This window comes from Prionailurus bengalensis, chromosome C1 (genome assembly GCF_016509475.1).
Source record: "Prionailurus bengalensis isolate Pbe53 chromosome C1, Fcat_Pben_1.1_paternal_pri, whole genome shotgun sequence".
In the NCBI taxonomy this organism is placed as follows: Eukaryota; Metazoa; Chordata; class Mammalia; order Carnivora; family Felidae; genus Prionailurus; species Prionailurus bengalensis.
In genome coordinates, this window is record NC_057345.1 from 215,514,423 (window position 1) to 215,800,609 (window position 286,187).

The following is a 286,187-nucleotide window of genomic DNA, read 5'->3' on the forward strand; positions in this document are numbered from 1 at the left end:
TCATTGTGTGGGGTCAGTCCCATGGTCTTCCTGGCTCTGGACAGTACTTATTGCCGGAGGGGTAGTTCAGGTTCCCATCTGGGGATGCTTTGCCTGCAGGGTGTTTTGCCTGAATTAAGAGAGAAGCTGGAAAGGAGAACTTATCAACGAGAAAGTTTGAGGTCAAAATGGAAGTACCTGAAATCCACCTTCAAGTTTACCTGAGGTTTCACCACATCTCCCACCCACATCCTAGACTCGGCTCTGCTTTTCATCTTGGTCCTTATCATCATCTAACATATACCTCGTGTTTGCATTTATCTTGTTGACTGTTCCCCCAACTCCTTCCCCTGCTAGAATGTAGACCATGAGGGCTGGGACCTTGTTACGTTTTGAGGAATAGCCAGAAACAACTACACAGGGACCTGGCCCTGAGTTCATATTTGTTGAATGAATGAATGAATGAATGAGGTTTTACAATTTTTAACCTAACAGGCTCGGCTCACTCCGGTGCTGTGTGGACAGCAGAGGGCAGAATCAACTTGAACACCCATCAACAGGGCATGCTTTCTTCTACATAGAGAGTAGATTACTTGGCTGCCATTAAAAGAAATAAGATAGATTAATGTTTCTGAAAATGTGGTCCACAGATCTCTGTGAACTATTCTGTGATACTAACACATGATTTACTTTATGCATCTTCCAATAGGTTGACACTTGCACCAATGGTATTTTTTTTAGTGCTTTTTAATTTCTTTTTGTTTAATGTTTTTTTATTTACTTTTGAGACAGAGAGAGACAAAGCATAAGCAGGAGAGGGGAAGAGAGAGAGGGAGACACAGAATCTGAAGCAGGCTCCAGGCTCTGAGCTGTCAGCACAGAGCCCGACGCAGGGCTCGAACCCACAGACTGTGAGATCATGACCTGAGCTGAAGTCGGCCGCTCAACCGACTGAGCCACCCAGGGACCCCTGAACCATGGTATTTTGGCCTAAATCAAGGCAGTGGCACCAAACCCTACTAGAGTCATTGTATTCTTCACCTTCAGGCACTCCTGGTTTTTGTTTTGTTTTGTTTTGTTTTCCTTCCTTTTGTTTTGTTAATGCACTTTTGGAAGTGGATTCCAACTACCTCCATTTTGATTTCATACTTTTTTTTTTAATTTTATTTTATGACTTCATACTTTTTAATTGATAAATTCTTCTTTCCAGCTTATCTCTTAAGTCAGGCAAAACACCCTGCAGACAAAGCATCCTCTAATGGGAGCCTAAACTACCCCCTCAAGCAATAAGTACTGTCCTGAGCCAGGAAGACCCCAGGGGACACACCCCACACAATGATGGATTTGACCTTCACTGATACCTGCATACTCCCATGCATCTCTGTCCCACCTCTTCTTGATTTTTTAAGGAGTGTGTGTGTGTGTGTGTGTGTGCGCGCGCGTGTGTGTATTTTATTTATTTCTTTTGAGAGAGTGAGAGAGAGAGAGAGACTGAGCACGTGAGCAGAGAGGGGCAGAGAGAGAAGGAGAAAGAAAATCCCAAGCTGTCAGCGCAGAGCTGGGAGTGGGGCTCAAACTCCTGACCTCAAGATCATGACCCCAGCTGAAAACCAGGAGTGGATGCACATAACCTACTGAGCCAGCCAGTCACCCCCACATTCTTTATATAAACACGGAAGTATTTTCGGCACTTGGGAGACAGTCTTTAATCGTCCTCTGTCTTCCTGGTGTCAGCCTCACGGAAATAATTCCTCCCTTGCTTCACCACTGTCCTCCCTCTGCCTTTGGAATTTGTCAGAGGCAAGTGGCTGAACCTGGTCTGTTTGGCATCCCTATGGTGCCAGTTCACTTTCACTTAAGAATGTTTTTGAGGAAGGAGGGGCGCCTGGGTGGCTCAGTCGGTTAGGCTCAGGTCATAATCTCACGGTTTGTGGGTTCGAGCCCCGCATCGGGCTCTGGGCTGACAGCTCAGAGCCTGGAACCTGCTTCGGATTCTGGGTCTCCCTCTCTCTCTCTGTCCCTCCCCCACTCTCTCGCGCGCGCTCTCTCTCTCTCTCTCTAAAAATAAAATAAAGATTTTACAAGAATAAGAATGTTGTTGGTGAAGGAGAACTTTTAATTTTAAAAAATTTGGATCCTTCAGTACATGTCTTTTTTAACAGCAGTGTAATTAACATACAGTGTTACATTAGTTTCCGATGTACGATATGATTCAACGGTTGTATACATTTCTCAGTGCTCATCAGGATAAATGGATTCTTGGGTGGGACACCTGGATGGCTACAGTCAGTGGAGCACAAGACTCTTGATCCGGGTCGTGAGTTCAAGCCCCATGTTGGGTGTAGAGATTACTAAAATTAATGAATGTTTTTAAATGGCTGTAAGATAAGTGTACTCTTAGTCTATTTCATCCATCCCACCACCCACCTCCTCTTTGGCAACCATCAGGTTGTTCTCGGTACTTAAGAGTCTGTTTTTTCCTTTTTTAAAATTAATTAATTAATTAATTTAGAGAGAGAGCACAAGCTGGGGAGGGGCAGAAAGAGAAGGAGAGAGAAAGAGAGAGAGAATCCCAAGCAGGCTCTGCACCATCCGCACAGAGCCCAGCAAGGGGCTTGAGCTCACAACCCTGAGATCAAGACCTGAGCGGAAACCAAGAGTTGGCCACTTAACCACCTGAGCCATCCAGGTGCCCCGAGTCTGGTTTTTTTGTCTGTTTGTTTGTCCCTTTTTTCCCCCCATTTGCTCATTTGTTTCTTAAACTCTACATATGGGTGAAATCACTTCCTTCCTGCTGACTTATTTCACTTAGCATCGTACCTTCTAGGTCTACCCATGTTGTTGCAAATAGCACGATTCACTCTTTTTTTATGGCTGAGTAATATTCCATTGTATGTATACACCACGTCTTCTTTATCCATCCACCTATCAATGGACACTTGGGTTGCTTCCATATCTTGGCTATTGTAAATGCTGCTGCGATAAACCTACAAGTGCAGGGGTGCCTGACGGGCTCAGTTGGTGGAACATGCAACTCTTGATCTTGGGGTTGTGAGTTCACGCCCCATGTGGAGTGTAGAGATTTCTTAAAAATAAAATCTTAAAAACAAACAAACAAACAAACAAACAAACAAGGGCACCAGGGGGCTCAGTTGGTTAAGCCTCTGACTCTTGCTTTTGGCTCAGGTCAGGATCTCACGTTTGTGATATCGAGACCCCCCCCCCCCCCGCATCGGATTCTGCACTGACAGCATGGAGCCTGGTTGGGATATTCTTTCTCTCACTCTCTGCCCCTCCCCTGCTCACACTCTGAAAATAAATAAACTTTAAACAAATAAACAAAACCCGTAGAGGTGCTTATATCTTTTTGAATTAATATTTTCATTTTCTTTAGGTATAAATACCCAGTAGTGAAATTACCAGATATATGATATTTCCATTTTTAATTTTTTTTTTTAAGATTTTATTTTTTAAGGAATCTCTACACCCAACATGGGGCTCGAACCTACAACCTTGAGATCAGGAGTCGCATGCTCCACCAACTCTGAGCCAGCTAGGCTCCCCCTATTTTTAATTTTTTGAGGAACCTCCACACTGTGTTCCACATTGTTTACACCAATTTACAATCCTACCAACCGCACACAAGGATTCCTTTTTCTCCACATCCTCATTAACACTTGTAATTTCTATGTTTTTTATTCCAGCCATTCTGACAGGTATAAGGTGATATGTCTTTGTGGTTTTGGTTTGCATTTCCCTGATGATGAGTGATGTGAAGCATCTTTTCATGTGACCATTGGCCATCTGTATGTCTTCTTTGGAGAAATGTCTATTTGTGTCCTCTGCCCATTTTTAATAGGATTATTTGGTTTTTTAGTATGGAGTTGTATAAATTCTGTATATGTATTATTTTTTAATTTTTTAAGTTTATTTATTTATTTTGAGAGAAAGAGAGAGAGAGCATGAGCAGGGGAGGGGCAGAGAGAGAGGAAGAGACATAATCCCAAGCAGGCTCTGTGCTGTCAGCAGAGCCTGATGCTGGGCTCGAACTCACAAACCATGAGACCATGACCTGAGCTGAGATCAAGAATGGGATGCTTAATGACTGAGCCACCCAGGCACCCCATAAATTCTTTTTTTTAATTTTTTTTTAACATTTATTTATTTTTGAGACAGAGAGAGACAGAGCATGAATGGGGGAGGGTGAGAGAGAGGGAGATACAGAATCCGAAACAGGCTCCAGGCTCTGAGCTGCCAGCCCAGAGCCCGATGCGGGGCTCGAACTCACGGACCACGAGATCATGACCTGAGCCGAAGTCGGCCGCTTAACCGACTGAGCCACCCAGGCACGCCCATAAATTCTTTATATATTTTAAATACTAACCCCTTATCAGATGTATCATTTGCAAATATCTTCTGCCATTCAGTAGGTTGCCTTTTTTTTTGTTGATGGCTTCCTACGCTGTGCAAAATCTTTTTATTTTGGTGCAGTCCCAATAGTTTAATTTTGCTTTTGTTTCCCTCGCCTGAGGAGACATATCTAGAAAAATGTTTCTATGGCTGATGTCAAAGAAAGTACTGCCTAAGTTTTCTTCTAAGGCTTTTATGGTTTCAGTCTCACATTTAGGTTCTCAATCCATTTTGAGTTTATGTTTGTATGTGGTGTAAGAAAGTGGTCCAGTTTCATTCTTTTGCATGTAGCTGTCCAGTTTTCCTAACACCATTTGTTAGAGACCGTCTTTTCCCCATTGTCATTGAGCCCTCCTGCTCAACTCTAGACCCCAACAGTTCGTTCGTTCTTTCTTTCTTCTTTCTTTCTTTCTTTCTTTCTTTCTTTCTTTCTTTCTTTCTTTCTTAAGTTTATTTATTTTGAGAGGCAGGGGAGGGGCAGAGAGGGGGAGAGAGAGAATCCCAAGTAGACTCTGCACTGTCAATGCAGAACCTGAGGTGGGGCTCAAAATCGCGAACAGGTGAGATCATGACCTGAGATGAAATCAAGAGGGGGGGAGGCTTAACTGGCTGAGCCAACCAGGCACCCCCCCCCCCAACAGTTACTTCTCATCACATTTTCTTGAGGCTTTGACAATGACTGGAGCATTCTTTTTTTTTTTTTTTTAATTAAAAAAATTTTTTTAACGTTTATTTATTTTCGAGACAGAGAGAAACAGAGCATGAATGGGGCAAGGGTCAGAGAGAGAGACACACAGAATCCGGAACAGGCTCCAGGCTCTGGGCTCTGAGCTGTCAGCACAGAGCCCGATGCGGGGCTCGAACCCACAGACTGATCCGTGAGATCATGACCTGAGCTGAAGTCGGAAGCTCAACCGACTGAGCCACCCAGCCGCCCCGACAATGACTGGAACATTCTAACTGGCAGGCCAGAATAGCCCTGATAGCAATGGAATGCCTAGAAGACCACACCCCCACAGTCCCTTCCCGGCCCGAGATCACAGACCTAACACATACCGACCTGCACCCAATACCATGCACTCTCTGGCAGGTCTCTTGTACCTCCCTGAACTGCTCCCATCAAACTTTTGGTGTCTATCCTGTTGGCAGAGAGGCCGGTTATGAAAGTTTTAGAGGCTGCCACCTTCCCTGGATGCCAGCACCTGAAATAATTCTCTCCTCTCTTTTCCAAAGATTCATCTCTTGAGTTACTGGTTTCTTTTGTGAGGAGTTTGTCCAGGTTTGTTCCTCAACGGTGTTAGCAGACCTAGCCACGAGCTATGCCTTCGATATATCCAGCTCCCCAGGATTCCCAGGGATCGAGCTGGTGGCCTTGGCAGGGTCTGGGTTCACTCGCTGGTGTCCAGAGGTAGCAGCCCTGACAGGTCCTTCAGTGACACCCACTGTATCTTCTTGCCTCCTTGGTTCGTCGTAGATTGACCATATAAGTGTGGGTTTACTTCTAGGCACTCTTTTCTGTTCCATTGATCTCAGTGTATGTCTTTTTAATATTTGGTGTGATGAAATGGAAGGCACTTCTGCTAAAGACCAAAGTGTGGAAGTCATCCTGAGCATAGCATTTGTACGATTGACTGAGCCACGAGCGGAACCAGCCCCCTTTCCCAGCGAGTACTCTTTCTTCCTTGAAGGAACAACTGACCGACTATGGTTATCACAGTGGGGTATTTGGAGACACTTTTTTTTTTTTTAATTTTTTTTTCAACGTTTATTTATTTTTGGGACAGAGAGAGACAGAGCATGAACGGGGGAGGGGCAGAGAGAGAGGGAGACACAGAATCGGAAACAGGCTCCAGGCTCCGAGCCATCAGCCCAGAGCCCGACGCGGGGCTCGAACTCACGGACCGCGAGATCGTGACCTGGCTGAAGTCGGACGCTTAACCGACTGCGCCACCCAGGCGCCCCTGGAGACACTTTTTTAAACAAGGAACAAAGTGAACCTGTCACTTCAGGATAAACAGTTGGTAGCATTTGCCATCAATATTTGAGCTTCAAGCAAAAATTAGAATTTTGGAAAACTTTAATATCATGTAAGTGAAATGTGTCAACATGACCAATACGTAATGCTACAAAATTGTGCACCAATCAAGGGTCCACTCGATGCTCAAGATAGATAATCCATTCGTTGTAACAGAGTGCGAAGAGTTTGGACTGTAGGTCTTGTTTCCATGTTGCAATTAGACTTCAAGAAACTATCACTTATCTGAGTCTTCGTGGAGTATCAAAGAAGACAATAACCAAATTATCTGAAAAGATTATTCAAATACTCTTTCCTTTTCTGGTTAAATATCCAGGTGTATTTCCAGCCACTTGTGGAAGGCTGGATTTTCTTCATGTATCTCAAACAAAGCAACAAACTAAATGCAGAGGTGGATGCTCTATTCAACTATTTTTTTTTTATTCAGGCAGACATTAAAGACATATACAAAGCTGAACACAATGTTCTCACATTATGTATGTTAATATGTAATGGATTGTTCTTGTCATTTTTTTAAATACTAGATTTGTTGAGACGTAATTCACATACTACAAAATTCATCCTTTTGAAATGTACAATTCCACGGTTTTTATATATTCATGTAGTTGTACAACCATCATCACTGTCTCATTTTAGAATACTTTGAATTCAATGAGGGATGGCATGAAGAAACTTGGAAAGAGCACATGGTAGCAACAATTTTTAAAAAATTTTAATGTTAATTAACATTAATTGTTAATGTTTTAACATTAATTAATTTAATTAACATTAATTGTTAATGTATTTATTTATTTGTTTGTTTGTTTGTTTGTTTATGTTTTTATTTCTTTTTGAGAGAGAGAGACAGAGAGACAGAGAGTGAGCGGGAGAGGAGCAGAGAAGAGAGAGACACACAGAATCCAAAGCAGGCTCCAGGCTCTGAGCTGTCAGCATAGACCCCAACGTGGGGCTTGAACTCGAAATGCGAGAACATGACCTGAGCTGAAGTCAGATGCTTAACTGACTGAGCCACCCAGGCGACCCTCCAACAATTAATTTTTAAAGGACAAACATGTTCCTCTAAAACAAAGCAGAGCCCTGAGGTTTTGACTTGTTAAAGAAGTTGGAAATGCAAACATAAGCAGGACAGAATGCCTCCAGGGATGGACGCTACCCCAGGTTTCTGCTCTTTTGGAAAGGTTTTTCCCTTTTTGGAATTTAGTTCATTCCATCTTCTTTGTGACTTGCAGATCAGCCCTTCCCAGAGGGCCCAGAGACCTGTGCCAACTATCCGAGCTGAAAGACGTTTCTGTTCTTGTCCAAATGTCACAGAACTGGAAGAGGACTCAGAGGGAGGACTGGCAAATTGTATTTTCCGAAGACAGCCTCAATAGTACATATCCCATCTCACATGCTATCCCTAGATGTGATGCTGTCACTCTTTCACCGAGAGATGGAGATTTATATTCTCTCTCCTTTGTGACTGACTGTGTTGACCAATGGAGTTCAGCCATGCCTACATGGTTCAGCTGAGCCTACATCATAAAAGGCAACTCCTTCTTTGCAAGCCTGCCCTTGGAACCCAGCCTCCTTGTTATAAGGAGGCTCAGGCCATGTGAAGACGCCGGGTATAGGTGTTCCAGTCAACAGCCCTAAGGAAGAACCAAGCATTAGCCAGCATCAGTTCTGTACCTGGGAGGGTTCAAGTCTTCAGATTCATTCCTGCCCCCTGCCTTGGAGCTGCTCCCACTTAACCCAAGTGGGTCAGGAAAGAGATTTGTCCCATGAAGTTGTGCCCAAATTGCACACATGTGAGCCAAGTAGATGTACTTTTTTAGAGCCACCAGGTTTGGGGATGGTTTGTTACACAGCAATCACTGAGAAAGAAGTCTTAGAGTTAAAAACACATTTGGTCTCCCTACGAAAAGCAGAACCTCCTTTAGCCACCCCAGGGCAAAGTTAGCAGCTCACCAGAGGACAGCAGGGTGAAGAAGCACTTTCAGCTGCTCTACAGTGAAAATATCCACCTGCCAATACTTGATTTTAAACATAACATTTGTTTTCTGATGATAACAGTGTTTATACTCACTGTAGAAAATTCAGGAAAATGAGAATTAACAGAGAATGAAAACGATCTGACTTCTCACATTTACAGCTTTCCCTTTTCTCTTCTTTATATAGAAATTTCTTTTACAGGGGCACCTGGGTGGCTCAGTCGATTAAGCGTCCGACTTCGGCTCAGGTCATCATCTAACGGTTCCTGAGTTCAAGCCCTGCATTGGGCTCTCTGCTCATCGAGCCCACTTTGGATTGTCTGTCCCCCACCCCCACCCCAGCCTCTCTGTTCCTTACCCCCTGGTTCTCTCTATCTCAAGATAAATGAATAAACTTTAAAAACAAGAAATTTATTTTACAAAACGTGTATCATATTTGCACAGGACTAATGATATTGACCCATCATTCAGCAGTCAGTCATGTTTTGAGTTTGTCAGGCACCCAGCTGGACACTGCAGGAGGAGGGCTGGAGAGCAGGGCTTTTCCAGCAATGGCAGTGACTGTGATCCACCTGGGGTCACTAGTGAGATACCGAGACTTCTTTCTTGGGGGGGTGACTGGGAGTTGCCTGGTGAGTATTGTGGGTATCTGCGGCTTTGCTGCCAGGGGTGGGCACGGCTGCGGAGGAGTTCCATCCTCTGCCAGTACCTCAGTGGCAAGGAAGCTTGGGGGAGGCCTGGTGGGCACAGCCACCAAACTCTGTCCCTCGCAGGTGACATGCCTTTTGAGTTGCACCCAGGGGACAGCTCATATTTCACATGCACACTATGCAAAAGTACTTCCTTAGAGATCCACTGTGTAATATAGAGCATGTATTTTGGATTTTAAGGTTTAAGAGAATAAATCTCACGTTCAGTGTTGTTACCAAAAAACTGCCCAAAACAAAACCCAAGGGGACACAAGTAAATTTTTGGAGGTGGTGGATATGTTTATTACCTTGATCATAACAATGGTACGGCAAGTGTTTGCACATGTCCAAACTTTAAGTAAACCTGTAAAAAAGAGGGCTTCATCCTTTAGAAACATTTAAAGGACGAAGTTGAATTGCATTCAAAATCCACTCTCAGGAACATGAGAAGTTTCAGTGTTATGTTCTATTCATAAGTGATAGAAAAGGCAAAGCTATTAGTTTGGTTTTGAAAATCTTATTATAATTTATTTTTATTTTAATTTTTTTTTTTAGTAATCTCTACACCAAACATGGGGCTCAAACTCATGACCCTGAGATCAGGAATTGAGCAGTCCACAGACTGAACCAGTCATGTACCCCAAAGCTATTAGATTCTTTAAATTTAATGTGAACTGTGGTAAATTTTAGCATGTGAAACAATTGTTTACATTTTGTATTACCTTTTCATGCAGTTTCTTGTTGATGGAGAGTATTAATTTTAAATCCTTTTTTGGTGTGTGTATGAAATATGTCACATATAAAGTACTCAAAACAGAAGTGACAACAAAGCAAAGGTAGTCACCAACATCAGGTCAAGAAGGGTAGCATCCTGTGATGTATTTAAAAGGGTCCATCAGGGGCACCTGGGTGGCTCAGACGGTTAAGCGGCCGACTTGGGCTCAGGTCATGATCTCGTGGTCCGTGAGTTTGAGCCCCGCGTCGGGCTCTGTGCTGACAGCTCAGAGCCTGGAGCCTGTTTCAGATTCTGTGTCTCCCTCTCTCTGACCCTCCCCTGTTCATGCTCTGTCTCTCTCTGTCTCAAAAATAAACGTTAAAAAAAAATTTTTTTTAAATAAAAGGGTCCATCAATCGTCATTTCAAGCATAAAATCTAATGTAAAAATGGCTGCTTTTGCAGAACCAGATACAATTGTTTAGTGGGAATGTTAAGAGATTTTTTTTTTTTAATGTTTATTTTTGAGAGAGAGAGAGAGAGACAGGGTGTGAGTCGGGGAGGGGCAGAAAGAGAGGGACACAGAATCTGAAGCAGTCTCCAGTCTTCGAGCTCTCAGCATAGAGCCTGATGCGGGGCTCAAACTCTCAAACGGTGAGATTATGACCTGAGCCAAAGTTGGCCACTTAACCGAGTGACTCAGGTGCCCCTAAAATATTTTATTTGAGGGCACCTATGTGGCTCAGTCGATTAAGCATCTGATTCTTGATTTTGGCTCAGGTCGTATTCTCACAGTTGGTGGGTCTGAGCCCATCAGGCACTCTGGTTTCAGCACAGAGCACGCTTGGGATCCTCTGTCTCCCTCTGTCTCCCTCTCTCCCTGACCCTCCCTGGATGGTTCTCATTCTCTCTCTCTTTCTCTCTCTCTCTCTCTCTCTCTCTCTCTCCCTGTCTCAAAAATAAACATTTTTAAAAATTTTAAAAGATTTTATTTGATACCCTTATTTAAAAACTTAGTATTTCCTAATACCTTTTTGTTTTAAATAACTCTTTTTTAAATTTTTAAAAATTCAAACATTTAGTTTAAATCCAAGTTAGTTAACATATACTGTAATAAATGACTTCAGGAGTAGAATTTGGTGATTCATCATTTACATATAACACCCAGTGTCCATCCCAACAAGTGCCCTCAATTCCCATCACCCATTTAGCCCATCCCCCCACTTGACACCCCTCCAGCATCCCTGTTTTTTCTCTGTATTTATTTATTATTTTATTTTTAATTTTTAAAAAGTTTTTTATTTATTTATTTGAGCGACAGAGAGAGAACGAGCAAGCAGGCTATGAGATCATGATCTGAGCTGAAGTCGGATGCTTAACTGATTGAGCCACCCGGGTGTCCCTGTTCTCTGTATTTATAAATAACTTTTTAAAAAGATTTTATTTGTAGAGGTGCCTGGGTGGCTGAGTGGGTTAGACATCTGATTCTTGATTTCTGCACTGACGGCACTAAGCCTGCTTGGAATTTTCTCTCTGCCCCTCCCCTGCTTGCGTGCTCTCTGTCTCAAAATAAAATAAACTTAAACATATATATTTTATCTGTAAGTAATCGCTACACCCAACATGGGGCTCGAGCTCAACCCTCAGATCAAGAGTTGCATGTTCCACCAACTGGGCCAGCTAGGTGCCCCCAAATAACTCTTTTTCATTAGCCCTCTATAGATGCCCCCAATCCCTGGCAGGACCTCTGCTTGCCCAGTACACACACACACACACACACACACACACACACCCCAAAAGCTGGTGCTCAGTCTCAGGCCCCAGCGCTCCGCCGGGGTCACAGACACGCCCCGAGGTCAGCAGCCCACTAGGTGGTCAGAGCAGAGTGATCCAGGCAGAGGCGGACCAGTGTTTACAACGGTTGGCTGATGTAACAGCCATCTGCATCAGCCTTCCTTAGGGACAATGACGAGTTTACTTGTTTTGCCCCCTTGTTATTAAAAGTGCTGATTTATTTATTTATTCTTGAGCTTCTTTTTGTCTTCTTTCTTGCGTCACAGAAAAAGCCAGAGTCCCCGAAGCCACGCTGGGGTCTTACCTCCAGGGGAGCGACGAGTTTTGTCTCCTTTGCTTGGTCTCTTCTGTTTGCTTATTCGTGTTTAGTATTTTGAGTATGTTTTGGCAACATTTATTTTCAACGAATGTTAGAAACGCAGCCCTCCTCCCCCCGCCCCTCCCCCCCCCCCAGCGGGCGCCTCCCACTGCCAGACCTCGCGGCCACTGGGTGCCACTTCCAGCCATGGGGGCTCGTGGGTGTCACCCGAGGGAGCTCGGTTTTTCCCACCCCCAGCCGGTCCTGGGCCGCGAGCACCTCCAGCCGGGGTATTTCTGTGGAACGAGAAAGGAACCGCCCGAGCGGTCGGGAAACTTTCCCGCTGCAGTTTCCCCGGGGACCGCAGCGTCCCCTGTCTCCCTCCGAGCGGGCTCGGGCGGCAAGGTCGGAGTTGATCGGAGGGTCCACTCCTTGTCCCGGGGGGCGGTCAGCCTCCCGTCCCGAGCCCCGGGGAGGGGGCGGCGGGTGGGGACCCCCGGAAGCCCAGACACCTGCGGCCCCTGGCCGGCCGGGCGGTCCCCGAGCCCCGGCGCCTCCTTTAAAGCGGCGGCTCCGCCCCGCCCACCCCCGCCCCCCCGCCCGAGGTTCCACCCAACCGCCGGATTCCGGCCGCCCTGGCAGAGCGTCGCAGCGCCGCGAGCCCGCGAGGAGCGCGCCGTCCGTCCAGTCCCCGCGTCGGGTTCCGCGCCCCCGGGTCCCCAGGCCCGCCGCCATGGCCAGCCAGGAGCTGGCGCTCAAGCTGCAGCGGCGGCTGCAGTGGGAGGAGGTGGAGGAGGGCGGCCTCCAGCCCGCGCCCGGCGCAGCCCTGGCGCCGGAGCACGAGTCCCCCGCGCGGGCGCCCACCGCCTGCGCCGACGCCGAGCTGAGCGCGCAGCTGAACCGACGGCTGGACATCAACGAGGGCACCGCGCGGCCCCGCCGCTGCAAGGTCTTCAACCCCTACACCGAGTTCCCGGAGTTCAGCCGCCGCCTCATCAGGGACCTGGAGAGCATGTTCAAAAAGTGAGCGCCCCGCGCCGCCCTGTGCCTTGCGCCCCCCCGAGCACCCTGTGCTGGGGACCCGGGAGGTGGGGGCGTGGTGTGTGTGGGGGGAGGTGGGGGTGGGCGGGTTTCCCGGCTCTGCTTTGTGGGATTGGGTGGGATAGTTTAGGAGTTCCGGGGGTGCCCTTAGCATTTAACCCACGCCCCCGAGGCCCTGCGTGCCCCGAGTCCGTGCCGGCGCGTCTGGGGGCGGGGGGGGGGCGGTCCTGGCCCGGCCGTCGAGGGCAGTGGCCGCAGCTCTCCCAGACTGAGCTCAGAAGTTCCCCGGGGCAGCGGAGCCGGAGTCCCACGCTCCCGGGTCCCGACCACGGGTCCCGCCCCTGCGCCGCTGGTTGCGAGATTTGCCCGCAGCGCAACTTCTAGGAAACAGAATCGCGCAACGGCTCACCTGCCAGCTGTATCTCCCAAGGGAGAAACTAGCCCCGTTGTCCTTTTATCTTTTAAAACAAAGGGGGATAGTTATCCTTGGCTGCCGCTCGGGGTCTGATGTACCCACAGAGGCTGAGAACTGGGAGTTTGTTAAACTCGTTGCAAAAGATCAGGACGTTCCTGGAGCGAGTGTGACTAGGGAGCCTCCTGGGGGCGTCGCCTTATCTGTTTTACCCTTTCTTGGCTTTGGGGCAGTAGGCGCCCGTCGGAACCGGACGTGGCAGCTGGCAGCGGGTCCTGCTGTGAAAGCCCCGCGGAGCCGGGGAGCTGCCGGCGCGCCCCAACACCGGGCGATGGAAGCAGCATAGAGAGCCCCCTCCAGTTGTCTTTGTATCCTGCGAGGTCCCTGGACCTCAGTTTTCTCATCTGTAGAGAGAGAGAGAGCAGCGATGGTCCCAGCCTTTTAAGGCCATAAAGTATTTTGCACACCGTAAGCTTCTAACCGAGCTATTAATATTATTTCCAGAATTGGGCCAAGACCGGAAAAATGCCTGGGGGAGCGAAGGCCTCCGGCCAGGTCATACTTAGGGCGTTTTTAAAAGCGCTTGGAATGTGTTTGTGCTCCGCGTTGAGGTTCTATTTAAAGGCTCTGTGGCCGGCACTGGGTGGCCAGAGCCTTGGCCCCTTCCTGAGGCTGGGCTGCTGTCCAGCCTCGGCCTCTGTGTGGAGGTCAGTGGAGGCTGGCACCTGGAGCCTCCCTGCCTCCTCTGTTTCCGTGACACCCTGATTTCCCAGTCCCTGGCTTGCAAGCACTGTTCTCTGGTGTTCACACCTGGTGGGTCTAGTTTGGGCAATTAAGGAAAGCTGAGTTGGGGGCAAAAAAAAAAAAAAAAAAAAAAAAAAAAAGCAAAGGAGTGGCTCCTTTGCTCCCATGTCCCAGCAGTTCCCAACAGTCCAGCTGGACTGGAGGGTGCATCTTGGGGACCTCCTTCTTCAGTTTGCTTTGGGATGACTTGGGTTTCTTTTATTTATTCTATTTTTTTTCTAGAACAATTTTTGAAAGGTTGAGTTTGTTTGTTCCCTACATAAGAGTCATAAAGGGAGTCCACATAGAGGGCCTTAGGAGGACAAGCAAGGTGGCATCCATGAGGAAGCAGGCTCTGGAACAAGGTCGAGCTCAAGGGAAGGCACGTGTGGTCCAGGGTCCCAAGAGAGCTGGCCAGTCCAGCCTGTGTGTGGTGCCAGACGGTGGTTCTCTAGAGCTGCGGTGTCAGAATTCTAGGTTGGGCTTTCTGTCACTTTCAACCAAAAGTGACATAAACAAAAAAGATTAATTGGCTCATAATTGGTGTCAGGTATGGCTGGACCTAGGCGCTCAGATGATACTATCAGTGCTTAGTTTCTCCTTTTCTTAAGCCAGCTTCCTCTCTGTGTTGTCCCCATTCTCAGGTGGCTTATCCCTGGTGGTGGCAGTCTGGCCACAGCAGCTCCAGTCCAGGGGGAAAGGGTAACCACAGCAAAGGCCTTATTGTCTCTCTCCGCCTTTAGCTTTGCTATTGTTTCTTACTGGCTCTCAACCAATTGCTGTGGCCAGGGGACTTGTTTGCTCTGATTGGCCAGGCCTGAGGCATGTGCTCCATCCCTGCAGGGAGGAGTACAGCCCTATCTCTAGCAGACTTGGCCTTGGGGAAGAATGGCTTTCACCGGCAAATCTGGAGGCTATTGCTGAGGAGGGAGGGTCAAATGCTGGTGGCTTGTGAATGACCTTCCTGGGTCATCCTGGACCCAGATCACTGGCACTTTGTTTACCTTCAGCCACAAGTGTCATGGCTGGATTGCATGACTCCTGTCGGCAGGGAGTGGGATCCGAGGCCCAAGCTGCTGCGGAGACGCTTTCCTGGGAACTGTCCCTGTGTCCCAGAAGAGGAGAGAGGCAGAGCTGCTCGAGTCAGCTGAGCAGTACCTGGAGACCCCAGCACGGAGATCCCAGTCACCTTTGGATTCGGACAGGCATAGGGCTGACAGGGCCTGGGATCTGTGACCCTGAACAAGTTACATGATCCCTCTAAGCCTTGGTTTTCTTGCTGGTAAGATGGGCACAGCGCTGCCTTCCCCTGAGGGCCAGGTAGCACTGTGGCTACAGGGGCTGGGGCCACTGGGGAATGCTGTCTTTGTTTCCCCACTGTGTTTGGAAAGGCCCCCCGGAACGTGATGTCAAGACTCAGTTATGCATCATGAGTGTGGGGAGGGTGGGGACACAGCCCACTTATTCCAGGGTCATTAGCTGTGACTGTGACCGTGGGCAAGTTGCTTAACCACTTCTGGCCTTTCATCACAGAATGGAGGCAATTGTTCCTTTCAAGGGGTTTGGTGAGAACCCGGCGAGACCACTTTGGCTCCAGCCCTGTGTCACACCTTCAGGCTCCCCACCTCCTACAAAAACAGGGATTGCATGACCCCAAGGCTGGGCTTCCACAAACTCGGCATCCTCCCTCCTAGCTCATCGGTTTACCTTCAAGGTGCATCTGCCCAATTTCGCTTGTTGTCCCGACCCCACTAGGGTCAGCGGCCCCAGGTTGGGAGATTTGTTACCTAGACACTTCTGACTCGGCTTGGCAAGTGACTCTAGGTGATGGACAAACCCCTCCTCTTGTGAAGGGGCCCTGCTGTGGCTTCGGTCACTAGGCTAGACCAATCGCCCTGCCACGCCTTGGGGGGCTTCCTGCCCTCCTGCCACCTCAAGCTCCCTCCAGATGGCCAGCTGGCTACAGGACCTGCCTGAGCCCATCCGCCCAAGGGGCCTCCTGTCCCTGCTGCCTTTGCCCAGGCTGGGGCAGGCCGCCTCCACCCGGAAGGCTGCTGTGGGGCTGGCCATTCGGGGATTTGCCACCTGCCCCAGCCTGGCAGTGCTGCTGACCCTCTGCAGCCTGCTAAGGAGCTCCTTGGTCCCAGCTTTGCCCACAGCCCAGCCCTGATTCTCTGCTGGCCCGCTTTCATATTTTCTTCTTCCTGTTGTCCTGCGTGACTTAAAAAAACAACAAATTTTAAACTATGCTTAGTTAGGTCCTCTTGAATACCTGACGGCTCACTCCTGCACTGACCCCTATCCTCAGCTGCCTTGGCCCTCACTGAGGGCCGGGCGAGGAAACCTCTTACTGGGGCCTCCCGGGCTCCTATGCTGCCTGGAGGAGCCCTGCACCTGCCGACCCCTGCCTGACTCTCCTCCCTGCCCTGCGACAGTGTCACCTGCCACAGCACCGGTCCAGCCAGCACTGATCAATACTGTGCTTCTGTCCCCAATTGAAGTGTGGCCTCTTCCAACCTTTTTCTTTTTCCTTTGCTTTTCTACACATAAATAAAAGCATAAGCATCATATAAACCCCCAAGAACAGGTCACACACCAACTTATTTCCCGTTGTCTGGCTTTCCACACCTGATGCACTGCCGAAGCAGGGTTGAGGCTGTAAAGAGCATGAGCGCGGAGCCAGGCTTCCTGGGTTCAGACCCAGACCCCGCTTCTTGCTACCTGGAAGGCTACTTCGGGCAGGTTACTTAAAAGCGCCGTGCCTCAGTTTCCCTTTCTGTCAAGTGTGGATAGAACAGTGCCTGCCTTGTGGGGTTATTGTGGGGATTAAATAAGCTAATGTATGCGACGCAGTTAGCTCAATGCGGGGCCCACGGTGAGGGCCCAGGAGATTTGCACCCCTCATTTTCAGGTGATCACATAGCTGTAGTTTTGGTGGATGTGCAGATTTTGGGTCCTCCTTTTTTTGCTCAGTAATTCAAAAGCAATGTCTGATCGATCCTTTGAAGTTGATTCCTCCCGCAGTTTGAGCTGCAGAGTGGCGACCTAGCTGCTTGGTGAGTAATTGGTCCCCCTGGGGCTCTGCCCTGACTTTCTGCCCTTCCAGGCTCTGTCGATGGGAGTCACTCGCTCCACTGCTGGAGGACTGGATTAGCGTCCTCCGGCTGCTGTAACAAAGTACCACAGAGCCAGTGGCTCAAAACAGCGTGAATGCATTCTCTTACCCTTCTGGAGGCTGGAACCGGAACTCAGGGTACCGGCAGGGCTGTGCGAGGCTACGGGAGCTTGAGGGAAGAAGAATACTTCCATGCCTCTTGTAGCTTCTGGTGGTCACCAGCAATCATTGGCATAACCTTGGCTTACAGACCTGTCACTCCGATCTCTGCCTTGTTCTATCATTGTCTGTGCAGAGCCCGATGTGGGGCTTGGACCCACGAACCATGAGTTCATTATCTGAGTGGAAGTCGGAGGCTTGATCAACTGAGCCACCCAAGTGCCTCAAGTGTTCTTTTTTTTTTTTTTTAATTTTTAAATGTTTATTTATTACTTCTTGAATTAAAAAAATTTTTTTTAACATTTCTTTATTTTTGAGAGACAGAGGCAAAGCAAGACAGAGCACAAGTTGGGGAGGAGCAGGGAGAGAGGGAGACACAGAATCTGAAGCAGGCTCCAGGCTCTGAGCTGTCGGCACGGAGCCCCACGTGGGGTTCGAACTCATGAACCACGAGATCATGCCCTGAGCCGAAGTCTTATGCTCCACCGACTGAGCCGCCCAGGTGTTCTTGATGGTGTTCTCCTTGTATGTGTGTCCTCACATGGCCCCCTTGTAAGGACACCAGTCATTGGATTTAGGGCCCACCCTAATCTAGTACGACTTCATCTTAGTTTAATTTATTACATATGCAATGATCCTATTTCCAAACAGGATCACATTCTGAGGTTCTGGGTGGCCGTGAATTTGGCAGGGGGCACCCTTTTCAACCCGTTACCGCAAGTGAGCAGGGCTTCCCAGTCCTTGAGGCACCATGACCACCTTCTCCTTGCCTCCTGAGGGATTGGGGAGCCGGAGTAGGCAGGCCTGCCCAAGGAGGCCCTCGGATTTGGGGACGTCAGAGCCTTAAGCAAAGCCTCCATATTCCTACCCTCAGCAGGAGGATCGATCTTCCCAAAGCCCAATCCTAATGGAAATGGAGCTGCTATCTAACTACAAAACACAGAACTGACAACAGTACCCTCCACCCCTCCCTTCACCCCCACACCCCCAGTCGTCCCAGGAGTGCACTCACTTTCAGCAAAAATTTCAGTTTAATCAGAGTTGCCAGATCCAGATTCTGATGTCGCCTTAGTTCACTCAAAACCTGACTTGATGGGCATAAAGTACGCCTGTTCCTTTTGTTCTGAGCTAGAGAAATGCATGCAGGTACTGCCGAATGTGCTTTGATCTCTTAAGTTTGATTTTTCTATTTGGAAGTGTTGCTTAGGGATGTCTTGCATTGTCAAGGTTTGGCGAAAGAACTGGATCCCTCCCCCGACCCAGCTGTGAGGATGTTGGGTTCTTGGGCTGGGGGTCACTTGTCTTTGTACCCCTGGGGCCTACCACAAATGAGCCTGGCTGCCAAATGCTGTGTTGTAGGAGGAAGAGAATTTTCGAGTGAGTGTGGGAAGCCAGAGGCATCATCATCCTGGCCAGAGAAAGCTCCCTCTTCATTTCCAAGTGTGTTACTGGATAGCCTGAGCCAAGAGAACAGTGGCCTGATTTTAAACCAAGAGTGAGAAGGCCCAGAAGAAACTGACTCTGGGTTTGTGTCCAGGGCTGTAACAGAAGCTGGTGGAGGTCAAGGCTAGATGGGAAACTTTAATTACCCAGGGCTTATCCGGGGGCCTCTTTCAACAGGAGATACTGAGGGTGGCCACTTAAGGGTAGGACCCAAATGCAGCACCTCAGGGGCGCCTGGGTGGCTCAGTCGGTTAAGCGTCCGACTTCGGCTCAGGTTATGATCTCATGGTTCGTGGGTTCGAGCCCCACATCTGGGCTGACTGACAGCTCAGAGACTGGAGGCTGCTTTAGATTCTGTGTCTCCTTCTTTCTCTGCCCCTCCTCTGCTCGCACTCTCTGTCTCTCTCAAAAATAAATCAACATTAACAAAAACAAAAACAAATGCAGCACCCCAAAATGTGGCTGCTGTGTTTTTGTAGCTATACTAAAAGTTTGTCTTTCATTCCCCCAAAGAAAGGGTGGAAAGAGGAGCATTTGGCTCTGGGAAAGTTGTCTTTTTATTGAGAATCCGAAATGGTGATGTCGTAGATGCCCCTCCAACGCCCACGTCACCACTAAGCCCAGAAAAGGCGAGGATGTTATGGGACTGTTCATTTCTTATGTTGCCCACCCTTATCCCATTTATTTTTCTCCTCCTTAGTCTCCTCCTTGAGGGAGGGAGAAAGGGTGTAGACTTAGAGGGCAGGCATTTGCAGTAGAGGTGCAGAGGGGGGAGGGTTACTAGGGGGGAGGGGAGGCAGCGCACCCACTCTCAGGTGCATCTTCTGAGCAAATTGACTTTGAAGATGAGGAAGGTGCCTTAGAGAAAGGCGACGAGAGCTTCTGACTCCTGATTGGAGTTTCAGTCCACGGTGACCTGCCTTAGATTTGAAATTCCCACACCCGCACTGGATTTTGCACATTTGACCTTGCCGACCGTGGGTGGGGCAAGAGAACCCTGGGCTAGTCTGAATTCCTGGGGGGCGTTCAGCCAGAACTCAGGTTGGCTTCCGTTTCGGGGCCCTGGTCTCTGGCAGAAAGACACCTTGACTTGGAACTATTTCTTAGTTGTTTCCATTTGCCAAATGAGGTGTGCTGACCACCACGGAGGGGAACTGGGAGGGGGCTCCCAGCTCCTGGCGGTCAGATCTTTGCAGGGAGTTTCTTCCTTGCTCCCCACTCTCCCCGCCTCACTCCCTCTGAGAAGTCTCCTCCACCCTCGTTACAGAGCCTTCACATTTCATGAGAATCACATTTCATGATTCATTTCATGAATTCCTTGCAAGGTTAGTTAATAAGTGCCTGGTTTCAAAGCTGTGAGGTCTCAGGGGCTCTGTTTATACTCTAGCCGGATCGTACCCATAGTCCAACTAGTAAATAGAAATAGAAATACCTCCTTTCAGGGCCGCCTGGGTGGCTCATTCGGGTAAGCCTCCGACTCTTGATTTCAGCTCAGGTCATGATCTTGTGGTTCGTGGGATCCAGCCCTGCATCAGGCTCTGCGCTGAGATTCTCTTTCCCTCTCTCTCTCTCTCTGCCCCTCTTCCTTTCTCTCTCTCAAAATAAATAAATAAAAGGAAAGGAAAAAAAAACCCCAATATCTCCTTCCTTTCAATTTGAGGAGAGTCCTCATGGTGTGGCTGAGCCAGTGGTCTCTAAAATGTGCTTATTCAGTCGGGCCTTGGGAGCCACGGCCGCCAGACCCGGCGAAGAGACGCTCCTTGGAGGAGCCCAGCACACCCTCCAGGCTTTGCACACGTTTGCTTTCAGTTTCCTGCTTCGTGAATATCTGCATCGTGTGCACCCTCGTGTGTCCACACATGTGACATGTGTGCTCACATTCACTCTCACCCTCACGCATTCAGTGCCTGTCCTCCTCCGCATCATATAGTCCTGCCTCGACAAGCCTCTTTCAGCTCCTGTGTCCCTTGAGTGTTAGTGATCGAAGGGCACTACTGGTCCTAAATCCTAGATGATCCTTGGAAGGCCCAGGTACAGGGACACCTGAGTTGTTGGAGCAAGGACCACACTATCCTGCAGGATGAAACTTGATCATAGTCAGTGCTCTGCCAGGACATAGATTTGTTGGTTCCAAGGCTGTGTGACCTTTTGTGACCCCTTCCCCAGTGTTCTTACCTCTGGGGTCCCACAGCCATCAATGTCTATACATTTGTTAACCATAATCTGCTGTGGTACCATAATGATGATGATGACGAGCCCTCTTATCTACTGTTTGTGAGCCATTCATTCATTCATTCATTCATTCAGCTAAGCACCTGCTGGGTGCTGGGATTGCACAGATTGAACCAGAGGAGCCACTGCCCTTGAGAAACTCAAACTCTTAACAGTGAGCTGGATTTTTTTTTTTTTTAAGTTTGTTTATTTTGAGAGAGAGAGAGAAAGAGCATGAGCAGGGGAGGGGCAGACAGAGAGAGGGAGAGAGAGAATCCCAAGCAGGTTCCACACTGTCAGTGCAGAGCCCAACATGGAGCTCAAACTCACAAACGGTGAGGTGACATCACAATCTCAGCCGAAACCAAGAGTCAGATGCTCAACCGACTGAGCCACCCAGGCGCCCCAACAGTGAGCTGGATATAAATGATGCTGCTAGACAGGAAGATTGCAAGTCCTGGAAAGGCCAGCCACCACCTGTGTGCAAGACACTTCATGTGGCCTAGTGGCCCCCGTGAAGATGTGGGGAGCACTGTGACTTCAGGCTGCTGCATTCAGGGTAGGGGTTCTGGTCTTTCTGGATGTAGTCAGGGAAGAGCAGCCAGCCAAGACTGGGAGGGGATCCAGGTCCTTGAGCGAGGGAAGCCCTGGGACTGAGGGTCCTCAAGGTGGAAGATGACAGCTGACCGCTTGAAGTGTGATGGGGACCCACTTGACCATGGAGGCCACAAGGAAAGGAGTCAATAACTTTGGTTCAGTATAGAGAAGAAAACTTTCTCGTGGTTGGAGTGGTTGAGAAATGGAAAGAATTGTCTGGAAGGTGTTAAGCCTTTTCTCTGGGGTTTCACTGGAATGCGGGTCGCCCAATTCCTTGGGGTGAGAAGTTTGTAGCAGGGCTTAGGGAGGCTGGGGGATGGAGTATTGACCTTCAAGTTTCCTTTGAGCCCTATGGTGATAGCTGGAGCTTGTTTTAGCCTAGCCTAGCCTAGCCTAGCCTAGCCTAGCTTATCTTATCTTATCTTATCTTATCTTATCTTATCTTATCTTATCTTATCTTATCTTATCTTATCCAGAGAGCACAAACTGGGGAGAGGGGCAGAGGGGGAGAGAGAGAATTTCAAGCAGGCTCCACACTCAGCCTAGCTCCCTATGCAGGGCTCTAGCCACAACCTTGGCTGGGATCATGACCTGAGCCGAAATCAAGAGTCTGGGGCTCAACCGACTGAGCCCCTCACACGCCCCCGGAGCTCTTTGCCTCAGGTCTTCGGAACCTCTGAAATCACATATCGAGTTGTGGGCACCCATTTGCTAAGGGCATCCACCTTCTCGCGGGGTTTAAGGCCCATCTCTCCACAGCTGAGATCCCCTGGTTTGGAGGGAACAGATTAGAATCTCACAGCTAAAAGAAAACTTAATCATTTTTGTTGTAAAATTATGATGTCCCTGTTCAATATCTCTTGTAAAATAGTAGAGCTATTTACGACTTGTGGAGAGTGGAAGCCGCAGGATCTTCTCTTCCAAGGGATGGCTGCCATCAGATTAGGTACCAGTTGCTGAACGTGAGTGTTGAGACTGTATATACCGTTCTGCCTTGTATCAGTTGGGAGGCCCTTGGCTCAAGTCATGGAAAACCTTGCCCTGAACCCAACAGTGAAGAATCATCTCATATAACAGGGTGTCCAGAGGATCCGGGTGGCCCTTGGGCATGGTTGGCAGTTGCTGTCGGAGACTCGAGTTCAGTCCTCCCCACCCCTCCAGTCTTTGTGTTGCCTTCATCTGGGGGCGGGTAGCAAGATGGTGAGTTCCCCAAGTCACATACAGCTGTGACAAAATCAGAGGCAGGAAAGAGCTAGAGTTCTTCTAAACAATGAGGAAATCTTGGGGCGCATGGGTGGCCCCATCGGTTGAGCATCTGAATTCAGCTCAGGTCATGATCTTGCGGTTCTAGAGTTTGAGCCCCACATCAGCCTTGCTGCTGTCAGTGTAGAGCCCACTTCAGATCCTCTGTCCCCCCTCCCCCCCGCTCTCTCTCTCTCTCTGCCCTTCCCCTGCTTATGCTCTCTCAAAAAATAAATAAAACATTAAAAAAAAAATGAGAAGTCTTTCCCAGATGGATCCCCTAAGCCAGCCTCTGGCATCCCTTTGGCCAGCATTGGGTCAAGGGCCCACCTGGGCCAGTGACTCCCCTTCCCTGAGGGGCAGGAGCCTGGCCAAATGGAGGTTTGTAAGGGAGAAAAGGAGGGGTGGAGCCCAACAGTGTTCCTTTTGGGTCTTTTCCTGACCAGTGGACCATGGCTCTCTTGTGTTCATCTCTGTTTTTGTATATATAGGAAGGGCTTGGATTCTGGAGACCAGGCAGGGAACAGCCCATGACTGGGAGCTCTTAGATGCCTGAATGTGGAAGTCTTTCCTCTGGGACACTCACTGCCACCATTTTAATAAAGAGTCCCTTTGATTTCTTTCTTTCTTTCCTTCTTTCTTTCTTTCTTTCTTTCTTTCTTTCTTTCTTTCTTTCTTTTTTAATTTTTTTTAATGTTTATTTTTGAGAGAGAGAGACAGAGCATGAGCAGAGGAGGGGCAGAGAGAGAGGGAGACACAGAATCCAAAGCAGGCTCCAGGCTCTTAGCTGTCAGCACAGAGCCCAACACGGGGCTTGACTCAAGAACTGTGAGATCATGACCTGAGCCGAAGTCGGACCCTTAACCGACTGAGCCATCCAGGCGCCCCGCCCCACCCCCCCCCTTTGATTTTCTCTTTGCCTGTGGCTGTAGATCCCTGGCAGCTAAGAGTGTTGGCGTATTTGGGGGTGGGGATGTGTCTGTGTCAACTGCCCTCTCTAAGCCAACTTTCCGTAAAGCTCCTACTTTGCCTCAAGTAATCCTTCCATTTTAACAAAGAGTTTGGCCAAACACCAGCCATCTCAACTCTGGGATGGGAGGGCCCAACTGGCTTCCTTGGGCAGATTTCACCAATTACACTCCTCTGCTTTTTGTCTTTGACGATTGTTTGCTGATGCATTCCTTTTCTCAAGCTCCCCCTCCTCAGACCTCCTTTGTCCTCTTTATCATCATGACTCTTGTATCTCTGATTTCCTCTCCTTTTAGAAGGGTCTACAGGTGGATACGCAGTGAGTGCATGAGTGCCCCCCTGTGTTGTGGAGGTGAGCCAGTACCAGCAGCAGCCTCCCTGTGCTGGTTCCTGGTTCCAGGCCAGGCAGAGCCTTAGTGTAGGGGGACGGGCGGGGAGCAGTGGACTGTTCCCAGCCACACCGGGGTCTGATTCTGAAGTGAATGGTGTGAATAGTGTGGCTGCCTCTGGGTGGACAAAGGCTTAACCTTCTGCAGCCTTGGATCAGATTGGAAGGAAGTAGGAGGACATTGTCTAAGACATTCAAACTGCGTCCCCAGGGCTGGCCCCTCTGCCCCTTCCTGGTGGGAACAGAGGACGGATTGAGGCTGCAGCTGACGCCAGCTCTGGGGTTAGACACCTCCGAGGGGGACCCCCAGGCCACCTGGCACTGCTCAGGGAACACTGATCGTGCCTGGGACGGCAGTCCTGGCATCAACCCTCTACTGACAAGGTCTGGCTGCTGACCGTCCTAGCTCTGTGTCCATGGGGACCTGGCGAGCTCTGTCTTGTGTCTTGGCCTTGGAGAAGTGCTGTCCCCAGATCCAGCGCTGCCCTGCTTGGCCTCAGTGATAGGGTCTCTGTCCCCTCCCTAAATGCCTCCTCATGCTTTGCCCACCCCACCCTACAATGGTCAGCTTTACTGAGCCCTGGGCTCCCCCCCCTCCGCCAAAACACCTAGCAGTCACCACTTGTAGAGTACCTACTGCGTGCAGGCACTGCTGTTAGCATTTGCATCTCAAACACCATTAGGTGGGTTCTGTTGTCACCCCGTTTCACAGATGGGGACCCTGGGACAGAGAGAAGCTAGGTAGCTTGCCCAGGGTCACCCACCACGTAAGAGGTAGAACTGGAATTTGAACCCAGGAGGCCTGTACTCTTGTTCCTTGTGCCACTAGCCTCTCTCTTTTTTTTTTTTATTAAAAAAATTTTTTTTAAACATTTATTTATCTTTGAGAGACAGAGCACAAGTCGGGGAGGGGCAGAGAGAGAGAGGGAGACACAGAATCGGAAGCAGGCTCCAGGCCCTGAGCGGTCAGCACAGAGCCCGACGCGGGGCTTGAACCCACGAACCGTGAAATCATGACCTGAGCCGAAGTCGGATGCCTAACCGACTGAGCCACCCAGGCGCCCCTAGCCTCCCTCATTAATGTCATTATTGCCCCCATCTTCTCAGGCTCCAGATCTCAGCCATCCTTGGCATCGCCCCTGCAGGTTGCCTGGGGCAGCTGGCCTCCCCTTATCCATCTTACATGTTGTGACCTCTTGCCAGAGCCCGGGTCTCATCACCTTGCATCCCTCTTCAGAATCCTCTGTGGGTTGGGGACAACATACAACATTCCATAGCTCCCCATTGCCCATGGGATAGGGTCCAGGCTCCTCATGATAACCTGTAAGACCGGTCCCTGCCGGGTGTCGCATTCTGCTGTTACCGGTTGCACCGGCCTGGCCCTGCTCTTACTGGGCTGTTGCCCGTCCCCTCACCCCGACTCTCCATACTCTCCAGTTTCTAATGGATCGCACTTAGTATTGTTGATCCTTGTGACGTTCCCCTCCCTCCATAGGGTTTGTCCTGGGAACGCAGGCACAGGTCTTTATGCTTGAGTGGGGCTAACTTCTTCCCCAGTCCCCATGCCCACCCCAGGGCCAGGGTAGGGTGACTTGACCCCTGTGGAGGGGCTGAGCTCTGCCTCTGGAGCTGCACTGTGGCCCCGGTGACTGCCTCTGGGGAGCTTCGCAGCTCACAGGCTGTCAGAGGAAAGAGGGGCCATCGTGCGGGCCATGCGGTTCCCTCTAGTGGTGCCAGTGACCACACGCCATGCAGGCACAGGCCGGTCAGTGAGATGTGGGAACAGGTAAATGTCCACCTTCTCAGGTTGTCCCCCATATCGTGTGACCGCTCGGCATGCAGTCAGAGCCTTAATTAGGTCCCTCTGGTTCCAGCCCCATGTTTTTTCCACTACAGACCTGCAGGTCCCATGGCCCCCAGCCGAACCGCTGGGTTTGAGGTGGTGCCGGCCCAGAGCGGGGGATGCGGGAAAAGGACTGGCTGGCATGAAGTAGTGGGACGGAGATGGAGACCGAGGGCCCAGCGGCTGCGGCCCCGGGTGCTTTTCCTTCCTGTTTGGAGGGACGGCCGAGTCCCCCCCCCACAGGCCACTTGAGTTGGGCCTGGGGCCCCTGGCCTCCCCTTCTTCGGGGCCTTCCCCTGCTCTTTGTCTCTCTGACTCCCGGGTTTGAGGGCTGAGGAGCAGTGGGGGCACTGCTAGGGCTGCCGCAGTTCTGACCGAGTTGGTGTGGAAGCCTCGGGTTGTTTGGGGGAAGCCGTCCCCCCAGATCCACAAGGCTCGTGGGAACGTCTTGGAGAGTTAGGTTTCCAGGGGGGGCACCTCTGGCCTTGTTTCCTGGCCCCTCATGGCTTTTATAGGAAGTGTTGGGGAGGCACCCCATGTCGCACCTTCCCAGCAAAGGACTGACCTTGCTCAATTGGACATTCCTGGGGAGAAGAACCCAGGTAGCCTCCCCACCCCCATTGCCCTCGGGAGCACACAAATCTCCCAGAATGCCTTGTGGGAGCAGACTCTACTCCCTCCCTCTGGGACATCCCCGCACCTCTGGACTGGACTGGTGACAGTGGCTCCCTCCCTGGCCTCTGCACTTGTGCTCCCCTGTCGTTCCTGCTCCGCCGTCCCAGCCAGCCGCCTCCCTCCCCTCCAGCTCTGCCCAAGTTCCGGCCTTATCGCCGCTCAACAGCCTCTTTGTACATCTGCCTGCCCGCCGGGACTGGTCTTTGTGCTTTGCTTCAGCTCTGGAGAGGCCCCAGGTAGACGGGAGCCAGGTGGTGAGTGAGCAGATGAATGGAATCAGGGCGAGCCAGGAACTGATTGGAAATCAAAGACTCTGGGCTCGAGCTTTAACTTAACTCCTCAGTCCCTGTGTCACTGTTGTACATCCCCCCCCCCCCCCCCCCACTTCAGAGTCTGCTTCCTCTTACTTTGCATGCAGTTGTAACACACTTGGAGATCTGGTTTCCGGGCCTGCTCCCAGCCTGAGGCAAATTGGAGGGAAGGAAGGAGGGAGGGAAGAATGGAGGAAGGAAGTTTCTGTCCAGGGAGAGAGGGAGGAGCAGATGATTTGACAGCTAGGGAGGACCCTCTAAAGATAGGAAACCAGAAACTCAGAGACCTGGGCATCCGGACTATGGAGGAGAAACAACTGTCCTGTGACCTTGGGGTGTCCTGAGAGACTCATCTGGATAGGCACCGTTAGGGACATCCACGGAGAGCCAGGAGCATCCCTGGAAAGGCCATTGGCTTTGGGGACAGTCTGGCACAGTGCCCTTCTCTGACTTGGAAGTGCCTGGGCACCACAGGTGTTGTGAAAATGGAGGTTCTGATTCAGCAGGTCTGGGGCAGGGCCTGAGATTCTGCGTTTCTAACAATCCTGGGTGACCGACCGCGATGGCACTGATCTAGGGACCACACTCGGAGCAGCCGGTGCCTGCCTGTTTGAAAAGGCAGTGCCTGATTTCCATACAAGGCCTTTCGCTATAAAGAAAAGCAGGGGAGCCCCAGGGTGCTGGAGTGGATGCCACCCTCCCACACCAAGACATTTTCTGGGGCACTGCCATCCTCCCGAGAACCACCCCCTCCCCCGCCAGGGTCCCTGGGGGAGTTTCTCATGGCTGAGCCTCAGACAGACAAAGGCTGCCTGGCTTCTTTCTTCCTAATGGCAGGGTTATTCTGGCGAGGTGAAAACCAAGAAAACCCAGGGGCTCTGCACGGTGGAAGCTGAGAGAGCAAGTGATTCACGGAACCAGGAGGGGCTGAGCACTGGATGGACACTGGACACCTAACCCTGCACCCTTGCCGCTGTCCCCTCGTCCCGTCCCTAGTGGACTTTGGTGGGGTTGAAGTTAGGGGTTACCGGGACCCTTTTGGCCAGGCCAGGGGCTTTCCCAGGTCACCGGCCCACGGCTGTGGGCATGCCGGTGAGGGATCCCAGCCTGCCACACCCCACCCCACCCCACCCCAGCATGTAGTGCCGGCCCCAGTCAGTAAAGAGCCTTTCTGAGTGACCCCTGGCAAGAGACCTGACCCGCTCACACGGGCTGGGCTGGGCTGCCACTGAGCACGGGCTTCACGGAGAGTCTGAATAAGGGACCTCGGCAGGCTGTGGATTCGGGTTTCCCCCAGAATGCAAAAGATGGCGACAGCTGTTCGAGGTCCGTTTGAGAGTGGGCGGCTCTTCAGAGCAGGCGCCCTGGAAGCTGTCTTCCTCTTCATGGCTGCAGACAGGTACTACTTTTAAAAATAGCTCCCTCTCCTTGGCTGCTTACTGGGTGCCAGGGGCTGAGTGCAGGCCTGTTCTCTCCCTGCAGGGCACAAACAGCTCTTCTCCTTGTGCTCAGTCTGCAGAGGGCTCACCAGCCTGAGTGTCTCCCAAGCCAGTGGCAGCACTGGGTGTCAAGGCCGGCCTGTGTCTCCAGGGCTGTCTCCAGTGCTGATGGGACCAGAGTCTCTCCCGGGCAGATCCCCGAGAGTATAAAGATGACCGGGACTGAGGGCCTTTTAAAGCAAAAACCACGGGAAAAGTTCAGCAACTCAGAGCGGGGGTGGGGGGTGGGGGTGGCTAGAAGGAAATCCCAGGAAGCGAACAAGCATCAGGGTCTTAAGTTGATGGGTGGTTTTTCTTTGATATCCTGGTTTGCCTTCGATAAGAAAAATAGGGGTTAAAATTTAAATTCTTGAAAAGAAACTGGTACAAGGAGCTAAGATGTTGGTAGGGGAGGAGCTGAGGGCTTCAGGGGACTCCCAACAAGCCTGCCAAGCCTTTGAAAGACAGAAACTGTGGAGAGGAGAGGGAATATTTCCATGGTTTGAAATAGGGGGAGGGGAATGCAGGTTTAGGCTGGGCTTGCAGGGAGAAAGAAAGCCCCAGATGGGCCTGGGGCTAGGGCTCCACGCTTTCCCCTGAAGCCTGGTCCCACACCCCCAGCCTGGGAAAGGCCTTCTGTCCCTGGTGGTAGGGGTTGGGGGCGTGGTGGTGTCTTAGTGGGTGGCCCTGCCAGCTGTTTTGTGCAGGTGGCCCTGACCTGGGTAGGTGCTGTTCCCTTTCCACGGGGCTGGACTCCAAATCAAAAACAAGGTGATAGCATTTTCACGGGGGATGATGGAGGCAAAGGAGGTTTCCAGAACGCAGAAAACAAATCCAACTGCATGCACTTTCCCACAGGTCTGAACGTTGGTGTGAGATAGCCAGTTTGCAGAGGGCCTTGTCTAAAGGTTCTTCCACGCTAGCTGCTTCCATACTGGCCCCTCCCCAGGGGCTCTGAGCAGAGTAGATGACGGTTTTGCCTCCTGGCCCAGCCTTGAGGACCTCTGCTTCCTTGTCACCTCAGCTTCCTGCAGCCACCCCCACGTGGAGATGTGATAATGTAGTCCTAGAACCTTCTGAAGATAAAGGCCTTTTTTTTTTTTTAAATACCTTACTTCCCCAGGAATCTTCTCTCTACCTTAGCTTTGACTAGTCTCTGCCTTTGCTAACTGTCACTGGAGGGCAACCTTGGCATTCTGTTAGGACTGCCTGAATACCAAGTTTTATTTCCCCCCCAAGTTAACCCCGGTGACTGGGTGGCCCTGCCCAGGGTTTGGGGTGAGAGCTTGGGCATCAGGCTAGGGGTCCACCGGCTTAACTTCAGCAGACCTAGTGACCTGGGGCTGGTTGACCTCCATGGGTCCCAGTTTCTTCATCAGTCCTACACCCGTCACAGAAGGGCGGGTCAAATCAGATGAAATTTATTCGAAGGGCTCGGCTGCCGAGACTGTTTCTCCAGATGTTTGCAAGGTGGCAACACTGAAATTCTCTTGGTCAAAAATTAGTGACTTTGCCTATTCGGGACTCTGCACCATGGCTCCGATCATTTCTGCCAAAGCCTTCGGGCATCAGTTGCAGACGGTATGCATCTTACAGTGACAATAGCAGTCTCTTTGTTGGGACATTGAGTGACCTCTCTGGCCCCTGAGCTCTCACAGGGTCGTGGGGCACATAGTATAAACTCAGTTAATGATCATCCCTGCCTTCTCTGCTCCATGTAAAGCCAAGGACCTGCTTGGAAGTCCCAGGTTAGTTCTCATCCCCAGGAAGTGGCTTCACTGCACACTTCTATCACCATCTATCCAGTGGGGTGACTAATTACCACTTCACAGCACTGTTGGATTAAACGAGGTGATTTTGCACAGTGCCCAGCACTTAGTAAGCTCTCAATAAACCATAAACACAGGCGGCTATTATTAATTCTTCACAGGGCTGTTGTAAAGATGAAAAGGATTAGTTTATGAGACAATGTGTGGCGAGCTGCAGAGCAGGCCAGGTTTAGTTATTGGGCGCTTTGCATCCCATGGTGTGCGCTGCTCATGTGGTCATGGGGTGCTTTGAGAGGAACAGATAAAACAGAAAGATGACGAAGGGGCCCTGGGAGGTTTTTCCTGCCTGTCTCGCAAACCCAGGTCCTGAAGGAAGTGACCGTGGACAAGCCCTCGTGGAGGATCACTTTGAAGAGGGAAGGACGCACTTCCCAGCTACACGGGGAGGGGTGAGGATGCCACTAATGTGTCACTTTCTAATCCTGCCTGGACTTACATACATGGCCCCCGGCCAGTGCTTCAGGCGGGAACAAAGGCAAGCAAGCAGTCTTCCCTTAGTCCCGGGGAGTGAAAGTGGTAGCCGGCTCATGACCCCACTCTTCCCTGCCCTGCTCGGCTTCGGAGATGTCCCTTCCACATCTACACGCTGGCTTTGTTGCTGTGCCAGGCTGATGCCCCCCGCGCAACATAGACAGGCCTGCCTAGATACACCTTTGGCCCTTTGCTGCAGCCGGGGTTTGCCCGCTGCAGTGCTGGGCGGGCTTCTTCCTGGCACTGACTCACCAAAGTGGTCACCTTTGCCTGCCTCTTTAAAGATTTCTTTAGGGGCACCTGGGTGGCTCAGTCGGTTAAGGCTCTGACTTCAGCTCAGGTCATGATCTCACAGTTTGTGGATTTGAGCCCCGCATTGGGCTCTGTACTGACAGCTTGGAGCCTGGAACCTGCTTCAGATTCTGTGTCTCCTTTTCTCTCTCTGCCTCTCCCCCCGACTTGCACTCTCCCTCTATCAAAAATAAACATTAAAAAAAAAAAAAAAAAAGAAGAAGAAGATTTCTTTAAATTCCTTTAGCCTGTTTCCAGACTTTGCTGACGCCCTTTCTGACATGTTTGTCCCTTTTCTTAGGCCTGGAGAATGTTTCAGGCTTGAAACAGTTTTTCCAAACCTTCTTGACTCGTGTCGGTCAGAACCCCAGAAGAGAAACAGAAGGCTGACATCTCAGCCGCCTCCCTGTGCATGAGCCCGTGGCACCAGCCCCACTGGGGTCCCCTGGGGGAGGTCGTGCTTGCTGTAGGTTATGTGAGCAGGGAACCCTGGTCGGTCCTTCACCCTGACCTGTTCTTCTCTCCTCCATCCTCCTTCCCAGCTTCTCTCCCATTCTGGGCCCTCCCCTCACTCACACCTAGGCTTTTGCTGCTCCCTTTAGAGACCCCAACCATCTTTGCCTTTGCCCTCAGTGATTCACATCCGAGATGCACCGGCCTTCAGAACTTCGGGGCTCCTGCTCTCTGCAGACTTTGTGTTGGAACATGCACCGTGTGCATTGCTTATTGACATATATTCAAAATCTCGGTGTGACAGGTACCATTGTGGTTGTTTAACCCAGTGCTTCTAACAGCAAATTGTCGTGAGATGCGTTGTTGTGTGTTCTTTGGAGCGCCCGGCGACCAACAAGTGCCGCCTTCTAGTGGAAAGTCCCCGAAGGCAGAGGATTGTGTGATCAAATGAGCCCGTGTGCTCTGTTTCCCTCTGGTAGGTTTCAGATGACCATATGGAAGGCTCTGGAAAGTTCCACCCTAAAGAAGCCTGTTTATTTTGACTAGGACTCCCTGTAACACTGTCCCTCCAGCCTGTTTGTAAGAGCTCTTCTTACCCCAGGTCTTATTCTGGTTGGCTGTTTTTGCCAGGAAGTTCTTCCCTGTGTTGGCTAAAGGCCAGCTCTGTCATGTCCCCGCACAGACTTTGCTGCTCTTTGGGAATGCTCCTGGGAAGTTTAAATGCGTAATCTGAAGGCGGCGCTCTGCTCCCAGGGCCAGATGCTGCCAGTTCCTCCTTCCACGCCCATTCTGACATGGTCCATCGACCTTCGTGGGGGCCCCCCACGGACCAGGCCCACATCCCCCAACGTGTGGGGTCGGCCTGGAGAGGAGAAGGGCGTCACAGGCTGGAGGGACTGTGGCTCTGCTCTTTCAGGATTTGGGGCTGTGGGAGCCCAGAGCTGCCGCCATAGGAAATATCTAGCAGCGGGAGGTGGTAACTGCTGAGGAGCAGAGGGCAGACAATGGGGCTGTTGGCCATCAGAGATGGAAGGGGGCAGCTCCCTGAGCTTGAGGGGACAGAAAGGCCACTAAGGACAGCGGGGTGGTGGCAGGGGTGTGTGTTCTGGGCGGGAGGAATGGCATGAGTCGGCTGCTGTGGCTGGAACAGATGCGTCCTGGGCCTCATCTCCAGCCTCACCACGTGGGCCTCAAAAATACCACCAGCCCTCAGGGCTAGATGTCTCGTTGCCCACAGGCTGCATTCCTTGGTGGGTGGTGGTGTGGGTGCCAACAATGGCGGGCTTTTGTTGTCGGGAGGGTGGGGAGGGGGACAGTGCAGGAGCCTGCTTTGTTTATCTGTTTTTACTGTGGTAGGATGCACGTAAAATCTGCCCCCCTTAACCATGTGAGCGCACAGCTCAGTGCAAACACCCCCTTTGTGTTACCACCACCACCACCATCTGTCTCCGCACCTTTTCCTCGTCCCAACTGAAACGCTAACCCGCGAAACTCGCTCCCCAGGCCCTGGCAACCACCGTTCTGCCTCCATGACTTGACTGTTCTAGGTCCCTCATACAAGAGCAGCTGTATAGTGTTTGTCCTTTTGTGTCTGGCTTATTTCAGCCCTGCCGTAATGTTGTCAAGGTTGGTCCTGTGTTGTCGCACGTGTCAGAATTTCATTCCTTTTTGCTGTGAATCATAAACACACCGTATTCCGTTGTATGGGTCTACTTCATCTTGTTTATCCATTCATTGTCACTGGACACCTGGGTGGTTTCCACCTTTTGGCTGTCGTGAACGGATTTGCTTTTTATTTATTATCAATATTGTTTTTATTTTCGAGAGATGGTGCACGCGAGCGAGGGAGGGGAAGCAGAGGGAGAGAGAGACAGAATTTTTTTAATTTTTAATTTCTTAAATTAAAAATAAAATTTAACGTTCATTTATTTTTGAGAGAGAGAGAGAGAGAGAGAGCGCGCGCGCGCGCAAGAGAGCGGGGGAGGGGCAGAGAGAGAGGGAGACACAGAATCCGAAGCAGGCTCCAGGCTCTGAGCTGTCAGCACAGAGCCTGACGCAGGGCTCGAACTCATGAGCCGTGAGATCATGACCTGAGCCAAATCAAGAGTTGGACACTCAACCAAGTGAGCCGCTCAGGCGCCCCCGGATTTGTTTTTTTAAAGCAAGATGTTCATTCGTACCTGAGCAACAAGGGACCTCTCAGGAGCAGAAAATGGGATGGACTTGAAGGGAGGAGAGCCGGGGGGGGGGTCCGTGAGAAAACCCTGTCACAGCCCAGGTGTGTTAAGAAGTGGGGGGTAGAGCTGTTGGGAGAAAGCAGAGGACAGAAGGCTGAAGAAGGCTCCTGTGGGATTCCCTGGGGCTGAGGAGTAGAGGGCGGGGCCGGCATGCCCCCACCTTGATGAGGCTGGGATGGTTCCCAGCCAGGGGACCGGGCGGGGGACAAAGAGGGCTGGAAGGACAGCCGGCAGAAATGCTGGCTCTGTGATAAAGCTCGGCCAACAGGTCAAAGCCAGGTCCCCTCTCGGCAGTCACTGGCATGGACGTGACCTTTCGGACCTGGACGCTAGATGAGCACGCCAGAGGGCAAAGCTTAAAACCAGAGAGCCGGGGCCAGCCTGCTACACAGGTGCATGCAAGGGTGGGAACCAGCTCCCACAGGCAGGAGACCAGAAGGATGAGCGGAGGGGTTTGTGGAAGTGCGGGAGCCAGAGACCCAAGAGGAGGCTCCTGGAATTGCCAGCGGCTCCGGGAGAATGTAGGGGATGCTCACGGCTCGCTCCTGCACTCCTTCGTTGTCCGGCATCCGTAGACCAAAACTGGGGGAGGTGAAGGTAAACAGGCATGTTCTTCATCGTCAAGAAACTTAGGGCTTAGATAAGGAGATAAAAGACACGAAAACATCCATGAAGTTCAAGATCCCCTTTGAATCGTATTGTGCAGATCCAGAAGGTGTTTCTAGAAGGGGGTCCCCTCTGATACGATGACCCAGGTGGGCACTGCAAAGCAGCAGGGAACTAACGGAATTGTTTTTCAGTAAATGAGGCCAAAAGAATGAAGTGTTTGGGAGAGTGACAAGTGTCTTATTGTCCTGGCTGGCCATGGCGGTCCCTCGTCAGCATCCTTCCTTTGATCCCCGCAGGTATGACGCTGGACGGGACGGCTTCATTGACCTGATGGAGCTGAAGCTGATGATGGAGAAACTGGGGGCCCCCCAGACCCACCTGGGCCTGAAGAGTATGATCAAGGAGGTGGACGAGGACTTTGACGGCCAGCTCAGCTTCCGTGAGGTACCTGCCGCTATGTGTCCTGCTGGCCCCGAGTCCCTGCCGGGAGTGGCCCCCTGAGAGGAGACTCACATTTACCGTCCCCTGGAGCACAAGTGGCTTCGGCCCCTGCAGAGCGCTGCTTGGATAGTTAACCTAGAGTTCTTTTACAAATATCTTTAAGAAGCTAATAACCCCAGTGCTGGCATGGGCAAATGCTCAGTAAGCACATTGAAAGTCACTGTGGGTGGGACAGCCTCATTTGGGTGAAATGCTAAGTGCTGAGAAATCGGGAGGGTTGTTTACCAAGATACTCATGGTGGATATTTGTGGGTGCAAAGTTCTGGTACTTTTCTAAAAATTTTATACTTTTTTTTATACATTAAAACTTAAAAATTGTTATACTAAGTATTTAAAAATAGTAAAAACAAACAAACAAACAAACAAACAAACAAACAAAAAAACAATGGGGGCACCTGGGTGGCTCGGTTGGTTAAGCATCTGACTCTGGATTTTGGCTCAGGTCATGATCTCACGGATCGTGAGTTCGAGGCCCACTTCGGGCTCTGTGCTGAGCACAGAGCCTGCTTGGGAGTTTCTCTCTCTCTCTGCCCCTTTCCTGCTTATGCATGTGCATTCTCTCTCTCTCTCTCTCTCTCTCTCTCTCTCTCTCTCTCTCTCTTTCTCTTTCTCTCTTTCTCTCTTTCTCCCTCCCTCCCTCTCTTTTCCTCTCTCCCTTTCTCTCTCAAAATAAATACAATAAACTTAAAAAAAATTAAAAATAGTAAAAAAACAATTAAAGGATTTTACTCTGGGGTCATGGATCTCCCCTCCTCCCCATAACAATCCAAGTATGGGCTTTTTTGGCCTTTGAATCCCTAAAATTGCAGGCAAAATTTTGTGTGTACAGATGTCGTTCTGGAAGACGCAAATAGATTCAAAGTCTGATCTCTAAACGTGTGAGAACTTTGGTGATTTAAGGCCATTTCTGTCTGGAGGGAAGTCTCAAGGCCAGTGTGTTTCTTACAAGGCAAGGATGTGGCCCCACAGAGAAGGGTTTCGTGTCTTACGTGCTTGAGTTTTATTGTAAGGGCTTTAGACGTGTCAGCGCGCCCTGGTGTTAGAACAGCTTTGGGAACAACATCCGGGCTAGAAGCTCAGCATTAGCCCAGCTGCTGCGGTCTTGTTCTCTGTCAGCTGGGCCCTTGGGGGCTGGGAATAGAGAGCCCTGTACTTGCTTCCTGGTGCATAACCTTGGTCATTCCAGAAACAGTGGTGTTCTGGCGTCCTGGTTTCTGATGGTGAGAGCTTTGGCCAAGCACCTGTCTTCTCTCCAGACTAGATAGGGCCCTGGGACACTCTTCCTGAGGTCCCTGTGGCTGAACTGGCAGCAATGAGTTCCCTCCCCAGCCACGATGAAACTGGCCTTGCCTCTCTCACTGACCACAAAGTCAACTCCAGATCCCCCTTCTCTTCCTCTCCCGAGCTGGCAGATGCGGAGAGAGAAGATCCCGTGATCTTCTGTGTTGGGCATAACCTGTGTTGGGCATAACCCTCAGGACAATCTAGGCCAGGCTTCTCAGTTCGGAGCTGAGGAGCTAGAGGGTCAGAACAGCCAGCACTTGCCTGAACTCACGCTCCAGCTGAAGGCTGGACCTGGGTGGCAGCCTCTGTGCCCACAGCCTCCCACTGTCACCCGCCACGCTCACCTTCGCAGGTGTCCCTCTGGCTCCCTCGCCTCTCATTCGGTTCCTTGGTATCATTTGTGCTAAGCATTGGCTCTTTCAACCCGGGAGGCAACACTGGGGAAAGAGCTTCTGTGGCAAAGTTGTGACCTGTGGGGAACAGAAATGAGAGTGTTGAGAGGTCTGTGCAGGTCACCAACCGGGCCAAGATGCAGTCCCTCTCCGCTGTCTCACCCAGGAGCCACTCCAGCATGCTCCTCCCGGAATCCAAGACCCCTGGTTAGCTTTTGGTTACCTACGGGTTTGGCTATTTCCTACAGATGGTAGACCTCAGAGGTTTGGAGATCTCCAAAGTGTTCCTTTGGTTTTCACCCCCGCTTACAAAGCTTCAGTGACATGTCTGTCCTTTGTCTGTTCAGAGTCCCATTGTGGTCCTGTCTCTCGCAGCTGTGCCCAGATGCACAGGATTTGGAAGCGGTTGCCATTAATGCCCCACGCCCGACCTCCTGCTTTTGTTTTGTCATTCTGCTGGTTTCCTCTGGTGTTGGGAGCCACCGGGGTGTCGATGCTCTGCTTAGGTGACAAAAAGAGGCTGACAGACCTGGGTCTCCGCACAGAGCTGTGTAACTTGAGCAAGTTATTTGACTTCTGAGAGCCTCAGTTTTTCTGTCTTTCAATGGGGGTGTTAATAGCTTTCCCTCAGGACTGTTGTGAGAAGGAAGCTCTCTTCCCACACCCGTGTCAGTTAGAACTCTTGATGGCAGGCAACAGAGAACACCAGCTAATTGAAACAAGAACAGGACAAACAACTGTTGGTTCACGTGCCTGGGAGAGGAAGTAGAAGCACCAGGCACAGTAACGCAGCATCTTTCTCTTGTCATAGCTTTTTTATTTTTGTTTTTTAAGATTTTATTTTATTTATTTATTTAAAAAAAATTTTTTTTTTCAACGTTTATTTATTTTTGGGACAGAGAGAGACAGAGCATGAACGGGGGAGGGGCAGAAGAGAGGGAGACACAGAATCGGAAACAGGCTCCAGGCTCCGAGCCATCAGCCCAGAGCCCGACGCGGGGCTCGAACTCACGGACTGCGAGATCGTGACCTGGCTGAAGTCGGACGCTTAACCGACTGCGCCACCCAGGCGCCCCAAGATTTTATTTTTTTAATGCTGTTTTATCTATGTTTTAAAAACGTTTATGTACGTATGTTTGTTTGTTTGATTGTTTATTGGGGGGTGGGGGCAGAGGGAGAGGAAGTGAGAGAATCCTAAGCAGGCTCCGTGCTCAGTGCGGAGCCCGGTGTGGGGCTCAAACCCATGACCCCGGGATCATGACCTGAGCCAAAACCAGGAGCTGGCTGCTCAGCCAGCTGAGCCACGCAGGCACCCCTAAAGATTTTATTTTTAAGTAGTCTCTACACCCAACGTGGGGCTCTCTTGTCATATCTTGACCGGGGCTTTCTTCTATGTCCACTTCACCTTTTCCTCCCCCACTGCATGTGGTCCCTGCCACCTGCCAAGGTGGCTGCCAGCAGCTCAGGGGTGCGTTGCTGCAGTCTGGCCGGGACTAAACGAGTCTCAGAAGGCCTCTGATGGGCCCCACGAGGGACACTTGCCCACCTCCCGGACCAGTCAGTGCATTCAAGGTCCTGTGATGGGCTCGGTCCAAGTCATGTGCCACAGGGCCCCCTAGTTAACACTCCCAACTTCATCGTCCCGTGGGGGCCAGGTTGCCAGGTGAATAACACTGCCGTCTTCTACATCCTTTCCTCGCATCCTGGCTTTTAGTAGGTGCTTCGCGTTGCCTTTCTTTCTCTTTGGATTAACGTAGCCAAAGCAAGTCACGTCCCCATAAAAGCTCTTTGGTACAGAAGGCATGTCTCTGTTAAGCACAGTTTTGCTACTTTTACTTTTCCCCAGTGTACAAAGCAATTGATCTTTCTTTTAAACCATTTCTTTTCCAATCGTGAAAATAGTGCATGCACTTTCAGGGCATTTTAGGAAATGGCTTATGTGGAGCTGTTCAAAATGATGATGCAGCAGTGTTTTCATGACCAGAGAGGAAATGTAGACAACGTAACGAGCAGGGCTAGCGGTTCGATCCCTGTAGCTGTAGCGATCTGGAATTAGATCCTAGGCACTCCCTACCTCTTTCTCCTTTGGAGGTGGGCAGAGAAGCCTTAATAGCCTCCTCTCTTTTTCCTGTACTCCTCTCTAGTTCCCCTTACATCTGTCTCAAAGAAGAACTGCTCTAAGGCCACATGTGCGGTGGTTTTGTACAAAGGTCGGGTGATGGACTTACTGGATACCTGTCAGTACTGGGACCCGTGGGTCCCATTTTCTCCTCCTACTGTACCCCCTCCCTTGGGTGGGGCCCTGGCACCCCTGGCTGTGCTGGGTTGCCCATCGGCCTCATCATTGTTGATTGGACCATGGATGGGCCGCTGGTCAGGCTAGGTCCACTTGATTTCCTATCCTGAGAATTTTTTTTAAATGTTTATGTCTTTAATTATTTGTTTGTTTGAGAGAGAGAGAGAGAGAGAGGGAGCACATGCAGGGAAGGGAAGAGAGAGAGGAAGAGAGAGAATCTCAAGCAGGCTCCACGTTGTCAGCACTGAGCCTGATGCAGGGCTCGAACTCACGAGCTGTGAAATCATGACCTGAGCTGAAATCGAGAGTTGGACACTCAACCGACAGAGCCACCCAGATGCCCCCCATCCTGGGAATTTGAAAATGGGGTGAAGTACTACAAACTGGTTCTGCAGGTGGCTATTCCTGAAAGAATAAGTCTAGGTGGGGTAGCCATTCCCACCACATGGACCAGACACGAAGCTAGAGGAGATGTTGCTTCCAACCCTGAGGGCATTGTCTCTCCCAGTCCCAGGCCTCTTCTGGGCTAGTGCGTTTTGCCCTTGGGACATCTTTTTTTCTTTTATTTCCTTTCATTTCCTTTCCTTTTCTTTTCTTGTCTTTTCTTTTCAGATTTTATTTTTAAGTAATCTCTGCACCCAACCTGAGGCTTGAACTCACAACCCTGAGGTCAAGAGTTGCACCCTCCACCGACTGGGACATCCTTTTTATATGACAAATACCTCCTTTTTGCTTAAGCCAACATGTCTGTTTCTGTCACTTGCAGTCTTAGAGTGCTAACTAATACGGGGAGGTGTTTACATCCCAAGAGACATGAAATTAAAAATTTCTTTTTTTTTAATTTAAAACAAAATTTTTTTTTCTCACGAGTTTTATTTATTTTTTTTTAATTTATGAAATTTATTGTCAAATTGGTTTCCATACAACACCCAGTGCTCATCCCAAAAGGTGCCCTCCTCAATACCCATCACCCCCCCTCCCCCCCTCCTACCCCCCATCAACCCTCAGTTTGTTCTCAGTTTTTAACAGTGTCTTATGCTTTGGCTCTCTCCCACTCTAACGTCTTTTTTTTTTTTTTTTCCTTCCCCTCCCCCATGGGTTTCTGTTAAGTTTCTCAGGATCCACATAAGAGTGAAACCATATGGTATCTGTCTTTCTCTGTATGGCTTATTTCACTTAGCATCACACTCTCCAGTTCCATCCACGTTGCTACAAAAGGCCATATTTCATTTTTTCTCATTGCCACGTAGTATTCCATTGTGTATATAAACCACAATTTCTTTTTTATAGAATTTTTTTTTCAACGTTTATTTATTTTTGGGGGGACAGAGAGAGACAGAGCATGAACGGGGGAGGGGCAGAGAGAGAGGGAGACACAGAATCTGAAACAGGCTCCAGGCTCTGAGCCATCAGCCCAGAGCCCGACGCGGGGCTGGAACTCACGGACCGCGAGATCGTGACCTGGCTGAAGTCGGACGCCTAACCGACTGCGCCACCCAGGCGCCCCTAAACCACAATTTCTTTATCCATTCATCAGTTGATGGACATTTAAGCTCTTTCCATAATTTGGCTATTGTTGAGAGTGCTGCTGTAAACATTGGGGTACAAGTGGCCCTATGCATCAGTACTCCTGTATCCCTTGGATAAATTCCTAGCAGTGCTATTGCTGGGTCATCGGGTAGGTCTATTTTTAATTTTCTGAGGAACCTCCACACTGCTTTCCAGAGCGGCTGCACCAATCTGCATTCCCACCAACAGTGCAAGAGGGTTCCCGTTTCTCCACATCCTCTCCAGCATCTATAGTCTCCTGATTTGTTCATTTTGGCCACTCTGACTGGCGTGAGGTGATATCTGAGTGTGGTTTTGATTTGTATTTCCCTGATAAGGAGCGACGCTGAACATCTTTTCATGTGCCTGTTGGCCATCCGGATGTCTTCTTTAGAGAAGTGTCCTTTCATGTTTTCTGCCCATTTCTTCACTGGGTTATTTGTTTTTCGGGTGTGGAGTTTGGTGAGCTCTTTATAGATTTTGGATACTAGCCCTTTGTCCGATATGTCATTTGCGAATATCTTTTCCCATTCCGTTGGTTGCTTTTTAGTTTTGTTGGTTGTTTCCTTTGCTGTGCAGAAGCTTTTTATCTTCATAAGGTCCCAGTAATTCACTTTTGCTTTTAATTCCCTTGCCTTTGGGGATGTGTCGAGTAAGAGATTGCTACAGCTGAGGTCAGAGAGGTCTTTTCCTGCTTTCTCCTCTAAGGTTTTAATGGTTTCCTGTCTCACATTCAGGTCCTTTATCCATTTTGAGTTTATTTTTGTGAATGGTGTGAGAAAGTGGTCTAGTTTCAACCTTCTGCATGTTGCTGTCCAGTTCTCCCAGCACCATTTGTTAAAGAGGCTGTCTTTTTTCCATTGGATGTTCTTTCCTGCTTTGTCAAAGATGAGTTGGCCATACGTTTGTGGGTCTAGTTCTGGGGTTTCTATTCTATTCCATTGGTCTATGTGTCTGTTTTTGTGCCAAAAACAATTTTTTAAAAAAAAACTTTTATTTATTTTTGAGAGAGAGACAGAGTGTGAGCGGTGGAGGGGCAGAGAGAGAAGGAGACACAGAATGCGAAGCAGGCTCCAGGCTCTGAGCTGTCAGCACAGAGCCTGATGCGGGGCTCGAACCCATGAGCTGTGAGATCATGACCCAAGGTGAAGTTGGATGCTTAGCCAATTGAGCCACCCAGGTGCCCCTAAAAATTTCTTTAAATTTAGGGGCGCCTGGCTGGCTCAGTTAGTAGGGCATGAGATTCTTGATCTCAGGGTCATGAGTTTAAGCCCCATGTTGGGGGTAGGATTTACTTAAAAATTTTTTTTTTCTTTTAAATTTCTTAAATTTGGGGTGCCTGGGTGGTTCAGTCAGTTAAGCATCCAACTCTTGGTTTCGGCTCAGTTCATGATGTCACGATTTGTGAGTTTGAGCCCCACGTCGGGCTCTGTGCTGACAGCTCGGAGCCTGGTACCTGCTTCGGGTTCTGTGTCTCCCTCTCTCTTTCTGTCCCTCCCCTGCTCGCACTCTGTGTCTCTCAAAAATAAATAAACACTTAAAAAATAAAAAAAAATATGTATTTATAAAAAGAATTCTTTACATTTACCAGAAGCATTTGATAGCTTGTGTCTGAAATCGCTTGTTTTCGGCTTTGTTAGTTCTCTCTCTGTTTCTTTGTTTTCTCCTTCTCCTCTCCCCCCTCCCCTCTTTGCTCATAGTCACAGCTAGGACACTTTCCAATTCTCCACAACATACCAGTCTTTGTGGACTATAAATAGGAAGACAAACAAGGCTGGGCAGTCGGAGAAATTGTCATTCAGGAGTTGGTGGTTATCATAAAATGGAAAGGGAATGCCTGGCATGCTTCACGGAGGCTGAACATTTTCAGGTTGGGTCGGATTTTTTTTTTTTTTTTTTCTCCTTCAACTGGCTGGGTCAGAGACCCCTAAGTTATGACAGGGCTGCTCTTGGTCATCTGGGAGCCGGCAGAGTGAGAGTGAGCAAAGATCCCTGAGGAATACTTTAAGCCCTTCTGTAAACACCAGTCAGTAGATATGGGAAAAATGACTCTTGGGGATGAGGAGACCCCCACCACGGTCACTGGCATGGCTGCGAGGCCGGGGGGTGAGGCTCATCTTTCTTGAGCTGCCCTCGCGGTGTGGAGGGCTCCCTGTTTTGTATTTGCCTTAAGGGGCCAGGGGTGGGGGAGGCGGGAGTGTTCTGTAACCGCTGTCCATATTTTAAGGGTGGGCAGGGTGCTGAGGGACAGGTGTTTCACTTCTGCCCTCTGCACGTGGCTCACGTGTGCAAGTGCTGGTGTCTTTGCTGCCACCTTCTCTTCCGGGAGAGCCCGACCACGACTGTCCCCCCAAGCCTCCTTGCCCTCCATCCTACTCTTGGGAACCTCACCTCCAATACGCTTGTTTTCCAAGACTTGGAGGCAGTATCCTGGCTCCCATAAGCCCGCAGGAAACTGAGTCTCTGCCGGCCTCTAGTGAGAGAGTTTGAAGCTGCAGGTGGATGAACGTGGCACTTCTGTGGAGCCAAGCTGACGGCAGGCAGCCTCCACAAAGCCACGGATCTTTGAGCTTCTTGCTTCCTCCCTTGCTTTGCGTTGGGCAAAGTCCACAGTGGAGTCAGGAGCCCTGAAACAGGAATCACAAAAGAAGGTTCATTAGCAAGGCATTTTGGGGCGACGGCAACAGCCGAGACTCCCACTTAATGAAACACACTTTCCTCTAGGGATTAAGAGTCTTGGCAGGAAAAGATACCCTGGTTGGAATTTGGAAAGCCTGTTGATGTTGTTTGACCTCTCAGTCTACTTTAGGTAATGTTCTTTTCCCTTGGGGAAGCCATTCTTTAGAGGGGATGGTCATGAAAAATACCCTGAAAACTCAAAATTCCCTGTAGACAGATGTGTTTTACATAGCACCTAAAAACCTGGAGAAGCTCCTTTCTGTGCTGACTTGGAAAACTAAATTCTAGAAGTTTGGGCAGCGGTTGTTTGGCGAACAAATTGGCCAGAATTCTTTAAAGAAGTAAAAGTCCTAAAACCGCTTTGGGGGAGAAAGTCTGGAAGAAGGGGGACCTGCCATTTCAGCTTGGCTTATTTATTCATTTAAAAATATATCCTGTGGAGGCCCTGGTACAAATTGGCTTTAAAGATTAATGCATTTAGGCCACATTTGGAACCTGCAGGAAAAGAATGGATTATTCAATAAATGACATGGAGATTCCTAACTAACCATTTGGAAGAAAATAGGGTTAATGATCAACCTCACAGGATAGATCAGAATAAATTTCAGAGGTTAAATATTTACACGTTTAACAAAAAAGGAGTCATAAAAGCGATGGACGAAAATATAGGTGATTCTGTAACCTTGATGGCAAGAAAGGTTTCTCTACGCATAACACGGGTGCACTGGTGAGAGAGAAGAAAAAGACTGATAATGTATATACAATTTTTGAGGGGACGCCTGGGTGGCTCAGTCGAGTAAGCGTCCGACTTCGGCTCAGGTCATGATCTCGCGGTTCATGAGTTCAAGCTCTGCGTTGGGCTCTGTGCTGACAGCTCAGAGCCTGGAACCTGCTTCAGAGTCTGTGTCTCCCTCTCTCTCTGCCCCTCCCCCGCTCACACTCTGTCTCTCTGTGTCTTAAAAATAATATATACAATTTTTGAAAGTCAAAAACGATCATAAACACAATGAAAAGGTAAGTGACAGTGGAAGTATTTGAAATATACCAAGTTCTGTAAAGATCTTTTAGAAAACACTTGGGAGAGGTGCCTGGCTGGTTCAGGCAGTACAGCATGCAACTCGATCTCGGGGTCATGAGTTCAAGCCCCACGCTGGGTGTAGAGATTACTTAAAAAATAAAATCTTTAGGGGCACCGGGGTGGCTCAGTCGGTGAAGCGTCCGACTTCAGGTCACGATCTCACTGTTCATGAGTTTGAGCCCTGCATCAGGCACTGTGCTGACGGCTCAGAGCCTGGAGCCTGCTTCAGATTCTGTGTCTCCCTCTCTGTCTGTCCCTCCCCTGCTCGCGCTCCATCTCTCTCTCTCTCAAAAATAGGCATTAGAAAAAATAAGTTAAAAAAATCTTTAAAAGGAAAAAAAAAGCAAGAGTAATCTAATGCAAAAAGGGGACACAAACAGAAAATATGGATGACTAAAAACATTGGCAATTATTTAGGTTTAAGAAATAGTGTATATAGATCTATTGGACTTTTTTTTCTTTCATGGCCACAAACTAGGACATTGCCAGTGATTTTTGCTTTTATAGACAATGCTTCTTAAACTATTGTGCAAATGTTTCTGAGGGACAGATGCCCAGCAGTGGAATTAATGGTTGGAAGCATTTTATTTTTTGGTAAATATTTCCAAACTGGCCTCCAAAAAATTTGAATCGGTTTGCCTTCCCTTCCACTGGATGTGAAGGTACCCATTTCCCTACGTTCCTGTGGAAAACGAGCATGTGTTGATTTCAGACAGTGTGATAAGGGAAAAAAGAATTGGTCACACGCACACGTTTGCACCCTTTTCGTAGGCTTGGCGGGCATGACTTTCCCTTGGGCTGGAGGGGACCGCCGTAAGTCTCAGTGAGGTTGACCCGGACTCTACTCAACCCTTTCCTGTAGTTCCTACTCATATTCCACAAGGCCGCAGCGGGAGAGCTACAGGAAGACAGCGGGCTGATGGCGCTGGCAAAGCTCTCTGAGATCGACGTGGCCCAGGAGGGCGTGAAAGGTGCCAAGGACTTCTTTGAAGCCAAGGTAGGTGACTCCTTCTTGTACAGGACCATTCTTTCTCCCTTCACTCTACCCGACATGGGCTTCCCCGCGGTGACTACCTCATCCACTCGCTCGGAACAATCAGAACAGCAATAGCTTAATAAGTCTGCCTGTCATGTGTGATTGAAGGAGAATGAACGTGTCTGCACACGATCTGAAAACTCAAAGCAAAATGGAAAAACAATCTCACGGTAAACGCGTTCCATCCTGGGTTCTGATTCAAATGGCTTGCTGGCACGGCATTCCCAGATCAGTGCTTGGCCAGACCTTCCTAAAGAGCTCCTCTCTACCCCAAGCCCCAGTTGAATTACTTGAGCAGATGCCTCCACGTTTGCAACTTAAACACCTGTGTGTAAATGAACGCTGGGGTCAGAGGAGGAAGCCTCAGTGGCCCGTTCCGAAATGAACCGGTGTTTGCTCCGTTGACAGTGGTTGGGAGTTGGGAAGCAATCTCCAGTGCATGGCCCCAGAGCCTTTCCGGGTGCTTCCATCCATGCACACGTTCACAGAGTCATCAAACATGTATGGAGACCCTACCCCTGGCTGGCTGCTGTCGTTTTCATCTCCACAGAGCACACCTGCAGAAAGAGAAAGCACAGAGCCCTCCACATCCCCTGTCAGCCAGAGCAGGGGAGTGCAGCGGGTAGGGCTGCCTGGGTTCAGATTCTGCCTCCTCCACTTACTTACCCTTGTGCCCCAGTTCTCTCATCTGTACAATGGAGGCAATACTAGTTTGCCATGAGGCTACATGAATTCACGTATGTAAAGTGTTTAGCAAGTACCTGGCACTCGATACATGATAGGAGCTATTGGGACTCCCAGCCATTCGAGATAGAGGCCAGCCTTTTGGGGAGTGTTGGCTTATTCTAGGAGTTTGCCCAGAGACAACGTGTCCCCGGCAACACATCCCGACCACTCTGGCCCCTAAACAGGACTCTGTTCTTACTTCTCTGTGATGCTGCTTAGAGACAGGTTCAGTCATCTTTCTGTCAATATATAAACTGTGAATCACGATGGACTCCTGACACCTGCAGTCCTCCCGGCATCGTCTGATAACTTCCGGGACAGGCCAACCACTCCAGAATTGGATGTGGTTTGGCCCTTCCTTCATGACTTCACGTTGATTCAACCAGCTCTGGCAAGGCCCAGCACGTTAACCTCTGAAAATACAGCTCCTTTACAAGGAGGTCGTAGACAAAGCTTGTGCCCTCCCCAGGACACACGGTCTAGTGAGGAAAACAAACTCTCAGCCTTGAGAGAGAGAGAATAGAGAAGAGGGATAGGTTACTTCTGGAGGGATGGGTCCTCTCCATTTCATCACCTGAGCCAATACTTGCTGATCTTTTGTGATACCTTGGGCAGGGGCCTAAGATCGAGACCCAAGTTTATTAGCACGACGCTCTTCAACCCACTCCTGTAGCACAGCATACCAAATGCTCTTATTAAAGTCTGCACAGGGAGCCTGGGTGACTCAGTTCGTTAAGTGTCCAACTTCGGCTCAGGTCATGATCTCGTGGTTCATGAGTTCGAGCCCCGCGTTGGGCTCTGTGCTGACAGCTCGGAGCCTGGAGCCTGCCTCGGATTCTGTGTCTCTCTTTCTCTCTACCCTGCCCCCCCCCCAAAAAAAAATAAACATCAAAAAAAATAAAATAAACATCCAAAAAAATAATAATTTATCTGTTCAGGACATTCTCAGACACCTTTGGCAAGAGTACAGATCATCCCAGCTTATTGGAGAGCAGTTCGGGGCTAAGTTTTATTTTTGAGACAGAGAGAGACAGAGCATGAGAGGGAGAGGGGCAGAGAGAGAGGGAGACATGGAATCTGAAGCAGGTTCCAGGCTCCAAGGTATTACCACAGAGACCCACGCGGGGCTTGAACTCATGAAACATGAGATCGTGATGTGAGGTGAAGTCAAGATCCAGAAACTTAACTGACTGAGCCATCCAGGTGCCCCAGAACATTATGTTTGAAACTCAGTTTTGATGGGAGCCTGGGGCCTGCTTCAGATTCTGTGTGTGTCTTTCTCTTTGCCCCTCCCCTGCCCGCTCTCGCTCTCTAGCTCTCTCTCTCTCTTGCTCTCTCTCTCAAAAAAAAATAAACATTGGGGCACCTGGGTGGCTCAGTTGGTTAAGCGTTCAACTTCAGCTTAGGTCATGATCTCACAATTCGTGGGTTCAAGCCCCGCGTCGGGCTCTGTGCTGACAGCTCGGAGCCTAGAGCCTGCTTCGGATTCTGTGTCTCCCTCTCTCTCTGCCCCTCCCCTGCTCATGGTCTGTCTCTGTCTCTCTCTCAAAAATAAATAAACATTAAAATTAAAAAAAAAAAACAATAACATTAAAAAGTTTTTAAAATGAAACTCAATTTTATTAAATATTCAATACAACCTGGGTAATTACATACCAAAGTACTGGTAATAGTTATGTCTGAGGGACTTATTTTTTAGTTTTGGAATGTTTTATAATGCGTGTGCATTATTTTTATAAGTAGCAGAAAAGATTAGAAGCATAACAACATAAGTTTTTGAACTTGTTGTATGGCTGCCTCCTCAACCCAGACTCAAAGGTGGAGTAGGTGTGTTATCTTTGTAATTACAGAGCCTGGCACATAATCGCCTTCAATAAACGTTTGCATGAATGACGAATGTAGGGAATCATCACTCAGATCTCGGAGAGGACCATAAAGGAGCTGACATTTGCGACAGATGTTCAGAGAAGAATGGGGATTCACCTTGTAATCAAGGAAGGGAGGGCGTTCCTGCCGTGGGAACAGCAAAAGCAAAGGCTCCGAGGCACGGAGGGTAAAGAGTACTTGGAGGCTGGCCCCCGTCCACACCGTCCACACCAGATGACGTTGCACAGGGAGCTCTGGTCTCCCCTGAAGGTCAGGCCTCCCCAGCCTGCTAGCCACCGGAATTACCTGCACACCAGCTTCTCAGGCCCCACCCACACCTAGCTGAGATTTTCCAGGGCACAGCCCAGGAAGTGTGGAGCGGAAAGAGCTCAGCAGGTGTTTGCAATCCACAGCCAGGCTTGGGCAGTGCGGTTGCAGGCGCTGGGGGCCCTCAGGGGGCCTGGACATGACCTGGCGCTGGGGATGGGCTTCTCTGAGGAGGAGCTGGAGTCAGGGAGACTTCCACAGAGGTCTGGAGAACTACTGTGGGCCCATCCCACAGGGTAGTGACAGTGGGGCTGGGCTGGAGGTGGTAATGAATCCCAAACTAAGTAGCATGCTCAGTGTTTATGACCGCTTGCTTGGAGGTGGATGGTAAAATGCCACAAGGTTTGTGGAGCTGTGTAGAGAGGGCTGGATGATGTTTAAAAAAATCAAGGCAGGGACACCAATCCCCCCCCCACCGCCCCCCGCCAACAATGGGAATGGTTTGAGGAAGGGGATGGTGTGGCCTTTCATTTGAAGGGCACAATGCTAGTTGCAAATGGTTTCATTCATGTCATGCTGTATAGAACTTGGCCACTCCTGGCTGCATGGGAGAATACAAAATGCCTTTCTTCCTAGAGATCTGTGCCCAACTGTAATTCTGCTACTAGGGAGGATGGGGACCCTCGATACTGAGGGTCGTGGAATAGTCTCTTCCACACCTGTCCCTTGCTGAACCGAGCACAGGAAGGGCTGGAATAATATTACTCTGATTGGGCTCTGTCCTGGAGCCCGTGGGTAGGGTCGGCCTCCCCAGACCCTTGGGCCATGCGCCAGGGGAATGTCTCAGAGGAAGAAGGGAGGAAGTGAATGCTTCAGGGACACCAGACTACAAAGACCACAGGAGCCACCTTCACAAGATTCGAGTAGCAACTCAAGAATTCGAGTTGAGTGACTAACGGTAGAACATAATGGTGACTGGGTTGTGGGGAAGCAAGGAATTGGAGATACAAGGAAACCATGGAGAAAATGCTATTGTGGAGGACGAGACGAGATGAAGTCAGATGAGGCCAGAGAGGTGGTCTTGGGTCTGGCAAGTGGGTCAGTGGAGATTTTTGAGAGACCAGCTTCCCTGTGGAGGGCATTTGGCACTAGGGTGAGAGGTGAGTGGGCACTGGGAAGAAAGAGCTGTGATGGTTTACTTTTCTGTCTAGATGGCTGGCCGAGGAGGCCTGGACAAAATGGGGATAGTAGCTTGGGATCAGGAAAGGACTTTTGTTTGTTTGTTTTTAACCTAGAGAAGACAGATGCCGGTATTTTTAGGTCACAGGAAGTGGTCCACAGAGAAGGAAACATGAAGACACAGAGTGGGGTGATAGGCAAGACAGGACTCCATGAAATCGAGGGAAAAGGTAGAATTTTATAGTGCAGAACAAGAACCCAGAGTGAGAGAATTGCCAGGGCCCCTCCCGCTCTGGCCTGGCCAGCAGTGGTGAGCAGGCGGTCTCAGGTTCTTGTCTTCCCCACTGCCCCCACAGACACTCTGGAGGGAGGTGGTGGCATCCCACTCTGTGGAGCGGGACCTTGAGGCTTAGACAGTGGTTTGTTGGTAAGTGTTTAACAACTGGCTCTTTGAACAAAGTGTGCATATACATGTATGCATAAGTTTATTATAAATTTAAGTGTTTTAAGGGATAGGTAGCACACAATTTATAAATAATAAAGTATGTGTTTCTTCTGTTGCAAATTCCACACAGTCCATTGATTCTCTAAGAACGGCTCATGGATTTTTGCTGGGCTCTGTATCTGTCACTAGCCTATGTTTGCAACTGACAGCAGAATCTAGTTCCGATGTGAATGTTGGTTGATATTGCGTTTAAGTTGATTTAAAAGAAAAAGTAGGGGCGCCTGGGTGGCTCGGTCGGTTGAGCGTCCGACTTCGGCTCGGGTCATGATCTCACGGTCCGTGAGATCCCGCGTCGGGCTCTGTGCTGACCGCTCAGAGCCTGGAACCTGTTTCGGATTCTGTGTCTCCCTCTCTCTCTGCCCCTCCCCTGTTCATGCTCTGTCTCCCTCCGTCTCAAAAATAAATAAACGTTAAAAAAAAAAAGAAAAAGTAAAGGGAGGGGCACCTGGGTGACTCAGTTGGTTAAGTGTCTGACTTCTCGAGGTTCGTGAGTTTCAGGCCTATGTTGGGCTCTACATTGGCAGTGCAGAGCCTGCTTGGGATTCTCTGTGTGTCTCTCTCTGCCCCTCCCCCACTCACTCTCACTCTCTCTCTCTCAAAAATAAACACTAAAAAAAGAAAAAAGGGTGCCTGGGTGGCTCAGTGGGTCGTGATCTCATGGTTCGTGGGTTCAGGCCCCGCGTCGGGCTCTGTGTCAGATTCTGGTCTCCCTCTCTCTCTGCCCTTCCCCTGCGCTCGCTCTCTCTCTCTCTCTCTCTCTCTCTCTCTCTCAGAAATAAATAAACATTAAAAAGATATATTAAAAAAAAAAGTAAAGGGACATATGTCAGAACTTCATTCATTCTTTAGTGAGCAACTTCCCTTGCTGAATTCGATAATAGTTTTTCAAATATTGGAAGAATATTCCCTGAATTTCTTTGGAGCTATTCATAATGCAAAAGCTACAGACACTACACATTTTTCAGCTTAATCTGCATCTTTAACATCTCCCAACACTTTCTTAGGAAAAGGTAGTCAGTGAAACAATAAATCAAGGCCTAGTTTGTAGCATTTGTTGGTTTCCAAGGTGTAAAACCCCCACCACTTGCTTTCAAGCTTCCAACAGGATGTTGCTAAGTATGGATTTGGGAAGATTCACAGCAGATTATCATATAGGATTTCTGCCTTAGAGATATAACGGAAACAGATAATCTCCAAAGCACAGACAGAGTAAAATATATAGCAAGATAAATCAGGAAGCGATGACTTTTTAGTACTTAATACTTTTGCTTCTAATATAATTTAATTATAGATTTATATAATTTACCTGCTAATATTTAACAGCCAGCTCATAAAATTCCTGAATAAAATAAGACAACAAGGAAAAAAAGATAAAGGTGAGGAAGAGAGGGGTTCAGGCTTGACAAGGGGATCTGGGGTCCAAATTTGCAACCTGAGTCAGGGGGTAGAGGGTCATAAGAGTCAGCATGAGTTGGGCCCTGCTCCAGGCAATTGAATCTGTCTTCTGGTGATTCTGATGTAGGGAGCTGGAGGGGAGAACTCAGCAGGGCCTCACATGCCTAAGAAATACCTGGGGGCGGTGGGGGGTGGGGGTCGGGGGGTGGGGGGGAGAAATACCTGTGAAATTTGGAAAACATAATTTCCTAGTCCCTACCCCTAGGGATTCTGATCCGGAAAGAGTAAAAAAGCATCATTTTTCAGAGGTGTCCTATGTTCAGACATGGACCCTGTGCAGTGCAGGAAGAATTTAGGAAAGGGACATTATAATTTTTTCATTGAGATGTGAGAACCTGCATTTTGCTACACAGGATGTAATGGATTAACAACCAGAATGGACTGAATAAAGAGCCTGGTAGGAGGTGGTAAATCTTAGCCTCAACACAGCAGAGAAGTGACTGAGTGAACCAGAGAGTAGACAAAGAGCCACCCAAATGTGGACGCTTACGACGGGGAAAAGGAGAAATGAAGATGATGGACCCAGGAACATGCTAGTTAAAAATTGTGAGAGGTTTGACACCTCAATTTAAAATCATTTAAACACTACAGGAAAGGTAATGCTTTTCTATAAATTTGACAGAAGAAGATTTGTGATGAATTGTAAAGACATTTAGATGGTTAACTCTAAACTCCCCACAAACAGTTAAGTGCTGGGGAATTTAGGGATTAATTCTTCAATGTTCTACTTTTTGTTTTTTTCAATGTCACAAACTAGTTCAAACATATTGGAAAAGATTATATCACATTCGTTCTGTAAAGCTGGCATGATTCTGCTAACAATCGGATAAAAACACATCAAAAAAATTGTATCAATCTAATGAATATAGCTGTAGGAATCTTAAAACATTTGAAATTTATGTTCAGTCTGCAGGGATAATTTTAAAGATCTCATGGGGCGCCTGGGTGGACCCCTCGGTTAAGTGTCCAACTCTTGGTTTCAGCTCAGGTCGTGATCTCAGGGTTCATGAGATCCAGCGCTGTGTCAGACTCCCTGCCGACAGTGAGGAGCCTGCATGGGATTCTCTCTCTCTGTCTCTCTCTCTGCCCCTCCTGTGTGCACTCTCTCAAAATAAATAAACTTTAAATAAATAAATAAATAAATAAATAAATAAATAGATAGATAGATAGATAAATATCTCATAGGTATCAAATATGAAAAATGTGATCCCTTCAGTGAGACATCTCAGAACATTTGGTGAAGTTTAATATTCATAATAAGACATTTAAAAATATGAAAGCAATGTGCTTAGTCAACATAATGAAGGAATACTTTACTCATAAATATCAAGGTTTTCTAAAGCGGTAATATTAAATAATGTAGTGCGGGTGCAGGAATAAACAGGTCAGTGGAATGGGAGAGAAAATAGTAAAAACAGATCCCCTTCATGTGGGAATTTAGTACATGAACAAGATAACTTTCCAGTCAGTGGAAAAATAATGGGCTATTCAATAAAAGGTGTTGAGACAATTGGCTCTCCGCTTAGGAAAATGAAGTAAAGTCATTTAAATGATATATATTCCTTCACTAAAATACAGTGTAAGTGACTTTAAGAGCTGAATGGGAAAATAAAACCAGGAAAGTATGAGAGGAAAATGGTTTTAGAGCCCTGGGGTATAGGAGACCTTACACATGACATAATATGGGGTGGCTCAAAGGTCGAGCATGCAACTCCAGCTCAGGTCACGATCTCACTGTTCATGGGTTCGAGTCCCACATCGGGCTCTGCACTGACCGCATGGATCCTGCTTTGGATTCTCTGTCTCTCTCCCTCTCTTTGTGTCTCTTCCCCGCTCGTGCCCTCTTTCTCTCTCAAAAATAAATAAACACCAAAAGAGAGAGAGAGAGACAAAAGCCAGAATGGAAGTGGTTGGAAATTCTGACGACATCCAAATTTAAAGATTCACCTGGCCCAAGATACCTTGAAGTTAACAGACAATCAAAAGACTAAGAGTAACCAAAAAAGATATAACAAGGGACGACGCCTAAATTATATAAAGAATGGCAAAGTGAAAAACCCCAGTGAAATGGGTAATTTACCAAAGAGGAAATAAAAGAAGGTGCCAGGGTGGTTTTTTTTTTTTTTTTTTTTTTTTTTTTTTTTTGGTGTGTGTGTGTGTATGTGTGTATGTGTTTTGCCTGTCAGATTGGCAAACAGGAAAAAGGTTACTGATAAACGTTGGGGACGTTGTGGGGAAATGAGAACTCACGTTCCATGACAGTGGGGGTGTAAATTAATTGGAACAGCTACTTTGGAGAGCAATTTGGCAATCTTTATTAAAATAGCGTGCACACCCAGTGTGTTTGGGACTTTTACCAAACTGATGAGACACTGAGGGGGGTGAAAAAAGGAATCAGTTCTAGAAGAGATGATTTTAAGATGGATTTATCTGATACGGTATTCTTTTTTTTTTTTTTTTAATGTTTTATTTATTTTTGAGACAGGGAGAGACAGAGCATGAACAGGGGAGGGTCAGAGAGAGGGAGACACAGAATCTGAAACAGGCTCTGAGCTGTCAGCACAGAGCCCGACGCGGGGCTCGAACTCACGGACCGCGAGATCATGACCTGAGCCGAAGTCGGCTGCTTAACCGACTAAGCCACCCAGGCGCCCCTGATACGGTATTCTTAAAGATAAACTAGGCTTAAAAGAAATGGCACCAAATCCCATTCACAACATCAACAACACCGTGTAATATTTGGAAGTAAATTCAGAATGATTGATCTATTGTAAAGGTACTCCTTTGCCACAGGCAGACTGAAGCGATTGCAATCAGCATCCCAGCAAGGAGTTCATTTTGGTTTTGTCTTTGTTTTCTCCCCGTCGAACAAAACAATAGTATTGTGAAATTAAGGGTTGAAAGTGGAAGTGGGTAATAGGCTAGGCGGGGATGTTAGAGAGTATCCTGGAAAAGAAGCAGAAAGAGCAACCCTAGCGGCGTAGAACACAGCGGCAAATAAAGAGATCGTATCCTCGCTGTAGTTTAAACAGACTTGTGAAGAGGAGTGTTGGTTCTCGGGGGGCGAGGGGGTCCTGCCCTGCGGCAGGACCAGGTTCCCCTGTCACCTGGCTCCAGCCAACGGAGTTCTGTCGGATGGGTTGTTCCAAGTTTCCCCTCCCCTCCCTCAGTCTGTGGTTTGCTTTTGCTCTTTGTCCGCAGGTCCAAGCTTTGTCCTGTGCCAGTAAGTTTGAAGCCGAGCTAAAAGCCGAGCAAGATGAGCGGAAGCAGGAGGAGGAGAAGAGGAGACTCCGCCAGGCGGCCTTCCGGGAGCTCAAAGCTGCTTTCAGCACATAGTCAGGCAACCTTGACCTCCGTCCACACAGTGCCTCACAGAAGCCCCCAAGAGAGCTGGCTGGGCATCTTCCCCCCCAACCGGCCTCCACACCCACCACTCGATGCAAACTCCTTAGCCTCATGGAGTGGCAGGGGGTGGCTCTCATCCCTGGGTGGGAGCCCCTCCCAAGTGTCCTGGGATGAGCCAACTGCTCCCCGGTGCTTCTCCTTCCTGCCCTCTTTCCTCTGTAGCCAGATGGTGCCTCTACTCAGCAACTTGCACTTTTTCCTTGTCCCTGCAGGGTTCTGATGTTAATGTTGCCCCTTCTCCCAGGGAATTCACCTCTCCCCTTCTCCGCGCCTCTCCCCTTGGGGGGTCCCCCTCCTCTTGGTTTCCTGTTCAACTTCCCTGCTTTCATTCTGAGCCTGATTCTGCCCGTTGCTTTGGTGTCTTCTGTGCTCTGATGACAGCGAGGTTTAAGGCAAGCCAGGCTGGACCAGCGCCTGCCCCCTCTGCAGCGGGGGTGCATGCTGCTGAGATGGCAAAATAGGGGACAGGTAGGAAGTCCCGTTCCTTCCTCTCACCTTTCTCCTGTCCACTTAGCATTCCCCCTCCCCCCCCCTTCACCCCTTCATTCTTGTCCTCTCATTTCCTCCTACTCTTAAATACCCTGCTACTTACCTGCAAGAATGAGAGAATAATCAGAAGTGATATTAATGCATAGAAGAATCCCTATTAATTCCTACTATGCAAATAAATTACCGTGGACCCCTACATTCCCGAGTGACAAATCCAGAGCCTTCCAAAATCCCAAAAGTCGTGACCGTCTTCATCTGGCCAGTTTCCAACTTTTGCCCCAAGATGTTGAGGTGAAGCTGTTCTTACCCCCCGCACAATTTTTTAGATGTTGGGTGTTCTTGGGATTGCTCACAAATACCAGGGGGTTGTTGTATTTTTTTTTTTTTTAAAGAATTCCTAACATTGTATTTATTACTTCTCTTTTCGTAACTGCTGTCTTTACAAGAGGAACATCTGCATTTCTACTTCACAGCTGCCTCTTTTTTCCAATAAACCGTGCAAGTGGACTTTGCCGTCACATCAGTGTGCTTCTAGTCTTCTTTCAAATGGGGGAGAGAGGAGAGTGTTTTTTCAGGAGCCACATCCAGCCCAGGCTCCTGTCGGACATCCCCCCCCCCCCCCAGAAGTAGAGTCAGAAGTGGTATCTAAGATTGTGGCCTTACTGGGGGGCATGCTGAGCATTGAGGGTGTCAGTAGCTCTTCCCCTTCCCTTCCCTGAGGGTTCTTTCAGCTGCAGGTAAAATGTGTCCTTAATTTCTCTTGCTTCCTAGACCCCTTGAAACTCTGAGGAGAGCCAGTGACCCCTCCCTCCTTCTCATGTGGATTCTCGGGCATTTGGGGACCGGAGTAAGGACCTCAGTCCTAAGGGAACACCCACTGCTCCCCAGGGAGGATCATTTCCGTTTCGCACAAAGCTAAGACCTACAGTTCTCGGGCATCGCTTTTCCAGGTAGGGTCACCCTCCAACTGCCCCGCCAGAGGAAGTGGACAAGAAAAAGGGGTGGAGACACTCTTACCATACAATCCAGGAAGCGTGCTTCTTGGCATTTTCTCATCCAAGCTGAGGACCTTCGTGTACACAAAAAACCTGCACGTGGATGTTTATAGCAGCTATTTGATAATTACCAAAACTCGGGAGCAACCGAGATCTTTTTTTAAGATTTTATTTTGAAGTAATCTCTCTACCCAATGTGGGGCTCAAACCTACAAACCCGAGATCAAGAGTCGCATGCCTCACCGACTGAGCCGGCCAAGCGCCCCTCAAGATTTTTCAATAGGTGAATGAATAAAGAAACTGGTACATCTATACACTGGAAAACTAATTCAGCAACGGAAAGAAGTTTGAGTGATGAAAAATGAGCTGTCTGGGCGCCTGGGTGGCTCCGTCGGTTGAGCGTCCGACTTCGGCTCAGGTCCTGATCTCCCAGTTCGTGAGTTTGAGCCCCACGTCCCGCTCTGTGCTGACACCTCTGAGCCTGGAGCCTGCTTTGGATTGCGTCTCCCTCTCTCTCTGCCCCTACCCCCCCACCCCCCACCTCAAATAAATAAACATTTAAAAAAATAAAAAAGAAATGAGCTGTCAAGTCATAAAAAGACAGGGAGGAAACTTAAATACATATTGCTAAGGGAAAGAAGCCAATCTGGAAAGGTTTCACACCGCTTAATTCCAACTATGACATCTGGAAAAGGCAAAACTCCGAGACTGTGAAGTAAAAAGTCAGGGGTTGAGAGGAAGAGAGGGAAGGATGAGTAGGGGGGGTTAGAGCAGTGAAACTTACTCTGTGTGATTCTATAGTGGTCATTATACATTTGCCAAGACATACAGAATGTACAACACTAAGAGCATACCCTAATGTAAACCTGGACTTCAGTTAATAATAAGGTATTGATATGGGTACATAGGTTGTAACAAACGTAGCATGCTAATGCCAGATGTTAGAAACAGGGGGAAGGGGCAGGCGGCAGGGAGAGAGGTATACGGAGACTCTGTACTTTCTGCTAAGTTAGTCTGCAAATCTAAAACTACTAAGAAAAATAAAGTCCAGGGGTTCCTGATTGTCTCAGTTGGTTAAGCATCTGACTTCAGCTCAGGTCGTGATCTCACTATTGTGAGTTCGAGCCCCGTTTTGTGTGAGCCCTGTTTCTCTCTCCTCTCTCCCTCTCTCTGCCCCTTGTGGGATTCTCTTTCTTTCTCCCTCTCCCTCTCTCTGCCTCTTAGTTGTGCCCTCTCCCTCAAAAAAAGGAAAGTCTATGGGGGCACCTGGGTGGCTCAGTCGGTTGAGCGTCCGACTTCGGCTCAGGTCAGGATCTCACAGTCTGTGCGTACGAGCCCCGTGTCGGGCTCTGTGCTGACAGCTCAGAGCCCGGAGCCTGCTTCGGCTTCTGTGTCTCCCTCTCTCTGCCCCTTCCCCGCTCATGCTTTGTCTCTCTCTGTCTCTCAAAAATGAATAAATGTTAAAAAAAAATTTTTTTTTTAAAAGAAAGGCTATGAGCAAAAAGGAAAAAAAGAAGGAATGGAGACAACAGTGTAATTACTTCAAACATTCACTTGCCTCTGGACAACCAAGCCCATGCAAGAGCTAAACACTCATGATTACAAATGGTAGGAAATGTAACACAGAAGGGCTTAAGACAAAAAAGGACAAATATTGGGTCACGTAACTAGAGACCAGGGAAAGGACTTCTTTGCTTCTTTTTTTTTTTCTTTTAATGTTTATTTTTGAGGGAGAGACACAGAGTGCAAATGGGAGAGGGGCAGAAAGAGAGGGAGACTCAGAATCTGAAGCAGGCTCCAGGCTCTGAGCTGTCAGCACGGAGCCCCACACGGGGCTAGAACCCACAAACTGGGAGATCAGGACCTGAGCCGAAGTTGGACGCTTAGCCGACTGAGCCACCCAGGAGCCCCTGCCTCTTGATCACAGAGTCCTATAGATGTTGTTCCCTTCATGCCTCTCACCCACAGCTCCCATCATCCCCCTCTGTGGCCGTGGACTTCATTGGTTCTTTCTGGCTCTCTACAGTGGCCTCCTGACTAGTTTCTCTGCCCTCACTTTGCCCCGATTGTCCACCTGCAGCTAGAATAACATTTGTTCCTAACATCTCTTCAGCATTTCGGGATCTAGTCCCTGCTCACCTCTCCTGTCCCCTGCCTTGCTCGCCCCTCCTCCCTCCCCTCTCTTCCTTCCAAACTGTGCTCCAGGTATAGGTGATACCTGCCGGTTCCTAGAAAGCTCCTGAGGGCTTTGCACATGCGGTTTCCTCCACCTGGCACTCCCTCCCTCCCTTCCCTGCCAAAAAGACTTCTCATTGTTGATGACTCAGCTCAGAGATTATCTTCAGAAAGCTTTCTTGATGCCCCCAGGTGAGGTGAGGTGCTCCCTCTCAGGGTTTCACTGCGTTATGCAGTGTCATTCTCTTGTCTTTCTCCTCCTCTGGACAAGGCACGGTTTGAAGGGCAGGAACTCTGCCTTACCCACTGCTGTAGCCCTAGCATGCAGCTCAGCCAGTGACAGGCTCCCCCGTGGATTTGTTTCACAAGAACAAGCCGGGTTTGTTGCACCAGAGATGGGTAAGGGAGGACCTCTGTCACCAACAGGTGACCTTCTAGGCACCCTGACCTGGAAGCCTGGCCTGAGGGAACAGCTCTGAAACTGAGGATAGCGGAGATTATAGGGACATTCTTCTCACTGGAAGAGTGATAAGTCAACTTGCCAAAGGCCTTAGTTTGAGCAGCAGGGAAATAAACCAACAGCCGACCTTCTGCCTCTGCCCTGGAGGCTGTGTGATGAAATGGAATTTGGAGTCAGACAGAAGGTAGTAGCTGAGCCTCACTGATCCTGTTTCCTCACCTGTCAAGTAAAGATGATGATTGGGGCGCCTGGGTGGCTCGGTTGGTTGAGTGTCCCCCTTCACCTAGGGTCACAATCTCTCCCGGTTTGTGGGTTCGAGCCCCACATCGGGCTCTGTGCTGACAGCTCAGAGCCTGGAGCCTGCTTCCGATTCTGTGTCTCCCTCGCTCTCTGCCCCTCCCCCTCTTGCACTCTGCCTCTCTTTCTCTCAAAAATAAATAAACAGTAAAAACAAAAAAGATGATGATCGTCTACCTGGCTGACTCTGTGCTCAGCACTTATTAGTGCTCATGACATAATTGTTTCCCTCTCTATCTTCCACCTTGCGTGATGACCTCAATTCCATCTCCTCCTGAGCCCTGGGTCTCCAAAGTCACAGGCAAAGGATCCCAGGCCAGGGTAGCCCAGAAATGCTCAGTTCTGTCTTCTACCTTGACCCCAGGCACGGGTGCCTACTTTCTCACTTCTCTCTTCTTTTGAGGCTCCCAACCCAACCAGCCCAGGGGCATTCCTGCCAGTGTGCCTGCTCACCTGCCACGCGCCCTGCAGCTGCCACTTGCTGAGCCCTTCCAGCTGGATCTCGTGACCCAACACCCGTGGCCTTGTCCCCACTCACATTTCTCCCTGCTGACCCTGCCTGTCCACCAGGCCAGATTCTGGCCACATCCCTGCCCACAGGACTGACTTACAAGAACAGTGGTTCCATGGGGCGCCTGGGTGGCTCAGTCGGTTAAGCATCCCACTTCAGGTCATGATCTCACAGTTTGTGGGTTCGAGCCCTGCGTTGGGCTCTGTGCTGACAGTTCCGAGCTCAGAGCCTGGAGCCTGCTTCGGATTCTCGCTCTCTCTCAAAAATGAAAAAAACATTAAAAAAAATTTAAAAAAAGAAGAGGGGTTCCATAGCCACCCTCTGGGTCCTGTGCTGGTGGGAGCCCCTGTGGGGCAACTTGGGTTCCACGACTTAGGGAACTGCTCAGGATGGACCTTACCAGGGGTCAGTTTCCCCTCCCCTGCCTTCTTTCTGAAATGTTTGGCACTCTGCCATGTGGTATTGGTGGGAGTGTGCCTTGCTCTTGCCTTTTTGAAGGGCAATTTGGTAAACTGTTAAAATGTAAAATTGTACCTGTATTATTTATTTTTGCTTTAACGAATCATCCCATCACTTAGCGGCTTAAAACAATAGTTAACATTTATTTTCTCACATGGCTTCTGAGGGTCAGGAATTCAGAGGCAGTTTAGTTGGGTGGTTCTAGCCCAGGGTATCTCATGAGGCTGCGAAATGTCAATTGGGATTGCACTCAGATGCTCAACCAACTGAGCCACCCAGGTGCCCCCTTTTTTTTATTCTTTGTTTTTCTTTGTTTGTTTATTTATTTACTTATTTAGAGAGAGAGGGAGAGGGAGCAGGGGAGGGGTAGAGAGAGAAGGAGACACACATTTGGAAGCAGGCTCCAGGCTCCGAGCTGTCAGTACAGAGCCCGACACGGGGCTCAGACTCACAAACCGTGAGATCGTGACCTGAGCTGTAGTCAGATACTTAGCCCACTGAGCCACCCAGGCGCCCCTAAGCAGGCCTGATTTAAGCAGAAGAGATGCTGATTGAAAGTCACTGAGATGCTCACATGATCACTAGCAGGGCTAGGGGATGAGGCTGAGAAAAGAAACCAGCTGGAGGCCAGGTGGCTGAGACCAGCGTCAAAAACACATCATGGGAACCAGGCAGGCATGTGCCTCTGCCCTGGCTGCCCAGAACTTTGGGGTGTCCCGTTTTCTTCAGGTTCTTAATCCAAATCCAGAGTCTGAGGCCGAGCCCAGTCATATGCCCACATGTTGAGGGTAAGAAGGGTTAGTCTTCTGTAAAAGAGGCAGGCTCTGCCTCTCCCTAAGATTTTTGTTTCTCCCAAACATGGGAAAGCATTGCAGGTGCAGAATAGTTGTGAACGAGTGGCGGATGTCCATTGTAGAAACCTCATGAATTTGATCCAGGGGTTTTACTTCTGAGAATTTACCCTACAGGTAAACATAAGTGCGAACCAGGTTATATTTAGAGGGATACTCATTACCGCATTGCTTGTTAATAGCAAAAATACTGGAAACAGGCTATCAGCAGGGAATCGATCAAGTATATTACGGTTCAAACACGTAAATGAAGGCTGCTAAGCAATCACTTAAAGAATGCGGAGGACAGCAAGACATTGTTTCTTGGGAAAAGGTCAGGGGTAGAGCAGCATACAAAGTAATTCTGAAGTGTTTTGTTTGTTTTACGTGAGAGATGCAAAATCATGGCTCTGCCCATGTAGACTGAGGTGCAAGAGGTCAGAGACCAAGCGGATTTGGGGGCAACCATTGTATCCCCAGCACTTCGTGGTGCTGAAGGTGAAGATGTGCATCATGCTTGTTTATGCGTACGGCATTTTGGGGAAAACCATACAAGAAACTGTCAACAGTGCGTTACCTGAGTGGGGGAGAACCCGAGCGTCCTGGGTAGGTCTTGGAGGGGGATTTAAATTTTTTCCTTTATATGTTTTTGCATTCTAAAAATTTAAACACCATAAACGTGTATTACTTTACTACTATTTTTTAAAAGTGTTTCTTTATTTTTGAGGGAGAGAACGCAAGAAGGGGAGGGGCAGAGAGGGAGGGAGAGGATCTGGAGTGGTCTCCGCACCAACAGCACAGAGCCCCAAGTGGGGCTCGAATTCACAAACTGTGACATCACGACCTGAGCCAAAGTCAGACGCTTAACTGACTGAGCCGCCCAGGCATCCCGCTTTACTGCTATTTTTAACAACAATTAATAAAAAAGAGAGGAGAGGGGAGTGTCTGACCACCATGAAAATGAGAAGGGCAGTTGCACATACAACATGGGAACCATTTGGGATAGCTGCAGTATAAAATCCTAAATGTGCAAAAGATTTCAGGAGAGGGACCCGTGGCTGCCTCAGTCAGTAGAACATGTGACTCTTGATCTCAGGGTTGTCAGTTCGAGTCCCTTGTTGGGTATAGAGATTACTTAAAAATAAAATCTTTGGGGTGCCTGTGTGGCTCAGTTGGTTGAGTGTCTGACTTTTGGTTTCCACTTAGATCATGATGTCGTCATGGTTTTGTGAGTTCAAGCCCTGCATTGGGTTCTGTGCTGACAGTTCAGAGCCTGCTTGGGAATCTCTCTCTTCCTCTCTCTCTCTGCCCCTCCCCCATTCACTCTGTCTCTGTCTCTCTCAAAATAAATAAATAAACTTAAAAGAAAAAAAGGAAAAAAAAAGAATAAAATCTTTAAGGGCGTCTGGGTGGCTCTCAGTCAGTTAAATGACCAATTCTTGATTTCAGCTCAGGTCATGATCTCAACGTTGTGAGATGGAGACCTGTATCGGGCCCCATGCTAAGTGTGGAGCCTGTTTGAGATTTTCTCTCTCCCCCTCTCTCTGCCCCTCTTCTGTGCTTCTCTCTCTCTCTCTCTCTCTCTCTCTCTCTCTCAAAATAAAGAGGGGTATCTGGGTGGCTCAGTTGGTTAAGCATCCCATCCGACTTTTGGTTTCAGCTCAGGTCATGATCTTACAGTTCATGAGTTTGAGCCCCTTGTCGGGTTTTATGCTGACAGTGGGAAGCCTGCTTGAGATTCTCTGTCTCTCTTTCTCTGTCCCTCTCCCGCTCACGCACTCTCTCCCAAAATAAGTAAACATTAAAAAGAAAAAGAATAAAATAATTAAATAAACTTAAAAAAATTAAATCTAAAAAAAAAAAAAAAAAAAAAGAACCCAGGAGAAAAATAAAAATTTGGGACCCATTGTGGGACATTTATGTACAAGAATACATTTGTTATATTCCAAGATAGTTTTTTATGATTTAATTTTCTTGGTGTACATCTGAAGGTTAGAAATGAGAATAGAATTTAAAATATGCAAGTACTTTTATAATAAAAAATGTTTTCAAACATAAAAATGGATCTGTTTCCATAGTTATCATCTGAGCAGCCTTTCCTTGATGGCTTTGCTCAGCTCTCTGGCTCGGTATCTTCCCCCACTCTCTTACTTGTGTTTTCTCTTTGGTTTTCAGTTGTGTAGGCTACACTTTTAGTTAGGGTCCCATCTAACTAAGAGGGTCCCTCTTCACTAACAAATCCATGTGCCCTTTTCATCTGCTTTCAAGCTTCTACCTCCTTCCTTAAAAAAAAATTTTTTTTTAATGTTTATTTTTGACAGAGCACGAGTGGGGGAGGGGCAGAGGGAGAGAGAGACACAGAATCCGAAGCAGGCCCAATGCAGAGTTTGCAAAGCACAGAGTCCAATGCAGGGTTTGAACCCATGAGCTCTGAGATCATAACCTCAGCCAAAGTCGGCCATTTAACCGACTAAGCCACCCAGGCGTCCCATGCCTCCTTCCTTCCTTGTCACCTACTCTTGCCTAACCCTCTGTTCTTCCTGCTCTGTACACAATTCCAGTCACCAATTCAACGGCAGGCTCCCCAGCCCCAGACTCCTTGGCAATTCTGTAGATTCGGAATTGCCAATCAATTTCTTCCTGCCTCTGTTCTGAGACTGGCTCCTGCTTCTAACCTGGTCCTATCTGTCGCTTGTCTCTGCCTGCCAACCATGCGTTTTCTTCCCAAGAGCCTACCTTCATGCTTTCCCCTTCTGCAATTGCCGGGTGTGGGTGATTCTCCATGATTTCAAAGATCTTCTTCGTATGGATGGTTCTCAGATCTGTAGCTCAGACCCCCCAAATTTTAGCTGGGGCTGTTGCTGGAGGCAGCTACATGGGCCTCTCCCTGCAGTCTGGGTTTCCTCACAGAATGGCGGCCTCAGAGCCCTTGCATTTACGATCTGGCAGCTCTTGCTTCAAAAGAGGCTGTTTTAGCAAATAAGGTGGAAGCTCTAGAACCCTTGCCTTGGAAATCACTTCTTTCACTTCTGCCATGTTCTATCAGTTACAAGGGCCCCAGGGAAGGGAAATTAGTCTCTACCTCTACGGAAAGGGTGGTGGCAAGGTTTGTTTCTGGCTAAACTCCTTAATCCCTCCTCCCCCACTGTGATCTATTATTATCAACTTCTCTGTTTCTATCAATGATACAATAAAGCTGAAACTTTGTTATTATCCCTCCCTAGAGTAGGCATCAGTCTACTGTTGTAACTTTAAAACCACTATTTAATGAAACATTTGGAGACACTGAAGGCACCCCTCCTGAGAAGGAGATGATCAAGAATTGATTAGATATTTACTTAGTTTCTACCCTGTGACAGGACAATGCCAGCTGCTGAGGGTGCAAAGTCAAATACTTCTTTCTTCCTCCTTTTCCTCCTCCTTCTCTTCTCTTAGATTTGGTTCCTGCTCTCTGGAAGCCTACACTTTGGAGCTAAAAATGTGGCTAAGGCACTCTGAAAAACAGTTTCACAATTTCTGATGAAGTTAAAAACACCACATAGCCACCAATCCCATTTTGAGGTATTTACCCAAGTGAAATTAAAACCTGTATTCACACAAATAACTGCTTGTGAATATTCACAATAGCTTTGTTAATGATATCCCCAAACTGGAAAGAATCCAAATGTCCCTCAGTTGGGGAATGGATAAGCAAATACATACAATTAAATACTACTCATGAATGAGAGAAGAAGGAGAAGAAGAAGAGGAGGACGAGGAGGAGGAAGAAGGGGAAGGGAGGGGGAGGAGAGGGCAAGAGGACGGGAAGGAGGAGAAGGAGAAGGAAGTATTTAAACATGCAACGGTATATGGACAAATTTCAAGTACATTATACTAAGTGAAAGAAGCCAGCTGCAAAAGGTTCCATACTCTATGGTTTTATTTATATGATGTTATAAGACAAAACTATAGGGGCGCCTGGGTGGCTCAGTCGGTTAAGCGTCCGACTTCAGCTCAGGTCACGATCTCATGGTCTGTGAGTTCGAGCCCCGCGTCGGGCTCTGGGCTGGCTGATGGCTCAGAGCCTGGAGCCTGCTTCCAATTCTGTGTCTCCCTCTCTCTCTGACCCTCCCCCGTTCATGCTCTGTCTCTCTCTGTCTCAAAAATAAAATTAAAAAAAAAAAAAAAGACAAAACTATAAGGACAGAAAACATAACAGTTGCTTCAGGGGCCAAGAGTGGAGGTTAGTGCCAACTACAAAGGGTTGTTGAGAGAACTCTAGTGGATAATGGGACGATTCTGTACTTTAATTTTGGTGGTATTGAACACACCTGTGTATGCATTTGTCAAAAGTTGCAGAACGACCACTAAAAATGCTAAATTTTAATATATATTAATTATACCTTAATTATACATATTTAAATTATATAGTCTCTAGATCAATTACATACATTATCTATATTATCTCTCTATGAAATTACAGGTACAGATGACACAGCATCAGAGAGGCAGTTAGGGACATGGGCTCAGCAGTCAGTCAGCCTGGGCTACAAAGTCCTGGCTGAGATTAGGAGAAAGTAAGCAGTTCCTTCAGGTGCCTGGTTGGTTTTCTTAGTGCTTCAAAGTGCTCTCACCAGGATTACAAGAGAGAATGAAAGTGAAGCACTTAATGAAGTGGTTAGCATATAACAAACATAGTATTACCTTTTTTTCTTAAAAATAACAGTTCAAGGGATAAGATCTTTGGTCTAAGGGAGGAGATTAAAAAAAGCTTCACAGAGGCACTAACTTTGATTAGGCTTTTAAAGATGAGCAGGAGTTACACAGGTTGGCAGAAGTGGGGTAAGTGTTGGGAATGACATTGTAACAAGAGGGAACAGAATGGGCAAAGGCTAAAACAGAGTGGCATATTTGAGGACCCTCAAACATGGGCATATCCAGAACAATAAATTCAGGGGAAAGAGGAGGGGGAGGGGGACAATGCGGATTATAAAGGGTCTAGAGTTCAACAGCATGGAATTGTGAAGGGCCCATCTGAGGTTTTGTATGTTTGCTTTGTTTTGTTTTCAAGCCCAAAAAGGGGCTTGAAATCACAACTCTGAGATCAAGACCTGAGCTGAAATCAAGAGTCGGGTGCTAAACCAACGGAGCCACCCACACGGCCCTGAGATTCTGCATTTCTAACAACCTTCCAAGTGATGCTATTGTTGCTGGTTCATTGACCACACTTTGAGCAGCAAGGACATAAAGATCAAGGCAATAAAGTATTGCAGAAAATAGGGAGTGGTCAATCGTATTGAAGATGGAAAAGCACAAAATCAAGATTGGGACTGAAAAACTCCACTTACCAACCTGTAGGTTGAGGTGTCTAAGGACAAGCATTAGGTGGATGAGTCAGAATAGAAGCCACATTGGAGTGGTTGACAATTGCTTGCTTGCCAGGTATGGAAATTGGGAAAGTGAGTATAAACAACTCTTATGTGCAGTTTGGCCTTGAAACAGAAAGGTAGGGAGGTGGAATTGTAGTTTTTACCATTAACTTTTGAGATGGAAGACATTCAAGTATTTTATTTTTTACTTTTTAAAAAAATACTTATTAATTTTTGAGAGAGAGCCAGCATGAGTGGGGGAGGGGCAGAGAGAGGGAGATACAGAATCTAAAGAAGGCTCCAGGCTCTGAGCTGTCAGCACAGAGCTGGATGCCGGGCTGTTAACTCTTGGACCCCAAGATCAAGATCATGATGAGCCAAACTCGAACACTCAGGCGCCCTTATTTTTTTACTTTTTAAAAGGCTAAATGCCCAACATGGAGCTTGAACTCACAACCCTGAGATCAAGAGTCACATGCTCCACCATCTGAACCAGCAATGGGCTCCAACATTTGCGTATTTTAAAACACTGTTAAGGGTGGCTCAGTCAGCGAATTGCGGGACTTCCTCTCAGGGCATGAACTCGTGGTTCTTGAGTTCAAGCCCCACATCAGGTTCTCTGCTGTCAGTGCCGAGCCTACTTCGGATCCCCCCGTTCCCCTCTCTCTCAAAAATAAACATTAAAAAAAATTAAAAAGCTGTTCAGAAGGACCCTGTTAAAAAAAAAAAAAAAAAAAAGCTTGGATGTACAAGAAAGAAGAGGATGACCTGAGAAGGGTTGAGTTGTCAGAGCAATAAAAATACAGGGCACCCAGTTAAATCCGATCTTCTGAAAAACGAGTAACTCTTTAGTGTAAATATATTCCCAATATTTCTGGGCGTCCTGTATTTTATTTGGCAGCCCCGAGATGGTAGATTTTTTGGCAAAAGGGTTATAGCCCTTGACGCACCAGAAGGGGGTCCAAGCTCTCTAGTCCTTCTGAGCTGTCGCATTTCAACACTCTAGAATGAATTCCCAGTTCTACCAGAACCGTTAACAAGTAGAGAAACTGCTTTGAATTTCGGCTTTTGTCGTTTCCCCGTTTTCTACAGGATGGCAAACGGGCAGGAAAATGCTGGGTTAAAAGCTGTGGAAAAGTTCTAGTGTTGAAAATCAGCTCGTAAATGATGAAGAGCTTTTTGAACTGCGAACTGGCTCTGGATTGGGTGCATAGGACGGTGAGTCACACAGTGCCTGGCCGGGGTCCAACTCTGAACACCAACTCTACTCAACTCAAGGGCAGGCAGGGAGCCCCATCCCAGGGACCCGCAGGCGCCTGCGCCTTGCCGCGGCCCCGCCCTCTTCCAGCCCGACATCCGGGGCTCGGGCAGGGGCGTGTTCGGGGAAGAGGGGCGGGAGGCAGCGGAAAAGAAGGACGTCGTGGGAGGCTGGATCAGCGGGTAAGGGAGGTGAGGCGGGGCGGGGGAGGAGCAAGGGGCGTGGCGGAAGGAGCGCGCTGTCACGTGACGTGCGTGGCGACGTGTCGGCCATCTTGTGTTGTTGAGGCTGAAGACTGACTTGGATTCTGAGAGACTCCCTGTCCCGGACCGCAGGTAACCAGCGACTCCGTCTCACTCCCCTGCCCGGCTCCGCTCCGCGCCCCGACTGCGCTGTCTCCCATCACCGCCCCCCCCCCCACCCCATGGAGCCGCCCGGGACTCCTGCCCGCGGTCGCGTCCCCGCCGCTCCGGTCCGACCCGGCCCAGCCGCATGGACAACCCACAGGCCGCCCCGGCAGCGGCCACGGCCGGCTAGGGCGTCAGGCGAGGGGACAGGTCAGGTGCTGGGCCGGAGGGAGCCTCCTACCCCGCGAGGCGGCACGCCGGGCCCGGGCGCGTCTCGACCGCCGAGCCGGGGAGCCCCCATCTCCGGGGCCCGGCGGCATCGCGGGGGGGGAGCCGAGGAAGGGAAGAGGGTGGTGGGGTGGGCAGTGTCAGGCCGATTTGTTCAGGGCCAGAGGGTTCGCCTTCTGCTACCTGCTCCCCGGGCCAGCCACCCGCCCAGGCTGGGGTGCTCGGGGTAACAGCTGCCTCGGCCAGACAGCTGCTCCTGCCGGCCCTCCTCCCCACACCTGGCCTCCGGGAGGTGCGCCTTTGCCTTCCTCACCGAGCATCTGCACTGTGGAGACTCCTTCCGTGGCGAGAGGACGGGTCTGGACCAGGCCTGAGGCAAGGTGGAGCCATGATCTGAACCTGGGACGGAGGTTGGGAAAGTCGAGCCCGAGGCAGCTTTGGGACCTGAACATTCTTGTCAGATTGAGATGGCTATTAGTCTTTTCAGTGTCAGCAGTTTCCCACGAAGCACTTGGAATACTTGAGTTTTGTGGCTGAAGCCTAAATCAGATTGATACTTCCGGCCACAGAATGGTCTATGAAAGAAGCAGGTTGCATGACCCTGTTTGGGAAGCAACAACGTTGCTTCGCATTTATATGGCACTGTGTTTTGTTTTGGTTTGTTTTCTTTTGTTTTGTTTTTTTTTTCCTTTCCCTGAAAGTCAAAGCACGTAAGCACACCTAGTTTTTTCTCTGTAAAGGAAGGTGAGTATTCCAATTACACTTAGAAGAAATTGAGGATGGGGCCGGAAGCTGTGAACAGCCTTTCATCCAGTGTTGTGCGTCTCGGATTATAGGCAGTTTTGATTCCCGGTGGGGTGTGCAGGGAAGATATTTTGTCCTTCCGTAGTATTTCCTTTTTAGAATCTAATCACTTCTTAGATTTAAAACAGGTTTTTTTTGTTTTTTGTTTTTTTTTTTTTCCATACCAGCCCTTTCTGTACGTTAACTTTCACCCGTCTGATATTTGCAGCTCTGACCTTACGGAGTTTGTCCATTTTGGTTAGATCACAAACGTGTTCTCTCACTCATTGATGATTTCCTGTGTCTTACTAATTAGTGTAGCAGGTTTTGGAGTGCTCAGACGAGATGGATGGAATATGTACTTTTCTGTTACATCACATGTTGACATCAGTAGAGGATGCTGGGAAAAAAACTTCAAAGTGGCATGTATCTGGAGAAATGTCACACAATTGTTCCTTTACATTTGACGCCAAGGAATACACTGGTAATGGCACTGATTTATCGGCAAAGACAGGGCTTTACACCTTTTCTGTACTTGACGAAGCATTTCAGAATTTCGAGACTGAGAAGGCGGAAGGGACTACGTGCTTCCCTTCCTTCATTCGCGCATTCATTCATTTGACAAAGACTGGGACTCTACTACGCTGTTTGGTGCTGGGGCCAAAACAGACCAAAAATCCTTTCTCTGGGGAGCTCATTTCTAGACACACAAATAAAAACTCGGGTAAAATACATAGTGTTGTGGTAAATGATGCGGGGAAAAAAAAATGAGGCAGAAATCAGATGACCGAGATTTAGGGGTTCATTTTTTTTTTTTTTTTAATTTTTTTTTTCAACGTTTGTTTATTTTTGGGACAGAGAGAGACAGAGCATGAATGGGGGAGGGGCAGAGAGAGAGGGAGACACAGAATCGGAAACAGGCTCCAGGCTCTGAGCCATCAGCCCAGAGCCTGACGCGGGGCTCGAACTCGCGGACCGCGAGATCGTGACCTGGCTGAAGTCGGACGCCTAACCGACTGCGCCACCCAGGCACCCCTAGGGGTTCATTTTAAGTTGTGTGCCCCGAGAAGGCTGCACGGAGAAGCTCAGGTTTGAGGAAGGACCTGACATAGGTGGAGCGGTTCCTGTAGCTGTATGGAGAAGGAATGCTCCAGGCCAGGCAAGCTAGGGCAGGGATACTGAGGCAGAAGCTGAAGTGGGTGCAGGTCAGGTGTTGGGAAAAGCACGGAGGCTAGTTTAGCCAGAGGGACCCAAGAAGACGGAGGCTAGTAGAAAATGTGTACCCTGCTCATTGGTGCTAAGAGGGGTTGTTCAGTGACTTAGAAATTTTTTCCACATCTCTTGTGACTATTGGAAGGGGAGACCAGATTCTGGAAATTTGGGCCAGTATGCCCAGACCCCCTTCCCTCTGTGTATGACACATGCCCCACCCGAGTTTGGAAAAATCCAGGATGCTCATATAACATATTTCAGGAAATTGTCTTGAAAAATCTTTCTTAAAAGTGTTTAAATGAGATGGATGATAGACTGCCTAAAAGATCTGGAATTGCTTTCGAGGGAGGAGGGGATCTTTGGAACACTTACGAATATTTGAAAAGGTAGGGAAATTAATTTCCTGTGAGGTTTAGACACATCATTAAGAAATATAACCTGGGAGAATGGTAGAATCAGCATATTAATTTGTTATTCTTAATCTGATTAGTAAGAATTAAGAATTCTTAATTATCTCTGTTCTGTCCATCCTAGTTTTAAATTCCTCAGGGTCTCTTCCGCTAGTTTGTTTGTATGTCTTTTATAGCATTTTACATGTGTAGAACTTTTTGTGCTGAGTGTTTTATTTTTCCCCTTTTGCCTTTCAGACTAGCTGACAAGTTCACCAATTAATTTGATACTTCATAGGCTTTTTTCTTTGGAAAAAAAAATTTTTTTCTGATTTCCTTCCAGCTTATCTCCATATGCTTATTACTGAGCTTTCATAAATGTCTTCTTGCATTTAATTCACCTGAGGAATTTAATATTTTGGTTTTGAAGTGCCTTTGCTGGTGAGTTGAGTTGCATATATGAAAAATAATTTGTCATAGCTTGCCTGAAGCTCATGAGAAGAGAGGAATTTACAACTTCAGGGTGTGAGTGGAGCTCCTTGGCTAAAAGGAGACATAGCAGTGATAGTGATGAGGTGGTATTTTAATGAATTTTTCCCCTCTTGTTCTTTTGTTGAATTTTTGAAATGACATTTTCATATTATGTCTTTGATGTCATATCATCTCATTTGTTCTCATGACTCTGCATTTTAATACTCCGTGTGTCTATTCTCTTTTTGTTGATTTTCACACTGGGAGATGACACCACTGATAGAGATTGCTGTCTGGGAGAACCTTTTGGGTGAAGAGATTATTGCTGACCCTTTTACCCTTGCCACTCTAAAGGATCTTTGGTTTGTGCCATTTTCAAAGACTGACTTCATTTGCAGTTCTCCATTATCCCCTGCTGATTAAATTTTCAGTACTTTCTGTTTTATTCTATTTCTTATAGATTGTAGTGGGACCAGTCTCATTAGGTTGAATCTACAAGCCTCTGTTGGTGTTAATCCGGGTATCTTAGAGGCAAGTTAAATGTCCATTTTCCTTCAGCAATTTGAATTGCCTTAACATCATTTGGTCATCATTGTAAAACTCTGAACCCAAGCCTTTTTTCCTTATTCACCCTCTGCTAGGATTTTTATGGTAATAAAGTTCTAGGATTTCCATTCATTTTTAATGCCCTGAAAAGTTACATATTTTTAAATATATAAGTAGATTTTTACTCCATAGGAAGGCTTACTGATAGTTGGAATCCTAGTATTTCTTAACCCAATTGGCTTTTTTTTTTGTTTGTTTTTTATGCTCTCAGATGACTGAGAAATACAGTAGATTAATTATATGGGAATGCAAAATGATACTTTTGTTGAATTGCTGGTGATTTAAAAAAAAAATTTTTTTTTAAGTAAGCTCTACACCTAATGTGGGGCTTGAACTCACGACCCTGAGATCAAATTGTACTGACTGAGCCAGCCAGGCGCCCCGAATTGCCCATAATTTTGTATGAAGTTGAGGGGGAGGAATAGGGGGAGGTTTGAAAAACGAAAGAATACTTCCTTAAGTGGTTACAATTAATTTTATAAAAATATTTTCAAAGTATTATGTACCTACCTACTTCAAGTAATTAAAGTATACGATTTTATATTTTCTTGTTAACTGCAGAGTTTCATTAACTACAGAGGACTTGAACTTAATTATACTTGCAATAAGAGATACTTTAGAGCTTGTTTTTTTGAGTTAGGCCCAGAGAAGACTTTATTACCTAGTTGTCCCCTCTTTTCCTTTTGCCTGCCCTTATAAAACTAAACTAGACTGCAGTGCATAAAGTTGAATGACCTTTTGGGTATTAAAATAACACGGCTATGTTTTTGCAAAACTAAGGTCAAAAGGCAGAAGTCGCTTTCCCAAGTTACTTTCTTGATGTTAATAAAATCAACTTTAATTTGCAATTATTGTTTTTTTGACACATAACAGCATTCAAAGCATTATTTGATTTTAGCTAAGAAACCACTTGAAGCTGTTGTGTTTCATTCAGTCTACTCCTAGTCAATTGAGATGTCACCATCCTGTGGATTTTTAAGATGCTGTCTCATTAGAGCATTAAATGAAGGTTGTGATTTTGCAACTGAAAGCACACCTGGAGTTGTGCTCCTTGGGCATTTTGGCAGTGGTTATATTTCTTGGGCTCACTGATTATTTGCATAGGATACATACTGTATTGCTGTGTTGCTGGCTGTCATTTTTCTATCAGATACGTGTAAAAATTGGTATCACATCCCTGCAATGTAGTTTGAATGAAAGCCCCAAGTAATCACTTTCCTAAACCCTGTATTGGTGCTCATTTGTCTTTATCAGAATCACTTAGAACTTCTGTTAAAAATATGTATTTTTTTAGTCCCCTTCCAGAGCTACTGAGAAACTCTTTAAATGTTAGGAAAATGGAAGTTAGTTTCTAAGCTAGTTTCTAAGAGACAGGGAGAGAATCCCAAGATGATTCTAATATTTTAACCAGGTTTGGAACCATTTCCTGTAAAACTATTCATTATAAGAGATTGTTTTTAAAAGTTTCCTAAGAGATTGATTGTTGGGTCAATTACTTTAATACTTTTGTTATTTACAGTGTTAAAAGGACCTGAACAAAGTCTGCTTGCACCTCCTGCTGTGAACCAGCAGAACTTTTGAACAGGTGAGTGTTGAAGGGAAGCACAGAGCTGAGGACTTAGGCAAACAGATGATTTTTGCTTTTAAGGTTTCAGGGTTTTTTTGCCTTTTTTTTTTTTTTTTCCCTCCTGAAGTTATAGATAGTGATAGAAACAACTTCTTAGCTACTGCTCAGATTCCTTATGAACCACAAGAATAATCATACCCTTTCTACACTGTTCCTATTGTGAATTTGTGTCTTAAACTGTTGTCATGATTTTCTGATGGTGTGAAATAGGAAGAGGAATTCTTTGGGAGCAGAAGTAAGGAGATACTTAAAGAACCTGGGGGCAGTTGGCTTTCATGAAGGACACGAACCAGAAACTGGGAAGCTTCTGGGACGCGTTCGGGAGCTAAGGCAGTACAGATAGCACTTCCCTCCCTGCTGGCTGTCAGTGTCCTCTCTTGTCTCTTTTTATCCTGCTTTAGTTGTCTTTTCACAGTCTGGCCATTCCTGCTTTAAAAACACATGGAAGAAAATCACCACTTTCATTCCTGGTGCCACATATGAACTTAAATTCTAGTGCCACTGCAACTGTTACTAGCTCATTGTCTACATTTTAAATTCCTGGGAGGGGAAATTTGATTGGTTGAAGTTTGTCCAGTTCTCCATTATTGGTCTAATTAGTAGGGCCATAGGACTGTAGTCTAGAAGTGCAAACATAATTGAAAGATTCCACTTTAAGAGTGGGGGCAGGTCTCAGAGAAGGTGTAGTGTTGGCTCTTCTAGGCAGAAACCTGCAGAAGCTTCTGAACATTTTCCTTTCATAGAAAAATTTCTTATAGGTAGCTTGGCAGTTTCAGTTTATATGTCCTGAAAAATTAAAATATAGGTTTATCTACTGGTCAGTGAGGCCTGGTAGGTTTCACCAAGCATCCTTATTTGAACTTCATAGTGCAGTGTTTTTTGTTTTTGTTTGTTTGTTTGTTTGTTTATTTTGAGAGAGAGCGTACATGCATGTGCATGGGGGAGAGGCAGAGAGAAAATCCCAAGTAGATTCCTTGCTGACAGTGGAGCTTGTCATGACCTGAGCCAAAATCAAGAGTCAGACACATAACCGACTGAGCCACCAGGTCGGCCCCCCTCCGTGGCGTTTTAACAAAAGTTCTTGGTTTAGAACGTTCAGAGGAGTGTCTGTGGTAAAGGTTAGCAAATGAGAGACTTGGTTTGTGGAAAAATCATTGGTTATTTATTTTTCATTGATTACTTTTGTAAATATTAATTTCTGGGTACTTTTTACAGTGTTAAGCAACACTTGAGTATTAGGAAGCCATGGAGAATATGAAGGGTGGAACTTCTACATGTGAACATATATTCACATTATTTGAGTGGTAGCAGGAATTGTCACTGTTGGGAAAGGATCAGTTAGACAGTATATATAAACTTTTGTATTAACATCTTGTATTCTAGAATTATTAGGTAATACTGAAGAAAAACATTTTTAATGGACCATTTTGAAGCCCTGTTTATTTTTGTTTATAGCTTGTATGTATTTGGTGATACCTGATTACTTAAGTAATTTTTATTGCTTAAATATTCTTAGTATATTGAGATTATTTTTTAAAAAATTTTATTTTTATGTAATCTCTACATCCAACATGGGGCTTGAACTTAGAACCCCAAGATCAAGAGTCACATGCTCTACTGACTGAGCCAGCCTGGTGCCCCTTGTATACCAAGATTTTTAATGCAGAGCCTAGGGATTACTAATAAAAGTCATCTGTTGTAGAGTGATGTATTCAATGACAGGCCACAGATATGACTTCCTCTGATGCTTTTTTTCAGACAAGGTTTACTTTAGCAGATTGCAGCTGAATTCTTTTTTTTTTTCTTAGCTGAATTTATTAAAAATTTTTTTTAATGTTTATTCATTTTTGAGAGAGAGAAAGAGAGACAGAGACAGAGTGTGAGCAGGGGAGGGACAGAGAGAGAGGCAGACACAGAATCTGAAGCAGCTCCAGGGTCTGAACTGTCAGCATGGAGCCTGATGCGGGGCTCGAAGCCACAGACTATGAGATCATGACCTGTTGCTGAAGTTGGCCACTTAATCAATTGAGCCACCCAGACACCCCTTAGCTGAATTCATTTTTAAGGTAGAATAGCCCTCTCTCATATTGTATGTTCTCTTTAATCTGAATTTTGAGGTGAGGTATATTCAGGCTTACTGAGTTAAGGCTTTGTGAGGTTTTAAAAAGATTTCCACATAATCTGTGTAAAACTTCACAGGCTCTGGGGTTCCCTTTCTGGAAAACATTGGCTTGTGGTGAGATTATCAAGTGACGTGGTAATGTTTATGGCCTTGTGATTTTTCCTAGAATAGTTCATTGATTCCTAGTTTTGTTCTTCTTTACCAAAAGGGAGGAAAATAGAAATGTTTACATATTGTTCAGAAACAGTGGGGAGAATGACAGTAATAGCATTTCTTCTTACAGTGATATTGTGGCCAGTATGTTCTTTGGGAACAAAGCTCCTTTTATTCAAATTGTCCCGGGCCTGGAGGAAGTCTTGGGAACTCTGGTCTCTTCAGTATTGGTTCTTTGGTTGCAGATCCTGACAGGAATTGGCAGAGGTACTGGCTTGGTACTTTCTAATTGGTAAATCATGACTCAGGCCTTGAAGACATGGCCATATCGAGGGGCTCTCGTGGTTAGGTCCTTGAGAATTGAGGTGATGATGCTCAAGCCATGGCCAGTTGAAGGGCTGGATGTGAAGCCACCCTGCAAGATCAGTGTCACAGAGCCTTAGTTTATGTTTTGGAATCTGATACTCTTTGGCCTTTTATACTGCTTCCACCATTGTTAATGAAATTTCTATGTAGTGTGTTAGGAGAAATTTCTTCTTAGTGTGTTTGGATCGTGAGTCTATTCTCTTCCCTACCCCGAGGGCTTAGTATATTGCTTAACTGAGTGATGCAGAGGAGTAGAAGTTAAAGGATAGTGGAGCAGAGTGGAAGATTGGGAAAAGGAGAAAAAGTGACTTCCACAAAATGAATTCCTCTGAAAACTGCAAGGGAATGGAGAAGAAAGAAAAAGGTAACCAAGGAGTATCGAGCATTGTAGAGCATTGTATCATTATGTAGTGAAAAGTTTGTGGCCTTTTAAAGCAGAGAAATGTGGGTTTAATTTTCTGTTACTTAATTACATGTAACTTGAGATAAAAAGTTAACTGCTGGTAGCCTTATTTCCTTCACCTGTAAAGTATATCCCATAGTGGTTGTGGGAATTAAAAATCTAAAATGCCATGGGGCGCCTGGGTGGCTCAGTCAGTTAAGCGACCGTCTTCGGCTCAGGTCATGATCTCATAGCCCGTGAGTTCCAGCCCCACGTCGGGCTCTGTGCTGACAGCTCAGAGCCTGGAGCCTGCTTCAGATTCTGTGTCTCCCTCTCTCTCTGACCCTCCCCTGTTCATGCTCTGTCTCTCTCTGTCTCAAAAATAAATAAACATTTAAAAAAAAAATAAAAAAAAAATTAAATGCCAGTGTAATGCCTGGTGCACAGTAAATGGGATTTCAGTAAATGGTAGCTTTTATGATTGTTATTACAATGTAAATAGGTAAATTTTGATTGTAAAATTTCATCTTTATAATTTGAATAGAGACATCAGTGAGTTCTGTTAGTAAGTGTTGTTTTGTTCTCAGTCCAGCAATACTTGAATAGCTGCTTTGTGCCGAGTGCTGGGCTAGCCACAGTGGTGAGCAAAACACATAAGGAACTATCTTCATAGGGTTTATAGATTAATGGCAGAGGCAACCAAAAAATCATATAAGTAGGGGTGCCTGGTTGGCTCAGTTGGTTAAGCGTCTGACTTTGGCTCAGGTCTTGATCTCGCCTTTCCTGAGTTCAGGCCCTGCTTCGGGCTCTGTGCTGACAGCTTGGAGCCTGAGCCTGGTTTGGATTGTGTGTCTCCCTCTCTCTTTGCCTCTCCCCCACTCACCTTTTCTCTCCTCTCTCTCTCTCTCTCTCTCTCTCTCTCTCTCTCTCTTTCAAAAATAAACATTAAAAATCATATAAGTAAATTTCAAAATGTGAGAAGTCTCTCTGTCCTTGGAAAAGATACATTTTTAAGACCTAGATACTTAAGTGTCACATTTTGGATCTTGGTGTTCTTGTTGTCAATGATGTTTTATGCCTTTTGATTAGCTTTCCAGGCTGTGTATGTTTGTTGTAAGTTAATTTATGTATTCCTTTTGTTTGTCATTTTTCCCTTTTTCTCTGAGATACACACATCTCAACTTAAAAAAAAATTTTTTTTTTTAAATGTTTGTTTATTTTGAGAGAGAGGGAGGGAGAGAGAGAATCCCAAGCAGGCCTTTTGCTGTCAGCACAGAGCCCTATGTGGAGCTCAATTCTATGACCTGTGGGATTATAACGTGAGCTGAAATTGAGAGTTGGATGCTCAACCAACTGAGCCATCCAGATGCCCCAACACTTCTCAACTTTTTGATCTTAGGACTCCTTTATCCTTTTTTTTTTTTTTTTTAAGTTCATTTATTTATTTTTTTGTAATCTCTACACCCATCATGGGCCTTGAACTCACAGCCCTGAGATCAGGAGTCAGATGTGTTCTTCTGACTGAGTTAGCCAGGTGCCTCAGGACTCCTTTATTCTTTGAAAGTTAGAGGACCCCCGAAGAACTTTTAGGCCTCTTAGTTCTATGTGTCTATATTATACTGAGAAATTTAAAATGATTTATTAGTTTAAAAATAATAGTCTCATTATATATTAACATGAATATATTTTTAATGAAGAATACCCATTTTCTAAAACATTTCACAAAAATTTGGTGAGAAGAGTGACATTGTTTTTATCTTTTTGTAAATTGCTTTTTATGTCTTGCTTTGTGGAAGGCAGCTGGATTCACATATCTGCTTCTGTGTTCAGTCAGTTGCTCTTTATTACTTTGGTTGAAGTATATGAAGGAAATTAACCCTCACAGAGATGTGTATGTAGTTGGAAAAGGGAGCAATATTTTTAAGACTTTTTTCAGATAATTGCAGATTATTCTTTGGTATAGTACACCAAAATTCGACAAGTAGTAGCTTTTTAAATTTTTTAAAAATTTATTCATTTTTTGGGGAGAGACAGAGACATCGTGAGTGGGGGAGAGGCAGAGAGAGACAGAGAGAGGGAGAGAGAGAACAGGCTCTGCACTGTCAGCGCAGAGCTGATGTGGGATTTAAACCCATTAAACCATGAGATCATGACCTGAGCTGAAACTAAGAGTCGGACACTTAACTGACTGAGCCACCCAGGCACCCCTTTAATTTTTCTTTAATGTTTATCTTAGAGAAAGAGAGAGAGAGAGAGAGAGAGACAGCACGTGCTTGGGGGAGGGGCAGAGAAGAGAGGGAGACAGAATCTGAAGCAGGCTCCAGGCTGGCAGGGCACAGCCTGACGTGGGACTCGAACTCATGAACCAGGAGCTGGTTCGACTTAATCGACTTAGCTTAATCGACTGAGCCACCCAGGTGCCCGACAAGTAGTAGTTTTTATTTTTTATTTTATCTTATTTTTAGTTTTTTTTTTAATGTTTGTTTTTGAGAGAGAGAGTATGAGCATGAGTGAGGGAGGGGCAGAGAGAGAGGAAAACACAAAATCTGAAGCAGGCTCTAGACTCTGTCTGAGCTGTCAGCACAGAGCTCTACGTGGGGCTCAAACCCATGAACTGCGAGATCATGACCTGAGCCGTAGTCAGACGCTTAACTGACTGAGCCAACCAGGCACCCCAAATAGTAGTTTTTAAAGGTTAGTTGCAATATGAAATCTGAATTATGTCAGTGCACTTTTTATATTCTGTAACATTAAAATCCATTGGTCTGTCTTGCACCTTAAATGACTACCTTAAATGACATAGTACCAAAAACTTGCATTCAGGAGTGCTTGTGTGGCTCTGTCGATTAAGCGTTTAACTCTAGATTTTGGCTCAGGTCATGATGGCATGGTTTGTGAGTTCTAGCTCTGCTCTAGCTCTGCGTTGCTCTCTGTGTTGACAGTGGGGGCCTGCTTAGTATTCTGTCCCTCTCTCTCTCTCTCTCCCCCTCCCTAGCTTGCTCTCGATCTCTCTCAAAATAAATAAAAATAAACTTAAAAAATTGCATTTATTAATGTTAGTACTCATCAGGAAAGCCTTGAAGAATTGGGAAAATCTGAAGTACTGGAAAACCCAGCAAACTCATGGCGAATAGAAGTTTTCCAAAATTTGAATTTTGCTTGAAAGTTCAAATTTTATTATTGGCCACAAGTACTGCCAATTTTTTTGTTTTTAAAGTGATAGTGTCATTTTGTTCATTTTTTTGTTCGGATTATTTGTTCTAGTTCTGTGAAGAATGCTGGTGTTACTTTGATAGGGATTGCATTGAATATGTAGATTGCTTTGGGTAGTATTGACAGTTTTTAAATTAAGTTTTTAAATTAAAAAAAAAATTTTTTTTTATTAACATTTATTTATTTTTGAGACAGAGAGAGACAGAGCATGAACGGGGGAGGGTCAGAGAGAGAGGGAGACCCAGAATCCGAAACAGGCTCCAGGCTCTGAGCTGTCAGCATGGAGCCCGATGCGGGGCTTGAACTCACAGACTATGAGATCATGACCTGAGCTGAAGTTGGATGCTCAACCGACTGAGCCACCCAGGCGCCCCCCAAAATTTTTTTTTTAACGTTTATTTATTTTTGAGACAGAGAGAGACAGAGCATGAACGGGGAAGGGGCAGAGAGAGAGGGAGACACAGAATCGGAAGCAGGCTCTAGGCTCTGAGCCATCAGCCCAGAGCCCGACGCGGGGCTCGAACTCAAGGACCACGAGATTGTGACCCGAGCTGAAGTCGAGCTGAAGTAGGACTGAGCCACCCAGGCGCCCTGAGTATCGACATTTTAACAGTATTTGTTTTTCCTATCCAGGAGCATGGAATTTTTTTCCATTTCTTTTGTGTCTTCAATTTCTTTCATAAGCTTTCTGTAGTTTTCACTGTATGTATATACAGGTGTATAGTTTCACCTCTTTGGTTAGATTTATTCCTAGGTATTTTATGGTTTTTTGTGCAACTGTAAATGGGATTCCTTGATTTCTCTTTCTGTCACTTCATTGTTGGTGTATATGAATTCAACTGATTTCTGGGCATTGATTTTATATCCTGCAACTTGGCTGAATTCATGGAGCAGTTCTAGCAGTTTTTTGGTGGAATCTTTAAGGTTTTCCATATAGAGTGTCATGTCATCTGCGAAGAGTGAAAGTTTGACCTCCTCCTGGTCGATTTGGATGCCTTTTATTTCTTTGTGTTGTCTGATTGCAGAGGCTAAGACTTCCAATACTGTGTTGATTAACAATGGTGAGAGTGGACATCCCTGTCTTGTTCCTGACCTTAGGGGGAAAGCTCTCAGTTTTTCCCCATTGAGGATGATATTAGCGTTGGGTCGTTCATATGTGGCTTTTATGATCTCGAGGTATGCTCCTTCTATCCCTACTTTCTTGAGGGTTTTTATCAAGAAAGGATGCTGTATTTTGTCAAATGCTTTCTCTGCATCTTTTGAGAGGATCATATGGTTCTTGTCCTTTGTTCATTTTTTTTTTTTTAAATTTATCAGCAGGAGCGGGGGAGGGGCAGACTGAAGGGGGAGGAGAGAGAGAGAAGGAAAGAATCTCAAGCAGGCTCCACACTGTCAGCATGGAGCCTGATGTAGGGCTTGAACTCATGAACCGTGAGACCGTGACTCAAGCTGAAATCCAGAATCATGCTTAACTGAGCCCCCCAGACACCCCACACTTTGATCATTTTTGAAAAAAATGTCTGCTAAATACCCCGGTCTGTGTATCGGTTACTCTTTAACCGCATGATTAGTGCAGCGCCAATACTGAAAAGTGTAATATCTTAGTATTATTGTAATAATAGTTTTGACATCATGGCTACCTTGAAAGAATTTCAGATGTTACTTTGAGAATTGCTACTATGGGGAGTGGAACAGTTTTCAATGTTCTATTCACATATGATACGTAGTTTTTTGTTGTTTTGTTTTTTAAAGCATTAAAAAATAAGTAATGGTTTGAAATAGAAATTGAAATAAACATTGAGGTCTTTTAGATTTCATTGAGGGTTTTTAGTGCTGGGTAGATAAAGATTTGTTCATACGTTATGGTTATAAAGTAGCCCTCTGTTTTTAAGACTTTTTTAAAAGTTTATTTTGAGGGAGAGAGAGCATTGGTTCTTAAGTTGTGATTAGTGATAAAATAGCCTTCTCTTTTTAAGACTTTTTAAAAAAAAAATTTTTTTTTTCAATATTTATTTATTTTTGGGACAGAGAGAGACAGAGCATGAACGGGGGAGGGGCAGAGAGAGAGGGAGACACAGAATCGGAAACAGGCTCCAGGCTCTGAGCCATCAGCCCAGAGCCCAACGCGGGGCTCGGACTCACGGACCGCAAGATCGTGACCTGGCTGAAGTCGGATGCTCAACCGACTGCGCCACCCAGGCACCCCCCCTTTTTTTTTTTTAATGTTTATTCATTTTTGAGACAGAGAGAGACAGAACATGAATGGGGGAGGGGCAGAGAGAGAGGGAGACACAGAATCTGAAGCAGGCTCCAACGCGGGGAGCCCAGAGCCCAACGCGGGGCTCGAACTCACGGACCGTGAGATCGTGACCTGAGCCGAAGTCAGATGCTTAACCGACTGAGCCACCCAGGCGCCCCTTTTTAAGACTGTTTTAAGGTTTATTTTGAAAGAGAGCACTCGAGTGCACTTGTAAGTTGGGGAGGGGCAGAGAGGGAGAGAGAATCCCAAGCAGTCTCCATGCTGTCAGCACAGAGCCTGACACAGGGCTCACTCCTGTGAACTGTGAGGTCATGACCTAAGCTGAAACCGAGAATCTGATGCTTAACCAACTGAGCCACCCAGGTGCCCTTCAGATTCCCTTATTTATTTATTTATTTATTTATTTAAAAAAAAAAAGTTTAGGGGCGCCTGGGTGGTGCAGTCGGTTAAGCGTCCGACTTCAGCCAGGTCACGATCTCGCGGTCCGGGAGTTCGAGCCCCGCGTCAGGCTCTGGGCTGATGGCTCGGAGCCTGGAGCCTGTTTCCGATTCTGTGTCTCCCTCTCTCTCTGCCCCTCCCCCATTCATGCTCTGTCTCTCTCTGTCCCAAAAATAAATAAAAAGGTTAAAAAGAAAAGTTTATTTTTTTCTTGTTCATTTTTTGAGAGAGACAGAGACAGAGATGGAGACCGAGCACGAGCAGGGGAGGGGAAGAGAGAGAGGGAGACACAGAATCCGAAGCAGGTTTGAGGCTCTGAGCTGTCAGCACAGAGATCGATGTGGGGCTCCAACTCACTAGCCACAAGATCTTGACCTGAGCTGAAGTTGGATTCCCAACCGGCTGAGTCCCCCAGGTGCCCATAGAGTAGTCTTCATTTTTAAGAACAGTTTTAGAATTACAGAGAAACAGAAGAAGGTACAGAGATCTCCCATATATACCACACCCGGTTTCCCCTGTTATTAATGTTTTATATTACTGTGGTATATATATTTAATGTTTATTTGTTTTTTGTGGGGAGGGGGTAGGGAGGCAGGGAGGGGCATAGAGAGAGGGAGACACAGAATCCAAAGCAGACTCTGGGTTCTGAGCTGTCAGCACAGAACCCGACTGGGGGCTTGAACTCATGAACTGTGGGATCATGACCTGAGCTGAAGGTGGACAGCCAACTGACTGAGCCACCCAGGCGCCCCTAATGTTTATTTTTGATAGAGCACAAGTGGGGGAGGGGCAGACAGGGGGGACAGAGGATCTGAAGCTGCTCTTGTGTTGACAGCAGCAAGCCTGTTGTGTGCGGCTTGAACTCATGAACCAAGAAATCATAACCTGAGCTGAAGTCTGATGCTCAACTGATTGGGCCACCCAGATGCCCCTTGCTGTGATATATTTGTTATAGTTAATAAACCAATCCTGATGCATCATTATTAGCTGAAGTCCATAGTTTATTCAGATATCCTTAGTTTTTCTGTTCCAGGATCCATCTAGGATACCACATTTGGTCACATATCTATAGGGTCCTCTTGGCTGTGATAGTTTCTCAGACTTCCCTGTTTTTTTTTTTTTTTTTTTTTTTTTTCAATTTTTTTTTTCAACGTTTATTTATTTTTGGGACAGAGAGAGACAGAGCATGAACGGGGGAGGGGCAGAGAGAGAGGGAGACACAGAATCGGAAACAGGCTCCAGGCTCTGAGCTGTCAGCCCAGAGCCCGACGCGGGGCTCGAACTCAAGGACCGCGAGATCGTGACCTGGCTGAAGTCGGACGCTTAACCGACTGCGCCACCCAGGCGCCCCTCAGACTTCCCTGTTTTTAATAGTCTTGGCAATTTTGAGGAGTTACTGGCTAAGTGTTTTTGTAGAGTGCCTCTGTTGGGATTTATCAGATGTTTTTCTCACAATTAGAGTGGGGTTAAGGGTTTTGGGGAGGAAGACCTCAGAGGTAAATTGCCATTTTTATCAGAGTATATTAAGAGCACGTATACTATCAGTGTGCTTTATCATTGTTAATGCTGACCTAGATATGCTTGATAGTATGGTTGACTTTGATTCCTTGTCAGGTTTGTCCACTGTAAAGTCACTCTTTAGGTCCCGTTGAGGACCTAAATTAAATTTTAGTTGATTTTTACTTAACTTGATAAGCCACGTGTGGCTAATGGGTACTGTTATATAAGACAGAACAGTTTTAGACAGTGTTCCTTGGTTTTATCTGAAACTTTAACTTTTTTTTTTTTTTTTTTAGATTTATTTTTAAGTAATCTCTACATGTAACATGGGGCTTGAACTCACAACCCTGAGATCAAAAGTTGCATGTTCTACTGACTGAAGCAGCCAGGCACCCCTAACATTTATTTTAATAGATTTAAAGAAAGATGACTTACAGGTGCCTGGCTGGCTCAGTTGGTGGAGCATGTAATTCTTAATCCCAGGGTTGTGAGTTCAAGCCCCATGTTAGGTGTAGAGATTACTTAAAAATAAAATGTTTTTTCTTTTTTTTTAACGTTGATTTATTTTTGAGACAGAGAGAGACAGAGCATAAGCAGGGGTGGGGTAGAGAGAGAGACACAGAATCCGAAGCAGGCTTCAGGCTCCGAGCTGTCAGCACAGAGCCTGATGCGGGGCTCGAACTCATGAGCTGTGAGATCATGACCTGAGCTGAAGTTAGACACTCAACTGACAGAGCCACCCAGGCGCCCCTAAAAATAAAAACTTTAAAAAAATGTGTAAAGAGAGATTATTTAATATAAAAGGAATAGAAAATGTTCGTCTTGGAATGCATTGCTCTTTGAGGGAGCCAGTCTATTTTTAGTAAGCTCAGTCTTTTTAAAATTCACCTTTTAAGTATAATTTACATAGAATAAAATGAAGATATTAAGTACACCCATATTAAATGTACATTTTGATGAGTTTTGACAAATGTATGTACTTGTATAACCATCACCACAATCAAAATGTGTAACATTTTCATCACCTGTAGAAGTTTCCTTCTACATTTTGCAGTCATTTTTCCTCCCCCACTGAATTAGTTTCTGTGACTGTAGATTAATTTTGCCTCTTCTAGGGTTTTGCATAAATGGAATTATTCAGTATATTTTCTTTTTTGGTCTGGCTTCTTTGGCTCAGTTCAGTGTCTGATTTCATTCATTCGTGTTGCTGCAGGTATCAGTCATTAGTTTTTTTAGTGCTGAGAATATTGGGTATGATTATTATAGTATTTGTTTATCCATTCAACTTTGAATGAACATTTGGGTTGTTTTTGCTTTGGGGCTGTTAGGAATAAAGCTGACCTTACTTTTATGGCTTGGGTAGTGATTCAGATTGTGCTGGATTACAGTGCTTATCACGACACTGTAAATTAGGGATTGAAATTTCTTTTAGGATGAGGAGAAAAGTCAGCAAAGCATCTATAATTTTTTTAAAGATATGCCACAAAAGGGTAATTAACATGGAAATAAATAGTATTTTGCAAGGTTTCATATATAATACGTGGTCCAGATAGATGTGCATAATTCTTTTGATCTTTGGTAATTTTCTGGGAAAAAGGTTCTTTGTTCCTTTTCCTAGGATTAACTGTTTAGTAATAAAGTAAATAATTGAAGCCTAATTTTGCTTTATGAAGTTTTGTCCTCAGTAAATGTGTTAATAGATCATGTTTTCAGAATTATTCAAAAACATTTGCTTGTTTAGGGGTGCTGGCTGGCTCAGTCAGTAGAGCATGGGACTCTTGATCTCAGGGTTGTAAGTTTGAGCCCCATGTTGGGTGTAGAGATTACTTAAAACCTTAAAAAAAATGTTTGCCTGCTTAAAACTGAAGATCAGATGGGTGCAAAGGGAATAGTGTTTTCTGCTATAATAGTTGAGAGAAGAGTTTCCTTTTATTTTTTCACACAATGTGTGTGTGTGTGTGTGTGTGTGTGTGTGTGTTTTAGTAATCTCTGTATCCAATGTAAGCCTTGAACTCACAATCCCAAGGTAAGAGTCACACTCTACTGACTGAGCCAGCCAGGCACCCTCTTAAAATTATTTTTTAAACTGAGTTAATGTTCAAGAGAATATTAACTTTCTATGACATTTATGTTGGGGTTGGGAAAATATTTCATAGAAACCAGGCAAACACTTCCTGTGAGAATTAAAATATATTTTGTCATAAAAGTAATTGAAGATTATTGTAAATTAGGAAAATAGGGATAAAATCCTTAATCTCATCTCACTAATTTTTCTTCATTTCTGTGTTCTTTTTGTCTTTTAATGACATATGAGTAATTATACTCTTGTGTGCAAACCTCATTGTACCTATATTATGTTGTGTGAATGTGCTGCTTTCATAAGATTGCTTCCTGTCTTTTATGAAGATAAGTGATGTGGTGTATGTGGTTCTCTCCTCATGTTTCCTTTTCATTGTTTTACTTAGCTTTAGCTTTTTTCTGAAGTTTGGGAAAAATACGCATTCTGAGACTTACCTATTTTAGCTTAGTGCTTGAGTCTTGCCTTATTTTATTTTATTTTTTAAACTTTTAAAGTAATCTTTGCCCCCAACATGGGGCTCAAAGTGATGACCCCGAGATCAAGAGTTGCATGCTCTACTGACTGAGGCAGGTGCTCCTAGTCTTGCTTCATTTTAATGTAGACTTGTTTTTGGTCTTAAGCAAATAATAGATGTGTAGATTATTATATCAGTATAGCAGTATAAGTTTTTTTAATCAAAAGTTTAAGTAGGGAATAAATTTAGTATTTGTTATCCGAATATTGGCCTTTATTTATTTTTTAAATGTTTAATTTATTTGAGAGAGAGAGTGAGCACAGGGGTGGGGCAGAGAGAGAGAATCCCAAGTAGGCTCCACACTGTCTGTACAGAGCCCGACATGGGGCTCCATCTCACAATCATGAGATCATGACCTGAGTCAAAATCAAGAGTTTTGAACACTTAACCGACTAAACCACCCAGGCGCCCCAGATGATTTGTATCTAAAATAGCTTTGCTTCGGGGTTCCTGGGTGGCTTAGTTGTTAGAGCATTCAATTCCTCATCTCTCAGGGTTGTTAAAGAGTCCCACGTTGGGTGTGGAAATTACTTTAAAAAAAAAAAAAAAAGCCATCTTAAGGGTGCCTGGCTGGCTCAGTTGGTAGAGCACGCAACTCTTGATTATGGGGTGGTGAGTTCAAGCCCCATGTTGGGCATAGAGCTTATTTAAAAAAATAAAATAGCTGAGCTTCATGTCCACTAAAAAAAATATATTTTAAAGTTTATTTATTTTGAGAGAGAGAGCAAGTGTGGAAGGGGCAGACAGAGGGAGAGACAGAATCCCAAGCCGACTTCACGCTGTTAGTGCAGAGCCCAATGCTGAGCTCAAATGTAAGGAACCATGAGATCATGACCTGAGCTAAGATCAAAATTTGGACGTTCAACCAACTGAGCCATCAGGTGCCCCTAAAATATTTTTAATTGGACTTTTTTTTTTAGTGAAACTATCTTACGGTTTATTTTAACCTTATTTATTTATTTACTTATTTATTTACCTTTTATTTTTAAGTAATGTCTACAGCCAACATGGGGCTCAAACTCACAACCCTGACATCAAGAGTTACGTGTTCCACTGACTGAGCCAGCCAGGTGCCCCCTATTTCAATGTTTTTTATATTGAGGTATAAAATATAGTAAGTAGGTGCACAAATCTGAAGTGTATAGTTGGAAGAAGTTTTACATATTATATACTTACGTAATCACCAGTTAGATCAATAGTGAACATTTCCAGCACCCCAGAAGGCTTCTTCTTCTCCTTCCTCCTCACTAGTTCTACTTTCCTGATGAGCACCTTTCTGACATCTGTCCCCTTTTGATTACTTATTGAACTTCTTTTCAAAGGAATCACACAGTATATATTCTTTGGTAGCTGGGTTCTTTGGTAATGGGTTCTTTTCTTTATTGATGAATGTTTCATTGTAGGAATATACTACAATTTAACTTATTTTGAAATAATTTCAAACTTACAGAAAAGTTGCCAAAAATTACTAAGATTTTTTAGTATGCCCTTCGTGTAGTTTGTTGTCACTAGTTTTTAACATTTTCTGTATTTATTTTATTCATTTCTTTCTCTTTTTCTTTCTTGTATGTGCATGTATGTATGTATATAATTCTTCACATAATTTGTAACATATAGCATTTTATATATGTTTTTTCCATTCCAGGGGCACCTGGGTGGCTCAGTCAGTTAAGCGTCTGACTCTTGATTTTGGCTCCAGTCATCATCTTAGGGCCATGATCTCATGGTTCATGAGTTTGAGCCTGGTGTCAGCTCTTTGCCGACAGTGCAGAGGCTGCTTAGGATTCTCTCTCTCCCTCTTTTTTTGCCCCTTTCCTGCTTGTATACTCTTTAAAAATAAATAAATAAACATTAAAAAAAAAGTTTTCCATTCCATTTGAGAGTTTGATACAGACCTCATGGTCCTTTTCCCATAAGCATTCCAATATTTTTTTAAAAATAAACTTATTTTTAAAATGTTTAGGTTTTAGAGAGAGAGTGTGAGCGGGAGAGGGGCAGAGAGAGAGGGAGACATAGAATCTGAAGCAGGCTCAGTACTGACAGCAGAGAGCCCGATCTGGGGCTCCAGCTCACGAACTGTGAGATTGTGACCTGAGCTAAAGTCTGATGCTTAACAGACTGAGTCACTCAGGCGCGCCTAATTTATTATTATTATTATTGTTGTTTTTTAAGTAAGCTCTGTATCCATCATAGGGTTTGAATTCATGACCCTGACATCAAGAGTCCCATGCTGCACTGACTGAGCCAGCAGCACCCCTTCAGTGTTATTTTCTAAGAATAAGAGCATTCTCCTACATAATCACAGTAAAAATTTCAGTCATAATTAACATTGATATGGTGCTACTACCTAACTCATTAACTTCTATTCAGATTATTACAGTTGTCTCTTTAATGTCTCTCTTTTTTTTAAAGTTCACTTGTTTTGGGAGAGAGCGAGCTTGTGTGCACTCACAAGTAGGGGAGGGACAGAGAAGGAGAGACAGAATCCCAAGCAGGCTTCATACCATCAGCACAGAGCTTGATGAGGGGCTCTAACTCACGAACTGTGAGATCATGACCTAAACTGGTATCAAGAGTCCATGCTTAACCAGCTGAGCCACCCAGGTGCTCCTCTTTAATATCTCTTATAGCTGGTTTAGGATGAAATTAAGAATCATACAGGCACCTGGTCTTTATATCTCTAAGTCTCCCTTAATCTGGGATGAATCTTCAGCTGTTTTTTTTTTTGTTTTTTTTTTTTTTTGGTATCTTATGACATTGGTATTTTTGGAGACTACAGTTGATTGGTTTTATGTCTATCAGTTCGGGTAGATCTGATGTTTTTTCAAGATTAGTTTCAGTTTATGCATTATTGTCAGGAATGTAAACATAAATAATGCTGTGTCCTTCTCAGTGCAACACATCAGGAGGCACATGGTGTCTGTTTGTTTGTCTCATTATTTTTGAGAGAGAGAGAGAGAGAGAGAGAGAGAGAGAGGGAGGGAGGGAGGGAGGCAGGCAGAGCACGTATGTGCCCCAGAGCAGGGGAGGGAGAGAGAGAGAGAGATAATCTTAAGCAGGTTCCATTCCCAGCCTGGAGCCTGACGCAGGGCTTGATCTCAGGACTGACTGTGAGATCTTGACCTGAGCTGGAATCAAGAGTTGGACGCTTAACTGACTGAGCCACCCAGGTGCCCCTGTTTGTCTCATTATTAATGATGTTACCTTTCTCAGTAACATAGCCAGAGGGAAGAGATGCATAGGGCAACGGAGCTGTGAGGAGGGGAAGAGCTTCAGTGCTCTGTCTGGCATACCACCCTCTCCTTGAAGCTCCACTGCAGTTTGTTTACCCATTCATCTGTTTGTGGTGATGAACACAGCAGCCAAATGTCAGTTTTTGGTAATTATGAATAAAGCTACTTTGAATATCTTGTCTTTGTCTTTTGGTAGAAATTTCCCTTGCATATATGTCTAGCAGTGGATTATGGGATCATGGGGTAGGCATATATTTAGATTTGATAGATATTGCCAAACTATTTTTGAAGTGGTTGAACTAATTTGCACTAATGGAGTTATTAATCTTGCGTTATCTTAATCCACATCTGGCTAAGGTAAAAATAGCTTGCTGTTGGAATGGGGACAGAACTATTCATTTATTTGGGACTGTGTATGTGAGGAGTGCTAGAAGAGTAGCTCTTTTTTCTACTCTTGGGAAAATGGAATTAAAGAAGTGTGGGGGCAGATTCAGTTCCTTGGTGTTCATTCTGTTAGTCTTTGTCAGACTATCTGTAGTACTGGCTGGAGTTCATTCCAGATTTGCCATAGTTTTTTCTGGGTAACTTTTACATATCCAGGAGATGGAGATTTGCATCAGCAGATAATATTTATAAGTAAAATTCAGGAGGTTTTAAAGGAGTATACGTTTTGAATTATTAGTAGCTGTAACTAATTGGTCTGTCAAGACTTCTGGAAGCAGGATCAGTTGAACTCTCTGCTGCTGTGCCGGATTCTGATTCTGCTTTTGCTTCTCCTTGCTGTGTTTCTCCAGTTAGAACTTCTTTACATAGATCTGCAGCTCCTTCATGTTGACAGTGACTATGCCCAGAAGTCGTCTGGCTTCTTGACATTGTGCCAGGTTGTGAGAAAATGGTAGACTTAGAGCTGAGGGACCAGGGTCTCCCTTTTCTTTGTTGCACATCCAATGGTAATATAGAGCTGGGTTGATTTCTTCTCTCTCCTCTCTTGAACATGCAGTCACATGCCCACAGAGTGATTGATGCGGTCCCAAAGAGGAGGTAAGGAACCCAGGAAGACAAAAAAATACATAGAGAAAATATTTATACTAGTAATCAGAGATAAGATAATTGCCAGTGGGGGCTAATTTAGCACAGAGTGTTTTTTGTTTTTTTGTTTCTTAATTTTCTTTTAGTGTTTATTTTTGAGAGAGAGAGAGAGTGAGTGAGTGTGTGAGTAGAGGAGGGGCAGAGAGAGAGGGAGACACAGAAACTGAAGCAGGCTCCAGGTTCTGAGCTGTCAGTACGTACAGAGCTCCACACGGGACTCAAACTCACAAACCACGAGATCATGACCTGAGCTGGAGTTGGATGTTTAACCTACTGAGCCACCCAAGTGACGCTAGCACAGAGTTTTTAGGATGTTGACAAAAAGGCCAGATTATTTTGCATTCATTGTCAAATATAGATTGCAGTTTATCAAACAAGACCGATTTCCTAGTATTAGAAGGAATGTATTACTTATTCACTTGTAAGGCATTTTGATTAATGGACAAGGTCTGAAATTTTGGTTATATAGGAGTGTTTTATCAGCTGTTTTTAAGTCAGCTCTGAAAATTTGAGGGTAGGCCGATGTCTGAGTTCCTTATCTCAGAATTGGAGTAGCCAAAGGAGAGAAACCGCTAGAGCCTTACCATCTATCTGTGCTGTCATAGTTGCTTTCGGCACGAGAAAGATAGGCTTATAGGGTGGTCTCTGAACTAACAGTATTTTTGCACATATTCCATAAGAAGCACTTTATGCCATTATATCCATTTTATGTCTTTTTCTGAATCCTTCCTGCAAGATTTGGGTGCTTTTATATTTCAGAGATGCTAGGACCAGGACTCGGACCAGGACTCGTTCTCAGAATTCTCCACTGTGCTGTGTGTTACTGTCATCCTTGGTCATGAGATGAATGAGGATCCCTCTGTTTATTCATCCTTTTGTTGTATCATCTTCATAACCATGGAGTTTCTTTTACTGTTGACCCAGTCTTCTGGTTCTATTTCAAGAACTATTACTGGGGTCTCTGTAATTTTTGTGTGTTAAACCTTTTCATATGTTAAATTGTTCATAGGATGTTTTTCGGCATTATTAAGGTAACTGAAGTCTATTGTGCCCTGATAATTTTACCTTCTCTTTAGCCCTCTGAGGTTACCAGAACATTTCCCTGTATGGTTGTAGATATGTCGGTTGTTGGTAGGCAGAATCAGGAATTTTATCATTTTATCTCCTTCCATTTATGGCCTGTTCTGTTCCTTGACTAGGGTGACCATTCAACCTGGTTTGTTTCTGTCGTCTCTGTGCAATTATTTATACACCGCTTGCAGATACTATTTTCTGGTGTGTATGTGGGGCTCAAACTCATGACCTTGATATCAAGAGTCACATGCTCTACCAACTGAGCCAGTCAGGTATCCCCCTCACGTTTCTATAACTGCTTTTCAGGTCACTAGTGACTTCATTGTGGAAGCCAGTGAAGACTTTTCAATCTTTACCTTTTTTGACTTCAGTGTTTGAAACTTTTGAGTTTTTCCATTAAAAAAATTGTGCCTGTACTATCTTTGTTGTATACGTAAGTTAGAAACTTAATAGGAAAAGGATTATCCATAATTCTACCATTCAGAAGTAAATATTAATAACGTGGGGCATATTTATGTATACTCACTAAGAATATATTTTAGAATGTGTTGAATGTAATGATTCTCTGTGCTCTGTAACCTGCCTTAAACATTTAATATGTTGGTGACCTCTTTTTATGTCTGTGAATGTAGTTATTATTTATTATCATCACCTTTTTCTCTATAGTTATATAGGTCTGGCTTCCACAATATCTGCTGAATTTCTCACACCTCTCCTTACCTTTTAGCTTTTTTTTTTTTTTTTTTTTTTTTTAGAGAGGCAGAGAGAGAGCGGGGGGGGGGGGGGGGGGAGAATCCCAAGCAGACTCCATGCTTCCAGTGCGGAGCCCGGTGCAGGGCTTGATCTCATGAGATAATGATCTGAGCCAAAACCAAGAGCCAGATGCCCAACCAACTGAGCCACCCAGGCATCCTTACGTTAGCTCTTGCTAATTCATTCTCCTCCTGGCATCTTGAATGATCTTCCTGAAGTGCAGATTTCATTCTAGACATTTTCTTGCCCTGATCTTTTTATAGCCTTTCATTGCCCTTGGGATATAAAATACAAAGTCTTCTATGATATGGGCACTATTTTACCAATCTTCATTTTAGTTTTTAGCCTTATTGAACAAATGGATAATCTTCCCCAAAGATCCTGGCTCTTTCTCCTTTCTGTTATAGATACAGTGAATGTGGAGAAAGTGAGGGTCCATGATAGGGTGAAAGGTTAGTGTTAGAGATTTTTAACTGCGCAGTCTTTCTCTTCCTGCCAGTATCCTCCCGCATGGTGTTTGCTGGGCTTTGTTCTTGTCCCTTGAGCTTGTTCCTGTTTGATTTCTGCTTTGGGATAGTTTCATTCAATTTTGGTTGCAGTTGTGTAGATTTACTTCCAAATCTGTTTTCTCATCCCCATCTTGACTCTACCCTAGAGTTCAAGGTCCATATTAATGGTCTTTTGGAGTTTTTACTTAGGTGCATTCATTTTGATCAAAACTATAAGTCTTTGCTCCCAGGTTTTCTTTTCCATTTTCTTTTTGCTTTCAAGTTATATATACTGATTCAAAAAGCACTGCCATCTCAGTATTGAATCCTATAGGTTCCATTCCATTTCTGCATCTTTTTTTGTTTTTTTTGAGTTAATTTATTTTTGAGAGAGTGCGTGAGTGGCAGAGGGGCAGGGAGGGAGGGGGAGAATCCCAAGTAGGCTCCACGCGCAGTGCAGAGACTTGACACCAGGCGATCCTACGACTGTGAGATCATTATATGAGCTGGTACCAAGAGTCAGATGCTTAACCAACTGAGCCACCCAGGTGCCCCCATTTCTGCATCTTATGTTTACATTTTCCTTTCCAGAGAGAGTAGTGCTGCTTCTACTTAGGAAATGGAGTAGATACTTGAATGGATCCTTGGTTTTATGCAGGCCATTGTAAGGGAGGTAGAGCAAGGCAGTCCTTCTGGGGCAAAGGAATGGCATGAACAGAAGCACAGAAGGACAATGAGGACAATGCAGTGGAGAATAGAAAGTTCTCATTTGGCCTTGAGTTTGGAGGTGAAACCATAGGAGGTTGAGTTGAGGAGAGGGGTATAGATTATCAGGTTGGTGGTGACCTGAAATACCAGTTTTGACCCTACATGGTAGGTTTAATTGACTCTTTTACAGAGGGGTAGGCATGACCAGAGTTGTGCTTTAGGAAGATTGATGTTGTTAGATGTCAGTAGTTAGAGGGTGATTCAGGGAAGCAAGTTGGAAACTTTATTGTAATAATCCAAACATGAGTTAACAAAGGTTTAATTATAATGAGAGGAGAATGCAAGAAGAATCTTGAAGGAGGAACTGATTGAATTTGAGACAGGCAATGAGGAAGAAGGAGCTGCAGATGATTCTGGGTTTTTGAGTCTGGCTGACTATTGGACTGTGAAAAAAAATGATATCTTGATCTGTTGTTGAGGTAGATATATAGGAGGAGCAGGCAGCTGGAAATGCCATATAGGTCATGGGTGAAAAAAAAATCTGTTATTCACAGCAGGGCTGGGACCCTTCCCAAGGGAAGCAGTTTGGAAATTTGTGGGAGAAGTTTTTATTGCTCTTTTTACAGTCACCCCCCCCCCCATGTGTTCCTTGCTACCCCTGTGATTTGGTAGAGTTCTACCCTAAGTGCTAGTAGAGAACACCGCTGTAGACAACAGAAGGTTCAAGGCAATACCTATACAGTTTGTAGTTAAATAAACCATGGGTATGCTCAGGGAAGTTAGAAACTTTGGGGGAATGGCAGCTAAATAGGAAGGAAATGAAGATAGGAAAGCAGTACCAGTACAGCGCTGGTCATGGAGGAAAGAAGAGGGGATAGTTTCAAGAAAACGCAGTCTAGAGAGACAGAAGAACATGGTGGGAGCACAGCATCCAGAGTCTGGTCCAAATCTTGACTTGCTCTAAAAATTCAGAGCTGTTTTCTAAGGATCACAAGCCTGGAGCTTTGCATTGACAACATTTAGCTCACGGCGAAGCCTGTGTCATTTCAGTACCTCACTGCATCTTAGAAAGGATACTTGAGAAATAGGCTCAGTTTCCATTCTAATATATAATTCAGGGGCATTGGGTAAGAGAGTCTCTCTGTTAGATACATAAAAAATCAGGACTGAGCTCATTTAAATCGATTTTGGAAGGAGCAATTTGAGGTGGGGACTTGAGAATTAGAGATTACAGTACTGTAAGAATTAAATGAGATTTCTTCAGCAGACATGGCTCTTAGATTTCCTGCTTCAATTCATAAAAGAGAGCCTGAGTACAGTATCATTCTGAGTAATGTAGATCTCTTTAGCTGATAATTAAATCACTTGGATGATTATTCTTAAGTTCTTAAGAATTCTTCAGAAATCTTTACATTGGGAAGTAATCTTTGCATGGAAACCATGTTATAAATTGGTAATTAGGTTTCCAGCTCAGGGCGTTAAAGAAACTAAGCTTTTAATGTTTGTGTAGTATGGTAGTTGGGCACTACCTGAAATGTTTGTAGGTAGAAAGATAAAGGGGACTGGAACAGGATTTCCTTGCCTGCTCCTGGGTTTTGTCTTGGAATTCAAGACTGCTCCTGGCAGTTATACAGGTTATGCGTTCAACTCCAGGGCCTCCATTTGCATCCTTTGCTGTGATGGTATCCTTGGAGTTTTGTGCTTCCAAGACCTGTGTGGCCTTAAGGTAGTAATTTAAGGGGGTAGGGGGATTTAAATCTCTAAATGATTTTAATATTTGCATAGCTGTCAAATAATTCAGTTTTTAATTGAGAGTCATTTGCCTTATAAATTCAGCCTGGTTCAAATCTTTTTTTTTTTTATTCTTTAATTTTAATTTATTTTTATTATTTATTTATTTATTTATTAAAAAAATTTTTTTTTCAACGTTTATTTATTTTTGGGACAGAGAGAGACAGAGCATGAACGGGGGAGGGGCAGAGAGAGAGGGAGACACAGAATCGGAAACAGGCTCCAGGCTCTGAGCCGTCAGCCCAGAGCCTGACGCGGGGCCCGAACTCACGGACCGCGAGATCGTGACCTGAGCTGAAGTCGGACGCTTAACTGACTGCGCCACCCAGGCGCCCCTGATTTTAATTTTTTTATTAAAAAAATTTTTTTTAATGTTTGTTTATTTTTTAGAGAGAGAGAAAGAGAGAGACAGAGCACAAGCAGGGGAGGGCAGAGAGAGAGGGAGACACAGAAACCGAAGCAGGCTCCAGGCTCTGAGCTGTCGGCACAGAGCCCGATGTGGGGTCCAACTCATGAACCATGAGATCATGTCCTGAGCCGAAGCCAGACGCCCAACTGAGTGAGCCACCCAGGCGCCCCTATTTGTTCTTTTTTTAAAATTTAATTAATTTTTTAAATTTACATCCAAATTAGCATATTGTGTAACAATGACTTCACGAGTAGATACCTTAATGCCCCTTACCCATTTAGCCCATCCTTCCTCCCACACCCCCTCTGGTAACCCTCAGTTTGTTCTCCATATTTATGAGTCTCTTCTGTTTTGTCCCCCTCCCTGTTTTTATATTATTTTTGCTTCCCTTCCCTTATGTTCATCTGTTTTGTCTCTTAAAGTCCTCATATGAATGAAGTCAAATGATATTTGTTTTTCTCTGACTGACTAATCTCACTTAGCATAATACCCTCCAGTTCCACCCACGTAGTTGCCAGTGGCAAGGTTTCATTCTTTTTGATTGCCGAGTTATACTCCACTGTGTATGTGTGTATATATGTGTGTGTATATACATATATACATATATATATGTATATACATATGTGTATATGTATATGTATATACATATGTATATACATCTTCTTTATCCATTCATCCATCGATGGACATTTGGGCTCTTTCCATACTTTGGCTATTGTTGATAGTGCTGCTATAAACATGGGGGTGCATGTGTCCCTTCGAAACAGCACACCTGTATCCTGTGGATAAATGCCTAGTAGTGCAATTGCTGGGTCGTAGGGTAGTTCTATTTTTGGTTTTTTGAGGAAGCTCCATCCTGTTTTCCAGAGTGGCTGCACCAGCTTGCATTCCCCCAGTCTGGTTCAAATCTTGACTTGCTTTATAAATTAAGAGCTGTTTTCTGATGGTCAAGGTGCCCCAGGGGTTTGAGTATAAAACAATTGGCTGGATGGGGTTTAAAATGGTAGTAAAAACACTCCTTCAAGATGTTTTTTATTACAGTAAAGTCTTATAGTTGATGTAGTCTCTGCATGTCTGTTTATTAGTCAAGTAGGTCCACATAGGTTTTAAAGGCACACTGATTTATGCCAAGTATGGTCACAGGGATGATTTGTAAGCAGCATATCTGTGTTAATTTACAGTGGGCACCTTACTTGGGGTCTGATCATCATAACCTTGACAAGTCATTTCAGTTGGAATGGAATCTAATGGAATCTAACATGTATCAGTTGGGAGATTCTTTATTTTATGTATTACTAAGGAAGAAATCATCCTGTGAAGTAAACTCTGCTAGAGTTTTTTAATTACTTAAAATTTGTATTTTACATTTTTTTCCCTTCAGTGGTCTGCAAGGGGCGCCTGGGTGGCTCAGTCGGTTAAGTGACCAGCTTTTGATTTTGGCTCAGATCATGAGCTCTCATACATTAAAAAAAAAAAAAATTTTTTTTAGTTTATTTATTTATTTACTTATTTAGAGAGAGTGCACAAGTGGGGAAGAGGCTGACAAGGAGAGACAGAATCCCTCACAGGCTCTGTGCCATCAGCACATCAAGAATCAGGTGCTTGACTTACTGCATCACCCAGGCACCCCTTTTTATTTTACATTAAAAATAAATGTTTCTTTTAAGGGAGAGGGAAAGAAGGATGGTGGGAGAGGGGGAGAGGTAGAGAGAGAGGGAGAGAGTGTCAGCACGGAGCCCGATGTGGGTCTCCATCCCACAACCTCGGGATCATGACCTTAACTGAAATCAGGAGTTGGACGCCTGACTGAGCCAGCGAGGAGCCCCTTATTTTACATTAAAAAACAATTTTTTTTAAAGTTTGTTTACTTTTTGAGAGAGTGCGTGTGAGGTGAGCGGGAGGGGGCAGAGAGAGAGAGAGAGAGAGAGAGAGAGAGAATCCCAAGAAGGCTCTGTACTGTCAGTGTAGAGCTTGACTTGGGGCTCGATCTCAGGAACCTGTGAGATCATGGTCTGAGCCAAAATCAAGAGTTGGTCGCTTAACTGACTAAGCCACTCAGTTACCCCTTATGTATTGTATTCTTGAATCACTAGTTGCTTAAGAGGTGGGGCGGGCTCTAAGTTGACCTCAGCTTAAGTCTGGTGTATAAGCTTGCCTGGTCAGGTAGCAGAGAACAGGGTTAAATTAAGTTAGAATACGGACATCTTGGAACCCTCAGGGTTGAAATCGGGCTGGAAATACCTTCCAGGAGGGGGACAGATAAGTTATTATTTATTTATTATTTTTATTTTTTAAATGTTAATTTGAGAGCACGCACAAGTAGGAGGAGGGGCAGAGAGAGAGAATCTCAAGCAGGTTCTCATGAAGCGTGAGATCATGACCTGAGCCAAAATCAAGAGTCAGCTGCTCAGTTGACTGAGCCATCCAGATGCCCCTATTTTTTTTTTTTTAATTTTATTTTTTCCCCCCACCCACTGAGCTTCTTCCCTTTTTTTCTTTCCTTTTATTTTTTTCCCCACAGGGCAGATAAATTAATAGCTGATCATAGACATTAACGTACTTTTACTTTGCCTTTTTTGCATTTTTGACCAATTTCTGGTTAATATTTTTAAGCCATCTTTCACTCAACATGGGACTTGAACCTATAACTCCAAGATCAAAGTTGAATGCTCTACCAACAGGTGTCCTGAGGCATATTTTTCCAGTTAACTTTTTTTTAGATCTTCTAAACATAAACAAAAGTCAGGGTGATGTGAATTTATCTTGGAGATATTTACAGTATATTTACAATGTTTACAGTATTTTCCATTTTTAAGCTCTGATATCCTCCACCCCCCCCGCCCCATATTTGAGATGTAGTTGACATATAGCATTGTGTAAGTTTAAAGTATATAGTGTGTTGATTTGATACATTTATATATTGCAAAATGATTACCACCATTGCATCAAGCTAACACCTCATTCCAGCACGTAATGGCTATTTCTTTTTTGTAGTGAGAAAATTTAAGGTCTAATCTCTTAGTAACTTTCAAGTACATAATATGGTATTATTAGCTATAGTCACCTTGCTGTGCATTAGGTCCCCAGAACTTGTTAATGTTGTAACTAGAACTTTGTACCCTTTGACCAGATATCTCCCCGTTTCCCCCACCGCCCAGCTCCTGGTGACCACCATTCACTCTTGGTTTCTCTGAGTACTCATTGGCACTTTTAGATTCCATACACAAGAAGTACCCTACAGCATTTGGCTTTCCCTGTTTGACTTACTTCACTTTAAGCTCTGATATTTTAAAACGGCTTTTGAAAGGTCACTCATGAAATTGATGGTTCAAGACAGTGTTTTAAAATAATCACTAGCGTGTAAAGTGCTCAGCAGAAAGTGGGGGAGAGTTGTAGTGGAAGCTGTGAGATAGGAAAGGGGGGGTGCTTATTTTAAGAATCTTGAATATAGCTCATGGTTGGTTATGGGAGAGTCATTGCAAGGGAGTGATATAAATTAAAATGTAAATCTGTTACCTTTCATTCACTCCCTATTGCTCAGTGGCTGAAGGAGAAAGTCCTTAATTTGGTCCCTGGTGCCCTGTGTGGTCTGCATCCACCCATCTCATGGGCTTCATCTTCATACCGTGTCTCCTTTTCCCACATAAGATGTGAATTGAAATGTGAGGTAGATTTGTTAATTTCACATTGCCTGCTAGATTGTTGTAAACACGGATTAAAACCCATTCTGATAGCTGCCCGGGAATGAATAAAACACCCTAGCTAGACTTTCTGGGCTGGAATTCTGCATTTGCTCTTGACTAACTGTATGGAGATATTTTTCTCTTTAACAGGTTTCTCCACATATAAAAATCTATTGTAAAAATACGGAAAATAATGGCAGCGGAAACGCAGACACTGAACTTTGGGCCTGAATGGTGAGTTTTCAGAATTTCATCCTGCTTGATATTGGATGTACTACTAGTACAGTAGTAAGGTATTTTTACAGATGTTGGGTGGTTTATAAATGTACATGTTTTTGAGATTTTGATTTATGTGCCTAGTTGAAAACAGTGTAGCTTGTCTAGGAATAAATTCTGTTTGGTCAATGACTGCATTCTATATTTAAAAAACTTTTCTTGGTCTGGTTAGGTAATAATGAAATTTTCTTGGTCTGGTTTTGTAATGATAATGGACTCCCTGCAGTCCCACCACCCTAGCAAATTACTTGCTTTTTGTTTCAGTCCTTGTCTAGGTACATATAAAATTTTACATGTAATTGTAATCTTTTTATCTGTATGTTTTCTGCTACAATACTGTTTTGTAAGTGCTACTCCTAGACTTCTTTGAAAACATACTTTTATTGAATTACTGTTTGAATTTTTTTATTGATGGGCTAGGCAGGTGGTCCAGAATTATACTGGTTATTAACTGTAGCCCATCTAAGATTGGGATAGCATTTGCCATAATAACAATTAATTGACCTTTGAGTCTCTTACAGATGTGTTTGGACCCTGAATATGGAATTCTTATGGAATTTTGAGATCCATCACATTGTAGTGTGACTTTTTCCCCCTCTTCCTTTCCCCCAGTGTTGGTGATTGAAGATCCTCTCGTCAGTGGCATGAATAGTTCCTTTTTCTTTTCAAACCTTGAACCAGAGGCAGTATATAGTAGATAAATTGGAATAGTGTTTTAAATATTCTTGATTGTTTAGGTGGTGGTGGTTTGAAAAGTGATGCAGACTTCTGTAGTAACTCCCTATTTGAGGACACATATTAACTTATTTTATGCATTTCTTTTTATATGTAATTCCTAAATTTTCTCGGCCCTTTTAGTTAGCATTTGGAGACTGAGGAGAAATCTCTACTTGAAATTCTAAGAACTGATGCAAGTTCTATACCTTGATAATTTATTTTGGAAATGTTGACCTAAGTAATGCTGTACCTGTTTTAGTTTTTAGTTTATATTTAAAAAATAAGTTTCTTATTATTGAATCAATATGTTTCTAAAGAAATTAGAAATTACAAGTAAGCCATGGTTTACCATCCATGATAACCACTGTAAATAGGTTTATCTCTCCAGGTGGTTCTGTGTATGCTTATTTGCGTGTGTGTACATTTATTTTCACGAAAATGGGATCATACTGTACATTCAACTTTGTAACCTGCTTTTAAAAAATAACCACATCAAAAGTATCTTTTTTTTCAATAAATGTTTTCTATCATCTTAAATGGTTGCATTGTATGATGTACCATCGTTTATTTAACTAGACTTGTAGATGTAGCATACATAGGCCGTTCTCAGTTTTCCATTATTACAAAAATATTTTTGATGAACATTCTCATAGTTACATCTTTATTCACATTTTATTAACTTCCTTTATATGGTGGATTTAAATCCATATAGCTCATTTTGTAAACCATTTTGTGTGTGACTCTTCTGCCTTTATCTAGAATTTGTAACTGCTTCTCTTTTGTATTTACATGTGTTTCTTTCATTGTAAAAACATGATTAAAATTGTCAGCTAATTTAAGGAAGTTGTCCCCTACCCCCTCTGTCCCATCATCTATTAAGAAAAAGAGACAACACCAGGAATTTAGCCTAAACAAAAGAAAAAAACTACTGGAGATGTTCTAGAGTCAGTACACATTTAGCTGGATGCTGTATACCATGGGTTGACAAACTATGGCCCGTGGAAGTATAAATAAAGTTTTTTTGAATAAAATTTTATCGGAACACAGATACACCTGTTTGTTTCCATATTATCAGGCTGTTTTCATACTACAGTGGCAAGGTTGACTGGTTACAAGAGGGGCCATCTGACTCAAAAAGTTTATTTACTCTCTGGCCTTCTACAGAGAAAAGTTTTCTGGCCCCTGCCCTAAATCATGGGTTCCCAAAGTCATTTCAGTGTGTCAGTCCATTAGTCAGTGACCCAGTCCATCAACAGCATGGTACACATTTTTTCAGTGATGCTCAGAAGTCATGTTTGATGGTGTTTTGTTTGATCAGCCCAGTGCTTTATACCAAATTTGAATTGAAGTAACTTTAGTAGGAGACAGTTACCAGTCTCCTGCTTAAACAGTAGCTTTACCTAATTGTCACCCTTCAGGCATCATTATTAGAGCCTAGGAGCCTTCCCTTAGTCATATGAAATGCATATAAACTGAGGAGTGGGGGTCTAAGTAGGCACACTGCCTTTTTTTTGTTTTACCAGCTATGAAAATTCCTTTTGGCTGGGGCGCCTGGGTGGCTCAATCAGTTGAGCGTCCGACTTCGGCTCAGGTCATGATCTCACGGTCTGTGAGTTTGAGCCCCGCGTCGGGCTCTGTGCTGACAGCTCAGAGCCTGGAGCTGCTTTGGATTCTGTGTCTCCCTCTCTCTCTGCCCCTCCCCCGCTCATGCTCGGTCTGTCTCAAAAATAAATAAACATTAAAAAAAACAAAAAGAAAATTCCTTTTGGCAAAGGGAATATATGAGAACCTTAAGGAACTCTGGTAACTCTGAACTAGAAAACTGCAGTATAAATAGAAGCTGCTACTGTGCTTTTCTGCATGTAACATTACATTTGTTGTGAAACTTGAGGCAAGGAGCTGGGTCCAGAATACTTTAGAATCAAAGTTTAGAGTGATTGCATTCAGTCAGTGTGTAACTCTGAACCATACAGAAACATTTAGTTATACTTCATTTCCTAAGATCATAATTTTTATTACGATGTAAAATATAAATGTTCAATGAAAGACGGAGAAAATGAAGAGATGTACTTGGGATAGTAGTGACGATGGGAGAGTGTTGACAGTTGTGGAGACAGACTACGGGTGACTGTATACATGGACTTGTTAAGGTAGGTCTGTGGAGTCATTAGGTCTTAGCTTATCTCTGTATTTGGGATAAAGGTATGTATTATATAATCACCAAAGCAATTCAAAAGGGTGTGATAGATTTAATGGAGCACATTGTTTTTAGGAATAAAACCATTGTTTTTACTCAGATGTTGCCACCTTAGACCTCTCCTGACTATCTATATATAATGTCTTCCTCTTATTCCCTATCTTCTCTGCTTATTTTTTTCTTCATGACCTATATCCAAATAGAACATGGTAAACATTTTATTCACTTATTCTCTTTATTATTTATATTCCATTCTCCAGCTCCCACTAGACTGTGAGCTCCACTGAGGGCAAGTACTTTGGTCTCAATTTTTGTATACTTTGTTCACTGCTGTATCTCCAGTGCCTGCAAGTGATAGGTACACAATAAATATTTGTTAAATGAGTGAATGAATTGTTGGAAAGTAAAGTTGTTTTTAATGTTTTTCTATTATAAATATGTGTATACAGCCTTCAACAGTTTTGTTTGTGTTGCTGCTTATTTATTTTGGAATAATTCCCTGGAAGTAGAGTTATTAAATCAGTTTCATTTTTAAGGCTTTGGATGATGTACGGACAGATTGACCACCAGAAAGGTTGTGTTAGTTTAGTTCCCATCCCCTGCCTGTTTGCTTTACCCTTGACCAAACACTAAGTACTACCTTAAGAAAAACAATTTTTTTTGGTTTTAAATCTGGTAGGTTTAGGTTTTTTGAAATTTTTTGTTAGTTTCAGTAACAAGGTAATTCACGCTTGTTCCAGAAAACCTTGGAGGAAACAGTAGTACAAAAAGAAAAAGAAAAGATCCAAGTTATCCTTAATCCTGCCATCCAAAGAACCATCGCTAACATTTGGTTTGCTTCCTCCCATTTTTCTTCTTCTTTTTTTTTTTTTGCAAAATTATGTATACTTAAAGACATTTTTAAAAAAACCCAAATTCATTATACTTGTTTTATTTATATATGTTTATATATATATAAATACATATATTGGATTGAAAATAGATAAATGTAGATGATTAAGGAATTTATCATTGGGGGAATGATTGCAGATAGTTAGTCGTCTTTATGGGGAAGGAGCCAAGGAATTGCCTTTAGGTTTTCTTGTATCTCATTACATGGTCTTAAGGAAGTTTTCCCAAGTGTTTCCTTGCAAGAAAATGAGGTATTTGTTTCCCCTAAAGCACTTTGTTTATAACTGTTGAAATAGTTACGACTTTGTGTTGTGTTTCTATGTGTTTTCCTTACTCAGAAGAGAACAGAAGAACGGCACTGTATTACTCAGTTTTGGTAAGCACATGTTTAGCCTAGCTTACTGGACATAGGCACTTAGTAAATGTTGGATGAAGGCATTCAAGTCTCAAAGGGGTGGGGAGAAATGGAGGCAAAGAAGGGAAACCTGAGGTTGCTGGGTTATTAGCCATCATCTTTGTGGGAGATGAGCGAAATTCTGGAGGATGGGATGCATTAATCATCCCAGTTTTCAAAAAGAGTAAAAGACATCTATGCAGTCTGAAGGGATAGTAATTCGATGTTATCCAGGAGTGTATTTTAGAAGAGAATGTTAAGATTTGTTTAGAAGACATTTCTCACCTGCCTCCTATATTCTGTGCCTTGGATTAGGTGCTGACGCAACAAACATGAAAGGACATGGTACCTACTTTTGGATTACTTATTTCTTTTCATCTTAAATACTACCGTGTGCCCATTTGCTCAAGCCGGAAGTCTTGGAGTTTTCTGGATATTTGGTTTCTTTTACTTCTGTATCTCTACATCTAGTTCATCACAGTGTTGTGTCAATTTTGTCTCCAACATATCTCTTGAAATCTGTTCATTTCTGTTTATTGCCATCACCCCAGTATAAGCCACCACCATCTCTGACATAAACCATTGCAGCAGTGGCCTGATGTTTTCGGGCTTTCATTCTTCTTATGGTTCTCCCTACAGCATCCAGAATAATCTTAAGATATAACTTGGGTCAAGTTTTTCTCCAGAATCCTTCGATAGCTGTATGTGTATTTGTATGACCATTTGTTAGTTTTTTTCTTCCAGTAGCCAGTTAGATCCGTGAAGGTTGAGCAGGTACTTTTGTCTAGCCAAGGTCTTAAGGATTTCGACCTCTCTTCCTTTCCCTCTACAATTCTCTTTCCAACCCCTCATCCTCCTCATTCTGACTCGACTCTTTTTTCCCTTCCTTCCACTTAACCTCTCCTCCTAGGAGCCCAAGTGAAAATGGTTTCGAAATATATTCCTGATAGCAGAAAAGGCATGTGTAAAGACAAGGGGGCAAGAAACAGCAAGTTTGAGAGAGGAACTCTGAGACATTGTGTTTATTATAGTGTGAAGTGTGGGAGAGATGAGCTTGGAGGCAGCCCTTCTGTGTTAAGAAGCTCTGGGTTTTATTTGATCATCGTGTGTCAGTCAACAGTTGTTAATCAGGGGACATTTTATTCAGGTTTGCATTGGGAATATACGTATAGTTCTGTGGGAGATGGAAGATGACTGGGTACATCAGTTAGGATGCTGTTGCAGCAGTCCAGGTAAGAAATGGAAGTGTGGACAATAATGGGTTAGTTGATCCATGGGATGGCTTGAGAGATTTAGGATTTAATGTTTATTTATTTTTGAGAGACAGAGAGGGAGACAGAGAATCCAAAGCAGGCTCCAGGCTCTGAGCTGTCAGCACAGAGCTCGACGCAGGGCTCGAACTTGTGGACTGTGGGATCATGACCTGAGCTGAAGTTGGATGCTTAACCAACTGAGCCACCCAGGCACCCCAAGATGTAGGATTTAAAACTGGTAGGATCTGGTAATTAGGTATGGGCAATGGTAGAATGAGTAAAGCGTGATTCCCTGACTGGTAATCCAGTGGTTTAGATGGTGGTGTCCTTATCTGCCTTTGGGAATACGGTGATGAAGGGGGTTGGAATGAATAAGCTGATGAGTAGGGTTGGGGGCTAAAGTGGAGAGGCTGTAAGTGATTGTATATGAAAGCCTTGTTCTCTAGGGGAGAGGTCAGGGCCAGAGTTGAGAATCAGGAGCTTACCCAGAAATGTTTTTTGACTTCACACATGTATATTGACACTTCACATTGCTTTCATAAGCTGACATTAGGATTTGGGACAATAATAAGTGAAGATTTTGGGGGTATCATGGGTTTTACGAGGCCCTGCTACTGCTACCTGTTAGTTACTACTTACAATAGAAGTGGGCCTCTTGTGTTAAACAGATCTCAGTATGGCCAGGAAGATGATGACAAAGATAGGAAATTGTCCCTTGGATTTGGTGATGTTATTTGTGAACTCTACTGGAGTAGTGGAATTGAAGGGGAGAATCCAGATTGCTCTGGGTTTTGAAGTGACCCGTAATTGGGGTTGTTGGGGATATTTCTGAATGGAAGAGGTGCATAACTGGGGGAATGTGGGCATAGTTTGGGGGTGCATGCAGTGGTGCATAGCTAGGGGGGATGCTGCATTAAAGGGGCTTTAAACAAATCACTGTTACTTATTTTTTATTTTTAAAAATTATTTCCAGCTTTAAATTTTAAAAAATTTTACTAAAAAAATTTTTTTTAATGTTTTTATTTATTTTTGAGACCGAGACAGAGCATGAGCAGGGGAGGGGCAGAGAGAGGGGGAGACACAATCTGAAGCAGGCTCCAGGCTCTGAGCTGTCATTACAGAGCCTGACGGAGGGCTCGAACTCATGGACTATGAGATCATGACCTGAGCTGAAGTCGGATGCTTAACCGACTGAGCCACCCAGGCACCCCTAACGATTGTATTTTATAGAAAATTTTTTTAAAATTTATTTTTGAGAGAGAGAGCGCAAGGGAAGACAGAGAGAGAGGGGACTTTTTTTTTTAATTTTTATTTTTGAGAGAGAGAGTGCAAGTGGGAGATGGGTAGAGAGAGAGGGGGACACAGAATCTGAAGGAGGCTCCAGGCTCTGACTGTCAGCACAGAGCCTGACACAGGACTTGAACTCGTGAACTGCGAGATCATCACCTGAGCTGAAGTTGAACACTTAAGTGACTGAGGCACTCAGGAGCCCCAACTTTTTTTTTAATGTTTATTTTTGAGACCGCGTGAGTGGGGGGGGGGGGGACACAGAGAGAGGGGGACGGCGGATCTGAAGCAGACTCTACACTGACTGCAGTGAGCCTGACTTGGGGCTCGAACTCATGAACCATGAGATCATGACCTGAGCTGAAGTCGGACACTCAACTGACTGAGCCACCCAGGGGCCCCTAAACACATCACTTTTAGGTATACTTAGTGACTAAGGGGAAAGCAAATAGGGATTAAATTTCTAGAAGAGAGGCTTGTATGGAGCAAGATCCAAGAGAGGTTAAAGATCACTGGTGGGGTTTTAGGGATGTTTATTACCCAGGTATGAGTTAGCTTTTCCAAATATCTGTAGGTGAAGAGGGACTTGGAATAGGATTTGTCGATTATTAAGTAGAGCACAATTATCCTTATTCAGGCCACCATCTTTGTTTGAATTACTCTCCATTTGTTTGGCTGTTCTCTTCACAGTAGCTGGAGGAATCTCTTGAGAATGCACTCTGGTTACGTTACTCTTAATAAATGTGGTGCCTATAAGAAGTATTCAGTCCTGGACACTGGAGGAGCTCTTGGGCATGGGTGATGGGGATCCACTGGAAGGGAACTGGGGTGGTGAGTGGATTTGAAGCCACTTGTCAGGAGCTGATGAACAAATTAGGGATGTTGGGCCATGAGAAGGAAAGTCTCTTGAGGCATTGTGACTATTTGCCACTTTGGGAATGATTTTCACTTGAAAGAGCACCTAGATATGCCCTCTAGTGGTAGAAACTATTGACGAGCACATCGGCTCAGTATAAGAAAGATACGTTAAAATAATTTCTTTTTTTTTTTTAATTTTTTTTAATGTTTATTCATTCTTGAGACAGAGAGAGACAGAGCATGAACTGGGGAGGGTCAGAGAGAGGGAGACACAGAATCTGAAACAGGCTCCAGGCTCTGAGCTGTCAGCACAGAGCCCGACGCGGGGCTTGAACTCACAGACCGCGAGATCATGACCTGAGCTGAAGTTGGCCGCTCAACCGAGTGAGCCACCCAGGCGCCCCAAAATAATTTCTAATAAAATACATATATTTTAAAATTAACGTGTGGCAGAATAAACCCTGGCTATTTTAAATAAAATTTTGAGATGTATTGCTGGAAGGATTTTGATCTTTTTAGTCATGAAAACCTATGTTTGCATCTTTGCTCTGTCTGTGTGGGCAAGTTGTGTAACCCTTGTTTGTTACTGGGGTTGTTGCAGAGCTGAAATGAAATGAGGTAGTGCGTATGTAAAATTCCCAGCCTCAGCTCTGAGTGGGTATTAATTCCACTTCGTCAGGAAAGAATCCAGCTTTACATGAATTTGATGGGAAGCAGTTTCCTGGAAGGTCCTTAAACAGAGGTTGGATCACTTCTCTGTGGGCATGTTGTCTTTCCTGGTTGTTCCAACCTGTCTTACAGGAGTTGGACTAAATGACCTCAAAGTCCAAGAATAATCGGAAAGAAAACAAAAGACCAACCTAGTAGCAGTGAGTACTCTTGGCCCCTAAATTGTGCTCTTAATATGCACCAAAGAGAATCAGGCTCCCTGGAGAAATGGTTGATTCTAGGGCTGAGGCAAGAAATAATAAGCTGTGCCGGGAACATTTTGACACAGCAGATAGAAAAGAAGCTGTTAAAGACTGCTAGGGTTGTGTCAGAATTAGGAGCCAACCTGAAGAATCTCCCACGGTCAAAGAGGAGACAATTGGAGGGGCGCCTGACTGGCTCAGTTGGTGGAGCATACGACTCTTGATCTCGGGGTTGGGAATTCAAGCCCCACCTTGGGTGGGGAACCTACTTAAAAAGCAAAAAAGGATGAGACAATTTGGACATTGTGAAGTGCATTGAATCGAAATACTTTAATAAAAAATAATTTGTTACCATTGGAGAATGCTAGTGAACTAAGTCCTTATTTTGAAAACTAAGAAGGCTTTTTTTCTAACTTTCCTATAAGAACAACATGAGTTCTTATAGGAACAACCTATTTCCTACTGAGTAACAACACCAAATAGTGTTAAGAGAGAAGTTTCTACTTGTAGAAATACTCCCGCTAATAAAGAATGATAAAATAAAATCACTTTGTAACCTTAGTGAACTTAGGGACCTATGCAGGCGTTGGTTCAGGGATTGCTAGACCCATAATACCAGGGACTGCCTCCTCATGGCATTACACACCGCCACATCGAAGTACTCTTCACTTGCAGTCTCCAGTGTACAGGAAATGCAGAGAACAGCAAAACATGGTAAACCTATATCACCGGAATAAGCTCAGCAAAATCCAGACTAGAAAAAAATCCTTATCTTTTAGAACATTCTAAAGTATTTACAAATGAAATAACTTCCTTCAAAAATTTCCTCAAAAAATCTTGAAAATAATTCCCTTCAGAAACTATTTGAAAGCGTATGGTTTCCTTCAAAACGGTATTAAAGAAGGGTTAGATGGGGTGGTGGGAGGAGCAGGGTTGGCCATGGGTTATTGAGCTGAGGGCTGGGTGAGTGGTGCATGAGAGTTTGTTCTGCAGTTCTTGGCTTTTCTAAATGTGCAAAATTGCCCGTGAATGTTAAAAAAAAGTAAGTGCAAAAGAGAAGATAGAAACATTGAGAAAAGACTCTACCATTGAATTTACTAATACATTCCTTTTTTCCCCCCCCTTTTTTTGGTATTACAATGCTCTGATTTTTTTTTTTTTTACTGTGTAGATTATTCTCTTCTTTTTTGCTAATGTGAATGAAGTTAGCAATTTGGGGATGTATTTTAATGCTTCTGTTGAATTTTCATTTAGGCTAAAGTACACTGGCCCCTTTTACCCTTGGTACTTACTACTTTATAGAACTTCAGGCGGCCCCCAGACAATGAGTTGCTGCTGATAGTTTTGCCACTTGCTCTTTGACACAGTGCTGCAGTGGGCTCTTACTCTTGCCATTTTTTGCTGAGGTTCCCCCACCTTTTTAAAATAAAAGCATCTTATAAAATTAAAAAAAATTTCCTCTTTCCCCAGTTCCATTCCTTTTAGGGTTATATATTTTTTCTGCCTAACAGTAAATATGGGTTAAATTTTTCTTTTTTTTGTATTTTCATTCTTCACTGCATTTTGAATTTCTCTACATTGATCATTGATTGCTTTTATTAAAAATGAATCATGAAATATTACAGGCATATTAAAGTATAAATTGTAGCAAATATCCATGTACCCAGTGCCAAGCTAAGAAAATAAAACATTGCAGGTATAATTAAAACTCCCTCGATGCTGTCTTTTTCTTTGCACATAGAATCTTATGTTGAGTTTTATATTTATCAGTTCATGTTTGTGTCTATACTTTTGCTACATTTTGTATGGTTCTTAAACAGTATAAACTTATTTACAGGTTTACGTGTATCTCTTTTTTGTAAGCTGTGTTTTTTTTTTTTTTTTTTTAAGTTTGTTTATTTATTTTGAGAGAGAGCAAGAATCCCAAGCAGGGTCACACTTCCAGTGCGGAGCCCAGTGTGAGGCTCAGTTCCACATACCGTGAGATCATGACCTGAGCCGAGATCAGCAGTTGGATGCTCAACTGACTAAGCCACCCAGGCGCTCCTAACCTTCTGTGTTTTGCTTTTTCTTTCGTGTAGTATACTTTGCTAAATATTTTATTAAACATTAGCAGATTATTCTTTGAAGTGGTTGTTCCATTACAATCCCACAGTTACTACTTGAGAATTTCCATTGGTTTTCATACTTACTTACTAGCAACTGATACTCCAGATTTATTAATTGGTATTGTCAGATTTATTAATTGTTATTAATCTAACAGGTAGAAGGTGATATTTCACTTCTTTTTTAAAAAGATTTTATTTTTGGGTAATGTCCATACCCAACGTAGGGGTCGAGTTCACAGCTCCAAGATCAAGAGTCGCATGTTCTTGTGACTGAGCCAGCCAGGTGCCCCTTACTTTAATCAGGTTACCTTTATAATTTCAAGGGGTACCTGCCTGGCTCAGTTGGTTGAGTGTCCAACTCTTGATCTCAGCTCAGGTCTTGATCTCAGGGTGGTGAGTTTAAGCTCCACATTGGGGGGCGCCTGGATGGCTCAGTTGGATGAGCATCTGCCTTCGGCTCAGGTCATGATCTCGTGGTTGAGAGTTTGAGCCCCGCGTAGGACTGTGTGCTGACAGCTCGGAGCCTGGAGCCTGTTTCAGATTCTGTCTCCCTCTCTCTGCCCCCCCTCTGCTCAATGCTCTGTCTCCCTCTGTCTCAAAAATAAATACAGACACTAAAAAAAAAAAAAAAAGAATGTAAGCTCCACATTGGGCTCTGTGCTGGGTGTGAAGCCTGCTTAAGATACTACAAGTTTGAAACAGTGTCACCTTTTCACTCCAGATTTCTCAAGGATATATCATGATACCTTTTTAAGTTAGGGAATTACCACATGGTTGTCTGTTTCTCAGTGAACTGCTCTCAACGTGTTGTGACCATGGTTATATGAAAGCTAAAATCTTGAGATAATGGGATTTCTTTCTGTTCTTTTAAAGACCTAAAGTGAACCTTTTTATAGCACATAAAAACAAAAGTCCTTGGTGCCAGAATATTTGACCCTTCATTTTTGTATTTTATGTCTCTCCTAGGCTCCGAGCTCTGTCCAGTGGTGGGAGTATCACGTCCCCTCCTCTTTCTCCAGCTTTGCCGAAGTATAAGTTAGCAGACTATCGTTACGGTAGAGAAGAAATGTTAGCACTTTTCCTTAAAGATAACAAGGTAAGGAAAAAGGAAAGACTTCAGAATTAGGAATGAGATTTCAGGGTATGTACAGTGATACATTGATAGATGATGGACTCATGGTTTTTCTCTTTGTTCCTGCTTTGAAACCTGTAGTCATTGACAGAGAATCTTCTAAGTGTAAGGAGCCCGTGTTTTTTACTGAGGACCTAAGATTTCATTATAGGAATAGAAAACTTCATGGAAACAGAATATTCAGCACTTAATACTTTGTCTGATTTCCTCTCAATGTCTCATTCATGTCCATTTCTATCCCAGTTTGATGTCTGAGAAAGGAGGAATTTCTTGTCTTTATTGTACCTCTTTTCAGTTAGAAGTTATGAGTGAGAAGAGGAGTTGCTGCTTTTTTTCCCTTCTTGTGTTAAATATACAATTTTTAGCAGAGAGAACATCTTAAAATATGTTACCACATTTGTGTTTCCTATAAATGGTCAAAACCCAAACAGTGTAAAGTACACTTAACTATCTGACTAGTGAGAGATAATATTTTCTGTTTTAACAATATACTTTGTTTTTGCTTTTATTAATGGGTCGGGGATGTCACATTTTAATGATGGCTGCTGAGGACAGATAAAATTGCTTGTGAAACTCTTTACTGCCTTGTGCCTTGAGTTAAATGTGAAGATATTTACCCTTCCACTGTGCACTCTGGAATGCCAGAGTTAATGCTGTGTATCAAATCTAAAGTGGTGGTCTGATGGGAGGAAGAGGAAAGGGACTGGGGTTGTTAATATTTAACCTTCTCAGAATATGTAAGTACTACTGGAGGTAATTGTGGTTGAATAAGCTTTATTCCATATTTGTAACAATCACCAAGAGATAAACAGAAGAGTATTTTTTTTCTTTTTTTATAATTTTTGTTAATTGGAGGGATAGCATTAATTTCATGGTCATGTGTTTGGTCATACAGATACCTTCAGACCTTCTGGATAAAGAATTTCTGCCTATCCTACAGGAGGAGCCCCTGCCTCCGTTGGCTCTTGTACCCTTTACAGAAGAAGAACAGGTTTGTGTCTAACTTTGAGCCTTAGGTCAAACCCTTGTTCCTTTCCACTGAGTTATGAAAACAGGAAGTTACCACTTAGGCTCTAAGGCCCCAACATCCCCACAGGTCTGCCACCTGCTTTCTGTTTTCTTGATATGTGAATGCCTATCTTGGTAGATGAGATTCTGCTTTAGTTCTGAAGCTTTGAGTATTCTGTAGAGGTAAGGAAATGTTTCTATTTCCTTATGGATGATAGGAGCCATCCCTTATAATTTACTTGAGTAGAGGTAATTTTGGGGGGAGGTAGGGCCTTCTTTTCAGAAAAATGTAGTTGTCAGAAGTAAGTGGCAACCTGATTTCTCACCAGAGCATTCTGCCACTAAAGGAAAATGTAGATTTTCAGCTCAAAATATGCTTAAAAATGTGTAGTTCTATCACAGATTTTTGTTTATGACATTGTGAGAAAGTTAGATTTTTAGGCTGGAAAGTAGATTTTGTGTTGTCTTTATTTATAGTGTGCTCTTTCCAAAGATAAATAAGAGTTTTTGGTTTTATGGAACTTACGGTAATTGCAGTAAATGGAAAAAAGGAGCTTTGTTGGAATGTTGGAATGCCACTGTAAATGAATCATCACTGTTTTTTTGCTTTTTTAATTTTAAAAACAGCTTTCTTGAGACATAGTTCATATGTCATAATAGTCACTCTTTTCTTTACGTTTATTTATTTTGAGAGTGAGAAAGAGAGTGAGAAGGAGGGAGAGAGATAGTGGGGGAGGGACAGAGAGAGAAGGAGAGAGAATCCCAAGCAGGCTTTGTACTGTCAGCACAGAGACTGTTGCGGGATTTGAACTCCTGAATCGTGTGATTATGACTGAGCCAAAATCAAGAGTCGGACGCTTAACTGAGCCACCCAGCTGTGCCTATGTTCACTCTTTTAAAGTATACAATTCGGTGGGTTTTAATATATTCACAGAGTTGTATAACCGTCACCACTGTTTAATTCCAGAACATTTCATCATTATTTTTTGTGATAACTCTGGGTATTTTGTTTACACTCTGGCCATATTTTCTATGAAGATATCACTATTAAGAAAGAGAGGCTGTGGCACCTGGGTGGCTCAGTCGGTTGAGTGTCTGACTGGCTCAGGTCATGATCTCATGATTCGTGAGTTCAAGCCCCTCATCGGCTCCCTGCTGTCAGTGCAGAGGCCACTTTGGGTCCTCTGTCCCCCTTCACCTCTCTGCCCCTTCCCTGTTTGTGCTCTCTCTCTCAAAAATAAACATTAAAAAAAAAAAAAAAAAAAGGCTTGTTAGAAGACCTCTGTCAGAACCGTGTTAAGTTCTAAAACAGGTGTGATATTATTAATCTTTGGTGATTTTCATCACCATAGTGTCAAGCAGTTTTTGTTTTATGATTTCTTCTGAATTAGGCTAGTTCTGTCTTTATTCCTGAAATGTAATTTCATCTAGAATCATCAGATATTTTCACTGACCAAAAGGTGTTTATTGCTATAAGGAGTACACAAGAAAGGGTTCTGTCTCCAGTGATGGTTGGAAATTTCCTTTTCAAAACTGGCCAATTTCCTTTTCAAATAGATTTGACATTTGGCTATATTTTGGTTTAGTTTTTCTTAAAAATATTCCTATTATAAAGTATTTGAAACAGACAAATTTGAAAGTATTACTACAAACGATGATACATTTACAATTCAGATATATAAATCTTAAAATCATTACATATTTGTGTGTGTTATTGTTTTAAAAAATAAGATTTCTCATTTGAGACTGCCTGGGGTATACTATACCCCTTCTTTCCCAGGGATTACTTTGAATTGGATTATTTTTCTCATTCATGTTTTATTATTTTCATTACATGCTTGTGTATTCTCTTGCCATGAAAGTTTCATTTTATAGGGCTATAAAATTTAAAAAAAATTTGTATTATTATTTTAAAAATATCTTTGAAAGTAATGTCTGCACTTATTGTGGGGCCACTGCCCTGAGATTGAGAGTCACACGCTGTATGTACTGAGCCAGCCAGGTGCCCCTAGAGTTTGTTTTTAAGTAATCTCTGCATTCAACATGGGACTTGAACTCACAACCCTGAGATCAAGACTTGTGTGCTCTACTGACTGAGCCAGCTGGGTGCCCCTATAGGGTTATGAATTTTGTATTGAAGGTAGCATACTGTAGTTTTTATTCTGCAGCTTGCTTTTTTTTTTTCAGTCATGATTTTAGATTTATCTATGTTGATACACAAAGCTTTAGTTTGTTCATCTCTCTTGCCTGGTATTTCTTAAGTGAGAAAATCCAGAGTTTTTCCAGTCTCTCTTGGTTAGATACGTAGGTTGTTTTCAAACTTTGCTGTTGCAAATTATGCTAAAGTAATCATTCTTAGAACATGTGTTGTAAAATTGGAATTGCTGGATTTGGTTCTGTATTTTTTAAAATTATTATTTATTTATTTATTTTTGTTTCTTTGTGTTTTTTTAAATATTTAAATATTTCTTTTTAAATTTATATCCAGGTTAGTTAGCATTTAGTGCAACAATGATTTCAGGAGTAGATTCTTTAATGCCCCTTACCCATTTAGCCCATCTCCCCTCCCACAGTCCCTCCAGCATCCCTCTGTTTGTTCTCTATATTTAAGAGTCTTATGTTTTGTCCCCCTCCCTGTTTTTATATTAGTTTTGCTTCCCTTCCCTTATGTTATCTGTTCTGTGTCTTAAATTCCTCATAGGAGTGAGGTCATATGATATTTATCTTTCTCTGGCTGACTAATTTCACTTAGCATAATACCCTCCAGTTCCATCCATGTAGTTGCCAATGGCAAGATTTCATTCTTTTTGATTGCCGAATAATACTCCATTGTATATATATATATACCACATCTTCTTTATCCATTCATCCATCAATGGACATTTGGGCTCTTTCCTTACTTTGGCTATTGTCGATAGTGCTGCTATAAACATTAGGGTGCATGTGCCCCTTCAAAACAGCACAGCTGTATCCCGTGGATAAATGCCTAGGTCGTAGGGTAGTTCTATTTTTAATTTTTTGAGGAAGCTCCATCCTGTTTTCCAGAGTGGCTGCAACAATTTGCATTCCCCCCAGCAGTGGAAAAGAGATCCTCTTTCTCCACATCCTCTCCAACATCTGTTGTTGCCTGAGTTGTTAATGTTAGCCATCCTGACAGGTGTGAGGTGGTATCTCATTGTGGTTTTAATTTGTATTTCCCTGATGATGAGTGATGTTGAGCATCTTTTCATGTGTTGGTTGGCCATCTGGATGTCTTCTTTGGAGAAGTGTCTATTCATGTCTTTTGCCCATTTCTTCACTGGATTATTTGTTTTTTGGGTGTTGAGTTTGATAAGTTCTTTATAAATTTTGGATACTAACCCTTTATCTGTTAGGTCGCTTGCAAAATCTTCTCCCATTCTGTTGGTTGCCCTTTAGTTTTGCCGATTGTTTCCTTTGCTCTGCAGAAGCTTTTTATTTTGACGTGGTCCCAATAGTTCATTTTTGCTTTTGTTTTCCTTGCTTCCAGAGACATGTTGAGTGAGAAGTTGATGCAGCCGAGGTCAAAGAGTTTTTTGCCTGCCTTCTTTAGGATTTTGATGGCTTCCTGTCTTAATATTTAGGTCTTTCATCCATTTTGAGTTCATTTTTGTGTATGGTGTAGGAAAGTGGTCCAGGTTCGTTCTTCTGCATGTCGCTGTCCAGTTTCCCCAGCACCACTTGCTGAAGAGACTGTCTTTATTCCATTGGATATTCTTTCCTGCTTTGTCAAAGATTAGTTGGCCATATGTTTGTGGGTCCATTTCTGGGTTCTCTATTCTGTTCCATTGATCTGAGTGTCTGTTTTTGTGCCAGTACCATATTGTCTTGATGAGTTCAGCTTTGTAATACAGCTTGAAGTCTAGGATTGTGAAGCCTTCAGCTTTGGTTTTCTTTTTCAAGATTGCTTTGGCTATTCGGGATCTTTTCTGGTTCCGTACAAATTTTAGGATTGTTTATTCTAGCTCTGTGAAGAATGTTGGTGTTATTTTGATAGGTATTGCATTGACTATGTAGAATGCTTTGGGTAGTATTGACATTTTAACAATATTTGTTCTCCCTATCCAAGAACGTGGAATATTTTTCCATTTTTTTGTGTCTTCTTCAATTTCTTTCATAAGCTTTCTGTAGTTTTCAGTGTACAGATTTTTCACCTCTTTGGTTTTTGGTGCATGGTTCTTTACATTTTTTTAAATGCACAGATGTGGATAATGTAATGTAGGTGTTGCTACATTTGTTTCTGTAGTGTTTTAAGCCCTTTTGCACTCTTACCTGCAGCAAGTGAGAGGACTCATTTTTATGCAAACCCCCAGCTTTTGTTTTTTACATTTTGGCCAAAACATTGGCTGTGATAGTTGTTTTTAATTTGTATCTCACTAGTAACTAGTAGCTGGATCATCTTTTCATATGCTCATGGTCATTATGGTTTTTGATTTGCCTGTGTTATTTGTCCATTGTTTTACTCGGTTTGTCTTTCATGGTGATTTTACAATTTCTTTATATACTCTGTATCAATAAAATCTTACGTGTTTTAAAATAAAAGGTACTCATATGCATTGTAGAAAATACAGAAAAGTATAAAGGAGAGAATCTCCCCCATAAACTCATCATGTAGAGATAATTACTGTTAACATTTAGTATGTTTTATTGCAGTTTGTTTTCTTTGTATATCTTTAGTTGTCAAAATATGCCAATACAGACTGAATCCAACAGCATATTAAAAGGATTATACACCATGACCGAGTGGAATTTATACTCAGAATGCAAATGTGGTGCAACATAAGGAAAATCAATGTAATATACCACATTAATCGAACCAAGGAAAAACCACTTGATCATCTCAGTTGGCACAGAAAAAGTGTTTGACAAAATTAATCACTTTTCTTGATAAAACTGTCAGCGAAGGTAATAGAAGGGACCTTCAACATGATTAAAGGCATTTATGAAAAACCCACAGCTAACCTCATTCCCAGCTGTGGAAGACTGAAAGCTTTTCCCCTAAAATTGGGAACAAGACAAGGTTACCTGCTTTTACTACTGATATCCAACATTGTGCCAGAGCATTTAGGCTAGAAAAAGACATAAGAGACCTCTAAAAAGGAAAGGAGCACCTGGGTAGCTCAGTCAGTTGAACATCCAGCTTCAGCTCAGATCATGATCTCGCAGTTTGCGATTCGAGCCCCACATCAGGCTCACTGTTATCAGTGCACAGCCTGCTTTAGATCCTGTCTCCCTCTCTCTGTCCCTGCCCTGCTTGTGCTCTCTCCCAAAAATAAACAAACATTAAAAAAATAAGAAGGAAGAGAAGAAGTAAAACTATGTCTATTTTCAGGTGACATGATCCTACATGTAGAATATCTTAAAGAATCCACATACAAAAAACTATTAGCACTAATAAATGAATTCAGCACAGTTGTAGGGGTCAGGATTGACATAATCTGCAAAGGGAATTATGAAAACAGTTTCATTTACAATAGCATCAAAAACAATAAAGTACATAGTTACAGATCTAACCAAGGGGATGTAAGACTTTTACATAAAACTACAAAATACTGTTGAAAGAAATTAAAAAAGATCTAAATAAGTGGGAAGCCATCAGTGTTCATTCAGCCTTGGAAGACTTAATATTGCCAGTCAATCTACTCTCGGTGCAGTCTCCATCAAAATCACAGGGGTTTTGGGGTAGAAATTGATAGGCTGGTCCTACAATTCATACAGAATTGCAAGGGACCCTAAATAGTCAAAATAGTTTTGAGAAAGATCAAAGTTGGAAGATTCATACTCCCCGATTTCAGAACTTTACTACAAAACTACAGGGATCACAACTGTGGTATAAGGATAGACCTACAGGTCAGTGGAATAGAAGTCCAGAAATAACACCAAATTGTTCCATATGCTGAGTTGCTTTTAAGAAGCTTCGTACGAGGATCTTTCTTGTTTTGCTGATGCCATGGCTATAGCATTTTTCTAGTACTTTTGCCATGTTCAGTATTTTTATTTTTTCAGATTTATTTACTTATTTATTGTTTGAATAAAGAATAAGTCATAAGTCACATGGTTTCAAAATAAAAATCTACTGAATAGCATGTAATAGGAAATCGCTTTCCCATCACTTCCCTCAGCCACCAGCATCTCTTTCCCAAAAGCAGCAAGTGTTAGCAGTTCGTTTTATATTTTTCCAAGTAAATATTAAATATGTCTTCCCTCTGGGCACCTGGATGGCTCTGTCTGTTAAATGTCCGACTTTGGCTCAGGTCATGATGTCACAGCTCATGGGTTTGAGCCCCACGTTGGAATCTGTGCTGACATCTTGGAGCCTGCTTCAGATTCTGTGTCTCCCTGTCTCTCTGTCCCTCCTCTGCTCATACTTTGTCTTTCTCTGTCTCAAAAATAAACAGTCATTAAAAAAAATTTTTTTAAATGTCTTCCCCCTTTTATACATGTAATGGTATACACTATGCATTGTTCTGCACTTCAAACATTGAGTATTTTTACTGAAAAATTCACTGCACAATCAGCAAAAATGTTCTTCCATTGTTTTAGTTTGTGTATCTTTCCCCAGTATAGTGAAGAGTTTTTTGAATGTTCGTGTTCACATATAATGTTTTGTTCTTGTCTTTGCCAATTTTTCTATGGATAGTAGTCTTTTTCTAGTAACTACTTATGTGAGCTCACCCTAATCCTGCCTGTTAAATTTTGTAAATTTTAATTTTTAATTTTTCAATTTTTAAAATTTTAAAAGTGCACTTAATACCTTAGTATACCAGTTTTAATCTTCTGTGATTATCTTCCAGTTTTTTTTTTTTCAACGTTTATTTATTTTTGGGACAGAGAGAGACAGAGCATGAACGGGGGAGGGGCAGAGAGAGAGGGAGACACAGAATCAGAAACAGGCTCCAGGCTCCCAGCCATCAGTCCAGAGCCCGACGTGGGGCTCGAACTCCCGGACCGCGAGATTGTGACCTGGCTGAAGTCGGACGCCTAACCGACTGCACCACCCAGGCGCCCCTATCTTCCAGTTTTTAAATGTATTTATACATACTTTTAATATTTTCTTTTTATTTTTTTCCTAGATTTCTTATAGGCTAAATGTAAATGGGCCAGAAAAGCTTTTTAAGAAGTAGGGAGGAGGACTTGTTTCTGTTTACCAAAACATGATAGACTTTTAATCAATAGAATAAATAATTGAATCATCTAGAAACACCCTGTAACACTTCTAAGAAATTAGTATTTAGTAAGTGCCAAATAAATCATTTGAAAAATCAAAGATCATTCAACAAAATGCTACTGGGAACTGTTGGTTAACAATTTGAAAAAGAGTCAAGTAAGGTTTGCACTACACCTACACAACAAAAGTATGTCTGGAATGACTAATGGAGTAAATCTTCTTTTGCTTTTATAATGGAAAAGTTTATCTTAAGGTGCTATGGCCTGGGTATTATGATTACGATAACCACAGAAGATCATCAGGGTCCATTTCCGGACTCAGTTAAAACACATCATTTTGGATTCCTGACACTTAACTTATTTGAATCCTTTGTCTATAAAGTATGCTGGAGTAGGACAGTGCTTAAAGCAGGCAAAAGATTCACTAGCATTTTGATGTTGTCCTTTTGATGGTTAGGCACTCCCTTCAGGGATTGTTTAGATCTTTGAAGACTAGAATTTTGCATATTGTTTTTTCACCCATACCTTCATAGGGGAGGTGATTAGTTCTAATAACCTACAATAGCTTTTTGTTGCGTATGTTAAATTTCTTGAAGTTACCTGAAATAGGTATTTTATGTCTTTAACATGCAAGTTAGTTTTGTGCATTCTCTTTTTGTATTAATGAATGGATGCACGTATGTCTAAAACACAACTTGGAAAAAATTTTTTTAAGTTTACTTATGTATTTTGAGAGAGAACGAGTGAGAAAGGACAGAGAAGAGAGAGAGAGAGAGAGAGAGAGAGAGAGAGAAAGAAAGAAAGAATCCCAAGCAGGCCCCATGCTGTCAGTGCAGAGCCTCATGTAGGGCTCGAACTCACGAACCATGAGATCATGAACTGAGCCAAAATCAAGAGTTGGACACTTAACTGACTGGGCCACCCAGGCGCCCTGGAATGACATTTTCTTAAAACAAAATTGAGGGGCACCTGGGTGGCTCAGTTGTTTAAGCGTCTGACTTGGGCTCGGGTCATGACACTGTGTCATGATGTCTCCCTGTCTCTCTGCCCCTCCCCTGCTTGCTGTTTCTCTCTCTCTCTCTCTCTCTCTCTCTCTCTCTCTTTCTTTCTCTCTTTCTCTCTCTCAAAAATCAACATTAAAAAAATTTATTAAGAAAAACACGAAAAAACAAAATTGATGCTCAGAAATCTGGTCACTATTTTGGTTTGGCATTTCCCTTGAATACATTTATCAGTTTGAGAAGCGGGACTTTTTACATAGCTGCTACCTAATTTACATTGTTGTATTTTATTTGTTTATTTTTTTAATGTTTGTTTATTTTGGGGGAGTGGGCGAGTGGGGGAGGGTCAGAGAGAGAGAGAGGGAGACACAGAATCGGAAGCAGGCTCCAGGCTCTGAGCTGTCAGCACAGAGCCCACCCAGCCTGGGACTCAAACACACAAACTGCGAGATTATGACCTGAGAAGTCAGATGCTTAACCATCTGAGCCACCCAGGCGCCCCATACATTGTTGTATTTTATTTATGTGATGTCAAAGGAAATTATGTATGCATTTTTGAATAGATAATAACATGTATTTATGTAAAAAATTCAAAAAGCACATATAGTGGGAAGCAATTATTCTATGAGTCACCCTAATTCTGCCTACTTATATTGTTCCTCAGAAGTAGCCACTGTTTCCATTTTGTGTTTCCTCTCAGTGGTGGTTAATATATCTGCACCTACTTAAATATCTGTTCCTGTAAAAAAACACATAAACCTAAATGCAGCATGCTATGCACATAGTTCTGTACTTCATTATTTTCGCCTTTGGGTCTGTTGAGATGAGAGCAAATACTTCTTTAGCTTTTAATGTGTCAGACACTGTTTTAAGCACTTGTCATGTAATGGGTTAAGTGCTGGCAGCGGCCCAGGAGGTAGATGTACTATGGTTCCTATCTACTTTATCTAGATGAGGAAAAGGAGGTTCTGAGAAGTGGGTTAAAGGAATAAAAGTCAGTCTCAGGCAATCTGGCCTTTCCATGCTTTTTACTACAGCTGTGCTTTTATCTTTATACATTCAGTTGATCGTATGAAATTGCAGTTTTTGTGGGTCAGAAGTGGTTGAATATTAGCAATTTCATATGGATCAACCTAATAGAGTTGCCTCAGTTTTTAAAACAACTGCATAGAATTTCACATGAAGATGGCCGTGATTTTTTAAATTCTTTTTAAAAGCTCTGTGCTTAACATGGGGCTTGAACACATGATCCCAAGATCAGGAGTCTCATGCTCTTACTGACTGAGCCAGCCAGGCACCCCTCATGATTTTTAAATTGCTCCCATTGGTTGATACTTAGGAGGTCCCCAATTCAATTTTACAACAGTACTGCAGTTAAAGATCTTTTTGCTTATGGGAGTTTTCACATGTGTTACAAGAGGAATTCTGTCAGAGGGTGTAGACATCAAAAAAAAATTTTTTTTAATGTTTATTTATTTGAGAGGGAGAGAGAGAGAGAGCCATAGAGGGTGAGCAGGGAGGAGCAGAGAGAGAGAGGGAGACACAGAATCCATAGCAGGATCCAGGCTCTGAGCTGTCGGCACAGAGCCTGAAACAGGGCTCGAACCCACAAACTGAAATCATGAAGTCGGATGCTTAACTGACTGAGCCACGCAGGCACCCCAAAGGGTATAGACATTTAAATATAGAACTTCCAGAAATTGCTTTCCAGAGAGGATAGAAGTTTGCATTTTCAGCTGCAGTGTGTGAGGGTTTAGGAAAGTATATGCAAGTTTCTCTGCACTCTATTGATGGGTACATTTGAGTTGTATACATGTTTGGTAATGTGTTCACCTGCATGGGATCCTGGCATTAATTAGTGAAGTTAGCTCTGAGCTCTTGTTTTAAAAAAAAAAAAAAAAAAAAAAAATAATGTTTATTTTTGAGAGAGACAGAGCATGAGCATGAGCATGGGACAGGCAGAGAGAGAGAGAGGGAGACAGAATCTGAAGCAGGCTCCAGCTCTGAGCTGTCAGCACAGAGCCCAACATGGCGCTTGAACTCATGAACTGTGAGATCATGACCTTAGCCGAAGTTAGAGGCTTAACTGACTGAGCCACCCAGATGCCCCAGAGCTCTGTTATTCCAGTATTAGATTATATTAATCTAGATTTTGGGACGTCATAGCCTTCCTTAATTGTGTTCCCAGAGGCACTTCTTCCCCTGGTTGCTCTGTGCTCTGTGCTATAAGGTAAGTTGACACATTTGTTTCAGCCAGTTTTTTAAAAATTATTATTAGGTACGTTTTTTAACATACAGCTTGAAATAAGTGTTGGGCATCATCCTGTAAATTTTAGTTACTGATTAGACCTTAAATCTTGAGTTTTGAAGTTACTTGATTATACGCTTATATACCTATGAAACTCGAAAAAAACTTACTTACATTATAAATTTCTAAAATTTATCAGAACAAATTGTAATAAATAAAATTCTGAGAAATATAACTAATGAAGAAGGTAATGAGAAAATGACCCATAAATTAAAAAACAAAAAAATTCAGTAATGGGGGCGCCTGGATGGCTCAGTCGGTTAAGCGTCTGACTTCGGCTCAGGTCATGATCTCAACAGTTTGTGAGTTCGAGCCCTGCGTTGGGCGCTGTGCTGACGGCTCAGGGCCTGGAGCCTGCTTTGGCTTCTGTGTCTCCCCCTCTGTCGGCCCCTGCCTGCTCACATTCTGTCTCTCTCAAAAATAAATTAAAGAATTAAAAAATTCAGTAATGAAAAAAGTTTTTTAACCAGTTGCATGTTGATTTCCTTAGAAGAGGTATAGAATCACATTTCAGTTGATTTTGAATTGAAACTGCAGATGGGGACTTCACAGTGGAAACACAATTTGGATTTTAATTATTAGTTGAATCACAAGATTCTCTTCAACCAAACTCTTAAGCCTTGTTCCTTGTCCTTCCACTAGCAGGGTCCTTAGCTGCAGCCATGCACAAGTTACATTTTCTTCATTGTGCCATACCTCTGCGTGTTTGCATAAATGTCTGTTAGGTTCTAAGTATACAGAAAGTATTCCTGTAAGGATATATTCCAACATTTTCTGAGTTTAAAACTCCCTTGCAAAATTCTCCTTCAAATGCCCAGGATTTTTAATATTTTATAGATCATTTTCAAGATTTTAAAAATTGCTTCTTGTTTTACTGTTTCCTAAGGCCTATGTATTGCATTTATCCAGAAGTGTCAACTAAACATATTTTTTGGCTCCTAGGCTTCCAGTGTTCCTTTATCTTCCCCTTTCCTGTTTGAAGGATTCCCACTCACTACTATCCCATTGTTTTTGACCCTATCCAAATTGGCTGTGGTTGCAAATGCAGGCTAATGACTGATTGGGATTTTGGTTTTTTCAAGCATGCTCTTCCCCTCCCCATTAAGATGGTTGATCTTGTTTATGTAGATTCTTATTTGGCCCTTCCCTTTTATTTATGATTCTTGTCATTCTATTAAATAATACTTGGTGCTACTAATTCACATTGGTGAGCAGAATGAGGCAAAAATGATCATTTTTCTCTTTATTGTGCTACTCTTGATTCAGACTTTTTGGTGACCATCTCTTGTTTCTACCTTTCACTAGTTAAAGAATCCTTTCAGGGGCATCTGGGTGGTTCAGTTGGTTAAGAATCCATTTCTTGATTTTGGCTCAGGTTGTGATCTCGTGGTTCATGAGATTGAGCCCCGAGCCAGGCTCTGTGCTGATAGTGGGGAGCCTTCTTGGGATTTTCTCTCTCCTTCTCTCTGCCTCTTCCCTGCTTGTGCTCCGTCTCTCTCTCTCTCAAAATAAATAAATAAATAAACATTTTCCATTTTTTTGTGTGTCTTCTTCCATTTCTTTTATAAACTTTCTATGGTTTTCAGCATACAGATCTTTTACCTCCTTGGTTAGGTTTATTCCTATATTTTATGGTTTTTGGTGCTATTGTAAATGGGGTTGATTTCCTTGATTTCTCTTTCTGCTGCTTCATTATTAGTGTATAGATATGCAACTGATTTCTGTACATTGATTTTATATCCTTTGACTTTACTGAATTCACATATTAGCTCTGGCGGCTTTCTGGTGGAGTCTTTCGGGTTTTCTATGTAGAGTATAATCCAGTGAAGAAATGGGCGGAAGACATGAATAGACACTTTTCCAAGGAAGACATCCAGATGACTAACAGACACATGAAAAGGTGCTCAGCATCACTCAGCATCAGAGAAATACAAATCAAAAGCACAATGAGATGCCATGTCACACTGGTGAGAATGGCTAAAATTAACAAGTCGGGTAACAATAGATGTTGGTGAGGATGTGGAGAAAGGGGAACCCTTTTGCATTGTTAGTGGGAATGCAAACTGGTGCAGTCACTTTGGAAAACAGTATGGAGGTTCCTCAAAAAATTAAAAATAGAACTACCCTACGACCCAGCAATTGCAACACTAGGTATTAAGTCAGAGGATACAGGAAGTGCTTTGAAGGGGCACATGCACCCCAATGTTTATAGCAGTATTGTCAACAATAGCCAAAGTATGGAAAGGGCCCAAATGTCCATCGATGGATGAATGGATAAAGAAGATGTGGTACACACACACACACACACACACACACACACACACACACTATGCAGTATTACTCATCAACAAAAAAAGAATGAAATCTTGCCATTTGCAACAGTGTGGATGGAACTGGAGGGTATTATGCCATGTGAAATAAGTCAGAGAACGATAAATACCATATAATTTCACTCATGTGGAATTTAAGAAACAACAGATGAACATAGGGAAAGGGAAGGAAAAATAAGATAAAAACAGGGAGGCAAACCATAAGAGACTCTTAAAATACAGAGAATAAACTGAGGGTTGCTGGAGGGGAGGTGGATGGGGAAGGGATGTGCTAGATGGGTGATGGGCATTAAGGAGGGCACTTGTTGGTATGAACACTGGGTGTCATATGTAGGTGCCGAATCAGTGGGTTCTGCTCCTGAAATCAGTACTACATTGTATGTTAACTAAGTTACATTTAAATAAATCAAAAAAAAAAACCATGAAAAAAATTTTTAATAAAATAATAAAGTATCTTTTCAAACAGGATTTCTTCTACCAAGTTCATTATGGTGCATATTTATCCCGTCTGCTTCTGGATACATACAGTGATTAGAGTTTATTTAATATTTCCTCACAGAACCTAATAAGATATAAGGCATTGGTTGTCAGTGTTTGTTGATCTGAAATGTTAATTTGAGATTTTCAGGTAAAATTAGGTTTTGGATCATCTTAGCATGCGGTGTAGTTATGGTTTCCCATTGTTTGTAGTAATTAGATGCCATTTTATAGTTGGAACGGGAGATGGGGTGAAGCAACATGCAGTTTTATCTGTTTTATCCTTTTTTTCTTTCTTTTTTTTCGTTTTTGTTTTTGTTTTCGACAGAGAAACTTTTCCATGTCTGTTAATAGTGCTGCTGTCCTGCGATTGACAGGACGAGGAGGAGGAGGAACAGTGGTGGGGGCTCCTAGAGGTCGAAGTTCTTCAAGAGGGCGAGGTGAGCTTCCATGTGGCAAATGTAATAATGGAGGAAGAGGAGAGAGAAGTCACTTTAAACATACAATACTTGATTTAAAAAAAACTGCTTTTGACATTCACTCTGTGTTAAGTGTCCGAATATTTGTTTCCTGAATCATTTCTCGGTGTATCAGCTCCACACCTCCTGATTTGGAGCAGAAGAGGGTAATTCTTGAGCGTGAGGGTTCCTCGTTAACTTTGGCAAATCCCCATCCATATTCCTCATCCCCAGGGAGCCTTGCCCTTTGCCATAGCTCTGGGAAGTGCCTTGGCTGCTGAGGCAGCAGCTAAGTCCCCGCAGGCCTCAGTGACACACCCTTTCTATATAAGGCCGTGTGTGCGAGGAGTGTCCCCAGCCAGAGAGAGGCTTTAGTAAAAGCCCTCTGTCTCATCAGCGCCAGGGCTCTTTTAGAGGGTAGAGCAAAAAATAATTATGTATCAGTCAACTTACTTAACCTATGGTTTTATAGGTTTGTGTCTCCGAAGAATTATTTTGTTGATATTACTTGTTTTTTCGCTGTCTGTTCCTTGTTTTTTATTCATTGATTATCTGCAACATGAGGCCATTCTGGATGTTTTCAATATAAATATTCAGCATTTACCTCTTGAGTTGGTTAACTCATCGCAGTAGTCTAGACATCTCTTGTAATTTTTGAAGAAGTGCTTCAGAAGTGGAAGAGTTGGGTATCTGCAGAGCCAGAGGCCACTGTCTCCACATACCACACACCACCCAGGTTGGTGTGATCAAGGGTGTGGAATATCTGGATTCTCTTTTTCTTAAAGTTGTGCCTTATGAATAGAATAATTTATACTCAGCCTTTATAGAGGCCATATTAAGTTCTGCACTCCTGTGAAGAGGACACTTTCGGTAGTCCATTCCGAATGTGGGAATGCAGGGCGCCTGGGTGGCACAGTCGGTTAAGTGTCTGGCTTTTGATTTCGGCTCAGGTCATGATCTCACGGTTCGTGAGTTTGAGCCCCACGTCAGGCTCTGCGTAGAGCCTGCTTGGGATTCTGTCTCTCCTTCTTTCTGCCCTTTCCTCGCTTGTGCACTCTCTCTGTCTTTCTCTCTCAAAATAAATAAGTAAACTCAAAAAAAAAGTGTAGCATGTGGGAGCGCAGGGGTGGCGAATAATGATGGGGCAGCTAAAGCTCTCCGCTTGTAGGCCACGTACTGTTAGCAAGGTATACGTGGTTTTTCCTTCTGAATTTGCCAGTTTCCAGAACGGTAGTTTTTAACCTGGGGATTTGTTAGAAGTACTTCTGCAGTCGGATCCTGGGTGGTGAGATTTAGGCATGTGTGTGCTTCAAAAGCTCCCCATGCCATTCAGCTTCTCACGTGCAGTGAGGTTCCGTTGGTCCAGAATTCACCTGAGGTCTTTGTGTCTTGGTGGTGTGGTGCAGTGGTGATGTGGAGATGGCTCTGGGCTACTGCTTGGGTGTTGCCTATGATTTTCTTTGGTAGGCTGGCAACAGGGGGAGGTTGCACTCAGGTGGCTTTGCCTCCAGTGCTTTTTAGGGTAAGTTGTACAGAGATGATTATTCAAGAAGGGTGGTCCACAAGCCAGCACTTCTGTGAACCTCAAGTGATCACCAACTTTGTGTGCTGTAAATACACACCAGTCTCTCTAAACAGTCTTTAAAAAACTCCATATTGAGAAACAAACTGAAGGATTGGTAAATTTCTCCCTGCTTTCTGATTCTTTCAAGTGGGGGGTTATCGCATAGTGTCCTACATTCAGAATTTAAACTGGGCATGTGCAAAAAGATAGATACTGTGAGAAAAGCAGTGACTTAATTAACATTGATGTGAACAAATGGTATGAAACTGGTCAAATGAACGAATTCACTTTGTAAAAAACATTTTTAGCATCATTGTCCAAAATGTGATTTCTTTTCCGATGATTTCATGAGATCATTAATCTGGTTTTGTTTTCTTTAGTTAGTACTTAATTTTAACTTGTTGGTTAAGTGATGATTATTATGGCTTCCCCCCATGGGCAAAACTAACGTTAGATGGTTATTTTGGCTCTTTTTAACTTGAGATTTTTTTTTTTATTAAAATATTTTATTTATTTTTGAGAGAGAGAGACACACACACTCACACACACACACATACACACACAGAGTGTGAGCAGGAGAGGGGCAGTGAGAGAGGGAGACACAGAATCCAATGGAGGCTCCAGGCTCTGAGCTGTCAGCACGGAGCCCGATGCGGGGCTTGAACTCATGAATCACGAGATCATGACCTTAGCCTAAGTTGGACGTTTAACCGACTGAGCCACCCAGGTGCCCCAAACTTGAGGAGATTTTGATGTGAAAACCGACTGACTTCTAAATATCGGGAACTAGTAAAATTTAAACAAACAAATGGGTGGGGAAACAGTGTAAAATGTCATCTTTCTATTTTACCTGGTTAAGGTGTTTAAGAGTACAGCAGATCCACACAGCTGTCAGCCACTTGTCTTTATCATCGTTTAAAGGAAGTATATTTTAATCCCCCAAAAGAATCGGGTGAAATCTCAGACAATAGGACAGTCCTTTGAATATTTAGCTGAGTGAGAGATTCATCATGTTATGTGTACTTGCTGCTGCTTATATGAGAACTGTATTTAGAGATGATTATGGTCCTTACAACTGGAAAGCTCTAGAATCTGATTCTTTTTATGTGTCTCCTTATAATAAGCTTTAGTCTGATAAGGAGGACCAGTACCAGTGCTAGTTAACTTGGCAGAAAATATTTTTGTCTGTGGTTTGCTTGTTTTTCTGGCAACCTGAAGGCTTTTTTCATATTCAGGTTTCTAAAATAAAATACTTTTTCAAGGTGCTTGGTACTTATTGGTTTACTGAGAAAATTGTCCTCTTCAGAAGAGGGGACTTTCTTACACCCCAAGAATCATCATTGCAGGAGATCCACCCCAGTGTTACATAACACTTGGCATTATACTGTTTTAGGATTTTACATAAAATGTATACATTTGCAGTATCTTATCAAAAGCAGGGATTCCTAGCCTGTGGGTTGATATTCACTGGTAGCCGTGTTATTATAAGGATATTATCGAATGAGTAATTATGTTATTATAAATGACTGGGAATCTGTATGTGCATCAGGCATTGTCTAAACACTAAATTATATTATTATACACATTTGATACTGTATTTCAAATAACATGCACTTTTTTGATTAATAGAATGCAGATGCTATTTTTTAAAAAATGTATACATTTCCTAAGGAGAGAGGTACTGAAATGGGAAACTGGGGAGTCGACTTTATGTTGATATAAAGTTAGATTGACTGGAAAGTAACTTTTAGATTATTATATTTTAAGCCTAGTCTCATTTCCATTTTACAGATGAAGAAATGTGGGTTACCTGGACTAGTTCTGTGCATTTCATAATAAGGTTACACAAAAGTACAAGTATATTCTGAGTCAGGTTTTCATACATTATAAGCAGAAAGTAGAAATCCTATGTGGATATTTGAAATAATTGTTTAACTCACTTGTATTTAGCTTTGGAATGCATTCTTTCGTTCGTAATTCATCATCATTTTGTTTTGGGTGTTTTTACACTGTTAAAAATGGTGAGCTACGGATGATGGGTAATATTTTATCTAAGTACAGCTCTAAACTCCCCACCCTTTTCCAGTTTTCTCATCTGTGTGTTGGATACAAATGGTGCGCATTAGTTGAGAAAACCTCACATTGTGCAGAAAGTATAAAGCTAAAACGTTCATATTGCTTTCTGCCCCCAGAGCACCAGTTGGATGGATATTCCTCCTGATCCCAACAGCCATATAATTTATATAAGCGGAGTTATTTTTATAAGTATTATTCTGTTATTCAACAGAATAATGTAGATTTCTTTTAATGTCAGCGTTTTATCTTCTGTGGCTTCATAATGTTCTACTAAAATTTAATATTATCAAATTTTATTTAGGTTATTTCTGGTGTTACACATTGCAGTGAACATCTGCATATATATGTATTTGCATGTTTGTGTATTTCTGTTAGGATAAATTGTGGTTAGAATCGTTGAGTCAGATTTTGATAGATCTGACCAAATTGACTTCAGTAAAGACCAGTTTACATCTGAACATTTAGAACCTTTCAGTCTCTGCATACAGCACATTCTCACTAGCTCGGGTTCAAATTTAGTCCTGATGTTTTTCTTCCTTGAAGACTTGAGCAAAGGGGAAAGAGTGCTTTTGTTGGTGTAGAACATCCTTTACGGAGTTAGTTCCCAAAATTGATAGAGTTGGCCATTTAAATTATCCTTTCTTTTTTTTTTTTTTAAAGTTTTTTTTTAATGTTGATTTTTTTTTGAGAGACAGAGAGCATGAGTGAAGGAGGGGGAGAGAGAGAGAGAGAGAGAGAGAGAGAGAGAGAGAGACAGACAGACAGAATCCAAAGCAGGCTCCCAGGCTCTGAGCTGTCAGCACAGAGGCCGAAGTGGGGCTCCAACTCATGAACTGTGAGATCATGACCTGAGTTGAAGTTGGACGCCCAACCAGCTGAGCCACCCAGGCGCCCCTTAAATATCCTTTCTGTGGAGTTAGATAAATTATATTAACGTTTGTGCTTCACTTTTGTATATTTTATCTGCTCTCTTCTGAAGCTCTCTAAATCTTTCATTTTTGTTGAAAATAATCCAATAAAAGGTCCAATTTGTAGTAATAGTTTACCGATCTTCTTAGAATTTTACTGTTAAACTTTTTATTAAAGAACTTAACGTTGACACTGTTTCTTATCCAGGACTGGGACTCTTAACACCTGTTTTCTAACTTGTTTCTTTCAACCTCCTGTGGTCTAGCCTCTTCAGTGCCATTATTGGTCTCTCAGGTAAAGATCCGTCAGGCCTTGCTAAATGTTTAAACATAGACATCCTCTGTGTGGAGACAGAACTTCAAAGATTAATCGTTGGTGTTGAATATGTGTCAAATATTGACATCTGAGTATCATTTTTTCTGTTTTCTTATTTTCAGGCAGAGGCAGAGGTGAATGTGGTTTCTACCAAAGAAGCTTTGATGAAGTAGAGGGTGTCTTTGGTCGAGGAGGTGGCAGGGAAATGCATAGGTCACAGAGCTGGGAGGAAAGGTAACTAAAAGATCCAGATCTTGGCATAAAGACTTCTTGGTGTAAAAAAAAATTTTTTCTGCTTTCTCCAGAGGAGACGTTTCTTTGTGTAGTTATAAGATTTCACTTAAAAAATGCTTTTAATTATTGAGTATGAAGATGTATGTTAGAAAGTTTTAAATGATCCTTATTTAATGAAAGAAGCATTGGAGATAAATAGGTTAATATGTTAGTGCCAGCATGGATATTTCATAGTTAGTCAGATTTGTTAGTTTATTAGTGTTCAGTGGGAGGCATTGACAATTGACATTTTATTTTTTGTTGCTATCAGTCAAAACATCTTCTCTGTTCTTTGTGACTCTGTGAAGTCTGTTGATGAATGAGGGCAGTTCCACAAAGTTGTATGTACAAAGATGTTCACTGTGATGATATTTATAATATAATTAGAAACAAGCCAAATAGCTTAATATCAGCATGGCTTCTTATGTAATGGTATATCCACACAATAGAATATTCTATAACCATTAAAAGTTATGATTTTGAAAATATCTAATGATGTGGGAAAACACGTGCCAAAAATAGTATATAAAACTATATATAGTGTGTATCTAAAGTAAAGCATCTATCTAATTAAAACTTATCTAATTTTAAAAAACATTTCTGGGTCAATAGAAGCTGGCTTTTGGTAAGTGAGATCGTGGATATTTTTGTTTTCATCTTTGTGTTTTCTTATATTTTCCAAATGTTGGGCGCTGTCTGTTTTTACAATTTGAAAAGGAAAGCAATGCTATTAAGGACAGATACAGCAGTGGTTGTCATGTATAGGAAATCTATATATTACCCCTAAGTCCTGTTTGAAACTTCTTTTATCTTTTCTAGAGGTGACAGACGTTTTGAAAAACCAGGACGAAAAGATGTAGGTAAGGCTTTCTTACTGTTTTGAAGTATTTTTATCTGAACTTCCATGATATTAGTTCCTAAAAGGCTCACATGTAAGGATCCATTTATTTAAAATTGACTCAGTTACCTGTGCCTCTCCAGTAGATGGAGTTGTAGCATTGCTTGGATTTATAATTCCGTGGTTATTTGATGGCTCTGTTGCACAAAACCAGGGGTGATGAACACAACCATTAGGATTTACTTGATTTAACTTTTTAGGTCTATGTATTCTTTGCAAGGCATATATTCTTTATTAAGGCTCTCTTGTGAAGTGAAATTTTAAGTTAGGAACCAGTCTGTTAACTCCTTTTCCAATGTAGATATTTCTCACAGGATGAAAAAGAAACAGGGAAAAAGCTAGAATGCTTGTTTTTGTGTCAGAGAGCAAATTTTACAACTATGAATGTTCTTTCTTTAGCCTTTTATTATTGATCTGGTCTTTTTGATACCTAATCTTTGTTTTTTTTCTTGTTTTGAGATGAGAGGAGTCAAAATAAATTATAGTTAAGGTAGCTACTGAATTAAAAGGAACATAGTAAGAGAACAAGGTTTCAGTGTTTGTGATGAATTAATTATAGTTTATATTAAAGAACGTATAATGTTAAGATGGGCTTTTCTGACTGATTAAAGGTACTGCCTTCTAAAGTGCCAGTAGGTATTAAGGTCTGAGAGAAAAAAGGAATGCCAATTCATAGTAACATTGGATTCATTTATTTATGTATTTATGTATTTATTTAGAGAGAATGCACACATAAGCATGTGTGAGTGGGGAACTTACAGGGGGCAGAGAGAGGGAGAAAGAGAATCCCAAGCAGGCTCTGCTCTGTCAGCATGGAGCCTGATGTGGGCTCAAACCTTTAAACTGTGAGATCGTGACCTGAGCTGAAGTCGGACGCTTAACCGACTGAGCCACCAGGCACCCCCCCAGCATTGGAGTTATGAAAATTACCTTGTGATTTCCCAATTCCTGGAAGTGCCAGAAAAGTTCTCCAGGGCATGATTGTATCTGACAATAGTAAGCATTTGTCAAAAATATATGTTAAACATGTAAATATCATTCACAGACTGATTTGCAGATTAAAAAAAAATTTTTTTTTAACATTTATTCATTTTTGAGAGACAGAGAGAGACAGAGCATAAGCAGGGGAAGGGCAGAGAGAGAGGGAGACACAGAATCCAAAGCAGGCTCCAGGCTCTGAGCTGTCAGCACAGAGCCCGATGTAGGGCTCGAACCCACAAACCGCAAGATCACGACCTGAGCCGACGTTGGACGCTTAACCGACTGAGCCACCCAGGGGCCCCAGGATTTGCAGATTTTTTAAAACACCAAATAGTCAACTTGGCATCATTGTTTTCACACCAGTTCATTTTAACATATCAGTTATTTAAATTTCTCATTTATTAATATACATTGGAAATAATCAATTATATTTATATTAATGAAAAGCCATTAAATGAGTGTAGCACCAAGAAATCTGGAACAGACTGGGTAGATAACTTACTGCTAGATGAATGGCTTTACTTGTATTGTAGACTGTTGGATAAATATAATTTGGAGGATGTTTTGGGACCTCTGCTCTCATCCTTGTCTGACTTAATACTTTTGCCAGTGACTAGAGACAGATAATGAGGGGTAGTTTAAAGAGTACACGGTTTTGAATCAGAAGATCACTGGTAATCTAAGCTCTCATATTCAGTAGTCTCATAATAAATACAGGTGAGAATGCCTTACAGAATTTTTAGGATTAAATAAGAGTATATGGACTCCTTTATTTGTTCAACAGTTACTGAATTCTGACTTGTATGATAGGTCTTGTGCTATGTGCTGTATAAACATTCCTTTTCTTTGGATGACAGTGTTGATGTGTGATCAGATTTTCAGATTACTCAGTAGTTAGAGGGGTAGCTATAGAGTGGAACACCTGGGACTTAAGATCAGAATTAAGATGGAACAAGAGACAAGATCTAATCAGATGGAAGTTTAACAGCAGAAAATGTTAACTCTCACGTAAACTCTAGAATTTAAGATATGGAATAATGGTGTAATAGCAACTTGCTGGGGAAAAGCACAGCTTTCTTAGCTGACTGTGTCCTCCGTGTTAACCAGCATAACATTTACTAGAACTGTAGGATCCTCATGAGGCGGGCAATAGGGACACCCGCTGTCTTATGTTGACACAGGACAGCTTAAATATTGTGTGCAGGACTGGCCACACCTGGAAGGGATCCATATATTGGAGTAGAATGGGGCATTTGCAGCCCTGTGATGGTGAATGCCTGACGGAAATGGGGCTGTTTACACAGCAGACAAAACTGTGGACAGGACAGAGTGGGGAGGAGTGTTTTTAGGGTTACTGTCTGCAAATATTTGCTCAACAATTGAGAAAGAGGAATTAAGTTTGATCTGTGTTAGTCTAAAGGGTAGGTTTAAGGTGGTAGGTACTCAACATAGTCTCAGTTAAAAAGATCTAATAGAGGTGTCTGAAAATGACTTGGGTTGCTTTGGAAAAGCCCTGTGTTCTCTGTTATGACAGTAGCTCGATTTTAACTATTCACCACAGTCATACTTTCGTAGTTTGGTTAGAGTGTAAAGTTCCTTTTCATCATTATTTGCCCAACTTGTATTTTAACTAGTATATTAATTCAACCTGAGAAATCTCTCTGACCACTCTCTTTAAAAATACAGGTTTTGGGGGCATCTGGGTGGCTCTGTCAGTTAGCGACTGACTCTTGGTTTCAGCTCAGGTTATCATCTCACAGTTTTGTGAGTTTGAATCCTGTGTCAGGCTCTGGGCTCACAGCGTGGAGCCCACTTGGGATTCTCTGTCTCCCTCTTTCTCTGTCCCCTCCTTCACTTGTGCTCTCTCAAAAAAAACTTTAAAAAAAAACCTTAAAAAAATACAGGTTTTTTCCTTTGTATACGTGTATACAAAGGTATATATTTGAAAAGATGAGTTCTGTAAAACTAAATTGATGTGAAGTGATTAAGAGTATAAAGAAAGTTTTCCCTACTAAAATAGCAGGGCATGTTCCATATATATATTCAAATAAATCATAGTGGCTTTTATTGAATGTTTTTTGATAAGATGCTCACTTAGGTATATTAACTGTGCTAATAATTTTGAACCTTTCTTTTTATAAGTAATCCGCTTTTGTTGTAAATATTGTAGATTAAAAAGTTTTTTTCTTGGAGGTGCCTGGGTTGCTCAGTTGGTTGAGTGTCTATCTGACTCTTGATTTCAGCTCAGGTAATGATCTCACGGTTTGTGGGATCAAGCTCGGTGTTGGGCTCTGTGCTGACAGCACAGAGCCTGCTTGGGATTCTCTCTTTCCTTTCTCTCTGCCCTGCTCCCTGCTCGTGCTGTGCACTTGTTCTCTCTCTCTCTCTCAAAAAAAATTTGCTTTTGTATCTTCCACTCTTCAAGAATGGCAGTACTAAACTAGTTTGTTGGGGCAGAGTGATATATTGGTCACTTGTGAGATGTTCTCTGACATCAAATTAAGATAATTTGAGTACTAAAGGTTTCAGAATGACTTGTTTTTAAAATTAAAGATGGTTTATATCCTGTATTTGCTTCTTCTATTGGAGAGAAATGGGTATATTTATAGACATTGGGACGAGAATTGTACATAACGACTATGAACACATCTATGGGGCAATGTGGAGGTAGAAAAAGGCCTGTGATACTGGAATTACAATTTCTATTCAGTAGGAATTATTGTTGCAGAGGGGGAGATCAGTTCTGGTGATGATCTTGTAGTATGATTCTCTGAAGATGCAATTGAAAGTTCATTAAATAAAAAATGATCCATTTGATACTAATAGGTTCAGCCTAATGTAATACCAGTTAGTGCATTTTGGTGTAAAATACTTTGAAGTAGACATAGCAGCTTTTGGTTATTAGGTGCTGCCTGCAGTAGGTATTATGGGCTTGTACATATATCAAAACTAGATGTTATGTTTTTAGTAACTGCTTGTGTAGTTTGTTGGGATTGTCATGCTTATCTGTATCAGTTTCCTAAATCATTTTTAAAGTTAATTCCAATGTGGTCTTCTTAGTCATGAATCTAAGGTATCATCCTTGGGCTCCCAGGTGCCCCAGATTAGTGAGCTGTGTATCCAGGAATTAGAGATGCTGTTCCCATCTCCCAGTAATCACCCCCTCTTTCCATTTGTACTCCCTTCTCCTGCCAAGGAGAATGGTATCTTGGCGGAAAACTTAATCCTTAATGTAGAGGCTGTGATTCACTGAAAGTAAGTGAAAGAATCATGAACAGTGCTTTCAGAAGCTTTAAGCCACCTAGACAGAAGTTTCTGATTTTCTGATTGCATTTCTTAGTTGTCTACTTGTGAAACATTTATCAAATAGCATTAGTATACCAACAGTTATTTTGGGGTGTGTGTAGGGGAAGTCACATCTAGTTTTCAGAGGCAGAGCTTATATGTACATTGTGTACTTTGAGAGTGCTCTGACTTGAATGGAGAACATGCTGTCTGCAGGGAGACTCATCCCAGATCTTTGGGCAGCTTCACCTAACTGTTGGGAGTTGTAATCTGTGTAAGTGATATAGAGCTCTTAGGAAAAAACATACCATGTAAATCTTTGATACTACTTTATTTTCACAGGTTAGGTGAATCTTGTTACTTTATTATAGAAATAAGAATTCCTGTTGTCTATATGGGTTATGACAGTCCTGGGTTGGAAAAAAAAGTCTGTTGGTCTGGTTAGCATTTAAGGATGCCTAAAAGTTTCAAACAGCAAAAGTTTACAATAATTAAGTTTCTGTGTCCTTGACTTTTTTTTTTTTTTTTGCTGTTATCACGATTTGACTACTCCAGAGCTCTTCTTTATTTGCTTTTCCTTTTGGTCAAAGAGTAGAAAAATGTGACTGCTGCTCTGCCCTGCTTGTCACACCAGATTGCCTTTACTAGGCTAGTATTTATTCATGGGCTGATTCCTGGCTAGGTCATCACCAGTGGGGAGGGTTAATCTTTTACTTTTCCTACTAAACTTGAAGAAGGAGAATTACAGAAAAGAAGAGCAGCCACAAATCTACTTGAAATCTGATAGGGCGACTTTTTTGGTTCTTGTTTGCTTTGAAGACAGTTTTTTCTTTTTTTAAATCAAAATGAAGGCTATGCAGAGAGAATGGTTTTAAATTAAACTGGAGGTAAGGGAAAGCGTTCATCTAAGTATATATTAAATAAAAATTGAAGCAGAGAGAGAGTATAATTTTCATGGAGTATTAGATTTGGTAAGAAATAATAGAGTTTATCTAGTTCAACCTCCTACTGATGAATAAACACTCATTTTGTGTTTATAGAAAAAACTATTTGAAGTTGGAAACAGGAATTTGGGTTTGAAAATACTTTGTTGCCTAATTATTTTTTGCTTTATCTACTGGAGATTTTTTTCCTATTTGAATTACGTATAAGTAAACCTTTATATCTACAAAAACTTAAATAGCTTTGCATTTATGAGTTATTTAGAGTTGTTGCATTGTTTTATACCATTGAATAGGTCATAGGGAAGAAGGGACTGTTTTTACTTAGAAGCCATTCAGATGAATAGTTGATTATGATTTTTAAATCACTGTTTGATAGTAGATATAATTTTGCATCTCCTTACAAAAATACCACCTTACAGGTTCCATTCAGGCTGGAGCTCTCACTTGATCTCATCACTTCTGCCACAAATATGTGAACATGTGCATGTGTTTGGGTATAATGCCTTTAGAGCTACATATAAATCTCTCCATTGTTTTTCTTGTGAATTTTTTTGTTCTTAGATGTTAAGAATTAAGGGGGGGGGTAATACTTACTCCAGCTTTGTAGTATGAAGAACCAGAGGAATGATCTTTGTTGTCTTGAAAAAATAACACTTTTAAAAGGATGTTCGCTAAATGTTGTGAAATCATCATTCTACCCAGGGGGCTAGGTTTCAAACTAGACTGTTGCTTCAACTTGCAGATGAAAATGAGAGATTTGTGGTTGATCTTAGAGTTCGGCTGAGTTAAACTTTACTGTCCCGTTTTCCCTTCATTAGTGGTATCATCCACGTTATGATAAATTCACCAACTTGCTGTTATATAAATATCTGTCATGTTGAGATGCATTGATTTTAGCAGATAACCACAGATACAAACTTATAAGGTAGAATGTTAAATTTCCAGAATGTGTATTATTAGCTCAGCCATTTTTATGGGCATAGGCTTGTTACCATGATATCATCAGAGAGATGTAATCAGCATTGAAAAAAAAGTTATAACGAAGGAAAAGTAGCTGCATAATACATTAAAAAATAGGGTGCCGTGGATACATCTTATTCTGTCAGTCCTGTTTCAGAGATCTGAAAATTGTCCATGCTTTGTCCATTGATACGGATGTCCAGGTCAGTCCTGTTTGGGCTCTTGGAGACCACAGGAGTGGGAAGTTCAGGAACAGTCTTGTCAAAATTCTCCATCTTGATTTGGTATTCACCTTTGGAACCCCGGGTCAACAGAGATGCAAAACAGTGATGTAACATGATTTCGGAGGGTAGGTAGGATGTCCTCCTTTGGCATATTTCTCCAGTCCCTTCCTGCATTGCTGAGAGGAATACAACTAATTCAAAGTGCGGAGGATTTTCATGCTGGAGCAGAGTAGCCAGAGGACTTGATGGTATAATGGAGTGATAGTAGGTTAGTGGAAAGATAAAGAATGGACATTCCTCAGAATTGATGCCATCAAGGTGGAAGTCCACACTGGTCTGGTAGAGTTCACCGTTTTCTCTTTCCTGATAGAGTACAGCGGAGACCCGGACACTGGTTAGAGGGCTAGGTCGAGTGTTGGCCACTTGGAAAATTAGATTAGGTTTGCCATCTATGTGAGCTACTACTGCTAAGTCTGTAAAACGAATTGAGAAAGCTCGATTTTTCGGCCGGGCAATCTTCGCCACAAAGGCACCTAAAAGTAGAAACCATTGAATTTTTTTTAGAATGAACACTTGAAATATCAATACCTTTTCTGAATGAGAAGGGTATATCAAATAGTTACACATTCCTTGATGCGGTGCCTTCTAAGTGAGTCAAGAATTGAACACATTGTTAATTTGGGTAGTCTTACTTGCCTGAAGCATTTTTCAAAATGTACATACATCCTTATTTAAAAACTGTGATTTCAGAATGGTTAAGCAAAATTCACTTTGTTACAAAGAAATGTAACTGCGTCTTCTCATGTCTTATAAAATCAAATGGTCGTTTCCTACATTTCTGTCCCCACTTTAAAAAAAAGTAACAAGATTTGCTTGTTACTAGAATTCATTTGTGATTTCGAGTTGAAGTAGAAATTAGATTTAGAGTAGAATGATTTGGGGTGGGGAATGGGACCAGTAGGATGAGGGATACACTGAGGAATTATTTAACGTGGAAACTTCTCTAACCCCCCCCCCCCCCCCCCTTTATTAGAAGGTCTGCCCCTAAGGTGATTTCAGTGCACTTTTCAGAGTGCATCTTCTGTGTGCCCCCAACCTATAGGTTAGGGTTTCTTAACCACTTTTGTGCCACAGATCTTGTTGGCAGGCTGGTGAGGTCTATGGTCTATGGACCGCCTATCAGATTACGCTTTAAATGCATAAAAATAAAATGCATATACAGGAAACCAAATGTACTGAAATCCAGTTGAACATTTAAGAAAATTATAGTACTATATGTGCTTTAATAAAGCATTCAACAACAAGAAAAATGCATTCAACAATGAAATTTAGTTGTGGGTTTAATAGTGTACTTTTGAAGTATAGGAGTGTGATACGAAAATGCTGATACTATTTTTTTGTTGTTATTGCCTACATTTATAATGGAAGAAATGGCAAATTTCAGTTAGGGGTGAGTGAACAAAAATGCAAGTTTTTTCTAAGTTCTTGGATCCTCTAAATTTTATCTAAGGACTGACCCAGTTAAAAAACCCTTGTAGAGCAGTTAAGTGATTTGTTACAGGTTATAAAGTTGGTTGGCAGCACAATGGACTTGACTCCAGATCACCCTTCATATGGCCCATTACTTACCTTTTCAGATTATCATTGGGTAGTGTGTTAAAGCCAGGTTTTCTTTTCGGGGTTTTTTTTTTTTTTTATTTTTAAACTGTATGTATCACTTATAAAAATGACACTAACCCTACTTTATTAGAAGAAAGTCTTATGTGTTAATCAGGTTTATATGTAAAATTTCATAATCTTTGTGGCCCTATTTCAAGTTAAGTATGTGTATACTTGATCTTTAAATATGCTGACTATGGTGCTCTGGGCCTACTGGTGAATGTTGAGTAAATGTTGAACAGATGAACTCAGAGGAGGAAATTCTAACCCAGTAAAGGGGGAAAAAAATCAAATTCCTTTGTTAGATAAAATGATTGTCAAAATATGCATTGAACATATTTATTCACCTATTTAACAAAGCATTTAGCTTCTCTGAAGAATACCCTTTACATCTTCTGTTAATATATTTTTTTGGTATATGATGTTGCTTGCAAGTTAGTGTCAGAATGATCCTTTCTTTTTTCTTATAGAGTTCTAATAGGTAAAATTTAAGAGTCGGGTTTCTTATAATTTCACCTGTCACTTGGCCCCAGACTTTCTTTTCAATCGTAGAAATTACCTGCTAATAACGCAAGTAAATGATTCTACAACACAGTTGTTTATAACTGACTACCGCCTCTCCAAAACACTTGTAATTTTTTTTTTTTTTAAAAACAAAAACAATTACCTGTGATAAAAGCCTCTAGCATGAGGCCTAGTAGCATTTGTATGGCAAGTAAGGCGATTGCACTTGGACAGTCACCACTGGGGAACATGGTACCATAGCCAATTGTGAGTTGTGTCTCCAGGGAGAAGGAGAATGCAGCTGTGAAACTGGTGATGTACTTCACACAGATAGTGTGGTTTTCAGGTGGGGCATCATGATCTAGTTCCAGATCACCGTTCATCTCCGCTAGAACATACCAGAGCACTGCAAAGACAAGCCAGTGGACAACAAAAGAAGCAGAAAAGACCAACATCATCCAGCGCCAGCGCATGTCCATTAGGATTCCCCAAGCATCTCGAAGATATACAAGACCTCTTTGGGCACCATCCATTTGCAGTGTGCTGTGGCCGTCCTTGGTGACCATCCTCCGGTACCTCTGAGTTAGGAGAGGAGCAGTAGCTTTGCAATTACTGCCATCCATCTTGGTCTGTAATTTTCTGAAACCAAGAATAAGTTAGTAAGCTCTTAACTGTTCTATAGCTAATATTAATAAATTTTGAGACTTCATTCACTTTGTCCTGTTTTTGGAATGCTTCCCTAGCTACTGGGCCAGCTTTTCCAGTCTGACAGCTCTCTCTCCCCTCTCCTTGAAGGGGGCATTTACTGACTAAGCCATTTGTATGCTGCCTGATCAGGGGCTGCCTTAGGATCTTATTGTTTCTTTTGAATGGCTGTTAAACTATTGGCATTTTAATATTAAAAAAAAAATTTTTTTTTCAACGTTTATTTATTTTTGGGACAGAGAGAGACAGAGCATGAACAGGGGAGGGGCAGAGAGAGAGGGAGACACAGAATCGGAAACAGGCTCCAGGCTCTGAGCCATCAGCCCAGAGCCTGACGCGGGGCTCGAACTCCCGGACCGCGAGATCGTGATCTGGCTGAAGTCGGACGCTTAACCGACTGCGCCACCCAGGCGCCCCATGGCATTTTAATATTTTTGAATATATTTTAAGATCCCTGAAAGTTGGGGATATGGTTTGTGGCTTGTCAGTGCCCCCTCTCTTGCAAGCGTCCAGGCAAAAGTAGCTGTTGATTTGACTAAACGTTATGTGTTTATCTACTTTTCATAATTAATAATTTAAAATTACGAGTAATTCATAATTAAGAGGAATAAGTTAAATATGTGTTCCTCTGTGTAAATAACTAGAAAGCATTTGGAAATGTAGTGTTAAGCTGTCTGCAAATATTTGGAAACCGAACTTCGTGCTAGGACAGGTCTAAGCATTTAGAGACCTATGGTTGTAATGTATACTTTTTTTAAATTAGCCTGTTGAAAGTTTTATGAATAGGCTTTATTTGTTTTTGTCACTTTGTGACCATTTTCATGGATTCTTTCCTTCTTGCTGCCCTCTGAATATTCTAGATTGTGATTTGATTGTTGGGTGGGGAGAGAATTACTTTCTTAAAAAAAAATTTTTTTTTTTTTAATTTATTTTTGAGACAGAGACAGAGCATGAGTAGGGGAGGGGCAGCGAGAGAGGGAGACACAGAATCCGAAGCAGGCTCCAGGCTCTGAGCTGTCAGCATAGAGCCCAACGTGGGGCTCGAACTCACGGACTGTGAGATCGTGACCTGAGCCGAAGTTGGATGCTTAACTGACTGAGCCACCCAGGCGCCCTGAGAGAATTATTTTCTTGGTAAATAAGAAATTCCAGGTAGAGATCGCTAGATAATGTTAGTTTTGAAAGTAGGTAAACCAGAAGAAAAAGCTTCAAGTGTAATGAACTAAGATAACCATTAAGGCACCAAATGGCAATTTTTAAAAGTTAATTAATATAATTAGTTTTTAGCTATAAACAGTTAAATTGTAAATCAATGGGTATGCTTTTCTCTGTGTGGTGAAAAGAAAGCTAAGGTATGCTTTCTATGTGACTGTTCTTGCATGTGTCAAAAGCATCTTAAGACTTTTATGTAGAGCCTACCAGGAACAGAATGGGAATTGAAGCTTTGCATTTGACTCTGCCTAGCTGCTTCCTTCAGAAGTAGGTGTCTTTGAGAGTACTGCATTTCCCCTTCCTACCTTTTGAATGGCAGTGACGCTTAAGAAGGGGACTAGAGGCATTGTTGCTTGGGTTTGCTGGATCCTTCTTGTATCTAGGGACTTGGGGGTCTGTGGAGACTCCCTTCCTGTGTTATGGGAATTGGACATTGGCCAGCTGGATATATACTTTCCCTCCCTCTCCGCCCCCCCTTCCCGAGGCTAATATAACATTTATTGGTGATAGTAGAGACATTCTCTTGTATTTTCTTCAGATCTGAATTACTGTCGGAACACGGAGATAATTGTTAAAATTTATTTAGAGTGGATAGCCATTTTAGTTCCATATTATAAACTTTAAAAAACTCTTAGGTCATTAATGCTTTATAATTCATTATTCTAACAAGTGGTCATTATCATTTAATGTATTTTTTTCCCTCAGCATGGCTATTTAATGACTCATTTTGCTACATTCTTTAAATGCTTTAGGAGACCTTATCTCTGCCCTTTTGAAAGTAACAACAGAAATAATAAAATTTTCGTAGGCACTTTGCTAGATGTTTTCATATTGCATTATCTTTAATTCTTTGGTATCTCAGCAAGGTAGACATTATTACCCCATTTTTCAGATGAGGTCACCAAGGATCAGACTAGGCAGGTGGGAGCCTTAGATTATTTATGTTATTATCCATGTCTGACTAACTTTACAAGTTAATTTTCTTACTACAAGAAGCTGTTTTGAAAGTTTGGTGAAATAAAAACCTTTCCCAAGGTGATTGGCATTGTATTCACAAGGCAGTCTTTGACAGCCAGATTTTTAGCACTTCTAGTAGATGTTCTTCCCGTCCCTACAACTATCTCAAGTATCTATCATAAACTATTGTTAACTTCATACATGATTCTTAGGACAGTAACGATTAATAATATTAGTAAGGATATATTGTTTATTATGTGGCAGGAATCATACCACTTTCATGTGTGTCAACTCATGTGAAGCCAGCAGGCAATGCCTGGCACAGAGTAACCTTTCAGTGTTAGTTGCTTTATTATTATTACTAATGCTTCCTAACTTTCACAGTAGTGCCATTATAATTCCCATTTTACAGATAGAGAAACTGAGGCGTAATGAATTTCCTAGGATCACAAAAGTAGTAAGTGTTGGTGAATCCCACACCAAATCCAGAGTCAGCACTATATTGCTTAAAAAATAGACATTTTAATCCTGGTTAGCCTTTGTTAGTAATACTATGTTCCATTTGACTAGTTTTGTTTGAGTCATTACAGAATATTTGGTCTTCATGAATGCTTAGGTTCAACCCTGTGACTTTTAGGCAAGAAATTTATTTTCAGTTAAGGAAGACATTTGTAAAATTTGAAGATTTGCACAGCTACAATTATTACATGGTTACATACGATTACTACATCTTTTGGATGTTACTAGATCAGTACAAATTAAAACGAAGTGTGGAGAGGAGAGTTCTTAGTAGCATTGCCTACTTTGTATTTTTCCAGGGAGAAAATAATTGTTAGGATATATCATCATAATTTTATAAAAGAAAGGCATTTTGACACTCGAAGAGGAAGAAGGAGGATATAAGAAAGGATAGTTGTTGGCTGCCTTCAGGAAGGTTGTGAACCACTGCAGTGTCCTATATGGTTTCTTTTATTTTTTTTCTGATTTTCAGGTAAAATTGGTATGTAGCATTATAGTAATTTCACCTTTAATATTCCTTCCTGCTTTGTGTATAAAGGTCTATCATGGGCCTTGTACCCCTGGTGCTTATTCCACCTAGGGAACTGCTGTCCTGGTGAATGCTACTAATTGTTTACTGTTTCACAGTAGGTTTTTTTTTGCGGGGGGAGGGGAGGAGCTGCATGATTCTTAATTTTCAACCTACTTTATTAAATTCTAAAACTCATTATCTAGGGAGATAGCCTTTCTATGTGTGTGTGTATATATATGTATATGTGTGTATATATATATATATATATGTACTGTTGCTAACAAAATTATTATTATTTGGGCTTTTTCGGGGTTGTTACTTGTTACAGCTTTATAACAGTTAACGCTAGACTTCTACAATTTCATTTTTTCTCTTGCAATTAATCAATACATGAAAAACCCTGTGAACAAGGATGTCAAAAGGCTAATATCAAAACCATGAAGTTTTCTGGTTTTTATATATAAATCCTTGCTTGAACTTGTTTAGATTGTGTTGAGAAGTGGAGTAGTTGAGAGAAGTAAGATTTTGATCCCCACTTAACAGATTACCCTGAATACGTCCATCTTTGGATTCATGTAAACAGTATGGCTTAGCATAATGAAGACAAAGTGGGGAATCTAGCCTACCATGCTCTGGCTCTGTTGGTTACATAGCTGTGTCAGTTGGGCAAGCTACCCAATCCCCTTGGCCAGGCTTCCTTCTATTTAAAAACAGAAAAAGACAGGGGATTAAATAACACGGTCTCCTAAAACTCTGTGAATTTCTAAACTTACTTCTGCTTCTTTCAACTGACATAGGTTTCTTAGATGATTTTTTTTTTCTTTTCTCTCATGGTTTTACATTTGCTTACATGGTGCTTAAAAATTATATAATTGTTGCCTGATGTATATAGATTTTCTCTCCATCAGATTTAAAAAAGTGACTGATGGGCAGACATTATGTTTATACTATTACATTTCCAAGTAATTTTCATATCCCTACAGGTGTACAAATACTCTTTGAATATATTTGTCTTGGTTTGTATTTATATGATTCTCACTAACTGATCCCAATAGACAATAGAATTGAAGCTTGGGAAGGTTTGTTTGTATCTCCATGTGTGGGCTGGTAAAATATTTGTCCATTTATAAACTTTGGTGGAAAATACTACTTTATAAAAATGATAGTTTGGATGCTTCATTCTGGCTGTCAGGATTATTGATTCATTTTACTTTGTTGTAACATTCAAAATTATGTCTTTTGCCATATTGTAAGGTAGTAGTATCCTTCATGTTAAACAGTTGAGATAGTAGGGTGTAACTACAAATGTTAAATGATCACAGTATTGCTCTGTATTTTTTTTATGTCTGGTGTGAAAACTGATTGTACAGAGTCTTTTCTCTTCTACCCTCTGTAATCAGGGCAGTGTGCTAACTCTTATATAAGCTCAGAGATTCTTGTATATTTTAATTTCTTACTTGTAGAAGAATCTACTAATTTCAGTACTAATTTAAAACGACATTGAAAATTAGATATTCGTCACTTTTTTCATGGATTAAAAAAAATTTTTTTTTTTGGTCATTTGTTTCTGTAGGCTTATTTTGGATTTTTAAAATCGCTTCCAAAAGAAATATATCTATATATATTTTTAAAAGCCACTGAATTTTTTCTAGGGTCTTTCCTTTCTACTCATTTTTATATTATAATGGAGAGTTAGTATACACTGAATAAAACAAGAAAATTTCCAGTAATGCTTTCAGTAACTCCATTTCAGTTACTGATTTCAGTAAATCCATTTCTAAAATTTAAGGAAAAAGAATAAAGAACCTTAATATATGACCCTGTAGGTAATATCTTTGTTTAAAGAGTAAAGATACTCAGTTTCTTTCTCTGTTCCTCTTAAGGAAAGAAATAATATTATTTCATGTACTCACCAGTTCTTTTGCTGGGTCAGCCTGTGTGCACAGGTAGGTAGGTCTTGAGAAAACCAGACTTGTGGAGTCTGTCTTTTTGGTAAGGTAATTTTAATCTACAAGACTAGCTTTTAGGTTCTCTTCTTGGACTGGGTTTACAGTTCACATTCCTCTGTTTATAATGTCGTGGGGGCTAGTTTCAGCTGAAGCTGATGTGATTGGTCACTTAGTCTGCAGGGGGGCCCAATTAGCTCTGATCATGTGGAAAAGAATGCTGGTTTGTTAGGAGGTCTTTCTTTACCCAACACAAACCTTAACAATTCTGGAGAAAGCCTCCAGAACTGACTTGGAGAAGGGGTGCATTTTTTCTCTCTAATCAGGACCGGTCTTTAGTAAGTTTGCATAATCTTACTTAAGAGTTTATTTGAAAGTTCAAAGGGATAAAATTCCCTGCAAGGTTTCCTTTCAGCCGTCTTTCCTTATATAGCATGTTGAAGTGTGAGATACTTCCTTTACTATTCTTTTTTTTCCCTCCATTTCTTTGGGGAAGATTTCCTTGGATAAGGAATTTTAGGCATGAATTAATGGATTGATCTTACTAGTTTTCTTTGCATATTCCATCTCACTAGAATGGCTACCACTAATTCTAGAACTGGGTAATATAGGTAATTTAGTTACCTGAATTTGGGGTGGGGGGTGGAGGGGCAAGGAAGCAGGCCTCCCCCCCCCCCCCCCTCATTTTTTTAAGGCTGTGTGTAGAGATCTTGAATAAGAATAAACTTAATTGTTTGGTACCTGGCACTTATCTTTAAAAAACACACCTATGAGAAGGAGCTGAAGAATTTTCTTAAGGCATGTTTTAGTAATGTTTAGGGGATGATTTCCTGAGAAGCATATAGTAATGTTTGGTAAAATGTAGCATTCAGGGTACAGAAAATTTAACTTAATTGTCTAAATAGTGTTTAGGTAGAAAATGTCTGTGATCTAATTTGTAGCAACCTTGAAAGAGCTGTAGGGTGGCTTTGTGTAATGCCTTTACTGAGCAGTACTTTCCTCCACCTCTGTTAGCTGCTGATTTGAAAACTTTGATCAAATGTCACATGTAAGAGGATCTGAGAAACAAAGGCTGTGATTGTTCAAAGTAAAATCATGGAAGGCCTGCTGGGAAAATTATTAATGTAGACCAATATAATGCTACTTAGAAGGTGAAATCCGCCTTTGTAGATTCCTTCCCCTCCCCCCACAATTAAAAAAAAAGTATTAATTCCTTCTTTGTTTTAGTAATGCCAAACATCTCAATACAAGTTCAGACACAGCATTGGAAACTTTGACCTTTAGAACTAGAGAAGGTAAAAACATAAAGTAGGGGCTTGTGATGTGATGCTTGTTCCCTGCACACACTGGTAGGAATTATTTTTTATATCTATTGACAGTTGACTGATTGGGGGAGAAAAAGCCAGAGCAAATATAATGTAACAATGCCTTTCAGAAAGTACTGGAGTGTATCTGCCATATGTCTTGCCCCCACATTATAGTAAACATTATGGTGAAGGATTTTAACCAAACTTAGAAGCCTCTTTCCATAATATACTGTTTCAGAATCTATTAAGGCAAAAATGATTTGGCAAAATACCTCAAGTGAAAAAGTATTCTGTTTTCTGAATTTCTACAATTTGAAAGTCTTGCTGTGGTCTATAGACCATGATTGCTAATTGTATGGATATTGTATACCAGCTTTGGAGTGTCCACTCAGAAGCACAGTACTCCCATTAGAATGTCCTGAGCAGTTCAATTCATTTGTGGCTGAGGTTGCCAGGTCAACTGAGATGAAACTGATACTGCATAGATGGTATGTCAACTTTACCCCAAAATACACAGGCCTTCCATCTAAACAGAATTACTGATTTCAGTTGAGATGGCTCTGAAACATCTCTTCTATGAATTAACGTAAATGCTAGATATCTATTCATTGATTTATTTTTTAATGAAAAATTATAATGATTAAGCAAGGTGCCAAGAACAGATACATTCTTCTTCTTTTTTTTTTTTTAATGTTTATTTTTGAGACACAGAGCACAAGCAGGGAGGGGCAGAGAGAGAGGGAGACACACAGAATCTGATGCAGGCTCCAGGGTCTCAGCTGTCAGCACAGAGCCCGATGTGGGGCTTGAAACCGTGAGCCATAAGATCATGACCCGAGCTGAAGTTGGATGCTTACCCGACTGAGCCATCTGAACGCCCCTGTTATTCTTTATTAAATTCAGTTCTCTGTCCCTAAAGGTGTTTGATTTTCTTTCTGACTAAAGTAATCCAGTATGCAGTCCATAATTGTACCAACTTGTACTTGGGAATAACAAAAGCTTTAGTCGAAATGTAGTGTCCTGCCTATGTGTGTACATGGATAATCTCTGAACTTTAAAATGTTAGCCCTAGTCTCTTAGGTTCTTTCGTACATAGTATACTTTCTTCAGAAGGTGCCTCATCCCTTTCCAGTTGTACATTCAAGCCCATCTACTGATCGTCGTCTTCCCCAGAGATTTGAGGCAGTGTCTGGGTGTATACCAGCAGACAACTGAGCATGAAGGATGTAGGGATATGGGGCATATTCAGATCACAAGAGGTACTTTTTCAAAGAGATTTTGATATGCTACAGCCCCTCTAGTCTCGCTTCTAGCCAGGAACTGCTGTGTTTTAAGGACCAGTGTTAATGAGTGGAGTAGATTGTTATCCCTTAGGGGTTAGGATGGGAGAAAGTTAGAAATCTCTGGATAGGAGATTTAAACTTCTCCATCCAGCCATCTTGAGTTTGTTTACAATTAATTGTGGGGGGAAAAAGTAAATATCAACACTTGGATGGAATTTCCTTTCACTATTTTCTCTGGTATCAGAAAATATTTTTAGTGTTGATCAGAGAATATATATCTGAATAGAGGAATACAAAGTTTCTTACTGGAAAAATTTGCACATAAACAAGCTTCAAAGTCTGTCCCATAATTCCATTTTTGCTTTTGGAGTTTGGGCACTTGTAAGTTCCAAGTCTCACAGCTGTAGATTTTATTGGCTGAGTGCCTCTTTGCTCCATCTGAAGTTTTCCATAAACACCATTTTTGGCTGTGAGTCAAACATGCACACAGGTGCCCTTTTACTGCTCCTTCTCCTTAGGAAGTCTACTCAATTAGACCAGACTAAAACCAATATTACATTTTAATTTAATTTTATTCTTAGAAGAGTCCTATCTAGACTTAATACATTAAGTCAGAAACAACCAAGTATTAACTGCCATTGAGAAAATGTTTATGTATGTCGTACATTTGCATTTTAGCACCTTTTATACATCTCCAGTTACTGTTGATATAAGAACATAACAACATAACATGTATTACAAAGGTAGTATAGTTTGGTCGTGAAATATTATAAAGGTAGTATAGTTTGGTCGTGAAACAGTCATGTTTGCTACATTGACTAGAAGAAAATACATTTTAAATTTGTGTTTCTTTATCTTTTGGAGGTCATAGATACCTTTAAGACTCTTACAAAAACCTAGACCCTGGGGCGCCTGGGTGGCTCAGTCGGTTAAGCGACCGACTTCGGCTCAGGTCATGATCTCGCGGTTTGTGAGTTCGAGCCCCGCGTCGGGCTCTGTGCTGACAGCTCAGAGCCTGGGGCCTATTTCAGATTCTGTGTCTCCCTCTCTCTCTCTGACCCTCCCCCATTCATGCTCTCTCTCTGTCTCAAAAGTAAATAAACGTTTAAAAAAAAAAAAAAAAGAAAAAAAACCCTAGACCCTTTTCCTTCTAATTCAGGGATTCATAGCTGCCACGTTCATGTATTAACTATAGGTTAGGAATATTTGAGTCAGGCATTAAATTTATAAATTATTCAATTACATTTACTTCTAAGTCTTGTTTATAAGTTAATCTGTTAAGATTTTAAGATGAAGTCAAAATATGTGGTTACTCAGCTTTATTGTGATGCTGATGTTAATGTGGATGAATCTTTCATGTGTAGCCATTTGTATGAAAAAGTTGAAAATCGGCAAAACTAGTCTTGAGAGAGAAGAATCGGAAATAGTGCTTACCTTGGGAAGGGTTGACTGGTGGGACATAAAGACTTTTGAGAGCTCCTGATATTTTCTTTTTTTAAACCTTAGTTATGTGGGGTGTCTGGGTGGCTCAGTTGGTTAAGGATGTGACTTCGGCTCAGGCCATGATCTCGCGGTTGCTGAGTTTGAGCCCCGCATTGGGCTGAGTGACTACTGTCAGCACAGGGCCAGCTTCAGATTCTCTGTCTCCCTCTCTCTCTCTGCCCCTCCTGTACACTCGCGTGCACACTCTCTCTCCTTCTCAAAAATAAAAAAATAAAATCTTTTATGTGGATATATTTGCTTTATGGAAACTCTTGAATTGTACATTGGTGATTTATGGACTTTTTGGCAAGAATGTTATATACTTCAGTAATAAGTTTTCACAAAGGGATGGGGAGGGGAGGAGTGAAGTCCACTTAAAAGTTCTTGAATTTGTTTCACCCTTCTCTTGTGAAGATGACAACTCCCGAAGGCAGAGCTCCACCTACCTTGCACTTGCATGTGGGATATGTGACATGTCAAAATTACATTATTCTGGCTTTCCTTGGTTCACTGCAGTTATTAATTATGTAGTATTTGATGTCAAAAAGTATATTGCAGTTTTTAGGAATTGTTTTCTGGAAACAAACACCCAGTAACAAAATTTGAACCCCATTGTTACAGTATTTTTAACCTAGAATGGGCCAGTGTGGCTGTAAATTCAGGCAGCTTTACATAACACACACACACACACACACACACACACACACACACACCCTCCCTCTATCAAATTGGGAATGGTCTTCCTTCCCCTCCCCTCCCCTCCCCTCCCCTCCCCTCCCCTCCCCTCCCCCCTCCCCCTCCCCTCCCCTTCCCTCTCCATTCCCTCCCCCTCTCCCTCTCCCTCTCCATTCCCTCCCCCTCTCCCTCTCCATTCCCTCCCCCTCTCCCTCTCCCTCTCCATTCCCTCCCCCTCTTCCTCTCCTTCCCCCTCTCCCTCTCCCTCTCCATTCCCTCTCCCTCTCCCTCCCCCTCTCCCTCCCCCTCTCCCTCTCCCTCCCCCTCTCCCTCTCCCTCCCCCTCTCCCTCTCCCTCTCCCTCTCCCTCCCCCTCTCCCTCTCCATTCCCTCTCCCTCTCCATTCCCTCTCCCTCTCCCTCTCCCTCTCCCTCCCCCCCTCCCCCTCCCCTCTCCATTCCCTCCCCCTCCCCTCCCCCTCCCCCCTCCCCCTCCCCTCCCCCTCCCCCTCCCCCTCTCCCTCTCCCTCTCCCTTGCTTCCTGTCTGTGTATAGATCAGAATTGGGGCCAAAATTTAAAATCAAGTGTAGGCACTACAAGATCTTTATTCTTTCTTCAGGACTGTGCTTTTCTGTATCTTCAGAATATCTGTCTCAAATCCTCTTTTGGAACAAGGAGTAGCATAGTTATTCAGACTTTATGAGGTTGAAAATTATGACATAATTTTCAGTAAGTAGAAAAGCCAGATTTTTTTTCTTCCTGTATTTTCCCTATTTTTACCCTGTCCATTTTTTAAAAGATTATATCTTATTTAAAAATTTTTATAATTATTATTTCTTTTACTTTAGAGAGAGAGAGAGAGAGAGAGAGCAGGGGAGAGGGGCAGAGGGAGAGAGAGAAACCCAAGCAGGCTTCAGGCTCAGTGAGGAGGCTTTTGTGGGGCTGATTCCCATGACCCTGGGATCATGACAAGCCAAAATCCGGAGTCGGATGCTCAACTGACTGAGCCACCCAGGCACCTCTTAAGATTTTATTTTTGAGTAATCCCTGCATCCAACGTGGGGCTCAAACTTAGAACCCCGAGATCAAGAGTCACACACTCTACCAACTGAGCCAGAAAGGTGCCCTGTCCTGTCCTGTCCTGTCCTGTTTTTTATATTTTTCTTATTCCTAGGTACTAATATGAAAAATATATATAGGACTTCACAGTTACAAAGGTGAAGAAGCTGTTAATTTAGAATAAAAATGCGAATAATTAACATAAAGGGACATAAGATTAGTAAACAATATGAAAAATCTTTGATATGAAAAATTCATCTTTGAGCCACATTAGCATACCATTTTTATAACTGTTAAAGTAGTAAAGGTTTTAAAAGGATAGCTGCACTTAGTGTCCATAATGTAAAATGGTGTGGTGATTTGACCCTTTTTTTTGAGGGGGATAAAGTCGTGTCAGTGGATGAAGTCTGTCATTTCGCTAGTAATTTCACTCTTTTGAGGGTTTTTTTCAGAAGACCTAGTTCAGAAAAGCAGATATTTCTTACTTTATCTATAGTTCACAAAAAATTGATGATAAAGTAAATGTCAAGTGTAGTAGATTATGCAGTAGCAGCAAGGTATACCTAGTGTGTATATATACCCACGTGTATTGTTAGGACAATGTAGAATCACAGAGAAATATTTGCCATACATGAAGAGTAGATTATAAAATAGTGGGTGTACTGATTACAGCTATATAAAAATACAAAGTTATGTAAAAGCTAACTATGGATAGAGTTCTGTTTCTCAGATTGAGGGATTACTAGTATTTTTATTTTTAATTTTCTTTTTTTGCAGTGTATCCTCTGTTAGAAAGAATTAGTGACCAGTTTTTGACGAGTTAAACATTTTACCATTCATGCTCTTTGCTTACTTTGGTACATTCATTACTTTTTCAAAGGCTTAGTGTAAAAGTAGGTGAAACATAGTGAGTGTGTGGCTCACCCATCATGTGATTACTGCTGTATTCCCAAATTATTGCATGGTACCTGGCACATATTGCTTGTGACTGACTGTTTACGTGGGTTGAAGGCCATTTCCCATCACGTATCTATATGTGTCTCTTATCTATCTCTTTTTATGTGTTAGGGATTTCTTTCGGTTTCTTTTTTTGAGTGTAGCTACATTTTTTATCAAGTTATGTCAGCAGATGTGGTACTCTGTAAAATGGGTTGCCCCTCTTCTTCTGAGCAAGAGAACCTGGAAGGCCTTCTATCCCAAGGGCAGACATGGGATATCTGTACATGAATTCATAAAACTTGGCACTTAATGTGTAAGAAATATTTGTTGAATGTGTCAGAAGATCAATATTTGAATCCTGTCCATGCTGTTCAAATAGTGGTGTGTAAAAACACTTACAAATGAGTGTTTTTATTATCTGTGGCTGTGTAACAAAATTACCTCAAGACTTAGTGGCGGCATACATTTATTATCTTAGTTTCTGTGGTTCAGGAAGGAGCAGCATAGCTGGATGGCTTTGACCCGAGTCTTTCATGAGGCTGTAAGGCTGCTGTCAAGGTGTTAGCTGGGGCTGCAGTCATCTGAAGGCTTGATTGGGGTTGGATCCATTTTCGAGCGCACTCATGTGGCTGTTGGCAAGCCTCAGTTCTTTGCCGTGTGAGCATGGCAGCTGGATTGCCTCAGAGAGAGCATCCCAGGGGGAATTCACAGTTGCTTGTGACTTAATATTTGTTGGCAATGACATCTTATCACTTTGTGCTGTATTCTCTTTGTTGGGAGCAAGTCAGTAAGTGAAGCCCACGCTTCGCTTCGTGTGAGGGGATTACACAAAAGCCAGAAGGCAGGGCTTGTTGGGGGCTGTCTTAGAGGCTGCCTGCATAAGAAAGCAGATCGTATTCTGCCCAGCAAATTCTTGCACCCCCCCTTCCCCCCGTTTCCAGGTATTTTATCCTTCAAGAGAATAATAAGCTAGCAACAACTTAACAGCTGTTTGGGCAGACAGGATATTGAATCTCACTACATATGAAATGGCATATGAGAGAATGACAAAACATTAGAATTCCCTCATTTTCAGATGGAACTGTACAACATTCTTTCACTTTCACTGTGGTTTAGTGAAAAGAATTGAGGCTGTCACTGAAGTATATGTAACTTTAATTGTTACAAATGGAAGATATCAGTGTATGTTCTGGATTTTCAACTAATGTAATGTAAGATTTTATATCATCTGTTACGAATTGTGTTAGAACATGTAGGGTGGTGACTAAAGAATTTGCACAGTTTGGATTTGTCTTGTCCTTTGAAAATACCAGTTTTGTTTGCTTGGTGTATACCAGTCTCTCTTTCATCATTAATAGACTCTTAATTTGCATTAGGTTACACATAGCTTAGCTTTGAATTCTTTTCAAAAGCAGTTTGTCTGTCTATAATGTAATAGGTGTTAGAGTGAATGAAAAATTTTAGTTCACACTCTCTACCTTTGAGTTTACAGTGTGTTTTAGGATAAAAGACCAGTTGAATTTCACAGATACCCTATTTAGGCAGAATTGCCAGTAGAAGTTAAATTAAATTAAGATATGTCATATAATTGAAAATCTTATATGACTTAAAAAAAAGTAGTACGTGCTGGGTGAGGTAGGTTGATTCACTTTTCATTGCATACCCCTTTTTTTTTTAAATGCACATATTATCTGAAAAATAATTGCCCAGTCTGTGAACATTAAACTTTAAGAAATGTATCTAGTAATCTATGCACATACCTGCAATTATTTCATTTACACTGCCTGAATGTTGAAATTGACACATTTGCACAAAAGCTTGATTTGGGCAGTCCAGCCTCTTTTCAGAATCCTCAGTGGCCAAGGCACATGGTTACTTATTTTCATTACAGGGAGACCAAATTTTGAGGAAGGTGGACCAACATCAGTGGGAAGAAAGCATGAATTCATACGATCAGAAAGTGAAAATTGGCGCATTTTTAGAGAGGAACAAAATGGAGAAGATGAAGATGGAGGTTGGCGACTAGCTGGATCAAGAAGGGATGGAGAGAGGTGGCGGCCGCACAGTCCTGGTAAGAGATCTGAGTGAGGGCACAGGGACCAAAATAAGTGAGTATTTAATAAGGAAATTTTTACAGATTAAGCAGGAAAGGTAAGCTGGTAAAGAGGCGCCAATTACTTTATGTCATTGTACTCAGGCTTATTACTACAAAACATTTTCTTTCTTTCTTTTCTTTAATTTTTTTATGTTTATTTATTTATTTATTATTATTTTTTTTTTAATTAAAAAATTTTTTTTTTCAACGTTTATTTATTTTTGGGACAGAGAGAGACAGAGCATGAACGGGGGAGGGGCAGAGAGAGAGGGAGACACAGAATCGGAAACAGGCTCCAGGCTCTGAGCCATCAGCCCAGAGCCCGACGCGGGGCTCGAACTCACGGACCGCGAGATCGTGACCTGGCTGAAGTCGGATGCTTAACCGACTGCGCCACCCAGGCGCCCCAATGTTTATTTATTTTTAAGAGTGAGAGAGACAGAGCGGGAGCAGGGGAGGGTCAGAGAGAGAGGGAGACACAGAATCAGAAGCAGGCTCCAATCTCTGAGCTGTCAGCACAGAGCCCAACATGGGGCTTGAACTCATGGAACATGAGATCATGACCTGAGCCGGAGTCGGACGCTTAACTGAGTGGGCCACCCAGGTGCCCCGACAAAACATTTTCAACATGAAAGTTCCCCACATCTATTCATTTGATGAAAATCATCTTTATTTTTCTGGAGCAAATAGTGTTAATGGGAAGCACCTACCCTTAACTGCAAAAATGTAAGAGGGTTTCATTTGGTTTTGTCTAATGCTAAATCTATCTTTTTCAGCATTGCTTTAAAACTTACAAATGTATAATTATATGCTCACTAAGGAATATGTGCTCCTACTCAAATGGGTATTTTTCCTGCGTAATAAAGGATTTATTCTTTCAAATTGTTTTTTGTCCTGAAAATGTGATTTAAGCTTATTTGAAGAATAAACTTTAAACCCAGGTCAAAAACGTAATCACAAGTTCATTCTTTTGTCCTTCTAACTTTAGAAAAAGGAGAGAGAAGAGTAGTGATTAGTGGTTTTGTAAGTTCTTCTGTTTGACTCTTAAGAATGCTTCAAACTGTTCTTCCCTGACATTAGATATGCTGGTAATTGAAGACACTGGTGCTTTGTGTCAAAGTTCATCCCCTACCAAAGTGCTGATTCTATGCCTCATGATAATCAGATGCCACTGTAGTTTGAATCGTGGGGTCATGCAGAACTGAAGCTTACAGAGTGTATATTTGCCTTCTGAATTTCATGTGCATAACATTATTTTAGCTGTCAACCATATGCCAAAGAAGCTTACTTTTCATAGAAGAAATCATAAGCAAACTGGTTGCATTTACATTTTAAAATCAAATTATTAGCAAAGTCACTAGTCTCGGTCTGAGTAAACATTATAACAAACATTCAGAGTGCTTTATGTACTTGTAGATAGGTAGAAACAGAATGAAGTTGATCTTTGGATAGAGTTTTGATGCTTTCATCACAACTCCTCATGGCTGCCTCATGGGTGAGTTTTCTGTCATTAGTAGGCATTGTTTACATCACAGTTAACTAGGCAGTTCTCATCAGTCTGCATGCTGGGCAACCAAATGTTGTAGTTCTCTTCAAGGCATCACAGCATTTTGTGCTGAGCTTGCCTGTAAGCAAAAGGATTTGTAGACTATGTTCCCAACAAGCATTCAGTGAAAGAATGGACAGGATCTGGACTGAGCGAGAAGAAAAATTCCAGCTGATCAAAAACAAACAAGGTGAATGTTTTGGAAGATCAACAGTGTTTGTGAGCCCAAACATCTGATGTTGATTCTTAATAGAATCCCTTTAATAAAGGAGATGAAGTAAAATTTTAGTGTATATTCTACCACTGACCCTTTTCACCCCACACCCCAGCAACTTCGATTTTGGCTATATGTTGTCTTTTTCTTAAGTCTTTCTCCCTGATACGTGATTTTCATGTCCAATTTATTTGTCATTAAGTTAACAATTTCCCCAAATTTTATATTGGTATATTTTTGAAAGACAGTTTGGGGTATATAACGATACATGGGGCTGAAAAATCAGTGGAAATAGCATTTTTTAAAAAGGACACCATCTGCTTTTTCAACCAAGCATATTAAAAGTTAAGTCTGATTATATCAGTTGTATAAATTACTGTTAACATTTCTTAGATTATACTTTATTCTTTTATGATTTGATTCAAAGTTTAAATATAATGGTTTTGACTGATTTTTTATAAAAATTGTAGCAGACGTATATGTTGGAAAGCCTTAGAAGCAGTGATCAGTCTTAATAAGCTATAGATGTGCCTTATCTGCTATGTTTGGTTTAAGTAGGGCTCAAAATTGGATACGTATGGAGATGCAACTATTAAGGTAGGGACAGCAAAGGATCCACTCTGGGAAGTGAACTTAAGAAACTCAGTAAGAGAAAAACATGAGCCAGATGCCTAGAAGGATAGATTCCTATCATGGTGCATACTTAACAGACGGTTTAGAAATGATAGTAGTAGAGAGAGTTCTCAGGAATTCAGCACTGGATCATGAATACTTCTTTTGAGTAATGATTCTAGGTTTGCATATAAGCAAACTGGATATAAAGCTCCTTAGTTTTCATAGAAGGCAATAGTTGTTGTAAGTAAAGGAGTGTGGGAATAATGTTTCTTATCTTTTTTGTGAGTGACTTACAAGTAGCTGCATCGATTGGGCTGATGTTTGCCTTCTTATTTTCACTTTGAATTTTAGACTGCTAGGTTTAGCAAATTGAGCCTCAGTAGTAAGAACATTTGACTTTGGCTCCTTTCTTTTCTGTATCTCCCACAGAGAAAGCATTCAAAAAGATAGAAAATTTTAATAGGTTAAACCTTGTCTCTCTTTTGAAGGCTTTCTTAGACTCAGGTTTGTCAGATATTAACAAGATTTCCCGTGTGTGTGTGTGTGTGTGTGTGTCTGTGTGTGTGTGTGTGTGTTTAATACGTTAACTGACATCTTTTATTCTTAGGAAGTCTTTTTCTGTTGGAAAGTAGATGTAATAAACAGTATGCTAGGGTGGATTTAGGAATGTCCCTGGGGGTATTATACAGAAATAAAAACTCCCTGGGGAGAGTTAAGAGTTGAGAATAAAGGAAAAGGAAAGTAAGCATGCTGTTGTGGAAAAAGCAATATTAGATGCAGAATTCGATTCTAGTTCTGCTTTGCCGTTATGCAAGTTACTTCTGTCAGAATTTTTGTTTCTTAAACTATAAAATTAGGATAGTGGGCTATATAAAATCTTTGACATCTGTCAATGCTGTAATTCCGTGACTTTTTGTTGGGAATCAGAATTCCAACTGGAATCTTGTCACTAGCAAGTTGGCATGATGAGTTTGATATTAGGAATTGACACAGGGGGTTGGTCGTATCCATAATAAAGAATGGTGTTTTTATGAGAAGAAGGAAAAGGTGTAAGACCTGCCAAAGGGAAGGCAGGAACTTCATTTATGGTCACATGGTGAGTGTAACAGATCTGGGCTAGGAGTGTGCCCTGTGAATGGCTAACTGAAGTTTCGGTCACATAGCCAAAGCTTATCCAAAATGTATACTTTGAGTAAAGTGTCCTTTAAAAGTAATTTGTTTCAAATTTATCTTTCAAAACTGTAGAGTATGTTGTGTGGCTCAGTACTTATTGAAGATAACCACTGTTGTCACTTAGTGGTATCATTTGTATGCTAAGCTCTTGACTTGATTTAATTTGCCTAATTTTCTCTTTGGTTGATCCATTTGATTTCACAGTTAATCATAGTTTTCTCCTTTATTTCCTATTCATGATTTTCCTTTTCAAATACCGCCATGAAAGTTTTCTAAGGTCTGTGTCCTCCTCATCCCAGATGGCCCTCGTTCTGCAGGCTGGCGTGAACACATGGAACGACGGCGAAGGTTTGAGTTTGATTTTCGAGATCGGGATGATGAACGGGGTTACCGAAGGGTGCGCTCTGGCAGTGGAAGCATGGACGATGACCGGGACAGCTTGCCCGAATGGTGCCTGGAGGATGCTGAAGAAGAGATGGGCACATTTGACTCCTCCGGAGCGTTCCTCTCTCTGAAGGTAGGAAATCTGTTTTAAATGTCATGACACACACCGACCTTCCACCAAAGCCAAATGTACTGTTGACCTTCGGCTTTATTTTCTTGACACAGAAAGTCCAGAAAGAGCCGATTCCAGAAGAGCAGGAGATGGACTTCCGGCCTGTAGAGGAAGGGGGGGAGTGCTCCGATTCTGAGAGCAGCCATAATGAAGAAGCCAAAGAACCTGATAAGACAAATAGGAAAGAGGGAGAGAAGACAGATAGAGTAGGAGTTGGTAAGGCTTATTTTTGTCTTGTACCTTCTTCTTTTCATCAGATCAAAAGCTTCCTAAGGTGCTAATTTAAGATTACTTTATGTTACAGAAGCTAGTGAGGAAACATCCCAGACCTCATCATCATCTGCTAGACCAGGTACTCCTTCAGACCATCATCAGCCTCAGGAAGCACCACAGTTTGAGAGGAAAGAGGAACCCCAAACTGAGCAAACAGAAAAAGCTGAGGAGGAGGGTCAGACGGAAAATAGCCTGCCAACCAAAGTGCCCAGCAGAGGGGATGGTATGTATTTATGAGAGTAGATAAGCTAAAACAGGATTCTGCCCAGGCCAGTGATCATTGATAAGATGGGTTTCCGTTTATGCCTCCTGGAGCTGCTTCTAGTGGTGAATTACTGAAACAGATTATTTCACTAGTAAACTTAGTCAAACTCTGCTTCCCATGTACGTGTCCTTCCCAAAATTCACCGAAACAGAGAGGAAACGAAGGTGGAGCTCGGGAATCTCGCTTTCTACAAGGTTATGACATGGTCACCTTGGTTATCAGCAGAGCAGACAGGGTTTCGGATCCTCCACAGTAATTTGATTCTCACATCAGACAGCTACCTTCCCAGTGGCTGCAGGATGTATGTCCAGAAGGCACACTAAAATGCTGTTGCTTCAAAAGAGGCCAAAAAGAATATGGATGAAGCTGTGGAGGTCCTACCACCTTTGCTAGTGAATAAGCTTAAAACGTGTCTCCTTCTCCAGTATTACTGTTTTGATTTTACTTTGCCTCATATGCCTTAGTGGGTAGTATTAACGTTTACTTCCATGTTTCTTCTGGTACATACTTAAAATTGACATTGTAATTCCTGATGTTGAAGGGTTAATGGATTGAGTCTCCATAAAAAGTCACAACTTTAACGTGGCCTGTGAGACCTTGCATAACCTGGCATCTGCCTGCCTCTGTACAGTTTGAGTGCCACTTCTGTCTCCTTCCTCTGTTCCCCAGCCTCACAGCCTGTTAGGTCCTCAAGTGTGCCCTAGCATGTGCTGTTCTCTGTGCCTGAAACTCTCTCCCATCCGAAGTTCCCAAGCCACGTTAGGTATCTTCTCTAGTTTCTTAAACAATTGACACTATTCCTCACATAGCAATACAGTATTAGAAAGATCTGTTTATTATTTTTTTTACTCAGTAGACTAATATTTTGAGGGCTTAAGCCAAAGATTTCTCTTCAGAGTTAAATGTCCAGGACAAAGCTTAGTGAGTGAATTCAGCGAGTATTTGAATCTCTATTAGGCACTGTGCGACTTGTCCATTTTGAGACCTGTTTGATACGTAGTAGTCATTTTTCAGTTACGATGTGCCCCCAAATTACTTGTGGTTCTTTCTCTTGAATGTACATTCCTGGGACCTTACTCTAGGAGATCCTAGGATGGAGTCCGAATGTGTGTATTTTGAGAAAGCTTCATAGATGTGCATTAAAGATGAAAACTCTAGATTGATAATCTGTGAGGGAGATAAAGGATATGTGTATCAGGCTTCTAGGGCTAAATTCCCATTTTTAGAGGGTAGGTAAAGAGTAGCCAGAGAAAAATCTTCAGAGACAAGAGTGGACTAGAGTGAAGAGAAAGAAAGGAATGGAGAAGGTTTTAGTTTAGGCTCGGGTAGATAATGTCAGAGGCTACTGAGGTCGGAAGATGAGGACTAGGTAAAGCCATTGGATTTGGGGACTTTGAGTCACTGCTTCTCTTTGGGAGAGAAGCTGTGTTGGAGGGGTGGAAGTGGAAGTCACAGGGTAGCAGGTGTGGGTGGCAGTGCATAGACTGTTCTTTTAAGGAGTTTGGCAAAGAAAGGAAAGACTGAGAGGAATGGGAATGTGGAGAAGCTGTCTGTAATTGAACCAATAAGGTTCCAAAGGGGAAGCTGCAATTGTATCTAATTACTTTCATCCCCCTTTTTATTTTAAGAGCCTGCATCCTGAGAGGTTAGAAACAGGACCCAAAACAGAACCTCTTTTGTGGTCTCTTTTCTTATTGAGAAGACCATCTGCACTGTACATGTAGACTCCCAGGAACTCTTTGTTATCCTAAAAACTAATGTATTGCATTACATTCATTATCACCTGAAATAGGTTCTTATTTAAGAGACATGCAGATACGTTTAATCAAAGTTTTGATGGTGAGATACGACATTTTTTGAGGAGATTTGCAGTGCTTTGTTAACAGTCTGCTATTTGGAGACACGTTATAAAGATAACATTGGTCTGATTCTGTTTGTTTTCAAGAGGTAGATGTGTCACTGTTGGGCAGATGCTGTAGTGACACAGGCAGGCACTGTAGGTGGACCTTTTAATCCTTATATTTTGTCATTCTGTAGAGTTAACTGCTGTCATCGTAGGGAGAAATACTACACTTCTCCGTAAGAAGTTGCTGCAGTGAGGGAGGGGTGCCTGGTTGGCTCAGTCGGTTAAGCATCCAACTCTTGATTCTGGCTCAGGTCATGATCTCAGGGCTCCTGACCTGCGTTGGGCTCTGTGAGGACAGTGCGGAGCCTGCTTGGGATTCTCATTTTCTCTCTCTGCCCCTACTTAGCTCATACGTGCACGCATGCGCACACACCCACACCCACACCCACACTCACCCCCCCCCCCCAACACCCTCTCTCTCTCTCAAAATAAAAAAAAAAAAAAAAAAAAAAAGCTGCAGTGTTTGATACATTCACCTTTCTGTTGAGCCCCTTTAGTGAGTGGCCCAACTTGATGGAGAGCTAGTTATTCTTCATGAGAACCTCCGTAGTTTAAAGGTGTTTCATGTTTCTGTGTTTTTCCCCTCTAGAAACGGTTTCTGACGTCCAGCAGTCCCTGTCCCAGATTCCTTCAGATGCGGCCTCTCCCCTTCTCACACTTCCACCTCCTGTTCCCAGTCCTCGTCCTGCCCTGCGGCCAGTTGAAACGCCGGTCGTAGGTGCCCCTGGTATGGGCAGTGTGTCCACAGAACCAGATGATGAAGAGGGCCTCAAACATTTGGAGCAGGTAAAAATCATGCAGTTCTTTTTTTCTCCTCTCAAAGCACCATAAAAATTGAAAAGCATTGAACAGATATTCAGAAATGGAACTTTTGTGCATTAGATTTTGTGTACTGGAAAAGTTGTTTTAAATCTAGTATTTATTTGTATGAGTAATTGTCTTTCAAATCATTTCATGCTTTTAAGTTTCTGCTATGTAGTAGTCATTATGTCAGGTTATTTTTTCTCTTCTGAGGTTGCCCTTGGCTGTTTGCTTTTCTTTTTTCTTTTTGGAAATTAATGGAATGCCAAAAATGGCAAATACAAGCAGCTGTGGATGGGCACAGCGTCTTCTGTATTTTTTACCTAAAGTGTAACTGGGAATAGTTAAACTCTCAGGATATTAACATCGTATTCACATCTCTAGATTTCCCTGAGATTAAGTATACCTTTGTTGGATGTAAATGGTGACCTGCTTTCTACAGAAGAATCTGTTTCCTTTGCTCTGGGGTGGTGGTTGGTGGCAGGAAATGCTTGAAGAAAGAAAGAAAGTGGGCAGTGTGTTAGTAAAACTTGTAAGACTTTTGTAATTGTATTCATTGAACCTTTGTTGTATTAACACCCATGTTTTTACGGGTTTAGATTATACGTTTCAGAATTGACCAATGGCTTACTGGTTTTAAAAGTAATCTTCTTAATGTGTTGATTAGAAGAAGCCTGGGCTTTGATCCTTACCAGTTTGTGTTTTAATTTCAGTTTGCTTTGCTTAATAATTTTGAGACTCTGAGCAAGATTTGACCTCTCTGAGCCTTAGTTTCCCCCTCTATAAAGTGGGGATAGTACATATTTTCATGATATTGATGGAAGAATTAAATGGTTGCCTGCTGTGTTTCTTGCACAGTACTACCTTTTACAGATCAAGTCGTTCAAAAAAGGTAGGCATTTTTATTAAGTGTACTAATGTTAATTTGGGGTCGTTTGTTTCCTCAATCCATTTTTTTTTGTTTTTCTATTAGCAAGCTGAGAAGATGGTGGCTTATCTCCAAGATAGCGCACTAGATGATGAGAGATTGGCATCAAAACTGCAAGAGCACAGAGCTAAGGGAGTCTCAATTCCATTGATGCACGAAGCAATGCAGAAGTGGTATTACAAAGATCCTCAGGGAGAAATTCAAGGTAGCTCGTTCCATTCTACTTGAAGCCATTATCTCCTATAAGATCGTCATTATTTAATGTTAATTTGCATAGTAGTGGAAAAAGTTAATTTTTACAGTTTTTCTTTATATATGTGTGTGTGTGTGTGTGTGTACACACACACACACACACACACACACACACACACACACACACACTTACTTACTTACTTACTTACTTATTTAAAGGTTCCTTCCATAATACTTTGCAATTTCAGTGGTGGGGGGAGGGAGGTCCAGTGAAAATCATTTGAATACAAGGCGGAATGTGATAGTAAATATAATAGGGATGCAGACAAAATGCTTAGGACGCCTTTAGTTCTGGCTTCCCAGCGGGTTAATTGGGCAGGTAAGAGTTACCTTCTCTGCACTTCAGTTTACCTCCCATTAAAGGTGATGGCAATCATAGAAGACCTTACCTGAATGTTTTGCTCAAGTGGAATTGACATCATAAATGGTAAAGAACTATCTGAGAAAGGATAGTACCATATTACAAGCTAATCCCTTAAAAAAGATTTGTATGGTGCATAAGTTAGAATGGGTAGAGAATGTTGTAAAAGAAATTTGTTGATTCATTTCCGCTTTTGAATTCTTTGTTTATAACCTGAAATTGATTGACTAATATTAGTGTCAGTTTCATGATACTCTTTTACCAAGTGCACCCTGTGATCTCTTTGTGACATACTAACTCCCTTTCCACTCTTAGTCCTCTTACCCTCTATTGTCCTGCATAACATCTATTACTGCCTGGTTCTGATTTGTTCATGACCTGTTCACACCCCCATAGAATGGAAGGTGCTTGGGAGCAGGACAAGTGTGTGTATGTTTTGTTTTGTTTTGTTTTGTTTTGTTTGTAAAGCAATCAAAAGTGTTTATCTGATATTTTAAGGCTTACAAATGGAGAGACAAAATGTGCTTCCAAATTCAGGGCTGTGTGTTTTAATTAAAGCATATATGGAACGGCGCCTCGGTGGCTCAGTCAGTGGAGCATCCGACTCTTGATTTTGGCTCAAGTCATGATCCCACGGTTGTGTGATTGAACCCCACATCAAGCTATGCACTGAGCATGGAGTCTGCTTAAGAGTCTCTCTTCCTCTCTCTTTCCCTGTCTCTCTCAAATAAAATTAAAAAATAAAATATAGATGTGTGCCTTAATTAAATATACTTGAGATAATTGCAACTTTACATGCAGTTGTAACAAATACTACAGAGATTTTATGTACTCTTTACCCAATTGCCGTGAGTGGTAATCTCATGCAAAACTGTAGTACCATATCCAGCCAATGTATTGACTTTGATACAGTTAAGATTTAGAACATTTTCTTTTTTCTTTTTTTTTTAATGTTTATTTTTCAGAGAGTGAGAGAGAGAGAGCATGCACACGTGCAAGCAGGAGAGAGGCGGGGAGGGGAGGGGGCGGGCAGAGGATTCGAAGCGGGCTCTGTGCTGACAGCAGACAGCCCAATGTGGGGCCTGAACCCATGAACCTCTAGATCATGACCCTGAGCCAGAGTCGGACGCCTAACTGACTGAGCCACCCAGGTGCCCCAAGATTCAGAACATTTTCGTTTCCTATTGCCCTTGGATGCCCACATGCATTTCCTTTCCACCTGTTCCTGCTCCTTAACACTTGGCAGCCACTAATCTTTTCCCGATTTCTATATTTTGTCATTTCAAGAATTTTGCAGAAATGGAATCCATTTGCATCAAATGTAAAAAAAATTGTTTTCACTCAGCACAATTCTCTGGAGATTCATACAGGTTGTTGCATGTATCAGTAGATTTCTTCTTTTTATTTACTGAGTAGTACATCCATGATATAGATGTATCGTTGTTTAACCGTTTATCCATGAAGGGCATCTGGGTTGTTGCAGTTTCTGGCTATTACAATAAAGCTGTTAAACATTTATGGATAGGCTTTTGTGTTAATACAACTCTTCATTCCTCTGAGACATAAATGTCCAGGAGTGCAATTGCTAGATTGTATGGTGATGACATGTTTAGTTTTTTTAAGCAACTGCCAAGTTGTTTTGTGGAGGAGCTGTACTATTTTTGTATTTCTGCCAGCAATCTGTGAGTGATTCATTTTCTCCACATCCTTGACAGTATTTGATGTTGCTATTTTTTACCTTAACCATTTGGGCTTGTTATAGTGGTATCTCATTCTAGTTTTTGGCTTGCATTTCCTTAACAGCTAAAGATGTTGGATATCTTTTAATGTGTTTATTGGTGTTTATCCTCTTCAGTAAACGATCTCTTCATGTTTTTTACTTGTGTTCTCATTATTTGCTTTTTTTAACCTTTGAGTTTTGAGACTTCCTTATATATTCTAGATAATAGCCCTTTGTTAGGTATGTGGTTTGCAGATATCTTCTCCCAGTCTGAATCTTTTTATCCTCTTAACAGAATCTTTCACAGATCAAAAGTTTTAGATTTTGATGAAGTCCAGTTGATTAGTTTTTTCCTTTAATGGATTGTGTTTTTGGTATTAAGTCAGAGATAGAAGAACTCTTTGCCTAGCTTCAGATCCCAAAATTTCCTTTCCAGAATAATTTAGGTTTTTTTCATTTAAGTCTGTGGTCTATTTTGAGTTAATTTTTGTATAACGTATGGGAATTAGGTCAAAGTTTATTTTTTTGCTGATGGATGTCCAGTTGCTCTGGAACCTTTTGTTGAAAAGCCATCTTTCCTCTTTTGAATTACTTTTGTACCTTTCTCAAAATTCAGTTGGGCATATTTATGTTGATCTGTTTCTGTGTTCTATTCCACGGATCCATGTGTCTGCCTCGCCACTAATATCACAGTCTTGATTACTGTAGCTATATAATATGTTTTGAAATTGAGTAGATGGATTTCTTCCAGTTTTTTTTTTCTCCTGGTTTATTTTTAGCAAAGTAGTTTTTAGTTTTTCTAGTTCCCTTTGCCTTTCCGTATAAATTTCAGAATAGTCTTGTCTATATTTACCATATAAATGTGTTCAGAAATCTATGTTTATATATCTTGCTGAGATTTTAATAGGAACAGTGTTAAACCTCTGTATCGTTTTGAAGACTTGACATCTTTTTCATGTTGACTCTTCCAGTCTATGAACTTGTGTCATTTTCAGCATAGATTCTGTACATGTTCTATTAGATTTGTACCTACTTGATTTTTTTTTTTGAGTGATTGTAAGTTTTATTATATTTCAGTGTCTTTGTGTTCATTCCTACTATATAGAATTGGATTTTGGATTTTTGTCATTAGTCTGTGACCTGCTGAGCTCATTTATTAGTTTTAGGAGTTTTTGTTGTTGTTGTTTGGGTAGGTTCCATAGGATTTTCTTTGTAGACATTGTTATCTGCAAACAGGGATCGTTTTAATTTTTCATTTCCAATCTATGCCTTTTATTTCCTTTTGTTGCCTTATTGTATTTTCCAACACTGTGTTGAATATGATGGGTGAGAGCAGACATACTTGCCTTGTTTTTCCTATGTTCCTATCTTAGGGGGAACACTTAGTCTTTAATAATTAAGTATGAGGTTAGCTGCTTGGTTTTCTTTTTTTTCTTTTTTTTTTTTTTAATTTTTTTTAACATTTATTTATTATTATTGAAAGACAGAGAGACACAGAGCATGAGCAGGGGAGGGGTAGAGAGAAGGGGAGAACAGAATCTGAACAGAATCTGAAGTAGGCTCTAGGTTCGAGCTGTCAGCACAGAGCCCGATGCGGGGCTCGAACTCACAAACTGCGAGATCATGACCTGAGCCGAAGTCGGTCGCCTAACTGAGCCACCCAGGTGCCCCAGCTGCTTGGTTTTTATAGATGTTATTTATTTATTTATTTTTAAGTAATTTCTACACCACCATGGGGCTCAAATGCATGACCCTGAGATCAAGAGCAGCAGGCTCCTCTCACTGACTCAGCACCCTTATCGATGCTCTTTATGAAGTTGAGGGAAGTACCTTATTGTTTGAGAGTTTTTATCATGACTGGGTATTGGATTTTGTCAAATCCTTTTTGTGCATTTGTTTCTATGGTCCCGTGATTTTCCTTCTTTAGTAAGTTTAAGATGGCGGATTAAATTGAGTGCATTTTGAATATTGGACCAGCTTTGCATCCTTGGAGTAAACCCCGTTTGGTCATGGTGTGTAATTCTTTTTATATATTGCTGCATCCTATTTGGTAATGTTTAGTTAAGGATTTTTGTGTCTCTGTTCATGAGACATGTTGTTCTGTAGGGGTTTTTTTTTTTTTTTTTTTTTTTGGTGTTCTCATTGTCTGCTTTTAGTATCAGGGTAATAATAGCTTCATAAAATGAGCTGGGAGTTACTCCCTTTTCTGTTTTCTGGAAGATTTTTTAGAATTGGTGTTAATTTATCTTTAAATGTTTTGGAGAATTCTCCAGTGAAACCACCTGGGTACCTGTTTTTAGGGAATTTTATTTATTTATTTTTTTTCTAAAATAGGCTCCATGCCCAACATGGTGCTTGAACTCAGGACATCGAGATTGAGAGTCGCTTGCTCTACCAACTGAGCCAGCCAGATGCCCTGTTTTTTGGGAATTTTAAAATTACAAATTCAGTATCCCGAATAGTTACAGAGCTATTTAAAGTACTCATTTAGTAAGGGTTGATTTTTGGTGGTTTGTGTTTTTTGACGAATTGGTCCATTTCATCTAAGATGTCAAATCTGTGTGTGTAGAATTGTTTAGAATATTCTCTTACTATCTTTTTGATGTTTGCAGGTACTGTAGTGATAGGCCGTGATTTATTCCTGATGTTCGTAATTTGTTCATTTCTCTTTTTCTCATTGTCAGTCTTGCTAGAGATTTAATTTTACCGATCTTTTCAAAGAATTAACTTTGTTTCATTGATTTTTTTCCCCCCACTTTTTTGTTTTCAATTGCATTGAGTTCTACTCTTTACTATTTCCTTCCTTTTTCTTAGGGTTTATTTTGCTTTTCTTTTTCTAGGTTCTTGAGGTGGATGCTTTTATTATTGATTTGAGACTTTCTTTTCCAATGTAAGCTATAATAAAAACTGTAAATTTCTCTTTCAGCCCTTCTTTAACTGTGTATCACAAATTTTGATACAAGTATTTTTATTTCTGTTCAGTTCAGTGTTTTTTTTTTTTTGATTCCTCTTGAGACCTCCACTTTAAATATATATATATATATATACACACACATATATATGTATATATATATTTATTTATTTTTAAAATTTTTTTAACGTTTATTTATTTTTGAGACAGAGAGAGACAGAGCATGAACGGGGGAGGGTCAGAGAGAGAGGGAGACACAGAATCTGAAGCAGGCTCCAGGCTCTGAGCTGTCAGCACAGGGCCCGACACGGGGCTCGAACTCACAGACCGCGAGATTGTGACCTGAGTTGAAGTCGGACGCTTAACCTACTGAGCCACCCAGGCGCCCCTATATTTATTTATTTTTAAGTAATCTCTACAACCCCGAGATCAGGAGTTGTATGCTCCTCTGACTGAGCCAACCAGCTGCCCTAAGAGACCTCCACTTTTACTCATGGATTATTTGGAAGTGTGTTATGTGGTTTCCAAGGGTTTGGAGATTTCCTTGTTACCTGTCTGTTAATGATTTCTAGCTTTATTTTATTGTAGTTGAAACACATCATATATAATTTCAGCTTTTAAAATTTTATTGAGATTTATTTATGGCTCGGAATATAGTTCATTTTGCTGTATGTTCTGTGGGTTCTTGAAAGAATGTATACTTTGGTGTCTTAGTGTTCTGTAAATATCAGTTGGACCTTATTGATGGTGTTGTTGAGTTCTGTAATCTTGTTGGTTTTCTGTTGAGTTCTGTCAGTTGTTGAGAGAGTGGTGTTGAAGCCTTCAGCTGTTACTGGAGATTTCTCTGTCTTTTCAGTTTTATTAGATTTTGCTTCACATATTTTGCAGGTTTGTTCAGTGCGTACGCTTTTACCGTTGGATTGGGTGGATTGACCCTTTATTAATATATAATATCCTTCTCTGTCTCTGGTAACTTTCTTTGTTCTGAAGTCTACATTATCAAATACTAATATAGCCACTCTAGCTTTTTAAAAATTTGATTAATGCTTGCATGATATACCTTTTCCTATCCTTTTATTTTCAACCTGCCTATATTGTTATGTTTGAAATGACTTTCTTGCAGATAGCATATACTTGGGTCATGTTTTCAGATGTATATATTGGGTCATGTTTTTTGTTGTTTCTTCGTTCTGGAATATGTGAAGTAAAATGAAAGGTCAGGGAATTCACCTCCATGTGGTTCCTCAGGCACCAAGGCCAGTCTGCCTTCTCTCGACTGTTCAGAGTGTTCTTTTGTTTCCTTTGTATATATAATGTTAGGGTTTTTAGTTGTATTTGGCAGGAAGAACAGGGAAAAGTAGATCTACTCCATCTTCCCGGAAGTGGACATTATAGGCTTTTGTTTTATTTAACTGTTGTATTCTCATTACCTAGACTCATGTAATTGGTATTCAGTAAATATTTGCTGAATGAATTAATTGTTATTGATCAGCGTGAATCTGTTAATTTTATGTATAAAATATTTGATTTTTAATTGTAAAACATGTAGAGAATGTTACTCTCCCTCCACCCTAAGCCAGATTTAGTCATACCTACGTAAATAATTTATCTTAATGTTTTTTTTTTAAATTTTTTAACGTTTATTTATTTTTGAGACAGAGAGAGACAGAGCATGAACGGGGGAGGGTCAGAGAGAGGGAGACACAGAATCTGAAACAGGCTCCAGGCTCTGAGCTGTCAGCACAGAGCCCGACACGGGGCTCGAACTCACGGACTGCGAGATCATGACCTGAGCCGAAGTCAGCCGCTCAACCGACTGAGCCACCCAGGCGCCCCTATCTTAATGTTTTTTAATGCTCGGTTATTTTTGAGTGGCAGGGAGGGGCAGAGAGACAGACAGAGATTGAGACACGGAATCCAAAGTAGGCTCCAAGCTCTGAGCTGTCAGCACAGAGCCTGATGCAGGGCTTGAACTCAGAAACTGCAAGATCATGACCTGAGCCAAAGTCAGACACTTAACAGACTAAGCCACCAGTCCGCCTCATAATTTGATTTAATTTGATTATTTATACTTTGCCTAACCTTTAATAATCTGGCAGAAAGTGAAATTTAGAAAAAAGCATATTTAGCCCTACGTGTTTATATTCTTTATACATAAGTGATACAAAGTCTAACCAACACATTTTTTTTTTTTTAATTTTTTTTCAACGTTTTTTATTTATTTTTGGGACAGAGAGAGACAGAGCATGAACGGGGGAGGGACAGAGAGAGAGGGAGACACAGAATCGGAAGCAGGCTCCAGGCTCTGAGCCATCAGCCCAGAGCCCGACGCGGGGCTCGAACTCACGGACCGCAAGATCGTGACCTGGCTGAAGTCGGACGCTTAACCGACTGCGCCACCCAGGCGCCCCTAACCAACACATTTTTCAGTTTTATTATACTTTTCTGACAAATGAATTTGTAGAGATTGAGTGAGATGGAGACAGTTATGCTCCTTAAAGTAATTAAAACTCCACATACAATTTGGGATATATAGACATAAGTTTTATTTCAAAATCATTTCTGTTGTATTTTATTAGTTAGAAGCCTGTTTACCACTTTTGGAGATAAATTGAATTAAAATATTGTATCAAGTATTTGACAGGTGTTACCTGAAACAAGTTGTACCTCTGGATGAGGATGAGACTTAGGAAATATTTTTTTCCTCTTCAGTCTTAAAGGATTTTTATTGCCCTTCTGTTTAAATGGTGCTATTCTAGGTCCCTTCAATAATCAGGAGATGGCGGAATGGTTTCAGGCGGGCTATTTTACCATGTCTTTATTGGTGAAGAGAGCGTGTGATGAAAGCTTCCAACCTCTTGGTGATATCATGAAAATGTGGGGAAGGGTTCCCTTCTCTCCCGGTCCAGCTCCCCCTCCTCATATGGTAAGTACCGTATAGGTCACTCAGAACACATGCTAGATGCAGAAACACTTGCTTCTCTTTGTAAGCACAACCTAGATACTGTGTCTAATGAGGAAGAAACTGTAGTTCTTTGAAAGTAATTGAAATGGCAGTGGGCAGTCTGATTGGAGACTGCATACCTGTCCATAATGATCTTTTCAAAACTCAAGTACCTGTGTCCTCCTCCCTCCCCCCGCCCCCGGTCTCCAAATTCTAAAGAAACAAAATCCTTCAGTAGCTTTCCAGCAGGTGTAGAATAAAAAACATCTTATCCTGACTTGTCTACCAGCTACTACATGTTCTGGCTCCTTACTTTTCTAAGCTCACTTCAGAGCTTTTACCTTTTTTTTTTTTTTAAGTTTATTTATTTTGAGAGAGAGATACTGAGTTCACGTGTGCGTGTGTGCGTGCATGTGCAAGTTGGGGAGGGGCAGAGAGGGGGGAGAGAGAATCCCAAGCAGGCTCTGTACTGGCAGTGTAGAGATCATGACCTGAGCTGACACCCAGAGTCGGACCCTTAACCAACTGATCCCTCTAGGGCACCTCCCCCCCCCCCCCCCCCCCCCCCCCCCAGCTTTTACTTTTATCCAAGATGCTTCAGTTAGGTGACTTCTTAGAGTTTCTTTTTGCCTCTAGTTAGAATGCACATTCTCCTCTCCTCCCCTTTCCTTCCCGCCTCTCTGTTTGCCTCTTGCTTTCAGAATCATAAATTTTCTGTCTTAGGTTTACCTTAAAGCAAATAAATGTTGCTAATAGACAATTCCAGTGCTTTGAATATTTTGAAGACTTTTTCTTTTTTTAATGTTAGTTATTGGTATGTTAACTAAAAACTGGATCATAATGTAACCTTCCTTGTGTACTGGCACTGGAAGGCCTTTGAAGGGCAGATCTTCTTACTCCTCTGTAGCTGCGTCTGGGCCTCTTCCTATAGAGTTCATTTGGGAGGGCTGTGGATCTGCCTTACTTTTCCTTCTCCAGGTTGGGATGTCAGGGGGCTGCCATAGTCAGAAGTGGCCACAGTTAACGTTTAGTGTGAACATTGGATTTCTGCAGTAACATTCACCATTGATTTATTCATCAACTGCATATTGAGGGCCTGTGCTAGGCCTTGTGGTAGGTTCTTATGAGATGAAGGTAAATAGGGCACAACTTCTATGGTCAGAGGAGTTCATAGGTGAGAATAGCAGCTGTCAAACTTATTTGGCCATAGCCCATAGTAAAAAAAAAAAAAAAAGTTTTACACCACTCCTCTGTACATTCATATATACTGTATGTATATTCATAACTGTACACACATACACGTATTTGTGCAATAAGCTTCACAAAATATTTAAAAAATTTTTTAATGTTTATTTTGAGAGAGAGACAGAGAGAAACAGTGCATATGGGGGAGGGGCAGAGAGGAGAGAGAGAATCCCAAGCAGGCTCTGCACTGTTACCACAGAGCCCGATGTGGAGCTCAAACTCATGAAACCGTGAGATGGCGTCCTGAGCTGAGATCAAGAGTTGGACCCTTAACTGACTACTGACTGAGCCACCCAGGCACCCATTATAATATTTTATGCCATGCACTTTTTTCTTTCTTGCTTTCTTGCTTTCTTTCTCCTTCTCTCCCTCTCTATTCCCTTTCCTTTCTCTTCTTTCCTTTCCCTCCCTCCTTTTCCTTTTCCTTTTCCTTTTCCTTTTCCTTTTCCTTTTCCTTTTCCTTTTCCTTTTCTGGTTCCTCCCCTCCCCTCCCCCCCTTCTCTCCCCTCCTCCCTTTCCCTCCCCTCCCCTCCTCTTCTTTCACATGTAAATGTTGATCTTGACCCAGTAATTGATGTCAGTCCATGATGGGTTGAGACCTCCTGTAATTTGGAGAACAGTGAAGATTCCTTGATGAGGGGAATTATTTCTGACATTTCTGTTGTAAATACAAAGGAAAATTGTATTATGTATTATTGTATAAACATTTAATTTATATACCAAGTTGAAACTTTATTTCCATTCTCTGAAATAGGGATGAGTTACCGTGCATGTCTCAGAACTTTTGAAAGTTCATCCCTTGCCCATTGCCTGACTTCCAGTTACAGGGGCTGAGCCTCCATTAGACTGCTTAACAGGAAGAACCATGGCAAGCTGTGTCTCTGTCAGCTATGATTGCTAATCCCTGAATAGCCCTGATAAGAGTTCACCTGGATGATGAATATACCTTGAAGTGTAGGTTTTTATGTAGACATTTTATTTTTATTTTTTAAAAGATTTTATTTTTAAGTAATCTCTACACTCAACACGGGGCTCAAACGTACAACCCCAAGAGTCGCATGCTCTACCATCTGAGCCAGTCAGGCACCCCTTAATAAAAGTAAGCTCTACACCCAGTGTGGGGCTTGAACTCTTGACCCCAAGATCAAGAGTTAATATGCTGTACTGACTGAGCCAGCCAGGTGCCCCCTTATGTAGAAATTTGACATTAACCTAGTGTAGCTTCCAATCTTCAGTGTATAGTGGAAAAGAAAAATGTCCCTGAATTTCAGATGATCTCTACCCCCAAGAAACTGTGTATCAAGTGTTTCATTCCAAACCATGATCTGTGCACAATAAAGATGTAAACTGTTCACTAATGATTTACCGTAGTCTGTGTTACCCTTATGCTTTTATTATTTCTTTTATTTTACATAACATTTTATTTTTCCGAGTTTTAACTTTGCAAAATTAAAATTCCAGCCATGTTATTTGAAATATAAACTAAACAACAGCTTATTTTTTCTAACTCATGATGTATTAATAGCAATAGAAACACCTAATTTTGGGGTGGAGAATTAGTTTTCAAAGATTTTTCGTATTTTGTTTAAATTAAAAATTTCTTCGCGTCTTTAAGAAGACCTACTTCTATATTGCTTTTTCTGTTCATTATGAGCCATTATAAAATTCTACTGTAACCTTTCCTTTTAACTTTTTTTTCCCCTTTTAGCTTTAGATAATTTTACTCTTTCTGTTTTGTTCCATTTCTCTAATTTCTACAGGATTCCCAAATTTAAGAATCACTTTTAACATTGGGAAATTATACATTTTTTAGTTACAGTAATGACTGTGGGGTACGTACAGTACAACATTTAGGTTCAAAAGTAGGAGGGGAGGACAGCATCTGACGTAAGGACCCTTTCCTTATGGGAAATTCCTTACAGGGAATCTCTTAAAATGCAGATACCACCTTCTTCTGCTAGGTGGCACTGTTCAGCTTTTAAAGACGTTGAGTTTTTGCAATAGTTCAGCGTTTTGGGCAGAAAGGTGGAGTGTAATGTGAAGATCTCAGATTCAGTTTGCTCTCAGATATATGTAGTAAATGGCTTTTAGACTCTTTGCAATTTATTCAGTGGTATTTCTTCTCCCACCCCTTTGCTCCCAGGGAGAGTTGGACCAGGAACGACTGACCAGGCAGCAGGAGCTCACGGCCTTGTACCAGATGCAGCACCTTCAGTACCAGCAGTTCTTGATACAGTAAGAGCAGTAATGCTGTAGGTGGCAGTGCAGAATTCAGAGTGCCTTTAGGTAGAACTTCCTAAGTTTCACCTTCTACAGCAGAGAACTAAGAGTTGGTAGGATACTTCAGTTACCCATCTAGTGACATGTTACCACTATGTATTTGGAGTTTGGTCTTATCTTCTTATTACCTACCATAAATTTGCAGAAAATGACATATAACTATAATCTTGCAAGCTCTTTGCCTTCTAAAGCAAGAAACAACAAGCATTTTAAGACTCAAACGCCTCCTAAATGGCTGGCTCAACTGTGAATGTCACAGAGAAAAAACATAGATGAGCGGGCAGGAAGAAGTAAAGATTTCTACTGTTAGTAGTGGTGTGGAATGATAGCAGAATCACTTAGATTGTGTGTCCCTTTGGTAGAGGAAGTAAGATTTGCTGTCATCTAGTGCAAAGATTGGCAAACCAGCTTGGTACCCGTTTTTATGAGCAGAGTTTTAATGGAACATAGCCACACCCATTTGTATATTGTCTGTGGCTGCTTTTGCACTACAGCAGAAGAGTTGAGTAGTTGCATATGGCCTACAAACTTAAAATATTTACCGTCTGGCTCTTTACAGATAAAAATTGTCTACCTCTGATCTAGTGGGGGGAAAAAACCCCAGATTTTCCAAGCTGAAACATAAATTTTGAGAATTTTTATACAAGTGATTTTAGTTTTAGAAAGGGTGCTTCATTTGGAAATAGCTATTAGTTTGACTCTATTTTATTAAAAAAGGTTTTTTTAACGTTTAATCAGTTTTGAGAGAATGAGAGACAGAGCATGAGCTAGGGAGGGGCAGAGAGAGAGAGGCACAGAATCTGAAGCAGGCTCCAGGCCTTGAGCTGTCAGCACAGAGCCCAACATGGGGCTCAAACCCACAAACCACAAGATTATGACCTGAGCTGAAGTCAGACGCTTAACCAACTAAGCCACCCGGTTTCCCTGAATCTGTTTATTTTTCACTTGGTTTCTGATGAAAGGCTATTATTTTCAGAGAGTTTGCCAGTTTTTGACATTTTGTGATTTTTTTTTTTCTATCCTCTTATAGACGACATCCTGAGGATATGTATGTTGTCTATAAGTTCAGTTCTTTCTAGGATGAAGTAGACAATTTTCTGTGTAACTGTCGTTACCATGAAGCGTTGTTAAAATATATTTGATAGCTCTTTCTCGTGGTATTTTTGGGGTGTGGTGGACTGGCCTTTTAGTGTCTTTAGTGTCTTTTAGTCTTTTAGTGTCTCAGTAAAGTGCACTAAATGTGGATAGACAGGTTATGCTTTATTTTACTTTTTGAAGACAACAATATGCGCAGGTTTTGGCTCAACAACAGAAAGCAGCCCTGTCTTCGCAGCAGCAGCAACAGTTGGCACTTCTTCTCCAACAGTTCCAGGCTCTGAAGATGAGGTTGGTGGTCACCCCATGATGGGTCACGTACGTGTGTGTGTGTGTGTGTGTGTGTGTGTGTGTGTGTGTGTGTTAAAGAGAAGAAAGGAAATTTTGGTATCGTGTGAACTCTGATATCAAAATACCCACACACGACACATTTTTGTGTATTGTGTATAAAAACAGGATATAGTTTTTAAAAATAATAATCTGTCAATGAAGCATTTTTAGTCTCTTTACTCATAGAGGATAAATTTGGAATAGTAACCAAGGAATAAAGAAAACATTTGAGAAGTAGTGTATTCTTATAGAACCAGCAATAAAAAAATTATAGTCTAGAAGTTTAATCTCATTTCACCCATATGAACATTGCCACACAGAATTAAAATTTTCCAGAACCCAAAAGCCTCTAAGATAAGTCTGAGGAAAAGGAAATTATGCTTGAAGCCTTAAATTTCTATTATAGATTTCAGATTATCATTCAGTGCAGTACTTGCATTTCCTTCAAGTGTATCGCTGACTGTCCTAAAAACCTTACTGTCCAATTTAACCAAAACCTTTCACATTTCTCTTTTGAGTCATAACCCATCTTGTGGGGAAAGCAGGTTAGGTAGGTGGTAAGGTACCAGTTTAGACCCTGGGAGGCTGAAGGACTTGGTTGACATAATACACAGAAAACTTCAGAGATAGAAAAAAATGAAGCCTTTTGACTTAAGGTCTGTCTGTGGGTTTTTCATTATAACATGCTGTCTCTATGACTTCTACTGGCTTTTTATTCTGGGGTGTTTTTTTTTTTTTTGTTTTTGTTTTTTCAAGACAGTTGGTATATTCATTATTTAGAAATCAACATTTGTTAACACCTTGACTCCAGAAGTGGGATGAATGTGCCTCTATCTTTGTTCCTCTCCTAAATGCTTTTATGGTAGTGTTGTATTTTAGTTAAAACAGTGAAGGAGTTTTCTGGCCATATTGCCTGGAAAACCTACAAATCATGTAGAAATTTCTCTTTATTTTTTTTTTTTTGCAAATGACAAGAACACGTGAATTTTTTTATTTCCTTTTTGCAGAATATCTGATCAGAACATCATTCCTTCAGTAACTAGGTCTGTGTCAGTGCCAGATACTGGTTCTATCTGGGAGCTTCAGCCAACAACCTCACAGCCTACAGGTAAAAATTTAGATTCGCCTTTAGTATAGCTCCAAGGATTTAGACTCTTACTTTGTAATTCAGTTTTTAAAAAATGTGTCCATTTTTGAACCATTTTATTTATTTTTGAACCATTTTATATTGAATATTAGCAAAGAGTCTCATTAGACCCCAGAAAAGGACTGAAAATACTGTTGAAACTATACTGTTAAAGATTTGCTAAAAGTCTTTAGTAGATAAATTTCATGAATTTGAGCTAGCCTCTCTTTTTTGTGTTGCTCTAATTGGTGTGGGAAAGTGTTTTAAATTTTGATTGATTTATTCTGCCAGAGTGAAAAAAAAAAGCTGTAGTAAAAACATCTCTTCTTTTGAGTGAAGGGTTAATACATAGCTTAACACTCCAGGTACCCAGAAGTTTTGGGATGCGAAAAGCCTGCTTTATTTTATTGAAAAAATTTTTGATGTTTGTTTAATTTTGAGAGAGAGAGAGCGCGCGCGAGCAGGGGAGGGACAGAGAGAGGGAGACACAATATGAAGCAGGCTTCAGGCTCTGAGCTGTTAGCACAGAGCCCAATGCAGGGCTCAAAATCATGAACCATTAGATCATGATCTGAGCCTAAGTCGGACGCTTAACCGACTAAGCCACCCAGGCACCCCGAGGAAAGCTTGCTTTAAAGTGAACACCCTATTTCATTCTCTGATCTTTTTACATCAAATTAGGAAATTTGGGGCTGAGATTTTTTTTTGTTGTTTAAAGCCTTGATATTGCTGGAACACTTTTGGTTTTTAATGTCTGATACCTGCAGAAGTAGATAGTTTGAGTGAACCGTAGACAAATCCTTACAAGAGGTTATAGTTAATGTTGACAATTCTCAGGAACCATGGGCATTGGTAGATTTTTCTTTTCTTTCTTTCTTTCTTTCTTTCTTTCTTTCTTTCTTTCTTTCTTTCTTTCTTTCTTTAATGTTTATTTTTTAGAGAAAGAGAGCACAAGTGGGGAAGGGCAGAGAGAGACACACACACATATAGAATCTGAAGCAGGCTCTAGGCTCTGAGCTGTCAGCACAGAGCCTGATGCAGGGCTCAAACTCACAAGATTGGCGGATTTTTCTTAGAGCCATTGAGCTATTCAGGCTATAGTTCTTTTACTAACATTGATCTTGGGGATTATAGCAGGAGAAGGACTGATTATCATCAACTTTTCCTGCTCTGTGTACTTGATTTTTTTTGGTAGTCATTTATAGTTGTGATGTTAAAATATTCTCCAATGTTGGGAGAAGTATTTTTAAGTACCTTATTGAACAGTTTCTTTTTGGGTATGATACAGTCAAGGCCCTTTAAAATTGTCCATTGGTTTTATACAAACAATAATTTATAGTATAGAAATAGGAGTGTAGGGAATAGAGAATGCTGAAAAGTGGTGTCCGTGGACCTTTTGCTGGCAGTAGGAAAGCAGACTCAGAAGACTTTATTTGTTTACTTCTGCATTTGACCCTGTGCTGCATTTCAGGTCAGCAGGACCCATTGTGATTTGTGAGACTTGCCCAGCTTTTCCAGAGGCCTCCCTTCCTCCAGCTGTACCTCTTTCTCTTTGGCATGAAATTCATATAACATAAAATTAACAATTTAAGAAAATTAAAAAAAATTTTTTGATGTTTATTTATTTTTGAGAGAGAGAGACAGACAGATAGGCAGACAGCATGAGCTGGGGAGGGGCAGAGAGAGAGGGGGAGACACAGAATCCGAAGCAGGCTCCAGGCTCTAAGCTGTCAGTACAGAGCATGACACAGGGCTTGAAGCCACAAACTGAGTGATCATGACCTGAGCCAAAGTCGGATGCTCAACTGACTGAGCCACCTTGGTGCCCCAAGAAAAATTTTTTAATGCTTATTTATTTTTGAAAGACAGAGAGAGAGAACGAGCAGGAGAGGGGCAGAGAGAAAGGGAGACACAGAGTTTGAAGCAGGTTCCAGGCTTTGAGCTATCAGACAGAGCCTGATGTGGGGCTCAAACTCATGAGCCGCGAGATCATGACCTGAGCCCACATTGGACGCCTAACAGACTGAGCCACCCAGGCACCCCCAAATTAATCATTTTTAGACGAACAATTCAGCAGCATAGAACACATTCACAGTATCATGCAACTACTCAGTTCTCTCCAGTTTCACAGTTACATACCTCTCTTGACCCCACTCCTCTTGGTTTGCGATAAGAGGTTGTATGACTACTGGAAATACTGTGGGCTTTAGGGTCTAATGCACTGGGATTTAAATCCTGGCATGGCCATGTGCATGGTATGTGTCCTTGGGAATGTTACAGAACTACCCCCAGCCCTTAGCATGTTCATCAGTAAAAATGGGGTGTGTGAACAGAAGTAGGGTTTTTGAGGATGAAATTAGTTTCCCAGTACATACCTGGTAATTTCTTTTCTTCCAGATGTGTTGAAGGATACTGATTTAAACCAGAGCCCATATGCAGTTCAGTCTACCTAAAAGCAGCCCAGATTTGTATGATGGAGCTTATTCAGGGACAGGGAAATAGCTTTTTTCATTATGCTTGTGGAGATGTGACCATGTACATAAGCTCTGATATTCCTCATTTTAATCCTTGTTGTCTTACAGTTTGGGAAGGTGGTAGTGTATGGGATCTTCCCCTTGACACCACGACTCCAGGACCTGCCCTTGAACAGCTTCAGCAGATGGAGAAGGCCAAAGCTGCAAAGGTCTGAACCTCATTCTTCTGTAATAAAGCATGCTTTCCAGCTGTCAGACACAGGGATTTGTTTACTGACATCTCTGTCTCTCTGGCCACTTAGACTTTGCCCTGTTAGTTTACTGTACTTACCTGTTATAAGCACGTTCGTATTCTAACCTTATTATTCCCTTTTCTCCCAGAAAAGACCTCAAACAATTAAAATTAGCAAGTTTAAATTAAATCAATTAAAATTGGTTGGTTAACACATTTATGATTATGATTATATGGATATTTTAATTACATTATTCATGGTGTAAACACCTGTTACAAATACTAAAACCTCAGAAAATATACACTGCGTTCTTATTAGACCCTTGATTTATGGCTTGAATTCCCACACCGAATATTTATAGTGATGTTAGTTTATATTTCTTAGTGTCTCCAGACATGTGGCTGAAAAGTTCCAACATTAACATTAGATTCTATGTTCCATTCACATTTTCTGGAGGAGCAAGGAATCTTGCCAGCTGAGGATGTCTTATCAACACTTATGTCATTGTAATGACTTTTGGGTTCTCATTCCTCAGGGAAAATCTCGTTCCTATTTTATACTTAATGTGTTCTTACCCTATGCAGTAGTGGCAGTCTCCTTAGAGTGCCCAGAATGTAGAAAGGGCTCATGGTCACAGTCTGTCTCCATAAACAAGTGAGAGACCATAATTCAAATAATTCTTGAGAGTTTTCTAGTACTGTAGTGCTTTGTGGTGGGAACACATGGGATAAAGGATAGGAATTTGCAGTCTTTTGTGTCTGGGGTATGTGTGTTGAAGGAGCGAGGGCAATGACAATCAGGCAAGTAACACTGTTACAAAATACTACCTACTCTCACCCACTTAGGTGGGCATCATGAATTGGGTGACACTGCTGATGGACAGAAATACATACACTAATTTTCAGTTGAAGAATAGTAGAATTTAACCCACTTGAAAGAAATAATTCCTGTAATGGCTCAGAAATGCCTGAGAACATACTGGTTCAGGAAGCAGCTAAATAATTTGGTCTGGCTTGGAGCCGTGGTGTGTCTGAGGGATACATGATGAGAAGGCTAAGATGAGGCAGGCCAGTCACGAGTGCCCTTACACATGTCATGTTAGAGAGTAAGGATTTATTTTCAGGGTGAAGGATGATGTTAAATGTAAGCCCGGGAGTGATTTTTTTTTTTTTTTTTGGTGGAGCTTAAGATGTTGTGCTGGGGAATGTGGGCAAAACTGTATGCTGGGAAGACAAGTAAGGGACTCTTAGAAATGTGGTTGAGAGAGTGAAGGCTCAGGGGCGCCTGAGTGGCTCAGTCAGTTGAGCATCTGACTCTTGGTTTTGGCTCAGGTCATGAGATCAAGCCCTGCATTGGGCTGTGTGCTGACAGTGAGGATCCTGCTTGAAATAGATTCATTCATTCATTCATTCATTCATTCATTCATTCATTCTCTGTCTCCCTCCCTTCCTCCCTCTGTCCCTGTCCCCTGCTCAAGCATGTGCTTGCCTGCTGCCTCTTAAAAAAAAAAAAAAAAAAAAAAAAAGGAAGTGAAGGCCTGAAATGTACGTGTGGCCGTGGGCTGGGCTTGGAGACTAGGGTCTGGGTTGAGCTGGTATCTCAGAACCGTAAATGATAGAATTTGTTAAGTGGTAGTTCTTCAAATTTTAAAGAACTCTATGATTCATGCTACCAGCTTTATAACATTGCTGTTGAAGCCTAACAGTGTAGACACTTCAGTCAGAAAATCTTCAGTAGATGTGAAGAAAATCAGTAGATCTTCAGTCAGAAAATCCCTTGTTAGAGATGAGCAAAGAGGTGCTGCCCCAAAAGAATTCTGACGTGACTCTTGTATTGGCCACTTTCACCCATCCCTAGAAGATCAGGTATGGTAGTGTGGAGCAAGGAGGCAGGTAAATGTCAGGGAGAGTGCATTCAATTTAGAAGAGCAGAACACTGTTCTGCTTATTGGGACATATCAGAGCTTAGTTCTCGTTTTTCTTTTTTGAAGTTTATTTTTTGAGAGAGAGAGAGAGAGCACGAGTGGGAGAGGGGGAGGAGAGAGAGAGAGACTATGAGAATGAGAATATCCTAAGCAGGCTCTGTGCTGTTAGCACAGAGCCCGCTGTGGGGCTCAAACTCATGAAGCCATGAGATCATGACCTTAGCCAAGATCAAGAGTCAGACGCTTAATCAACTGGGCCACCCAGGTGCCCCCAGAGCTTAGTTCTTACAGAGTTGGTTTCATCACTCAGCTGCAGTCAGGCACCTGTGAGTGGTGTAGTGTCTGCACCTTCCAGTTTCTCTTAATGGCAGTGGTCAGTCATGTTGGAGTGTTTCTGTGCTTGGCTTTAAGTTTCCAAGAGTATTTTCATGTCATCACAGCTAGAACAGGAGAGAAGAGAGGCAGAAATGAGGGCAAAACGGGAAGAGGAGGAGCGAAAGAGGCAAGAAGAACTCCGGAGACAACAGGAGGAAATCCTTCGGAGGCAGCAGGAGGAAGAAAGGAAGAGGCGGGAAGAGGAAGAGCTCGCCCGAAGGAAACAGGTATACCTTGGAGAGCGCTGACCCCAGCATTAGCCCTAAACCAGATTCATGGTTCTCGGAGACGGTCTCTTGAAGTTGGGAAGGAGTAGTTAACAGCAGGATCGAGATTAGAAATTTAGGAGAGTCACTTCCTTTAGAATAAATGTCTGTTACCCACTAGCAGCCTCTGCTGCTAGTTTCAGTCCGGGTAGATCTGGAGTTGCTTTTTTTTTTTTTTTTAAATATTTTCAGTTAGATTTCAGAAGTAACTAAGTCTTTGCTTATTTATTTATTTGTTTGTTTGTTTGTTTCTTTCTTTTTATTTACTTATTAGAGAGAGAGCAGGGGAGAGGGGCAGAGAGAGGGAGAGAGAGAAAATCTTAAGCAGGCTCCACACTCAATGGGAAGCTTAAGTATTTATGACCAGTGTCGAATGGGTTTCGTGTATTTTAACTACTTATGTATCTTTTTTTGTGAATTCTCTTTTCATTTGCTTGACCTGTTTCTCTGCTGGGATTTTTTACTTATCCCAGTTGAAAGAATCCACTCTGAAATAGCTCCTAAGTGCAGTGTTATCTCACATTTCATCCCATTGTTGGCCCCAAGAAGTACTCTGTGAAAAACAAAAAGGTCCATGCTGAAATTAGATTTGAACTACTAATACTTCTTAGAGTTACATTCTAGACTAGCTTGTAAGGGCTCTAAGAAGTATTGCAGTAAAGAAATCAGTTGAATCCTGTGTTGCTCACTATTTCCTAAATTATTTTGACGATGAGACCCTTTTCTGTGTACTTGCGACTTTGTTCTTCAGAATACGTTCTAGAATACATGGCTTTACTCAGTACTTCTGACTAGAGAGCTTATTCCTACGACACCAGGCATTTTGGATTGCTATGGTGATTTGATCTGTGTTCTAGGTTCCCGGTTGATTGATTGATTGATTGATTGATTGATAAAGGAGGACTAATGGTACCAGCAGAGAAACCAAAGTGTGAGGCCTCATGTGGCCCTTTCTGGGGTTCATCAGTAAATGATGTAGCTAATGTAGAATCCAGGGTAGACTCTCATTATAGTGCTGTGTAACTACTAATACTTCAAATACAAATTATTTTAATGGTTGATATGTCTGTCTCCTAACTCACATACTTACTTTTTACTCTAGATCCTGATTATATCCTTTTTATATTTACTGTTAAAGAACCTTAGCACATAGTCTATTTCTTTTCAAATTATAATGGGATATATTGAGATCCAGAGTTTTTCTCTCTCTTTCTCTCTCTCCCTCACTCCCTTGTCCTCCCTCCCCCCCACACACCCTTTTTTTTTTTTTTTTTTTAATTTAGGAAGAAGCTCTGCGACGTCAAAGGGAGCAAGAAATTGCATTAAGGCGACAGCGAGAAGAGGAAGAAAGACAGCAGCAAGAAGAAGCTCTTAGGAGACTGGAAGAGAGGAGGAGAGAAGAGGAGGAAAGGCGGAAGCAGGAGGAGTTGTTACGCAAGCAGGTGACACCTGGCTTGCTCTTCTCATTGCTTCTTGGAAGCTAGGGGTTTGTGATTAGAAAGTGTTTGGATGTGAGGATGGCCTGTTGACTTAAAATTACCATGAGACCTAACTCTTACTACTTTTATAATGACTGTTCCACGTGTAATTATAAAAGCTGAATGAAGTATCAAAGAACCAAGAAACCCTCAGAATACTGGACAGAAATCTAAAGGCCTTTAAAATACCAGCTGTGAGTTCTGCAAGTTCACTGCTTCTGCTTGAGGGTGCTCTGCAGTTTTTTAAAGTGCACTGTTCAGTGCTGCGTGGTATTTTCACAGGCTATGAGCAGTCGCCACTGTCCAGTCCCAGGCCAGCCAGGCCATTCTGCCTCTGCAGCCAGCCAGAACCCCTAAAGCATTTCCTTTTAATGTTTAAGAACTTTGTTTTTTTAATTTAGGAGACTTTATTTTTAGAACAGTATTAATTAGATTTTCAAAAACGTTCGGTTGATAATAGGGTTTCTTCTAGTATTATCTTACGTTAGTACAGTACATTTGTCAACAGTTAACCAATGTTGATCCATTATTTTAAACTAAGGTCTATGGTTTTTTCACATTTCCTCAGTTTCCCCCCAATGTTCTTTTCCTGTTCCCAGATCCCAAATCCAAAATAGTACATTTAGTTGTCTCCTTAGCTGCTTCTTCACTGTGACAGTTTTTCAGGCTTTCCTTGTTTTTGATGACTTTGACAGTTTTAAGGAATAATTAATGGTCAGTATTAGGTTAACCCTCTATTGGAATTTATCTGACGTTTTTCTCACAATTAAACTGAGGTTATGGGTATTTGTAAAGTAGATCACACAAAGGCAAAGTGCCATTTTCATCATCCTCTATCAAGGATGCATATTATCAACATGACTAATGACCACCGGTGTAGACCTTGGTCACCTGGCTGCGGCCATGCTTGTTTGTTTTCTCTGCTGTAAAGTTACTCTTGTCCCCACGTACTGTACTCTCTGGAAGGAAATTACTATGGGCAATCCACACTTCTAGGTGTAGATTGACGCAAGCTGGAGATAACCTGCTTTTGGCTAAATTCTGGATTGAAACTCTTTGAACAACCTAAATACAATTAGAGGTAGAGAGCCTCAAGGGTAGATTGTGTATTGATTTCTCATTTGGTTTATTCATTTAACAGTTAACATGTTTGGTTGAGGTACTATATGCCGCTTACTGGGCATGTTTCTCTGGTAGAATGTGAAACTTTTAAAGAAATTGTTTCTGTCCTCAGAAGTTCACAGGCTATGTTGGTGATGATTGTACAAGAAATAAATGCCACAGTTAGGATACATCAGCTGCAACACCAAAGTATTTACCTAAAAATAGTTGTTGTTTTTTTGTATTATTAAATATAACTTGTTGTCAAATTGGTTTCCATACAACACCCAGTGCTCATCCCAACAGGTGCCCTCCTCAATGCCCATCACCCATTAAAATAGTTTAAACAACAGATCACATGCCAAGTAAGGCAGTTACGACTTGAGTAACTCAGAGGTGTCATTAAGGATCCGCATCCTTTGCAGACTTCTGCTCTGTTTTTTAGGTGGGTTGACTTTTAACGTTAGATTTTTCATGTCCTGATTAGGCGTTTTGTATACCATATCCTTGGAAAGCCTGTAAGGGAATGGCCCTTCTCTTGTGCTTCTTTTGTTTCAGAAGAATATCTTCTCTAGAAGCCTTCCAGCAGGCATCCCTTTGGCCTAAATCATATCACATGATTGTAGTTACATTGGAAGCAAAATCTGGCATTTTGGACCCCTGAGGTGACATAGAGGCTCTGTCTATAAGGAAGACTCCTAAAAGGAATGGTTGTTGGATAGGTAGAAATAATTGTTGACACAGGTGGTATAGGAGCAAACAGGAGGACAGGGTATAATTGGAGATCATGAAAAGGTGGGGGAGCAGGGAGGTGTCTGGGTGGTTCAGTTGGTTAAGTGTCTAAGTCTTGATCTCAGCTCAGGTCTTGATCTCAGAGTCGTGAGTTCAAGTCTTGCCTTGGGCTCCACGCTCGATGTGAAGGCTATTTTTTAAAAAAAAAAAAAAAAAAGGAAAGAAAAAAGGCAGAGGGGAAGTCTGCCTCCTAAAGACTAGGGAAGTCATTCATAGAGTAGTTGACATCTGCCTTCAGTTTTGGAAAATGAAGGGGAATGTGCTATCAGGAAAAACACAGCATTATAGGCACAGTAAGCAGACTCTGTGGAGGAAGGTGAGGAGCGTTCCAGAGGGCATAGTGGAATGGCTTTGAAGAAGGGAAGCAGAAGGAAAATGAGCCAAGGTACAGGACAGAGTAGTAGAGGGAGGGACAGTAGGTCAAGGAGAGATGTTCCAAAGGACCTGTGGGACCTCCAGAGGTGTGAATCAGGGATGGAATCTAAATGATCTTGTAAGGTTGCTCTGGTTCCACAACTGGGTGAGGCTTTCCTGGTAATCTGTCCTTGCGAGGTCCTGGTAGGTTTTCAGACTCGGCATCCTGAAAAGCTAACTCTGCCTTAACGGAGGAATAGTTGCCAGAAGCTTTGCTACAGTTGGTGGGTGATCTCTCAGATCAGTACTTACTACAAATGGTCAAAGTGACATTTCTTTTATGACGAAATTAGCAAATAAATTATAATTTTATCCTGTGAGCATTCTAGGCTTTTGTGGCTATTGTAAATAGATTTTAAAAGAAATCTTCTGTCTTACATCATCATAAACAAAGTTCCTGATTTTTCTGGTGTATCTATAGCTTTTTGACAAAAGCCTTCAAAAGTGATTCAGACCTTTTTTTTTTTTTTTTTTTTTTTTAAACAAATTTTATTCTCTTTTATTTTTCTTTCTGGGAAGGAGGAGGAGGCTGCAAAATGGGCCCGGGAAGAAGAAGAAGCCCAGCGTCGATTAGAGGAGAACCGGCTGAGAATGGAAGAGGAGGCGGCCCGACTCCGGCATGAAGAGGAGGAGCGGAAGAGGAAGGAGCTGGAGCTGCAGCGGCAGAAGGAGTTAATGCGCCAGAGGCAGCAGCAGCAAGAGGCCCTCCGGAGGCTGCAGCAGCAACAGCAGCAGCAGCAGCTGGCGCAAATGAAGGTGAAGCCCAGACGCCCACCACACGCGCTGCTCGCCGGTGTTCGGAGGTGGATGCCAGCAGCGGCAGGAGCAGTGGGGCAGTGTGCTTTCTTTACTCTGAATATTACCACTGTGGCTTCCTTTGTTTTTCCCCTAAGTAAGCTTCATGCCCAGTGTGGGGCCTGAACTTGCCACCCCAAGATCAAAAGTCACACGCTCTAGGGGCGCCTTGGTGGCTCAGTTGGTTGAGCGTCTAACTCTTGATTTCGGCTCAGGTCATGATTTCAGGGTCGTAGGATCAAGCCCTATGTCAGGCTCTGTGCTGAGCATGGATACTGCTTAGGATTCTCTTCCCATCTCCTCCTCCTCTCCCCCCCCCCCCCCCCCCCCCCTACTTAATAGCAGCCAGCAAGACTTGGTGACCTTCTGGAAATGAGGCACAAAGGGAGATCTGGGGAGGCTCCTAGAGAGGAAGCCTTTGGTGACCATAAAGTTGTGGCACGAGTGATGGAGTGAGAGTAATTGGGAGAAAGGGACAGCTTTGTGGCAGGGCCCACATAACTTCACACGGGGTCTGTGGTTAGCAGTGTGGTTTAGTGTGTCCTGTCTTCAGGGGTTCACAGGAGAAAGACATAGGAATGGGACACTCGAATACAGAGTGGTGAGTGTAATGAGAGAGATGGCATCAGGCTGCGGTTCTCAGAGTATGAGCCCCTGGGAATTTGTTAGGAATGCAGATACTCAGGAGACCCACTCCAGAACCTCTTGGGGTGGGATGCAGCAATCTATGTTCAAACAAAGCCTCCAGGAGTTCTGATGCTTACTAAAATGTGAGAGCCCCTGTCCACGTGGGAAGTTGGGAAAGACTTGCTAGAAAATGATAACTTTTAAACTGAGGTATTAGTGAGGGAAAATTAAAAAAAAAAAAAAAAAAGAAAAAGCCCAACAGGCAGTTTGGAGAATGGAGGGGGTTTTTGAGAGAGAAGACCTGGGGTGAGCAGAGGAATGAAGTTCAGAAACACTGTGGTACTTCGGGGGGAATTCAGAAAGTGGTTACTGTTGTTGGAGAGTGAGGTATGAGAGAAGCATGGGCAGGGTCCGGGTCACCGTGGCTTGTATATACTCTGTTAGAGAACCAGGACTTAAAGGTGTGTAAAACAGAGTGGGCCACTCGAGTGTTTTCAGCTAGGAAATAGCACTGTCAGATGTGCAGGAACAAATCTAAATGGAAGATGAATTTGGAAGGAGCAAAACGAGGTCAGCAGAGTGATTGCAAGGGGCTGATGGAGCAGTCCGGAAGGAGAAGGAGAAGGAGAAGGCGGCGAGAATGGGATTGGAAAGGAGGAATTGAAGATAGCACTGATTATTGACTGCTTGCTTTGTGTCAAGCACTGGACGGTAGCTCTCCATATGTTACATCATTTCATCTTTACAGCCACACTTAAAAGCTTAGGTGTGGATACCTGTGTTTTACCAAAGAGTAAAAATGTTCAGGAGCGAGAGCAGAGCCCTGTATTAGAGCCCATATGTCTGTGTCTTCAGGGCTGGAGGCCACATCATAGAATATGGTGACTGATAAGAAGGTGGGGCTGAGGGGGAAGAAAAGTCATGGGTAACCTCCAGATCTCTAACTTCTCTGACTGTATCTGTTCTGTGTCTGGCTTTGGCTTGTTATCTTCCAATATTTTATAGATCAACATTCTGCACGAAGATAAAGAATTTGAGATTCAGTTATGAGGAATGGCTAAAGGCTCTCCTGAAAAAGGTTTTTTAAAGATGGTTTTATTGAGATACAGCTCACATACCATATAATTAAACCAAAGTATACAATTCAGTAGTTTTAGTATATTCACAGATAAGTGCAACCATTACCACAGTGGACTTTAACATTTTCAATACCACCCTAGGCCCCTCCTCCAAAAATCCTTTGGCGGTCACACCCTACTCCCTATTCTCCCAGCCCAAAGTTGCCCCTAACTTACTTTTTCTCTTTATAGGTTTGCCTGTTCCAAACATTTGAAATGAATCATATAATCTACGTTCTTTTGTGACTGACTTCATTCAATTAGCGTAATGGTTTCAAGGTTCACTTACACTGTAGTACGGCTCAGTACTTCATTCCTTTTTATGGTTGAATAATATTCCATGGTATGGACATCCTACATTTGTATTCGTCAGTTGATGGACATTTGAGAGGTTTCTATCTTTTGGCTGTTGTGAGTATTGCTGCTATAAATCAATATTCACGGACGAGCTTTTATGTAGTTGTGTATACCTAGGAGTGGAATTGCTGGGTCATAAGAGAACTGAATTTGATGGTTTGTGGAACTACCAGACTATTTTCCAAAGTGGCTGCACCATTTTCCATTACCACCAGCAGTATATGGGGATTCACATATCTCCACATCCTCATTAATCCTTATTATCTGACTTTTTGATTATAGCCATTCTTGTAGGTGTGACATGATATCTCATTGTGGTTTTGGTTTGCATTTCTCTGATGACTAATGATGTCGAGCAATACTGGCCCTGAAAAATGAGTTGAGAAATGTTTCCTCTTCTGTACTCTGGGAGAGTTTGTGAAGAAGTGGTATTACTTCTTTAAATGTTCTGTAGAATTCGGCAGTTAAACCATTTGGCCTAGGGTTTTTTTTTTTGTGGATAGTTGTTTGATTACTAATTCTATACATTTGCTTCTTAACAGGTCTATTTAGCTTGTCTGTTTCTTCTTGAGTAAGTTTTTGGTAGTTTGCATCTTTACAATCTTTTTATTTAAGTTTATTCTGAGAAAGAGAGAAAGACAGTGCAAGTGGGGTGGGGGGTAGGGGTGGGCAGAGAGAGAGAGAGAGGGAAAGAGAGAGAATCCCCAGCAGGCTCTGTGCTGTCAGTGCAGAGCTGGACGTGGGGCTTGAACTCACAAACTGTAAGATCACAACCTGAGCCAAAATCGAGTTGACACTTAATTGACTGAGCCACCTGGGCAGCCCCATAGTTTATAGTTTTCTAGGAATCTGTCATCTTCATCTGGGTTATCTGAGTGGCAGACAGCTGGTGTTGGTATTCCTTTATATCCCTTTTTATTTCTTTAAGATCAGCAGTGAGGTCCTTCTTTATTCCTGATTGTAATAATTTGAGTCTTCTCTCTTTTCTTGGACAGTCGAGCTAAGTTAATTTTGTTGATCTTTTTAAAGAACCAGCCTTTGAGTCTACTGACCTGTTCCTATTATATCTGTTTAACTTCTCTAATTTTATTATTTTTTTCTGCTTGCTTTAAGTTTAATTTCCTCTCTTTTTCTAGTATTTTAAGGTGTAGCAGGTTAGTTTATTGATTTGACATCTTCTTGTTCGGATGGTCATTTGCAGTTAGAAATTTCCCTCTAAGTATGGTTTAGGTGCTACCCATAAGTTTTGATTTGTTCTGGGACTCATTGGTTATATAGAAGTGTTTTGTTTAATTTCTACTGATTTGTGAGTTTCCAGAATTTCTTTTTTGTTACTTATTTCTCATTCATTGTGATCAGAGAACATACTTTATATTATTTTTATTTTTATTTTATTTTACTTTATGTTTGTATTTTAAGTAGGCTCCATACCCAATATGGGGCTTGAACTCATGACCCTGAGATCAAGAGTCACTCTACTGACTGAGCCAGCCAGGCACTGCTGTTTTTCCCTTTAAATGAATTATTGAAGTTGATATTATGTCTTAGGTTTTACCTTCATTAGATGTATCCTGGAGATCTTTCTTTGAGAAGAATGTATATTCTACTGTTGCTGGCTCGGGTGTTATATATAGCTGTCTTTCAGGTCCAATTGGTTATTATAGTGTCACCTAGTTGCTTGTTGATCTCCACCTAATTGGTCTGTTTTTGAAAGTGGAATATTGAAGTAATGATGTCTTTATTTTTTAAAGGCAGAGGCATCCCTATTCTATTCTATTCTATTCTATTCTATTCTATTCTATTCTATTCTAATTCTAATTCTAATTCTAATTCTATCCTATCCTATCCTATCCTATCCTATCCTGTCCTGTCCTGTCCTGTCCTGTCCTATTCTATTCTATTCTATTCTATTCTATTCTATTCTATTCTATTCTATTCTATGTTTTTAAATAACTCACATGTGCGAGTGAGCAGGGGAGGGCCAGACAGAGAGAGGGAGAGAGAGAATTCCAAGCAAGCTCCACACACAGCTTGGGGGCGGGGCGGGGGGGCAGGGAGCAGTGCAAGGCTCGATCCCACGACTGAACCGAAATCTAGAGTCGATGCTCAACTGACTGAGCCACCCAGACCCCCTAAGATTTTCTCCTTTTTGGCTTTCAGCATTTTTACCATGTAATGTCTAATTATGGATCTCTGTGTTTATCTTGTTATAGTTAAGCTTCCTGGATGTATAAATTAATGTTTTTAAATAAATTTCAGCCATGGTTTCTTCAGATATTTTTTCTGCTCCTTTCTCTCCTCTCCTGCTACTTGTATTGTGCACATGTTGGTGTGCTCAGTGATATTTCCCATTTCTCTAAGGCTGTCTTCGTTTCTCTCCATTCTTTCTTTCAGTCGGTTTTTTGGATTGTGTAATCTCTGTTGATCTGCAAGTTTTATTAATTTCTTTGACCAGTTCAGATATACTTTTAGTTCCTCTAGTGATTTCTCATTTTAGTTACCCGGCTTTCAAACTCCAGGATTTCCTTCTGGTCTAGAAATAATCTTTATCACTTTATTGATATTCTTTGTTTTGACATTGTCATCATGCCTTCCTTTACCACTTCAATCAGGGTTTTATTTAGTTCTCTGAACGTATTTATAAAACTTGGATGTTTTTGTTAAATCTGACATCTGGTCACTTGTGTAGGTGGTTGCCAGCTTCTTTCCTGGCGTATAGGCCATTCTTTCTTGTCGCTTTACAGTTCTCATATTATTTTGTTGGAAACTGGACTTGTTTTTGATAATATGTTGTAGGAACTCTGGTTACTGGTCCTGTAAGCCCCATCATTGTTTTGTGCCTGACTGGATTAATTTAGTGACCTCCCAGTCTCTCACTGCCTCCCCAACAGGGTGGATGGAAATCTGCTGCTCCTCCTCAGGCATGCCCACGGTCACTCTGGGATCCCTGGTTTTGGCAGGACTCTTTGATTATCTTTTTCTAGCTTTGTCTATAACTTTGTCCGACTGTTAACCTCCACTGATTGCTACCTGCATTGCTTTCCTGTTCTCAGAAGTGCCCTGGGGCGTAGATTGCTTCACCAACTGATCCAGTGAAATTCAGGCTTCTTTGAAGAGACACTTCCTGAGGTCTATTTTTGAGATTGTTTCTGACCCCAGGAGAACCTCTTTCAGCAATTTCCTTGGTTCTCTGAGACAGAGTAGGGGCCCGCAGTTTAACCTGTGTATCTCCAGTAAATCTACTGATCTCCTCCTGGTTGCCTTTCACCTAGCCTCCACTGTTTTTAAAAGCGCCCTTTGGCTTGGACTTCTCATTCTCCGCAGTCTGTTACAAATAAAGTCAGTTCCTTTAGGAAGAGGTCCGGAACTCTGCATATTCCCATCTGTTCCTCTCACCTCCACTCCAAGGCAAAAGTATGAGTCACAGCTCTGGTGCTGGTGACAGTGGTGTGCTTTTCTAAGTGGTACTCTGCTGAGGAATTGAGCCCTTGGGGGAGGGACACCGGCCTCGATTTTTCTTGGCTTGGCTCTGCCGGTGGCATGGTAGCCTTTTGAGTCAGGGCAGTGGCACTCAGGACCCTAGTAGCCCTGGTGGCACTGTACTCAAGGGAGTTTCCATTCCACAAGTTGGGGGCTGGGCATAAAAAGCCCCCCCACCCCCCAGCTCTCCTTGCCGGTGCCTTCACCTTTGCAGCAGGTAGCTGTAGCCAGGAGGGGACATGCTGGTGTTGTGCTCTTTGTAAGAAGCTAGCCCACTGACTGGCGGTTGACAGGGACAGGGGGCCTGTGTTCTGAGCTGTGCTCATCTGGAGTGGCGCTTCTGTCTGGCTGAGCTGGGAGTCAGGAGAGAGTGGATGGATCTTGGTGCAAGTACCGCAGACTCTCAGTTCTTACCGAGTTTTACCAGGTTTTCTTGAAGACCTGTTTCTTCATATTCCTGTATGTTCACTTCCAGAGGCTTTAAGTAATTTTTTGAAAAGCCATTTTCACCCATTTTGCTGGGGAGAAGGTCTACAGAGCTCTTTGCACTACCCTAGCAGAGGTGTAATGGTTATTTTTCAAAATAAAGTACAGTGCTGGAGAGTAAGGTAGCAATATCATGGCAGAAAAAAATAGTAAATTTTCTTACCTCGGTGAAAGATACGAGGCATTCAGGTGATGAAGAATGTGCTGAACTCCCTTTTAGTTTCTGATTTGGGAGTGAGTTGTTCTGAAAAGTATGATTGATAAACTGTAGTTCTCTGAGTGGGCAGTACAGGACATTGGTTGAATTGGAATATGTCCTGAGGCAGTGTTGACGGAGCGATGGGATATCATTTTCTATGCGCAAATGAGACTTAAAGAAAATGATAGGTATCTGCAGACATTTGTCTGTCATGTGAAGAAGACGGCTTTGTTCTCCATTAGTCCACAGAGCAGACCTGTGATGAGTCAGGAGCATAGAGTACAGTGAAGCGTATTTTGGCACAGCGGTGGGAAGGAACTCAGAGGTGCCGGAAGGGGGAACAGGCCATCTTGTGGAGGGAGAGTGCATCTCTTCCTGTGCTGACTGAGGCTCTGAAGAGGGCTGGGGATGGGTTCCTAGGGTACGCTGGGGTGACACATCTGGGATTTGAGATAGCTTTGGGGGTTACTGGCTGAATGCATCAGAATTAAAAACATATAAATTCTCTGGCCTCACCTTTGGATCTTCTGATTCAACGAATATGGGGCCAGGGCATCTGCATTTTTACAGGCCTTCCCAAATGCTGCTGTTGTGTTTGAGATCTACTGCCTTATTTGATCTTGATAGTGCCTTCCAGTATGTCATTTCCTGTGGATAATACGAGTTCGTTTGTGCTTAATGTTGCCCACCTAGTGCCCAGTCTTTCTCTCTTAGCTTCCCTCCTCACTTCTCCCCCGTTACAGCAGGGGTGTATTTGGAGAGAAATGCCCCTGCTACCTCCTCTATCAGCCCCAGACGTAAACGTTCAGGGCCGATGGTATTCTGTAGTGCTGAAGGTTCTCCTTCCAAGAGCTGTTTGGTAAGATCAGTGACAGCTTAAACTGTGTCCTTATTCCACCAGCTCCAGGTTACAGAGATTTCTGCTGTAGAGCCGTTCTTCTTTGGGCTTTTTGGGCATTTTGTATGATTTTTATTAAACATATTTCAAGTCTAGTTAGATTTGGTTTTTGTTATTTTTGTTTGTTTGTTAAGAGCCACAAGATGTCTCAAAATTAAAGTGTGTGTTTTTTTGGCCCAGACAACCAAGAGATTCCCTTAAAACAATCAAGCATTTGAGAACATTAAAGTCTTCTGGACCCAAAAAATATTTACACTCTATTTTAGTCAGTGATTTTAAAGGATAGGAAAAATAGAGTTATTTATTAAAAACAGCCTAGTGCTCATGACTAGAAGCTACAGCCTGGTTAACAGTGATTCACTTTTATAAAATACTGATTAAGAACTATGCCTGGCATCTTCTGTGAGCTCCCCACCTCAGCTTTTTCTTCAGAAATCTTGTCTTTCAGCTTTTCACTAAAAGTAGCATATCATGTCCTTCATTGCCCCCTTGGATTAAAAATGTAGTGATTGTTTTGTTTTACTCCTTACTCGTTGTATCTGTATATTGTTGTATATACATATCAGTGCCCGGTGTAACAAATTTGCAGTCCGAAATGGTAGATAAAAGTGTACCATGTGTATTTTAAGTTCTAAAATAATCTGAGGTTTAGAGTAGTGACAAAAGTTTCAAAAGCAAACTGGGAGAATTCTAATATGCGCGAGGATCGCAGGATGGAATCTTGAGTTAAATGTTTAAGTGGAGTTGAAGGAAACATGAATTCCCTGCCTATATATAATGCAGTATTGCCTCTTTGTTTCCTGTCCACATTTCCTCATGAACTCTTCTGCCTTCCTTTTTGTTAGCTTCCCTCTTCTTCCACGTGGGGCCAGCAGTCCAATACAGCAGCATGTCAGTCCCAGGCAACGCTGTCATTGGCTGAAATCCAAAAACTGGAAGAGGAACGAGAACGGCAGCTTCGAGAAGAGGTACGTTTTAAAAGTAAAAGTGCTCTAGTCAGTGTTCCAGGATAGCTGGGGTGCATTATGGGCGGGTGGTTAGTAAAGATCATGATTATTGTCATAGTTGCTGTGTGTCTGAATTGGATGTTCATCATTAAGCTCTTTAGCGAGTCTAGAATTTGGTGACTCCAGCAACTGTGAAGTTGCTGATAGGAATAACATTAAGATTAGGTAACATGAGGGGCACCTGGGTGGCTCAGTTGGTTAAGCGTCCAACTCTTGATTTTGGCTCAGATCGTGATCTCACAGTTCGTGGGATCGAGCTCTGAGTCGGGCTCTGCTCTGACAGTGCGGAGCCTGCTTGGGATTCTCTCTCTACACCCCTCCCCTGCTCATGCTCACTGGCTCTCTTAAACTAAATAAGCATTTAAAAAAGATTAGGTAATGTGAATGTTCTTGAGGAAGTAGCTCATAAATAAAAGTACATGGAGTTTTCATAATTATGGGTGAGTTTTATATAGATATGTTTCTTACAAATTAGATTTTTAGAATGCAGAATACATCTCTTTAAAGATACTGGGTTTTCTGACTAGCCTAGAAAAATTTAAATATGACAGAAATAAAGTCTCTTTACTTGTGAGTCTATATCCTATAGTTCATCATTAGGATAAGACGGATACAAAAGAGTGAAGTAAAGGGAGGAAAGGGAAGAATACAGTTCTTGACAGAAGAGAAAATGAGTAAGAAAATGGTTTGGTTCAGCATGCTATTAGGTACCGTATTAATTCATCCGTTCACCCATCCATTCGTCCGTTTATCCATCACATATTTGCTGACACCTACTCAGTTGTAGGTGAGTTTAGCTGATTCTAAAACAGACAAAATTCTCTGCTTTTATAAAGCTTGCCTTCGGGTTGAAGGGAGATGGAGAAGAATTGGTGGTGGTAGCAATTGAGTGCCTCGTTTTAGGTCATGTGATCTAGGGAGGCCTCTGAAAAGATGGCAGGAGTAGCAGAGTCTTGAAAAAAGTGCTTTTTGTGGATATGACTTGAGGCAGAGCAGTCGTCATTTTTGGATCTGGGGGGTGTGGTTCACTGAAGGCCGTGGGTACACAGAGAAGGGGGAGTTGTCTATACATACTCACCATGTAGAGTGCTTGACCTTATCCAGTAGGTGAAACTTTCTTCATCTTAAAAATTACCTTCTTTCCCACCCTCTAAAAAAAGAAGGACCACTTCCTGTAAAGTAATTTATTTTCTAAAAAGTTACCAACAAGTAGATGCAGAGCAGAATAGATCTACTCTCTTTAAGACTAGAAACTGTTCCAGTATCTTTGGTCTCTGCTGAATGAAAAAATAATAGTGGTCATCAGAGTTGGAATCCTGGGACTTGTTCATCATTCAGTCAGTCAGAAGTTAATGGTTGCCTTATTTGTGTTTTCATTTGATTAATTCTCTTTGAACTGTTACTTTTTCACACTCTTCAAGAGGTATAAAATGCTACTCAGTAGATATTTCTCATGTAGGTAAACCTGGGATAATTGTATTTCATTCCTTCCTGGAGGTACCCTTTGCATGCCGCCCCCCCCCCCCCATCCTGTTCAAATCTGGGTGCTCTTGGTTTGCTGCACAGCTTGTTCTATTTTCTTTCTCAAATTCTTACCATTTGTATGTTGCCCTCCTGGACTGTTTTTTTTCCTCATAATTTCTCTCTTATTTTTAACCTTTTTATCTTTTTTGATGGGAGCATTTCCTTTATCCCGTTTCAGTCCTTCTGTTGAGCTGTAATGTATGTGATCTTATTTCAAATTTCCCTGAGTATTTTGTTCTCTAAGTGTTTCTTTTTATAGCCTCTTGTTTTTTCATTGAATTCACTTCTTACCTTTCTAAAATTACTTACTGATGCCTTTTAAAAAAGCTAGCTTGTTCCCATTTTCCCTTGTTTGTGTTTCCACTGAATTTCTTTCTTTTTTTTTTTTTTTTTAATTTGATCTTTGGCTTTCATTTTAGAAGCTTATGTCAAATCGGTCCTGAGCTGTTTATTTATATTTAGGATTAGAGATTCTGGCATACACAAGACTTTGGTGGGCTCTGCCGCAGCGATCTCTCGCAGGGCTGTTGGGTTGGGGGAGTCCTCCCATCTATTTGTATTTTATAGGTGCATCCTTTTGTGCTAGGTCAGCTTCCCCACAGGATAACCTACCAGTCTGGCTCAGCCTCTCTAAAGAGGGACTTTTCCGTTGTCTGAGAGCTGCCCACTAACGTCGCATTGCAGAGGCAGCTGGGATCTTAACTGCTACTTTTTACAGATTTTCAGGCAGGTTTTCCTCTGTTACCCACACTTTTAATTCCTGAGCTTTCTAGATGAATTAGCCTGTTCCTGAGCTTCATTTACTTAGGTTTCAGTTTACTGGGTCTGTTACATTGGGTGTCATTATTTGCTTTCCTTTTTTCTTTCTTTTTTTTAAGACCGAGTTTTTTTCTTTCCTTTTTTCTTTTTTTTTTTTTTTTTTAAAGTTTATTTATTTATTTTGAGAGAGAGAGTGCATGCGCACTCATGTCGGGGGGTGGGGAGCAGAGAGAGGGACGGACACCCCTGCTTTTCAGCTTGTAAAATCTGTTATGTTGTTTTTGTCCTTATGGGTTTATGCTTTTTAAAATCATATGTATACATATATGTATATGTGCATACATACATACATATATGTACACACACATATACGTATGTATGTGTATGTATCTGTGTATTTTGTTATTCTTTTCCTGTCATTTTGGTAGGGCTTTAGGAAGTTCATATGATTTTCATTTCTATACTTAACCAAAAGTCCTACTTAATTTTTAAGAAGGAATTCTGCATTTGATCTTTTTATTCTCCTTTCGGTACCTCTGGTAGTTTACATCTTTATTTGAAGCAAAGTAGTTAACCGTGTCAGGCGCTTAATTTTGTACAGCTATTATGTATTTGCATTCCATTTACCACACTGGATATTTGTAACCAGTATTTTAAAATCCAGAATCTTAAGCTAGCTCCTATTTTTGTGCAACAGCAAAGGCGGCAGCAGAGGGAATTGATGAAAGCTCTCCAACAGCAGCAGCAGCAGCAGCAGCAAAAACTCTCAGGTTGGGGGAATGTCAGCAAACCTGCAGGTACTGCGAAGTCTCTTCTAGAGATACAGCAGGAAGAAGCCAGGCAGATGCAGAAGCAACAGCAGCAGCAGCAGCACCAGCAACCAAACAGAGCCCGGAACAATACGGTGGGTTCGGCTTCCTAAGCACGCACGGTGTGGATTGGTGTTAGAAGTGACCTTTTCGAACTTTTGTGGACTCTCTTTTTATATTTTTGGTATTGTTAACCACATCATTTGTCTCTTCTTCCTTAACAGCATTCCAACTTGCACACCAGCATTGGGAATTCTGTTTGGGGCTCTATAAATACTGGTCCCCCTAATCAGTGGGCGTCTGACCTAGTCAGTAGTATCTGGAGTAATGCAGACACTAAAAACTCCAACATGGGATTCTGGGATGATGCAGTGAAAGAGGTGGGACCTAGGAATTCTACAAATAAAAATAAAAACAACGCCAGTCTCAGGTAGGGCTCAAAATGATCACACCTATGCTCCTCGGAGGGTTGGGGGATGGGGAGGGGCGTGTGTGGAGTGGGGATATTGGGTGGGCGTGAAAAGGTAGCTCTTCAGTTTTTGCTGGTTTTCATCCATGTCCAAGCATGGAAGGCTGTAGTTTGGTGACTGTTTTTCTTCCCCATGGAAACATATCTGTATTATGTCTAGGGGCTCTTTGTATTGCTGGGCACTTAGTCCTTTGCCTGTCACTTGGTAACCACTTAATAAATATTAGGAGTAGTATATATATATAAAGTTTATTTGTTTTGAGAGAGAGAGAGAAAGTATTAGTCAGTGAGGGGCAAAGAGAGAGAGAAAGAATCCCAAGCAGGCTCCACACTGTCAGTGAAGAGCCCGATATGGGACTTGATCTCACAAACCGTGAGATCATGACCTGAGCCAAAGTCAGACACTCAACTGACTGAGCCACCCAGACATCCCAAGGAATAGAGTAGTTTTTGTTGTCATTGAACATTTCTCCAAGATATTCTCTAGATCTTAGCATTTTTTCCTAAATGTATATTTTTAAGTTAGTTAGACTGTAGGGAGTATTATAAACACCTCTCTAATGACCTTAAACCTATTTATTTTTATGGTAAATTAATTACATTTCACCTTTGTCTTTCTTTCTCAGTATACGGTGTTCTTGGATGAGCATGGGTTTTAATGATAAATACATGAATCAAATCCCAGCACTACCACTTATTAGCTGTGTGACCTTGGGCAAGAGGGAACCTCTTTGAGCCTCAGTTCCCTCATCTGTAAAATGAAGATGATAATAACGATTTCATGGGCGTGGTTGTACAGATTAAATGAATGCACACGAAGTAGTTAGTGAAGTGCCTGGCACATAGTGACTACTTAATAAATGGTAGTGTTGTCAGATTGTCTCTTCTCGTTTGAGGGTCTCACATATTAAGAATAGGACTCTAAACAACTGTCAGTTTATTGAGCATCTTTGCCAGGCACTGTGCTCTAGGCCTTGACATACAATATCTTTTTTCCTTATAATCCAAAGAAGTATTAGTACCATTTTACAGATGAGTAAACTGAGGCTTAGCAAAATTTAAAAACTTACCAAAAGACACATAGGAATAATTTAACCATTTTTGTGGCAAGGCGCCCTATATTCACAAATCAGAATGTATTAGCTGAGGCTAGGTTGTAAGCAGGTATTGAGTCCCCCTGGCCCCCAATCCATTTGAAGTATGGGGTTTTTTTGTTTTATGTTTTTCTTCGTTTTTGGAGCCAAGCGTTGGATTACTGGACAGCCATCCAGTGTTGCCAAGACATTATTTGTGGTGTTGTAGTATAATCATATAGTAACAGTTTCTGGGAATATAATATCGCCCTATTGTTTTGCTTTAGTAAATCTGTAGGTGTGTCTAACCGGCAGAATAAGAAAGTAGAAGAAGAAGAAAAGTTGCTGAAGCTCTTTCAGGGAGTAAATAAAGCCCAAGATGGATTTACCCAGTGGTGTGAACAGATGCTTCATGCCCTTAATACGGCAAATAACTTGGATGGTAAGAATTGGGGAGGGAAACCCAGCATGTGGAATGGCAGAGTAGGAGCCCCAAAAAGGTTTGCAAATTGGAATAATGGGCCAAAACTCAGGAGGTGAAAGGTAATGGAGGCCAGATCCTGTACCTACCGTAAGAACTTGACTCTTTCATAGTATTGTAAATACTGCTTGTGAGAAAAGTCCTGTAATACTGTGCTCAAATAGGTTATCAGTGGTTGCCAAAAAATAAGTACTATTGTCAGGCTGTCTTACGATGTACAGGACAGAGAAGGTCACGGTTCCATATGGGTCATTTTGTGGGGGACATGCCAGCCAGTCCACGTCCATAGGAAGGTAACTCATGGTGGAGACAAAGGTTATCCTGGGCGAGAAAAGCCTGAAGTGATGTGAGAACGTTCCCTTCCTGCCTTTGGCGGCAGGGGTGGGAATTGTGTGACAGAGCGAGTGGGCTCGTTTTGTGCTGGATGAAACTAGGACCAGTGAGCGGAAGTGAAAAGGTTTGAGGGCAATTTGAAGAAAACTTTCTAAGTGTTAGTTGATCACAGAAGAGAATCATCTGCCTTAGATGGAAATGAGTCCTTGCCCCTACCCTCAAATGTTTGAACCAGAGACCAGCTTGGTGTGGAAGGGATTCCTGTAACTGATAGGCTACGTTGAGCTAGTCTATCTCCAGTATCTTAACTACTAAAACCAAGGATGTTTTAAAAACAGAACAGTAAAGGAACGGAAGCGTTCCTTTGCATCATCGTTAACAATATCTAATGGTCTGAAAGAACCAGGGAAAACAATAGTAAATAATAGTAATGGCTACCATTCATTAAGCACCTGTCATGTGCTAGGCACTTTCTAGCAGTTAACATATGTTATTCCAGTTATTTAATTTTTGCAATAATTTCATAAGGTACCTTTACAATGTAGGTGATATTATCCCCATTTTATAAATTAGGAAACAGAGGCTCAGAATGGTTAAGTAATTCATCAAGGTCACACAGCGAGCAAATTTCAGAGTCAGGTTTTCAACCCATGTCTGTCTAATTCTGATACTTGTGCTTTTTCTCCTGCACCACACTGCTTGCAATGCTCCATTTGATTCCTTTCTAAACAAATGATATCTCCATGAAGTGAAAGTTCCCGGGGCGTATGGTTGTATTTTTAGTTATCTGTCACGGTGCCCGACACACATCATAGCACTTAATAAATAATTGATTGAATTTAAGGAAAGAAAAAATGAATTTCCGGGTGACTTCTTAGGCAAGCAGTTTTTTTCAATCAATATAACATTTAGTTTTTACTAAAGTAACATTTAGTGAAACTAAGCATGCATGATGTGTCTTTGTTGGACTTGATGCTATTTGAGATGATTTTGGTCATTGCAATGACAGTGGGCTTTTTTTTTTTTTTTTTTCCTCAGTAGATTAAAGAATATTTAACACAGTAGCTGCTTACCTTTCAAGTTTACATGATTGAGTTGGTCGTAGGTGTGACAGTATATTAAAAACTGAAACTGATTTCTTGCATGTGATATTTCATTGTTACTTTTTATGTCTTCTCCCCTCTCATGTTGCAGTTCCCACATTTGTTTCTTTCCTGAAAGAAGTAGAATCTCCTTATGAGGTCCATGATTATATTAGGGCCTATCTAGGAGATACATCTGAGGCCAAGGAGTTTGCCAAGCAGTTCCTCGAGCGCCGTGCCAAACAGAAAGCCAACCAACGGCAGCAGCAGCAGCAGCAACAGCAGCAGCAGCAGCAGCAGCAGCAGCAGCAGCAACAGCAGCAGCAGCAGCAGGTATGAATGAGGCAGTAGTTGGTATGGTGCTCCTGAGAGTGAGTTAAAAAATTTTTGTTTTAATGTTTGTTTATTTTTGAGAGAGACAGAGGCAGAATGCGAGTGGGTGAGGGGCAGAGAGAGAGGGAGACACAGAATCCAAAACGGGCTCCAGGCTCCGAGCTGTCAGCGCAGAGCCCGACGCGGGGCTTGAACTCACGAGCTGTGAGATCATGAGCTGAGCTGAAGTTGGACGCTTGACTAAGCCACCCAGGTGCCCCAAAGATACCATTTTTTAAAAAAATGTTTATTTTGAGAGAGCAAGCATGCATGCAAGCGGAGGAGGGGCAGAGAGAGAGGGGAGACAGAGGATCCAAAGTGGGCTCTGCACTGATAGCAGAGAGTCCGGTGTGGGCTCGAACTCACAAACTGTGACACCGTGACCTGAGCTGAAGTCAAACACTTAACTGACTGAGCTACCTAGGTGCCCCAGAAGATACCATTTTTATACCGTAGCTTTTTAAAATGTGGTAGATTTGGGGCACCTGGGTCCATCGTCCGACTCTGGATTTCGGCTCAGGTCATGATCTTGTGCTTCATGGGATCGAGCCCCACATTGGGCTCCTCCCTGGCAGCACAGAGCCTACTTGGGATTCTTTCTCTCTCTGCCCCACCCCTGCTCATTCCCTTTCTCTTTCTTTCTCTCTCTGTCTCTCTCTGTCTCTGTCTCTCGATTAAATAAATACACTTAAGAAGAAATGTGGTAGACTTGATAATTTCAAATTACATATCCAGAGACTTTTTGCAAATTTCCCAAATAGCACATATAATCGTTCTCTATTCCATTTTCCGTGGTGCGTACATCTTCCTCAGATTGCAAATTCCAATTTGTCATAGACCCATAAATTTTTTGAATAGTTAACACCTACAAATGTTATATCTCCAGTGCGCAGGATCCACTGTACCCAATATCGACACTACTGTAGCATATCAGATGTTCGTGTGTTGTTGATGGGGATGTAAAAGTACAGTCAGTTCTCATTATTCGTGGTAGTTCTGTTTTGTAGATCACCACTCACACTGAATTAGCGGAGAGTGAACCTGTTGCTCCAGGGAAAACACCCAGTTAGGTTTCTGTGAGCCTCTGGTCACAACATTTTTGTCAGCCGATCAATATGTAACCTTCTTTTATGCGTGTTTCTGTTTAAAGATGCCTTATTTAATATATTGTGAATTCCTTAACATTGCACTCATGGCCAGCAGCATAAGAGCTCATGCCTGAATAACGCTTATCTAACAAGTGTATTTTCTCCATAAGGCGTGGCACAGCCTTCTTGCACTGAGGAACACCAGACAGCACTTTAAACGTGGGGTCATTGCAAACAGTGACAGCACCAACAAGCATAAAAATGTGAAAATCATGACACTAAATAGGCTGAAAAAGATACTTGTTCACAGTATGGGAGCTAAGACAAGAAGGCAGCTTACTGCCCTGTTCCACCTCAGCTGGAAATGTGTTCCTCAGGCAAGGCAGAGTTTTCACTGCTCTGTACATTTGCATATTCAGAATAACCATAAAAGCATTGCAAGTTTTGATTTTGGGGTTACAAATAAACTATAGCCAGTGAGTTGAGTGAATTTGCAAATCTGGAATCTGTGAACTGAATGAGGATCAGTTATACAAGTTTTATGAAAGATGAGCTGGCAAGGCTCATGGAGAGCTTAAGAATATTCATGTTCTTTAGTCCTGTAATTGTGTTAGAGATCATGTTTGTTATCGGTCATTTCATATCGGTCATTACATATATTCACTGTATAAAAGATGCAGTGAAGTACAAGGCGTTTAAAATCCATTTGGGTAGATGGGCTAACGGGGATCAAGTGAAGGAAAGTGAGAGGTATAAACATGAACAGCACAAGGAGAAATGAGGGATCAGAAGGGAAGATGTTGTGTAGCAATACAGACCGCTCTTTGCATTTGTGAGATGGCGTCGCCGTGCGCCTAAATTGGAAGGTGGAGGCCCCTTGTGCGTGCACATGTGCACATAGCCGGGCTTGTCCTTTCGCCGCGCTCTCTCCACTCTTCCCCTGCCACTGCCACCACCTGTGCCTTCCACTAGCTAGCTCATTGAATCAGATCCCAGTTTAAAATGGAATTGCTCTAGTAAGAGCAACAGGCATGTGTGAATGGCTTATAGACTGTTTCATAGTTTAACTAGCTGGTCGAAAGTGTATGGATAACATTTGGGGACCAGATCTCTTCTAGGATTGCCAATGGGAATAAAATACATGATACTAATTTTGTTTGGTAACATGCTGCCAGCTAGCCTGCAGCCTGTCCTCGCTGTCCTGGGGCTCAGAGACAAAGGGACCTTATACTCTGCTGTAAATTGCTGGAGTACAGAAGTCTGTTTGATTATTTGCTGTGTATTTGGTTTCCTGGTGGATGGTACAGACTCCTTGTATACCAGAGACATTTTGACGGATGTGTTGTCACGGTGGGGTGGATACCTGGAGTTACCAGGACAGGCCTTTTGGAGGCACAGAACTTGAATGGCATGTCTGAATCTAAGTGAAGGGAAAGAGTGGCCCAGTGAATTCCTCTTGGTTTCCCTGTTACCAGAATCCATGATAGGCTTTCTGTTTTTAGTCTCGTACCTGATAAGGTAAGGGCAAATCAACCATTTTCTTAGAGGGGACCACACTTGTGTCCACTGTGTAACCTCAGTTGTGACATCTTGTTTCACAGGACTCTGTGTGGGGAATGAATCACAGTGCACTCCATTCAGTATTTCAGACCAATCAAAGCAACAACCAACAATCCAATTTTGAGGCCGTACAAAGTGGCAAGAAGAAGAAAAAGCAGAAGATGGTCCGAGCAGATCCCAGTTTATTAGGTGAGCAAAGGCCTAAAGTCTCAGCTGGGTGTTGGGGTGTGCAGGTTATAGCAGTATCATTGAGTCCCATGATGGAATGTTTTTCATAAAGGGAAATATTTCTTATATAAAATTAATTTTTTAAACCAGCTTAAATTAAGTAATATTTACTCGGCACATCAGTGTAAGAGCTATGCCTTGTGTGCTCTAGGGAATACGAAAAGTATTTACTTACATTGTCTGGTGCTGTAAACTTTGAAGCCTTAAATTTCATATTTAATATGAATTTCCTGGAAGACCTTTTAATTTAGTTGGAAGATAATGCTAATGGAGAAAAGTAAAAGTTGTAAAAATTTGAATGCTGATTTGTAAGAAGCTGACCATAAATCCAATCAGGTATTCAAACAACTAGTATTTGTCGATATCCATTATGTATGTATGTATATCCAATTTTCAGAGTCATTCTGCCTTCCCAGGTCATGTTTCCAGTTTACCAGTGAGTAAATCAAGGCCCAGAGGATTTAGAACATTTTCTAAAGTCACATAGCTGTTCAGCAGTAGGGCTGGGATTTCACAGGAGGCCTGTTTCCTTCCCACTCTTCCGTTGGCCACAACTATTCTTGTCTAGCATTGAGAACCAGAATCTTCTTGCTAGGACAGCTTCATGGGAATGGTGACACCAGAACTGGGGCTTTGAAAGACTGGCAGGAAGGACAGGCATTAGTGTTTCTGGAATAATAAACCATCTAGACAAAGTTGATGCAGGCCCCTTGTGTTTCTTAAATAGGCCTCACACCCTCACAGGCTATGATGAAATTAAGATGATTCTCTCTCTCTTTTTTTTTTTTTTTTTTTTTAAATTTTTTTTTTCAACGTTTTATTTTATTTTTTGGGACAGAGAGAGACAGAGCATGAACGGGGGAGGGGCAGAGAGAGAGGGAGACACAGAATCGGAAACGGGCTCCAGGCTCTGAGCCATCAGCCCAGAGCCCGACACGGGGCTCGAACTCACAGACTGCGAGATCGTGACCTGGCTGAAGTCGGACGCTTAACCGACTGCGCCACCCAGGCGCCCCTCTTTTTTTTTTAATGAATGTAAAATAGGCTATTAAAAACCATGCTTTCTGGAATAGAATGATTATATTGGCAAAGATAGCAGGTTGGGATGTTGGCCCAGGCAACTAATTAGGCTGCACTACAGACCAGGTGAAAGGTCCTGGTGGCCTGGAATAGGGTTTTGGCAGTAGATGGAGAGGAGTTAGATGGATTTCAGAAACTTAGGGGACAGAATTGGCTGGACACGGGGAATGGAAGGGTTTGGGCAGCAGGATGGGTAGTGTTGCCATTTGCTGAAAGGATGAGCCCTGGAAAATGGAGCAGGCTGATGGAGTAAGGATGTGGTTGTTGAAGTGTGTTGGGTGGGTCCAGGGTGACATCAGGTGGTGATGCCCCTGTGAGCCGCAAACACAGTGAGAGGTGGATTGCCATCCTCCTCTGCCCTCAGGGTCCCTGCCTTCCCTGCGCAGTTTCCTGCCCTGGAGAAAAACAAAATGTCAGTAATAAAAACCTACCTTTGTGGATTGTCCTTTGGAACTGAGGCCTGAAAGCTGGCTTGGAACCAGAGAGGTCTGGTGAAACGCTGTTTTCTTCTGCCTGTCTCAGAAATTTATGTTAAGAATGGATTGAACAGTCTCACATCTCATCCAGTTTTGACAGAAGTGGGTGAATATAGATTTAAAAGTGTTCCTGAAATTCCGGATGTGGGCTCTACCTAAGGAGACCTTATTTATTGCTCTTTAACTATGGCTCTCGAAGGGTAGGCTGTCAGAGAAAAGGTTCTTCTGAAAAGGAGGTAAAGCTCTTTGAATTAAATATTCAGTCTGACCCCATCCCTCTTACAGACCCCAGAAAGAAAGGGACTTAAAAACTCCCTTCAGGAGAATGAGAGATTATTTTAGGAATAGAGTTTGAGGAATCGATTTATCTTGAAGGGGAAGAAAAAATATATATAAGGGAAATAAAACGTTCAACAGAGTATTGAGAAGACTCATTTGTGTGGGCTTGTACCTTTTAATGAAAATTTCTGCTCATTTAAATTTCTCTCTGAAAATGCTTCTCATAATTACTAATTTCTGTCCCTTACCTTCTCATTTCTATTTATTACTATTTTAATTGATATATGTCTTAATTGGTTTACAGATTGAGAAAGATTAATAAATGTCCATCAGTCACAGTAACCCATGCACAGAATAGACAGGTTCTAATTTGGTCCAGAATTATCCATTGAGAAAGTAGTCACTGATCAAAAGAGAACTTTGCTTCTAAACTAGAAGGGTGCCCTTGTGAACCAGTATCCATTATTTGGATATGATAAGTTTCACACACAACAGCATTTCCCCCCAGTCATACTTCCCTTATAAGAACAGTCACTCAGGGGTGCCTGGGTGGCTCAGTAGGTTATGCATCCGACTTCTGCTCAGGTCATGATTTCAGCATTTGTGAGTTTAAGCCCCACGTCGGGCTCTCTGCTGTCAGTATAGAGCCTGCTTCAGATCCTCTGTCTCCCTCCCTCTCTGTCCCTTTCCTGCTCTCACACACTCTCTCTCTCTCTCTCTCAAAAATAAACACTAAAAAAAAAAAAAAAAAAAGAAAAAGATCTCTCAGACCTTAAAGAAGTCATGTGAGTGAGAGATAGTCATTTGTTCTGATCCTAACAGAGTGTAGTCTTTAGAACCAGGCACAGTGGGCTTACATCCTCCTTTGTATTGCCCATCGTGCTGGGTTTTGTGACCAGCGAATGAAACCAAGTCTGCTAAAAGCTTAGCCCAGTAATTGACATATTGTCGATTAATAAGTACTGACACGGGTAAGGAACTTTTTTTTGGCCCACTTTTTGTCCGTCTTCACATGATTAAAATTAATTTAGTTTGTGTTTTTATTACGTTTCCACTTTTATCGCATGTAGCTCATTGTTTTTATCACGGTTCATCTGTTCTTGAGATACATGTGAAGTCAAAAACCTGCTTCTGAATAGAGTCATAGCTCATTTCATAAGCTGTTTGGTCTTTAAGTTTTTATAGTTACCTAATTAAACTGTTACTTTCAAATAGGGACACTAAGCCTTTTGTTATTTTCAAGACAAAAGTCTCGTGGGCTGTGGGAACACAGTTGATGGGTAGAACTACAGTTGGGGGTTGGAGCCCTAACCCCTTGTAGTCTTAGGCCTCGTAAGCAGCTTGTACCACGGCTTCCTCGCTCACTCTCCCTCTTGCTCTCCCTCTCTGTCTCTTCCTCTTGAGGAATATCAAATCTTGATATTTTGAGTCAAGAATATAGTGTAATTAAGCTATTTTTATTATGTGAGCCTTTTTTATTATTCTTTTTAAAAGTTAATTTATTTTGAGAGAGAGAAAGTGTGAGTGGGGGAAGGGCAGAGAGAGACAGAGACAGAGACAGAGAGAGACAGAGAATATCCCACGCAGGCTCTACACTGTCAGCACAGAGCCTGATGTGGGGCTCAGACCTATGAACCGTGAGATCATGACCTGATCCAAAGTCGGACGCTTACGTGACAGTGCTACCCTGGTGCCCCTATTATCCATACATTTAAAATGTGTCTTTGTTTGGGGCACTGTTATGGTGCAGTTGGCTAAGCGTCGGACTTCGGCTCAGGTCGTGATCTTGCGGTTCGTGGGTCTGAGCCCCGCATCAGGCTCTGTGCTGACAGCTCAGAGGCTGGAGCCTGCTTCGGATCCTGTGTCTCCCGCTCTCTCTGTCTCCCGCTCCCTCCCCCACTCGGGTTCTGTCTCTCTCTGTCATAAACAAACAAACATTAAAAAAATAAATAAAATGTGTCTTTGTTTGAAAACTTGAACATTAAAGAAAAAAGGGGGCAGAACACTCAAGTAATGTTAACAACTAACTGCTTTTACATAGGAGAGTTTACTTTTTGATACTCAAATAAGAGCTGAAACAGATTGAACAGATTTCATTTAGGGTAGATGAACTGAAAGCTTTTGGGGAGTCCCTTGTTCCAAAGAAGCCCTGTTAATAATACTTTATCTCTGGTTATGAAGTTTATCGAAAAATTACATATGTGTGGCTGAAGGGATTAGGTTTTCGAACGTTGTAGTGTTTGTGAGTACCGATCGTTGCCTTCGATGGTGGTACTAAGATTGCTTTCTCTAAACCAGGTTCCATTTTGGTTAATCCATATGGCTAACTGAAATCCCTTCCTTTGCAAGCACTGTAATCTTTTTGCGCTCTCTACTCTCAGGGCTCACAGGATCATGTAGTGGATCTTGCCTGAAGCCTCCTATCCTCGAATGGCAAAAGCTCTTGGCCAAAACTTTGAAAAAGTTTTTGACCCATCGAGGGGGAAAAAGTATTCCCAATAGCCAGTGGGACTGAAGTAATATCTATCCCACGTAGAATTCACAGTCTTCTGGTCAGGTAGTTACAAAGTATTTGGCATATGTTATTCTCTCTCTCCCCTCTGCCCACATCTCTATTAAAGTGCCCATCCTGAATGAACTTTCCCCGCCAGCCCCCCTGACTTGGCCTTAACACATGCTTACAGCCAGATTGTTCTCAGGAATCGCTAAGGCACTGGTTCGTAATTCACTTTTTCCCTCCCTAATTAAATTATACCAGAACCCTGAGGAGTAAATAAAAATAAAGAATCTCTCACTGCAAGGGCAGAATACCACTCTCCGACCTTCATTCTTCTTTCTTCTTCCTTTCTTTAGTATCCCCATGGCAAGCTAAAACACGAGAGACTTCTCTTCCAGCCCACTGATGGGAATTCAAGCCCCATGGTTGTTCGGGTGTGGTCACTCATTGCCAATTTTTTCCGGCAGGGTTTTCAGTCAATGCTTCATCAGAGCGACTCAATATGGGTGAAATCGAGACTTTGGATGACTACTGAGCACCTGCCAGTGGACTGGCCTTCCTTCTCCTCTCTGCTGACCATGGATTCTCCAACTTTGGACACAACACTCACTCACCATTTACTCTTTATCACTCTGCAACAAATCACAGAACCGATCATCTCAGGCTTTTTCTTCTAGCCCTTTGTGTCCAAGATTCTTTAAATTGTTTTTGTTGGTGAGCATCTCAGACTAGATAAGTGGACTGGACCCTGTGTCTTGGGGGTGGCAGTGGGGATTCCTCCCCAACAAGGCTGATTTTGGGCAGCACCTGTTTACTGTGCCGTGATTTCATCTACTGTGTCCCAGAAAGTGTGTTGGGATCTGCCAATAGCTATTTACTTTCTTATGTCACTTTTTTCCCTCCTATTTTCTTTTTCTTCTTTTTAACTCCCCGTAAGAGCAAGGGGTCTAACTGGTGCAATCGTGAAGAGAGTTAATGGTAACAGACATTGGCCAGCCACACAATGCCATGAACTGTGACTTGAATGTCCAACAAGACAGTCAGAGCACCCCCAGTCTGAAGGTTGCATTGCCACTGTTAACTCTGGGATTGCATCAAAGAGGCCCTGAGTGGGGTGGAGTTTAGATTGGATTGGTTTGATGTTGCACACCCCTCGCCTGTTCTTTCTGAGCATCCTTTCGGAGAAAGGATTCATGTTTTTCTTCATTAGGTAGTGACTTCCAAGCAAGCTGACTTCTCCCTTGGCATACTCCAACCTGATTGGACAAAGGAAACTCTATGGCCTGGGAGAAGAACTTACTCTTAATTTTTCCTTTCTTACAAAAACTGATTTTTCCCATAAATATTTTTACTTCAGAGGACTAGGACCAGTTTGTTTTGGGCCTTTCTGCTGAAAATTTGTCTCGTTTAAGAGGCAGCTAGGATCTTTACCATATGTATGAATTTGTATAATTTCATTTTGGATAGGGATAAACTTTTGCTTCTGATAAAAGCCCGGAATTTCATCTGGTTCCTCAGAGCATTGTGTGTGTGTGTCTTGCTGTGGCCCCAAAAGGTTCTGTTTAAAGATTCTGGAATGGCAAGTTGCTTGCCTTTTCCGAAAAGAAAACATACAAAACCTGACCATCTTTAAGACCTTCATCCATGGAAACCACTACACAGGAGAATGCAGTGGGGTGGAGGGGATGGGAGAGAATGGGGGAGAGAAGCCTGGCTTTGGCTTCTGATCATGGCCCCCTAATACCCCTTCACTTCAGTTACAGACGTATTCAAGCCCTATTTATAAACAAGTACTCTTCCTGCCTCCCTCAGCCCCCCACAGAACATCACCTGGAATTGCCAATCACACTTTGGTCTGGAGCCATTGGACCGTCCGTCCCTGTGTGAGAAGTGCTGTGGTTCGGTGGCTCCCAGTCGAGCACCTTTTCTTTCTGTCATCATTGCCTGAAGAAGGCTGGAGTTGCTCTGAGAGCAGTTTGGTTTTGGCTGATGATATTTGGTTTCTATTTTTATTCTTTTGGGTCACCATTCCCCCTGTCCCTTCTTGCCTTCCTCCCTCCCTCCCAAACATGTACAATAACTATACAGAGACTGCTACAAACTTGTATATAGTTTTTGGATCAAATAGCATGAGGAGATGGGGAACCATTCAAACTTGGGACTCCTGCTCTCCTTTGCTTTGTAAATTCAAAAGTGGGGGGTGGGGAAGAGGGATAGTTAAAATGTTTACAAAACTTTAAGCTCCCTCGGAACTTTTGCCAGTGTGGAGGAAAATAAAAAAGAACTTAAATAAAACATGGTGGTATTCTGTCTGAGCGCACCTCGTGTACTCACCTTTGTCAAGGCTAAGTTTTGCGCTAAACTGTTTTCCTGGCACCGTGGAGAAGCTCCAGGCACGTGAGCACCCGAGACATCGAAGCAGCCGTGACTTTTCCTGCCAGGTTATGGAACACTGGCTGGTTCTGTATTTGCGAATGTAGAGGTCACGATAAACACGGGTAAGTTTGACCAAATGTCTTTACTCCCTTTCACTGTCCCTTTCTGCTGACTTGTGGGTCGTCTCCTGCCCTCACACCACAGACACACGCGCCTGAATGTGCCTTCCAGAGCCTGCCCACACCTTCCAAACTAGACTCCACCGTGTGCTTGTTCAGAGAAAATAAAAATAAATAGAACACAAACATTTGGGGTGGGATAGGTACATTTGGGGGAGCAAAGTCATTTTTATCATGGAACATTCCATTTAACCAAGAACCTTGCTTCTACTTGAGGAATTTCCCACTTAGTGGAAACAAGCCACTCTTCCCCAGAAATGTTCTTCTGTTTCAGTCCTGCTCCCTTTCACATTCTCATCTGTTCACTCCACACACCACATTATATCCCTTCCTGTAAACTTATTTGCAAATTAACGTAACTCTTTCTGAGTTTTAAAGTATTTGTTTTGTACGTGGTTTGCTTTTACTTATTTTAATTTGGATGTTTAAAAAACATACCCAGACGAGACAGTTTTATTATGGAGACTTTCCCCCCCGCCCCAGGTAGTTGGTGTTCTCGTCACTGTTGCTGCACAACAACTTACCTCAAACTTATTTACAACAACCCCCTCATTTTGTTGGCAATTTTAAGAGTCACAATTTGGGGGAAGGGCTTGGCTGGGCAGTTCTCGCATGGGGTCTCCTCTGATCGCGGTAAGATGTCAGCTGGGACAATCTTAGGGAGCTTCGATTAGGTTGGCAGGCCAAGACGGATCACTCAGTGTGGCTGGCAGTTGATTCTGGTTGTTGGCTGGGAGCTCAGCTGGGTTCACGGCTGGAGGAACCATATATTCCTTTTCACGGTATCCTCAGGGTGGGTGGGCTTAGGTGGCACCTGGCTCCCACCCACCCCGAGGAGAACCAAGCAGAGGCTGCATCACCTTTTCTGACCTAAACTCAGAAGTTCCGTAATGTCACTTCTGTGGTACTTTTATTCTGGCAAAGCCCGTGCACACCCATCCAGATTCAGCGGGCTGGGAACATGGGACTCTCCCCATCCTTGTTGAGCGATGTGGTAAGGTCACATCGTAGGAGAGCATGTGGGGTGGGCGATGTTGCCATTTGGGAGAGTTTTCTGCATAAGATGAGTTACGCATCTACATCGAGGAATTTTAACTCTTCATTAGCTCTAAGTTGGGGGATTACTTTTTAATTTTAGGATAGGTAATAGCACTCCTGGCTTTATCTCAGTTACCTTTCTTTTAGGCATCCATTGTATAAATATGTAACATAGTGGTGTGTGTGTCCTTTTATACACTTTCTTTAAACCGGTCAGATTAAGAAATTGAAATTTATACAAAATGCCCTCTCTGTGTTACTAATAAAAATTAAAAATCTGTATGACCGAAATGCTTCTGTGAAATGAACCCGTTTCTCTCTTGTGCTTCCAGTGTGGGAAGTAGAAATCCCTCACAGGAGCCTCAGGCGTGCACATTCCAAATAGGTTGTAACTTACAACCAAGAGCACATTCCAGATGGAAGTTGGCCTCCCAGTTGATGGGTTTCTTGGAGCGAAAAGAAATAGCCCAGCTCTGGAGATGGATTTGGCCCTGCTTGAGTGCAGGCAGTTCCCGGTGAGGAAACTGCAGTGCTTGCTGAGATCGTGGGGAGCCTGGGACCTTGAAGCAGCCAGATGTGTGGGGTTTATTTGAAGGGTGTCACCGGATGTCCTGGGAATGATGAACCCGTACAGCTTGTGGTAGTTCTAGCAGTTCCCAGTTCTAGACCGGGAACCTTTGAGAGGAGAGTTTCCCTCCAGGGATCCATCAGTGGGAATGTTTTGCAACTAAAACAGCATAGCTATGGTTCACTGTATGGGAGGAACAGCACATAGCTGCTGGAAGCAAGGGAAGAGAAGTGGGCTCTTTGCTTCATTACTCCTCCGCGGCCTAAAATCTATCACTGCCCCCCTGTCATTGCTGGCAAAGTGATGACCTCATGAGGACAAGACTCAAAATAGCACCGACACTGAGTTCAGTTCAGGGGGTATTAAGCAGAGCCATCATTTCTCAAAGATTGTTCACTTGAGTACGGTGGTAGAATAGCATTCCTTGACCGAAAATTACTTTTTCTTCTGAGTTTCTCGGAGAAGCAGTCCTGAAAATTGTCAGTGGGTCAGTATGAAGTTCGGTTGCATATAAGAGGAGACAAAAAGCAAAGTGAAACAAGATGGTTTCTCAGGTGAAATCTGGAGGTCATCAATCCAAGGCTGGCATGTTGCTCAGGGACCTGGGTTCTTTTGTTTCACCATCCTGATTGTGGCTTACATACTCAACACAGTCACTCGTGGTCCAAGGTGACTGCTAGAGCACCAGTCATCAAGCCCATATTCCAGGCAGGAGGAAAGGAGTGAGTGGAAGCAAAAGAAGCACACGTCCCTGCTTCTAGCCCCCAATAAGGAGCTTTTTTAAAATCTTAACCTGTCAGGAATGTAAACACATGGCTAAAGTTAGTTGCAAGAAAGGCTGGAAATTTGGGGCTTTTAGTTGAGTGTGCTGCCACCCAAGTGCCACTGGAGTTCTGTTTCTAAGCCCTGGGGAGAATGGATACTGCATTGGCGGTTAGCAGTCTCTGACAGTAATATTCTCTAGTGTTCTCTTTTGAAGTTGCACAAGTTTGGGGTAGTTGGTGCACATAGACCATGGGAAAGGAATCTTAGTAACTACCCCAGTTTGGCCTCTGGACTGAGGACCTCCATCTTTTCTAATGAGTGGGCTCAGAACAGGCTCTGGTTTCCATTCTTGTGCAGAGCTGGGAACCCAGAGCGGTTTCCAAAGGCCCAGCCTTGTTGTGTCCAGAATCTCCCAGTTCTACCCAGAGTCTGCGTTTTGGGTGGGTTTTTTTAAAGGTACTCTGTGGAATGAACCTGCAAGTAGTTTCGGGAACGGAGGTCCTAGAGTCGAGCTGTCAGATTTGAATGTTGGTCCTACCACCACTTCCTTTGGGCAAGGTCCCCCCCCCCCCCCAAAATCCGTGAAATGGGAACTATCAAGTAGTTGGGACTAATAAGTTACAATACAAGAGCGTATTACAGTGCCCAGTGCATAAATGCTGGATGGCTACCATTTGTGGACCATTTTGCAAGGGAGAAGGGAGTTTGTGGGCTCATGTAGGTTCAGTAAAGCATATCAAGTAGGGGGCATGGGATATCCACTTTTTTTGGATATCGTAAAATTAGTGCAAAGAAGCCTTCAAGGAGGCAGTGTGTCATGGGTTCTAGGGGGCTGTATATTAGCTGGCACCAGGTTATCTGTGGAACTTGGAAGCAAAAATCGGTCCTTGAGTTCCATGAACCCAGAGTTTCTAGTTTGAAGTGGGACCCAGCATTGGAAATTATTTTTTTAAGTTCTTCTTGCTTGCTTGCTTTCTTTTTTTTTTTTTTTTTTTTTTTTTTTTTTAAGTATTTTTGAGAGAGAGACAGAATGTGAGCAGAGGAGGGGAAGAGAGAGAGGGAGACACAGAACCTGAAGCAGGATCCATGCTCTGGGCTGTCAACACAGAGCCTGACGCGGGGCTCGAAATCATGAACTGCGAGATTATGACCTGAGCCGAAATTGGATGCTTAACTGACTGAGCCACACAGGCACCCCTGTTTTTAAGTTCTGAATGGGAAGTTTGGAGACCATTGCTTAGCTGAGGTTTCACTCATCTCCAATCTCTGGCGTATGTATGATCTGTGTGTACATCTGTACATGCTTGCCTTGCAGCATACTGCTGACCCAGGGTATTTTCTGATTTAGCACTTGTGTTTCAGTGTGGGTCCTGGATGATGCATGATAAGCACCCTTTACAGTTTTTCTGAAGCAGACCCAAGTTGAAATGCAAGTGTGGTAAGCCTCATATAGGGCACACTTAACTGATTTTCTGTCTTTAGTAATATGAAATTAAGCCTTAAGCAGGTTAGGGTCCCATTATGGAATAGAAACCACCTTAACTATTCAATCAAAAAAAAATGAGGAAAAAAAAAAACAAAACAACCTGGAGTTGAAAAGGTTGGTAGCAAGAATGGGAAAAGGTAAGGTTACTGAAAAACCGGTAATTTGTAGGGAAACCCTTAACACAGTATCCAGTGATCCCATCAGTCATTCTGTCCATTTGTAGGTGATACCAATGCCTCTCCACTTACGATCTCGCCTGGATCGTGTGTGTGTGCGCGCGCGTGAGAGAGAATATGGAAAAATAGAAAAATTGGCTTATATCTACAAACATATATGTAAAAGAAGCTAGGAGGGGGCACCTAATTGGCTCAGTTGGTGGAGCACATGACTCTTGGTCTTGGGGTTGTGAGTTCAAGCCCCACATTAGGTGTAGAGGTTACTTAGAAATAAGATCTTTTTAAAAAAAGTAAACCATCTCGAGAAGAGGGTAATCCCACCTACAAAAAGTAAGGAATAAAATATACATAGCTGCTACGGTTGTTTCCGTACCAGCTCATGAGACGGTGGCTGATATTTATACAACTTCTTTCCTTCCTACCTGTTCTATGTTCCTTTTGCCCTCCACCAGCCCCTCAGCTGCTGGGGTGACCTGAACCTTCATTCCTGAGGGGTTCGAGTCCTTAATAGTCCAGAGGTCATTGCAACTTTTGTCTTTGATTAGCTTTTCCCCCCAAGTTCAGGTCTTCTTTTTAATGAAATTTCAAACATACATAGGAGTAGACTCGTGTCTTAGAAGTGTCTGGGAAGGCCCACGATCTGAATGCCAGCAGATTCTGTGTCTGGTGAGGGCACTCTTCCTGGTTTGCAGACAGGCATCTTCTTGCTGTGTCCTTGGCTGGCAGAGACATTTCCTGTCTCTTTTTTTTTCTTATATCCATCTTTAGATGTTTCATGTATATAAAGAAGAATTTTTTAAGATTTTTACTCTAATTTCCAGTATAGCTAACATGCAGTGTTGTATTAATTTCAGGTGGACAGTATAGTGATTTAACAATTCCATACATTACTCAGTGCTCATCCTGGTAAAGCGTGCTCTTAATTCCCTTCACCTACTTCACTCATCCCCCCCCCCCCCCCCCCCCCCCCCGATCCATCTCCGTTCTGGTGACCATCAGTTCTCTGGTTAAGAGTCTGTTTCTTGGTTTGTGTCTCTCTTTTTTTCTTGGCTCGTTTGTTCTGTTTCTTTTTTGTTTTGTTTCTTAAATTCTACATGTAAGTGAAATCATATGGTATTTGTCTTTCTCTGACTTACTTCCCTTAGCGTTATGCTCTCTAGCTCCATCCATGTCATTGCAGATGTCAAGATTTCATTCTTTTGCATAAAGAAGGTTGTGTGCGTGTGCGTATCTCCTTCATGCATCCATTTGTTGATGGACACTTGGGATGCTTTTATAGTTTGGCTAGATAATGCTGCTGTAAATATAAGGGTTCATGTAGACCTTTGAATTAGTTCTTTTGTGTTCTTTGGCTAAATAGCCAGTACTGCAATTCCTGGATCACAGGATAGTTCTATTTTTAACTTTTTGAGGAAACTCTGTACCGTTTGCCATAGTGGCTGCACCAGTTTGCAATCCCACCAACCGTGCATGAGTGTTTTCTCCACATCCTCACCAACACCTGCTGTTTCTTGTGTTGTTGATTTTAGCCATTCTGATAGGTGTGAGGTGATTCTCATTTCCCTAATGCTGAGTGATGTTGAGCATCGTTTCGTGTGTCTGTTGGCCATTTCTTTAGAGAAATGTCTGTTCGTGTCTTCTGCATATCAGTTCTTTATGCATTTTGGATACTAACCCTTTATCATCTTTTGATCTTTTAAAAATCATCTTTCTTTTCCATTATCAGGGCCCCACCCTCATGACCTACTCTAACCCTAATCACTCCCCAAAAGCCCCATTTCCAAGCACCGTCACTAGAGGGTTAGGGCTTCAACATGTGAATCTTGGGGGACACGGTTATAGCAACTAGTGTAACCAACTCCTACCTAACATAACCCAGCTTCAACAATTGGTATTTTGCCAATTTTGTTTTAATTATTTCACCTGTTTTTTTCCTTAGACTATTTTAAGACAAATTCTAGATATGTCACTCAAACATTTTAGTGTGCACTGTAACAGATAGGATGCCTTAAAAAAAAAAAAAAACAGACTACATGCAATTATCATGTTAGCAATGTTGATAAAATATCCAAACCCAGTCCATATGTGATTTTCTCAGATTGTCTTAAAGGTGTGTTTTAACAAAAGTTTGAATCAAAATCAAAATGAAGTCCAAGGATTTGCATTTGGTTGCAATCCGGTTCCTCCTCAAAATAAGAAGTTGGTGGGAATGCATGCTGGTGCAGCCACTGTGGAAAAAAGTATGGAGGTTCCTCAGAAAACTAAAAATAGAATTACCCTACGACCCAGCAATTGCACTACTAGGCATTTATCCAAGGGATAGAGTTGTGCTGTTTCAAAGGGACACATGCACCCCCGTGTTTATAGCAGCACTATCAACAATAGCCAAAGTATGGAAAGAGCCCAAATGTCCATCGATGGATGAACAGATAAAGAAAATGTGGTGTATATATATACAATGGAGTATTACTCGGCAATCAAAAAGAATGAAATCTTGCCATTTGCAACTATGTGGATGGAACCAGAGGGTATTATGCTAAGCAAAGTTAGAGAAAGACAAGTATCATATGATTTCACTCATATGAGGACTTTAAGAGACAAAACAGATAAACATAAGGGAAACAAAAATATAAAAACAGGGAGGGGACAAAACAAGAGACTCATAAATATGGAAAACACAGAGGGTTACAGGAGGAGGGGGTACATGAGGGGGGATGGGCTAAGTGGGTAAGGGGCACTAAGGAATCTACTCCCGAAGTCATTGATGTACTATATACTAACTAATTTGGATGTAAACTAAATAAATAAAAATTTAAAAAATTAAAATATTTTAATATTTGCCTAAATGATGACAATATAATATTAAATGAGAAAGCAGGAAAAGATACTATGTATTCAATATAATATACATTTTAACTCCTTGAATTATTTTTTTCAATAGAATAGTCATTGGCAATTTTAAGTTAAAATAGATAGATATATAAGCAATTTTAAATATACAGATTATATAATTACATAAGTTAAAAGGAATTGTATAAAATAAAAAACAGGAAAGGAATACCAATAAAAGTTATCTTGAGATGATAGGATTTCAGTTGATTTTTATTTTTCAGAGTATCTATAGAGAATGTTGTACTTGTAATCAGAATAAAAACTGCTGTTTTTATCTATGTTTTGGGGTTTGCACTGCGAACTAATCTTAAACTTAAGAATGTCTTGATTACTGGGGCGCCTGGGTGGCTCAGTTGGTCAAGCGTCCGACTTCGGCTCAGGTCATGATCTTGCGGTCCGTGAGTTCAAGCCCCACGTTGGGCTCTGTGCCGACAGCTCAGAGCCTGGAGCCTGTTTCAGATTCTGTGTCTCCCTCTCTCTCTGACCCTCCCCCGTTCATGCTCTGTCTCTCTGTCTCAAAAATAAATAAACGTTAAAAAAATTAAAAAAAAAAAAAAAGAAGAACATCTTGATTACTGACTACTTACTGGAATAAATGAAATGAAAAAAATGAAACAAAAATATATTCATTAAAAAAAAGTTAAAGAAACTGGATCGTTTATCCATAGAACATCTCATATTTTGGATTCAGTAAGGAGCCTCTTTGTAGTGTCAATCTGTTCATCTGTCATATTTTCTGTAAATTAGGAGTCCAATCGAGAGGCTTGACTACATTCAGATCCCCCCCCTCCGCCAAGAATACTGAGTTGACAGGATGTACATTGGTGGCATCTTATCAGTCACATAGGGTGGTAGCAGTGTCTGGTTTTCCATTTCTCTCATGTTGAAATTCAGTTGGTTCCACTGCTGCCAAGTTGACCCATTATATCGACCATTCACGTAGCAGTTTTAACATTCCTCAGTGGTCATTGTCTAGGTCCTATTATTGCATTTGTCATTGATAAATAGTGACTTTGGGGGGGGGGAAGGGGGACTTTATTTTGAATAATTTCAGATTTATAAACTTGCAAGACCAGTAGAAAGAACTCCAACATGACTTTCACTCTCAACTGTTAACATCACATCTCCTTTACCAGTTTTTCTTGATAACTATAGTCAATAATGACTGTCAGTAACTATTATTTTACGAACCATTTGGAAGTAAACTGCAGGCGTTATGTCCCTTTACCTCTTACCCGTTTCAGGGCATGCTTCCTTGAAACAAGGACATTTTTTTTTCTTTTTAAATAATTTTTTTTTAAAGTTTACTTACTTAGTTTTAGAGCATGTATATGAGCAGAGGGGCAGAGACAGAGGGAGAGAAAGAATCCTAAGCAGGCCCTGCGCTGTCAGTGCAGAGCCTGATGTGGGGTTTGATCTCATGAACCCGTGAGATTATGACCTGAGCCTAAATCAAGAGTCAAGTGCTTAACCAACTGAGCCACCCAGGCACCCTGGGACATTTTCTTTTGTAACCACAGTCTAATTAAAATTAGGAGATAAATGATATATTATTAATATCCAGATCATATTTTCCAATTGTTCTGCTAATATCTTTTATAAAGAAAAAATAAAAAGGTACAGGATGCCATCCATGATCACTTTTGTGTTTAGTGGTCATGTTCTTGAGTGACGGTTCCTCTGTCTGTCTTTGTCTTTCATATCTTGACACATCTTAAAGGTGCAGTACAATTATTTTGTAGAATGTCCTCAATTTGTGTTTGTCTGGTATTTTCTCAGGATTTGATTGAGATTGTGCAATTAGGAATAATACAGAAGTTGATGTTATGTCCTCGATGTATCCTATCATGAGTACCATGATGTAGGCTTCAGCCATTACTGGTGATTTAATTTTAATCACTTGATTAAGGTGGTGTCTGCGAGGTTTCTCCACCGTAGGATTTTTTTTAATGTTTGTTTATTTTTGAGGGGTGGGGGAGGAGCAGAGAGAGAGGGAGACACAGAATCTGAAGCAGGCTTCAGCCTCTGACCTGTCAGTGAAGAGCCCGACGTGGGGCCTGAACTCACAAACCATGAGACCGTGACCTGAGCTGAAGTCGGATGCCCAACCAACTGTGCCACCCAGGCGTCCTGGACTTTTTTTTTTTTTTTCAATGGGAGATACTTTGAGACTTTGTAAATACCCATTTCGTCTCAAACTTTTATCCACTAGTTTTAGCAGCCATTGATTCTTACTTGAACAATTAATACTTCCCAAGCTTTACTTTTATATTTATTAGCACTCTGCCAAAAGGAAGAGTTTTGCGTGCACACACACACACACACACACACACACACACGGCATGTGCACACACTATAGATTATAATCTGATACTATTTTTTCATGCAGATTGTCCATTTGGTGCCCTTCCAAGTTGGCTTTTGGGTCCCTTTGCTGTATCCCCATCATTTTTTGAGTACTTTCTTTGGCATGAGATGTTTTAGGCTCATCACCTACATTTCCTTTCCCAGATTTGGAATTAGCCATTTTCTCTAAGGAGTCTGCTGTTGCTGCAAGGGAGGCCTGAGGGTTTGTGAGTGGAAGAGACTCAGATTTGTTTGAGTCTACCCAAATATCCCCACTTCAAATCTCCAGGTCTCACTCCTTTTCAATCAGTGCATAGGTTTCACCTAAGAGAACTGGCGTGGCTGTGAATTCTAGATTGTAATTCTGCAACTCATGAAGTTTGGGGCCTGATTTGTAGCCGGTTATGCCCTGTATCTCCACGAATTGAGATATTTTTTTAAGACTGCCATAGAAGTGCTCTAGTTCTCTGATCATGACTTGGCTTTCAAAGTTAAGGCCTGAACTTGTTGTTTTCTGTGAGTACACAATACAATAAAAAGTAGCCAATTCATTTCACTCTCCTGTTGATCATCATCACCATTATAAACATCAAGTGTAGCATCTAAACTTGGTCTTTTGAACCTTGTCTTCAATAGGCACTTCATGCAAAACAACTGTAAGTCTTTTTTGTTTTGTTAGTGTTTGAGAGAGAGAGCTTGCGCGGGGGAGGGGCAGAGAGAGGTGGGCAGAAGATCCCAAGCGGGCTCCACGCTGACAGCAGCGAGCCCTGTGTGGGGCTCTAACTCAGGAACTGTGAGATCATGACCCGAGCCGAAGCCAGACGTTCAACTGGCTGAGCCACCCAGGTGCCCCAAAACAACTACAAATCTTAACATACGGCATGGCATATGTTACCAGATCTAATTTTCTACTGGCAGTGAGGTCTTCTCTGAATTCAAGCTCCAACATGGTGGTGAACTAAATGCAGAAACACATCTTTGAGGGCCTGTTTCTCAGGACCACTCCAGGTGCAAAGCTTTGTACTGGTCAGTGTCTGACTTGGAAACAGAGTTCACTCTAGGTATTTCAAACCGAAGAGATTTAATGCAGGGATATGTTATAAGGATGTCTAATGGACTGAAGGAGCAAAAGAGAGAAGGGAAGGTTACTTATAAACAGACAACTGCAGCTAGGCAACTGACATCAGCCAGGGCTGGAGAAGATTACTCAGAGGCCACAGCACATTGCTGGGGCTGGATTTCAGCTACCTGGCAAGGACCCAGAGCCTGTACGTCCAACTTCATGTGGCTGCCCCTGAAGCCCCCACCACCTGACCCTTAGTTCCTGATGTTCTTACAGCCAATGCTGCTATAGCCAGGGTCGCTGGCAGAAATCTGGACAGGGGTGCCTGGGTGGCTGTCGGTTGAGTGTCTGATTCTTGATTTTGGCTCAAGTCATGATCCTGGGGTGGTGGGATCAAACTCTGTGCTGTCAGCACAGAGCCTGCTTGGGATTCTCTCTCTCCCTCTCTGCCCCCCTACCCCAAATAATAAACATTTTTAAAAAACCTGAACAGAAAGAATCATTTTTCCTCACCCAGCTTGCATCTCATAGCAGTGCCTCCCATCGGTAGATGCTAAATGGAAGTCCGCTTAGTAAGGAAGTCTCAGAATGTAATTTGGGGATCTGACTACATTATGTTGTTACGTTACATTTCAGGGCACAGAAAGTTGAAGATAGGAGACTGGGAGCAAAACAGCAACACAAACAAATGAATAAACAAATGAGAAGATGCTCAAAGTTAACTCTATCCCAGAAATCCCAACCAGTTGAATCCAAATACTGAGATCCTGTTGCATGCTGGGCATGGTGGCGCTAGGCTTTGGAAATGCATTGGGGAACAAAACACAGTCCCTGCTGTCCTGGGATTTACAGTCACAGGGTAGAGATAGACAATAAGCACTTCATCTAAAGGCACCATTACCTATATCTGACAAAGAATTTTTATCTTGATACACAACACACAAAACAAAAATAAATGTAGAAAGATAGACCACCCTAATAAATGGTCAAAGAAAATTGAGCAGACCATTCACAAAAGAGGATATTCCTTTGGTCCATAAATATGAAAGGGTGCTCAACTGTGTCAGTCATGGAAATGCAATCACAATGAGACACCACTACATACCTACAGCTTGGCTAGAAATTAAAAAAAAAAAAAAAAAAAAGGCTGGCAACACCACCAGGTGTGGCAAAGTGTGGAACAAGGATATGGTCCATTGGAACGAACACTTTGGAATCCTGGTCAGAAACATCTACAGAAGCTAAACATTATACCTACCCTCTGACCTGGCAGATTTACAACCAAGAGAAGTTCAAGTATATGTTCATGAAAAGACATGTGTAAGACTATCCATAGGAGCTATATTCATGAAAGTTCAGACCTGGAAATCACCTAAATGGCCACATGGATAAAAGAAAGGTTAAAAGTTGTGACATATTGGGACACCTGGGTGGCTTAGTCAGTTTGGTGTCCGACTTCAGCTCGAGTCATGATCTCGCAGTTTGCAGTTCGAGCCCCATGTCAGTCTCTGTGCTGACAGCTCGGAGCCTGGAGCCTGTTTCGGATTCTGTGTCTCCCTCTCTCTCTGCCCCTCCCCTGCTCGTGCTCTGTCTCTCTCTCAAATATAAACATTTAAAATGAAAAAGTTGTGACATATTTAGATAATTGAACACTATTCAATAAAAGCGAGTGAGCTGCTGCCACATGCAGCAACGTATGGATGAAACTCACCGAATGTTCAACAAAAAAAGCCAGATATAAGAGTTTATATCCCGTTTATTTGAAGTTTGAGAGTAGACAAAACTCATCTTTGGTGATAGAAGACTGAATCGTGCTTTGGTGGTATTGATGGGGTAGAGGCAGGAAGGATCCTGCTGGTGTGCTCGAAATGTTCTGTATTGATTTGGATGGTGTTTCCACTGGTGTATATATGAATAGAAGCTCCACAAGCTGTAAACCTAAGATTTGTGCATTTCACAGTATGTATGTTATTCCTTAAAAAATTACCAACAAAAAAAAGCAAAAGAAATGAGAGTGTCATGTAAATGTAAGTGCTAAGAAGGAATTAAGTGATGTGATGGGTAGATGGGAGGTTGACTGACCAGAGCTGAAACCTGAATGGCGATGAGGAGGTAGCCACATAATGAGTGGAGGGACGTCCTGTGAGAGGGGACAGCAAGTGCAAAGGCCCTGAGGCAGGACCACGTTTGCTGTGTTGGAGGAACATAGTCAAGGCCAATGGACTGGAACACTGTAAGCAGGGCCAAAGCAAGCCTTTATTTAGGGTGGCACAGCGAGTGGAAAGCATGAAGGGTATGAGATAAGGGGTGCTGGGTATACTTTCTCATGAGTAAGGGAGAGAGAAACCTTTGATGACTTTTATTTTTTTATTTTTTTTTAATTTTTTTTTTAACATTTATTTATTTTTGAGACAGAGAGAGACAGAGCATGAACAGGGGACGGTCAGAGGAAGAGGGAGACACAGAATCTGAAACAGGCTCCAGGCTCTGAGCTGTCAGCACAGAGCCCGACGTGGGGCTCGAACCCACGGACCGTGAGCTCATGACCTGAGCCGAAGTCAGACGCTTAACCGACTGAGCCACCCAGGTGCCCCTGATGACTTTTAATTCTGTGGCTGGGACATCTGGAAGGCCGGACGCTGGGGTTCCACTGACAGCAGGACTGGGGAGGCAGTAGAGTCAGGGTTGGTTTGGACCCTTTAAAGTGGACCTACTTTTTAATATCCCTGGAGTTGTTGGGGAGGCAGTGGGCGGTGGGGCTGAAGTTCTGCACCAGCCCCAGGCTAGGCACTCATGTCTGGAGCACACAGGTGGCATTCCCAGCTTCAGGCACCTGGGGGAACAGAGAGCAAGAAGGAACACAAGGTGTTTAATGACATGAGGTTTTCTGGAAAGAGACTCGAACTGCTGAGGGTTTGGATTGAGACTGTTTTAAAAGTGCTTCTTTAACAAGCTCTCTTGAGTGCTCTCCCCACCAGGCACTGAGCGCCCCAAGGTGAGCAGACTGCCTGGGCCAGAACCGCAGGCACTGAAATGCAGATCCCAGGGCCCACCTGTGACCTTCTGATGGAGTGCTGGAGGCATCTGCATTTTCCAAGTTCCCTGGGTGAGTCTTTTTGCATACTGGAGTTTGAGAATCTCTTACTTCCAGTGGCTGAGGAGTGTGTGTGTGTGTGTGTGTGTGTGTGTGTGTATGAGAGAGAGAGAGAGAGAGAGAGAGAGAGAGAGAGAGAGAGAGAGAAAGGGGGGCAGGGTGGGGGAGAGAGAGGAGAGAGGGAAAGAGAGCAATTTCCTCTTTCTTTCCCTCTCTGAGGGTGGGGCTACTCTGGAGTTCAGGAAAGCAGTCAGTTCTGTAAGCTTTGCTGTGTGTGTGTGTGTGTGTGTGTGTGTGTGTGCGCGCGCGCGCGCGTGCGCGTACACGCTAATGTGTGGGGGCGGGCACGGTGTCCCAGGAGGACAGAGTTTGCATTGATGAAAACCCTTCCCAGCCCTTTGATACCTCTTTCCCGCCGCTCTGAAGTTAACTAGCTCCGTCCTCCTGCATCCTGCTCTCCAGCTGCACCAGCTGCCCTCGCTCACGGGCCAGGATGGGATTCTGTCTGGCCCTACGCATGGTGCTGCTGCTCCTGTCCGGGGTCCTGGCCCCTGCAGTACTCACAGGTAAGGGTGCTCCCTCAACTCTGCTGCCACCAGCCACCCAGGGCCAAGAAGCACCTAGAGCCGGATTCTCCACGGCCCACCGGGCAGAAGAAGCCCTTCCCTCACAGAAGGTGGAACCGCCATTTGGGGTGGTTCTTTGGAAGGCTCCTGGGAGACAGGCCGCCAGGAGCCGCGTTGGTGTCCTGGGAGTTGTTAGCCGTGGGGACGATGGCCCCCAAAGCAGGAGGGCAATTTAAGCAGCAGGGCCAGGGACGTTAGCTGCCTGGGGGGACATGGGGGTACCCCAGCATGCTAAAATCTGAAGGCTTCCAGTCAGGAAAGGGCACCAGGCACAGGGCAAGCAGCCGAGGGACCAGAGGCCCCAGGCTCCTAGACAGAAAACCACAGAGCCCTGCCGTTTTACGTTTCAACCCTGCAAGCCCTTCTCTGCTGGCTTTCTGAAATGTCCTTTCAGAGTGAAGACCCAGGTACTAGTCTCAGCCCGGGAAAAATTCCAGAAAGAGCACAGAGCCTGAGACTCCTTGGCAAAACCATGATGAGGACACTGGACTTGGGCTCTGTACTTAGGTCAAAACGGCTGGGTGTGGGATTCAGTGAGAAGGAAGGTCCCACCAGGCTCAGGGTGGCAGGCTGGCTGGACCTCAGGCCCGGTCCTGGGCATGGCTCTAGGGCCCTCTGCTGGGAAGGGCTGTCCCAGGCCAGCTTCAAAGCCTGAGAGAGAAAAAGCCCAGGTAGTTCACGGATGGTCTTTCTCTGTTGGCTGTGAGGTGGGCCACAAGAGAAATATTTCAGGGCCCTTGTTGGGGGTGGTCCTGGGGCTAGAGGAATGAGTGGGAGGAGAGACCCCCAGAGACCTTCTCTGCAGCACCGACTTTGGGGGGAATGTCTGTGGATCTATAGGAGTGGCAGCTGGATGCCAGCCACATGAGCATGGCCCTGGGGACAGTTACTGGGGGACGTGAGGCCCGGTGGGACAGCCACACTCAGGCACACACGCCAGGAAGAAGAGGGTGATGGCAAATTGCCTGTGGGCATGCAGGCCCCTCTAGACGTCCTAGGAAGAACCTCTGGTCCTTGGGACTGATCCTTGCAGATCCCCCACCCCCCACCCCAGCCCTGCCTGGTGGTCAAAGTGGGTAGGGGTGAAGGTGCTGGCGCCTGCCTGCCCAGGCTCTGGGACCGTCTGGGGAGCTCCTGTCCAGTTTCTTGTTTCCAGAGTAGCCAGCTCTCCCAGCCCAGGATGCTGGCCAGAGGCCCTGGATCAGACTGCATACACAGCCTGGGTGGGTGGGCTTTGTCCACTGCCACAGGAATGTTTGGGGACGTGTTTGGCATCTCTGGGGCCTCACCCGGCCTCACCTCCCTCCACGTGTCCTACCGAGAACAGGCAGGCCAGCTCCACCCCGGAGTCTTTGGGGTTTTGGCCGGCTGTCATTCTTCCTGCCGTTTGGGGAGGGAGGATGTTTGGGAGCCTCTCGGCTACCCCACTTTGGGCCAGAAGCTCTGAGCAGGTGTGTATAGGGCCCAGCAGGCCCCCTGCCCTTTGGTCGGTGGGCTGGGGTCCTGTGGCAGGCAGGCAGGCAGGCAGGGAAGGAGTGGCCCCGTGGCTGAGCTGCAGGCCCTGCCTGCCGTCCTCCGTCCTCCGTGTTGGTTGCCTGTGGCTGCCGCTACTGGGTAGGGGGAGCAGGCCAGGTTGAGCAGGCGGGAGGCCAGGCCAGGGATGAAAAGGCCCTTCATGGCTGGCACAAAGGCTGTCTGTGAGCACGGGTGCCTGGCCTTGGGGCCCAGTGGTCAGAGTGAGTGTTAAACAAACCTATTTACCGAAAGGCAGGGCGGTGGAGGCGGTGCCCTTGGCGGTGTCCCCAGGCCCCTTACTTGTCCTGGTTTCCTTGGTCAGAGTCAAAGGACGTTGCTAACTCTGGCCTTTGGAGCTTAGATGTCCTCGCAGGTCCCCCGTGGGGTTCTCAGCTCACCTTCTGTGCCCGTGGGCTCATGTCTTTGTTCACGCAGGGCCCTCTGCCCGTCTTGCTTTCCCTCATCTTCGCTTGTCTGCAGACGGGGCCTCCTGCTGGCAAACTCCCTGACAACTTCTTCTGTTTATGGCTCCCCCAACGTAGATTTGGGGGCAAAGGGAGTTATTGCCTTTAAACGTTGTTTTTCCCTTTTACCACAGCAAGTTGGGAAAATACAGAGACAGGTAGGTGCGCGTAAGAAAATGCTTTGGCCCCTTCCTGGCGGCTGTACTTCCTTCGCCGGAAGGCTGGTGGCCGAGTCCAGGTTGCAGTTCTGGGCTGTGTATGCTGCTGGGCCACTCCCCTGGGCTTGCAGGGAGCTGGCAGGCCTTTGGGATGCTGGATATTTGGGTGCAGGTGAGCCCTGGGCCAGCCTTTGGGGGTCTCCCATGATGGTCAGCTGCGGCAAATGGACAGCACACAGATCTGCCCGGCCCGTGTCCGGCCGGAGGGCCCCGGGGTCAAGGCGGCAGCTGGTGATGGCAATGACAGCACAGTTACAACTTGTGGAGGCCACGAGAGGCATGTCCCAACCCCCATTTCACAGACTGGGAAGTGAAGTCGGGGAGAGGGGAGCAGAGTCAGCCTGCTGGGGTCCCGGGGTGATGTGACGGACCCAGCCCTCTTGATTTGGAAACCCATGGGTTCCAAGCCCCCTAAAGCTTCAGGGACTGGTTGAGTGTTGGAGGAGGGGTGGGAGGAGGGTACACGCAGCAGGGATGAGGCGGCCTGGGCCAGTGTGTCTGGCAAGGAGAATCCAGGCTTCTGTGGGGAGCCACAGAGTAGGGCTGGGTTACTGGGAGCAGAAGGGGAGAAGGCCTGGGTGTGTCCCCAACTGCCCTGCTCTGAGGGCCCACTCTCCTCCAGAGATGGCTTCTGAGCTCTGGCAGAGGGCAGAAGTAGATGCTTACCTGGGCCTACTCCAGGCAGCTGAATCCCCAGATGCCACCCAGGTTGGCTGGGCCTGGTCCCCAGTAGCCCTGTGGTGGCTTCCCTGTCGCCGGTGTATGGAGAGCAAGTGAGGGCCAGTGGTTTGTCTGTTTATCTGGGAAGATAGGCATCCTGTGAGCCCCACACTTCAGGGCCTAAGGGGTGAGCATTTTTCTTTGGCCTAGCCCCCGGGAGCCTGAGGCAAGCATGTCCGGGGGCCTGGCACTTTCCACAGCAGCTAAGAGGCTTGCAGACCCCTGCCCTCCCAGGCAGTGACAGAGGACGCCCGGCAGGGTTGCTTCCCCACTCTGCACAGTGTGGTCTTTGCAGCTGGTGGGAGGCCGGGGGGGGGGGGGGGGGGTGGGGCCCAGACATGGGCACTGCGGTTCAGCCTCAGGTCCTTCAGGTGGGAAGCTTCCCCTACACTGGGTGCCAGGGACCTTCTGCCCCCAGGAGGGCTCCTTGCCAGGGCTGTTTTCTGAACAGGGATGCTGGCTGGGGTAACCCCTGGGGAATAGGACAGTGGTCCCAGTCTGCAGGCTGAGCCTCAGAACTGACCCAGCCCAGGCCTGGGAGAGGCTGCAGGGACAGGGCGTCTTGAGGAGTCTTGTACAGTTGGGGGAAAGATTTTAAGTTGACAGCAAACTTGCAAGGATAATCCAGCGGGCTCTGGTACACTCTGCTTAGATTCACTTTTGCCATAGTTGCTCTTCCTGTCTCTGTCTGACCCCGCCCCCACCCCCAATCTGAATGCTGACCAGTCTAGAGTAAGTTGTAGATGTCATGCCTTTCTGCCCTGAAATGCTTCTAAGAACAAGGATATTTTCTCACATAACCGGTCAGTTACCCAAGATAAGACACGGACATCGATACAGCACTGTTATCTAAGCTACATATTCACACTTCCCCAGTGGAGCCCGGGGTGCCCTTATCCAGGAATAGGTGCTGCATTCTCACATCCTTAGTCTCTTACTTGGAACAGTTCCTCAGCCTTTCTTTGTCTTTCCTGACCTGGATGTTTTAGAAAGCACAGTTAATTTAAGACTGGCCCTGAATTTGGGCTTGGCGGATGTCTCCTCGCGATTTGCCCCAGGTGGGCACTGTTAGCAGGAAAGACCCAGAGCAGCCCCCCTCTGGAAGCCGGCGAGTCTGTAAGCAGCTTGGCTCTGGCCCGTCTGTGCCAGAGGGAGTTCTCAGGGGTGACGCCTGTAGAGGAAACGGTGCCCCAGGGACCTGGGGGTGGGTGGCTGGGGCTGCGTTAACTCCACAACCTCCCTGGCTTACCCCTGGGAATTGCATCCTGTTGTTGCATCCTCCGGGGGGCTTCCCACTCCCGGCAGCACCCCGCGCAGTGCCCGCCTGAGCCTGGGTTTCCTCAGCTCTGAAGCAGGGATACGACCGTTCCCGGCCACGGAGCAGCTGGAGTCCACGAGGTGGTGCCGTGCTGCCCGCACTACCCTCTCTAAGGACGATGTGGGGGCTGGGCATCCCTGGGTCACACTCGAGATTAGGCGCTGGCGAGCCCTGACCCTGCCAAAGCCACCCCAGGGCTGGGGTGGGAAGGCGTGGAGACTGCCGGCCATTCTGGTCTTGACTGTTAAACTGGGCGCTGGGGCCTCCTGTTGGGGATGGACGGATGTGGGCCCAGGGTTCGGGAAGTGCTGTGGGGCTCCTCAGACCAGGACCCTTGGTGGGGAGGGGAGCGCAATTGGCATAGTGGAGGTGGGGATATGGGGCTGGGGCTAGCACCCAGGCCTCTGAGTCTCAGCCTGCCCTGTTCCCTGGGCCTGCCAGGTCCTCCACACCTTGCTAACTCCCACCCCACCAACAGAGAAAGGCTCCTGCAGAAAACACTGCACAGGGATTGATGTGCTGACCGAGCCCCAGCTTGTGTGGGGACAGGGGAGCAGCTCCCTTTTCTTGGGGCTTCCCTTACCCTGACCACAGACACCCCTGTGCACCCCTCTGGCCCTGTTCTCTCTGGGAGCAGCAATATGCTGGCATCACAGTTTCTCAAGATCTAGAGCCCCTTTGGGGTTTCAGCCTTGGGACACGGGGTGTGTGTGGGCGTCGGGCCCCGGGGCCTGCGGGCTGCACGGCTCTGCCCGGGTGAGGACAAAAGAGGGGGCGCAGGTCTGCTCCTGGGCTGTGGAGTTTGCCTCCCCTCCCCACCTCCTGCAACAGTAGCCTCGTGGGGCTCTGGGGAGGCAGGGACCCTGGTTCCTGCAAGGAGAGTTGCCTCATCTCCCCGGCCTCTTTTCCAGGACGAAGGCGGACCCCTGCCTGCCTCGCAGGGGAAGGGAGCCCCTCGCCAGTGTCATCTCACCCAGGCCTACAGGGCCCTGCAGTTCAGATGAGGGACCGCAGTCTGTGCTGGGAGAGGTGAAGTGCCCCTGCTGCGGGCTCAGGCTCCTCACGGCAGACGGGCCCCGACTGCCGAGAGAACCCGTTGGTGCCCTTACTCCCCTCCTTCACCTCCGGGTCTGTCTTCACTGCAGCCCGGCCGCAATAAGCCCTCCGGGAGGGCCAGTGCAGCGCCCACCCCGCAGTCCCGCACACAGCGCCACCTCCGCGGCCGGTTAACCGCGCGGGGCCACGTCCCCGTCGGCCCCGCCGCCTGCGCCCCAGCGCCCCAGGGCCTCAGCGCCTGTCCTTGGCCTTGCAGCCGAGGGCCCGCAGGAGCCCGCGCCCACCCTGTGGAACGAGCCCGCCGAGCTGCCGTCGGGAGAAGACCCCGTGGAGAGCACCAGCCCCGCCCGGGAGCCCGAGGCCACCGGGCCCCCGGCCCCCACCGCCGCGCCGAGCCCCGAGGACAGCACGGCGCGGGAGCGTCTGGACCAGGGTGGCGGTAGGCGCGGGCCGGGCGGGGGCGGGAGCGGGGGCGCGGGCGCGGCGGGGGCCGCGGGGCTGACCTGCCGCCCTCCGTCCTCCGCAGGCTCGCTGGGGCCCGGCGCCATCGCGGCCATCGTCATCGCCGCCCTGCTGGCCACCTGCGTGGTGCTGGCGCTCGTGGTCGTCGCGCTGAGAAAGTTTTCCGCCTCCTGAAGCGAATAAAGGGGCCGCGCCCCCGCCGCGGCGCGACTCGGCTCTACCCTCGGTGGCGCCCCGGTGTCTCGAGTGTGTCCGCGCGTCCGCGTGGGGGCGAGCGGGGCGGGCGACGACTCGCACCACGTGCGCGCGGGGCCGCCAGCAGGAACCGCGGGTGCTCGCGTAGGGGTCCCCCGCCCCCCAGCACAGCCCCGGTCCCCACACCCCCTCCCCGTCCCAGCCCCTGTCCCGAGAAGTGCCCGGGGCCCGCCCCCTGCGCTCCCGCTCAGACTCAAGCGTGGCCGCGGGCGCAGGAGAGGGGCCGAGCCGTCGGGGCTCCCAGCCCAAGGCTGGATTATTTTGGGGCCCGATCTGGCCAGCCGGACCCCATCTGCGGAGCTCCAGACCCGCCCCGCCCCGCCAGCGTCCCCAGGAACCCCTCCGCCCCAGGGAGCCGCAGGAGCAACCCGGTTCCCAGACCGACCGCAGCCCCAGGCTGCCTCCCTCCTCCCAGCAGCTTGGCCCCGGCCCTCAGTTCTTGGTCACGTCTTTTGTTTTCCCTGCTTCCTGGGAAACCTAGCTTTTATAATTTAGCAGGAGATTTAAAATAGAGGCTGAGCTGCTCGGAGCACAGCAGGGAAGAAGCCAGAACTGCGTCCCTTTGGAGTGAAATAGAAGACTGGAGGCCCGGAGGAGGGGCCGTCTGCGCACCCGGGATGGTTTGATAGCCAGGGCCCTGGGCGGCCTGTGCGTGGTGCCCGTGGAAGGAAGCTGTTCGTCCTCTTCTTCCTCTGCTCTTTGTAGCAACTCTTTTGGCTTCACTGGCTTCCCTGAGCTCCAGACCACGCCTGCTCCAGCTTAGACCAGTGTCCTCCCCCTCCTGGATACTCCAGATGAGCACTCGCTCAAAACACATGAAGGGTTAAAAGTTTCTGCTTCTATTATAAAGGACTGTTGTAAAACCGACCAGCTTTCATGCAGCGGTTTACGTGACTTCATCGCACACAACCTCATAACCAAAGCCCTAGTCGGTACAGATGATCCAAATCAGCATGCTTCAAAAAGATAAACTGGACAAGGGCCAGAACCAAGGGTCACTCCCTCCCCTTTGCCCCAAGGTCCCCGCCCCCAAGAGCAGCACAGGGCTCAGGAATGGCCCCTCTCCCCCTCTGCCCACTCTTGGGGGCCTTGAGTGGGGGGTCTTCCCCCTGGGGGTGTAACAGAGGCCCGAGCATCAGTCCGTCACTGTTGAGCCAGAGTGTCACACGTCTGCATCCTCAGAAATCCATCCAAGTCTCCAAGGGTCTGAGGTCTCAAGAACGCCAAGAGCCATGCTGTGGCCTGTGGGAAAAAGGCTAAGAAGTCCCACTTGACCCAAATCCCGGGCTCCTAACGAAAGGCCTGTTCTGGCACGGAGCAGAGTGCATCCCGGCAGAAAGAGTGTGGTCCCAGGTAGGGCTGGGCAGGGTCAGATTCCAGGCCCGCCACACTCCGGGACAGAACCAGGAGTGGGGCTGGGGTATCTGTGAGGGTTACCTGGGCTGGGGGAGGAGCTGCAGCCTTTGGGGGAACTTGCTAGCACCAAAAGTGGGAAGCAGTGCCCGAGGTATGAAGCCCCAGCCCCATGCCTGGTGTTAGACATCCTGTGGGACCACCACCCCCTGACACCTCAGTCCCACCGTGGTTTTCCAAACACGAGTTCTCGCTTCCACTGCGGCAGAAGGGTGTCCCCGACTCCCTCAAATTGCCTCTTCTGTTTCTGGAATCCTTCCATTGGTGGAGCCCCAAATCTCCTTCCATTCTGAGATCCTAACCCTGGCTGCTTCTCCTTATCCTGGAAGCCATCTCAACCCCTTTCTTCAGGACCTGCCTCCTCCATTAGCCTTGAAAGGAGTTCTTCTCTCCCTGCCCAGAACCAAACACCTCATTCCCGTGTGCAGCAAGGCAATAAAGAGTAGACCTTCACCTCCTTTATTTTATACATGATGCTTCTTTTAATGCAGCCAAAAATGATATTTGCTTTTCTCGGAACCAAAACCGATACAGGATGCAGTGACCAATTCATTCCTTACAACACCTGGGCTCCTGAAGGGGCCAGAAGACACAAGTTACATCCAGCTTGTCAGGGAGCCAGAGGTGGCGTGGGCCCTCGGCCAAGCTCTGGTAGGCCTGCTGTGAAGCAGGGCCTGGCCGTGCAGCCAGAGGCTGGCGGAGGCTTGGGGAGGGGAGGACAGAGGCATTTGGTCTCTTGGTCCTTTGAATTGGAGACCAAGGGCTGCTCAGCAAGCTCAGGCAAGGGCGGGCCATCTGCACGCACGCACGGAGGATTCCGATGGCTTCCAGGGGGGAGAAGGACATGTGCAGGCGGTCACGACAGTCCTTCCACCCTGCCCTCGGCCAGGGACACTCCCGGTCTGGGGCTTCCTCCAGCGCCTGGGGAGGCGCCGACGCACCTCTGCCCCCTCTGAGAGACAAGAGGGACAGGTGGCACAATACTGTTGAAAATACGCTTTCTCGTTTACAAATGCAGCAGAGGAAGGACGTAGGCACCCCTTCTCCCGTTTGCAAGCAAGGGGGCCGAGACGCACGCGGCAGGGGGAGGGGCGGGGGTGACTCCCGCGCGAGGCGCTCGCCGTCCCCCAGAGCCCTCCACCATCTGTCGGGGGCTGCCTGCCCCGCGGCGCTGCTCCAGACCGCCCACGTCCTTCCCCCGGGCTGGCGACCGAGGCCGGGGGTCATTGCCGATTTCGACTGCCCAGCTTCCTGCGGTCCTTATTCTGGCTGCGCTGAGGGTCGTCCATCTTGTGGACACGGAAACATTCTTTGAGGTTCTGGGACCGGATCTTGGGATTCAGGATCTCCTCAGTCATGGAGCTGGGGAACCAGCCTCTCTCCTGGTCATGCAGACGCTCGCCAAAGATCCACCCTGTGTAGAGAGGGGTCGGGGAGGGTAAGCAGCTGTTGTGGGGTGAGAGCTGAGGGCTGAGCCCCCCGCCCGGCCAGGGAGTCCGGCTGGCCCCTCCAGAGGACACCTGCTCGACGAACCCCTGCCGGAGACAGGGAGTTTGGGTCTGTCTCCCCATAAGCTGGGAGAGCACTGCCCTGACCCCCTCCTGGGGAACGTGGTCCTAGGGTGCCACGGGGTGTCCCAAATATATTGACTTTGGAACCCATTCCCGAGCCCTCAGCAACTGTCGGCTGCCCAATGTGAGGCCAGGAGACCCCAGGGACGCCCCCCAAAGGGAGAGGTACCTAAGCTGACCACCTGGTGTCTGGAATGCCACCATCACTCTGTTGGGCAGCCTGTCTCTGAGCCCCGGCCTCATGACATCTGCTTCTGCACACGGGGTGTAGACACCCCCACCTTATCCCTCAGGCTGGTGCAGAGTCCCGGGGGTGGGGGCGGCACGAGTGGGAGATGCACCCAGACCCCCAGCCCTCACCGTCTTCCGTCTTTTCCAGGATGTTCAGGATGTCGGCCAAGTCCAGGGTCAGCTCGTCTGGCTGCTGGGCCACATACGGGTGCACACACTGGACCTGAGGGCAGTCTGAGGGGAGGACGGGGAGGTGGCACGTCCTCGTCACCACGTCACCCGCCCTGCTCGGGACCCAGCAAACCCCGGACACCCCCCGTCGGTAGCAGGGCAGGCCTGCCTGTAACAGAGCACCCGGAAAGGGTCTGTTTGAGGGAGAGGAGAGTTTGGCTGCAGAGAAAACGTGACTAAGATAGCCAAGGGCTCTGGAGAAAAACAGTATATGGGTAAAGGGCTGGATGGGCTGGGAGGGGGTCTGATTTTGGACTTGAGAAGGCACTCCCTGGACCTGACGTGCCGGCCGCAGTTTGGGAGGCCCGGACTCGGCGAGCACAGGCAGGGCTAGGAGCTGCTCTGTGAGGCAGGTGCACGGGCACCCTTTTATATTTTGTAAGGTTTTTAGAGAGCGGGCAACCCCAAAAAGAACACTGGCATTTGTCTTCTGGGCCCAGATTCCTTTCGTTTCCTGGTGGTACCTGTCACTTAAGACTCAGTGACTTATCTCTTCACTAAGCACACAAACCTTTGCAAAGCTCAGGCAGCCCGGTGTCCACCATCAGGGTACTAAGCTCGCAGCTCACACACAGGCCCTCTGGGCCGGGGAAGCTGAGCTGGCCTCTGGGGGCTGGTAAGCACTGCCCCACCAGGAATGTGGAGAATGCCTGCCCCTCACCTGCCCTCATCTGTCCTCACCTGCCCTCACCTGCCCCACCCAGCAGGCAGCCTCCTCCCTGAGGGCACTCACCCAGCAGCCGAGAAGTGAAGGAAACAAACTTGGTTCTCCGGTTGGGGGCCAGCGAGGTCATCCAACGCTTCATCTCACTCCTGGGACACAGAGGACGACTGCCGGAAACACAGAGCGACCGCCCTTCCTCCCCCCGGGGAGCTTGGTGCCCAAGCATCCCACGAGGCCGCAGCAGGACAGCTCGGGAGGGGGGGTGCAGAATCCGGGCAGAGGCACGGGGGAGTCCTGTAGACTCTCCCTGACACACCTGAATGTCAACTGGTGAGGGAGAGCCCTCCCGGACACCCCCAAAGGCACCCCGGAAACCGCAAGCTCTCAGACATGTCATTGTCCCCATCCGGATGGTGGGAGCTGGACGGAGATGGGTGGGGTGGCCTGTGAGCTCTGGCGGGGACAAGCGCCGGGGTGATGAGATGGCCCCGGGGCTGTCCAGGGATGTGGTGCACTGGTCAGCCTGGCCCGAGGCTTCTACGTCTCATCAGAAAAGGCCCTTCCAGGGTCCGGGCCCCAGAGGACACACACTCGCACCCCCGACAGAAGCCCTGCCCTTGGGGCCTGGGCGGCCAGGGGGCCACGAAGCATGTGCCGAACCAGAGTCCTGGTCCGCCAGGGAAGGAGGCACAGAGGTGCCGTGGGGCCGGGGCTGGGGCCGGGCCCGGCGGTGCTGGGCACTCACTGCGAGGTCGCCTTCAGCATGTAGGTGGCCTCCCGGTCGTCCGCATTCTCCAGCAGCCGCAGGATGAACACGTTGGCCAGCGTCTGGCCCTGGTCCTCCAGCTCCTCCACGCGGAGGAGGCCTCTCGGGGCCGAGTCAAACACTTGGTACTTGTCTCTGGGGACCGAGGGGGGCAGGGTTGAGGGTGCTGGCTCCCAGGAGGCCCCAGGGTCCCAGGGAACCACCCTGCCAGTCCTGCTGGCCCCACCGTTTGGCCACGCCTCACCTCATTCTGGAAGCCCTGGATGTCAACACGGGTCCCTCTCACCCCGAGACTTCCTCCTCCCACCGCCCCACCGTGGCCCCCAGGCCAGTTAAGCCTCATCCTCCGCTGCTCCTGCTCCGCAGCGGCAGCAACCTCACTGCTTACCCAGGAATCTGCCGGCAGATCACCAGCAGGTCGTTGAAGAGGAAGAGGTAAATTTCCCGGAAGAGTTTCTTGGTCCGCAGGGTTCGGGATGTCTTGGGGCCCGCCATCTGCCGCAGCTCGCCCTGCTTCAGCAGCCAGCGGGAGTGGGAGATGATGGGCACCGACTGGGTGGGTGGGGGGTGGCGTCAGAACAGCTGTGCCCCCCCCCCCCCGCCCTGTACTCCCCCGAGGTCCCCCTGGGCCTCGCTGGAGTCCTAACCCGAGGGACAGTTTGGGGGTGCTGCAATGGGGGGTTGAGGGGAAGGAGCAGTCCTGGGCAAATGTAGGAAGGGCAGCGTGTGTGTGTGTGTGTGTGTGTGTGTGTGCGCGCGCACGTGCACAAGGGCGCACGCTCCCATGGACACGTATGTGGCTGTGTATGTGTATCTGTGCCTGTGTGTAGCTGTGCATTTGTCTGTTGTGCATGTGTCTGTGTGTGCTTCTGTGTATATGTGCTTGTGTCTATGGGGACTTGTGTCTGTACCTGTGTGAGGGTCGTCGTTCCCTACCAGGCTCAGCCCGTGTGATGCAGAATCAGAAGGGGAGCCAAGGTCACAGGGGAGAGGAGAACTGGGTCCCCTGGGGCAAGGAGGCCAGGTCTGCAGGTCCCCACTGCATGGCTCGGGGACGGGTTCCTGGCGGTGGTTGGCCCAGCAGGTGGAGATATGGCAGGAGCCCAGAAGGCCACGTCTGTGTCCTCACCTGGGGCTCACCTCCTAAACATGGCATGACCTCAGGGACCCTCAGTGTGTGCTCGTGTGACCACGTCACCAGAAACCCAGGCCCCTGGGACCCTTGGGGCACACTAATGCCTGAAGCTTTACGTAAAGTTGGGGCAGATTGGTAACTGCTGTCAGATTTTCAGTTTCCCCCGATTTAAGAATCCTTGGAATGGTCCCTGTCACGTGCTTCATGTCAACTAACTGCTCCAGGTCACACGGACAAGAAATGAGAGCAGGTGGCTCCAGGGTCCTTGCACACCATCTCTCAGAAGGTAAGCGCAGGCCAATGTGATGGCCTGGTCACAGGGGGCTCTTAGGGCCAGCTAGGGGTGTCAAGAGACCTCAATGAAGGCGACACCGAACTGAGACCCAAGGGTGGCCAATCACTGAGTTCGACCAGGCCAGCCCGGCTGGGTGGGGACACACGGACGGGCACAGGTTCACCTTGATCTTAAACTCCATCTTCTTCTGAATGCTGATCATCTGCTCCGTGCGGCTCATTTTCCTGACACCCTCGTTGCATGCTTTTACCACCTGGCAGAAGAAGGGGGACACGTGAGGCCACCTGCAGCCAGCCGCTCCCCTGCCACTGCCTTTGGCCTGCTCAGGCCCCCGAGGGTGAGCAGACGCTGCCTGCAGCGAAGACTGGCTGGCCAGCACCTCCTGCAACAAAGGCCAGCGGGAAAGCCCGTCAGGCTGTGGCTGCGGCTCTCGGTTCTGGGGGAGAAAGTTAGCGTCTTGTCCCTGCTAGAAAGGACACTCCAGAGCACACATAAAATGATGCCTGACCTGTCATGTCACCTAAGAAAACAAAACAGCAAGGTGCCCATTCTCATCTGCCAGACTGGAAAAGTTAGATTGGTCACCTCCGGGTTCGCCGGGGTGTGGGGAGACAGGATCTGTCACACACTGTGGGACGGGGCAGGGGGAGGGGGTGCAGATTCCCCCCACCTTCCTGGGAGGCCACCCAGATACCAAGAAGCCTAATAAAACCACACTTCCTGGGATTTCCAGGGGCTCAGTCTGCAGAAACAGTATTCCACGATGGATCGCCGGTGTTTAGAATGGAGCCTGGCATCCAGCACGCTCCCACTATGTGCCCAAAACGTTCCCTGCGCTGTTGTTTCAAACGAGAAAAACTGTCGTCAACCTAAATGTCCACTGACTGGGATTGATTAACATTTATATGCACCTCACCCTGTACCACGAAATCATTAAAAATGGCAATAACTTTACATGCGCTGAAACGGAGAGCAAAGAAAGCCAGCTTCGAAACCACAATCCCTGTTTTGCAAAAATCAGTTGTGTGTGCAGGTGTCTGTTTGCAAGGGCAAGAACCCACATGTCAGCTGGGACATGTGGGACACCTGGTGACCTTACCACCTTCTGTGTACTCATGAGCACTTGCTGAATTTTTTTTTTGTATCGAACATCATTTTTATACTTTAGAAAAAAAAATCCACCTTTATAAAGAAAAGGTAAACCGCGAGAAGTACAGCTTTTGTTAGAAGGGAAAGGAAATGGTGGCAGAGACCTTTAGAAACAGAGAGCGCTCTCCTGGCTCCCGGCATGCAGGACCCCTCACGGGCTGAGGCGGTCACTGGACTCACCTTAGGTGGCCCAGTGGATGCCGGGACGAACCCCCGACCCGATCAGGTGTGGGAGTACCAGGGGAGGGCAGAGGGCCCTAGAAGATGCCGCCCGGGGCACTGACCCTCCCTGACCAGCCTGCCAGGTGGCCAACTGGTAAGGGACAAAAGGAGCGGCCGGGAGGAGACCACTGTGAAATGGAGCCCTTGGGGCCCCAAGTGGCTGAGAACTGCCATCAGATGCCCACGGAGGCCAGTCCTTTTACTGAGCTGCTGCCTCTGGGACAAGAAGTGGAAAGGACCACACGCTAGGCTCTTGTCCACTACAGTCGCTGGCACGACAGAGTGGCCCCCGTGCCGCTTCCAAGAGCTGGCCTGCAGCTCCAGCAACATCAGGAGCCGAGCACACGAGCCAGCGCCGGGAGAGGGAAGGGAGGACCCGCGTGACCCGAGCGCTGGAGAACGGACATCGGGTGTCACTCCTCCGGCACAGCCCCGACTCTGCTGGCCACCCCAGGAGGAGCCGCTTCTCCGAGGACGAGGAATGGACGTGCTCTCCTCCCTCTCGGGCAGGAACAGCCCAGGACTCGGCAGGGCCAGTGAGTCGTCTCGCAGAGATAGGAGGGAGGGGAGCAGCGTGGGGAGAGGGAGAGGCGGGGGGAGAAGGCACAGGGCAGTGTCGGGGCACAAGAAGAGCCAGACCCAGCCTCCTCGCCTGTCACAGGAGGGAAGACCCCGGAGACAGGCAAGGACAAGCGTGGGGCTTGAACTCAGGACCCTGAGATCAAGAGTCGGGTGCTCTACCTGCCCGAGCCAGCCAGGTGCCCCTCGATGACTTTCTTTTGATATTAAAATGAATTTGCAGTTTCCAAAGACCCACCAACATAGGAGGAAGCAGGGCCAGACGGGTGGGTGTCCAGACAGGGACAACGGTTTGTTGGGAGAGAGAAAGAGAAAGCGGGGCTCACCATCTCCAGTTCTTTGTGGGCGTCCAAGGCAGTGCACTCACGCTCAGATCTCTCTTCCACTCTCTTCAGAATGTTCTGAGCACGGGAAAATCTGCATTAATACGACCACCTGTGGCCTTTCCTCCCCTCCCCGCCCCCATGAGCAGCAGCACATCGAAGAGCCCGAGTGGCAGGAGAACCTATGACCGGGCCCACGACCGGGCATCCTGAATCCTGACCACGGCTGGCCCAGGACCGGGCATCCCCACCCACAGCCGGGCCCAGCTCTAAAATGATGACCCCAAGGGAGTCTCCCGAGAGGATTAACTATGGACGCCAGGCTACATCCCAAGATCCCGTGGGGGCTCACCAGGAGACCACAGCAAAGCAGGTGACCCCACGCTGGCGGGGTGGACCCAGCACTGGGGGAAAGGTATGCTCGGGATGGCCCTGTCCCCGCGGGAGCCCTACGCTCACGGTGGGCACCGGGGAGGGAGCCCTAGGCTCATGGTGGGCACCGGGGCCTTCCCCACCCTTTCCCCTGGGATCAAGTCGCAAGAACCCCGAGGCTTTGTTAACTGTTCTTATTGATGAAAACGTCTCTTTTCCAACTGTTTGATTTTCTTGAGTTAGCGTCTTGCTTACTTTCCCTCTGCCTTGAGCGTGCTTCCCGGGAACGCTTCCCTGATGGCTCCACCGGCCATCCCCTGGCCCCTCTGTTTCCTCGAGACCACAGCAAGATGGGTCTTGATCTTAGTTTTGTTGGTTTTCATCGTACAAAAATTAATTTTTTTATATATCCACACATTCTCTTTTCCTACAAAATCTCTTTTATTTCCTATAAAATTTCTTAAAAATTTCTCCGTTTTTCTGTTTCGGTTTTTCCAAGTGAAAAAAAACATTTCACACGTAGCCCCCCCCCACTCACTGGTGTCCTGTGACTTGGGCTCACACTCCTTCTCTGCCAGAGCTCTCTCCTGCCATCCTGGGGGTGCGGGGGGAGCTTCCTCTGACACCCCATCTCTGTGGTCCTGGGCCTTGAGCCCTGGTCCCCCTCCCCCTGCCGAGGGCTGTGACCTCCCCGCCTTACTACTGCCACCGCGGAGCTAGCCAGCTGCCCCAGGTCTTTGGCCTGCTGTCTGCCTGACCTCTGACTTCCCCTAACTGTGGCTCCTGGGTCATCGTCTCAGCCCGGGCCCCTAGAGCCACGGCCAGATCCACACCATCCCCTCCGTGTGACTGGTGGACTCCCAGCAGCCCAGGAGCATGTGCCAGGCACAGCGCGTCTCTGCCCTGCTGGAGACCCCCTTTGAGGAAGTGTCACCCCCTCCAGGCAGCCCTCCTGGTCTTCCTTCCTCACCACTGTTCCTTCTTGGCCACTGTGTCCCACAGCCGGGTCTGGGGACCCCTTTCTCTCCTTCCTGGCCGGTCTCCTTTCACTAAATGCCACCTCGATGCCCACAGGCCCTGCTCAGACTTCTCCCTAACTCTGAACTTGGAGATTTGACTGCTCAGTCACCACAAGCTCAGCTAGTGCACACTGAGTCCTGCTGTCTTCCCACCGGCTCCCCGCCTCGGGGAAGACTGCGCCATCACGCCCACTGCTCAAGTTCACACTCTCTTCCCTCTGACCCAAAGTAGCAAGTAGGCGTCTCAATTCATCTCAATTCGGGTTTCCCTCCAACATCTCCCCTCTTCCCTCCCCCACTTCTCCCCCAGACTAAGCTTCTTTCTCCAGTGGCTTCCTAACCCCTTCTCCCATTTCCCTCCTGCTCTCCTGCCCATCACTCTGCACAGGCAGCCTGTGTGCTCTCGCAGAGGCAGTTAGATCAGGGGACTCCCCGACATGCTGAAGAATGACCCCAGCGTCTTACCTGGTCCCTTAGGGCCCCAACTGGCCTCTCTCCCCATCTCTGCACTCACTCCCGTCAAGTTCCCTCAGTTCACCACTGGCCTTCCTGGCTGTGAACTTGGCTGCCCCAGGGCCTTTGTGCAAGCAGTTCCTTGGCACCTGAATGGCTCCTCCCTGTCAGCCAAGTCTCGGCTCAAATGCCACTCGTCTGTCTTTCTTGACCCCCTGAACTGGCACTGACCAGGCAGTCACCCCCTATCATGTCACCCTATTTCACCGTCCTTCCGGCCGCGACCACTTCCCGGTTGTGCGGGCTTGTCTGTCTCTCCCCCAGATTGTGGGGACAGGGGAACAGGGGCTGAGTCCCCACTGCTCAGCACACAGTAGGAGCTTCACGAGGATTTGTGGAACAAGTGAACTTCCCAGAAAGCTAGCAGGGACCTGGGGTGACCACAGGAAGCCCTCTGCAGCAGGAGAAGCCTGGGCAAGTCCAGTCCCTGGGTCGGGGAGGCCAATACCTGCACCAACAGCTTGAGGCGCGTGATCCTCTGGAAAGGCAGGATGAGGAAAGAGGACAAGGGCAGCCCCCTGCACTTGGGGTCCAGCTCCAGCTGCGCAATCAGCTCCCGAAAGGCCGCCTTCTCCTGGCTGGGGACACAGACATGAGAGTCGGTCTCCGGCTCGCAGGAGGCGTGAATCAAAAGAGCATGGGGCGGCGGGGGGGGGGGCCTCGTAGGAGCCAGACGGCCCACGGGCACAGGATACGTGTTGACGTCTTTCCTTCTTTCCTTTTCATGGAAAAGACACCGTTCGTGTACAAGTCAAATAACAACAGGGGCTTCACAAGCCTGGCCCCTGAAAACGTAGCAAAGTGTGCTGTGTGTGGGAAGGCAAGGATTCCTCGTGTGGCCAAGTCTGTGACTCAGACGCACAAGTTGGTGGTTTACCCTGCAGGGAACTGTGGCGAGGTGAACCCACGTAGTGACGGGGACAGCGGCGGGCTGGGGGCGGCTGCCAGAGGAAAGCTGTGCTGTTCCTGCCAGCAGAGATGGCCTGTGTGCAGGTGGCTCAGCGGGGGGGGTGGGAAGTGGGAGGGGCGACAAGGGCTCCGGGGACCTGCAGGGCCGCTCTGCCTCTTTCTCAGGTACACGGGGTGTACACCAGCACACCCTCAGCACGGCAACGCCTACGTCCTGTTCCCGTGTATGCTCGTCTCCCACAGGTTTGTCCTCAAAACGGGCATCCTGATTCCCTCAAGTCCCAATTTTCAACCCCCAAATGGAAAACCTCCAAACCCCCGAATGCTCAAGTTTTAAAACATCCACAGTTAGCCACAAGGCTTGACAGCAAGGCCCAGGGCAGCGTAACGTTCGGATGTTACTTCTCAGAGAGACCTTCCGTGCTCCTGAGTCCAGGTAGGGACACATCACTGGTGACGGTCACTGACACGTGGTGCAGAAGTGTGGACGCTTCAGAAGAGGCTAGTTGACTGAGAAGTTATCTCATCAATGGAAACCCCAGGCGAGTTTACAAGGGGGCAGATCAGGGACGCCTGGGGGGCTCAGCCGGTTCAGCATCTGACTTCAGCTCAGGTCACGATCTCACGGTTCATGAGTTCGAGTCCTGCATCAGGTGAGCTCGTGCCCTACTTGTCTCCCATTCTCTCTGCCCCTTGCTAACTTGTGACCTCTCTCTCTCAAAAAAAGAAAAAAAAAAAATTAAAAAAAAACAATTGGGCAGATTAGTAATGAACTCACCACCAAAGACTTCCTCCTGCCCTGTCCTTGCCTTTGTCTCTGGTTCAAACCATTTTCCTGACCTCTTGGGCCCCAAGGGCGCCTCTGGGCCTCAGACCCTCTTCTCTAAACCTCACAGAACTCAGCCCAGCCGTTCTGGACACAGGCCCAGTGGGTGCCACGGCTGACTGTCTCGGGGTCGACATTTCTCTAGTGACCCCGAAACCCCCGGCACGTGCCAGGCTTGGGCACCATCCCGGGAAAGCAGAGGTCCAAGGACTGAGCGGAGTGGCACCATGGGAGGAGCCACGGCCCCACTGCCGGGCGCACTCACAGCAGCTGCTTGTAGGTCCTCTCCTGGTAGGTCTGGTTGCTGACGTAGGTGATGTAGACTGAGAAGTGGTTGGCCGCGTAATGGTACACGATGTCGCACACGTCCGAGATGACGATGTTCTCCTCCATCCGGCGCTCTAGCTCCAAGAGAAACCTGCAGGGGGGCAGTGGCTGGGGTTAAGGGCGCCTGGACCGCGACACTCAGGACAGACACGTCTCCACCACCGGGCCTGGCTCCAACAAACCAACAAACGCGACGGGCCGCGATCCCTGCGCCGACGGCATGTTCGGTCACATCGAGGAATTCTACGTTCAGTGTTTTTAGGTGCGTACCAGCACGAGGGCTATTTTTTAGAGACAGCAAGAGACTTTATGTTTTGCATACATACCGATGTGTTCACGGATGAGGTGACCACAGGGATTTGCTTCAGAAGGATCCTGTGGGTGGTGGGGAGGCGTGGGGTGGGGACGCAGGCAAACCTAGATGCTGGGCTAGGGGTGGGCTCGTTACACTGGCGTGTCTACTTCTGCATGATTGGAATTTTCCACGGTAAAACGGAAGTCAGTACATACGTAAAAAGACACCCCTTTCCCAACGGGGTCAGGGGGCAAAGGCCAACAAGTCTCTCGGCAACCATGTGCCCAAGCCCACTGGGTGGGGCTGCCCCTGGGAGGTGGGTGTCAGTGCGGAGGGGGGACCCACCCAGGGGCCCACAGGGGGCCAGCAGCGCCCGGGGCGCCCCAGGGGGTGGAGGAGCCCCTCCTGCCACACCTTGGCTTCACGTCTGAACGTGCACGGTTGGACCAGCTCATCCAGAAGCCGAGTTTTGCGCTTTGGGCTGCAGGCTCCGTGGCCTCCAGGGAAAATGGCCACTGGATTCTCTACCCTAACGGTATGACTGGCATGCTTTTCTTTTTTGCAAGAACCGATTAGTGCTTGTTTATTCCTCCTCCAGTTAAGTTCCTCCCACCCTTCAAATAGGCAAAACGTAAGCACAGTTCCAAAAATTACTGGAAATGCCATCTAACTGGGGAGAGAAAGCCTAAGTCCAGGGCCAGGCTCTGCGCTGGCTCTCAGAGGGCCCCGGGGCCCCGCGAGCCAGGGTTTCCAGAGTCAGGATGAAGAGCAGCTCACACTGACACCCCTGGACCTGGTCAGGACACCCGGCGCAGACCTGCCTGACTGTGGGGGCTCATGAACACTTGTGCTGACGGGAAGGAGCCCGCAGACCCGTTCAGGGGAACGTGACCTGCTGTGGCACTGTTCAGGTGGCAGAAGGCTGGGTTTACGTATTCATTTATGTCTTGCTGTAGGTCATCCCAAACACACACAAGCAGAGAAGCCAGGGCACCACAGGTTTCAGCCGGGCCCTGGCTGAGGAGAAGGTTCTGGAAGCCAGACCCCACAAGGACCCGAGCCGGTGGCTCACCGCTCACTGACGGCCATGACGTCCAGGACGTTGGAGAAGAGGATGTGCGCCTCGGACGGGTGCAGGGTCTTCTTCAGACGCTCATTCTCCATGAAGTGAGACACGAGCAGGCTCAGGCTTTTGTAGTACGAGGCCTCGGAAGTGACCAGCTCGAACATGGCCTGCGTCGGGGCAAACACGGAGGAAAAGAGCCGGTGGTCACGTCCCTGGCCTCACCTCGCAGGAGGGCGTCTACCCCGCTCCCGGCGAGACGCAGGCCTGTGTGCACGAGGCCGCGGGGAGCAAGGACTTCTGCATGCCAACGGCCAGCGCGCCCCTGCCTAAAAGACACCACGCGCTCCTGGCTCGCGACACTGAAGCCGGAGACCGCCTGACGCCCAAAACACAGAGCACACGCGAACCCAAGAGGTCAGCCGTGCCCCGAAGCCCCAGCAGCCACGACGGGTGGCTCGGATGGTCTCCAGGTGCCGAATGGGTGTGAAAATCGGTATAGAGGGACGCCCACCTTGACACGCCCCCAAGGACGGCTGGAAGGCCACAATTGTCAACCACAGGTATCAGCAGGGGGTGCAACATTTACCTGTATCTTTTCACCCTTTAACTTGTCTGAAAACTGAAAAGTGAGCATCTGTGATTTCCTTCGTGGCTTAATTTTAAAATGTAATCGATAAAGCAATTTTCATTTTAAAAAAGAGAAATAAATCCAGAATCTAATGAACTTTTGGGAGGCACCCCTATTCTATACCGTGACTGTCACCTGATCACCGAGCCCACGCACACAACAACAGAGTCCAAGGGCCATCCTCCGCGGCGTGGGGCTTCTGTGCGGCGAGGGTGCTCGGATGTCAGCTCACCTTCCTCCCTTGCTCCCAAGCAAAGCGCCCACCTTCCTGAGACCACCCTGGGGTCATCCTCACCTTCCGCGGTTCCCTGACCGAGGACGGGTTCAGATTCCACAATAGCTGCCCAGAGGGACCGAGTAGTGGGGTCCCCGCTCCCGAACTGTGTTCACATTCTAAGCTCTGGCAACCTATGAATGTGAACTTGTTTGGGAAAAAATCCTTTGCAGATGCAAGTTAAGGATATTAAGGACACAGAGGTGCCTGGGTGGCTCAGTTGGTTAAGCGTCCGGCTTCGGCTCCCAGTTTATGAGTTCGAGCCCCATGTCAGGCTCTGTGCTGACGGCTCGGATCCTGGAGCCCGCTTCAGATTCTGTGACTCCCTCTCTCTCTCTGCCCCTCCCCCACTCACACTCTGTGTCTCTCTCTCAAATAAATGTTAAAAAAATTTTTTTTTTTTTTTTTTTTAAATTTTTTTTTTTCAACGTTTATTTATTTTTGGGACAGAGAGAGACAGAGCATGAACGGGGGAGGGGCAGAGAGAGAGGGAGACGCAGAATCAGAAACAGGCTCCAGGCTCCGAGCCATCAACCCAGAGCCCGACGTGGGGCTCGAACTCACGGACCGCGAGATCGTGACCTGGCTGAAGTCGGACGCTCAACCGACTGTGCCACCCAGGCGCCCCAAAATTTTTTTTTTTAAAAAGGATGTCAAGGATATCACCCTGGGCTGAGAGTCTAAACCCAATGGCGGGTCTCTTTACAAGAGAGATATTTGACACACGAGGGACATGGGACACAGAGACAAAGCAGGGACGTGAAGCCAAGGCAGGGATGGGGTGACACAGCAGCCAGTAGGGGCAGACGGATTCCTGGAGTCCGCAGAGGCAACGAGGCCCGAGGACACCGTGAGTTCAGGTTTCTGGTCCCCCAGCTGGGTGCGAACAAACCCTGACAAGCCACCTAGTCAGTGCTAATTTCTTGTAACAGCCCCAGGAAGCTATCACAGGTGCACAGAGGAGGGACGGGGAGCAGAAGAGGGATGAGCAGGAAAGGTCAGTGCCCCGGGCACCCCACATCTCACTGTAGCCTCCCCTCCGTCCAGAACCCTGGTCCGGGGCCAGAGGCTCTGGCTGTGAAAGCTGGAGCTCCACGGCTCGGGAAGGACAGGTGGAAGGAGACAGGGAGGGACCAGCGTTTGTTCCAAATCCTCCCGGGTCCCCTGGGAAAGGGCACCCAGAAGCTGCCGTTTCTCCAAAAGGAACCAGCAGACGCAGGGGTGGGGTGATGCCCCCACAGTTACCGCTGGACGGCTGAGGAGCTGAGACTCGACCCCAGGGTTTTCCGAGCGCCGGGCTCCCCCTCTACGCCACCGCAGGCAGAGCAGGGGGCAAAATAAGCGACGTGTTTGTGATCTGGGGGACACTCGATGGCATAAAGCTGCCCAGCAACAGCGAGAAAGTTCACAGCGAAGCCCCTCAGGGGACACCCACCCATCAGAGCCTGGGCCACCGCAGAAGAGAGCCCACCTGGTGCCCTAGTGCCTGCAGCTGACAGGAGACAAGCTGGTGGCCTCTCTGGAAGCATCCCTGAGTCCCAGTGGCCTGGTCTCCTTAGAGGGCGGAGCCACAGAAAGCACAACCCACCAGCCTCGCCAGCGGCCCCAGCACTGAATGACTCTGTCAACGGCCACCCAGGCCCCGCTAACAAGGGCGCCATCAGGACGACGGGAAGCTTCTCTCTCAGGGGTGAAGTCAAACCACTTTCCTGCTGCTAAATTTAAGTTTCCTAAGAAAACATCAAGCCGTCGCAGCTTGCAAGTTCTAAGCAAATATAACTAACTCCCCACCCCCTCCCCCACCCCCCACCCTCCACCCCCAACTGACACAGGGGTGTTGCAGACAGGGAAGAAACGCCGGCCCTCACACAGCACTGTGAGCACGTAACCCATGGACCCTTTGGTTCAGACCCCACGGTCCTGGCTCCGTGTCCCACAACGTGCCTGCCAGAGGGGGTGACGGCCACCTTGTTCTGCTGAAGGCCGGGCTCTGTGCTCCGATGCTCAGCCCCCGTGCACCCCACACACCCCGAAGATGAGCCGGAGGCCCGAGGGCCCGAGACCACCCCGGCCACTCGGGTGAGCTGTCCACGCACGGCCACACGCTCCCTGTCTCCTCTGCGGGTGTGGCCGAAGCCAGGGAAAGGAAAGGGGCGGCCAGGCCCTTCCATCAGAGGCAGAGTCCTTTCGTGCCAGCGAAGCCACTCCGGGTAGACACGCTTCCACACCCTGTCAGACCGGTCCCCCGAGAGCCGGCTGGACCGGCCCAAAGCTTCCCTCACTTCTGCCGCTGGCACCGTAATTCACAGCCCACAGGCATTAAGCTGGACACAAGTGGTTCCCGAAAGGCCCTGAGGAAGGAAGAAGCCCTTCCGAGTGTCTCTTTCTTCCAAGGATGAGGACGAAGTCAGATTCCAGATTCCACGCCTCCACCCACTGCAGTGAGGTCTGGTCCACGTGGGAAGCTCAAGGAGGGACGAGACTGAGCAAGTTCCCAGGGCCTCGGCCGTCGCATGGCGTGGCGACAATGACCTCGTGGTGTTGCTACGGGTCTGGGCGTCACGTATGAAATTCGAGCTCGCCTGCAGCCTCCGGGGGCCCTGGGGCGCCCCCCACACCACCGGCAAGAGCCCACCCATCACCAGCCCCAATTATGGTTTCCCCAGACGATCTGGTTAATAAGGTAATTTGTGAAAAAGTTTACACTAAAGTAGGTGGAAACTTAAAAACCTCCATTCTTGAAAAGATGTGCAGCCTCACTCACGTAAGAGAAATGCAAATTAAAACCACAACGAGGTATCATTTATGGTCCAGCACCGTGGTCAAGACAAAACGGCCAGATGACGGAGACCAGTGATGCCGAAGCAGGACCCGCCCACCTGAGCGTGAAGGCCATTGGGCAATATCTTCCCCAAACTTACAGAACAGGTAACGTTTAACTCAATGGTTCCACCTGGCAATTCCCACAGCAACCCACTGCGTGGCTCTCAGTCTTAAATAACGCAGCGCCGAATGTCCTCGATCCACAACGTTTCTAATGGCAAATGTCCACTAATGGGGGACGGGTAAAATAAATTATAGAACATCATAAACACTGGAGGCCCATAACGCTAACAAGAACAAAAAGAATGGGGTGCTCCATTTGGGCTGATATAGAAAGACTTTCAAAACATTTTGCCACGTTAAAAAAACAACAACAGGGGCGCCTGGGTGGCTCAGTCGGTTAAGCGTCCAACTTCACCTCAGGTCACGATCTCGAGGTCCGTGAGCTCGAGCCCCGCGTCGGGCTCTGGGCTGATGGCTCAGAGCCTGGAGCCTGTTTCCGATTCTGTGTCTCCCTCTCTCTCTGCCCCTCCCCCGTTCATGCTCTGTCTCTCTCTGTCCCAGAAATAAATAAAAACGTTGAAAAAAAAAAACATTTTAAAAATGACAAATGCTAACTTCGCTTCGTTAAAATAGTTCCAGGTATTTGTTATAAAACAGGAGATAACTGATGTTCTGTGTGGTGGCTATTGTCCGGCTTAGGCCACAGGGCAAAATTCCCTGCCCCGAAACCGACTAGAGACTAATCCGCTGCATTGTTAAGGTTTTTCCTGAGGGGACAAGTATGTGATTCAACAAGGGTCGGTGAGCAAAGTAACAATCACGATTTAATTTCTTGATAGAAGGATATCATATTAAAAACCCACAATTTCCTTCTAAAAGGGATAGTTTTCTTTTGGAAAAACGAAACAAACATGTAAGTTCTAAGTTGTGCAAACAGGAAAAAACCTCCCCAGCGTCACAGGCTGAGCAGACTCAGGTTGTTTGAGTGGTACCAGAGCTGGACAGATGCCCCAGAAGGCCCACACAGGACGGCCACTGGGTCCCCTCCCTGCTTGTCCTGGGCTGGATGTAGCTGGAAGTTCTGTCTGCACACGTGGGGGCTGTCCGGCTGCCAGTCAGCACCAGTCTGGGCAGGCGGTCCTCTGGGAGTGTATGTGTGACCCCGTTTCCCTGGAGATACTCAAAATATCATTTCCCGCTCCTTTTTTTCAGGCTGTGCACACCCAGCTCACCAAGACTGAGGACCAGGGCAACTCTGTCTTTTTCTATCTCTTTGCCGAGCCAGGTTACTGGCCCTCGCCGGGGACACAAGCCACACCAGCCGCAGGAGTGACCATTCCCAGTGCATGCTGGGGATGGACGGCCCCTCCAGATTCTTCTGGGGGGTCAGGCCTGGTGAGAGTCAAGTGCTGTCTGATGTTTCCTCCTGCTAGTGACTGTCCCCACCGCTCCCCAGTCCTGGTCCCTCCTCCTTGCTGTTTGCTCCCTTTCAGGACAATTCCGTGTTCCACGGCTTTCCGGGGAAGCCCCCACCCTCCCCCCGTTGAACACCCTACCCTCTCTACAGCTGCCCCTCCTAACCTTGTCACTTGAATGTACGACTGATTATTTTCTCAGACTGTTGTGTTCTCAAACAGGAACTCCCAGACCTCTCCAAGGAGGACAGTGGGAACCAAGAGCTTCAGAGTAAGTTTAAAAACCAAAAAACAAAACCAAGAAAATCCTACCCGACACCTAAGATGGGGTTTTCCAATTTCAGCTACCTACTTACTTAGAAAGGCAGGGAAACGCACAGTTTTACTCTTAAATCCTGGCTTTTTGATGACTGATTAAGACTTGGGGCTGCCAAAAGGCCATCGTTCGGGGTATTTTCCGTGTGTGAACAGTAGTTCACTGCAACCTGCTGCTTGTGTAGCTTGAGGAGGAAAAGACGTTCCAACAACAGATGGGGCTGGCGGTACAAGTTGCCCGACTTGCTCTGATAACGAGGAGCTCTAATGCAGAAGTCACCGGTTTGGAACAAAAAATCTGAAGGTCTCCCTGTGGTGTCCCTTGCCACGTTTTAACAAAATAGAAACTCACATTCGGCTTTTTAAAATAAACATGAAGGGCGCCTGGGTGGCTCAGTCGGGTAAGCGACCGACTTCGGCTCAGGTTCATGATCTCACGGCTCGTGAGTTCGAGCCCCGCGTCGGGCTCTGTGCTGACAGCTCAGAGCCTGAAGCTGCTTCGGATTCTGTGTCTCCCTCTCTCTCTGCCCCTCCCCTGCTCATGCTCTGTGTCTGTCTCTCAGTAATAAATAAACGTTAAAACATTTTTTTAAATAAATATGAAAAGTCAGACCATAAAGACTCAGAGCAAGACACACAGAAGCCTGCGGGCCCGCGTTATTTGCTACTGCGCGGGACTATATTTACGGTGAGCTCATCCTAGTTGTTTACAGATCTTTATCGGATCTGTAGAAAATGACAAACATGAAATGTATTAAATATCTTTATTTCCTATGCCAATTCTACTATAGATGTCATGTTCCACCATGATTTTTTTTAATTTAAAATATTTTTTTAATGTCTATTTATTTATTTTGAGAGAGAGCGAGCGGGTGTGCGGCACAAGTGGAGGGGGGGGCAGAGAGAGAGAGAGAGGGAGAGAGAATCCCAAGTAGGCTCCACGCCGAATGCAGGGCTCAGTCTCACAACCATGAGATCACAACCTGAGCTGATATCAAGAGAGATGCTTAACAGACTGAGCCATCCAGGTGCCTATGCTGCCTTTTAAAAATTTCTAATGTGTCGTAAATTCTAGTTCATTCGTTTTTTTCCTTTTTTCCTTTTTTTAAATGTTTATTTTTGAGACAGAGAGACAGAGCATGAGTGGAGGAGGGGCAGAGAGAGAGGGAGACACAGAATCCAAAGCAGACTCCAGGCTCTGAGCTGTCAGCACAGAGCCTGACGCAGGTCTCAAACTCATGAACCACGAGATCATGACCTGAGCTGAAGTCAGATGCTTTACTGACTGAGCCATCCAGACGCCCACGTTCGTTCTTTTAAAACACGTTTTTTACATGTTTTGCCTTTGTACGCTGTCTTACTAGATAATTCCCCCATGATTGGGCATTTCGGGTTCTTACCCCCATTCTTCCCCTAATTTTTGCTGGAATGAACATCCTAATAAATATTCGTGCACATTTCTGATTATTTTTCAAGATGAATTTCTAGGAATAGTAACACTAGACAGTGTACAAACATACTCTTGTAGGGGGTTGGTACAAATATTGGTATACTCTCCCTATCAGCTGGGTTTGAGAGTACTCATTTAAAAATCTCCCCAACACCAGGTTTTAAATATATTTAAAAGTCTCTGCCATTTGCAAGGCCTGTACTTCAATGCTGCTTTAACTTGGACCTCGTTGATTAAACCAGTGACTTTTTTTTCCCTCCTTTTTTTAATCACTGGCCACTTGGCAGTTTTCCCGAGAATTGTTTTGTCCATTCTCCTTTGGGATACTCATCTTTTTCTTATTGATAGAGCTTACTAATTGATTGAAGCCTGGGTTTTGCTGATACCTACAACAACTAAGTTTTGTATGTTTTTCTTAGAATCAGGCATTTCCCTCAACTACCTTATCAGATCCAGGACTTTTGAATCCCTCAGGATTTTTATTTTTTATTTATTTTTTAAATATTTATTTTTGAGAGCGCGCCAGCAGGGGAGGGGCAGAAACAGGGAGACAGAGGATAGGAGGCACCCTTTGCACTGACAGGCTGACAGCGGTGAGCCCGACGTGGGGCTCGAACTCACCAACTGTGAGATCATGAGCTGAGCCGAAGTCGGACACTCAACTGACTGAGCCACCGAGGCGCCCCCCACCCCAAGATTTTTAAGTAGGCAGCCATCCTTCATTGGCAGGTAAGAGCGGCTTTGACTTTCCTTCTTTATTGCTTTTTATCTCTTATTTCTTTCCTTGTCACGTTGGCCTGGCTTGAACTTCCAGAACATCAGCATTAGCAAGATTCATTGTCTTGCCTTTATTGCCTCCAACAAATCTTTGTTCAATGTGATCTTGGATATAGACTTAAGATATTCCTTATACATTTCAGACAGTATCCTGAGTTTTGTTTAGATGGAAATAAATGGACTACTTCCCTTTTCAATGTCTTTGAAGATCAGGACGTTCTTCTCCTCTGGCCTATTGACATGACTCATGTTGGCTCAAACTTGACACTACCTTTGTATTCATGCATATGTGCTCAATGTATGTTATTCTTTTAATGTAGCTGCAGGTTTGATTTTCTTGTGTTTTAGGTAAATTTTTGCCTAAATTTTACCAGTGAGACAGATCTAGGTTTTATTTTGGGGGGAGTGTGGGAAAGAGTGCTGATTTTGTTGGGCTGAACAGAAGGAGGACATTCAACCCTTTTTTTTTTTAATTTTAGTTTTTAAATTAATATGCAGTAAAATTGACTGTTTTGGGGTGCGCAGTTCTGTGAATTTTAACACAAATATAGATACTTATAAACAATACTGCAACCAGGGCGCACAAGGGTTTTATCAAAGGGCCCCTGTGCTATCCTGCTCTGGTCACACCGTCCCCAACCCTCACCCCTGGCAATCATCCATCTGGTCTCTGTCACTGTAACTGTTGTTCTCAGAATGTCCTACACATGGAATCACTTAGTGTGGAAACTTTCTGGTTTCTTTTGCTCAGCCAGATGCCTCTGAAATTCATCTAGGCCGTGCGTATCAATAGATCTTCTTTTTAGCACAGAGCAGCATGCCATTGTACGGACCTGTATCCATATCCAACGGATATGTATCCGTATCTGTTAAAGGATAATTGGGTTGTTCCAAGTCTTGGGCAATTATGAATAGAGATACTATAAACTCTCATGTGCAGGCTTTTGCGTAAATGTGAGTTTTTTATGTGTCTAGAGCAATGGTTCTCAACGAGGAAGTATCTTTGCTCCCCAGGGTACATTCAGCTAGATCAAGACACATTTGTGGTTGTCACAACTGGGGGTAGAAACGTGTTACAATGCACAGGAGAGCTCCCCCCAACCCCCAACAAAGAATGATCCAGCCCCAAATGTCATAATGTTGGCTCTTGAGATACTGGTCTAGGTAGACACCTACGATTGGGACTGCTGGGCTCTACGCTGTCTGTGTCACTTATAAGAGCCCTGAGTTAGGCTCTGTGTTGAGTATGGCACCTGCTTCAGATTCTCCCTCTCTCTCTGCCCCCTCCCCCACTTGTGTTCTTTCTCTCTCTCTAAAACAAAACACAAAACAAAATAAAAAGAAACCACCCACTCTTCTCCAGAGCAGCTAGACCATTTTGCAACCCTACCAGCGATGTACATGAATTCTAGTTCTCCCACATCCACACCAGCACTTGGTATTGTATTTTTTTTTTTTTTAGCTAGTGTGTATCATTATTATTAGGTTTTTTTAATGTTTATTTCTTTTTAAGAGAGAGAGCATGAGTGAGAGGGACACAGAGAGAGGGGGTGACAAAATCCAAAGCGGGCTCCGAGCTGACAGCAGACAGCCTGATGCAGGGCTCGAACTCACGAACCATGAGATCATGACCTGAGCCGAAGTCAGACACTTAACCGACTGAGCCACCCAGGCAGCCCTATTATTATTAGTTTTAAGAGGGTTTTCCTTTGTGGATTTCTTAGGATTTTCTATGTAGACAATCATCATATCACCTGTGAACAGGGATAGGGACAGTTTGTTTCTAACTTCCCTGCAGACTTTCTCTTTGACTCCGGGACACGTGCTGCTTGACTTCTGTGTTTGGAGATTTTTTTTTCTGTTATCTTCATGTGATTTTTATTTTCACTCTATTATAATCAGAGAACATACTTTGTATGATCTGAATTATTTATTTTGCTTTCTAGAATGTATTTATTTTTTATCATTTATATCCAAGTTAGTTAGCACATAGTGCAACAATGATCTCAGGAGTAGATTCCTTAAACCCCTTACCCATTTAGCCCATCTCCCCTCCCACAACTCCACCAGCAACCCTCTGTTTGTTCTCTATATTTAGGAGTCTCATGTTTTGTCACCCTCCCTGTTTTTATGTAATTTTTGCTTCCCTTCCCTTATGTTCATCTGTTTTGTCTCTTTATATTTTATTTTTTAACGTTTATTTATTTTTGAGACAGAGAGAGACAGAGCATGAACGGGGGAGGGTCAGAGAGAGGGAGACACAGAATCTGAAACAGGCTCTGAGCTGTCAGCACAGAGTCCGACGCGGGGCTCAAACTCATGGACCGCAAGATCATGACCTGAGCCGAAGTCGGCCGCTTAACCGACTGAGCCACCCAGGCGCCCCTCTGTTTTGTCTCTTAAAGTCCTCATATGAGTGCAGTCATATGATATTTGTCTTTCTCTAATTTCTCTTAGCATAATACCCTCTAGTTCCATCCATGTAGTTGCCAATGGCAAGATTTCATTCTTTTTGATTGCCGAGTAATACTCCACTGTATATATGAACCACATCTTATTTATCCATTCAACCATCAATGGACATTTGGGCTCTTTCCATACTTTGGCTATTGTTGATAGTGCTGCTATAAACGTTGGGGTGCATGTGCCCCTTCAAAACAGCATCCCTGTATCCCTTGGATAGATACCTAGTAATGCAATTGCTGGGTCATAGGGTAGTTCTATTTTTAATTTCTTGAGGAACCCCAATACTGTTTTCCAGAGTGGCTGCACCAGCTTGCATTCCCACCAGCAGTGCAAAAGGGCTCCTCTTTCTCCACATCCTCGCCAACATCTGTTGTTGCCCGAGTTGTTAATTTTAGCCATTCTGACAGGTGTGAGGTGGTCTCTCAGTGGGGCTTTGATTTGTGTTTCCCTGATGATGAGTGATGTTGAGCATGTTTTCATGTGTCGGTTGGCCCTCTGGATGTCTTCTTTGGAGAGGTGGCTATTCATGTCTTTTGCCCCTTTCTTCACTGGATTATTTGTTTTTTGGGTATTGAGTGTGATAAGGTCTGTATAGATGGACACTAACTCTTTATCTGGTATGTCGTTTGCAAATATCTTCTCCCATCCCGTCAGTTGCCTTTTAGTTTTGCTGATTGTTTCCTTTGCTGTGTAGAAGCTTTTTATTTTGATGAGGTCTCAATAGTTCATTGATCTGAATTCTTTAAAATCTCTTAAAGCGTGCTATGATCCATCTTGGTGAATGTTCTGTGTGCACTTGAAAAAAAAAACCACCTGTATTCTTCTAGTGTTGAGTGGGGTGTCCTATAAATGTCATTAGTTCCAGTTGGTTGATGACAGTCAATTTTTCTCCTTTATTATTTTTTTAAAGAAAGCAGACTCTGCTTTATTATTTATTTGATATTCTTTTAAGTAGGCCAGCACAGAGCCCAGTGTGGGGCTTGAACTCACGACCCTGAGATCAAGACCTGAGCTGAGATCAAGAGTTGCACACTTAAGTGACTGAGCCACCCAGGCACCACCCTCCACTTCCTAAATTTTTTTTTTTTTTTTTTGAGAGAGGGAGAGACCATGCATGTGTGCACGTTGAGGAGGGGCAGAGGCAGAGAGAGAATGTTAAGCAGGCTTCAAGCCCAGCAAGGAGCTGGTCGAGGGACTCAATCCCACAATCCCGGGATCATGACCTGAGCTGAAATCAAGAGTCAGACGCTCAACTGACTGAGCCACCCAGGCGCCTGAATGACATTCAGCTCTTCTATATGCTGATTTCATGCCTCCAGGTCCTACTGATTATGGAGAGAGGGGTGTTTAAGTGGATTTCCTGCAATGTGTGTGTGCACTACTGATCAGATTTGGTTACTAAGATTTTCAAATTATGTGTGTATTTCCCTCTTTGCTATGTTCTAGACCAGGGGTCAGCGCACCATAGCCCATGGGCCGGCCAACTGTAACTGTAAAGTTTAACTGGAATGTCCATCCCTTTGCATGGCGTCTATCTGCAGCTATGGCATTGTAACGGAGAGCTGAGTGGTTGTGAAGGAGGCCGTATGGCCCGCAAAGCCTAAAATATTTACTATCTGGTCCTTTACTAATGGGTGATCCCTGCTCTAGACTTGTCCTGACCAATACAGTGGCAACCTGGAGCTCTTGAAATGGAGGTTGGTTTAAATTAAGTAAAATTAAACGTTTGGTTCCTCAGTTGCACTAACTGGGTTTCAAATGCTCAACAGTCACATGTTGACTGGAGACTTTTGGAGATGCAGTTATAGAACATGTCCGGTGTTGCAGAAAATGCTGCTGGCCAGCAGTGTTCTAGGCTATTCTAAGCAACAAGGGACTCCTCTGTGCTTTGACCACTTGGCACAACTCAGTCATCTGGGTGCAACATCTCTTTTGTAGATTTTTTTGGTTACCTGGTATATTTTGGTGTTTAGAAAATTTTTATTTTTGAGTTAATTTTTGGTAGCTTACATTTTCCTAGAAAATAATTCTTCACTCAAAACTTACGTTATCTTTTGATGTCTACCCTATCTGCTTTCCTTAAGAGTATGTTTGTGGGGGTTTTCCCACCATATGTCTCAAGCTGACATCTCAGTTCAGTTAATTTTGTATTTATTCCTTATTTAATAATGAAAGCATGTAAGGTTGTGAATTTTTATCCAAATGCAGCTTTGGCAGCATTCCATGTGTTTTTAAAAATGTAGCATCTTCCTCATCCTCTTTGAAAAAGTCTATAATTATAAGATTTACTTTCTTATCTCAAAGGTTACGAGCATTTAAACATTTCTGATGTGAGGTTTTTACACTGTTTACATTTATTTTCTTGTTTCACTGCATTTTATGGTGGAGAGGTTCTGGCCTGTAAAATTTTAATAAACATTTATCGAGCTTTTTCTTATGGCTGTTGAACATGGCCACTCTTTGGTGGTATTTCTGGACACTGGAAAATAAAAGATTGCTTCTCTTAGGAGCAGTGCTGTCCAAAAGAAATAGCAGTCTCAGATACAATTTTAAATTTCTTAGTAACCACATTAAAAAGGTAAAAAAAAAATGGGAAAATTTTCATCTATTTTACTTAATCTAGTGTATCCAGGATATTATGTCAACATGCAATATAGAAATTATTAATAAGGTACTTTGCTTTCTTTTTATTTGTGCTAAGCCCTCAAAATTTGGTGTGTATTTTACACGCACAGCATGTTCCGTTGGGGTTAACCGCGTTAAGGGATCCGTAGCTCCACATGGAGACAGGCTACCAGTGGGCGACACGCCTTCAGTGACTACAGAGATCTGTAAAAATGTCTTAAACCCACCTCATGACTGTCTTCAGATTGCTTATGTCTGTGGTATATCCCACCCCGACAGAGACAGTATATTGTGTGTGTCAGCTTCTGCTAGTGTTTCTGACGGATTCTGCTCTGTCTGGCTGCCGGTTCATAATAGTTTGTAATATTACCTTTTCATTGTAGAGTGCACCTCTTGGGAATGGCCTTCCTACTTCCTAATCATAAGACAGAACATCTAGGAGACTAGGTTGAAAACAGTAAAAAGACTGGCAGGTTTCCTATAAAAATGACAAAATATTTTTATGTGAAAAAAGATGCAACAGACAAAGCAGGAAGGCAGGGCACCATTGAGATCAGCCCGCATGGCTCTTTATCCTCCTAACTGAGTCGATGTGCCTGGCAGCCCTGTGATACAGGTACTATGATTATCTCCATTTTACAGATAAGGAAACAAAGGCACAGAGAGGTTAAGTAACAGGCCCAAGGTCACACAGCTAGGGAGTAGCAGAACTGGGATTCAAACCCAGGCAGTTGGGCTCCGGTACCTGTGCGCATAACCACCATGCTAAATCACTTCCCCTATGCTTTACGACAGAAGAAAACATTTTAAATGTATATAAAAAAAATGTAACATCCAGAACATACAAAAAGCTGCTATTGATCAAGAAGAGAAATACAGTAAAACCTTGACTTGTGAGCATAATTTGCTCTGGAAACATGCTCGTAATCCAAAGCACTCATATATCAAAGCGGATTTCAAGAACTATTGACTCAGTTGTGATCATGTGACATGTGGCGTCATGTCCTACTTGTACTGCAAGACACGGCTCACTTGTCAAGTTAAAATTCATTAGAGGTGTTTGCTCGTCTTGCGGAACCCTCGCTGAACAAGGTACCCGAAATCCAAGGTACCTACTGGATAAACGCCCTGATAGAAAAATGGGCAAAGGATAAGAACAGGCAATTCTTAGATAAAGAAACGGAAACAGCCAACAAACATATGAAAAGATGCTCAATTTACACGTCATTGATACAGGTGGGTTAAAACGAGGTACGATTTCTTTCACCCAACAGACTGGAGCAAACATCTTGCGGTTTGCTAACTGGCACCCCTGGGGCGGTACGGAACCTGTCTTGCCTCTTTGAATGGCAAGCTGGCAGTGCCCACCACCATTTAAACTGTTCTTTGCGGCGACATTTACCCCAATGTTTACAGCGGCACTGTCAACAGAAGCCAAATTATGGAAAGAGCCCAAATGTCCATCAAGTGATGGATGAAATAGATTAGATGTCGTTTATACATACAATGGAGTACTATTCGGCGATGAAAAAGAAAGAAATCTGGCCATTTGCATCAACACGGATGGAACTGGAGGATATTATGCTAAGCCAAAGAAGTCAGAGAAAGACAGATATCACATGATTTCACTCATATGTGGAATTTGAGAAACTTTAACGATTTTCATAGGGGAAGGGAAGGAAAAATAAGATAAAAACAGAGGGAGGCAAACCATAAGAAACTCTTAAATACAGAGAACAAACTGATGGTTGAGGGGGTGGGGGAAATGGGGGCTGGGCATTAAGGTGGGCACTTGTTGGGATGGTCACTGGGTGTCATAGTAAGTGATGAATCACTGGGTTCTACTCCTGAAGCCAAGACTACACTCTATGTTAGCTAACTTGAGAATTAAAAAAAAAAAAAGCATACATACGAACTTAGAAAACCTTAAAATAAACTGTTCACTTTTTACTTTTTTCACTTAAAAAAATTTTTCTTTTAATTATGTAATCTCTACACCCAAGAGGGCTCGAACTCAAGACCCTGAGATCAAGACTTACATGCTCTTCTGACTGAGCCAGCCAGGTGCCCCTAGAGCGCACTTTGACACATGAGCACGGAGATACATGCACACAGAAGCTCTTCCGCGGGACCACTTGCTGAGTCGATGGCACTGTTTCCCTGCAAAGCTGTGCAGGGGTCCGCTGAGCTCTTTGGTCACCAGGCCACCTGCACACTTCCCTCCCCACCTATGAGCCGCCCGCCCCCGTGCTTGCCGTCACATTCATTCAAGCCGGCTGCACTGCAGGCCACAGGGAGCGGTTTTCATGAAAATTAAGCTGAAGGCTCTTAAGAGGCCAACGAAAAGCAAGTTGCTAAAAACCAAAACCCAAATCAAACTGCTGTTGAATGGAACAGCTGTAAGTATGGGGGGAAACCTCGCAAACATCCGTAAGGATTTTGCCCCTACGAGTCTCTGTAAGTGTCTGAACTCCAAAACCAGAGTTTTGTGACATTGTGACTACACTTTAAACAGGAAAGAGAAGACACACGCAGCTGGTCCCCTGGTGAGAAGCCAGGAGCCGAGAAAAGGCTGGCACACGTCTGCACTGTGTTTTCTTGAACAACTAAAACGTGTTCATGAATTGCCTATTTAATTCTAAAACACTTAGAAATAAAGCGATACCTTCATCAACGTGAAGGATCCCTTTAACAATACAAGATGATTCGCTCCCTTGGTGAACTTATCCGAATTCGACTCTGTCCCACAATGTAACGGGTCTAGTTTTCCAATCGATTGGAGGATTTCGGTCTTTCCATGGAGGATTTAAGCAATTTACACTTATTATAACTGATAAGCTTGCTACGGACTCTGCCGCCTGATTTTATGTTGTTGGTTTTTGTGTGTGTGTGTGCTTTTTTATGGTTTTCTTTCATTACAAAGAATATGGTTTTCTTTTATTACAAAGAGAGCCCTGTGCTCTCTGCTTTAACTTTACTTATGTTGTAGAAAGCTTACGTTATAAGTTCTACTAGAGTTTATCCCTGAGCTTTCTGAACTAGTTCAAATCTTTATTTCTGTAATTATCAAGGTAAAAAGAAATATTTCCCTTGTTCCAGGGACCAAAAAAAAAAAAAAACGCCCCATGGTGGTAATACTGTGTGAAGCAAGTCAAATACAAAACAGTATTGTATAATTCCTAGTTAGGGGCGGCAGCCGTGTCTGCGGCTGGGGAAGCCTCTAGGAGGGACGGACAGCTGCGGGGGTGGGAGGGGTGTCTCTCCACGTGTTCCGGCACCTTCCTCACGGTTGCTTTTCTCAATCCAGCGCCCCCTGCCTCCGGGGAGGTACCCCCATACATCTTCATTTCCGTGGGGGTGACTGGCTTCTTTATGCCTCCTCCGGTATTTTTTATGCAAAACTGGGGAGAAGCCACATCGGGAATGGATGCCTACACATTACTTACATCAGAAGTTTCATAGGAAAAAACAAAACTCTTGACACAGCCATTTACAAGTCACTGCTCACAAGTCCCAAGGGACGTCAAGTTCTAATCCATCCTTCCTGATCGTCCCTGACCGTCCCGGGTGGGGTGCCGGCGGCTCTGCACAAAATACCGCCCCGCCGTCCCCAACGGCCCCCTAGCCTTCCCTGAGCAGCTGTCAAGCACACTGTGAGCCTGAGTCCACGTTACTTGTGCCTTTTAAATAAACAAGAAGAACAAATGTTTCTGTAGACTCCGGTGCAGAAGGCACAGGGGTTAAACAGGGCAGGCCATCTGGAGACCCGGCCGCATCTAGGAACAAGTTCCAGTATGGTCTTGAAGGGGCACGTGAGTGTGGGTGAGAGACAGATGATGAAACTGAACAGATTGAAAAAAAAAACCCAAATCTCTCCACCTATCTATCCACCTCTTAAAATTCCCGGTGAGCACCCACGTGGATCCTCGCCATTTCCCCCCCAGCAGTCTCTGTCCTCACCGCTGACCGGCCACGCCCTGGTGACTCTAGACCACAGGTGTGCTTTCTGCACCCAAGTAATCTTTGCTCAACTAAACGAACACGTAGGTTTCTTAGCGACGCGTTTCTCTCACTGTTAATTTTTCATGGGTTATTTCTCCCTGCCTGCGACAAACCGTTAGGCAACCCAGTGCTTCTGCCTCAGCCTAACTCACAGGCAAGGTCTGGCTGAACCATCAAGTGAAGCAGAGAAGGCACGCAAGTCCTGGATTTCCCGTTTAGGGAAGATTCGCTCGGGCAAGGTGGCAGGGGCTCCAGAGTGACGCGGTGAAGGTGAGCCACGGCCCAGCGAGCTCGGCACCAGCGAGTGCATCGGCGCTCACGTGCGCCCCACAAACACCCGACGGCAATGGCGGGGACACGAGAATGCCACCTTGCTCTCTAATGAAACAGCTATGCTGTGAACAGGCAGGCTTGGGCTGAGCTCTCCTGGAAGGTAATGAGGTATTTTTTGTTGCCTGTGAAATGATGTGAATTTCCCTGCATGTTCTGGATGGCTGAGCCCTGCCTGGAACTCTTCTGGTTAGCCAGCTGGAGGTCCTCCCCTCACAGAAGAAGCTTCACCACCGCCCCCCCCCCCCCCCCCCCCCCCCCCCCCCGCCCGCCCTGGTTAAAACACCTGTTTGTTCTGAAAGGAGATAAGGAGATCCCACCCCCTCCCTTCCGGGCAGCGCTTTACCTCCTGCAGTTTGATCTCCTCGGGCTGGAGGATTTCCAGCACCCCGCTGCTCTGAATCTCTGGAAGATCCTGCCAGAGGTTAAATCGCGAGTGGGGGTTACTGAGCAGGCAGATCTGGGGCAGAGCCTTCCTCTCGGGTGGGCTTGCCGGCTCGTCCTCCTCCTCCTCCTCGTCCTCATCCTCTCCTGGAGTCTCCTCGCTGGCCGGGGAAACATGGGCATTGGTTTGTATCTCTGCATCCTGTTGTCTCCTGGTTTCAATTTCCTGGAGTGTTGATTTGTCTCGGTATTCCTGATACAGGAGCCCTGAAGTCAAACAGATTTGTAATGAAGAAAAGGGAAAGATCTCAGACAAAGATCTTTCTGAATCGCTAGGTCAAGGCTCTGTACTCTTATCAAGGGCAGGTGCTGCACCTATGAATACGTAAAGCCAGCCAGCCCCGCACACCCGTCTCCCCAAAAGGCTCCGGGCGGCCCAATGAACTGCCACTATCTTCATTTCTCGGGAACAATCAGCATATGGAAGTTTTGTTCAACAAATAAAGAAATCCATGAATGCATTCAAAATCCAATCACACAAATATATTCGGCAAATCTAGAACTTGATGTGTTAATAACCATTGTGCACAGAGTTGATGGAGACGTCCCAATTATGTTTCAGTATCCCAACAGGATGCTTTCCCTAGCCTTAAATGCTTCAATATTAAAAACCCAAGTATGTTCATTTGTGAAATGGGAGTAGTTGTAAATTCTCATCTTGAAGGAAAGACCAGTAATTCATTCCTTTTTTTTTTTTTTTTTGCTTTTGCAATTTCAGACTTACCTCCCTGACCAATTGTACTTAAAATAAAAGCACTCTATGTCTCCAAGGAGATTTGGAGGTACATATGAATCAGCACAAACGTAGCATCTCCATAGGGAAAACCCACTTCAGACATCCTGGCTGCAGGGTGGAGGGAGGGTCTCCTCACAGCAGATAAGCTTCAGTGGCCAGGGGGGTTCCCGGCCTAGCGAGACTGGGGTGGGGCCTGCGTGAGGAGGGGGTCAGACCCCTAGGGTCTCGTCTACCTGCCACGCCATGAAGGTGTACCTGCACGCCATGGAGGTGGTGGTCTATCCTGTTGGGATGAGAGAGGCCCCGAATGACCGGAGGCAAGCAGCTCTGCCCCCATTTTCGGATGGGTGTGGTTAGGAAGAAAGATGCTGGGGTAATTCCCCAGGGGGGTGATGATGGAGACGTGCACTACCTGTGGGGGATGGGGCCAGGTACCCAATTCAGGGAACAGTGATAATAAGGTACAAGTCGGGTCCTGGTGACTGCCTGTTGCTGGGTCATGAATGGCATCCAGGTGACCAGGAACACAGGGAGAGGGTACAACTGGGGGATGGGGTGGTGGAGAGATCAGGTGCACCTGAGGGGCACCCAGGAGGAGAGGTCTAGTGGGCAGCTAGCTGGATGTACTGGTCTGAACAGCAGTTGGGGCCCCTTGATATGTCCACCTATAAAACAAAGATGATTTTCCCAACGAAATTCTAATTGGGATAAATGTACCACTTGTAAAGCACTTTCTCTTACAATGAACGAATTACAAACATTAGCTATTATTCCTTCCTTATCTAATTGTTAAATATATCTAAACAGGAGACAAAGGAACGAAAGAAAAACAGATTGACTTTGAAATCCTGAATGTGGCCAGATAAACAGGAGCCAAACAAACTCGCCCTGTGGAATTAGTTGGCTTCCTATGCTCCATAATGCAAAACTGTACAGCCTTTATGGTAAGTATAGCGTTTACTTAAAAAAAAAAAAAAAAAAAAAATAAGATCCAGGGCGCCTGGGTGGCTCAGTCGGTTGAGCAGCTGACTTCAGCTCAGGTCATGATCTCATAGCTCGTGAGTTCGAGCCCCGCGTCGGGCTCTGTGCTGACGGCTCAGAGCCCGGAGCCTGCTTTGGATTCTGTGTCTCCCTCTCTCTCTGCCCCTAACCCACTCACATTCTGTCTCTGTCTCTCTCAAAAATAAAAATAAACATTAAAAATAATAATAAAAATTAAAAAAAATTAAGATCCTATGATGTTGCAGTGTTAGAATCCTGTGATTTCCCAATGCTACAGTGAGAAAAGAAAAGCAAAGTCTTCGTTAAATGCAATCCAGACTGAAGATCTATAAGACAGAGGTTTAACGTCACTACCTAAACTGGTTCAGTCGTGAGCGTAAGATTTAACTGTTGTGCTGACATTGACCCAGTCATTCTCCTGTGATTCCAACGCACAGTGTTTCCAGAGGCTTAAAGAAATCAAGAGTGAGTTGACTTGGATTCACGTCTCCAGGTGAATGAGCCTCTCACATAGTAGGTACTCATATATTTGTTGGACGCCTTTAAAAAAATGCCGTTTCTAAAGTTTCACCAAAGCGCTTACTAATCTGGCATCTTTTTGAAGGTTCAAAAAATATGTCTTACATATGCTACGGTCGGCATATCATGAGCAAATCCTATCTCCGGCATCTCACTGTGATACGTCTGGTGAAAAGCAGCAAAAATATCAGCATTGTGGGTAGCTGGGTTGAAAATAATAATTCGGAAATCACACGGTTGGCTGCCTCTCCCCCATCTCCTCACACCCCTTGTTCCCAGCTGGCAGGGGAGGAGTTTTGTTTGGGTGCTGACCCGTTCTGTGCTCTGGGAAGTGGGTGAATGTTGACTGATCAAAACCTACCGTGATGCTGTATTGCACACCTGAAACTAATATTAGTTTATATGTTAACTAACTGGAATTAAAATAGAAGCTTAAAAAATAGAAGTAAAAACTTTCTCCAAAGGGTGGGGGGAAAAAACCCAAACCAACCAAACAAACAAAAATTCTTTAGAGAGAGCTCTCAATTATCTTAGCAGTATAATGGCTAGCTCCAGGGGACTCCCTTGACAAGATAAAATCACAGAAATTCGTCTTAAGATTTAGAAATAAATGTCCACATCCAATGTAAATTTCCCTTAAAATCTGGCTTCATCTGCCTAAAGGGCCTCATCTGCCCTATAAGATTCACAGGGGACACTCAGCCCTAATCTCTAAGTTCAAAGCATACAGGTTGTTCATGTATATGCTGAAAGCCAGAAAATAAGTTTAACAAAACCACCTGAAACAAACAAACAAACAAACAAACAAACAAAAAGCCCTACTGTGATAGTTTCCTCCTTCTTGCCAGTGGTGGGTTTAGACATGAGCATGACATAACCTAACCTGGCCAAGGAGAGTAAGGGGACATCCTACATCTCTGAGAAGGGCTTCCCAAAAAGATGTTCCTTACCAATAAACGCTTGAAGAATAAACACTTCCCTTTTTTGCTTTTATACATGGCTGCTTGAAGATGTGATGCCTGGAGCTATGGCAGCCATCTTGTGACATGAAGCCCAAATGTTGAGAATGGTGGAGGGAAAGGAGCTGGGTGAGGAAACCAGTTCCAGAATTTTCTACCTTTGAGATACAATATTGCCATTGTGTAATGTCATTTTTTGCTGGATATTCTGTTACTTTTGGTCAACGACTCCCACTACCAGTAATTTTAGGATTTTCTTAAAACTCTGTAGTTCTTTCTGAAGCATTTAGAATACGAATTTCAACACTGTTTTTCCTGGAATTGCTGTGACTACGAAGAGTTATCTGACACACTGTGTAACCATTTTTCATAACTTGTTTATTTTTATTGGTCTTAAAAGTCAGATAGAGTAGCTTTACCCGAGAAGCTACATGTTAACTGATTAAATTTCTCTACTCCTTGTACTGTTAATATGATTTCCTATTTTATATCTTGTACACTCAGCAAGCACAACTTTATGTGAAAATTAGCTTTACTGGTAAAATCTTTCACCTGGTGTATATATTTTTAATTGTTTTAAATATTTATTTTTGAGAGACACACACACACACAGTGCAAGCAGGGGAGGGGCAGAGAGAGAGAGAGAGAGAGAGGAAGACACAGAATCTGAAGCAGGTTCCAGGCTCCGAGCTGTCAGCATAGAGCCCGATGCGGGGCTCAAACTCACAAGGTCATGACCTGAGCCGAAGTCAGATGCTTAACTGACTGAGCCACCCAGGGGCTCCTTCACCTGGCATATTATTATTATTTTTTTAGTGTTTATTTATTCTAAGAGAGAGACAGAAAGAGAGTGCGTGTGTGCACACAGAGGAGGGGCAGAGAGAGACAGGGAGACAGAGAATCCAGCGCAGCGCCCGACGCGGGGCTCTATCTCACAAACCGTGAGATCAGGACCTGAGCCAAAATCAAGAGTCGGACGCTCAACCGACCGAGCCACCCAGGGGCTCCCCACCTGGTGTATTATATTCATGCACAATTAGAAGACCCAGTTCCCATCTTTCCTACTTAAAATGATTTGTACCAGGCTTGGCTGTGCTGCCCCGTGAAAGAGGGGGAGTTCTTCGCTCCTCTTGCCCAAGCTCCTGGAGTCATTCAAAATCTCACTTTTTGAATCACTCAAATAGAAACTTCTAAAGGGTGGGGGATTCATTTAATTTTAAGTGAACACCTTTCACGTGTCAAGCATCTGTTAGGGGTCAGAGACAACAACAGCACACCTGTGCACACGAAGCCCTTCTCAGGGCCCATCACAGGGTCTCGGGGTCTGTGGTCTATAACGACAGCTGTGGGCCATAGCGTGCACCATCCTGAGCAATTCTGCTCTGGCCTCCGTGGGAGACGCTGCAAAACCCAAGAGCAGGCTACAAAATGCCCACACCTGCCTTCGCCTTTTCCTCCCTGCTTGATTCCCCTGTGGCTTTAGGAACGCGTCCTTATCTGATACCTGGCAAGGAACTCCCTTCCTTCCGGGAGGTAAGGGCAGATAGGGCTGTTGGAGGAGTCTGCTCGGCACCCGGCCTCAAGCCCATAAGGGAGGAAGCGAGAAGGTGCTGACAGCTCTGGGTTGTCGTCCATCCATCACAGCCGGTGAGCACTTACTACGGATCCAGCCCAGGAGCCGGACAGAGATATTCACCAATTATACCAGCGGATACTGGAAGGGGGTGGTGGGAGAAAGGACTTGGAATATTAGTCCCTGCGGTTTGCCACATGCCGAGGGCCGGCCTGAGTGCACACCAGCGCTCAGGTCCCCTGACTCCCTGCTTCAAGCTTGTGCCACTAGCCTAACAGGACCGGCCACCTCCAGGAGGGGTGTCTCCACATGCCCGTGATGCAGAGGACAGCCCCTCTCTCCGCGAAAGGAGGCATGGAGCTCCCCACCCCCACTCTACGTCCCTCCCAGTGATGACACTGATTTTAGCCACAGAAGATCCCTTTCGAGAGGGTGGAAGTCAAGGCTTCCAGCGTAGGCTAAGGCAGAGGTGGGTTTCCTCACTACAAGGACAATGTGGCAGAGAGACGGGAGGAAAAGGTTTCTAAGGGTCTTTGCTCTCGGCCCCTGTCCGTTACCCCAGCAAACAAAGGGAAAATCTGCCACCATCACCCAGCCTGACACACAGGAAGCCCTGGTAACAACATTCCCGGAGTCAGCGCAGCCCAACAGCTCGCAGAATGCGCCCCACCCCCTCTGCTGTGCGCGGGGCTCCGCTCCTCTCCGGGTTCAGTCTGGAAAAATCCCTTCCAGGGAAGAGTGGGCTGGCCCGAGAAGTCTCCCACAGACAGGATCTCCTGGGGCCACGGAAACTCTGCTTCCACTCAAGACGCCTCACGTCTGCCTCAGTGACTCAGAGAGAGGACAGTAATGATGTATTTAGGGATAAAATTTCCCAACCTGGCATTTTAATTTAACGGACAAACTGCTGCTCTGACGACACGGAAGGACAAAAAGATCTTCTGAGCAGCCGGTACCATTTTCCAAATAACGGAGCCCACGTTGCCCCCCTTCACTACCCCTTCACTACCGCCGGTTGGTGACTGTCACGGGACGGACCTCGTTTGACGTCGTTAGCAATTTTTGACTTTTAAATCCAAGCGCTTGAGTTCTCGGGACACCTTCTCAACCCACTCTGCGTTCACACAGTTCTTGAGCCACAGCTGTGCCCCGCACCCTGGGCCACGTTCCTGGAAAAGCAGGTGACACCAGCCTTCCCTTCCTAACCCAGGGGCTCCTGGGGCTCCCACTCCGTCTCCATTTTACCCTTCCTTCCCACCACCGCCTCTTCTTCCTGAGCCTGGGTCTCCGCAGAAGCCATTCTCAGACCTGGCTGTCTTCCCAGGTCTTTCCCAGGCCCCTCCCAGGAGGGGCTCCCACAGCACCCCTTCCTGCAAAACCCAGCAGGGCCTCACCCCCGGTCTTTTTGGCAGAAATGACAAGGGGGCAGAGGGCCCTCCCCCGGAAAGGGCTGGGCAGGTAGACCTCTCTGGAGAGCAGGACTCAAATGCACTTGCTGGAACCCAATTATACAGCACTATTAAAATGTGGCAGTTTTGCCTGTGGAACCACTTGGAACCGAATGTGTCAAAAACGTCCCTTAGCCACACGGGATACGGTGCTCGCAGAAATGCAACGGCATCTCACGGGCAGGGGGCCCCTCCGAGTCCACCAGGGCGCTTCCCAGTGGAGCCCCGCCGCCGCCGCCAAGGACACCCACCTATCTGTTCGATGAGGTTTCTCCACGAGTCTGCGGGAATGGGGTGGATCATCTGCAGGGCCTCGGTGAGCGTGGTCGGGCTGTCGGCGAGCGCCGGGCACTCCTCGGGCGTGGCCCCATTTCCCGGCGTGGAGGACGACTCGCTGCCCGAGAGAAGGAGGCGCAGCGCCGGTTATTTTTAAGCAACGACAACCTTGGCCGGCTCGCGCGTGCCGTCCGCACAAGTGGCCCTGGCCAACTGGACCCCAACGCGGGACGGGCCAGGCGGGCCCCACAGGCCCTTTTGGTCACCGCGCCCGGGCGCGACCGGGGTGATTCATTCCCACACCAGCCCGCCCAAACCCTTCATGTTTTCGGAGCTCGCGGGCAGGCGTCGGAAACTTGGCGCGCCCCTGCCTGCTCCGCGGCGCCGACCGGCCGCCCCGACGGGTCGGGCGGCCGGAATCCCAGCCGGCGCTGCTCACCCACTGCCGTCCGCTTGTCGCGCGACCCCCGGCCCCCGACTCCCTCCGGCTCCGATCCTCGCGTCCCAGGGCCACGCGGCGCGAAGAGGGGTGGGGGGGAGGGTGGCGCCGAGCGGGACGCGCGCGCCCAGGGCGCCTGGGAGGGGGCGCGGGAGGAGCCCCGGGGCGGGGATCCGGGCGTCGGCGGCCCGGGCTGGCGCGCACCCCCAGCCCCCGGGCGCGGAGCCCGCACGACCCCGGCCGCAGGTGGAAGTGGCGGGCGGCGGGGGCACCGGAGCCGGGGGCGGGCGCTAGGCCGCGGGGGTCGGCGTCCCCCGCGCGGGGGCCAGAGGCGCGCGGGGGCGGCGCGCGGGGGTCGCGGCGGCCGCTGGTCCTCACCTGCCCGGCAGGTGTCCCGCCGCCGAGTCGCGCGCGTCGCTCTCCGAGGTGGAACTGTCGTGGTCCACGGCGCAGGCGGCACTGAAGGCAGCGGCCAGCAGCTCCATGGGGGCCGGCGGCCGGGCGGGCGCTGGGGCCGGGTCTCGGGCCGCGCTGGGGGCTCGGAGCCGGGCCGGGGGCGACGGGCGGGCGCCAGAACGGGGTCGCAGCGCGCGCGGCTGGAGCCGGAGCCGCCGCTGCCGCCGCCGCTGCCGCTGCCGAGCGCTCCCGCGGGCGGGCGGGCGGGCGGACCGGCGGGCGCGCGCCCGGAGGCTCCGGGTTGCCACGGCAACGGGCGAGGCGGGAGGGGCGCGCGCGGCGGGGGCGAGGCCGGGCGGCGGCGGGGCGGGGGAGTGCGGGCTGGGCGCGACCGGGGCCCCGCGGGCGCCGACTGCCGCAAGGACCTCCCGGCCCGCCCGCGCAGGGCGCTGGGAGAGGGGCAGGCAGCACGGGCGGGGGCCGGCGACCTGCGCCTTCGCCTCCCGCCCCCTCCTTGTCGCCTGGCCTGCCCGCCCCCGCATCCCCCCCCCCCCGGCTCGCACGGCGAACTTGGAAGGTACCGGCGAGGTGACCCTCTGCCCCGCCCCCCCTCGAACCTCCGCCCTGCCCACGCCGCGCAGCCCCTGCAGCCCCGCCGCCCCCGACAGGCACCCGCCCGGGGACCCAGCCTCGGTGGAGTGCGTCCTCGCTGGAGGTGCCCCTGTCCGAGGGAGTCCGAGGTGGACAGCCTGGGGTCCTGGAGACACCCTGCACCCCGGCTCCTGACACAGACTATGCAGACGGGGCCAACCGGAGGCCTCTCCGGGAGAGGCCTGAGGCCCCGAGGCCCTGGTGGCCGGGGCTGGGTATGGAGGGGCGAGAAGGGAGAAACAAAGTGCCCCCAAACTTGCACCCGGTTTCCCTGCCTGGTCACATTGTCTCTGGAATCTGCACGTTCGTGGTTAGTTCAGTCCGCTTCTGGATACACAAAGCAAACAAAAGGGGTAACGGGAGTCTAGTGGAATGTCAGTGATCCCGAGTGACGTGGAAATCTAGAGGCACTTTCATACAGCAAGACGACCGGCCTAGTCCTTGTGTCCCTTTCTGAGGCCAGCCTGCCCGCTCCCTTGATGGGCCCCCGGTGGCAGCGCCTGCTTCTGCAGGCCGGGGCCAGTTCCTGAGGAGGCCTGGGGCCTGGGGACTGGAGCGCAAAGAGGAAAAAAATCTTCCTCTGAGCATTGCCCTGCACGTTCCACCCACCGGGCATTTGTTTAAATGAACCGATTCCTCCTTTGGGGATGCAAATACTCCTGGTGGGAGCGGTTTAGCTACTGGTTAGTAGGTTGGCCCTGATGGATTCCTTAGCCAGCCATCTGGAACACAGAGGGGCAGGGATTGGGTGGGGAGGAAAGAAAGCAGCTTGAGGGGAGGCTTGTGGCCTGGGAGAGAACTGCCCTCCCCAGACAGTATCAGGGGAACCCCACGGACCTTGCCTGGTCCGTCCTCCCCCGTTCTGACTCTGGGGAAGGGTGCTTAGGTTGTCTGAAATCCAGTTCCTAAAGCTGCTACCTCACTGCCCGTCCCCTCTAGGGTCTAAAGTCTTGCTCTTAAGGCCTCAGATTATTTGCACGACAACCATCTGCTCTCCTCTTTTTCTGAGCCAAACCCCTTCCTTCCTTGACTCATTCATTCCACACGTCCTCCCTTCAACTCCACATTTTCGTCTGCTCTCTGGCCCTTTTCACCGGGATGCCTCTTAATCATTCCACCAGTGCCCTCCCATGTCCCCACCGCCCCCAGCAGCCAACCAGGGCACCGGGCCCAAGGTGAGAGCTGGCCTCGGCCTTCTTCATGTCACTCCAGGTGTCCGTGCCTCCCTGAGCCCCCTGGATCCCTGAAGTGCTTCAAGGCAGCACGCACCCCCCACCCCCTGCATTGGGGCCTCTCCCCAGTCCATCCCTGTCTCTGTCCCTTTTCTAAATTATGGGTCTGCTTTGGTCCCTTCCCTGCTTAAACACCTGTGTTGTGTTGGAGTCCCAGGGCCACCAGCTTCCTGGCGCTGTAGCAGGCTCGTCGCCAGCCTTCTTCTCCTTGCCTGCTTCCTCGGGGCCCCTGCCCTTGCCGGCATCTCTGAGGCTTTGGCTTCCCCACACGCTCGTCCGGGCTCTGAGCTTTGCAAGTGCTGTTCCCTCTGCTGGAACTCTGTTCCCCTAGTAAAGTCCTCACTCTTACAGGTGGAAGCACACTGGGGCTTCCCCACCAGGCCCTTTCCCGTGCAGCAGCATTACCTGGCACTAGAATTCTCTGTGAATAGGGCCATCCTTACACTAAGCCATGGATGGGTTCCTGCCTCCTGCAGGGCGGGCACCCTGGTGTCCTACTCATCTTCCATCAGGGCCCAAGGAAGAACACTGTATGGGCATCACTGGGACCTGCAGTCAGGATGGCTTCACCGGCCCTTAAAGATGTAGCACTCTGTGGAAGCTGCTCCCATCATACTTTGCTTCACCAAGGGGAAAAGATTCATTTTTTTCAAAATCAGAAAATACTCAAGTGAAATTACATATATTAAGAGGAGCATAATAAAACCTTCCAATTGAAAAAGAAGCTAAAAATATCCTCCTAATTATAAAATCGGTTTAGAAAGTCATTGAGTTCTGAAGGCATATAACTTTAAGCTAAAAGCTGCGTGTTCTCTTTCCTGTCGTGTTTGGTGCTTAACAGGCTCTTACTAAAATCTCCATTTAACCAACATCTGCTCAGGATCGTTCACAAGATACGGATAAATATTTCAAATATTTATACCTGGTTAGTACGTGGTAGGTGCCGCATACGATTTGCTAAGGAAAGAATGGCATGTTTTGAAAAATATTCAGTTATTTTATATATTTAACCTAAAGGTTGTGTATTTCTTCCTTTGGGTTATAAAAGTTAAATATTGGAAACAAGGTGGATTCTTATTTATGTAGCAAGCTCAGCCTTGACGGGCCCTCACTTGTGTTTACAAAAGGTTACTTTATTCTGAAGGAGAAAAGGGAGAACCAGAGGAAATCTAGAAATAATCTGATCCGATACTTTGTTTTACAGAAAACGAAGCCGAACCAGGGGGTTAAAATGACAGGCCCAAGATCACACAGCTGGCTAACGGCAGACTTTTGAAGTATTTGCTGGTAAGTGTGCTATGCTGTGTGGGACAAAGGAACTGTACATTTCTATTCGCTTATGCTAAGTGTTTTTTAGGGTCATGTGTATGTCACCAGGCTCTCAAATGTTAAGACACATTTGTATTTTTTTTAAATTTTTTTTTCAACGTTTATTTATTTTTGGGACAGAGAGAGACAGAGCATGAACGGGGGAGGGGCAGAGAGAGAGGGAGACACAGAATCGGAAACAGGCTCCAGGCTCTGAGCCATCAGCCCAGAGCCCGACGCGGGGCTCGAACTCCCGGACCGCGAGATCGTGACCTGAGCTGAAGTCGGACGCTCAACCGACTGCGCCACCCAGGCGCCCCAGACACATTTGTATTTTTAAATCTAGTAGGAAAATGACTTGGGGTTTTTCTTTGTTTGTTTTTTTTGTTTTTTTTTGGTAGTAAGAGGCTAATCCTTACATAAACGTTGGAAATATCTAGAAACAAGTGCTTGATAGTGTTTAATGACCTGTATCTTCTAACGCCATGAATGAACTGTAGTTTATTTTTGTCACTCTCACAAGGCTTTTTAGTTGCTTTGAAAATCAACACATTGAAACCACCTAGGTAGCCCCGACAGTCCATCCACAAGGGGCCACTGCCTCGAGGTTAAATGGCCCCCCAAAATTCAGGGAGACAGTTAGGAAAAGGACAAGACGTACCTCTCTCCTGCAGTGCAACCCTCTGTAGTAAAGAGTTAACCTTACACAAAGAGAGGTTTAGCCTTTGTCTTGGGCTCCAGGCAGGTGATCTCTGAGCCACCGGAATGTGGGAATGTGACGTCTGATAGGAGTGTCTCTGCTTGCCTGGAGACCTGGGAGCAGATAAGGTGGGGGCCTTGGACTGTGTGATAATAGCTCAATCTCCAGAGAGGCTGAGGACTGTGTGGCCAGCCTGTTCCGGGTGATGGAGCCCCTTTAAACACTCTGGACACTAAGGCTCAGGTAAGCCTTCCCGATTGTCACACATTGCTGCCAGGGAGTGGTAGCACTGTCCATAGCTCCGCAGACACTCCAAGTAGAACTTTTCTGGGCCTTGGCCATGCATCTCTGCCCTTGGCTGATTCAAATCTGTAGCCTTGCACTGAATAAGCCATCACTGTGAGTATAATAGCTCTCAGCGAGTCCTGAGTCCTTCTACTGAATTTTTGAACCTGAGGGGGGTCTTGGGGACTCTCAGCTTCTGCAGTTGGTGTCATAAGTGAGGGCGGACTTGTAAGTTGTCCCCACACATCACAAGCCTCTAATTTGATTTAGAGTATGGTGGCCGTGTTCCCTTCACAGGCTTCCTCTCCATGATGCCTTATTCTCCCCCTCAGTGTGCCCTAAGCACAGTGGCCGGGGTAGTTTTCCCCGGACATATCCGATCCCACACATCTGTTACCTTCAGTGACTCCCCAGTACCTTGTTGGTCATTCGTGGCCAGTGAAGTTAATGTAGAGTCCAGGCTGGGGCTGCCCAGATGAAAGCTGGGTCACCCCTGAGAGCTCCCGACCCTGCCTTTTGCTCTGTTAGTCCTGCTCTGTTATTACCCACTTGTGTGGTATCCCTTCCCAGTGAACCTGAGATTTGGGGGAAAGCTATGAAGGTGTCATTTATCTTTGCATCCCCAGCATCCAGCACATCCAGGAGGCATCAGGAAATAGTTGGTGAATAGGCAAATACGGGGGAAGTCGGTAGGTGTTGCACCGATGTGTTCTTTTCAGTCTCTCTCCTACGGTTACTGAATGCAGCATTGGCGTTCCCTTGCCGGGACATCTTGGCCTTCTTTGGTCAATGAAGATTTCTTTAACTGATCTCTTTGGGAACTAGCAGGCTTCTGGGGTAGCTGCCTCAAGTTTGGGGCAGGTAGCTGTGACCTGTTTTTAGGGAGTCAAAAAAAAAAAAACCCAACCCAAACCTCGTTTTAAACCGGATTCACTGTTTTGGTAAAGTGAGGAATATTTTGTGTTTGTTCATCTTCTTTTCTGGTATGGTTGCTATGGTGGACAGTTATTATCGTTTTGGTTAAATAGGGAAAATCTCAGAGGGACAAAGAGATACATAGGAATCTCCGTCTGGCTTAAGGAGATATGCCCACATTGGATAGGTTTCAGTGATTGAGGTTGTTGGGCTTGCTTGCTGGAGATTGATACTGTTCTGCTGAATTACGTTTTCAGAATCAAAAATACGTGGCCAAGCTTCGCTCTGCTTCCAGCTGTGAGAGGCAGCCTGGGTGAGGTTGCGTGGCTAGTGAAACGCTGGAATTTCCAAAGCATTTTGGTGGTTTATGTGTCCTTATGGTGTCCTTCAAAGGCTGGGAAAATGGTGGCCTTATCTTCGATGATGAGGTGCAGACAGTTGTGTGGCCTTGATAGAAATGTCTTTCTCAAAACTGGCTCCGCAAAATGACTCACGGACAAGAAGCTGTCATGCTGTGTGTTTATCTGAACCTGTGGAAAACGATAGAAGGCCTGGGCTATGGATTTCTTTGGAATATTCCCAACCGAGGAGCCTGGGACACATAGGGCCCAAGAATTTTGGCTGCGGGTGATGTCACGGACTTTTGACCATTAGGAGCATCTTGAAATAAGGGCAATCTAAGGAAAAACACTGTCATTTGCAGGGCATTTTGAGGATGAAATTTAGAGTAAATAAGGAATTGCCCCAATACACATAATTTACATTTTAGGTTGTGGCCATGGGGGTTTATACACTCTTGGTTGAAACTCGAACTGTAAAGGAATTAATATCCCACTTCCTTTGCTTAAGTTTATTCATTTTAAATTACCTTATACACTATATAGTTAGATCTAATTTAGTCTTACATATGGTGAGTCCTATATGTACTTTACAAAGAGAAATCATTATTATTATTATTATTATTATTATTATTATTGCTACTACTGTTACTACTACTTAGGAAGCCAACATTTAGCACTAAAATACATTCACTATTAGAAAATGTATTGTCTTGGGGCGCCTGGGTGGCTCGGTCAGTTAAGCGTCCGACTTCAGTTCAGGTCACGATCTCACGGTCCGTGAGTTTGAGCCCCGCGTCGGGCTCTGGGCTGACGGCTCAGCGCCTGGAGCCTGTTTCCGATTCTGTGTCTCCCTCTCTCTCTGCCCCTCCCCTGTTCATGCTCTGTCTCTCTCCGTCTCAAAAATAAATAAACGTTAACAAAAAAATTTTTTTTAATTTATTGCCTATTGCCTTAACCATTAGCCAAATGTAGCAAAATTGTATAGGTGTGAAATGAGAAAGCAAACGATGTCCATTCATAAGCAGAGCAGACTTGAAGGAATGGCATGTAGTTAACAAAATTAATAACTAGCAATTGTTCAGACATTGTTCCTTGAAAATCGCAAATAACTAGGTTTTAAAGAAGTACTTTTCGTAACAAGAAGTGTGTGGTGGGGTCACTTTTCATTTTCTACGGAAACAAATTCACCTCACCCTTAACATCCAGGAGAAACAACGTTTCTTGTGGAGTCACCAGGAGTAAGCAGAAGGATTGAGAATCTCATAAAAAGGCCAGTAGGTGTTTGGTGGAGACCCATCACTTTACGAAAGGTGTTAGAGGCAAGAACGAGATGTGCCGTCAGACAAAGTGCCCCATTCCGGGTTTTAACTGCCCATCATCATGTTGACAGAAACACCTCTCCCCCCCCCCCCCCCCCCCCCCAGAAATTCAAAGGTTTTACTACTTTTGATGTTTCTATTTTGAGGACTCTAATAAGGGAACTGGCCACCACGGCATACATATCAGCACCAAACATTAGCTATCGTAAAGAGGAAGCACGATTTTTCAAAAGCAGATCAGAGACACAGCGGTGAACGTGTTTTAAAATGAACAGCCAGTGTTAGCCAAGGCTTGGAAACTGTCATCTGCGTCTGGGGGTGAGAGTGTGAATCCAACCTTTCTAGAGGGCACCCTGGCAACCCATATCATAAACCTGCAAATGTTCCTACTCTTTGGCAAAGAGGTTCTATTTCTAGGAATATATCCTAATAAACTGTAAGAATCTGTGTGAGAAAAACGGCTATAAGAATGTTTACCATAGTGTTATTTTTATTAGTGAAATGTTTGGAGCAACCTAAACGTCCAGTAACAGGAGATCGGCTCTTTAAATTACGACACAGCTCTAAAATGGAATATCATTAAAAATGATGTAGAAAATACTCCATAATCTGGAAAGATGTCCGTAATACATTGAATGGAAAGCAGGTTCTGGATGGTAGTATGATCTTATTTGTTTATAAATAGACTTCAATACATGAAACTTTAGGCATACATTTATATTCGAGAGAGGGCTGGAAGAATGATCAACGAGAACATTTCACAGTACTTGTAGTTGGTTGGATTCTGAGGCAATTTTCCTTTTTATTCATGTGCTTAAAATTTTTTTTTCTGCAATAAATGTGTCACTTATGTAACAAGGGGGGAAAAGTTACTTTCAAAAACAACATCAATATCTTAATGTGCATAAATTTAGAGCATGAGTTTAAAGTGCTCATGTAACCATAGGGAATCCTGATGACCTTGAAAAAGGGGGCTGAGCCGTTTGGCATTCTCTAGATTTACTTGGGGGCAGGGAAACACCTCAATTCATTACATAAATCTTGTAAAAAGCTCGTCAGTTTCCAAGGAATCGTGAATTCAGATCTTACAGTAGATTACAGCCCGGCATCTCTAAAACTAAAGCCCTTACCTGATAGTGTAATTTGCCTGGTTATAAAAATAGTCCCTTTTCCAGAAATTCCCCTTTTCCTTCTATAATTCCACAAGTATGACTTCTAACCAGGATGCTTTTTCTGCCTTTTTAATTGAAGTCATGATGTCATAAAGGAGTCATCAGAGAGATTACTGCCTCCTGTCAAAGGCAGTTCTTTCTAATGCCACAGCCCTCCCCTGCCTGGCTGCGGGGCTACATCCCACTTGTGCTGCTTCAGATGCCTCCTCCTCTGGGAAGCCCACCCTCCATCCCATCCCATTGCTGGCTGTTTTCACTCACTCTCAGGATCTCCTGTAACACTTCACTAAGGCTTCTCTTAAAGCTTGATTACTTTCTTGGAGAATTAATTCTCTGTCCTGTGGGACGGTGCAAGGAGACAGGACTCAGCCTGATTGATGTCGCCTCCTTTACTGTGCGGGCAGAGACCTTGAACATGCTGGAGGCTCTGGACATGTTTGCTGAATGGAGCCAGAGTTGGGGGAGGCTGGAGAGCACACAGACATGCTATTGGTATCATCCCAGTGCATGATGGGTAAGTTATAGTCTTAGAAACACCTCACGGACCCTTGTCCTTTACCCACTAAACACAAACCTTTCCTTGCTGCTCCCTAGAAAGTTCAGTGCACCTTTAGCTGGAGGGCCATTATTACTTGGGGCAGGTGTGTGTGTGTGTAGGGCGGTGGGGATCAGTTTACCAGCAAAGAAGTGAAATTTCACTTTTGCTTCTTTACCTATTTATTGTTTACCCCTCCGCCAAGCAGACCAGTTGATGCTTCTTTTCCTAATTTTAAACCCTGTCTCATTTTTTCCGGGCAGTGAAGATTGCATGCTAAATTATTGCTCTTTCTAAAATGTTGTTCAGCCTGGAGTAGCTTTTATTTGTCAGAGTCAGCGGGATCTCTCGGCCTGTTGCTCTATTAGGCTCCGGATAAAAAGACAGTCCTTAATAGGTCTCTCTTTTCTTCTTAACCATGAGGATCTTTTGTAGGGGGTCTCAGAGGAGGGTCTTAAGCTCCCCAGAAATACATTCTTCTGTTTGAAATTAGCATTTGTTCTTAAAAAAGAAAGAGACTCTAACCTGTCATCAGTTGAGTGTTTTTGCTTAGAAGTGATGGATTCTTACCAGGAGAGAGGAGAGCTTCCTTGACACAGTGAGTCAGAGAAATGACAGCACGGAACGGAAAAATTCCTTCCCCTTGAAAACACCTTAGACTACACAATGTCCCTTCCTCAACCCCAGGCCCTCATTTTCAGCACTTTACCTGCTGTGACTCTCCATCGATTATGCACCTGTCTTAAAGGTGAAGGGCTCTAAGCTTTCTGGATTGAAACCCACTTTATTATCAAACTGAACATCTTCAGGGAAAACATGCACTCATATATGTTGCTGATGGGAGAGCAAAACTGTCCAACCTCACACGGAAGGGAATTTGCCTGTAACTGGCAAAAGCACATATGTGCAGCGGACTGACTGTTCGTCTCCCCCCAGTTCATATGCTGAAATCCTAACCCTAAGGTGTTGGCATTTGGAGGTGGGGCCTTTGGGAGCTGATCAGGTCATGACAGCGGAGTCCTCATGAATGAGATTGGTGTCTTTATAAAAGACGCCACAGAGAGATCCCTTGCCTTGGTTTTGGATTTCCCAGCTTCCAGAACTGTGAAATGAAATGTTCTATACAATGGTATTCTGTTATAGCAGCCCAGGCTTATGGAGACAATGTGCACTTGCCCTGTGCTCCGGCAATTTCTAAGAATTTACCCTGAAATACGAAACAAGATATGCGCAAAGTCATTCACTGTGGCATTATTTGTTACAGCAACATGTTGGAAACAACCTCCATATCCAGGAGCCTGGGTAAATACATTATGAGGTAGTCACACAATGGAGTACTATGCAGCTGTAGAAATGAGCTCAGGAAGGCATTTCTGAATGGACATGCGTGATTTCCAGCAACGTGTGAAAGAAGCAAGGTGTGAAAAAGCATATGTAGTATGTGAACTAAAGAAAGGGGGAAGTTACCCAGGTACACATGCACATTTTTTTTTTTTAAATCTCAAGTAAGAATCCCAGGAAGGAAAACAGAGAAACTAGTAAGCTGGTTACTTCCAGAGGTGGGGTCGAGGGTAAGACTTCTGAGCATACCTTTTCCCATAGTTTTGACTTGTGAACCATGGAGGTGGTTTACCTATTCAATAAATAAGAATTCAATAATAAAGAAAAAACTGAACATGTGCAGAAAAAACAAAGTCCAGCATTGAAAAAAAATAAATGAATCTAAGTAATTATCAAATTGATAACAGAAAAAAATTAATTTCAGGAATTTCTGAATATCATATGTTATACCATTACTGAGATCTATTTTGGGACTGAAAAAGCAAAGAAATCTTAAACTTTACTTAGGAGGTGGTGTGGGCTGAGCTGTGTCCCCTGAAAAGAGGTGCTGAAATCTTAGCCCCTGATACCCATGAAGGTGATGGGACTTGGAAATAGGGTCTTTGCAGATGTGACGGAGTTCAGAAGATGTCATACTAGATATCCAATAATGGGTATCTTTGTAAGAAGAGAGAAATTTGGACACAGAAATGCACAGACAGGAGATTGCCCTGTGAATATGTTGGCAGAGGTTGAAATGATGCATATATTTAAAAAAAATGTTTTTTAAATGTTTGTTTATTTTTGAAAGAGAGAGAGAGAGAGAGAGAGAGAGACAGAGAGTCAGCGGGGAAGGGACAGAGAGAGAGGGAGACACAGATTCTGAAGCAGGCTCCAGGCTCTGAGCTGTCAGCACAGAGCCCAATGCAGGGCTCGAACTCTCGAATAGTGAGATCATGACCTGAGCTGAAGTCAGATGCTTAATCTTCTGAGTCACCCAGGAGCCTCCCCCTTTTTAAAAAAAAAAAATTTTTTTTTTTAAATGTGGAATGATGCATCTACTAAGCTAAGGAAAGTCAAGGGTTGCCTGCAACCCACAAACACTAGGAAAGAGACTTACTGACTCTCCCCTACAGCCCTCGGAGGGAGCATGGCCTTGCCGTTGCTTCGATTTTGGACTTCTCATCTCCAGAACTGAGAGAGAACAAATTTCTATTGTTTTTAAGCCACTCTGTCTGTGGTACTTTCTCACCGCAGCCCTAGGAAATGAATATGGTGGGCTTGTTGCAGGGGATGGCACAGAGTAATCGTGAAATTCTGTAATTGCAGACTAAGGAAATATCCTACAGTATACTGATGTTGAGAACCAGCGTCCCGACTGGTAGAGAAGGGAGATGCAAACACGAATCGACAGTAAGGAGGAGCGCTGTGTGCTGAATGGGAACGGAGGGGACCCATATGTGCGTGCAGGTGTGCACGCACGTTTCCCAGCCGTGCGCACTGAAAAGCAGTGCTAGCAACAGACAGCCCCCAGATATTGGTTTCTAAATACTATTTCCACTAACAGGAGCTAGGACTCTGGAGAAATGGCTGGCTGCAGGTTTAGAATATAGAAAGTATAAGAAAGTGGGGCACCAGGGTGACTGGGTTAAGCGTCTGACTCCTGATCTCGGCTCAGGTCATGATCTCATGTTTGTGGGTTTGAGCCCCACGTCAGGCTCTGTGCCAACAGCCCAGAGTCTGCTTCAGATCCTCTGTCCCCGTCTGTCTGTCTCTCCCCTGCTCGTTGTCACTCTCTCTCTCTCTGAAGTAAATAAATAAAAACTTTTAAAAACATTAAAGAAGGGGCGCCTGGGTGGCGCAGTTGGTTAAGCGTCCGACTTCAGCCAGGTCACGATCTCGCGGTCCGTGAGTTCGAGCCCCGCGTCAGGCTCTGGGCTGATGGCTCGGAGCCTGGAGCCTGCTTCCGATTCTGTGTCTCCCTCTCTCTCTGCCCCTCCCCCGTTCATGCTCTGTCTCTCTCTGTCCCAAAAATAAATAAATGTTGAAAAAAAAAATTTAAAAAACATTAAAGAAAATAGACAACTAAAAAAAAAAAAGACAGACTGAAAACAAACCCACTGTGAATCCATACTGATACTCAAAAAACAAAGCAAATCAAAACACAAAGGAGGAGTTTTCTTGATAGAAGAATATCAACTAATATAAATAGAAGGAACACCAGAACATTCCCATTTTGCAATTCTCAATGTAATGGTTAACTCAGGAAGGATTATTAATGGATGTTAAAAGCCACTGAGTTAAAGGTTAATAGGAAGAAGGTATTTTTGTGGTTTCAAACTGTCTCTGTGGATAACTTAGTAGTTGTGAAAGGAAAAAATTGTGCCTTTACTTCTGAACAATCTGGCAGCTTCCAGTTAACTAAATGACCAAATTTAGCACCAGGAATAGTAGGCCAGCTGACTTTAGTGCTTCCTGATAAGATGCAATTTGAAGTACACATCACCTGGATGCATTCTTGCTAAAAATGGGTAAACTGAATCTAATTAAGCATCTAGGCCTAACTTCCCGTTTAAAGAAAAGACGGGCAGTAAAGGAACAAGTCAAAACACTGCACGAGGAGGCAGTGAGACAAATCCATAGTGGGGGCCGTACCACAGTCAACAACCCTGGATTCTCAAAAGGTCAGTCACGGTAAACCAAGTGGGGAGATGTTCTAGGTTACAGCAGTCTAAAGAGAGCAAGCTGCCAAATGCAGTCCTTGAAACTTGGTGACATTCTTGATTCACAAATCCCAGCTTGAAAGGCATTTGGGGGACAATCAGGAGAAATTTGAATATAGATTGGACATTAGATAGACTATGGAGAGATTGCGGGTTTTCTTATGTGTGATAATGACATTCTGAATCTGTACAAGAACAGCCTTATTCTTAGAAGTTGTACTCTAGAGGGGCAGCTGGGCGGCTCAGTCCGTTAAGGCTCCGACTTCAGCTCAGGTCATGATCTCACGGCCTGTGAATTCAAGCCCCACGTCAGGATCTCTGCCGTCAGCACAGAGCCCTTTGCCTTCCTCTCTGTCTGCCCCTCCCCTGCTTGTGTGGCTCTCTCTCTCTCTCAAAAATAAACATTAAAAAAAAAAAAGAAGTCATACTTTGGATATTCAAGTGTGAAGTGTTACGATGCCTGCAACTTACATTCATATGTTTTAGTGGAAACAGAGAGAAAGTACAAAAACGCAGGGTGCTAGTTTTTTTAATCTAGGCTGAGGGTGTGTAGGAGGTCATTGTATTATTCTCTCATTTATTCTGTATGTTTAATTTTTTCTTTATAAAAGTTGGGAGAAAGGAAAGAATATTAAGAGAAATAGCACATTTGTTTTAAAGAAACGTATTAATGATCAAGTTTAAATGTAGTCAGGTGTAAGGTATAGAGTATTGAGTTCAGGATGGTATAAAGGCCAAGGGAGTGAAATGGAATTTGCCAGTCACCTTGCCGGACTTGGGGGCTCTGGGGTGCCAAGGCCCATGGTATATAAACCCCGTGTACCTAGAGCAAAGCCTGGATCATAGTAAATGCCCAGTAAACACCCATCTGATGAAATGAAGTGTAAATAACTCAGTGATAAACGTCTTTGTCTGATGTCTGATGATTTTTTCCAGGATAGACTTTTGGTCAAAGATTAAGAGCATTTTTCTGCTTTTCACATATATTATGAAATTACGAAAGGTTTTACTGCTTTCTGCCCAACCAGGATCTCTCTCTGCATTCTTTCTAATAGTATTAGAATTAAAAAACTTTTTTTAAAATGTTTATTCATTTTTGAGAGAGAGTGAGAGAGAGACAGCATGAGTGGGGGGCGGGAAGAGAGAGAGGGAGACACAGAATCCAAAGGAGTCTCCAGGCTCTGAGCCGTCAGCACAGAGCCCAACATGGGGCTCAAACCCCTGAGCAGTGAGGGGCTCAAACCCCCGAGCAGTGAGATCATGACCTGAGCCAAAGTCAGACGCTTAAACCAACTGAGCCACCCAGGTGACCCAATATTAGAATTTTAAACAATTCACCAATTTGATACATGAAAAATGATATATTGTTCTATTTTACATTTCTTTCTTTACTAATAAAGTTTTTTTTTTGTTTGTTGTTTTTGGCTTTTTGATTGTTTTGCCTAGTTCTTTTGTGAATAATCTTTTCATGTCTTTGGCTTGTTTTTCTTTTTTTAAGTTTATTTATTTATTTACTTATTTAGAGAGAGGGAGAATGATCAGCAGTGAGAGAGAGGGAGAGAGAGAGAGAATCCCAGGCAGGCTCTGCACTGTTGGGACAGAGCCTGACTCAGGGCTCAAACTCATGAACCGTGAGATCATTATCTGAGCTGAAGCCAAGGGTCCGAAGCTTAACTGACTGAGCCACCCAGGCACCCCGATGCTTGGTTTAAATTTAGGATGTGCGTGTTTGCCTAACTGGTTAAAAAAAATTTTTTTTAATGTTTTTTATTTATTTTTGAGACAGAGCACAGGCAGGGAAGGGGCAGTGAGAGGGAGACACAGAATCCAAAGCAGGCTCCAGGCTCTGAGCTGTCAGCACAGAACCCAACACAGGGCTCAAGCTCACAGGCCACGAGATCGTGATCTGAGCCGAAGTCAGACGCTGAACCAACTGAGCCACCCAGGTGCCCCTTGCCTAACTGATTTTAAATACAGTGTGCCATGTTGTTTATATGAGCTTAAAAAAAAAAAAAAACAGAACTGGCTCATTTTGTAGGAAAGATCAAGAATCAGAGCATGTTGAGTGGAGGGTGGTGGGGTGAGCCCTGTAGCCACCCTCCTTGGCCC

General features: G+C 44.6%; 5 protein-coding genes across 14 annotated transcripts; 3 read left to right on the forward strand and 2 right to left on the reverse strand.

The window, feature by feature from the left end:
• Window positions 1-12,515: 12,515 nt before the first annotated feature.
• EFHD1 (EF-hand domain family member D1) lies at window positions 12,516-55,673 on the forward strand. Its single transcript, XM_043578195.1, has 4 exons — window positions 12,516-12,915; window positions 34,746-34,893; window positions 45,090-45,224; window positions 54,463-55,673. Exons 1-4 carry the CDS (start codon window positions 12,626-12,628, stop codon window positions 54,595-54,597), a joined length of 708 nt encoding a protein of 235 aa, XP_043434130.1. The 5' UTR covers window positions 12,516-12,625; the 3' UTR covers window positions 54,598-55,673.
• A 12,033-nt stretch (window positions 55,674-67,706) lies between these two features.
• GIGYF2 (GRB10 interacting GYF protein 2) lies at window positions 67,707-212,469 on the forward strand. 7 transcript variants are annotated; one of them, XM_043578186.1, is made up of 30 exons: window positions 67,745-67,823; window positions 71,379-71,449; window positions 73,044-73,109; window positions 99,558-99,641; window positions 111,266-111,395; window positions 112,327-112,422; window positions 126,069-126,180; window positions 131,185-131,296; window positions 132,155-132,195; window positions 155,276-155,455; window positions 159,327-159,544; window positions 159,637-159,799; window positions 159,888-160,079; window positions 162,617-162,813; window positions 163,802-163,961; window positions 171,760-171,926; window positions 175,333-175,424; window positions 176,748-176,855; window positions 177,902-178,002; window positions 180,603-180,703; window positions 183,092-183,253; window positions 184,576-184,734; window positions 187,597-187,833; window positions 195,883-196,005; window positions 199,025-199,231; window positions 199,361-199,566; window positions 200,966-201,120; window positions 202,687-202,907; window positions 205,636-205,783; window positions 210,622-212,469. In XM_043578186.1, exons 4-30 carry the CDS (start codon window positions 99,601-99,603, stop codon window positions 210,687-210,689), a joined length of 3,897 nt encoding a protein of 1,298 aa, XP_043434121.1. In that variant the 5' UTR covers window positions 67,745-67,823; window positions 71,379-71,449; window positions 73,044-73,109; window positions 99,558-99,600; the 3' UTR covers window positions 210,690-212,469. The 7 variants fall into 7 exon arrangements, with proteins under 7 accessions (XP_043434122.1, XP_043434124.1, XP_043434120.1 ...); XM_043578188.1 differs by having other exon boundaries at window positions 159,345-159,544; XM_043578187.1 differs by lacking the exon at window positions 71,379-71,449 and having other exon boundaries at window positions 67,707-67,823; window positions 159,345-159,544.
• Window positions 136,812-146,747, reverse strand: KCNJ13 (potassium inwardly rectifying channel subfamily J member 13). Of its 3 annotated transcripts, XM_043578193.1 has the most exons (4): window positions 146,608-146,740; window positions 141,305-141,429; window positions 140,954-141,196; window positions 136,812-139,160 (listed from the first exon to the last, which is right to left on the reverse strand). In XM_043578193.1, the coding sequence occupies exons 2-4, from the start codon at window positions 141,411-141,413 to the stop codon at window positions 138,538-138,540; spliced, it is 975 nt and encodes a 324-aa protein (XP_043434128.1). In that variant the 5' UTR covers window positions 141,414-141,429; window positions 146,608-146,740; the 3' UTR covers window positions 136,812-138,537. The 3 variants fall into 3 exon arrangements, with proteins under 3 accessions (XP_043434128.1, XP_043434127.1, XP_043434129.1); XM_043578192.1 differs by having other exon boundaries at window positions 140,954-141,429; XM_043578194.1 differs by having other exon boundaries at window positions 138,953-139,160; window positions 141,190-141,429; window positions 146,608-146,747.
• Window positions 212,470-225,665: 13,196 nt separating the features above from the next.
• On the forward strand, window positions 225,666-232,741 carry SNORC (secondary ossification center associated regulator of chondrocyte maturation). Of its 2 annotated transcripts, XM_043578198.1 has the most exons (4): window positions 225,666-226,149; window positions 226,532-226,703; window positions 232,311-232,493; window positions 232,581-232,741. In XM_043578198.1, the coding sequence occupies exons 2-4, from the start codon at window positions 226,631-226,633 to the stop codon at window positions 232,688-232,690; spliced, it is 366 nt and encodes a 121-aa protein (XP_043434133.1). In that variant the 5' UTR covers window positions 225,666-226,149; window positions 226,532-226,630; the 3' UTR covers window positions 232,691-232,741. The 2 variants fall into 2 exon arrangements, with proteins under 2 accessions (XP_043434133.1, XP_043434132.1); XM_043578197.1 differs by lacking the exon at window positions 225,666-226,149 and having other exon boundaries at window positions 226,359-226,703.
• Window positions 232,742-234,627: 1,886 nt separating this feature from the next.
• Window positions 234,628-271,825, reverse strand: NGEF (neuronal guanine nucleotide exchange factor). Its single transcript, XM_043578196.1, has 13 exons — window positions 271,560-271,825; window positions 270,718-270,860; window positions 264,132-264,436; window positions 246,684-246,844; window positions 245,255-245,407; window positions 243,703-243,832; window positions 241,354-241,428; window positions 239,241-239,330; window positions 238,036-238,199; window positions 237,627-237,782; window positions 236,951-237,030; window positions 236,116-236,220; window positions 234,628-235,598 (listed from the first exon to the last, which is right to left on the reverse strand). Exons 1-13 carry the CDS (start codon window positions 271,664-271,666, stop codon window positions 235,408-235,410), a joined length of 1,860 nt encoding a protein of 619 aa, XP_043434131.1. The 5' UTR covers window positions 271,667-271,825; the 3' UTR covers window positions 234,628-235,407.
• Between the last annotated feature and the right edge of the window lie 14,362 nt (window positions 271,826-286,187).

Coding starts and splice junctions, on each gene's coding strand:
- EFHD1 (XM_043578195.1), top strand. CDS start 12,626: ATGGCCAGCCAGGAGCTGGCGCTCAAGCTGCAGCGGCGGCTGCAGTGG. Junction 12,916..34,745: donor CTGGAGAGCATGTTCAAAAA/GTGAGCGCCCCG, acceptor TGATCCCCGCAG/GTATGACGCTGGACGGGACG. Junction 34,894..45,089: donor GCCAGCTCAGCTTCCGTGAG/GTACCTGCCGCT, acceptor CCTTTCCTGTAG/TTCCTACTCATATTCCACAA.
- GIGYF2 (XM_043578185.1), top strand. CDS start 99,601: ATGGCAGCGGAAACGCAGACACTGAACTTTGGGCCTGAATG. Junction 178,003..180,602: donor AACAACCTCACAGCCTACAG/GTAAAAATTTAG, acceptor GTTGTCTTACAG/TTTGGGAAGGTGGTAGTGTA. Junction 202,908..205,635: donor AACAGCAGCAGCAGCAGCAG/GTATGAATGAGG, acceptor CTTGTTTCACAG/GACTCTGTGTGGGGAATGAA.
- KCNJ13 (XM_043578192.1), bottom strand. CDS start 141,413: ATGGATGGCAGTAATTGCAAAGCTACTGCTCCTCTCCTAACTCAGAGG. Junction 139,161..140,953: donor GCTAGAGGCTTTTATCACAG/GTAATTGTTTTT, acceptor TTCTACTTTTAG/GTGCCTTTGTGGCGAAGATT.
- SNORC (XM_043578198.1), top strand. CDS start 226,631: ATGGGATTCTGTCTGGCCCTACGCATGGTGCTGCTGCTCCTGTCCGGG. Junction 226,704..232,310: donor GGCCCCTGCAGTACTCACAG/GTAAGGGTGCTC, acceptor TTGGCCTTGCAG/CCGAGGGCCCGCAGGAGCCC. Junction 232,494..232,580: donor GCGTCTGGACCAGGGTGGCG/GTAGGCGCGGGC, acceptor CGTCCTCCGCAG/GCTCGCTGGGGCCCGGCGCC.
- NGEF (XM_043578196.1), bottom strand. CDS start 271,666: ATGGAGCTGCTGGCCGCTGCCTTCAGTGCCGCCTGCGCCGTGGACCAC. Junction 246,845..264,131: donor AGGAGATCAAACTGCAGGAG/GTAAAGCGCTGC, acceptor GCCCCGACGCAG/GCCATGTTCGAGCTGGTCAC. Junction 238,200..239,240: donor AGATGGAGTTTAAGATCAAG/GTGAACCTGTGC, acceptor CCACCCACCCAG/TCGGTGCCCATCATCTCCCA.